The following is a 288358-nucleotide window of genomic DNA, read 5'->3' on the forward strand; positions in this document are numbered from 1 at the left end:
AATAAATAAAGAGATGAAAGCTATTGGCCACTGCCCCGTTTATAGTCCCGACGTACGTGTTTTACGTCACCACGTTTAGAACGATCGGATTTTCCGACAACTTTGTGTGACCGTGTGTATGCAAGACAAGTTTGAACCAACATCCGTCGGAAAAAATCCATGGATTTTGTTGTCAGAATGTCCGAACAAAGTCCGACCGTGTGTACGGGGCATAACACATGAATTTTCTTTGATCTAAACTGTTCCACTTTAGCTCTGGCTGTATGTTTAGTGTCATTGTCCTGCTGGAAGGTGAGCCTCCGCCCCAGTCTCAAGTCTTTTTGCAGACTCTGACAGGTTTTCTTCTAAGTTTGCCCTGTATTTGGCTCCATCCATCTTCCCATCAACTCTGAGCAGCTTCCCTGTCCCTGTTAAAGAAAAGCATCCTCACAACATGATGCTGTCACCACCATGTTTCACGGTGGGGATTGTGTGTTCAGGGTGATATGCAGTGTTAGCATTCCGCTACACATAGCGTTTTGCTTTTAGGCCAAAAAGTTTAATTTTGGTCTCTTCTGACCAGAGCACCTTCCTCTACATTTTTGCTGTATCCCCCACATGGCTTCTCGCAAATTGCAAACGGAACTTCTTATTGGCTTTCTTTCAACAATGGCTTTATTCTTGCCACTCTTCCATAAAGGCCAGATTTGTGGAGTGCACGACTAATAGTTGTCCTGTGGACAGATTCTCCCACCTGAGCTGTGGATCTCTGCAGCTCCTCCAGAGTTACCATGGGCCTCTTGGCTGCTTCTCTGATTAATGCTCTCCTTGCCTGGCCTGTAAGTTTATGTGGACGGCCATGTCTTGGTATTTTTGCATTTGTGCCATACTCTTTCCATTTTCGTATTATAAATTGAAAAGTGCTCAGTGATCAAAGCTTGGGATATTTTTTTTAACCTAACCCTGCTTTAAACTTCTCCACAACTTTATCCCTGACCTGTCTGGTGTGTTCATTGGCCTTCATGATGCTGTTTGTTCACTGAGGTTCTCTAACAAACCTCTGAGGGCTTCACAGAACAGCCACGTTTATGTTGAGCTTAAATTACACAAAGGTGGACTCTATTTACTAGTTAGGTGACTTCTGGAGGCAATTGGTTCCATTAGATTTTAGTTAGGGATATCAGAGTAAAGGGGGCTGAATACAAATGCACGCAACACTTTTCAGATATTTATTTGTAAAAAAAATTGAAAACAAAATTTATAATTTTCCTTCTAAATCACAATTATCTGCCACTTTGTGTTGGTCTATCACATAAAATCCCAACAAAATACATTTACGTTTTTGGTTGTAACATGACAAAATGTGGAAAATGTCAAGGAGTATGGATACTTTTTCAAGGCACTGTAGTGTGGGCAGTTAAAGCTTAAAGTAATACTAAAAGGCTCATTTGTATTTGTTTTAAAATAACAAACATATCATACTTACCTGGTTTTGCACAGAGCAGCTCCGATCCACCTCTTCTCGGGTTCCTCTGGCATTCCGGGCTTCACCCCCCTGCCGAGTTCCCTTATTGCAAATCGCTTGCTATGGGGGCACTTGTGTGTGCGCTTGCTTCCGAGCTGTTCTCTGTGTGTCCTTAAAGTGGTTGACTAATTCATTCTATGCATTAGGCTAAAAAACCTTTTATGTGTAGCAGCCCCCTCAGCCCCACTAGTACTTACCTGAGCCCATCTCGATACAGCGATGTTGCACAAGAGACTCAGCTGTCAGGGACTCCTCATTGGCTGAGACAGCAGTGGGACACCATTGGCTCACGCTGCAGTCAATCAAAATGAGTGAGCAAATGAAAAGAGGGAGGGGGTGGGGCCAGGCCGCAGCTCCGTGTCTGAATGGACGCACAGAGCAGCAGCTTGGCATGGGTGCCTCCACAGCAAGCTGTTTGCTGTAGGGGCACTCAGCAGGAGGGAGGGGCCAGGAGCGCCGGTGAGGGACCGGAGAAGAGGAGGATCAGGGTTGCTCTGTGCAAAACCACTGCACAGAGCAGGCAAGAATAACATCTTTTTTTATTTTAAACAACAAAAATTTAGACTTTGGTATCACTTTAAGACACACAGAGAGGAACTCGGCCCCACCCCCTCCTTGCTCTTTCCTTACTGGCTCTGATTGGCAGCAGTAGGAGCCAATGGCTCCTGCTGCTGCATCTGCACCAATGAGGAGCGAGAGACCTGGGAGAGCCTTGGCTCGGGCTCAGGTATATATTTAGGGGGGCTGCAGGGTAAGCTCCATGCAGAAGGTTTTTTACCTTACTGCATAGAATGCAGGAACGTAAAAAAAAAAAACTTCTGCCTTTAGAACCACTTTAGCCCCACTTTTTTCTGTGAAGTTCATTGATAGGACACATCAGTAACGTAAGAACCAGCAGGTGGGACCACAAAGTACAAAATGCATCCACTACACCCGGAAGTGTGTCTAGTGTTGAGGATTCCTCTTATTATAAAATAAATATGACATAGGTCAGGAGATTAGTATATTGTGTGATCCTGGTTACTTTTGGAGCAGTGGAAACAGTCAACACAGATCAAACCAGGCCAGAGGCATATTTACCCCAACTAACACAATAGACATGGTTGTGCGCACGGGGTGTGCCGGGTGTGCCTGAGAACACCCTAATGCCCAGGAAAACCCCAGGGTCAGAATGTGTTTGTGATAACTCCATTTTGGCACTCCTGCTAACTTGTAGTGCTGCGAGTAGGACTATCTTTCAGTTGGATGCCAAATTCCTGTGAGAATTGCAGCCACTGGCAGCCGCATTTTCCGATACTGCCTCTGTAGTTCCGGCTACAGCATCCCTGACAGCTGAATATCATTCCGCCCACCTGCTGTCAGAGATGCTATAGCCAGGACTTTAGAGGCAGCATGGGATAACTCCTGACTGCTTACTCCACAGCTGGTAGCTTCAGTACTGACAGGAGTAAGTGGTTACCAGAGCCCACCATCCTATGCTTTTTGTTGCCACAAAAAGCTTGAAAAGGGAAGGCTAGCACTCCCCTCAGGTCCTCGTTTCTCTGGATAAGTCGGGCCTTTCACAGCTCCAGTACAGGTGGGCGGAGCAGGAAGAGATCATCCTAGTGCAGCCCTGATCACTGCTTCCTGCCCAGCACAGCTCTCCCTGGGCAGAGTGAAGATCTCAGAGGATGGATGGCAGTCTGCATCTTCTCCACATGATGTGAGTCCAACCTTCTCTGTCTTCTATACAAGGTTGTGCTGTAAACCTGCCCTGCACCTTGCAGGGACGATTTACTGAAAGAGAAAGTAACTTTCTTGAATAGGATAAGAATTACTTCTGTTACATAGATGTGTTCAACATACACATTATATCTTATTAAAATCATTCTTCTTTAATAAGATATAGTATATATGTGAAATACATCTATGTAACACCTCAGAAGTCCCAGTAATTCTTAAAATGGAGTTCCACCCGTGTTTTAGTTTATTAAAAGTCAGCAGCTACAAAAAATGTAGCTGCTGACTTTTAATAAGCAGACACTTACCTGTCCCAGGGTCCAGCTAAGCAGCTTCCCGAAGCTTCGCTCCTCTCCCCCTCCTCTCATAGCAACTGTGGGCACCCTGCCGTGACAACTTGCGGCTTCATGGGCGCACACACACTGCACATGCGCGAGTCGCTCTGCACTCTGCTATTGGCCACGCAATTTTCTGGGACCTGTGACATGTTCCAGAAGATTGCAGGGAGGGAGGGGCCGCCTAGGGGGAGAGGAGGAGTTGCCTAGGCGGCCGAGAAACGGATGCAGGAAGTGGGACAGGAAGTCTCTCTCAGAAGAAGGTACCCACTGTGCTTAAAGCGGAAGTTCCACTTTTGGAAGAAACTTCACTTTAACCTATCAAAAAATGTTAGCATAAACAGCAAGGAATGTGATTTTATAATACAGCCCAACTTCAGGAAAGCGAAAGTTCATCCATGCAGTGTGGGGGGAGGGGGGATATCCTCTACCTGATTCCAAGCTGTCTTCCTTCACCCAAAGCCTTGACATCATCACATACCATAGAGAGGCAATAACCCTGTATGGTATGATGTTGAGGCTGCATAGGTGTGAACCCACCCTGAAACCTTGTTCAAACAGCAGCTTGCAGCAAACTGGCTGCAGCACTAACCATTTTGGTAGTATCAAAGTGGACTCTATAGTAATTAGAGGTGTTCACTCTGGCCTTAAAGTAGAAATGTCAGTGACTTTATAAGTTTGCAAGAAAATAAAAATTCCTAACCTATGACAATATACAACAATAGTATAATATTAAAAAATAAAAAAAAAACTTTTGCTAACTATGGCCAATAAAAAGTAGTCTCTGAGCTCCAGGAAAGTGACTATACCTGAAGTCCAGGGAGAGTGATGTCTTCAGGGTCTAAATTTTTTATCACAGCAGCTGAATCAGCTGGTTGAGACAGATCTGGAACAGGATCAGCAGTCATGGTATTTTTTAAATTAAGGGGGGAAAGTCTAGCTCTAGCTCCTTAGCAAGCTGTATATTTACTTATATACAAGTTTAATCTAGTAAGAAAGGAAAACGTGTCCCTTCTATTGCTCATTCAGCTGTGCGTATGTTATATAAATAGATATATAAATATATAAATAGCAGGAGATCAAATTACACAGTCTATTTAGGCTATTCACAACATAGTAGTAAATCACTGCAGAAAAAAACCTAGAAATCGCTTTTGACTGCAGACAGTAATGCCCTCTACACACGGTCGGATTTTCTGACGCAAAATGTGTGATAGGACCTTGTTGTCGGAAATTCCGACTGTGTGTAGGCTCCATCACACATTTTCCATCGGAATTTCCGACACATAAAGTTTGAGAGCTTGCTATAAAATTTTCTGACAACAAAATCCGTTGTCGGAAATTCCGATCATGTGTACACAAATCCGACGCACAAAGTGCCACGCATGCTCAGAATAAATTAAGAGACGAAAGCTATTGGCTACTGCTCCGTTTATAGTCCCGACGTACGTGTTTTACGTCACCGCGTTCAGAACGATCTGATTTTCTGTCAACTTTGTGTGACCGTGTGTATGCAAGACAAGTTTGAGCCAACATCCGTCTGAAAAAATCCATCGATTTTGTTGTCGGAATGTCCGATCAATGTCCGATCGTGTGTACAGGGCATAAGAATGAAATCTTGACATGCAATATTTCATATTTACCAGGTAACATTTTTACAAAAAATAATTTAAAAAAAAAACAAAACATAGTAAAAAAGTTCCATCTGGTGTTTTTTCAGCTAGTGCTGTGATGTATGCTCATCCTGGTGATAGAATAAAGTTTTGGATAGATCAATATCCTACCTTTTGTCTTGGGCAAAGATTTGGTAGCCATTATTTGGATAAGCATAGCAAAGAGACTAACTCACTAACTAGGATAACAGGAAAAAGCTAATTGACAGTTATAGCTGTGGACCTGTATCAAGGAAGTTCGTATACCATGCTATGCCTTTTGGTTAGGTGCAGGAATGTCAAATGTCCAATGTGGCATATCATATGGTGAAATATTTGGTCTTGCAGTTTGTACTTCATCTTGAAATGTGTCATAACCGTAATAATTGTCTTCATCGGTAATATCTGACTCATGAATAAGGTCATCTTCGGGAAGACTTAAATTCATAAAGCTCTTATTCGGCGATTCATCCTTTTCAGATATTACAGAGCCTTGTAGAGTTATAATGTCTTTATCTATGATTAGAATGTTTATAGGCACTGAATAAGCCTCCAAGAAAAGTAAATTAGCATTGTTTCTTCTCATGGTGTTCTGATTAAAAAAAAAAAGCATATGTTAAAAACATTTTTGAATATCTAAATTGGTGCTGTTTCAGTGACTTTGAACTGAACCTTTCATTTGTAAGTTAGATCTGGAAGCCTGTCTAGTTTTTTAGGAATCACCTACAGTAAAGCAACAGTAAAGCTGCCATTTCTTGAACACTTAAACCATGTCCACCCAACACTTATGACTAAAACTTGAGGACTTTAGGGGTATTAGATATGCTCTCAAAATGTCAACAATGCTGTCGATTCCCAGTCATAAATATCAGCAATTCCCACCTGTCAAAATGACAGCCAGGACTTGCTATATATCATAGCAAGAACAGCTGTCAGAAATGTAGCCGTTTTTTGTAAAATAAAGTAGCAGAAAGTCCAATAAGGTAACAACTATTGCTATTTCATTCATATGTAGATCAAAGAGGTGACATTTGATCTGCATAAGGCAACAGTTAAATCAACCTTACAAGTTAAAAAAAGATTTTGTTTTTTAAATAAAATATATTCTTGTATAACCTCAGATTAACAATTAGTTAAAGTGGAGTTCCAAGAGTTTACAACTCTTCAGCATCCCTCACTAAACTGCGCACTGTAAACAAATTGGATATTTTTTTATTTTTTTTCTCAGCACCTACTGTATATCTGCTGTATTCATTTTTCACTTCCTCTTCCCTGGCTACGGCCCATCGCATAATTTCCTGTTTGCAATGCCTTCTGGGAAGGGGCGGCAACTTCCTCTGAAACTGCCGTTGCTATGGAAACCTGACCTGAAACCTATTACACTGCTTGTGCTGCACTGAGCATGTGCGAGATCTGCAAGGATGAGATCCAGGAAGAAATACAGTCTGCCCACACTTAAGATGGCCACGGCCTGCTGTAAGTTTATAAAATAACAAACTACTGCTATAAACTAACAAAACAGACCTTAGTTTACAGACTAACTTTGCTAGAATACATTAAGCTTGTGTATTATAGGGGTATTTTTATTTAAAAAGTTTAATTTCGGCCAGAACACCACTTTAACTATAATCGGCCCTAGTTAACCAATTCCTCCTCCTTTCTCCTTAGCTATTTTTTTGTCTGCTAATCCTTTTTTATCAGTAGCAGCCATTTTTTTAAATTTGGTTAGAGTTGGCAAGGGTTAGAACTTCTGTCAGATTTTTATTGCTGTCAGTGTTCTGATTGAAATATTTCCCTTTTCCCCCCTCCCCTGGATACACAACACGATGCAAGTGAGAATTCACAGAATTCAGTTAGGCAACATTCCACTTCTGCGAGCTGTCCCCACTGTAAGTAATGTTTGCTCTTGCATTATGCAAAACTATTACATTTTGGATTTATTCTCTCTTCCTCTTACTAGGAGGAGAACAAATAGGGGAATCAATGGTGGAAAAGGATCTGGGGGTTTTGGTAGATCATAAGCTTAATAATAGCATGCCATGCCAAGCTGCGGTTTCCAACGCGAGCAAAGTCCTTTCTTGTTTTAAGAGAGGTATGGACTCCAGAGAGAGAGATATCATTTTGCCCCTGTGCAAATCATTAGTAAGACCTCAGTTTTGGGCACTAGTTCTCAAAAAGGATATCGGGGAACTGGAGAAAATGCAAAGAAGGGCAACCAAACTAATAAGAGGCATGGAGGGGCTCATATTTGAGGAAAGATTACAGGAACTGAATTTATTCTCTCTTGAGAAGAAGAGATTAAGTGGGGATATGATCAACATGTATAAATTCATAAGTGTTCCATATAGTGAACTTGGTGTTGAGTTTTTCACTTGAAGGTCATCACAGAGGACAAGGGGGGAAACGAGATTTAATCTCCAATTATGGAAAAGTTTCTTCACAGTAATGTGAATAGACTCCCTCAATAGTTGGTTCTGTCCAGCTCAGTAGATTGCTTTAAAAAGGACCATATTATTTCCTAAATGTACATAATATAACTGGATACTAACATTTATGGGTATAGTTGATCCAGGAAATATCCGATTGCCTCCTGAGGGTTCAGGGAAGATTTTTTTCCCCTGCTGGGGCAAATTGGATCATGTTTTGCTGGGATTTTATGCCTTCCTCTGGATCAACTGTGGGTATAGGATTGTATGTTTTTTCCCTTTTATTGGCTGAACTGGATGGACTTGTGTCTTTTTTCAAACAGACTAACTATGTAACTATTTAATTACACTCACTGGCCACTTTATTAGGTACATCTTGCTAGTACCTGGTTGGACTCCTTTTGCCTTCAGGACTGCCCTAATTCTTCATGGCAAAGATTCAACAATGTGTTGGAAACACTCTTCAGAGATTTTGGTCCATATTGACATGATAGCATCACGCAGTTGCTGCAGATTTGTCAGCTGCACATCCGTGATGCAAATCTCCTGTTCCGCCACATCCCAAAGATGCTCTACTGGATTGAGATATGACTGTGAGGCCATTGGAGTACAGTGAACTCATTGTCATGTCAAGAAACCAGTATGAGATTATTTGAGCTTTATGACATGGTGCATTTTCCTGCTGGAAGTAGCCATCAGAAGATGAGTACACTGTTGTCATAAAGGGATGGACATGGTTGGTCAGCAAAAATACTCAGGTTGGCCCTGGCATTTAAATGATGCTCAATTAGTACTAAGGGGCCAAAAGTGTGTCAATAAAATATCCCCTACACCATCACCACCGGCCTGAACCGTTGATAAAAGGCAGGATGGTTGCTTGCATTCATGTTTATGCCAAATTCTGACCCTACCATCTGAATGTCGCAGCTGAAATCCAGACTTATCAGACCTGACAATGTTTTTCCAATATTCTATTATACAAATTTGGTGGGCCTGTGCGAATTGTAGCCTCAGTTTCCTGTTCTTAGCTGACAGGGGTGGCATCTGGTGTGGTCTTTTGCTGCTGTAGCCTATCTGTTTCAAGGTTTAATGTGTTGTGCGTTCAGAGATGGAATTCTGGAATACCTGGGTGGTTATTTGAGTTACTGTTGCCTATCTATCATCCCGAACCACTCTGCCCATTCTCCTATGACCTCAACAAGGCACAACTTCCGCTCATTGGATATTTTCTCTTTTCTCTTTCTCTGTAAACCCTAGAGATGGTTGTGCATGAAAATCCCAGTAGATCAGCAGTTTTGGAAATACTCAGACCACCCCTTTTGGCACCAAAAACCATACCACGTTCAAAGTTAATTAAACACCCTTTCTTCTCCATTCTGATGCTCGGTTTGAACTTCAGCAAGTCATCTCCACCATGCCTATATGTCTAAATGCATTGAGTTGCTGCCATGTGATTGGCTAATTAGCAATTTGTGTTACCAAGGACTTGAACAGGTGCACCTATTAAAGTGGCCAGCGAGTGTATGCTTCTGCTCTCATGACAATAGTTACTAGGTCAAAAAGTAAACGTGACTCTTAATAAAAACTGGGCAGAGATTCTAAATCTTCCTTACTCTATTCTAAATTTAAAAAATGTTCAACTTTAAAGAATTCTCTTGAAGATTTAACACACCACCTACCAGAAATATATTAACCTTCTTCTTTTACATGGTGTGGCTTCAGTTTCATAATTTTGAACTAGTGACAGGGTCACTTTAACCCCACCAACAGTAAACACTTAAAGTGTAACTCCACTCCACGTGTAACACAGTATAACAGTACCAATCAATTTCCATATGATTCCAATATAGAAAGGTTTTAATAATTTAAAAAAACATGGCTGGAAGCAGATTAAACTAGCATGGTCATTTTAGTACTAAATTAAAAAAAATATATATTTATATTGCTTTTTTATGCTTAAACACATTTGTATATATTGTTTTATCTACAAATATGAAGCTATCCCTTCCCCTAAAATAGTACTCTAAGTGTAATATTATAGCACATTCTCAACTTTAATATTGTTGACTTTCCTTAACAGTGAAAAACCTGTCTAACTGCAGAGAGCACCCACGCTACTGCACTGAAATACTGCATTTTTAAAATGCTTGTACAATTATGTTACTTACCAGACTATGTGGTTGGCTGGACTTGTTGACGTGAATATACTTATTCACAGCATAAGCTACTAAAATGAATGTTAATGTGGCCAATATCACTGGCAAACTATATTGTAACACTTCAATTGTTTGTTCACTGTAATCTGCAAAGAAGAAGAAAAAATCTATGTACCTATTCATTGCTCATTAATATTTTTTATTAATTAATATTAGCCAACATTTAATTACATGTAAAATGATGTTCACAGAACATGGTTTCTAAAATATTTCCCACCAAACCAGCAGCCAGGAGGGGTGACAACAAACTATTAGATCTTTTGTTCCATTATGCTGGTGCTGGTTCTTCATCCTTTATACCAGGGGTAGGCAACCTTAATGAGATTGAGATCTACCTGAACAAAATGGGAGAGGTCAAAGATCACGGAGCACAGTGTCTGCCAATTTCGCCTCCTCACACCTGATTTAAAACTCTAATTTCAGTACTACTGTGTCGCAATTGTGTGCATTGCATGGCAATCATGGGTTTAAATCAGTTGGTGATGGGGCAACATATCGCCTTCTCACCACCTGTCAAACAGACTGGGATTGCTTTTTTTGAGAGGAGCAGCAGTGTCTGCTGCACTTGTGAATGAGCCGCTTTCAGAAAGTGCACCAAACTCGCAGGATATGATTGACGTCTATGGCTAAATGCAGCAAACCAGCAGGAAAGCTGTAGGTAGACTGGACCAGTGGTGTGAGGAAACCACAGCACATCAGTGTGAAAGCAGCATTATACTATTATGACCTGTGAATTGCTTCACACTGCCCTGAAGATCTCTTCTTTCCTGCTGCTGGCACCACTCCGGAGAACGCTAGTAGGGATAAGAGATGGAGTGCAGTTGGTATCACTCCGCATAGGACAGGAGCCAGCACTACAGAGGAATCATCAACTAATGCGGCTCTTGCTTTCTACTACAGATACTACAGATTTACAAGTAGTCCCTCTGCATTGCACTCTGTTTGATGCCTTGGGATGGAGGGTCAGCAAGCCCAGACCGAGATCTACCAGTCACCTGATCTACAGGTTGCTGACCCCCCGCTTTATACTAACCTATGCTCTGCTACGTTTATGCATTGTGGCAAGACAGAAGTGTCACTTCCTCACTGCCAACATCAACCCACCGTCTAATAGCATTTGGTAATGCAGTTACTTAAATATAGGGAGGTCCCTGCCATTTTGCTCTCAGTTAGACTTCGGGTTACTCATTTGGAGCAACCAATGAGCAAATCCATTCTGTTGCTCTGCACTCTGAAAAATAAAGAACATTAGGGGACTTCAGGCCCATTTTTAGGTAAAAGCAGGGAATGAAGGCTCCCCCAAGCGCTGTAACAGAAACTGCAATGTACCAAGAGACTGTAGTCTGCACATTGGATTATGGAAAGGGTAGAGAAGGGAAATAAGCCTGCATGAAAGATCCATGTTAAACTCAACTACATAAAAACCAATGACTATGTTTTATTAGCAGACTGAGCCCATTGCCCTTATTTACTGTACTCATTACAATATATTGACTTCTCAAAATAATGTACAGTCTTAGTTTCGACAAAAAAAAAGAACTTTAAGCAAGCCTTTTATTTTATTTGGTTTTTACTAGAAAATACCTTTTGTGCCTTTATAGAAGGGAAAAATTGCAGAATAAAATGTACCTTTTTGTTAGAGAAAAAACAAGGAGTTAAAAGTGTATTTATCATGTTAATGAAACCCTCCCTCTATTACCAGGTTCATATTGAATAAACACTTTATTTATCCAAACATATTAAGCCATGACCACGGTGGATAAACTATAGCGCGCTAGGGTGCTGCAACTGCCCCATCCCATTTGCTATCCCATGGACCTGAAAGTAGCAACATTTTCATTTCTGCCTGGGATTTGGGAGCTTGTGGGTTAAGACATTTAAGAGCCATCAGATGTGCAGACAGTGGCACATATGATGGTCTGAAACATCTGATGGCCCTCGCATCTAGGGTATCAGATCTAGGGTACAAACTCCCTCACATACCATATTTCGTGATGAGAAAAAGTTTTCCAACCTATCCAATCACTATTTCTTACCATAAGGCCTCATGCACACTGGTTTCTTGTAAACGCTGTTTATCCTGACAGGAGAAAATCAGTGTTAGAAATTCACTTAAGCTGCATTTTTTCAAAAGAGTTTAGCAGAATTTACCACTTTTCAAAAACGTGACTTGAGTGCTCTCAATATCCTTGGTGACTTAGTGCTCCCCCTCAAGGATCCCCACTCACCAGATCCGGTCACCCCAAAGGGGCAATGCGCATATAGATATGGCCTCTGTGGTCTCCTTATCGGCGTGGTCGATGGGGCTCCAAGGGTGATCCTCAGCATTCATAAGAAAGTAGAGCTTGGTCATTCATATGAAAAAGAAGGAATAGTGGACTCCCATAGTGTAGTAAATAAAAATAAAAATTTATTGCGACATATAAAATCTTCCAATAAAAAACTACAGTCCAGGACAACTGGCTATAGTATTCCAGCAGCAAGGTAACCAAAAAGATAATTTACTCCAAGCTTTGGTGTAGCTTACACAATGCTACCCCAATAAAGTATAAAAACAACCGGCAGCCTGTGACGCTAGATGGAGGTAAAGAACGAGTGTTTTGCACTCCCCTTGAGTTTAACAGCAGCAGTGTGCATGAGGCCTAAGCGTCAGCTCAGAAGAGGGGTGCATTTTGCCAAATCCACATTTGCAAAAACAGAACGTTAAAAACAAGATCTATCCCTTGAGCTGAATCACAATAGGCAACCACAAAGGCTTGATGTGTTTCTTACCTCTTTCTGTTGTAATACATGTTGTTCCGGACATACTGCTCTCTCTTCCAAATACTGACAATTTGGCAGTTATACAATACTTTGTATGTGAATCTAAATGTTCTTTTTTGTAATAAGGAGTCTAAAACAGAGGAAAATGTGGGTGTAAGTAGCTTTTGGATCATGTGTTTCATTTGGTTTTGCATAATAATTTCAAACATATTATATATATAACAGCTTATAACATTTCTAACACATTTTGAGCTTTACATAGAGATTTAAAATCTAACACAATTAGTAAAGTGCTTTACCATTTATCAGCCCTGCTCTTTTAAAGGGTAACCCTGTGTAAAAGGAAAGAATGACAGTTTGAGTATAATGATTAATGGTCCATGGTTATTAGCAGGGACCCCCATGAGATAGCATTCTGGCTGTTCTGTTTCTCTGTGCCCTCTTTTTGGTTATACCAATTGGTCTAAAGAATTCCAGCACCCTCGTGGCAGAAAGGTGATTGGCCACTTTGTAGTAGGTTTTTTTTTTCCTGAGCTGAGGCATCAGACAATCTCAGCAGCAGTTACGAAAGATCTGATGCAGCAGCTAATCTGGCAAGTCAAGACCTCCACTGGTCCTAGAAAATGCTATCCCCTCAAAAAATTGTTCAGTTATATTAGGCTATTTATTCACCTCCCTTTTTTTCTTTATCACGCTTATATTTTAAAGCATTCTCTTTTTTTCTCAAAGGGATTTTATCTGGGATATGTCTATTCACAAGTTTTATTTATTAACTGGACTTTTTTTTTCATTAGCTCTTCTGATTCACTAGTTATTCTTTAACTTTATCTTATGTTTTCTACTTATGCAAAATATTTGCTATTCTACTGGCTGACAAAACATCTACTGTACGGTATTGAGCTTCTTGGCATAATGAATGGCTTGTCAACCACGGAGTTTAGACTAGCTGTAAGATGGTTAGAATGTAGTTTTTTCATTGTTTTTATCTGAATGTAATTTTTTTTTCCATCCCACTCTCCTCGGGAGTTCTCAATGACGTCCATGATCTGAGGAGGGACGTAGGGATAGTCCAGACCTCACTCCAGAGCAACTTTCCTCTGAACCTCCCGCTGGAATCGGGAAAACCTGGGCATCTCTTTAGGTCTCCCCTTTTCCGGTGGTACACAGGCATCCTGGGATCTCACAATCCATTGCCGATAGGTGGGTGCTCTGGTCTGGGTGGTGGAAGATCTGTTCACAAACAGTTTACTGCTGTGGACAAGGGTCCCTGTGGCTTCCTCTGTTCCCAGCATCAGCTCCGATCCATCTCCTCCCTCAGACTCCTCCCTCAGACTGAGCATGGCAATCTCCCATCTCCTATTCTCCCTCATCTGAGCTCTCCTCAGGGGATGACCACTCCACCAGTCTTTCCAGGGACCCAAATTCTGCCAAAAGTCTGGGGGAACCCCAATCGATGACCCTGCCCTCACACTTCCCTTCCGGCACACCTGAGGGCACACCTCCCTCCTGCACTGGCTCGGCTGAAATTAGGATGGTGAGGGCCAGGGTTACCAGGCCCCCGACCAGGCCGTGGGTCATGGCAGTCTCCTTCTTTCCCGACGTCCTCTTCCTTTGCATGGGAGTCACCAGGTCACAACTCTACTCCGCCTTTAAGGGATGATTCAAGGCCTTCTTCAGCCTTCTGGAACTTCCACGGCTGTAATTGCACAGTCCTAAAAGCAAGTCCACATTATATTATCGAGGCTCTTGCTGGGCAGATGTTAGCCGTATCAGCAGTTTGCCGCAATGGCCACCTCGGTCGGTAACCAGCACATGGGGCATAGTAGGCAGAGTTGCTCTGTCCCGTCGACCATCCCTAAGGCAAATCCCCCGCTGTGCTCCAATCGGATACCAGTATTTACCAGTGTCCACTCCGGCAATTCCGGCAACCAGGTTAAGGCTGGCAGTAAACGACCACCCTCCGCCATCTTCCTTTGCCTCATGGTGTCTGATGCTAGCAGGGAATGCTTCAGGGCATGGCACCGCCCCCTCACTTCCAGACAGGCTGGCGCCTGCGAAACTGATAGGCAGGCTCCTCCCTGGGCACGCTGCTGTAACCCCTTGTTAGACAAACTGAAGTTTGCAGGTATGCTGATGCTAGCAGGATTTGTCCAGACATCCATACACTGACTGTGCCCAAGCAAATGGAGATAGATGTCCGCTGACTTTCCCGAGTTTGTAACCAATGTGTCACTGAAGGGCAACACAGTCCTGCCCACAGGCTTATCCTGATCACCCCGGGCAACAGTAGACACTTCCAAGCACACTTTACTGTCTATAGCAGGAGTTTGGAGCAAAAGTTCAAGATGACCAGCATTTGCAGAGCGCTGGGCATATTTGAAATCCAGTGAGAAATGTCCAGGACTAACAGAACACTAGGCATATTTGTAATCCATAGGCACTATCGCCCGCCGTGGTTACCACGGGTGACAGCACGTGGTAGAAAGTCACTGAGTTGCATAATTAGTATTAGTGTCCGCCCCAGCTCCCCGGCTCGCTTCCACGGTTGCTAGGGGCAGTGGCTGGCATTCACTTCCCAATCACCTTGGAGACAATGAACAGTCCAGATGTTTGTTTTTGTATTTTTATTTTGGGATTTGAACTTAGATAGGAGTATGGGATGCTCTGTAGAACGAACAAATGGTTGATTGTATTTCAATCAGTTGGGACGATTATATACACTTTACAACTCCAGTCTCCTCCATCACAACACTTGCTTGCAGACTGTTTCTCTCACTCTCTCCTTCCTGTACAACACTTCACTTCCAGGAACAGCTAGCACATGGTTAGGCCCAACCCTGACTCAGTCAGGCCCTAGAAACTGCCATTTGTAGGCAGGGAACGCGGGTCCCTTTTAGTGTAGCAAAAATATAGAATAGGAAGTCCTTTAATGCTAGCTGACCTATGGTGGACTACTGCTCCCAGCAATCCCTCTTCAGGCCCTGCCAGCCCTCCTGGCTGCAGCTGCCCGACTTCCTTATTGCTGGCTCTGTGCCCATCCCAAACTGCACACTCCCAGTCTTCTCCGGAGTGCCTCCCTAGTCCTCCCAACTGTGTCTGTCCCTCCTGGTCACACAAACACCGGTGGTTCCCTCCTGAAGACTTGCCCGGCAGTACTAGTTTCTGCTGTCTTCTCTGACTCCTCTCTCTGCCTCCTGTCCAGGTCCTTCATTCTGTCTTGAAGGGATCCTTCCTGCACCCGAGTTCCAGGCCCAAGGTCACCCCCCAGACTTGGGAGTGGCCTCAAAGGCCCCAACAGCCTAGCACTCCATCCTCAGTTCTTACACCAGACAACAACTTCCAGCATAGCTGACCCTAGGTATTTAAGGAGGCCTGCCAATCCAGGCTGGGGATTGGTCAGAGCTCCTTAGAACACCCCAGGCAGCTCCACTTCTCTTCCCCTCCTCTCTTCTAGAATCCTCATGAAGCCAGAAGGAGTTACCAGTCTACTCTGAGCCACTCCCAGCCCAAACAGATCAAAACAAACAGGCCTAGCTTCCAGCTTTTAGCTTTCTCCCCCATTCTTTCAGCTAGGCCTGCCTAAATTTACCTGCACGTACCAAAAAATCTCACCTCTAGCACTTACCTAAGTAGAGGGTGCTACAGTGGCAAGAAGAAAGCCAGCTTAGGAGAGATCCTGTTAGTGCCTGCAAAACACTTGAGACTGGGGCGGAGGTTCACCTTCCAGCAGGACAACGACCCTAAACATACAGCCTGAGCTACAATGGAATGGTTTAGATCAAAGCATATTCATGTGTTAGAATGGCCCAGTCAAAGTCCAGACCTAAATCCAATTGAGAATCTGTGGCAAGACTTGAAAATTACTGTTCACAGACATTCTCCATCCAATCTGACAGAGCTTGAGCTATTTTGCAAAGCAGAATGGGCAAAAATGTCACTCTAGATGTGCAAAGCTGGTAGAGACATCCCCAAAAAGACTTGCAGCTGTAATTGCAGTGAAAGGTGGTTCTACAAAGTATTGACTCAGGGGGGCTGAATACAAATGCACGCCACACTTGTCACATATTTATTTGTAAAAAATGTTGAAAACCATTTATTATTTTCCCTCCACTTTAAAATTATGTGCCACTTTGTGTTGTTCTAACAAATAAAATACAATTACGCTTTTGGTTGTAACATGACAAAATGTGGAAAATTTCAAGGAGTATGAATACTTTTTCAAGGCACTGTATATATATATATATATATATATATATATATATATATATATATAGTATATATCTACATAAACATGGCAGGGGGACATGTTTACTGTTTTGGGGGATCTGATCGAGGAAGAAGGAAGTCAATTGCTCCTCAGTTCTTCGGGGATTCTCTCTTCTCTCCCTGATTCTTCACCTCTGGGCTGGAGAATCTGGGAGGGTGAATTCTGACAGAGATCGCTAGTGGGTTACCAAGATCGCACCTTCATAAACTTTGTTTCTGTCAATGACAGATTCTCTGTCTGCTGAAATGATCAGCGGAGAACATGTTTTTCATTGATCATCTCCGTTTCATAAACCGCTAATGATGAGAGATTCAAGGAGAAGTATGGGAATGCAAAAATAGGTAGTACATGCTACTCTCATACCTGCATTGCATTTCTTTCTTTCCCCAGTCCTTTAGTTTTTGTAGAATGGTCTTTTGGAGATCCCAGAATCAGCCTCTAATGGTTCTTTCTCAGTTCAAAAGTTTCCAGGGGGTGGAAACATCTCCACAATCCAGCCGCTCCTTCACTCCCCCCCTCTGGAGGACATGTGGGTGTGTTTGGTGAAGAGGTGCACACCCAGGCTGCTATCTAAAACAAGCACGTTCTTCACGTCTCTGTTTTCATGGCAGCATGTCCCCAGCTAAAACCCGGAAGCAGAGACAGTGTGATACAAACAGTGAAATCCTCACCTTTCCCTGACTGTTATCTGCAAGCTCTCCTCTGAGAGACTCTAACACCTCTCACCTGGGCTTTGATGTCCCTGTGTCCTCCGAATTCCCTCCCCCTCCTCTCCCTTCACTCATTCAAAGTCTGTATAAGCGTCTCCTCCGGCCGATGGGGGGAGGGGGGAGAGTCACTTCTCATGTCCAGCAATGAACACAGGTAATCTCTCTACACATAGCACTGTGTTATATCAGAAGAGGAGACATGGTAAGGAGCATAGTGACCTGATTCCTGTGTCTGTTTTCTAAAATGTACACAGTGCTATGTGTATAGAACATACCTGTGTACAGTTCATAGGAGAGGGGGACTGACAACTCCCTCACATCTAAAGTGACACCTGATATGTCTCCAAAGTCTCCTTTATTGTACATACAAATCATCTCTCTGTCACTGTACTCCTATACAGTCCCATCATCCCCATTCCCGTATGGCAATGAATGGCACTGTATGGCATGTGATGTCTCTGTACGGCATGTGATGTCTCTGTACGGCATGTGATGGCTCTGTATGGCATGTGGTGGCACTGTACGGCATGTGACGACTCTGTACGGCAGTACGGCATGTGATGGCTCTGTACGGCATGTGATGGAACTGTACGGCATGTGATGGCACTGTATGGCATATGATGACTCTGCACGGCATGTGATGGCACTGTACGGCATGTGATGGCACTGTACGGCATGTGATGACTCTGCACGGCATGTGATGGCTCTGTACGGCATGTGATGGCACTGTACGGCATGTGATGACTCTGCACGGCATGCGATGGCACTGTACAACATGTAATGGCTCTGTACAGCATGTGATGACTCTGCACGGCATGTGATGACACTGCACGGCATGTGACGACTCTGGACGGCATGTGATGGCACTGTACGGCATGTGATGACTCTGCACGGCATGTGATGGCTCTGTACGGCATGTGATGGCACTGTACGGCATGTGATGACTCTGCACGGCATGTGATGGCACTGTACAACATGTAATGACTCTGTACAGCATGTGATGACTCTGCACGGCATGTGATGACTCTGCACGGCATGTGATGACACTGCACGGCATGTGATGACTCTGGACGGCATGTGATGGCACTGTACAGCAAGTGATGACTCTGCACGGCATGTGATGGCTCTGTACGGCATGTGATGACTCTGTACGGCATGTGATAGCTCTGTACGGCATGTGATGGGCATGTGATGGCACTGTACGGCACGTGGTGACTCTGTACGGCATGTGATGACTCTGTATGGCATGTGATGGCACTGTACGGCATGTCCTCATTTAAACCACTTAAGGACCGGAAAGATTTACCCCCTTAATGACCAGGCAATTTTTTGCGATACGGCACTACACCGCTTTAACTGACAATTGCGCAGTCATGTGACATTGTACCCAAACAAAATGTATGTCCTTTTTTCCCCACAAATAGAGCTTTTTTTGGTAGTATTTGATCACCTCTGCAGTTTTTATTTTTTGCGGCATAAACAAAACAAAGAGCAACAATTTTGAAAAAGAAAGCAATATTTTTTACTTTTTGCTATAATAAATATCCCCCCAAAAAATATAAAAAAACAAATTTCTTCCTCAATTTAGGTCAATATGTATTCTTCTTTTCTTCATATTTTTGGTGAAAAAAAAATCACAATAAGCGTATATTGATTGGTTTGCACAAAAGGTATAGCGTCTACAAAATAGGGGATAGATTTATGGCATTTTTATTATTATTATTTTTTTTACTAGTAATGGCGGTGATCAGCGATTTTTAGCAGGACTGCGACATTGCGGCGGACAGATCGGACACTTTTGACACTTTTTTGGGACCAGTGACATTTATACAACGATCAGTACTATAAAAATGCACTGATTACTGTATAAATGACACTGGCAGGGAAAGGGTTTACACTAGTGGTGATCAAGGGGTTAAATGTGTTCCCTGGGAGGTGTTTCTATCTGTGGGGAAAGTGTACTGACTGGAGGAGGAGAGAGATCGCTGTTCCTGATCACTAGGAACAGACGATCTCTCTCTACTCCCCTGTCAGAATGGGGATCTCTTTGTTTACACTGACAGATCCCCTTTCTGGCTCTCTGTGGAGCGATCGCGGGTAGACGGTCATGCACATTAGTTCTGGCGCCGTGGGTGTGCATGCGCTCTCCCACTGTATCTATTGCATGAACCGATGTACAGCTACAGCGATACGCGCAATAGAGCCAACCTGCTGGAGTATAATGATGGCGGCTGGTCGGCAAGTGGTTAAATACAGTTTCTTTTTCTTCGTTTAAAAACATTCTTTTCCAAACTGCAATTGTTCTCGCTTTTTCGTGCTTTCAGAATTGGAGCGTTTACTGTACAAATAATTTTTTGGTCTGATATTTCTAGTCTTAGTGACACCATTCAACTCCACAGGTCAAAAAAAAAACAAAAAAAAAAACAACCAGTTAGGTAAGGGTTGTTGGGTTACTATCTATACATCAGCTCATCATACAATTTTTCTTGTTTAGCAAGTTTTCTGAATACCTTATTATTATACTTTTTTGACTGGTCTAATTTTTTGTTCATTTTGATTAATCCAGTTTACAACCGTGTTTCCCGAAAATAAGTCAGAGTCTTATATTAATTTTGGCAACAAAAGACCCAGTATCAGTATTAGTATCAGTATCAGGAGTATCAGTATGCACACAGTATGACATGTTGATTGATTGCAGAGGCTCTGCACTGAGACTACCTTACCTTCTGTGACCCTCTGAAGCTCTGCAGAGGGAGGGGGCCAAGATCCCCCGCTGACAGCCGGGAGAAGAGAAGGAGACCAGCGGGAAGATCAGCTGAGCGCCACTCTGTACCAAAGGCACCTGACACCGCTAGATCACAAAGACACATACACAGTCACAGCACACTGCACATCGCCGTAACAGAGAGGATTATAGGAGAACACAAGCACCTCAAACTAGGGCAGATTTTCGGGGTAGGGCTTATATTGCAGCTCTCCTGGAAAATGGCGCTAGGTCTTTTTTCAGGGTAGATCTTATTTTCGGGGAAACATGGTAGGTACCTATTTTCTGCTGTTTAGTCATGTTGTTTAAAGAAGAGGTATGGCCAAAACTCTTTAGGCCATACTTCTCATGTGGTTTACAGCAGTTCACTTAGTTCTGCACTCCTGTGACCCAGATTCAGCAGACAGCTAAAAGTCCCCTGTTGTGGCTCTGAGGAAGAGGTGCTACCTCGAAATGCGTCAGCCAGTCCTTTTGTGGGACGTTCATCTGTTATGTGACACAATGGACGTTAAGCTGCTCTACATCTGATATACTGTTTACAAGTGCAACACAGTGTTTAAACCGAGTGTTTACAGTGTTTGTGAGTATTATTCTTTCTTTTTTAATAACGCAAACTTTGAGGATAATGCATTAGGCCGGTGCGCCCTCTGTTTATTTTTCATCTTAGTGTATCCAGACATTACCAGTCTTATGAGGGCAGCAAGGCGGCATTTATCCGAATCTACCAGGACAAGAACTTAGTGTAACACCACTGTGGGCTCATCTTTGAGCGCAGGAGATAAGTGTTGTGTATGTAAAAGTCCCCTGTTTGCTGATGTCACAGAGCCAGTCCAGATTCCTGACCAGCAACTGGCTCAGCCTCTCAGCTCACTGCTGAGAGCCTGAACCAGCGCTTCCCACTCTCTTCACAGTCCAACTCTCCTGTGAGAGCTGAATGGGCAGTGCTCAGAGCGGTGAATGACAGTGCTCAGAGCGGTGAATGACAGTGCTCAGAGCGATGAATGACAGTGCTCAGAGCGGTGAATGACGGTGCTCAGAGAGCGATGAATGACAAACCTCAGAGCGGTGAATGACAGTGCTCAGAACGGACCAGAGAACTGAGTGATCAGCGATCTTTGATTGATCAGTTCTTGGTGTAGTGCCAGCGGGGAACATCTGCAGCTCTGATCCATGCTCCAACCATCTAGGTGAGTATGTAGGTATGTATTTTTTTTATATCCCACACTTCTCGTTCAAAGAATCTAATATTTTGCTTCTTATTCTTTCCATATTATGGCATCAATGGAGGCAAGTTACTCAGCTGTTCCCCTGGTAAAGTTGGGAGGGTTAACTATATCCATAATACGGTTCTATTCAGCCTTCTATGCAGGTTTTGCTAATTTGAATAGAGTGAAAGACAGGAGGATTTCCCATGTCACTGTGTGATGGGATCATATCTATGACCATCTATGACAATTTTCACAAGAAAAGAACTAATATAATAAAATGACAGTGCTAGCTGCAATTTACATATGCATGAGCTATTCTGACCACAATAACAGCTTTTTGTTCTGCTGACTCAAGTTAGATATCACCATGTTTGCTATTTATTGTATCAGTCATTTCACAACTTACTTCTGTTTCTTTGATGTGTATGCCATTTAGGTAGATGTGATATTTAAACTTAATATGGAAATAGTCAACAATCGGATGAGTTAGATTGATTACAATTGAGGTTGCAGTGGAGAACAAGTTGATTTTTGGAGGTGTAAGGATAGCTGAGAAAAAAAGAGAAAATATATTCAATTTAAATACAGTATTTATTCACGACCAAAGCCAGTGGACCCTTGCTGAATCTTGTCATACATGAGCTTCTTTGTTTTGGTGAATCATGCAGAACAGGAGGGTGAAATGACTATATTGATCCTATTTAATACTTGTGTTTTCTGTCAGGTACAGGCTTGGCATTGAGTGCATAGATGTGTTATTTAGCCAGTCACACACATGCCAATGTAGTGTCAACTAAACACCCTACTATCTTGAAAATCTTTTTCTGATCATTACTGTGCTTGTGCAATACATTTGTAAAAATAAATACATTAGAAAGATTTTGTCATTCATTTCTCAGTTTGTGTATAAAACAAAAAAGTGTGGTCACAAAGCAAAGTATAATTAGTTGTTTCCATCTAAACTGAAGTGATTCTTGCATTTGTGTGTGGTAAATGGTCTAAAGTGATCTGGCACAGTATACAATGCAGCAATTGAGCAGAAAATAGCAGATTCACTGCAATAATACAAATGTGGGCTCATTCTTCTTCTTCAAAAAAGTTGAAGCTATGATGTAAAATTGATGCATAAAGAAGCAGACCGCTGAATAATCTTCTCCCTAAACACATATATATCAGTTGCTCTGTGTCTTCTGTTTTAATTTAAAGTATCTGCATCTGTATTTTTGAAGACCATGGGCCAATTCCCAAACCTAACATACCAGGATAAGTGACAGTTTTTTCAGGTAAGATCAATGAAATTTGAAATTGACAGTCAAATGGCTAAAATAAAGATCATTATCCTTGCGCTTATGCTTTGTGAATTGACCCCAAAGTATTATACAACTTTCTGTACACTGCTGGGAATCAAATGTTTATGCATAGTGTGCAGATTAATATAAGACTTGTACATGTCCATTCGTTTTAGTGCCAGCTAGTGGCTTTCACAATGATAATGCAAGCAGGAATTTGAAAGTGTTAACTTAATATTAGGTGTCAAGTGTTGTTGTAATGGTGAGTCCAAACTACTAAGAGTCGTTTTTATAATTTTAGCCATCATTATGTATAGTTTTCAGTTAAATTTTAGGGTTAAAGAATAACTTTAGAGAAAGCTTTTTTATTTTTATTTTGTATAGTGTAAACAAGGGTTAGAAACTTTGGCAATTTTTCCTGCTGTTTCTAGCCCCGTTGGTAAGACATGTGAGAGACCGTCAAAAATCAATAAAACAGCATTATTTAGTAGAGTGAGGAAAGGCCAGATCCTTCTTTGGTTTTTATTGTTAAATGCTTTTATTGTTAAAGTCAGGCATGCTCTTCAACCCATGGCCCACGTGCCAAATGTGACCCATGGAGCCATCTGATGTAGCCCATAACCACAAACCTATGGCAACACATACAGCCTCCTTTGGATGCACGCTCTACTATTCATACTGAGCAATAAGGCATTATCATGGTTACTATATATAACTAAAACAGCAAATGCAAACTTACTTTGATGGTAAGGTTCAAACCCTTCTGAAATTTCAGATATAGAGCAGTTCAGATAGCTTGCAGTGACGTTACCATATGTTGTTGAATTTTTGTTTGTTTCATGAGCTAGGTTGCACCATGTCCAAGTTATATTTGTGCATTCTAATTTGCTGTGCCAGATATCACTCCCATATCTGCATATATAGATAACATGAAATTATGTATTGCTATAATGACCAAAACTATAGAAGACAATATAATATTTCTTATAGATTTATAGGGAAACTACAATAAAAGCTGATAGTTTTAACTGAACAAGGTAAATAACTTACTAAAGCATATCTAAACTAAAAAACAAAAATGCTATATATTGCAGCTTACAAGTCTGAAGATGAGGTGGCTGCATTAGTTTTATTTTTTTAGCAATTTTCTCCTATATTTTTACATAGTAATCCTATGAATAACACCTGTATCTGTACCCACACTCACTCCTCCACTGTATCTATGGAGAGAGCCATGATTGTCACTAGACTGCACTAGATTGTTAAACACATGACATAAGGAACATATGCACTGTCATAAGGAATATATACCTAAGCAAAAAAATTAAATGAATGTTTGTCTAGGAGCTTAAAGTGAAACAATAAAAATGCATAAAATCCATTGACCTCCATTAACCCCGACCCTGTCTGTGAAGTAGCGCATTTGCTCGATGTATACAACCTACTACAGCAACACTGACATTTGCAAAGAAAAACGTGTGTTTAAATTGCTGGCAAAATGACTGCTCTGAGCTGCTTCATTTTGGTTGTAAACAAATTGGTCAGGGATTCCTTTTTTATACATTCCAGACCCTTATCCTAGATAACGGTCGGATATAGATGTTAATTGGGACTCACACATGAAAAATGGCATAGGCCCCCCCTAATTCATGCCAGGCTGTTCAGGTCTGGTTTGAATTTTAAGTGGGCCTCTACACCCCACGCTAGGTCAGCGGGTAGCAGGCATCGTGATTGATGGGGATCTACATTGATGGATGACATGTTGATGATGCATGTACGTAGTGGGAATTTTCTTTTTTATAAAAGACTTGTCAAAAACTGCCTCTGTGTTATTTTGTACTGTTTACGTTTTTGGAAATGAGTTAGGGGTACAATGTACCCCTAACCCATTCACATGAGGGGGGTGGAATCTCTGGCTTTCCAGATTCTGATAAGCCCTTTGTCCACAGGCCCCTAAAACTACTGGGCAAGGGTTGTTGGGAAGAGGTCCTTGTCCAACATGGGGACAATCCCCTGGCAAGGTACTCCTACCATGTTGAGGGCATGTGCCTGGTATGGTTCAGGAGGAGGTGCATGCTCCTCTTCCCTTTCTTGGTCTGCCAGGCTGCATGCTTAGTTAAGGAATAGATTTTTGGAGGATATCTCATGCTTTTTTTTCCGTGGAGAGTTCCCCCTTACTATCATACCAAATCTGAAGGATCTAGTATAGAATTTGGCTTCACATTGTTTTTTCGTTTTTTTGCGTGTGCTCCTCCTTAAACTTCATACCTGAAGGGCGTGGGTTTGAATTATGAAAGAACTCAAATGCCAATTTTTAATAATTCCTGCCCCTTTGCTTACATGGACTAGTATTTCCAGCTATGTAAGTGAATAAGGCCAGGTGACATTACTGGTTGTTAAGAACTTGGCGGTACCTGCAGCTGCCAGTGTCCTTAACAACCATTGATAGTGGGAAGCTGTCAAGTATGATAGCAGAATGAAAACCACTATTAAACATAATGTTGGCTCCCGCTGAACGGATAAATGTTCGGGTGTTTGTCTGAATGCCTGCTGTTCTGACTCAACTACAAGGCAATAATTTTATCTTCAGCTTCACATAGAGCTTACATGACCTGGTGATCTATTTATCTCTTGCATCAATTCAGACAGCTTAACTCAATGAATAAATTCACTGTATGGAAAGACAGCCGATGGATCCTCTCGAATGTTCCGTTTAATGATGGATATTCATAGGTAGAAAAACGTTGGTGTTGTAAGCCACATGTAAAGATGTTACAGCAATGAGGTATACTGAGCACAATGAATCAGAGAGAGGAAGGGGAGGGAAAAATACAGAACTACGGTGGGAGAGAGAGTTCAGATAGACAGAAGGAACAAATCTTAAAGGCACAGAGTGACAATAAATCACATAGTGTAACACAACACTCCCCGTCTGAAATCTTTAGATTTCATAACCATAAACAATTATATATATTCAATAAGTCCAATACTGTGAAATGTCCTGGAACCTGTAATAAAAAACATGCAACAAGTAAGCATAAAAATAAGTCCAACAGGATTGAAGAACATGTAGTCCGATGTAAGATGTCTTCAAAGAATTCCAAAGATCTGGGTAGAACCTGTAGAAAGCAGCAATGTACTCCCCACCGTGCCAACAACATGGCTAGTCCTTGTATAAGTCACTCACCTGGCAAGAGGAGTACTAACTCAGTAATTGGTTGAGTAAAGGTTTGTGTCGATCCTCCCTTGGTTACCTCGACTTCTACCTTACGGACTTTGTTATTGTCACTGGGCATAACTTTAGTAATAAGACCCATAGGCCACTAATTCCGACAAACTTCCTTGTCTTTTAGGAGGAATAAGATCTCCAACCTTAAGATTGGGCTTAGATGTTCGCCATTTGTTACAACCTTGAAGGTGATGGACATACTGCTTCCTCCAGTGATGCCAAAACACATTGGCTAGATGCTGCACCTACTTCCATTGACGCCTGTAGATATCCTTGGGTTCGATCTCACTTGAAGATATTACAGAAGTCCCAATCTTTTGAGTAAGAAACAAATCTGGAGTAAGGATCACTGGAGCATCAGGATCTGAAGATACCGGCACTTAAGGTCTTGCGTTCACTATGGCAGACACTTCAGTGAGAAAGGTAGTCAAAGTATCATGGGTGGTAAAGACTTGTGAGTCTGCAACATGGAGTCAACAGGGGGTGAGTAAGAGTCCTCACACACAAACCTTGGAGGTGACAGCCATAAGCTGTGCTGAAGAACATCAGATGACACTGCTCTGGTCCCACAGTCAGCTGGATTGAGTTCAGTGGGAATGTAATGCCATTGACTTGGTAGAGAGAATCTCTTATTATGTTCAACCCTGTTGCTGACATACACATAAAACTGTTTTGTTTGGTTGTATATGTAACCAAGTACTACCTTACTGTCTGTATAGAAGGTGAAAGAATTCTAGTGTCCGTTTCACTTCGTATAACTTTGGCAATTTCTACTGCTAGCACGGATGCACAAAGTTCAAGTCTTGGTATGGTATGTGCAGGTTTGGGAGTGAGTTTTGACTTGCCTAGGACAAAACTACAGTGTGATTCTCCATTCATTTCAGAGGTCTTCAAATAGGCTACTGTAGCAATAGCTTCAACTGATGCATCAGAGAACATATGAATTTCTCTCCGGTTAACAGTTGAAATGGAACCTGGAACATAGCAAAGGGGGATCTGAAGTTTTTCTAGTGACTTCAAAGAATATCTCCACCTTTCCCACTTGTGTTGATTCTCACTAGGCAAGGGAGTATCCCAGTCTATGTTCTCATTAGATAACTGTCTTAGCAGAATCTTACCTTGAATGGTAAACTGGAGCAAGGAAACCCAGTGGGACATAGATGCTATTCACCACCGACAGGACTCCTCTCTTAGTGAAGGGTTTGTCACAAGTTGACACTTGGAAGGTGAATGTGTCTTGTTTGATGTTCCACAACAAACCCAGACTTCACTGTACAGGAGGCACATCTGTACCCAAATCAAGGTTTTTTAGACTAGTGGCATAGTCCTCAGAGTGAAAGGCATTCATAAGTTCCTGGCTGTTGGATATAATCTTGTGCAGTCTAAGGTTTGCTATAGACAGCATCTCCTTTGTTCTGGTGAGATCAATCGCTTCTTTAGCAGTTGGAAAAGACTTGAGTGCGACGTCAACGTAGAAGTTTATTTCAACAAACTGGTTGCATTAAACACTGTAGAGCCTAAGTCGTCATCGTGGCAGGAGAAAGGGCTTGTGTTACCTGAGATACCATGTTGCCATCCGTGGCTGGCTATCTTCTCTTTCACCCAGTAATGATGTGGTCATGGCTCAAAGTAAGTGTTTCGGCCATTTGGCAGAACATTTGTCTTGAATGACGAAATGTTGGTAGGTCTCTTCATTTTGCCTATACAGACATTGCCTATGATGACCCACCCTATATCCATGCGCTGGGCAAATGGGGCATCTGGGGGTCCATTGACTTGTCTGTGTACCTTGTGAACTCTTAGAATGTCTCTTCCTAACAGAAGAAGGATCTGAGCATCTTTGTCAAGTGGCGGTATCTCATTTGCTATTACCTTCAGGTGAGGGTGGTGGAAAGCAGCAGCTGGAGTAGGGATTTCTTCCCTGTTAGCGGATATCTGATTGCACTCAACAAGTGTAGGTAGTGGCAATTACAAGTTACCTTTGAGAGAAGATACCATGAGTCCATGAGCCCTTCTCCCAGAAACCTCTGTAGTTCCACTACAGGTACCCAAGATGTAAGGATGAGCTTCGCCTTTTATTTCAAATAGATTAAACAGTACTAATTTTGCAAGCGATCTATTGCTCTGATGGTCTAGGATAGCATAGGCCTTTAGAGTCTTTTCTGGTTGGTCCTTGTGGTATATGTTCACCAAGGATATTTTAGCACAGGACTTATCACAGCGGTCTTCTCCACAAACTTCAGTGCAGGATGAAGAAATTATGGTAGAATTAGGCACTTGGTTGGTATTCTCCCTGCCATGCGTTAACCTGGGAGGAGAGTTAGCAGGTTGTGCAGAGCTGGGCTCATGCGGATGGAGGGCTTGCACATGCTCTTCATGCTCTTCAGAGCCACACTCTATGCACTTGATGGACACATTACAGTCCCTTGCAAAATGTTCTGCACAGCACCTGAAACATACCCTAAATGTCTTTAAAAGCTCCTTAGGCTCTTCAAGAGGCTTTTTCCTAAAGCCAATACATTTTTTGAGGGGGTGTGGCTTCTTGTGAATGGGACACTCTCTGTTAGGGTTTTCAATCTTCCTACTCTGTCTGTCCGTGGCCACAACTGTGGTAGGAGTGGGAAGGATGTCATTCTTTTTCATGGATACTGGGCCTCTACGGCTTCTATAGTTGCCCTGAAGACTGGTACTCTTAGGAAAGGGTGAGAAGAGACTGTACTCACCATAGGAAAAACTTGGAACGTTCTTGGTCTCTGAAGTTTTCCTGATGAATTTGCAGAAGAAAGAGAATGGAGGGAAACCTTGTTCTCTTTTTTTGTATGATGACTCTAGTACAGACCATTTCTCTTGTAAACCATACGGGAGCTTGGAGACGATTGGGTTTACCCCTATTGCAGTGTCAAGGTAACTGAGTCCGGGTAGTTTTGGGTCTGCCTTGGCTAGCTGAAGCTCAAGGAGAAGGTCACTCAGTCTCTGGAACTCCTCGTTGTCTTTACCAGATATCTTAGGGAAAGTTTCAAGAAGCATGAACAAGGCATTTTCTATAGCTTCTGGACTGCCATAACTTTGCTCTAGTTGCTCCCATGCAGCTGTGAGGCCTGCTGTAGGATTGTCCATGAAAACTGATCTTAATGGCTTAACACGTGCAGCAGATAGAGGACCAAGCCATCTAATCAGCGGATCCAATTATTGAGCAGCTGTAATGCCAAGATCACTGATTTCTGTTCTGAAAGCACATTTCCAACTTCTGTAGTTCTCAGATTGGTCATCAAAACTTGTGAGACCAGTCTTTGTGAGCTCTCTGCGAAGTATGTACCTCACAAACTCTGCTGTCTCAGTTGTCTCTGCCTTTATGCGAGATGATGGTGGCTGAATGGTGCTGATTGCGCTATGTTAGTGTTGTAAGCCACATGTAAAGATGTTACAGCATTGAGGTATACTGAGCACAATGAATCAGAGAGAGTAGGGGAATATACAGAACTACAGTGGGAGAGAGAGTTCAGATAGACAGAAGGAACAAATCCTTAAGGCACAGAGCGATAATAAATCACATAGTGTAACATAACACCTGCACAGCCAAGATTCTATCCAAACTTATATTCAGACCGAACCTTCACCTCATCTAAGCTACCACAGCTAAGAGCTGGCAAGTTGCAATATGTAAATTTTTTTGTAGCCATCCATTAAACTGGTACTTTACACATCATTGGTATCATTATTGTAATGCACAAATACAAGACTAAAACAAGTTGAAAAAAAATCACTTTGATCTGCACTCTAGATTAATATACATTTCTAAATTATTTTTTTCTGCTACCAGGATCTTGGCTCTGTGAGATTTTGGTGAGGAACCTGCAGGATTTTGTTGTAGAAGCAGTGCAAGGCAAGGTGAGCATGCAACAGAATAGATGTTAGGTTTTATAGGTGATGTTCAGTGTTAAAGAGGACCCAAAATCAAAAAGTGAATATTTGCTTTGTTATAGGAACTCGTGTCCAAAGCAGTCCCTAAAAGATTCACTTTTGCCTTGAATTTCTCATAAAAATACCAAAGAACTTCCTGGGATGTGAGTGTGCCCAGACACTATTGATTTGCAGACTTACGTATATGGCACTGCTCCCTATGACTGTTAGTGTGAATTGGTAATGCCACTACTGTGCTGCTCACTGGTTTCCATGTGGGAGACTCTAACATGAGAAAGCAAAACCCTTCCTATACCAAGATGGCCACCTCCACACAAATACACAGTACAGAATACAGTATGGCGGTAATGGGAAGAGATCAGTTGCAGGGAGATCATTTTCTTTTTATTTATACACACTTGTTTTGCTTTGTTTTCTCTTCTATGAAGGAGAAAAAGATACAATATATATATTCCTCTATTCAGGAAGGGAAAAAAAAACACACAGGAGGGTGGGGGGTGGGACAGTGACTGATCACTGTGATAGCCAAGCTATCCCAGTGATCAGGTGATCGGGATCTGGGCCTCTCAGTTCCCGAATGTTAGTACAAAACCTTGTCTCTGGGTGGGAGTATGGTCTCTGTTCTGAGAGTGAGCTTTGCATATATATTAAAGAGAATTAAAGAGATTCTAAAGGCAGAAGGTTTTTCAGAACTTTTTTTTTTTTTTTTTTTTTTTTTTTTTTTTTTTTTAGAAAACCTTCTGCATGCAGCTTCCCCCACAGCCTGCCTCTAAATACTTACCTGAACCCAATCCTACCATTACACAGAGCAGGTAAGTATGACATGTTTATTATTTTAAAACAAAAAAGTAAGCCTTTAGTAATACTTTAAACCCAAAAGCAAACATTAATTATAGTGCAGCTTACTATTTCTTAGATGTGATAGCTGCCCCCTGTGCTCATTCATCCAGAGTGGGGGCAATACAGGAGGGAAAAAGCCTGAAAAAACAAAACAAATGCAGCCACCACATCTAAGGATTGGTAAGATATTTGGTTCTGGGTTTAATACCGCTTTATGGGATTAAAGGGATACTTACTCATGGTAACAATTCATATTTTGAACAGTGGCGGCTGATGGTATATTTTTTTTGGGGGGGGGCAGCAAACAGTCCACCCACCCCCTGGTCGGTCACACAGCTGTCAACACGGCACATTGTACTGCATGTCTGCCTACTGCAGCACCATATTTGGAGAGGTCATGCAGTACCTGCGGATGCACTATGCGGCCTATGGGACTTATAGTCCCCCAGGGATAATACAGGTCAGGCTCAGTATACACAGACTGTCACTTCTCTCTACCCATACTCTGCACGACTCTGATCAGCAACTCTTCCTCTGTACAGCTCCGCTCTGTCCCGTTGGACACAATACTCTCCAACAGCTCCAGCACCCGAAATATTTGCGGGACCACCGTGTACATGGACTCCGGTCTGTACTGATCGGTGAGGCTCTGCAGCTCGGAGCCCAGGCTCTTGGCTATCCTGTAAACATCCTCCAAAGGCAGAGCAGCAGGAGCCCACTGCCATACCGTCCCCACCCTCCTACTCCATCCTCATCCTAGGCCAATGGGCTCGCTTCTCCTTTTGGACAATCAGGAAACGTGTCTCAGGACCTGCTTCCTGATTGGCCAGGAGGTGAAGCAGTGTGACAATAGCAAATATTCATTTGCTATTGTCACACAACTGGGTGGGCTCGGGGCGCAGTGCTCTGCACCCCAAACCCTCCCTTTTTTGAAGCTTATTAGAGCCTCTGGCTCTAATCACGTGCTTTAAAAAAAAAAAAAAAAACATTGGAATCCATGTGTCCGGCGCCCTGCATGTAGATTAGGGCGTCGGATGCATGGATAGGGAGTGCAGTGCCCGTGTGCCCCTAACAAATGTGCCGCCACTTGATTCAGTATATTCAAAGAGAAGGCCATAAAAATACAATGAGAATGTTACTTACACTAAGTAGGAAACAGTATAAAACACTCCTTCTGCATTCTCTGGTGGCATCCAGGTCAGAGTTGTGTTCATGTCCAGAGAATAGAAGCTCACGGTTCTTGGCTTTAGAAACTCACACAGATTTGCTGCAAGTGAAATAAAAACAAAACAAATGCACAGTAAACAAATCATTTTCCATAAGCCATATCATTTTCCATATCAAGCTCTGAGTTTGATTTACTAGAAAACATAGAAATATCAACTAAAAAAAATTAAATAAACATTTACTTCAACTATGCAGTCAAAGAAAATTCCTGTTTACTTTGAATACCCAATTATGTTCAAATGCTTTTCACATGATTGAATAATTGAAGTAAATATTCACACGTTTATTTCAGTGAGAATGCTCAACTTCTTTAGCAAATCAGTCCCATTATCTCATTATCAGATAAATACTAATAGGTAAGGACACTTGTATGTAAATACATTGGTAATGATTGTTGGGGATGCAGTGTATCGCTTGCTGGATCCGGTTTATAATGTATATACAATGCTGGATTCCGTTATTTCCTGCCTGGAGGCTGGAAGTGGAGCACTCCTTTTTCTAAAAGAGAATGTAAAGCTTTCTCAATCTTTTTTAGCTGCATATGTAAAAGTAAAAAAGATCAGCTTGCTATCCTTTCAGTGCATGTTAATGTTTTAAAAACTTTGGTACATAGGGGTAGATATGTTTGCTCATTAAAGCCTAAGTTTACTAAAACATAAAAATGAAAAATTTGCACAAGGGTTGGCATAGTCGGACACTTTTGATGAGAGCTTGTTACTGCTCCCCTAGTTCTATAAATCCATGATGCACCAGAAGATTGAGGTGATAAAGGGTGGACGTGGGCCTCAGGGGAGGAACACATCACCTAAACCAGGAGACAGCAGAACAAATGACACATAACACTGGTGGCAAGAAATGCCCCTTCTGCTGATCTGTTTTCTTTTTTTTTAAATGAAAGTGTTTGTTAACCCCCCAAAAAATGGATCATGCTCCTTTAAAGCATGTTATATGATACAGTGCTTGTCCTGTGTTATTTGGCCCCCTATAACACCTAAAAAACCTGGCTGATCCTGCCAGTTTCTCCCCACGCCTCTGTAAACTGACCACGGGGTATCATGGCTGCTGAGACAAGACACCGTGGTCAGTTTCATCAGCAGCCTGCTATCTGCTCTCCTCTCTGCTCCTGTGTCCCCCTCCCCCCCTCCCCTCTCTGTCTGTGTGTGAGCCTCCCCTCCCCCTCCTGCTGCTCTCATAACACTAACCTGTATACACCATTAGCACTGCCTCCTATTGCAGTGTCCCCCTCTGTGAATGATTTATAAATATAAATGCTGTAAATAATTAATTTAAGAGCCGAGATTGTGATCACATGAGCAGCCAGCTCTCTCCTCCTCTTCTCCTCCCCCCCAGACTGACATCAGCAGGGGAATCTCAGCCCCACCCACTGCATTTCCCAGAGGAGGAAAGGAGAGAGCTGGCTGGTCATGTGATCGCAATCTCGGCAGTGAAATTAGGTATTTCCAGCATTTATTTTTATAAATAACACACAGAGGGGGATACTACAATAGGAGGCAGTGCTGATGGTGTATACAGGTTAGAGTGGCTTAACAACCACTTTAACTTAGGCTTTAACCACTTGACCTACAGAAGATTTACCTGCCTTCATGAGCAGGCCATTTTTTTGTATACGGCACTGCGTTACTTTAACTGACAATTGCGCACTTGTGGTGACACTGTACCCAAATAAAATGTCCCTTTTTTCCCCACAAATAGAGCTTTCTTTTGATGGTATTTGATCACCTCTGCGTTTTTTATCTTTTGCTCTGTAAACAAAAAAAGAGCGACAATTTTTTTACCTTTTGCTATAAAACATATCAGATAAAAAAAATCTGGTGAGTGCATAGTATTCATAGCCCCATAAGAGGTGGATACACAGACACCATTGGAGCACGGAGCACTACAACACTTTAAAATACTTTTTAGGAGAGTGTCTATGGGAATTTTTGACCATTCTTCCAAAAGCGCATTTGTGAGGTCAGGCATTAATGTTGGAAAGAAGGCCTGGCTCGCAGTCTCCACTCTAATTCATTCATTTCTAATAATTATTGTCACTTATGAGGGCTGGAGAATGGTCGGGAATACATTATGAAACATCATTATCACAAAGAGAAGAAACACTTATAAACCTACAGTTACGAAACAGTTACAAAACATACTGGTAGTGTGGAAATTTCAGAGAAACGGTTTATATGTCTGGGCCTCAATAATCCCAGGGGCATGGATGGCATTAAGGCATTAAGGCGCTCGATTCAGATAGTCTCCCTGTGGAGCATATGTTTGTCCCATTCGCTGCCTTTGGGGTCTCTGGGGACCACAGCCAGTGCAATGAACGAAACCAGAGATACATCAAATTTGTGATATAGATCTAAATGTCCGCTCGCGGCAGTCACCATTTTGCCATTTGCAGAATAGTATACATGATCTTTGATTCTGGAACGGAAATGCCTTGCTGTTTTCCCCACGTAAAAGGAGCCACATTGACATGACATGAGATATACAATCCCCTGTGCGTCACAGTCTGCATGGAAATTTGGGAAAAACAGTTCACCGTTCGGGAGCATAAATCTGGTGCCTATAGCAATTCAAGGGCAAAAAACACATGGTTTGCCAGTATGTTGTGTAGTTCTTTGTGTTGTTGAGAGTACCTGGTAATATATATGACTGTTTGGTTGGTTTTTACAGTCTTGGCTTTATATAATAACGAGTTACGTGATTGACGTAGTGCTTTATTAAAAGCACTGCAGAGTAGGGATTTACTGTACCCTCTTGCCTGCAGTCAGAAGTAAATTGGCCTGTATTTTTAATTCTTCAAGATGGGTACAGTTGCGGCATAACCTAAGGTACTGGGCATAAGGGATGCTACGAATAAGTGCCATAGGATGGGCACTATCAGCGTGTTACAATGTATTACTACACTAAAGAGTGTAGAGGCTAGGCAATGATCTTGGTCTTTAAAGATAGTGAGATCTAAAAAAGTAATTTGCTGAAGATCATTGGCAACTTTAAATTTTAGATTAAACTGGTTCTGGTTTAGAGCATCAACGAAAGTAGCCAATAGAGCAGGGGTACCCGTCCAGATAATTAAAACGTCATTGATATAATGCAGCCAGCATAACGCTTGGTTGGTAAAGGATGACAAGGAATCGTCAGAAAAAAGAGCTAGTTCCCACCCCCCAGGTACAGACTGGCATAGGCAGGTGCACAGCAAGTACCCATAGCCACCCCCTGTACCTGGAGGAAGTGAGACTCCTTAAATCTAAAACAGTTGCGAGTCAGAATGAACCGAAGGAGGTCCAGAATAAACTCACAATAATCCCAACGATAATGATTTTGTTTGGTTTGCTTTGTTCTGCCGGTTTTTAGTCACTATGGACTGGTCACTTCGGGGGTAGTTGAAACAGTACGCCATGTTCATGATATTATGTATTGTATTGTATTTATATTCCTTTTTTTTTCATTTTTGTTAGTCATTTTGATGCTCCTGAAGAAGTGCAAAGCTCGTAACATGTAGAGCGAGCCTAGAACACTCTTTTATTGCTTCCCTGTTATATAACCACACTCCTGGATCCATAACTATAATGGAATGATCTCACTCTTCTCCAAGTTTCCATGCAATTGTTAATTGGTTGTGTGCAGTAGCTGCACTTTATTTTATATTTGATTTATGAATGTGGATTTTAAAAATATAGATTTTCTATGTTTACAATAAAAAATAATTTTTGTATAATTTGTTTGGTTGTGCCTATAAAGTCTAAGCATCCCATTCAACTTTTCTACCCCTTTCATTATGCTGTTATGTAGACATGACCTTCTGTGTCCTCTATCCCCATTATTGATGTCTTTACAGATCGTCAATGGGATGTATGACACAAACCAGTTTATTTATAACACACACACACACACACATATATATTAGGCTATATGCACATGGCTGTACAGGTGCCATACAATGTGCAGAGCCTACTTAATCACTCTTCCATGACCTATAGCTGCCATATACAGCCGCCCATTAAGAAAAATTAGACCATGTGGCTGTGCGGTTATCCGCACTCGGTCATAAAGCACTGAGTGCCGATAACCGCACATGCAGACATATGCTTTAAGGGCAGACAGTGTGCTAAAACTATTGTTGTGGGAAAATAGGAAATATATTTCATTATGCATCTGATGTATAGCCTTGTTCAGTAAAGAATTCTTTACACTGCATGTCAATAAAAAAATAACAAATGCAGCACATCTCTGTAATACATAATACAACGAAGAATTCACCCCAGGACTTTAAATGAAGTGGGTACCATTTCCACCAGTAAACATAACAGTAGTAAATACAGTATATGGTTTATTCACATAAAATTGTTTACATGCATAGATATCACCAACAGTTGCCAATTTAAAAAAGACATACATAAACAAGGAATATTGGTACATAAATGTAATAGCATTCATAGTACACGGGCATCATTCTACCCGACGCGTTTCGCGAGATCCAGCTCGCTCTTCAGGGGTGGATGTGTATAACAATGTACCTAAGATGAAAAAATATATATTTGGCAATATGGCACAGTATTAATTATAAAAGTCCAGGGGTGAATCCTTCATTTTATTATATGTTACAGGGATGGAAGTGTGTTACTGGGGACACCAGACCTTTTTCCCTTTCTCTATCTCCGTAATACATGCACATTTCCTCATGTTTCATTTCTTAACCATTTCTACCCTCTTACACCTGTTCATCCACTATGGACCAGAGCAACTCCTAAACCCTGTGGACAGCCTTCCCAGAAGAGTTGAAGCTGTCATAACTGCCAAGTGTGGGCCAACGGAATATTGGATCCTATGGACTAAGACTGGGACGCCATTAAAGCTCATGTGTGTGTGAAGGCAGACGTCCCAATACGTTTGACATTATGGTGTATGTATAGAGATTATTAATGATAGGCGGTCACAGGGTTGATTTACTTAAGGCAAATAGGCTTTTCACTTTGCAAGGGAATATTTCCTTAAGTTTAGTAAATGAGACGAAGATCTGCTGACTGCCATCAGGAAAAATATTGTTTTTTTTTTCCCTTGCACATGATTGGAAATTCTTTGTTAGGCCCCTTCCACACAGGGTGGATCCGTTGATCTCCGCTGAGCCGGCGGATGACAGGTCCGTCTCTGCTCACAGACGAAAACAGACAGCATGTCCATTTTCATCAGATCTCATCCGATTCGCCAGACAGGTGTATCGCCATATGTCTGATTTTAGCGGATCAGATGGCAGACAGATGTCTGCGGACACATCTCCGCTGACATCCGCCTTCCCATAGGAGTCAATGGATGATCCGTTCTAAGGGGCTAAGGTGAGTTTTCACCACATTCACTAAGTTAAAGAGGATCATCGATCAAAAAAAAAAAAAAAAAAAAATACTAATCAGCAGCTACAAATACTGTAGCTGCTGGCTTTTCATAAACACACACTTACCAGTCCAGGGATCCAGTGTTGTCCTCACCTGGGCTGGTTCTTTGTTGGTCTTTGGGTCCTTGGCACCACCATCTTGGATGTGGGAAGCTGGCTGTGATTTCATGAGGCTTCACAAACGGCTCGCCACTGCACATGAACGAGTCGTGCTGCACTTTGTGAATGAACCTGCAGCCTCCTGGGACCTATGACGTGTTCTAGGAGGTTGTGGGCAGACAAACTTCTGTCCAAATTGCCTTGGCAATTTGAGTGGAAGTGGAAGTAGGTACCTGCCAGAAATAGGTACCCGTTCCCTACAAAAAAAAACTTCCAAAAAATGTTAGAGGAGGGGGAAGGATTAGAGAAAGCAGAACTTCCCTTTTGAGGTGCAGTTACCCTTTAGGCGAAAATTACCTAACAAAATGAAAATTCCTTTGCAAAGTAAACAGTCTATGAGTCTTTATTAATGCAAACCCATGTCTCCATAACAGCATAAATAAAGGATTACAGAAATAATTGGAAGTTTTGGTTCTGAATTGGCCTATAGTTAGACTCTTACCATGTCCTGTAAAGGTTACAGATTTCTGAACAGTCCTAAACTTTTCTGAAGCTTTAAACCAGTTTCTTACAAAAGCAAGGAAGTTATCTTCAGATTAATTAACCTAGCATTAATGTTGCACTCTGTATTTACAGAATTACTCTGAAAAATAAAATAATACATTTCCTCAGAAACCTTTAAAACAATTTTAATTTCATTAAAGAAATTTTTTCATATTACATAGTTGCCAACATTGTAATGTATAGGGACAATTTTGTGGCTGTAGGCGGTGTCATATTATAATTAGGGGGTAGGGCATGTGCTTGTGTGGCATAGTAAAGAAAGAAAATGTGGCGCTGAAAAATAGGCGTGGTTTATGTTAAATAGTGGGAGTGGCTTATATGGGCATGGTTCACATGGAGGTGTGGTTAGAGTCTGAGATGAATGAGAGATGGAGAAAGAAAGTGAGTGGAAAAGAGGGAGGGAGGGAAGGAGGGAGGGAGAGAGGGAGAGTGGGAGAGAGGGAGGGAGAGAGAAAGAAGGAAAGAAGGAGGGAAGGAGAGAGAAGGAAGGAAAGAGGGATGGAGGGACAGCAGCCCCAGATTGTACACCACAACAGAAATGTGTATTCCAAATTTTAACAAAGCAGCAGATAAAGATACTCCAAACACCTGGTGTTAGGGCTTCAATCATCCCGGCACTATGGTTGTTGTGGTGTCAGGATGATTGAAGCGCATTATTACTATTATTAAATTGTAATATAGAATGAAATCATTCAACTCACCATAATCCAGAATCAGTGGGACCCCTGAGCGTGTCACGGCCACGTCGCCTGCAACCAAATGCCATCAGGTGCCCCCCAGCAGAGTCCGTCCTTACATCAGGTGTCCCCAGCGGAGCCCCCCTTACATCAGATGTCCCCAGCGGTTCCCCCCTTACATCAGGTGTCCCCAGCGGAGCCCCTCCTTACATCAGGTGTCCCAGCGGAGCCCCTCCTTACATCAGGTGTCCCAGCGGAGCCCCCCGTACATCAGGTGTCCCCAGTGGTGCCCCCCCTTACTTCAGATGTCCAAGCGGAGCCCCTCCTTACATCAGATGTCCCCAGTGGAGCCCCCCTTACATCAGATGTCCCATCGGAGCCCTCTTACATCAGATGTCCCAGCGGAGCCCCCCCCCTTACATCAAATGTCCCCAGCAGAGCCCCCCCTTACATCAGATGTCGCAGCGGAGCCCCTCCTTACATCAGATGTCCCAGCGGAGCCCCTCCTTACATCAGGTGTCCCCCAGCAGAGTCCGTCCTTACATCTGGTGTCCCCAGCGGAGCCCCCCTTACATCAGATGTCCCCAGCGGTCCCCCCTTACATCAGGTGTCCCCAGCGGAGCCCCTCCTTACATCAGATGTCCCAGCGGAGCCCCTCCATACATCAGGTGTCCCCAGCGGAGCCCCCGTTACATCAGGTGTCCCAGCGGAGCCCCCCCGTACATCAGGTGTCCCCAGCGGAGCCCCTCCTTACATCAAATGTCCCAGCGGAGCCCCTCCTTACATCAGGTGTCCCCAGCGGAGCCCCCCCTTACATCAGGTGTCCCAGCGGAGCCCCCGTACATCAGGTGTCCCCAGCGGTGCCCCCCCTTACTTCAGATGTCCCCAGCGGAGCCCCCCCTTACATCAGATGTCCAAGCGGAGCCCCTCCTTACATCAGATGTCCCCAGTGGAGCCCCCCTTACATCAGATGTCCCATCGGAGCCCCCTTACATCAGATGTCCCCAGCGGTGCCCCCCCTTACTTCAGATGTCCCCAGCGGAGCCCCCCCTTACATCAGATGTCCAAGCGGAGCCCCTCCTTACATCAGATGTCCCCAGTGGAGCCCCCCTTACATCAGATGTCCCATCGGAGCCCCCTTACATCAGATGTCCCAGCGGAGCCCCCCCTTACATCAAATGTCCCCAGCGGAGCCCCCCTTACATCAGATGTCGCAGCGGAGCCCCTTCTTACATCAGATGTCCCCAGCGGTGCCCCCCTTACATCAGATGTCCCCAGCGGTGCCCCCCCTTACATCAGATGTCCCAGCGGAGCCCCCCCTTACATCAGATGTTCCAGCGGAGCCCCCCTTACATCAGATGTCCCCAGCGGTGCCCCCCCTTACATCAGATGTCCCAGCAGAGCCCCTCCTTACATCAGGTGTCCCCAGCGGAGCCCCCCCTTACATCAGGTGTCCCAGCGGAGCCCCCCGTACATCAGGTGTCCCCAGCGGTGCCCCCCCTTACTTCAGATGTCCCCAGCGGAGCCCCCCCTTACATCAGATGTCCAAGCGGAGCCCCTCCTTACATCAGATGTCCCCAGTGGAGCCCCCCTTACATCAGATGTCCCATCGGAGCCCTCTTACATCAGATGTCCCAGCGGAGCACCCCCTTACATCAAATGTCCCCAGCGGAGCCCCCCTTACATCAGATGTCACAGCGGAGCCCCTCCTTACATCAGAAGTCCCAGTGGAGCCCCTCCTTACATCAGGTGTCCCCCAGCAGAGTCCGTCCTTACATCAGGTGTCCCCAGCGGAGCCCCCCTTACATCAGATGTCCCCAGCGGTCCCCCCCCTTACATCAGGTGTCCCCAGCGGAGCCCCTCCTTACATCAGATGTCCCAGCGGAGCCCCTCCTTACATCAGGTGTCCCCAGCGGAGCCTCCCTTACATCAGGTGTCCCAGCGGAGCCCCCCATACATCAGGTGTCCCCAGCGGTGCCCCCCCTTACTTCAGATGTCCCCAGCGGAGCCCCCCCCTTACATCAGATATCCAAGCGGAGCCCCTCCTTATATCAGATGTCCCCAGTGGAGCCCCCCTTACATCAGATGTCCCATCAGAGCCCCCTTACATCAGATGTCCCAGCGGAGCCCCCCCTTACATCAAATGTCCCCAGCGGAGCCCCCCCTTACATCAGATGTCGCAGCGGAGCCCCTTCTTACATCAGATGTCCCCAGCGGTGCCCCCCTTACATCAGATGTCCCCAGCGGTGCCCCCCCTTACATCAGATGTGCCCAGCGGAGCACCCCCTTACATCAGATGTCCCAGCGGAGCCCCCCCTTACATCAGATGTTCCAGCGGAGCCCCCCTTACATCAGATGTCCCCAGCGGTGCCCCCCCTTACATCAGCTGTTCCAGCGGAGCCCCCCTTACATCAGATGTCCCCAGCGGTGCCCCCCCTTACATCAGATGTCCCAGCGGAGCCCCTCCTTACATCAGGTGTCCCCAGCGGAGCCCCCCCTTACATCAGGTGTCCCAGCGGAGCCCCCCGTACATCAGGTGTCCCCAGCGGTGCCCCTTCTTATATCAGATGTCCCAGCGGTGCCCCCCCTTACATCAGATGTCCCAGCGGAGCCCCTCCTTACATCAGGTGTCCCCAGCGGAGCCCCCCCTTACATCAGGTGTCCCAGCGGAGCCCCCCGTACATCAGGTGTCCCCAGCGGTGCCCCTTCTTATATCAGATGTCCCAGTGAAGCCCCTTCTTACATCAGATGTCCCCAGCGGTGCCCCCCTTGAATCAGGTGTCCCCAGAGGAGCCCCTCCTAACATCAGATGTCCCCAGCGGTGCCCCCCTTACATCAGATGTCCCAGCGGAGCCCCTCCTTACATCAGATGTCCCCAGCGGTGCCCCCCCTTACATCAGATGTCCCCAGCAGAGCCCCCCTTACATCAGATGTCCCAGCGGAGCCCCCCTTACATCAGATGTCCCCAGCGGTGCCCCCCTTACATCAGGTGTCCCCAGCGGAGCCCCTCCTTACATCAGATGTCCCCAGCGGTGCCCCCTTACATTAGGTGTCCCCAGCGGAGCCCCCCCTTACATCAGGTGTCCCCAGGGAAGCCCCCCCTTACATCAGATGTCCCAGCGGAGCCCCCCCGTACATCAGATGTCCCCAGCGGAGGCCCCCCTTACATCAGATGTCCCCAGCGGAGCCCCCCTTACATCAAGTGCCCCCAGCGGAGCCCCTCCTTACATCAGATGTCCCCAGCGGTGCCCCCCCTTACATCAGATGTCCCAGCGGAGCCCCTCCTTACATCAGGTGTCCCTAGCGGAGCTCCCCCTTACATCAGATGTCCCAGCGGAGCCCCCCTTACATCAGATGTCCCAGCAGAGCCCCCCTTACATCAGATGTCCCAGCAGAGCCCGCCTTACATCAAATGTCCCAGCGGAGCCCCTTCTTACATCAGATGTCCCCAGCGGAGCCCCCCTTACATCAGGTGTCCCCAGCGGAGCCCCCCTTACATCAGATGTCCCAGCGGAGCCCCCCTTACATCAGATGTCCCAGCGGAGCCCCTTCTTACATCAGGTTTCCCAGCGGCATCTCCGTTGCCATTACAGAAGGCCAAGGGGGAACTAAATAGTGTCTGGCCTGGCTGCATGGTTACAATAGAACCACCGCCCACCCCCCCGCCCCTTTCCATAACAGACCGGTGTCTTATCGAATTCAGTCCCCTATCATATAGTGTCCTCCCTGTACTGCGCAGGCGCAGTACGGAGGACAAAAGAGACGCCGAAAGTCTCCGAAGTTCAACAGCTGATCGTCAGCTGTACACGGCGCCTGCGCATTTATTCTTACCCTATGTCCAGGATCATTCCCTACTATCCAAGTGGACATAGAGTTAGAATAAATATTTGCCGAGCGCAGCGAGGCCGTGCCCGAAGCGTGGCGAGCGAAGCGAGCCCGCGAGGGGCCCTCTTACACTGCCATCGCTAACAGGTGCCCGAGCGCCGTGTACAGCTGATGGTCAGCTGATCAACTTCGGGTATTTTCGGCATCTCCTGCTCCTCCGTACTGCGCAGGCGCTGCGCAGTACGAGGCGGACACTATCTGATACGAGGACACTATATGGCAGAACACCGGCAGACCGGCAGCGGGGCAGAGTGAGGTGGAGCAGAGGGGGGTGGACGGAGCTGGGGGTGGGCGGAGCGGGGCTGAGCGGGGGGTGGGCGGCACCGCAGCAGCTCCGTTTCTATTGTAGCCACCCAGCTCCACTGCACTTCTTCTGGTCTTCTTAAAAATGGCGGCCGGCGGAGACATTGTCTTCATCAGCCGTGGACCTCTAGTGGCGGCTGCAGGCAGCGGCGAAAAATCGTGAAAAAACGGATTTCTCTGGACATTTCCCGGGAAATAATAAAATCGGCAAAAGAGTCTAAATCCCGGGAATGTCCCGGGAAATTCAGAACAGTTGGTAAGTATGATATTATATTGTGTCAACCAGAATGTATATAAATTATCATATCGAAACAGCCCTTGAACAACATAGCGTTTAGAATCTGGGTGTATAAATCTGGCAATCCTTGTAAGCAATAATTATTCCAATTGCCTTGTCCGTTTTGGAGTTATGGGCAAAGTGAATTTTAATGTAAATAGATCACCAACTTTGGGGTTGATTTAATAAATGCAAATTGGCTGTTCACTTTGCAAGGAAGATTGCATTTTGCAAGGGAATTTGCCCCAGGGCTTAGTAGATGTAGTGAAATGTCACTTTGCAAAGAATACCCAATCATGTGCAAGGAAAATAAAAAACAAAATTTTTGCTTGCATGTGATTGGATGATGGAAGTCAGCATAGCTACACCTCATTCACTAAGCTCTGGGGCCAATTTCCTTGCAAAGTGCAACTTACATTGAAAATTAACCACTTCAGCCCTGGAAGAATTTACCCCCTTCCTGACCAGAGCACTTTTTGCGATATGGCACTGCGTCGCTTTAACTGACAATTGCACGGTCGTGCGACTTTGCACCCAAACAAAATTGACGTCCTTATTTCCCCACAAATAGAGCTTTCTTTTGGTGGTATTTGATCACCTCTGCGGTTTTTATTTTTTGTGCTATAAACAAAAAAAGAGCAACAATTTTGAAAAAAAAAGCAATATTTTTTACTTTTTGCTATAATAAATATCCCCAAAAATATATAAAAAAACAATTTTTTTCCTCAGTTTAGGCCCGATATGTATTCTTCTACATATTTCTGGTAAAAAAAAAACACAATAAACGTATATTTATGGCATTTTTATTATTATTTTTTTATTAGTAATGGCGGCGATCTGCGATTTTTATCGTGACTGCGACATTATGGCGGACACTTTTGACACTATTTTGGGACCACTATCATTTATACCACGATCAGTGCTATAAAAATGCACTAATTATTATTATTCACGATTTATATAGCGCCAACAGTTTACGCAGTGATTTACAATGTGGGGGGGGGGGGGGGCAGCACAATTGTTGATTACTTTTATTTACTATTATTATTATTATTTACTATTATTATTGATTAATGATTACTGTATAAATGACACTGGCAGGGAAGGGGTTAACCACTAGGGGACGATCAAGGGGTTAGGTGTGTCCTAGGGAGTGATTCTAACTGTGGGGGGGATGGGCTACCTAGGACATGACAGCAATCACTGCTCCCGATGGCAGGGAGCAGTAGATCTCTGTCTTGTCACTAGGCAGAATGGGGAAATGCCTTGTTTACATAGGCATCTCCCTGTTCTGCCGCTCCGTGACACGATCAAGGAACACCGGCGGACATCAAGTCCGCGGGTCCGGCGGGCACGAGTCACGAAGCATGCGGCGGTGCGTGCATGCCCACAATGCCGCTTCTTAAAGGGGACGTACCTGTACGCCCTTTTGCGCAGCCATGCCATTGTGCCAACGTATATCGTCGTGCACTGGTTGGCAAACGGTTAAATAGCCAACTTTCCTTTTGTAGATTAACTCCATTATCTCACAGACACTATAGAGAACACAAAATGTAGTACAAGAGCTAGCAGACAATAGAATTGATTGATAAAATTAAAAAAAAACACCCAAGATTCACACTACTTTCACCCAAGATTTACAAGGTTTCTAATCAGAAATGTGTGAAGCCTTGGTAAAAATTGTGTGAATCTTGTGTGAAAACATTTATTAAAAGTACTTTTAGAGAATATCCATTTAGCTTACTAAAGCTAAGTTCTGAGAACCCAATCACGTGCATGTACCCAATCCTGTTCGTTTTTTTTTTTTAATTGCTGAATGGCAATTTTACATTGTGGGACTGCGAGCCAAACATGGCTTGTGGTTGTAGTGCGGCCCCATTGTTCTCAATGGGCAAATTTGACAAGAGGTGCTGGTTAACCGTTTCAGCCCCAGACCATTTGGCTGGCCAAAGACAAGAGCACTTTTTGCGATTCGGCACTGCGTCGCTTTAACTGACAATTGCGCAGTCGTGCAACATGGCTCCCAAACAAAATGGATGTCCTTTTTTCCCCACAAATAGAGCTTACTTTTGATGGTATTTGATCACCTCTAAAACATTTTTTTCCTCAGTTTAGGCCAATACGTATTCTTTTACATACTTGGGTAAAAAAAATCGCAATAAGTGTATATTGATTTGTTTGCGCAAAAGTTATAGCGTCTACAAAATAGGAGATAGTTTTATGGCATTTTTATTAATATTTTTTTTTTTACTAGTAATGACAGCGATCAGCAATTTTTATCATGACTGCGGACACATAGGACAATTTTGACACATTTTTGGGACCATTGGCATTAATACAGTGATCAGTGCAATTAAAAATGCATTGATTACTGTAAAAATGTCACTGGCAGTGAAGGGGTTAACACTAGGGGGCACTGAAGGGGTTAATGTGTGTCCTAGGAAGTGTTCTAACTGAAGGGGGATGTGGACTGTGCAGGGAAACTAACAGATCGTCTGTTCATACTCTGTATGAACAGAGGGTCTGTCAGTTCTCCCCTCAGAGAACCGGAAACTGTGTGTTTATACACACAGCTCCCGGTTCTTCATGTGCCCCGAGCGATCGCGGGAGCCCAGCGGTGATCGGCTTAGTGGCTGTCTATGGTACCGATATACCATGACACGATTCACCTGCCTGTGCCATTCTGCTGCAGTATAACTACAAGCTCTAAAGCCTGAGTTAAAATTACAGCAAAGCATCCTGGACGCAGCATGTGTACTGCCCTGTCAGTCTGAAATATTAGAATACTAGTGGGCATGGGGGGGGCAATAGAACTGCAGCTCAGCCACCCATTTTTAGGGTCAGTTTACACCACATGCAGTCCAGTACGTTTTTTTTCTGCATCAAAAACGCATAGAAAGTAGGTTATATGGTTTTCAATGGCATAGTTCACACCAATGCTTGCAGTTCCAGTGCGTTCCAGTTCCAGAAAAAAAAAAGTAGAACATGCTGCATTTTTCCTGCACTAGACTGTACTGGAACGCTGTAAAAAGCATCAAAAATTCACAGGAACGCACCTAAACGCACAAAAAATGCACTGGAACACCCATGTTCTTATTTAAGGTTAAGGAAAAAAAAGGGGGGGGGGAATGCACCGGACTGCATCAAAAACGCATCAAAAACGCACAGGAACGCATCAAAAACACGCATGCAAAAAAGCATCTGGAGCGCATCCGGACTGCGTTTCTATGGTGTGAACTGGCCCTTACTGTCTCCTAGACCACCAGTGTAAAAGAAACAGGATTTGGTCTTGCACGTGACTGAATGAAGTGAACACAGCTTCACGTAATTCACTAAGTGAACCTTAATTTTGAAAGGTGAACATGCTTTATACACTGACTGGTTTACTTAAGAAGTTGAGAATGTTCACAATATAAATTGTTTGAATGTTCACTTCAATTACCTCGTTCTGCGAGGATGAAATACATAAATAGAGATCTGCTTTGATGATTGGATAATTGAAGTGAATCTTGACAGAATTCATTGTGTGAGCGATCTCAGTTCCTATTGTAAATCAGCCTCACTCGGTGTATAATCACCTTCAGTAAGATTCTTGACAGACTTCCTGTTCAGGCTTGCAGCTGACAGGCATTGAAACCCCACAACTCACACAGTCAGAGTTTACCTGAAGCAGACAAAAGCAGAACAAGCAAAAGAAGCAGGATCCGCAACATCATACAGGACACTGGCACTGCTGGTGCCTTCCAAGTGGCTCCTCAGCATTTGCAGGGTCTTCTCATTGCTGTCGGTATCATAAACCTGTTAAGAGATCTATTCCAGGCAGGAAAGATGGCAGACCCGTCTGTGATTTGAGCATGTGTGACTATAGTACCTTCCTCTCGTTTTTCCTGTTGGTTAAAACATTTCCGCCACAGTCTATGCTGCCCTAGCTAATGAATTTCTGTGTCATACCGCTCATCCAGCATTCCTTCTCCTCTAATGTTTTCCTTTGCTATGGCCTCAGGCAAGAGATGAAAAAAGAATATTAAAAAAACGGTGTTGAGCCATGAGGAAAACTACAGAAGACCAAAAAAGACATTACCCTAAAGTGTTACTAAACGCATAACAGTAAAATCAGTCTGTATATGCAGTAAAGTATGCTTGTTATACTCACTGTGGAACCTAACGGGCTAATCCTCTACATTGTGTAAAAAGGCTGTTTGATGCTGTCTTCTCTGATTCTCCCCTTCTTCTACTGTTCCCAATCCATATGCTGATAGAACAGAGCCCTAGGAGGCACTCCGCACATGCTCAATTTGGTGTGTATTGCTACAGAGGTTTTTTTTTTTTTTTTTTTTTTTGGGAGAGTGCATGTGATCAGCACAGGGCCAATCAGCACTGTCCAGACAGAAAGTCAGGGGTCATGCAGCTTCATAGGACAATCAGAGGTGAATGAAAACTCCTCCTACAAGCTTTAATCAGAAGTCACAAGACTGCTGATGAGAAAAGGTATTTAGCAGTTTATATTTACTAAAATAATTGCATTTCCATGTTCTGTGTACTGTGGGAGACCAGATATAGTGAATGCAGGGTCCTGGGTTTATTAAAACATTTAAAGTGGATCTTCCACTGAAATAGAAAGTACCACTCATCGTCTTCCTTCCGCAAGCCCCTAACATATTTGCAGCCCCCCCCCCCCCCCCTTTTTTTTTACAAGTACCAGGCACCTTTTTTGACAGGTACCCACTTCTTTTTCTTCAATTCTCTCCTGCACTTGGCCTGCCCCCCACAGCCTGAGCCCCCTGGGACATGTCACATGTTAGAGCAGTCTGCAGGACCAATTTCGCTGCACTGCCATGCCTCACTTATGTACAGATTGAAGCCACCTGTGAGACCTAAAAAAGGCACCACCAGCTCCCAAATTCAAGATGGGGCACCAAAGAGCTGAAGCTGATGAACAATCAGCTGCAGGGAAGAAAACATTGTACTCCAACAGGGTGGCAGGGTAAATATCATAAAAATGAACATTATACCTCCAGATGATACCCTCTCTGTCAGCACGCCAGGGGAATCCCCCAGCCAGGCAGTCACTTGCACTGATGGGGCAGGCACGGAGGAGCCATGTAATGGTCAGGTAGGTGAGTGCATGTGTCAGGTAGGTGAGTGTAATGGTCAGGTAGGTGAGTTCATGGTCAGGTAGGTAAGTGCATGTGTCAGGTAGGTGAGTGCATGTGTCAGGTAGGTAAGTGTAATGGTCAGGTAGGTGAGTGTAATGGTCAGGTAGGTGAGTGCATGTGTCAGGTAGGTGAGTGTAATGGTCAGGTAGGTCAGTGCATGTGTCAGGTAGGAGAATGTAATGGTCAGGTAGGTCAGTGCATGTGTCAGGTAGGTCAGTGTATGTTGCACAGTGTATTCTGAGCACAACGCATTACTGAACCCTGCATTCTGAGCAAATTTGTCAGAATCATGCATTTTTGGTCCCTTAGGGCTCATTCAGAGGGATGATCAGTTCCATCCTCAGTACAGAGCCGCTGATAGTTTTAATTCTGTGTTGGCACTTTGAAAGAAATAAGTTGGTTTTGCGTCGCGGTTTGGACACTCGGGCTCAAAAAGGTTCGCCATCACTGCCATAAGAAGTCCTGTTTGCAGTTTGCGAGGAGCCATGTGGGGGACACAGCAAACATGTGGAAGAAGGTGCTCTGGTCAGATGAGAACAAAATGTAACTTTTTGGCCTAAAAGCAAAACGATATGTGTGGCGGAAAACTAACACTGCACATCACCCTGAACACACCATCCCCACTGTGAAACATGGTGGTGGCAGCATCATGTTGTGGGGATGCTTTTCTTCAGCAGGGATAGGGAAGCTGGTCAGAGTTGATGGAAAGATGGATGGAGCCAAATACAAGGCAATCTTAGAAGAAAACCTGTTAGGTTCACGTTCCAGCAGGACAATAACCCTAAACATACAGCCAGAGCTACAATGGAATGGTTTAGATCAAAGCATACTAAGCATGCTAAGCATACTACGGATCTCAGCCATAGCTGATTACAATTGGGTGAGAAGCAAAGAGACTGAAAACCTTCTCCCTGGGAGGGTGTGATTTGGATGCCTGGTGAGATCAGACTGTATTAGAGAGCATTCCCATCACTTGTAGGGAAGGAAAATAAGTCTCAGCAGCACTGAAGATTTTTGCTGAATCAGTGCGCTTTGTCAACCAACGTTTTTTTTCATCAATCACTGGCCAGTGTGACAAAACGGGAACTGTTATAGCAAGTTAGGACTGTCTTTATATATTGTTGCTCGGTAAAAGCAATTCGGTTCTGTTAATTACTGTTATTCAGAATACTGCAGGTATTTATCATTTTCTCTTTAGAATAAAGTTATTTTATTATTGATTGTATATGTACACTTGCTAAACCTTTCTTCTGCTAGGCTATGCTTGGCCTAATTAATTCTTTAAAATATCTCAAGGTGTGTCAGTAAGTGCTGGGTGTGTGCAGATAAATCACAAAACAATTCAACTCCTTTGAGGGTAGCACTACATCTGTAAGGATAAAAAAAAATCTTTATACCTTTTAATACCTTCTTTCTTCCCTATAGCAACAATCTTGATTTGTAGACATATTAAATCTAAAGTAACGTTAACCTTCTTGTTTCATTTCACTTTTACAATATATGTTGTTCAGTGTGGAACAATTTCGTTTTCCTGAATGAGTATTCTGTATAATGTTTCATAATGTTAATCAAGATTGGTGCATATTTGTACCATAATAGTATTATTTTTCTTCCATGCATCACGCATATTTTAAAATCTGCCAAAAGATTATTTTAAGGCCTCTAGCTTTGTTGTTAAAAGCCCTATCTACCACTAGATGTCCTCTTTGTACTTTTTTGGGGGATTGTAACCTTTTTGAGAACTTGGAGATGGTTGATATTAGGAGTGTATAATTTAATTGGTGTGCATTTAGTATTTGTCTAGATTATTACATCAAAATGATATATCTCCTATTATGATTATCAACAGAAATATGTATATATGTTACCAAGGTATTCCTAAGGACTGTCATAACTCATTTAGGTGGTTTATTCCAGAGGAATAACAATTTTGAGCCAACTCCTCTTTTCATAGTAGTACTGCCATGAAGTGGGGGGGACATTGAACAACAGAAGATATTTTTCCATACAAAAGAAAATAATCAAAGTGAACAACTGAACTGCAAATTAAATTATTTAAGTTCTTCTCAGTTTTACTAAAAAACAAAAAGGTACATTACTCTATTAAATACACTGAGCAAAATTATAAACGCAACACTTTTGTGTTTGCCCCTATTTATCATGAGCTGAACTCAAAGATCTATGACTTATTCTATATACACAAAAGGCCTATTTCTCTCAAATATTGTTCACAAATCTGTCTAAATCTGTTTAGATTGGCCACAATAAAAGGCCACTCTAAAATGTGGTGTTTTATCACACAGCACAATGCCACAGATGTCACAAGTTTTGAGGGAGCGTGCAGTTGGCATGCTGACTGCAGGAATGTCCACCAGAGCTGTTGCTCTTGAATTGAATGTTCATTTGTCTACCATAACCCGTCTCCAAATGCGTTTCTGAGAATTTGGCAGTACATCCAACTGGCCTCACAACCGCAGACCACGTGTAACAAGCCCAGCACCTCCACATCCAGCATCTTCACCTCCAAGATCGTCTGAGACCAGCCACCCGGACATCTGCTGCAACAATTGGTTTGCATAACCAAAGAATTTCTGCACAAACTGTCAGAAACCATCTCAGGGAAGTTCATCTGCATGCTCGTCATCCTCATTGGGGTGTCGATCTGACTGCAGTTCGTTGTCGTAACCGACTTGAGTGGGCAAATGCTCACATTTAATGGCATCTGGCACTTTAGAGAAGTGTTCTCTTCACAGATGAATCCTGGTTTTCACTGTACAGGGCAGATGGCAGACAGTGTGTATGGCATCGTGTGCGTGAGCGGTTTGCTGATGTCAACGTTGTGGATCGAGTGGCCCATGGTGGCGGTGGGGTTATGGTATGGGCAGGCGTATGCTATGGACAATGAACTTAGGTGCATTTTATTGATGGCATTCTGAATGCACAGAGATACCGTGACAAGATCCTGAGGCCCATTGTTGTGCCATTCATCCACAACCATCACCTCATGTTGCAGCATGCTAATGCACGGCCTCATGTTGCAAGGATCTGTACACAATTTCTGGAAGCTGAAAACATCCCAGTTCTTGCATGGCCAGCATACTCACCAGACATGTGACCCATTGAGCATGTTTGGGATGCTCTGGATTGGCGTATACGACAGCGTGTTCCAGTTCCTGCCAATATCCAGCAACTTCGCACAGCCATTGAAGAGGAATGGACCAACATTCCACCAGCCACAATCAACAACCTGATCAACTCTATGTGAAGTAGATGTGCTGCACTGTGTGAGGCAAATGGTGGTCACACCAGATACTGACTGGTTTTCAGACCCCTCCCAACCCCCCCAATACTGTAAAACTGAACATTTTAGATTGGCCTTTTATTGTGGCTAGCCTAAGCCCCGCTTCACACAGGGGCGACTTGTCAGGCGACTTAGCCGTCTGACAAGTCACGTCCCATTCTGTGCTACGGAACCGTTCTGACGCAAGTCGCTCCGACTTAGAAAAAGGTTCCTGTAGTATTTTTAGGGCGACTTCAGGCGACTTGCATTGACTTCTATACAGAAGTCGTTTTGCAAGTCGCCGCTGAAGTCGTGTGCAGGTCGCCTCGGTGAGTCGACCTGCAAGTCGTGCCGCCCCTGTGTGAACTGGCAGTAAGGCACATCTGTGCAAAATTCATGCTGCTTTAATCAGCATCTTGATATGCCACACCTGTGAGGTGGATGGATTATTTCCGCAGAGGAGAAGTGCTCACTAACACAGATTTAGACAGATTTGGAACAATATTTGAGAGAAATAGGCCTTTTGTGTACATAGAAAAAGTTGTAGATCTTTAAGTTCAGCTCATGATAAATAGGGGCGTTTATAATTTTGCTCAGTGTAGTTTGCTGCATACTGTACATTAAATAATTTCTGTATATTTTTTATTGGCTAATGCCAACAAAATCAATGTAATTTTATACTGTTTGGTAAACTGGATCGCATTCATCTTAATTGCACATTGTGTTGCCCCACTTTCTCTTTGCTGTTTTCGCTTACAAGTTTAACCTATATAACTTAAATGTTTGCCAGCAAAACCTAAAAGATATGTACTTTATTATCTTCTACTGAAACATTTTCAGAATAGCTTGACGAAGGAAGAGACCTAATAGGTTTCAAAAGCTTGCATCTTTAATAACTTAAGTTGGTAGATAGATATATATATATATATATATATATATATATATAACACTGTGCAAAAGTCTTAAGCAGGTGTGAAAAGATGCTGTAAATTAAAAAAAAAAAAAATCAGAAATAGTAGTGTTAATAGGTTATTTTAATCAATTAACAAAATGGAAAATAAATGAGCAGAAGAGAAATCCAAAATCAAATCAGTATTCGGTGTGACCACCCTTTGCCTTCAAACCAGCATAAATTAAGTTTTTGAAGGAAATCAACAAGTAGGTTGTTCCAAACATCTTGGAGAACTAACCACAGATCTTCTGTGGATGTAGGCTGCCTCAAATCCCTCTGTCTCTTCATGTTCTCCCAGACAGACTTGATGATGTTGAGATCAGGAGTCTGTGGGGGCCAAACCATCACTTGCAGGACTCGTTGTTCTTCTTTACACTGAGGATAGTTGTTAATGACATTGGCTGGATGTTTGGATTATTGTCCTGCTGCAGAGTAAATTTGGTGCCAATCACACGCCTCCCTGATGGTATAGCATGATGGATAAGTATCTGCCTTTATTTCTCAGCATTGAGGACACCATCGATCCTGACCAAATCAACTTTATTTGCAGAAATGCAGTCCCAAACTTGTAAGTGCTACACTATTGCCTGCAGACACTCATTACTGTACCTCTCTCCAGCCCTTTGGCAAACAAACTGCCTTCTGCAACAGCCCAATATTTCACATTTTGACTCATCAGTCCAGAGCACCTGCTGCCATTTTTCTGCATCCCAGTTCCTATGTTTTCCTGCGTAGGATATGGAAACAAGGCTAAGTAACTCAACTATCATTTACCTGGCTTTATCACACTTTCTGTCTCTTTATTTACAGTGCCTTGCAAAAGTATTCACCCCCTTGGCTTTTTACCTATTTTGTTACATTACAGCCTTTAGTTCAATGTTTTTTTTAATCTGAATTATAGGTGATGAATCAGAACACAATAGTCTAAGTTGGTGAAGTAAAAAATTTTACATAAAACTAGTTTTACGAAATAAAAAACTGATAAATGGCATGTGCGTATGTATTCACCCCCTTTATTGGGAAGCCCATAAAAAGCTCTGGTGCAACCAATTACCTTCAGAAGTCACATAATTAGTGAAATGATGTCCACCTGTGTCCAATCAAAGTGTCACATGATCTGTCATTACATATACACACCTTTTTGAAAGGCTCCAGAGGCTGCAACACCTAAGCAAGAGGCACCACTAACCAAACACTGCCATGAAGACCAAGGAACTCTCCAAACAAGTAAGGGACAATGTTGTTGAGAAGTACAAGTCAGTGTTGGGTTATAAAAAAATCAAATTCTTTAATGATCCCCAGGAGCACCATCAAATCTATCATAACCAAATGGAAAGAACATGGCACAACAGAAAACCTACCAAGAGACGGCCGCACACCAAAACTCATGGACCACGCTTCACAATTAAAAAAAAAAATCTTCAAAGTTATGTGCATGTTCTGTAAATTAAATGATGCAAATCCACAAACAATCCATGTTAATTCCAGGTTGTGAGGCAGCAAAACACAAAAAATGTCAAGGGGGGTGAATACTTTTGCAAGGCACTGTATGTGGCAGGTCCCCACTGCCTAAGCTCTACCCACTATACTAGTCATGCGTGTTGGAGCTTGGAGCTCTCTGTTTTGCCTATCCATGGCTTCATTGGGCTCCTACAAAACAGTGTTTACTCTTTTTAAATCATAATGGCAGAAACAGAAACTACCCAAATGACCCTGATCAAAAGTTTACTTACCCCAGTTCTCAATACCGTGTATTGCCCCCTTTAAAGGGGTTGTAAACCCTTGTGTTTTTTCACCTTAATGCATCCTATGCATTATGGTGAAAAAACTTCTGGCAGTGACCAGCCCCCCAGCCCACCCCATTTTACTTACCTGAGCCCCTTCATTCACTCGGTGGAGACGCGCCCTCCATCTCTGCACGGGGTCCTGGCTCTTGATTGGATAGATTGATAGCAGCGGGAGCCAATGGCTACGCCTCAAATCCAATGATGCGGGCACTGGGGGGCGGGGCGGAGTCTGGCATTCGTGTCTATGGACCCAAATGCTGGACTCTGGAGCGTGCCCGCAAGGTAACCCCCCTGGGAGAACGCTTCTCCTAGGGGGTTATCTAATAAGAGGAGGAGCCGTGAGAGCCGTCGAGGAACCCCAGAAGTCGAGGTTTGGGGTGGCCACTCTGTGCAAAACGAGCTGCACAGTGGAGGTAAGTATGACATGTTTGTTATTTAAAAAAAAAAAGATGAAGTTTTACAATCACTTTAACATCAATGACAGCTTGAACTCTTTTGTGGTATTTGTGGATGAGGCTCTTTATCGTCTCAGATGGTAAAGCTGCCCATTCCTCCTGGCAAAAAGCCTCCAGTTCCTGTTAATTCTTGGGCTGTCTTGCATGAACTGCACGTTTGAGATCTCCCCAGAGTGGCTCAATGATATTGAGGTCAGGAGACTGAGATGGCCACTCCAGAACCTTCACCTTATTCTGCTGTAGCCAATGATAGGTCGACTTGGCCTTGTGTTTTGGATCATTGTCATGTTGGAATGTCCAAGTATGTCCCATGCGCAGCTTCCTGGCTGATGAATGCAAATGTTCCTCCAGTATTTTTTGATAACATACTGCATTCATCTTGCCATCAATTTTAAACAAATTTCCTGTGCCTTTGTAGCTCACACATCCCCAAAACATCAGCGATCCACCTCTGTGTTTCACAGTAGGAATGGTGTACCTTTCATCATAGGCCTTGCTGACTCCTCTCCAAATGAAGCATTTATGGTTGTGGCCAAAAAGCTACATTTTGGTCTCATCACTCCAAATTACTTTGTTCCAGAAGGTTTGAGGCTTGTCTCAAAATCACCAGGGTATGTAAACTTTTGATCAGGGTCATTTGGGTAGTTTCTGTTGTGATTATGATTTAAAAAGAGTAAACACAGTTGATTGATAATAAATAATAAATGGCTTCACCCAAACACTAACCATGAGTGAAAGAAATGTTTTTGTGTTATTCATATTCTCTGAAAAATGGCCAAGAAATCATACATTCTATGTAAACTTATGAGCACAACTGTATATATGTGTGTATATATATATATATATATATATATATATATATATATATATATATATATATATTATACATGTAAATATGTTTTTATTAAGCTGTTTGTAAAATGTTATTTATTTTGTTTAGTAAACAAAAATTTACAGTACAGGGAGACAGACTTTGACAAGGCTACACTGTAGAAGCCTTGCAAGGGACGGGGACACAGAGCTCTGAGAAGCTGAACTGCAGTGTGTTATACAAAATGAGTGAAATATCACTATTGTATTGCTTACCTTCCAAGTGTCCCAGTTTCCATAGGACTGTCCCAGTATTTGCACTAAATCTCGGGGTTCCACAGACCCACCACATGTCCCTGGTCAGGCTGTTGGAACACCCATTATGCATACATCCATTGCGTGTAAAATGCCAGACCTCTGACCAGCATGGTGCCCATGCAGGAGAGTGGAGAAGTCTATTATCCCTTACTTTTTCTAGTCGTGTCATACACAGGGGTGTATCACTGTTGCCCCAGAAGCCAGCGTGTAATGAGTGACTGACTGCAGACTGTGCTGGTTGTAGTGATTAGAGAGAATCTACTGACCAGGATAAAGGTCAGTTTACTGGACACACTAGACGTTCTGGGATAAAAGGAGACTTCCTAACTGTACAGGATGTTCTGTGACCCCTCTGCCATACACAGGGCCATCACATTGCTGTGTTACATGAATAGAGACACTGATATGGCTGCCTGTCTGTCACAGGCTTCTGCCCACCTGTCTCTGGCCCTTTCTTGCCTGTCTCTAGCTTTTGCACATGAACAGCTTTTTGTTGTTGCATTTTATTACTCAAACACACATGTTGCAATGCAATCTGGAATATCACCATTGTCTCTATCATGTACAAAATCCTGGAATACAGATTTTCTTGCATCCTGCCCCATTCCCCACACTGACCATGGGCCTTTTTTTCCCCACAACCATCATTTAGGCATTTTCTTTCCAATGACCAGCAATGTAAGGGGCCCTATTACTTACTTCTTACTACTTTACTCTTATTACTATATTGTACATTACATTGTCTTAACTGCTACACAACATGTGCTGTGTAGTACATGACATAGACCTGACCCCTGCATTGTATGTTGAATATTACCTGGTCCTGACTAAAGTGTTTATTTTCACCCTTACCGATGGCAGGTGTTTTCATGCCAATATGTAATAACCACAAGACCAGTGCAGTGTCATTTTAAAAATAGATTGTACTGACTATATCTGCAAATCATTGTTTTTTTTTTGTTGTCCTTATTTGTGTCCATCCTTTGACTTTAAAAAAAAAAAAAAATGGAAGGTTGGACTCTCTTTGCACACATAATAATTAATTTTATATTGAACCTCAATAGGTAATGAAGTTATGTTAGGTGGTGGACTCAAACAAACAAAAACTGCTGTGTTATTGTTATTGACAGAATGCATCTTACAGTACAATGTAATTTTATAGTTAAAAAGCACACATGCTTGGGAAAAGGCAATGAAAGTGACACATTTTCCTTTTGCTACTCTATCTAATAGTACTGGTGTAAATATGTTATTATAGGTTTTTACTATTCCTTCTTTCATGTCACAGCTCTCTAGCAATCCCTAGATAGTTGCTTTAAGATGGGAACTATTAGATGGAGATAACAATGTCTGTATTTACAGTAAATAAATATGTGGCTTGTATTTCAAATTCAGAAAATATGTGTTCACTTTATGTTCATACAAAGGTCTCCAGTTTTGATTGAAAGAAAAAAAAGTTGCATCTTTGCCCGAGTGCCTGTAAAAACAGTTCTTTATTATAGGACATATGACAATATGAAATACCGTATATACTCGAGTATAGGTCGATCCGAATATAAGCCGAGGCCCGTAATTTACCACAAAAAACTGGGAAAAACTTATTGACCCGAGTATAAGCCGAGGGTGAGAAATGCAGCAGCTACTGTAAGTGGAAAAGAGGGTCAACAATGCCCATCTGCAGCTGCATGCCTCCCTGTTTCTATTGCATACCTCCCTGTGTCCTGTGCATGCCTACCTGTGCAGATCTCCCTACCTCACTGTGTCCTGTGTATACCTTCTTGTGTCCATTGCAGCCTACTTGTGCGGATCTGCATCCTCTCTGTGTCCTGTGCATGCCTCCTGTGCCAATCTGCATCCCTCCTGTGCCACTCTACATCCACCGAACAGCGTGTCATAAAAACATATGGCGGCCATTCCAGTGTTCAAAAGCCACGCCTCCTCCTCGTCTGTGATAGGCAGAACACTCAATTGCCCAGCAGTCAGTGTTCAGCCTATCACGGACATCCGCTCATTCTCATACCACGGACGAGGATGAGAGGATGTCTGTGATAGGCTGAACACTGACTGCTGGGAAATTGAGTGTTCTGCCTATCACAGACAAGGAGGAGGCGCGGCTTTTGAACACTGGAATGGCCACCGTATGTTTTTATGACACGCTGGCGGCCGCCTGTCTGCATGACACGCTGATCAAGTAGGCAGACGGTGGTGACTCGAGTATAAGCCGAGGGGGGCACTTTCAGCCTAAAAAAGGGGCTGAAAATCTTGGCTTATACTCAAGTATATACGGTAGCCTTCCCTAGCAATTAGTTCTAATTCAAGCTCAAAATGCTGAATATTTTCTCAAAAGAAAAATATATAAAGGATTACTCATAAATCATGTAGGATTTGTTCCTGTTGAAGGCCCACAATATATAATTGTTTTTTTTATTTATTGTTTTGCATCAGCTGAGGGCTTTGAAGATGTGTGTAACCTCAGGATGTATGTAATTGTGTTTGTAACTGATTGATAATATAACAAATGTAAATCTGTCATTTAGGGATTATAATACATAATTTACATAATACATACAATGTACAGTAAATCAGCCTTGACACTTTGAAAATATGTTTGCCACTGACTGGAACACCAACTTATATATGACATCATAATGATACAAGACTATCTGGGCAGTCTTATCAGTAACCTGTAAACAGTTTTTATTCTTTAGTCTTTTTTTTTTTTTTTTTTATTCTTTAGTCTTATTTTTCTGTGTCCTTTATAAGTAGCCCCCATCGTTCTTCCAGATGCCCAAGTTCATCATCCTTAGCGGTTTCTTGTGCTTCAGGTTGTAAGAAAATCTGAGACAAAAGCCCTTCTTGCTTTTCCTGGCATTGCTTTATGCAGTTTTCAAGCTCTCTTTTCTTAGATAGGTTTGGTATGTAGATGGGAGGATCCTCTGGACTCCAATCTACAAACAGGGTACTAGAATCATCTGTATCTTCTATTACATTTAGTATGTCAAATTTCTGGTCCATAAACAAGTCCTCAGGTTCACAAAGGTCCTCTTTTATTGTGTCTACATTGGAAAAATCCGAAACACCACGTGGGAAATAGGGATAGCTAACCGTAGTCTTTTCAGATGTATATAAATTTGGCACAACATCAAATTCATCATTTTCTTGTACAGGAGAATCACTTCCATTGCTTTTAATGTATCCATAAGGATCTCTTTTTTCACATACATTTGTTGATGTAGAGAGTGGTCTAATTGTTTCTTGAAGGTGATGGGGCATATCATATGGAGAAATAGTGGGTCTTGGAGTTATTACTTGTTCCTGAAGACTGACATATCCATAGTCATTAATAGCCTCTTCATCAGCTTCTTCTGTAACACCCGAATCACAGCTTACGTGATCTTTATCCTTTGTGATATGCTGATTAGTCTGATTCTGAAACTCTTTATCTTCTTCACCAGACATCATGGTGTCTTGTAGGTTAGGTATGCCAGGTTCAATGGTGATGAGATTAATGTTTACAGTATGTGCATCAACTAAAATTGCATTTAGGTTCTTACTGGTGGTAATGTTCTAAAACAAAGAGGAGAAATACATTTTCAAAATATATTAAGAAAATCATTTTTGAGTTACTTTTTGTCATAAGCTATTTTTCATTGTAGACTTTAAACCATGTGATTACCACAGACTATGACAGTACGCATTAGGGATACGCTTCAAGTTCAGGTAGACCATTAGTTCAACCCGAACTCCAGTTTGCAGTTTAAGAAAATGTTGAACTAGCTATAACATTCATTCACCTCTGTATAAACCTCTACCAATAATGCCCCTTCTGATTGTTGTCAGGTGGCTTTTAAGTGGCATCAGTTTTAGCCAGGGTTAAGGAAAGTATCCCTGTGACTGCACATTTGTATCATCCCAGAGTACAGTGATAAGTGACAACATCAGCCTGGACTCCTGCCAGACCATGCCCCCAACATATTTTACCCCACCCCTCAGAGCTTAGTCATCGGGATCCCCCAGAGCGGAGCGAAACACGTTGGGGGCATGGCCTGGCCAGAGTCCAGGCTGAGGTTGCCACTTATCATTGTGCTCTGGGATGATACGGATGTGCAGGTACAGGGATACTTTCCTTCACACTGAGCGACCTTAAGGGCCGCGATGAGCTCCTTCCCGACCAGCACTCTCAGCGGTGGACATTAAGTACTAGAACCCACTTCAGAGAGCCTGAGCGGCATTTGATACAGGTCTTTTGGGTTATCTGTTTGGCCAGTTTTGGACAGCATTGGCCAGTGTGCCAATCTCCGTACTATAAAAGTCAGTGTTCCCAAGAGCCTTTGTTTATTGTGTGTTGCAACAGATATGTGCAACAAATGAGTAGTAAGCCTCCATTCACATTAGCACATCTCTAAAGTCGCATGATTTCCAGTGAGACTTTGGAGCGTGACTTTTGGTGTGACTTTGATCTGACTTTACTCTCAATGGATCTAAGTTGAATCAAAAGTTACTCCAAAGTAGTGCAGGCACCTTTTCAAATTTGCTGCGACTTTAGGTTGCACCGATTTGAACTGGTGCCATTGAAAAGAATGGGGTGCGACTTGTCACAGGACTTTAATGTCCAATGTAACATGACAAATCGCACAGGTGTATATGGAGCCTTAGGGAACGCTCATAGAAAGCAGCAGAAGTTAGGTGTTCATGCTGTGGAGTAGTATTTATCGCTCACAAAATGCCTCTAATATGTTTTCAAGCAACATATAGAGGCACAAACTCAAAAAAAGTGTTTTCTACAGGTGTCTAGCAGACCAAGCAAGAGATTTTTTTTAAAGAGACAGTTAGAAACTGGTGCTGATAGCTGACAAAATGTATCTCCATTTTTACATGCAATCACAGACACCCTCATGCCCCGTACACACGGTCGGATTTTCCGATGGAAAATGTCCGATCGGAGCGTGTTGTCGGAAATTCCGACCGTGTGTGGGCTCCATCGGACATTTTCCATCGGATTTTCCGACACACAAAGTTGGAGAGCAGGAGATAAAATTTTCCGACAACAAAATCCGTTGTCGGAAATTCCGATCGTGTGTACACAAATCCGACGGACAAAGTGCCACGCATGCTCAGAATAAATAAAGAGATGAAAGCTATTGGCCACTGCCCCGTTTATAGTCCCGACGTACGTGTTTTACGTCACCGCGTTCAGAACGATCGGATTTTCCGACAACTTTGTGTGACCGTGTGTATGCAAGACAAGTTTGAGCCAACATCTGTCGGAAAAAATCCTAGGATTTTGTTGTCGGAATGTCCGAACAAAGTCCGACCGTGTGTACGGGGCATTAGAGTTTTTAGGAAGTGTTACAGCAGAATAGGGAGAGATTTTCAGTGTTATCAGGAAACGTTCATACTTATATTGTGACAGAGTAGAGTTGATTTACTATAACTGGAGACTGCTGAATCTGGTGCAGCTCTGCATAGAAACCGATCAGCTTCCAGGTTTTTTCCGTCAAGGTCTAACTGAACAAGCTGATCGACTACTGTGCACAGCTGCACCAGATTTCGCACTCTCTAATTTTAGCAACCCTAGTGTGTTTACATTGATTTTGCATAACTCCTAGATTCTTTTTAGTAGCAGTATTCTTTATGTACCTCTATATACATTTATGTAAATACAACAACAGCTTCAGTTGCTGATTGGCTGCCATACAACCCCTACCATTTTTTTATTTTTATTTGTTTTTTTGGGGGGGGTCTTTTGTTTTTTTTTATGTTTTAATCTTTTTCTTTTATATTGTAAAGTTAAATAAATACACTATTTTTTGTTTTTTCTGGAAATAAATGATACTGTAATGTTGATTTTCAGAGTTACAAATGGCTGTTGAAGTTTCTATTAAAATTGGGGCTGGAGAACAAATATATCACATCAAGCAATGTGCACAATACAATATTTTGGGTGTTTTTTTCTGGAAGTAAATAAAACTAACATTGATTTCTAGATTCAAAAATGACTATTGGTGGTCCTGTTTAAAGTGGGGCTTGAGCGGAAATAAATTACTCAGACAATGTAGGCAATACAATGTTTTGTGGCCCTTTTTTGCAATATATTACAATGTAATTTTCATTTCAAATTTTTATTGGTAGTCAGGTTAAAATAGGGAGCTAGTGCTAAGAAGTTTTATACGTCAAACAGCCAGAAAAGTGAGTAGCAGTCCCCTATTGTTTGTATACTGTAATTTTTATTTCAATAGAACACATGCCTTTTGATTTTTTTTTATTATTTCAAAAATGGCAGGTGGAGCTCCTATTTAAGATGAGGGCTTTTCTTCTGGAAATAAAGTATATAACACTGTAATGTTGACTTTTTTTTTTTGAGGACATGGTTGGTGGAGGTCTTTTTAATAATGGGGCCTGATACAAGTGATCCAATACTGTGCATGTAGGCAATACATCAAATTTTTTTCTGTGAAATTTTGCACTCCAATTTTTATTTCTTAATTATAAACCTTCAGTTTTCAGTTCAATTTAATTTCAATCCCTCCTCAATTACGGCCTTTTAAAGAGCTTACATATTGTGAAGTTTACACAATATTTCTGCCTTTTGTTTCTGGAATATTCAACTGTATTTTTTGTATCATTTGCATTTGATCTTATTTGATTTATATACTATCTCTACAATATACTATATATACCATAAATCTATTCAACTGTATTTATTATTTGTGTTCTTTAACCATTTACCCCCCTTCATGACCAAGCCACTTTTTTGCTATTTGGCACTGCATTACTTTAACTGGTAATTGCACAGTCATGCAATGCTGTACATAAATTAAATTTATGACATTTTTTGCAATAAATAGAGCTTTCTTTTGATGGTATTTGATCACCACTGGGTTTTTTATTTTTTGTGCTATAAACAAAAAATACCAACAATTTTGAACAAAAAACAACATTTTTTACTTTCTGCTATAAAATATATCCAATAAAAAAATTGAAAAAATATATAATGCTACATATTTTTGGTAAAGAAATCCCAATAAGCGTATATTGATTGGTTTGCGCAAACATTATAGCATCTACAAACTATGGTATATATACTGAAATTTTTATTTTTTATATACTAGTAATGGCGGCAATCAGTGACTTCAATCAGCGGAACTGCGATATTGCGGTGAACAATCTGACACTAACTGACACTTTGTGGGAATCAGTGACACTAATAAAAGTGATCAGTGCTAACAATATACACTGTCACTGTACTAATGACACTGGTTGGGAAGAGGTTAAACATCTAGAGCGATCAAAAGGTCAACTGTGTGCCTAAGCAGTGTACAGTTTTCTGCTTTTACTAAGGGATGTGTTGGATTTTTTCCCTGCTTTGCAGGAAAACAAAATCCAGCACATCCCCACTGACAGCATGGAGCTTTGCATTGTTTACATATCCAGAGCTCCATCTAGTGTGTTTCCACACCGATCAGCGGGTGCTGGTAGTCATCTATTGGCCTACACTCACTGATCGGCTTGTGCTGTGTCTAATCACATGTGCGCCCCCTTCCTGGAAGTGCTGGATCATTTATTTAGTACGTGATCCAGCGCAGGAGACTCGCTTTGCCGCCGTACATCTAAGTGATGCGGTCGACAAGTGGTTAGACTATAACTTTTATCTTGGTGTTAAGTAGACTACATCAGACAGTTGTTGCTAGCAGTCTAGTCAAAAGCTGCTTTTTATTTGTCCCAACATCTCACTGCATCCTTTGAACCCCCGTTCCCCCTCAAAAAAAACAATAGAAAGGATCCGCACCCAAAAACTGCACACCATCACCCCAGGTATTAAAATGCAACTTCTTAGTCACATAATAACCCCTTGCATTAAAGACCCTCTCTGAAATGACAGGTGCAGCAGGGCAAGCTATTACCTAAAATACATGTAGGACCACCTCCACCCAGTGCCCCAGCCAGAACACCCAAAGTTAGTAAATGTGATTACTTAGTATTTTATTTACAGCCTTGCGATCCCTGCTCCTTGCTTAAGCTTCACCAGTGCAATGACGACCTTAAAATTAAAAAATAACTCTAAAAAAATATTAATGACAAAAAAGTTGAATGATAATCAAAGGCTAATCACTAAAAACATTGTTCAAAATAACATAAAAAGATAATGTTGGCAGGAGGGATAATGAGTGGGTCTGGACCAGTTTTTGGCTCTTAGCACATCAAAGTTCTTGTTTCTGCCCTGCCTATCTTTGTTTCAGAGAACAGAGGTCAGAGACCTCCCAATACTTGAAAAAAAATGAAAGAAAAAATTGGAACATTAAAAAAGGCTACACATAAAGGGTAGTTTTGCCTGTGTCAGCACAACCAAATGCCACAACAAAAGCTAACTTGTGTGAGGATGACAAACCTGTACCTTTTGTTTTTTCCCTTGTAACTATAGCTCCAGTGTGGTGGAATAAAATCCACCAGATTAAGGTGTCCGTTTATGAAGCAGTGATCAGTGGTGATCCCGAGGATCACCGCTGATCACAGTCCATAAACAGTTTATGAAACAGTGATAATCGGGGGAGAACATGTTTGAACTTGTTCTCCCGCCGATTATCTCTACACACGGAGAATCCTCATTGAATGACACAGTAACGGCCAGTTTATGAAGCGGTGATCTCACCGCTTCACTGGCGATCTGTGTCAGAATTCACACTCCCAGGTTCACCAGCTCAGAGATGGTGAATCGGGGAGTGAAGAGGAAATCTGGGGGGATCTGAGAGGGAAGGAGGAAGATTTTTAACTTCCTTATGCCTCGTTCAGACCCCCCAACACTGTAAGCATGTCCCCCTGTCATATTTATGTGTATACATATTTATACATATATACATATAATGTGTATATGTATATATATATCATGTGTGTGTATATACATGTATATATAGTGTGTGTGTGTGTATACATATGTGTATAATGTAGGGGGACACATTATTTTATTAACATTAATCCACGCCGTTGAGCAGTGATAATTTATCACTGCTTGATAAACTGACATCTGGTGCTGTAATCTCGTAAAGTCTCACGAGATTCCAGTATCAGGGGACGTTCTCCACTATTTGAAGCATTTGTAGATCACTTCACTCCTCCAAAGGTGAAGCGATCTACACCGCTTCATAAACTGGCACACAGAGGAGAAGATTCTTCACTGTGAATGCCGGAGAACGAAGCAGTGAATAGATTTCACTGCTTCATAAACGGACACCTAAGTAAATGTAATGATCACCAGCAGTACTTCTCACCAGCAGCACCCCAACCCTCCTCTAAATATTATCCTCTTCTGACTTCTTGACATTATGAAGTTTTCCTCTTTCCCCTGTTGCTGTGTCTCCAGTGGCCATGATATTACACATAGGTGTGTGCAGCCTCTTGCATTAGGGTATGCACCTCAAAGCTCAAATACATATGCATGTGTATATGTACTGATGGTGTCAGTAGGGCAATGAACAGTGTAATTTTGTTAATTTTATTTTCCAAAAATTTTTGGGCTTGTGTAACATTTTTTGGGGGGGAATGAAATATCAGTGGTCTAAACAGGGAGGAATATGCAGCACACAAGGCAATTAGGGTGTGCTCAGGCACACCTGGCACACCCTGTGCGCACGCCTATGATATTACACCACAAGTGTGTGCTGCAGCAGAGGGATTGTGAGTCACAACAGACCAATATTCTGGATTCTCAACAAGGTTGGTGGCAGGAGATGCTAACACCAGCTACAGCATTGTGCTCCATCCTGCATGTTTCCCAGACGCTGCCTTTTTTTGCCCAGCATGTCATAAAGGTGATATACCATTCCTTTCCATGCTTGCTGGACTACTTATCTATGGCCATAAGAATCCTGACAGTGTATTCCAGCTGCTGGGGGGCAGGCATGATCCTCCATGCCAAAAATGGCACCACGGGACCTTCCACAAAACAAGTCATGAACTGATGATGGTGGTTGTAGGGAAGGAGTTAAAAAAGGGCATGACATGAAACCCTTGCTGCTGAACTCATTCACAGCTCATTGGCTGGGAAGGGGGGGTTGCTTTTACATCTTGACTGAGGGACCTTGTCCTGACAATGAGTGCTGGGCTTTTGTTGCCTACTTTTCTCATTAAGGTGCTGTTCCCACCCATCTGTTTGGTGTTTTTTCATAAATGTAGTACCAACTGGTTGTTACTTTCGCTTATGTGGTCATTGTTTGCAGTGGATACCCAGTGGGGACCTTTACTACATCAAGGGACAGGAAGTCCCCACCTCCTTGTATGTAAGCAGCTGCCTTTAGGATTGGGACACGTGGAAGGAAAGTGGCACCCACACGACCGGAGTGACGGGACCAACATCACACGCGCGTACCCCTGCAGGGGTAGAGTGCTCCGGTGAGTGCAACCACATTGGGGGGTGACTACCAGTTATCACAGCACGGCTTTTTACCATCAAAGAAGAATTTCTTGCACGGCACATTATATTACTGTTATGAACATTTTTGCACCAAACAGCATATGGGATTTTTTTCTTTGATACATAGTTGCGATTTGACACATTATTAATGATTTATTATTGCAAATGGTTATTGCACATTAATGCACTATGGTTTGATAACCACTGTTTCTGGCACTTGTCACTTTATATTTATTAATGTGAAGATTTATATATGTTATATAATGGTGTTGTTTTAATATTTGCGGTATTTTTTGCACATATAGTAGCATATTTTCTTTATCACTTAATAAGGTGTTTTCACTAAAATAAGGATAGATTTTTTTGTGGAAGTTTTGGATCATACCAAAATATTTTTTCACTTCTAAATAGTAATTATTTTATACACTTGAGCATTTGTTTAATTTACAGCCACACTCTTAGTTCTAACACAGCGCCATTCCCTATTCTTTGATTTTCACTAAATATAACTTACAAAGCCATCCACAACCTGGCCCCAAGCTACATCACTAACCTAGTCTCAAAATACCAACCTAATCGTTCTCTTTGCTTCTCCCAAGACCTCCTGCTCTCAAACTCCCTTGTCACCTCATCCCATGCTCGCTTTCAGGACTTCTCCAGAGCCTCTCCCATCTTCTGGAATGCTCTACCCCAATCTGTCCGACGTTCTCCTACTTTATCCACTTGCAGTTGATCCCTAAAAACTCATCTCTTCAGAGAAGCCTATCTGCCCCCCACCTAACAACTGTACATTTATTTTCTCCATCAGCATATCCCCACAGTTATTACCTCTTGTATCTCTTGACCTTCCCTCTTAGATTTAAGGCTCGATTCACACCTATGCATGTTGCTTTTGGGCGTTTTTGGAGGTTTTTTTTTCATGCTTGACACTTTTGTGAGCAGCATTTTTGCGGCGTTTTTGCCGCGATTTGCGTTTTTTTTTTTTTTTTTTTACAGTTTTTTTTTTTTACAGTCTAAAAAAAAAATAAAAAAAACCAAAAAAAACCGGCAAAAACGCATCAAAAACGCATCAAAAACGCTGCAAAAATGCTGCAAAAACGGTGCACTTGCGTTTTTGATGCTTGTCCATTGAATTCTATTACATGCAAAACGCTGCATTTTGCATGAAAAAAAGTCCCTGACCCTTTCCAAAAATGCAGAGAAACAAAAAGGCATTGATGTGAACATGTTCCATAGGAACCCATGTTAAAAAATTCCCGTGCATTTCTGCAAAATGCAAAATGCATCAAAAAACGCGCTAGTGTGAATGGAGCCTCTGATTCCTATTGTATTAAAGTGTATTGTATTTGTACTGTCTACCCTCAAGTTGTAAAGCGCTGTGTAAACTGTTGGCACTATATAAATCCTGTATAATAATAAATAATAATAATAATAATAATAAAAAAGGATCTCAAGAATTAGAAATTGTGTAAATAAAACAAAGTCCATGCGTTACATGGAGTGACCTTTCTTCAGGGCTAAAATCTGGTGACAGTAAAATAGAGATAAACAAAATAGAAAAAAAACAAAAACATTCAAATATTGGAAATTATTTCAGAAAATATTTTTAGAAATAATTTTCCATGTTTTAATAGTTCAATCTGCTATTTATTATAACCATCTTTTAGCCCTGAAGAATGGGTCAAATCTCAAACTCATTGGCTCTGTTTTGTTTACACATAAATAAATTAATGGTCCACCTCTAGCAGGTACAAGCAACAGGTGGTGACCAATAATCAGCAAAGCAAAACACAAGTAATTAAAAGGAACAAAAAAAAAAAAAGTTGAAATGTTAAAACACAAATAATTTACCAGAATGGTTGGATGCGTGAGGTTGCTTCCATGAATATATTTGTGTGTGGCATATCCTAATAGAATGAATGTACAGAAGATAGCTGTCACAGCCAAAATATATATCATCCCTGTAATAATTTGTTCAGATGTGTGATCTGCAAAGAAATCAATGCATTTTAGTTGTATCAATACATTTCTGTGTCTTGCAGTTGCAATGTACAGTGCATAGCCATCATATTTTTAAACACTACAGGCTCTGTACACAATTAAAGGTAAACGCCTGTTTTGTTAAAATATGTAAAAAAAAAATATGTGTTTATGCAGAATTGTATTTCTTTGTAACTCTGGGACAGTGCTTTACAGACAAGAGTTCTTCATCCCTCTACTCTGGTAGTTGGTGCATCTCCCAATTTTCTGCACAGACTAGGCCAGGTTATAGACATTTTCCTGCTATGGGAATGGGGTTCCTTTACTCATTAGGAACAAGTGCATAGTGTATGGCAAGCTTAACGTGTTACTAAACCCACAACAGTAGGATCAGTCTGTAAATGCAGTAAAGCATGCTTGTTATACTCACTGTGGAACCTAAGGAGTAATCCTCTGCATTGTGTAAAAAGGCTGTACGATCCTGTCTTTTCAGATCCTCCCCTTCTTGCACAGACCCCAATCCATCTCCTGATAGTACAGAGCCTTGGGGGCACTCTGTACATGCTCAGTTTGGTGTGTATTGCTACAGAGTCTTTTTTTTGGGAAGGTGCATGTGATCAGCACAGGGCCAATCAGCACTGTCCAGACAGAGAGTCAGGGGTCATGCAGCCTCATAGGACAGTCAGAGGAGAATGAAAACACCTACTACAGGCTTTAACCAGTGCTTAGCCAGATACTGATAGAAATCACAAGATTGCTATATACTGCTGATGAAAAAAAGTATTTGGCAGTTTATATTTCTTGATCATACATCACGGGACCAGTGCTGGGACAAGGCCATCTGGTGCCCAGGGCGAAGATGGCAAACTGCACCCCCCCCCCCCCCCCCCCGGGTATAAAGAAAGAGTCAGTGTCCTTTCAAAACCAGAAAACACTTAAAACAATACAACAATACAATACTGTAGCTGCAGCCCCGTCGCAGTATATGTACTGCGACGGGTCAGCAAATGGTTAAATTGTAAGTTCACTTTACAGAAAATCTGTAAAGTGAACTTACATTGGACCCCCTCCCCACCCCCCCCAGTCCTGCTAACCTGGAGTCCAGTGATCCCCCTCACTGACCCCTTTACATTACACAGCCCTCTGCACCACTTTACATTACACAGCACCCTGCATCTCTGGGCCCCTTTACATTACAAAGCCCCCTGCACCTCTGGGCCCCTTTACATTACACAGCCACCTGCAGCTCTTTACATTACACAGCACCCTGCACCTCTGGACCCCTTTACATTACACAACACCCTGCACCTCTGGACCCCTTTACATTACACAGCACCTCTGGGCCCCTTTGCATTACACAGCCCCCTGCGCCTCTGGGCCCCTTTACATTACACAGCACCCTGCACCTCTGGACCCCTTTACATTACACAGCCCCCTACACCTCTGGGCCCCTTTACATTACAAAACACCCTGCACCTCTGGACCCCTTTACATTACAAAACACCCTGCATCTCTGGACCCCTTTACATTACAAAACACCCTGCACCTCTGGACCCCTTTACATTACACAGCCCCCTGAACCCCTTTACATTACACAGCACCTCTGGGCCCCTTTACATTACACAGCCCCCTGCGCCTCTGGGCCCCTTTACATTACACATCCCCCTGCGCCTCTGGGCCCCTTTACATTACACAGCACCCTGTACCTCTGGACCCCTTTACATTACAAAACACCCTGCACCTCTGGACCCCTTTACATAGCCCCCTGCACCCCTTTACATTACACAATACCCTGCACCTCTGGACTCCTTCAGTGTAGACCCCCCGTTCAGTGTAGCCCCCCCGTTCAGTGTAGCCCCCCGTTCAGTGCAGACACCCCCTTTCGGTGTAGCCCCCCATTCAGTGCAGACACCCCCCTTCAGTGTAGCCTCCCCATTCAGTACAGACACCCCCCTTCAGTGTAACCCCCCGTTCAGTGCAGACACCCCCATTCAGTGCAGACACTCCCCTTCAGTGTAGTCTGCCATTCAGTGCAGACACCCCCCTTCAGTGTAGCCCCCTGTTCAGTGCAGACACCCCCCCTTCAGTGTAGCACCCCGTTCAGTGCAGACACCCCCCTTCAGTCTAGCCCCCTGTTCATTGCAGACACCCCCCTTCAGTATAGCCCCCCGTTCAGTGCAGACACCCCCCTTCAGTGTAGTCCCCCGTTCAGTGCAGACACCCCCCTTCAGTGTAGCCCCCCGTTCAGTGCAGGCACCCCTCTTCAGTGTAGCCCCCGTTCAGTGCAGACACCCCCCTTCAGTGTAGTCCCCCATTCAGTGCAGACACCCCCCTTCAGTGTAGTCCCCCATTCAGTGCAGACAACCCCCTTCAGTGTAGTCCCCCGTTCAGTGCAGACACCCCCCTTTAGTGTAGTCCCCCGTTCAGTGCAGTGTGCAGCCCCTCCCCCCATTCAGTACCTCAGATCAGCGCAGCGGCACATGTTCAAAAGATCCCCTCCCCCTGTTTACACATAAACAGAGAAGAGGGGGAGGCGGCTTCACTCTGCTCGGCTGTGCCTGTGTGACATCCGGGATCACACAGACAGCCCACGGCCGCGAGAGGAGGGGATGGTAGGTGCAGCGGTGTCACCCTGCACCCCCCCCACACACCCCCTCCCCCTTGCATCACAATGTAGATCACCTCTCCCTGCCTGTGCTTGTCACTGCCTAAATCTGCAGCACTGCCACCGCTTCAGTCCCGGAGGGGGGGCTGGCCTGACACCCCTCCCCCAGTGTGTGGTACCTGGGGCGGCCCGCCCCCCACTTAGTATGCCTCTGCACAGCTTTGCAAGCAGGCGCAGCTCTGCAGTGTGGTAGTCACTTTTTGCCCACAAAGTTTAAGAACACACTGCCTGCCAGCACTGCGCCCCCTTCCTACAATAAATTAATCCGCCCAGGGCATCTCCCCCTTCCGCCCACCCCTTGTACCGGCCCTGCACGGGACACAGAGCATTAATTACATAGTGGGTTAGATAGGCACCTTCGGTGATTGGACACTGGTTGACCCCAATTAAGGAAAATTCCTCCCCTATATAACCTCTCCCACATGGGGAGCACCTCAGTTTTTTCGCCAGTGTCTAAGGTGGTTGGTCACGTAAAACATGTGCTGTGAAGAAAGCTCTAGTTATGTCCCTGCAGGGGCTTAAAGGGCTATGCTGACCGGATTCATATCTCGGGCCGATATTTTGACTCCCAAGATGGTATGGTACCCGGGCTTCGTCATCCGAATAAACAAGGTTTTGCTTGTAAGTCTCTCTTTGGAGGACTGGGCTCTGAGAAACCAGGCTTGAGTACTATTAAAACAGTGGCACGAAAGTTCTGGCAGAGTCTTTTACAGGTCCAGATAAGAGGTTTTCTCTGAGTAGGAACCCAAAAAACCCTGAAGGTTGGCACAACACTACCCGCCGTGATGAGTGAAGGCTGGAAACTGTCTGTTCTCAGCAGTTCCTGCAGCGGGGACAAGTAAGAGAAGTTAATCCTATATATATTACAAATGGATTTCTTCAGAGAGTAGTTGCATGTCTTACCTGGTTTCTGCCACTAGAGGGAGTGAAGAGCAACTTACGTGCCTTTCCAGGATACACACTCAGTGAAGCTGGTCTCCAGACCGCTCACTTCCTCCGCTGCAGGCTCTGCCACAGGTGATAAATTACAAGGGGGTCCCACGTAGTCTGAGGGTCCAGCGGGCACTCTACGACAGTCCTCTTCCCCCCCATCCTCATCACCGGCATGACGGTCCTACACACGCGCACGCAGGGGGCACGCTTTTACAGCTTTAGGCAGAGAACAGAGGAGGGGGCATGGTTGCGGCGCCGTGCGTGTGCGGCGTGCACGGCACTCCAGTGTGCAGGCGCCAGGTGGCTAATTTAAAAACCCAGAGTGTTCAGAGCTCTGTAAACAGGTGGACACAGAGTGTGGGCAGTAAGCATCCTAAGTGGTTGGATCCAGGCTAACCTAAGACACCTACTCGGCATCAGGTTGTGCAGTATAAGCATATATGTGTATTGTGAGACTTTTAGCACAACAGTCATTGCATATGTACTAGTACCTCTGCTTTGTAGCTTTAGACTATGTCTCCTCATAAGAGGGTCTCACGGGGAGGTAACAAGGGCACAAGGAAGTCACCGCCTACGTCTAGGGGTCCTAAAGATGCCTGTAGATTACCATCCCCCCCTGCAAGACTGGAGCCAGCCTCACAGGATGAGTCAGTGCCCCTGTTAGGTTTTGCGGCCTCTCCCAATGTTCCAGTCCCAGCGTATGTCACGAAAGATTCGCTTAGGGCTACATTGGAGGGCTGGATTTCAACTTCCTTAAAAGATAGCAGGAAAAGGGGTAGATCCCCTCACTCTGCTGCACTTTCTCTTTCAGTTGGTTCTTCTGACAATGAGGAGAGATCCCTATCCAGAGATAGGGATCAACAGCAGTCGGAGGATTCATAGGAAGAGGAGAGAGTTTCCTCCTCTCATGCACTCAAGAGGCAGGTCCAGTATTATACTGAATTAGTGCGTTCCACATTCAAATTGCCCTCTGCTGAAGCTGCCACATCCTCTGTTTCTTCCCTGGGGGTCAGAAGGATCCCACAGACTGCCTTTTCCTTTCCAATTCATCCTTTAATGGATAAATTGTTGTATGAGGACTGGGGACATCCTGATAAACCTAAAAGGTTTTCTATGCTTTATCCTTTGGAGGAAAGCTTCACCAAGAAGTGGGAGGTCCCATCCATGGATGCGGCTGTTTCTTGTGTGAACAAAAACCTGATCTGTCCTCTGGACAATGCTCAGGTGTTTAAGGATCCAACTGATAAGAAGCTGGAAACTTTATTAAAAGCCTCCTTTTCCATGGCTGCCGCTGTAGTCCAACCTACAGTCGCTACTGTGGGTTTGTGTCAATTCCTCAAGGAACAGGTTAAGCAGATGCTTAGTCTCCTTCCCAGTGAGGAAGTGGAGAACTATGCAGACCTTCCACAGGTGCTGTGTTTTATGATTGATGCCATTCTGGATTCTGTCCAGCAGGCATCTCGTTTGTCTCTCCTGTTGGTACACGTGCGCAGGTCCCTTTGGCTTAAAAATTGGGCAGCAGAGCTTTCATGCAAAAGATACTTAACTGGCTTCCCATTCAAAGGCGAACGCCTATTTGGGGATGACCTAGATAAATTTATCCAAAGAATTACAGGTGGTAAATCTACACTCCTACCAATCAAAAAGAGTAAACGTCCATCATTCAAGCGTTCTCTTTCTCCTTCCCCTGGAGCATCAGGCTCTAAGCAGTGGCGACGGCCTTCCCAATCTACTTTCAGAGGAAAGGCCCAAGGTCACGCCCAAGGGCAGAAAAAGACTTGGGGACGAAAGTCTGCCAAACAGAGCCCCAAAGCATCCCTTTGAAGGGGCGCCCCCACTCAGCCGAGTGGGGTGGAAGGCTCCTACAGTTTTCAGGGCGGGAAGAGGTTCAAGACAAGTGGGTAGTCTCTTCAGTATCTCTAGGCTACAAGATAGAGTTCCAAGAGCTTCCACCAGCTCGTTTCCTAAGGTCAAGAGTTTCCAAAGATCCAGTAAAGCAAAAACCGCTACTTCTGGCCTTAAATCGCTTACTATCCCAGGTGGTGATAGTAGAAGTGGACCCAAAAGATCAGGGTTCGGGGTTCTATTCGAATCTCTTCACCGTTCCAAAGCCAAATGGGGATGTCAGACTCATCCTAGATCTAAAAGATCTGAATCAGTTTCTGCACATTCGATCCTTCCGAATGCAGTCAATCCGTTCGGTGGTCTCCACCCTTCAAGGGGGAGAATTTATGGCATCAATAGATATCAAGGATGCATATCTTCATGTGCCGATTTTTCCTGCTCACCAAAAATATCTAAGGTTCACGGTAGACCAGCGCCATTTTCAATTTGTGGCCCTTCCTTTCGGTCTCGCTACAGCTCCTCGAATTTTTACAAAAATTCTAGACCCTCTCTTAGCAAATATAAGAGCTCAGGGCATAACCGTGGTAGCTTATCTAGGTGATTTGCTACTCATATAGCAATCAATGGCATACCTGAACCTCGCTGTCCTCAAGACAGTAAAACATTTGGAAAACCTAGGTTGGATAATCAACCTAGAAAAGTCTTCCTTGTAACCTTCAACAAGGTTGGAATATCTAGGCATGATCATAGACACCACTCAAGGCAGAGTGTTTCTACCAGAGCCAAAGGTCAAGGCCGTAAGAGCTCTAGTCCGCCTAGTATTAAGCAAAAAGAGCCCATCCATTGGGCTATGTATGAGACTGTTAGGAAAGATGGTCGCCTCTTTTGAGGCTGTTCCATTTGCCCAGTTTCACTCAAGGCCTCTGCAGAGAAGCATTCTCGCGGCTTGGAACAAGAAGCCTCATGCCTTGGATCTTCCTATGTACCTATCCCCAAGCATACGCAAAAGCCTCAATTGGTGGTTACGAACCAGAAATCTTTTTAAAGGCAAAGCCATTCTTCCACTACAATGGAAGATCGTAACCACGGATGCCAGTCTGACAGGCGGGGAGCAGTTCTGGAAGAAACATGCACGCAGGGAAGATGGTCCGCAACCTAAAGGTGTTTGCCCATCAATATTCTAGAAATTCGGGCAATTTACTTGGCCCTCATGGACTGGTCTTACAGGTTACAGGGTCATCCTATTCAGATACAATCCGACAATGCCACGGCAGTGGCTTACATCAATCACCAAGGTGGCACCAGAAGTCTGGATGCCCAAAAGGAGGTGAATCGCATTCTTGCATGGGCAGAAAGCCATGTTCCCTGCCTGTCTGCGCTATTCATCCCAGGAGTGGAAAATTGGCAAGCGGATTTCTTAAGCCGCCAGCAACTATGCCCAGGAGAATGGCCCCTACACCCCGACATATTCCAGATCATATGTCAAAAGTGGGGTACCCTGGATGTAGGTCTATTCGCGTCCAGATTCAACAAGAAACTGGACAAATTTGTGTCAAGAACAAAGGATGTACTTGCTCAGGGGTCAGGGGCTCTGACAATTCCATGGAATCAGTACAATCTAATCTATGCATTCCCTCCAAATCCACTTCTTCCGCGGTTCCTGGGGAGAGTCAAAAGGGAAGCAAAGTCGGTCCTTTTAGTAGCCCCGGCTTGGCCCAGACTACCTTGGTATGCAGAGATCGTAAAGATGGCAGTGGGCAGGCCTTGGGTCCTCGCTTTCCGGCCAGATCTGCTCTCACAGGGTCCGATTTGCCACCCTGCTTTACGAAGTCTAAATTTGACGGTTTGGCTGCTGAAACCCAAATTTTAAAAGACCGTGGGCTCTCGGAGTCAGTCCTTTTCACTCTGGTCAATGCCAGAAAGCCAGCCTCCAGGCTTATTTACTACAAAATCTGGAAGGAATATGTTTCCTGGTGTGAACCCAGGGGATGGCATCCTAGAAAGTATATCATTAGCAGGATCTTGACCTTTCTTCAGTCAGGCCTAGAGATGAAATTGGCCTTGAGCACTATCAAAGTCCAAATTTCGGCTTTGTCAGTACTTTTTCAGAAGCCAATTGCTTCACATTCCCTTGTCTGGGCCTTTGTTCAGGGGGCACTGCGATTGAATCCGCCAGTCAAACCTCCAGTATGCCCATGGGATCTGAATTTGGTGTTGTCGGCATTACAGGGACAACCCTTTGAACCATTGCACCTTGCTCCTTTAGCACTTTTTGACTAAAAAATTAGTCTTCTTGATAGCCATATCCTCTGCTAGGAGAGTATCAGAGTTGGCAGCTCTTTCTTGCAAAGAGCCGTATTTGATTATTCACAAGGACAGAGTAGTTATCGATCCTTTTTACACAAGGTGGTTTCAGGATTCCATTTGAATCAAGATGTGATCCTACCATCCTTTTTTCCAGATCTGCAGTCCGCGGAAGAAGAATCTTTGCACACTTTTGATGTGGTTAGAGCACTCAGTGTCTATCTGCAGGCAACCGCTCAGATACGGAGGACTGATTGTTTGTTCATCCTGCCAGATGGCCATAAGAAAGGCCAAGCAGCGTCGAAATCCACTCTTTCTAGATGGATTAGACTGGTTAGTTTTCAGGCTTATGGTATAAAAAGGAAGACTCCTCCTTTTCATGTGAAAGCGCACTCAACTAGGGCTGTTAGTGCTTCTTGGGCAGTGCATCACCAGGCCTCCATGGCTCAGATCTGTAAGGCTGCGACTTGGTCTTCAGTCCATACATTCACCAGATTCTATCAGGTGGATGTAAGAGGATGCCGCCTTCGGGCGCAGTGTACTGCAGGCTGCAGTTTAGTTCCTCTGGTCCGTTTGTGGTCTATGTTTATGATCTGTGTCTCTCTCCCCTCAAATGAGCATTGCTTTGGGACATCCCACTATGTAATGAATGCTCTGTGTCCCGTGATGTATGATCAAGAAAACAGGATTTTTAAATACAGCTTACCTGTAAAATCCTTTTCTTGAGAGTACATCATGGGACACAGAGCTCCCAACCTTCTATGGGTTTTAGGTGGTTACCTATTGCTTTGCTACAAAACTGAGGTCCTCCCCATGTGGGAGGGGTTATATAGGGGAGGAATTCTCCTTAATTGGGGTTAACCAGTGTCCAATCACCGAAGGTGCCTATCTAACCCACTATGTAATGAATGCTCTGTGTCCCGTGATGTACTCTCAAGAAAAGGATTTTACAGGTAAGCTGTATTTAAAAATCCTGTTTTACTAAAATAATTGCATTTTCATGTTCTGTGTACCATGGAAGACCAGATTTAGTGAATGCAGGCTCCTGGGTTTAGTATCACTTTAAAGTGGAGTTCCACCCTAATTTACATCAATGGCTGCAATTGTTGATGATCGCATCCCCATTCATTTTTGGATAGTTCTTTTCTACTACCTTTTGATTCGGGTAAATGCTGTATTTACATCCATCCTCGCCTCGGGGAGATGCGTCATTTCCCTTTTCCCATTGGCTCCTGGGATAGCAATGTCATCAATCTCAGGAGTCAATGGGCATCCTCCATACACACCATGCTTTGTTCCCACTGCACATGTGTGAGATCAGGAGGTGCATGCTGGGTAGCCATCTGCACCTAATCCCCAGAGGAGAGTCCCAGTGGGTTTCAGATGCCTACAATCAGGATGGCTGTCTGCTTTATCAGGAGTTCCAAGTAAGTCCTAAGGCGTGTACAAAGACCAGAAACTTTATAATATACAGCACATGCCAATTTTTAATGTATAAGCAGCGACTGTCACAGGGTTATTAAAAAAAAAAAATTTAAAAACATGGTTGTTTTTAATTTGGAACTGGAACTCTGCTTTAAAACTGCCCAAATCTATACAATCTGATTGTACAATCAGACTGAATTTTGCCTTTTACTATATATATGACAACTTCTTGTTAACAGTTGTTAACAACCAGTGATGTTACCCAGCCCCGTTCATTTACTGGCTGGCAAACCCAGGCCCTGTAAGCAAAGGGACGGGTATAGTGCTGACATTATGGATCAAATATAGCATTTTGGTCAATGACATTACCAGGGAGAACCTATCTTAGTTTACATTTACATTTGTTTATATTTAGCAGTGGGGGACTTTGCAGTGAATGTACTGACTGAAATAGTTGTGTCTATCAGTTGGTTGATGTCAGTCGTTCATTGTGAAGGATGAGGATTTGCATGGCTGGACTGCATTGCCGGCCCGGTTACTGGCGGGTAACAGGAAGCTTTGCGATCATGTAACCTACATGACAGCCAATCACAGCGGTCACATGATTATAAATCCCGCACCACCTCCCAGCATCCTAAACTCCTTAAAAGGCCGAGAGGTGCTGGCTCCCAGGGGTTAAATAAACAACTGTGTAAGTACGTTTATTTACCATTCACTTTTTTGTGTGAATGAGTAGGGGTACCATGAACCCCCCTCCTTATTTACATGGGGGGAACCAGTATCTGCAGGTCCTCTTGTTTATAAAGGGGGCTTCCAGATAAGCCCTCCACCCTCAGAGGTTGTGGGAAAGACACCCTTGTCTTTATGAATATAGGGACAAGGTGCTTTCCCAAGGTTGTCCCCTTGACAAGAAACCCCCCTCGCATTTTGAGGTCATGTGACCTGCTATGATTTAGGGAGAGGAAAACAGGCACTTGTCCCCCTCAAGTACCTCATCAAGAATAATGCCGGCCATACACTATACAAAAAATCGGCCGAACCTATTTTCGAAAAATGAACATTCGGCCGTGACCACAAACGATAGTGCCATCATGTAATGACTGATAAATCGTTCAGTGGACATAAATAAATGCATTTTTTGGTTTTTTTTCTTTACATATAACTAGTGCAGACAGTTGGGACGGGAAACACATTAACCTTTCAATTTATTATTCGTTCGGCAGAAAATTTCCAAACTATTCCTTCTTTTTTTTGGCTCAAAAACATCCCAACGATTATCGATTTTGTGCCCATTAACTGGCCGAAAAACGAACAAACTGTCTAAATGACCGAATTCCGGACAATTTTTCGAGTAGTGTATGACCAGCATTAGAGTCTTGTATGTCTTTTTGTACTTTTAGGGGGAACCACACACCATGTTTTTGGGGTGTGGAGTCCCCAATTAACATCTATATCAGTCTATCATTTCGGATAAGGGTCTGGTATGGATGCAGAGAATCCCTGGCTGCTTTGTTTATAAACAGAGCCATCAATTATACAATTTTATTATTCAATTTCCTTTAAATTTACCTTCAACTATGTAGTACAAGTGCGTGCCTGATTGCATACAAATTGAAAGTGTATAGGCTTGACCTCTTTTTTTTATGGTTTTGTTAAATCTAAAGGAAAATTGTACAAGAAAGTTGTATAGTGTATGGCCAGCCAAAGCTTTTGGGAGCTGTCATTTACCTCCGATTTTAACCACATTCGGACCAGCCACTGCAGTTTTTTGCGACAGGTTGGCTCGGCTGGGCAAATCGACATTACCTTACGTTGGACGCACGGCCCCCTAGGCGGCCGCGCTGATTGGATTTGCTTCAGAAACGATTAGTCTCCAGGCCAGGCCAATGATTTCTTGCCTGGACCTGCTGATCTGTCCTGACAAATGAAATCCTCCCCTGCCTGTGTAAGTGTAAACACAGACAGGGGAAGTGATGTCATCTCTCTCTCTGGAATTCTTTTCCGTTCCAGAGAGAGGAGAGAGGGCATCCAAATGTGAGTTGCACCAACACTACACTGACATGGTACACATAGGCAAATATTTCACCCCCGATCGCCATGCCCCCCGCCCCCCGCCCCCCAGGTAACCCCTTCACTCCCTGTCACTGTGTCACCCAGTGCACTGTTCATATTTTTCTTTGATCACTGTACTGGTGTCATTTTGACACTAATCAGCATTAGGGTACTTAGTAGTAGCCCCAGATTAGGGATGAGCCGAACACCCCCCGGTTCGGTTCGCACCAGAACCCGCGAACGGACCGAAAGTTCGCACGAACGTTAGAACCCCATTGACGTCTATGGGACTCGAACGTTCGAAATCAAAAGTGCTCATTTTAAAGGCTAATTTGCATGGTATTGTCCTAAAAAGGGTTTGGGGACCCGGGTCCTACCCCAGGGGACATGTATCAATGCAAAAAAAACTTTTAAAAACGGCCGTTTTTTCGGGAGCAGTGATTTTAATGATGCTTAAAGTAAAAAAAAAAAAGTGAAATATTCCTTTAAATATCGTACCTGGGGGGTGTCTATAGTATGCCTGTAAAGTGACGCGTGTTTCCCATGTTTAGAACAGTCCCTGCACCAAATGTCATTTTTAAAGGAAAAAATCTCATTTAAAACTGCTTGCGGGTTTAATGTCATGTCGGGTCATGGCAATATGGATGAAAATCAGTGAGACAAACGGCATGGGTACCCCCCAGTCCATTACCAGGCCCTTTGGGTCTTGTATGGATATTAAGGGGAACCCCGCACCCAAATTAAAATAAGGAAAGGTGTGGGGCCACCAGGCCCTATATACTCTGAACAGCAGTATACAGGCGGTGCAAACAAGACAGGGACTGTAGGTTTGTTGTTAAGTAGAATCTGTTTGTAATTTTGAACATTTTTAACGTGTTTAGCTCCAGCCAAAAAATCTTTTCTAAGCTTTTTGGAAAACATAGGGAAGGGTTATCACCCCTGTGACATTTGTTTTGCTGTCTTTCCTCCTCTTCAGAAGATTTCACCTCACTTTTTTGTCCCAATGAAAAATGTTTTTTGAAAATTTGGGTTTTTTTGTGGAACAAGGATTGGAAAGCATCAGTGGAAAGGAGAAATTGTTTTCCCATATTAACACTTACAGGAGAGAATTTCCCTTCCTAGGGGTAGATTTCATCTCACTTCCTGTTGTCTCCTTCCGTTTGCAAGTAGGAGTCGTTTGTAAGTTAGATGTTTGAAAGTAGGGTCCTGCCCTATATACTCAGCAGAAATTTGGGCCTTAGGTGTTGCTGTGGCCACAACACTGTAAGCCCTCACAGGGCCCTGCTGTGAAATATTAGATCAAGAATTGTAATTACATGCCCCTGTTGAACAGGAGCTGAAAAATTAGGCCTTAGGCACTGGTGCTGGTGCCACAACACTGCAACCCCTCACAGACACTCTAGTTGGAACGCAGGAACGAGCCCTGCTGCAAATTATTGCTTCAAAAATTGTAATTACACGCCCCTGTTAGACAGGGGCAGAAAAATTGGGCCTTAGGCACTGGTGCTGGTGCCACAACACTGCAACCCCTCACAGACACTCTAGTTGGAACGCAGGAACGAGCCCTGCTGCAAAGTATTGCATCAAAAATTGTAATTACACGCCCCTGTTAGACAGGGGCAGAAAAATTGGGCCTTAGGCACTGGTGCTGGTGCCACAACACTGCAACCCCTCACAGACACTCTAGTTGGAACGCAGGAACGAGCCCTGCTGCAAAGTATTGCATCAAAAATTGTAATTACACGCCCCTGTTAGACAGGGGCAGAAAAATTGGGCCCTAGGCACTGGTGCTGGTGCCACAACACTGCAACCCCTCACAGACACTCTAGTTGGAATGCAGGAACGAGCCCTGCTGCAAAGTATTACATCAAAAATTGTAATTACACGCCCCTGTTAAACAGGGGCTGAAAAATTGTGCCTTAGGCACTGGTGGTGGCGCCCAGAACCAAAAATGTTCTTACAAGCTATCAGCGTGATGATTGAGGAGGAAGAGGATAATTACTCAGGGATAGTCACTCAGCATCAGCATAGGCAGTCTTTGAAGGGATCTGAGATTTCAAAAAAAATTATTCGGTTACATCAGCATCAGGTGCTTGGTAGCTGGTGGTGATCCAAGACTCATTCATTTTTATGAAGGTCAGCCGATCGACCGAGTCGGTGGACAGACGCACCCTGTGATCGGTTACCACGCCTCCAGCAGCACTGAATGTGCGTTCCGAAAGAACGCTGGATGCAGGACAGGCCAGTAGCTCAATTGCATACTGTGCAAGCTCTGGCCAGTGATCCATCCTCAAGACCCAGTAACCCAGAGGATTTTCGGTGGGAAAGGTGTCCAAGTCTGATCTTGCCCCTAGGTATTCCTGCACCATGTAAAACAGACGCTGGCGATGGTTGCTGGAACCGATCATACCTTGGGGCTGCGGACCAAAAAATTGTCTGAACGCATCGGTCAGACGGCCACCTTCTCCACCGCTCCTTCTTTGACTGACCGAAGCCTCAGCAACACGTTGTCCAGAAACAGGAGTTTGTAACCTCCCAGTCTCTGGGAATGCGTTGCACAGACCTTTCTGCAAGGCCTCCCGAAGATGTTTCATCCTCTGCTCCCTCTGCGATGGCAAGATAAGGTCCGCAACCTTACCCTTGTAACGTGGATCAAGGAGGGTTGCCAGCCAGTATTGGTCCTTCTCCTTGATACCACAAATACGAGGATCCTTACGCAGGCTTTGCAGGATCAGGGAGGCCATGCAGCGTAGGTTTGCTGAGGCATTCGGTCCGGAGTGCTCTGGGTCACTAAGAACGACATGGTCCGCAGCCACCTCCTCCCAGCCACGTACAAGTCCATGTGTTTCTTGGGACTTAACCCCTAAAGACTGCTGCTGATGCTGAGTGCCAGGCTCCACCTCCATACTGACACAATCTTCCTCCTCCTCCTCTTCCTCCTCGTCCTCTTCCTGTGTGATCGGCGGGCACGCAGGAACACTGTCTGGATAAAGGGGGCCTTGAGAGCTAAGGAAGTCCTCCTCTTCCTGCCTCTGTTCTGCCTCAAGTGCCCTGTCCATTATTCCACGCAGCGTGTGCTCCAACAGGTGGACAAGGGGGACAGTGTCACTGATGCATGCACTGTCACTGCTCACCATCCTCGTGGCCTCCTCGAATGGTGACAGGACAGTGCATGCATCCCTGATCATGGCCCACTGGCGTGGGGAAAAAAAACCAAGCTCCCCTGACCCTGTCCTGGTGCCATAGTCGCACAGGTACTCATTGATGGCCCTCTGCTGCGTGTGCAGCCGCTGCAGCATGGCCAACGTTGAGTTCCACCTGGTGGGCATGTCACAGATTAGGCGGTTCTTGGGCAGGTTAAACTCCTTTTGGAGGTCCGTCAGCCGAGCACTGGCATTATATGACCGGCGGAAATGCGCACAGACTTTCCTGGCCTGCCTCAGGACATCCTGTAAGCCCGGGTACCTGCCCAAGAACCGCTGCACCACCAAGTTAAGGACGTGAGCCAAACAGGGCACATGGGTCATTTGTCCCTGTCGGAGGGCAGAGAGGAGGTTGGTGCCATTGTCGCAAACCACCATTCCTGCCTTAAGTTGGCGTGGCGTCAACCACCTCTGAACCTGCCCCTGCAGAGCTGACAGAACCTCTGCCCCAGTGTGGCTCCTGTCCCCCAAGCACACCAGCTCAAGCACCGCATGGCATCTTTTGGCCTGCGTACTTGCGTAGCCCCTTGAACGCCTACGGAGCACCGCTGGTTCCGAGGAAGAGGCCATGGAGGAAGAAGAAGAGGAGGGGGTGGAGGAGAGAGGTGTGTCACAATCAGCATTTTGGAGGCGTGGTGGCGGAACAACCTCCAACACTACTGCACCTTGTCCTGCATCCTTCCCAGCTGCCAGCAGAGTCACCCAATGCGCCGTGAAACTTAGGTAACGTCCCTGTCCATGCCTGCTGGACCATGAGTCAGCGGTAATATGCACCTTACCGCTGACCGCCCTGTCCAGCGAGGCATGGACATTGCCTTCCACATGCCGGTAGAGAGCCGGAATCGCCTTCCGTGAGAAAAAGTGGCGTTTGGGTACCTGCCACTGAGGAACCGCACATTCCACAAACTCACGGAAGGGGGCAGAGTCTACCAACTGAAAAGGCAGCAGTTGAAGTGCTAGCAATTTTGCCAAGCTAGCATTCAACCGCTGGGCATGTGGATGGCTGGGAGCAAACTTCTTTCGGCGGTGCAGCAGCTGGGGCAGGGAAATTTGCCTGGTACAATCTGACGTCGGTGTACCAAAAGCAGATTGCCCACAAGTACTTGGCTGTGACACACCTAATTCTACACCTTCATTCCTCTCACTGCAGGTCTCAGAGAGGACTGAAGGTCTAGTGGGGTTGGAAATCTCAGCTGATGAGGAGCAAGGAGAGATCCTCTTTGTTCTTTGGTGTGGGTCTTTTAGATACGCTTGCCAACGAACTGCATGGCAGGTCAACATATGTCTGATCAAGCATGTGGTACCCAAGCGGGAGATATTTTGGCCACGCGAGATACGCTTGAGACATATGTTGCAAATAGCAGCGGTGCAATCTGATGCACTCGTCTCAAAAAAGGCCCACACCAAAGAACTTTTTGAATAACGCGCAGAGACTGCAGCGCCCTGCACATGTGGAGCTTTGGGGTGTGATGCAGTCAATGTGCTGCCCTTAGGCTGGCCCCTGGAGGGCATCCTGCCTCGTTGGTGATGTGCTGCCGCCTCCTCCTCCTCCTCCTCCTCCTCCTCTCTCCTATCAGGCACCCACGTTGAGTCAGTGACCTCATCATCCCCTCCCTCCTCATCACTGGAGCAAACCTGGCAGTATGCTGCAGCAGGGGGAGCATGACTGCCAGATTGCTGTCCTTCTTGGGCACCCCCTCTGTCCGCGCTCATGTTACTGCCTTCATCGAGCTCAGTATCGTCATCAGAGCCTTCCAAACGCTGGGCATCCTCCTGGAGCATGTACCCAACACTGTGGTCAAACAGTTCGAGGGAATCCTCATGAGGACATGGTGGAGCTAGGGAAGGAGTCACTGATGACATTGAGCTGAGGGAAGAGGCCGCTGCTTTGCCAGACAAAGCACCCTGGGCATGGGTGAGAGAGGATGAGGAGGATGAGGACGGCTTGGTCATCCACTCGACCAAGTCTTCCGCATGTTGCGGCTCAACATGGCCAGCTGCCGAAAAAAAGGCCAAGCGTGTCCCATGGCCACGTGCTGATGAGGATGCACCGTCTCCACGACCAGCACTAGACACAGAGCCTGCTTGCCCTCTCTTATTGGCTTGTGACTGTCTGCCTCTCCTTCTTGGCCTTCCAGACATACTAATGGCCTGTAGCTGCACTAAGCTGGGATAGAACACCTGTAATTTTCTTCAAGTAGCTTTATATACTGTAACCAGACAAGCCTGCCTGTCAGTAGGAAGATAACAGGAACGGATCTAGCTGAACACTGTGAGCAGGACGCACTGTACTAAATGTAAATAGTCTAGCTGCCTGACCGTGGTACTAATAGGATCAAATAGAACACCTGTAATTTTCTTCAGGTAGCTTTATATACTGTAACCAGACAAGCCTGCCTGTCAGTAGGAAGATAACAGGAACGGATCTAGCTGTACACTGTGAGCAGGACGCACTGTACTAAATGTAAATAGTCTAGCTGCCTGACCGTGGTACTAATAGGATCAAATAGAACACCTGTAATTTTCTTCAGGTAGCTTTATATACTGTAACCAGACAAGCCTGCCTGTCAGTAGGAAGATAACAGGAACGGATCTAGCTGAACACTGTGAGCAGGACACACTGTACTAAATGTAAATAGTCTAGCTGCCTGACCGTGGTACTAATAGGATCAAATAGAACACCTGTAATTTTCTTCAGGTAGCTTTATATACTGTAACCAGACAAGCCTGCCGGTCAGTAGGAATTTAACAGGAACGGATCTAGCTGAACACTGTGAGCAGGACGCACTGCACTAAATGTAAATAGCAGGAACGGATCTAGCTGAACACTGTGAGCAGGACGCACTGCACTAAATGTAAATAGTCTAGAAGATAACAGGAACGGATCTAGCTGAACACTGTGAGCAGGACGCACTGCACTAAATGTAAATAGTCTAGAAGATAACAGGAACGGATCTAGCTGAACACTGTGAGCAGGACGCACTGCACTAAATGTAAATAGCAGGAACGGATCTAGCTGAACACTGTGAGCAGGACGCACTGCACTAAATGTAAATAGTCTAGAAGATAACAGGAACGGATCTAGCTGAACACTGTGAGCAGGACGCACTGCACTAAATGTAAATAGCAGGAACGGCTCTAGCTGAACACTGTGCGCAGGACGCACTGCACTAAATGTAAATAGCAGGAACGGATCTAGCTGAACACTGTGAGCAGGACGCACTGCACTAAATGTAAATAGCAGGAACGGATCTAGCTGAACACTGTGAGCAGGACGCACTGCACTAAATGTAAATAGCAGGAACGGATCTAGCTGAACACTGTGAGCAGGACGCACTGCACTAAATGTAAATAGCAGGAACGGATCTAGCTGAACACTGTGAGCAGGACGCACTGCACTAAATGTAAATTGCAGGAACGGATCTAGCTGAACACTGTGAGCAGGACGCACTGCACTAAATGTAAATAGTCTAGAAGATAACAGGAACGGATCTAGCTGAACACTGTGAGCAGGACGCACTGCACTAAATGTAAATAGCAGGAACGGATCTAGCTGAACACTGTGAGCAGGACGCACTGCACTAAATGTAAATAGCAGGAACGGATCTAGCTGAACACTGTGAGCAGGACGCACTGCACTAAATGTAAATAGCAGGAACGGATCTAGCTGAACACTGTGAGCAGGACGCACTGCACTAAATGTAAATTGCAGGAACGGATCTAGCTGAACACTGTGAGCAGGACGCACTGCACTAAATGTAAATAGTCTAGAAGATAACAGGAACGGATCTAGCTGAACACTGTGAGCAGGACGCACTGCACTAAATGTAAATAGCAGGAACGGATCTAGCTGAACACTGTGAGCAGGACGCACTGCATTAAATGTAAATAGTCTAGATAGAAGATAACAGGAACGGATCTAGCTAAACTGAATACAGTGTATATATATATATGCAACACCTGGGATGCATATATATACACAATACACTGTAAGTGCAGCTAACTGACTGACTGTTCTGCCTAATCTATCTAACTCAAATCAAATGACACTGTCTCTCTCTCTCTCTATCTCTCAGCACACCGGAACACACACTACACAGGGCCGCCGTGCAGGCGGCCTTATATAGTGTGGGGTGTGTACTAAATCCCCTGAGCCATAATTGGCCAAAGCCACCCTGGCTTTGGCCAATTACAGCTCTCTCTACTGACGGCGCTGTGATTGGCCAAGCATGCGGGTCATAGTGCATGCTTGGCCAATCATCAGCCAGCAATGCACTGCGATGCCGCAGTGAATTATGGGCCGTGACGCGCCACACGAATTTAGCGCGAACGGCCCATAACGTTCGCAATTCGGCGAACGATCGAACAGCCGATGTTCGAGTCGAACATGGGTTCGACTCGAACACGAAGCTCATCCCTACCCCAGATAGGTCTAGGGACCCCCCCCCCCAATAAAGGTTTAACCCCTTGATCACCCCCTGTCACCAGTGATCACCATATAATTGTCACGGGAGACGCTGGTCAGTTCGTTATTTTTTATAGCAACAGGGCACCCGCCGTATATTACCTAATAAAAGGTTTTAGCGTCAATTTGGTTCTGCGTCGCCCCAGGCAGTGTCAGATTAGTGCCAGTAGTGCTAACACCCACGCACGCACCATACACCTCCCTTAGTAGTATAGTGTCTGAACGGATCAATATCTGATCTGATCAGATCTATACTAGCGTCCCCAGTAGTTTAGGGTTCCCAAAAATGCAGTGTTAGCGGGATCAACCCAAATACCTGCTAGCCCCTCCGCCCAGCCCAGTCCAGCCCACCCCAGTCCAGCCCACCCAAGTGCAGTATCAATCAATCACTGTCACTTACAAAACTCTAAACACATAACTGCAGCATTCGCAGAGTCAAGCCTGATCCCTGCGAACGCAAACAGTTTTTTTGGTAGCGTTTGTAGCAGTCGCTGGCAGTCAGGTGCTCTTTTTACCTGTGAGCCTCACTAGTGTACCAGTAAATTTAGAGGCCAAAATGTCCAATCGAAGGTACACTAGTGAAGAGGCCTACAAGTTTCTGAGCCTGACAGATGAGAGTGAAGAGCAAGTCACCCATCTGTCCAGTTCAGGCTCAGAATACGAACCAGTAGACAGCAGTGGCACCCTGACAGATAGCTCTGATGACGGAGTAGTGGTCCCTGCCAAGGTCAGGCGTACCCGACCCCGTTCTTCTGCTGTTGTTGAGGTGCAAGAACCACAGGGCTCTCGTATGGAGCAGAGAGCCAGTACTAGTGCCGCTCATCCTTCTGGTGAACTGGCAAGCACCAGTGGCCTAGTATATCCTGGTCGTACATCCAGCACTGCAGTAACAATTGGTGACGTGGCAAGCCCATAAGTGCAGTTCAAGCTGGTGGTTTGGCTAGCACAACTAGAGTCCCGTAGCTACCAAGAAGACAAAGACAGGCTCGTCAGGCTCATAGTGCCCTTCCTGCTGCATTTACCAATACCAATTGAGAGCCCACCACTTCTGCAGTAGCCGTACTTCCCCCATTCACCGGCCAACCCGAAATTCAGGTGGAAACAGTTGATTTTACGTCACTTGATTTTTATTCGCTGTTTTTCACAGAAGATCTCTATAGATCTGTTGTGGACGAAAGCAATTTGTATGCTGGTCAATTCATCGCCGCTAATCCCCAGTTGCCCCTTGCCAGAGATTGGAGGCCTATTACAGTCTCCGAATTTAAGACCTTCCTGGGCCTATCCCTCCTCATGGGCGTAGTTAAAAAAAAAGTGAGTTGTGGTCATATTGGTCCACTGACCCAATTCACCATATGCCCGTGTTCTCTGCCTCCGTGACCAGGACACTGTATGAGCAGATCTTGCGGTTCATGCATTTCAATGACAATGAACTCTGTCGTCCTCGGGGTGACCCTGGATACGATCGGGTCCATGGTGTCACCCTTATTCGGAAAGGGGTACCACTTATACGTGGACAATTATTACACAAGCGTGCCACTTTTTAGTCACCTTTTTGATTGTGGAATTGGCACATGTGGCACTGTGCGATCTAATCGCCAGGGCTTCCCCCAACGGCTTGTAGAATCCCGACTTAGATGGGGGATAGAGCCTGCTTGAAATGTAATAATTTGTTAGAAGTGAAGTGGAGGGATACACGGAATGTTTTCGCTCTGTCCCCCCTTCACGCAGATACGACTGTCCAAATTTCTCGACTGGTGTTGTCGAGAAACCCCTCTCTGTCCACAAATGCAACCTTAACATGGGAGGGTTGGACCTCAACGAGTAGTTGTTGGCGCCGTACCTAACTGCCTGTAAGGCCAGGCGCTGGTATAAAAAAGTGTCTGTATAGTTATTCCAATTGGCTCTGCTGAATGCTTTTGTGCTATACAAAGCTTCAGGATGAACTGGATCCTTCTTAAAGTTAAAGGAAGAGATCATCACAGCCCTTCTGTTTCCAGATGGTGCTGTGGCCCGTCTTCCCAACGCAAATGCAGTAAGCTGGCTGCATCAGAGGCATTTTCCGTATGCCCTCCCTGGTACCCCTACCCAAAGAAACCCCCAAAGAAGATGTGGTGTCTGCAGAAAACACGGATATAGGTGTGACACCCGCTTTTATTGTCCCCCCTGTCCTGACCAACCTGGTCTATGCATTGGTGACTGTTTCAAACGCTACCACACACTAGTGGAGTATTAGTGTAGGGTACAGCATTGTACAGTCCTAGGGCACACTTACACAGGGTCTCGAAAGAAGAGATGGACATCACATAGAGACCCTAATATGGAATATTTACAGTTACAGATTACAGTTTCTAAAAATGCAAAAAAATCAAAATAAAAAAACACAAAAAATAAAAAAGGCAAAAAGAGTTGTCGTTTTATTTTTCTTCTCTCTCTATTGTTCTCTCTCTGACGTTCGCTCTCTATTGTCCGCTCTGTTGTTAACTCTCTATTGTTCTATATCTATTGTTCTCTCTCTATTGTTACTGTATTTTAGAACTGTAATGTTTTATTTTTTCTGTGTTTTATTGTATTTGCTTTGCAGGTATGGTATGTCTTACTGTTGTACTGTAATGTTATTTTGTTTATTGTTAGCCATCATTTGCTTAGCAGGTACACCATTCAGCTGCAACATGGGTTTATTTATTCTGACAGCAACAGCATTTGCTCCCACGATACGTAAAGCCGTGACTCCAGTGCTGTAGGAGGTGATTTCACCACCACAGTTAAAAAAAAGAGCATATATGCCAAAGCATGTGGGCAGGGGTGGAGGGGCAATTTGATCCTAACATTAGGGGCAGATTGCTTTGGTATATATTTTTTAGGCACAGATTGCGATAAAAAAATAAGTTGTTTTATGGAGTTAATGTTTTATTGTTACCATTGTTTGCTTTTCAGTTATGCCATTCAGCTGCAGCACTGATTTAATTATTTTGACAGCAACAGTGTTTGCTCTCACGATACGTAAATCAGCGACTCCAGCACTGTAGGAGGTGATTTCACCACCACAGTTAAAAAAAAAAATGGTGCATGTATGCCCATCATTAGAAGTAGGTGGATGAAAGGTGGAATTATAATGGTGGGCATACCCATCGATCAATCTCTTTTTTCCGTTCAGCCCACAGGCTGCATGAAAAAAAGACATTACAATATATGCCCAACAAAGCTCAGCAACGTACTGGTATGTTGCTGGACTTTAAATGGTTATACCAGAATGATGCCTGCAGGTTTAGGTATCATCTTGGTATCATTCTTTTTAGCCAGTGGTCGGCTTTCATGTAAAAGCAATCCTAGCGGCTAATTAGCCTCTAGACTGCTTTTACAAGCAGTGGGAGGGAACGGCCCCCGCCATCTTCAAAGGTTTTCTCTGGCTTTCCTATCCCACCAGGGAACCCGAGAATGCAGCCGGTGGTTCCACCAGCTGACCATAGAGCTGATCGGAGACCAGAATGGCTCCAATCATCTCTATGGCCTAAGAAACCAGGAATTACGAGAATTTCATGACTTAGGTTTCACTGGATATAAACAGCGCCATTGGGAAATTGGAAAAGCATTTTATCACACTGATCTTGGTGTGGTCAGATGCTTTGAGGGCAGAGGAGAGATCTAGGGTCTAACAGACCCCAATTTTTTCAAAAAAAGAGTACCTGTTACTACCTATTGCTATCATAGGGGATATTTACATTCCCTGAGATAACAATAAAAACGATAAAAAATCTTAATTTTACATAAATATGCAACGATCTCTATCCAAATTTATATGGGAGGGGAAAAGGGCCAGATGCCCCCATAACATTCTTATAAAACACAGGAAAATAGGGGGCATGGGAGTCCCAGATATCAGAGACTACTATATGGCAGCAATTTTAGATCAAGTCAAGTCATGGTTTGTCACTTCCGACCAAATTCATTGGTGTAAAGCAGAACAGGCCCAGATAGAACAAGGTGATATTAAAGACTTATTGTTCTCCACAAGACTAATTAAGTAGTTAATTTATAAGAGTCACCCAACCATAACTGCTGCATTGAATGCTTGGGAATACTGTACTTCATGGTGAATAAAAATTCACATGTTGACCATAAAAATGTTTCTATCCCTGTGACAGCGTTTTCGTTTCTATCCCCAGACCTGTATGTACTTCATGGGGGAACTACGGCATCCAATACATATCAGACCTGTTTAATCAGAACCGTATCAAACCGTTCTCAGAATTACAGCATACAAATTCTCTCCCTGCAAAGGAATTCATGACTTATGCAAGGGTTACTAGCATTTTAACTGATGCCAAGGTTCAATATGTAAGAATTCCAGAGTCTGTTGTGGAATTCAACCCTTACTCCTAAAAAAGGAATTACAGAATTCTATAATCTACTACACAGTAAACTCCACTTTGAAACCCCAAAGCAACTTTTAAAATGGGAATCAGACCTACTGTAAATATAACAATTTCTCAGAAGAAATGGAGTTGTGCAATTAAAACCAACTATACTCATACCAAGTGTTTTAACTTCAGGGAAATACCCCAGAAGATACATTTGAGATGGTACAGGACCCCATATACAATCGCAAAGTTTATGAAAAATTAATCTAATCTCTGTTGGAGGGAATGTGGACAAGTGGGCAATTTAGCTCACATGTTTTGGTTCTGTGTATCCTTACGTAGTTTCTGGGCTGCAATAGCACGACTGATTGCAAAACTAACAGGAATATTTAACAAATTGAAAGCTGAACAAGCTCTTCTAAGCATTGACATGGACATCTACCCAGCCCCTAGTCGCACATTGGTGATGCACATTCTATATGCAGCTCGAATGGTGATTGCCCGTAGATGGAAATCTACAGTATCTCCTACTATGGAAGTAATACACTTGGTAAATGACTCCTATGCTTACGAGCAAACCATAGCTTACAGGGAGAGACGACAAAAAGAATTTACAAAATGCTGGTCCTTGTGGGAAAGATACAGTGAGAAACACAAACAAGAGAGGCCTGTCAAATATACTGAGTAGACCACCTATTAAGTGCCTTAGATAAACCCAGACATCTGGATGACCAAATATAATCTGTGGAACTTGCAACCTTCTAGTTTATAGCAAAGCTGTATACTTAGTCAACAGTTCGGACTATGATTTTAAAGTAAAAATGTTTTATATTACCTTTCAATGAGAGATGGCTTATAGGAACTTGCAGAATTATTCGCTATCTGTATTTTCTTATGTTCTGTGTTATTTAATGCAAGTGTTCATAAGGACAATTTAACAGAAAACTGACTAATGTTTTGTACGCATTTTTATGGGAGCATGTAAACTCCAGTATATGTATATGTTACTTTTTCGAAAATCAATAAAAAATATTTTCAAAATAAAAAAAGACAAAAAAATGAAAGGAACAGTTTAAAAAAATAAAATAAAAAAGCAAACTAAACACAAAGGCGAGCGCAAACATTGGTCTCGTATCGTATGTAAACAGCAATTTCACCATGCATGTGAAGTATCACCGCGAAGGTCAAATCGAGGGCAGTAATTTTAGCAGTAGATCTCCTCTGTAAATCTAAAGCGGTAACCTGTAAAGGCTTTTAAAGCATGTTGTGTTTGGTATCCATGTACTCGGCATAAGATCATCTTTTTTATTTCATCAAACATTTGGGCAATATAGTGTGTTTTAGTGCATTCAAATTTTTTAAAAAAGTTTTTTTTTCCCAAAAAAATTGCGTTTTTAAAATTGCTGCGCAAATACTGTGTGAAAAAAAAAATTGCAACACCCACCACTTTAACCTATAGGGCCTCTGCTTTAAAAAAATATATAATGTTTGGGGGTTCAAAGTAATTTTCTAGCAAAAAATAAATGTTGTTTCAAGTAAAAAAAAGTGTCAGAAAGGGCTTTGTCTTCAAGTGGTTAGAAGAGTGGGTGATGTGTGACATAAGCTTCTAAATGTTGTGCATAAAATGCCAGGACAGTCCCCCCCCCCCCCAAATGACCCCTTTTTGGAAAGTGGACACCCCAAGCTATTTGCTGACAGTCATGTTGGGTCCATGGAATATTTTATATTTTGCCACAAGTTTTGGGAAAATTACAAACTTTTTTTTTTTTTTTTGGTTGAATAAAGTTGTCACTAAATGATATATTGCTCAAACATGCCATGGGAATATGTGGAATTACACCTCAAAATTCTGCTGCTTCTCCTAAGTACAGGGATACCACATATGTGAGACTTTTTGGGAGCCTAGCTGTGTACAGGACTCCGAAAACCAAGCACTGCCTTCAGGCTTTCTAAGGGTGTAAAATGGTGATTTCCCTTTCTCACTACCTATCACGGTCTCGGAAGCCATGAAATGTCAAGAAAGCACAACCTCCCCTCAAATGACCCCATTTTAGAAAGAAGACACTTCAAGCTATTTGCTGAGAGGCATGTTGAGTCCAAGGAATATTTTATGTTTTGCCACAAGTGTCAGGAAAATTTCTTTTTTTTTACACAAAGTTGTCACTAAATGATATATTGCTCAAACATGGCATGGTTATATGTGGAATTACACTGCCAAAAAAATTCTGCTGCTTCTCCCGAGTATGGGGATACCAAATGTGTGGGACTTTTTGGCAGTCTAACCGCGTACAGGACCCCGAAAACCTGAAATCCTGAAGGCGGTGATTGGTTTTCGGGGTCCTGTACGCGGCTAGGCTCCCAAAAAGTCTCACACATGTGGTATCCCCGTGCTCAGGAGAAGCAGCAGAATGTATGTTGGGGTGTAATTCCACATACACTCTACGCTCTACTTTCCAAAATGGGGTAATTTGGGGGGGGGGGGGGTTGTACTGCCCTGCCATTTTAGCATCTCAAGAAATGAGAGGCAGTCATAAACTAAAAGCTGCGTAAATTCCAGAAAATGTACCCTAGTTTGTAGCTGCTACAACTTTTGCGCAAACCAATAAATATACGCTTATTTACCTTTTTCTTACCAAAGACATGTGGCTGAATACATTTTGGCCTAAAAGTATGACTAAAATTTAGTTTATTGGATTTTTTTAATAACAAAAATATCATTTTTTTTCAAACATTTCGGTCTTTTTCCGTTTATATAGCAAAAAATAAAAATTGCAGAGGCAATCAAATACCATCAAAAGAAAGCTCTATTTGTGGGGAATAAAAGGACACACATTTAATTTGGGTACAGCATTGCATGACCGCGCAATTACCAGTTAAAGCAGCACAGTGCCAAATTGTAAAAAGTGCTCTGGTCTTTGAGCAGCCAAATCTTCAGAGGCTGAAGTGGTTAACAGCATTTGTTTTTCTTTGTAATTGTCAGTTTTGCTGCAGTAGGTGGTATACATCATACAGATTCACCACTTCAGAGGCAGGTTGATAGCACTACAGAGGTACTTAGTTAAAAGGAATTTTACATTTTTATATTTCACTGTAACCATTATTAAAATCGCTACTCCCTGCTCAATGCAATTTACATTTTTTTGCTTTGGTGTAGGTAGGATAGTGCCAAACAACTCAATTTCTTTGACAATCTATTGCCTATTAGCCTAGAAAGTGACCGTTACTGTTTTTTAATTTTTTACAATTTTTATTGCTCAAAAAGAAAGAAAAAACTAATATTCAATAACATCAGCACTATGTTCATAACAAGTAGAGAGCATTCATAATGCAGGAAATACATTTTGAGACAGCCACAACAGTGGCAGCTACAATATCCAAACTGAAAAATTCTCAAAAACAATTTAAGTAGCAGGTTCTCAGTTAAAACTATAAATCTGCTAGAACAATATAGTGCAGGATATCTTCATTAACCACTTGCCGACCAGCCACCGCCATTCTACTGCGGCAGGTCAGCTCGTTCCCACGAATCCCAGTCATCAGCTTGGGCACTCTTTCTTGGCCAGCAGGGGAGCCCACCAGTGGGTGGGGCAGACTCGATGTCCACAGGCCACCCGCGATTGTTCCCTGCAGTGACAGAACGGGGATCTGCCTGTGTAAACAGGCAGGGTCTCCGTTCTGACAGGGGAGATCACATCGATCCTGTCTTTCTGCTATGCAGGAAGACGGATCTGTATATTTCCCCAGGCAGCCCATCCCCCATACAGTTAGAAAACGCCTGCAGGGAACATATTTAACCCCTTGATCACCCCTGGTGTTTACCCCTTCCCTGCCAGTGTTAGTACAATAACAGTGCATATTTTTACCAGTGACTACTGTAATAATGTCACTGGTTCCCAAAAAAAGTGTAAAAAATTTCAGTTAGGTGTCCAATCTGTCCACTACAATGTCGCAGTCCCGCTAAAAATCGCAGATCACCTCCATCACTAGTAAAAAATAAATAAATAAAAATGCCATAAATCTTTTCCTTATTTTGAAGACATTATAGCTTTTGTGCAAACCAATCCTACGCTTATTGTGATTTTTTACCAAAAATATGCAGAAGACTATATATCAGCCTAAACTGAGGAAAAAATTCATTTTTTTGCTATATTTTTTTTCTGATATTTATTATGTCAAAAAGTAAAAAATATTGCTTTTTTTTCAAAATTGTCGCTCTTTTTTTGTTTATAGCGCAAAAAATAAAGACTGTAGAGGTGATCAAATACCACCAAAAGAAAGCTCTATTTGTGGGAAAAAAAGGGCATAAATTTTGTTTGGGTACAGCGTAGCACGCCCGCGTAATTGTCAGTTAAACCAACGCAGTGGCGTATCGCAAAAAATGGCCTGGTCATTAAGGGAGTAAATCCTTCTGGTCCTTAAGTGGTTTAAAGTAGAAATGACAATATTCAGGCAAAAGCATAAAAAGAAAAGGTAAAAGTAAAAGAAAGGAAAACAAAGAAGAGTCAAAGGGGAGGGGAGGGGAAAAAGGGGGAGGGGGTCTCAGGGTAGGTCCTCCTGGGTATAGTATAATTCACAAGCACGATTGTGAACCTCCAGCCTGTCCTGCATTCTAGCAGTCTCCATCAATTCCACATCTTTAATCCTAGCATACAAGGCATCTGAGGAAGGAGGGGAGCATTTTTTCCAATTAAAAGCTATAAGACAGGTTGTAGCCATAAGGATATGGCGCAGCAGCTTCTTGCAGGGTTTAAACATTTTCAGAGGGGATTGGCCCAACAGGAAAAATGTAGGTGTCATTGGAATAAATACCTCAAAGAGGCGACCCAGTAATTGTTGTACTGAGTGCCAAAAAAGGGGTAATCAGCGGACAACTCCAATAGATATGGTAGAAGGTACCCCTGTCTCTGTGGCAACACTAACAATGATCAGAACTAGTAGGATAGATGGCGTGGAGTACAGCCGGGGTCAGGTAGAGAATTTTATATGCGTTTTCCTTGTAAAGAGTACACATGGAGCTCTTAGCAGCCTGAGACCAGATCACCTTCCACACCTCCAGTGGAATTTCCTCACCCAGTACCCTCTCCCATCGGAGCATATAGGAGTGTTTACCTTGATCTTGAACAAAGTAGGCAATCAATATCCGGTAAATGTCAGAGATCAGACCCTTCCGTGCTGTGCCTTCTAAGATCAGAGGTCTAAAGGCGGTCAGAGAAGAGAATTGCAAAGTTGGAGTTATGGTTTGGGCATAATGGCGAATCTGCAGATAGCCATAAAACACCTGGCAAGGCAGATCATATTTATCCTGAAGTTCAGTAAATGGCAATAGTTTACAAGACCTAGGATTCAGCCAGATTTGCGTGTCAATCAGTACTTTTTTTGTCACCAACTAGCCATATACCTGTATATGCCCTGAAAATTATGGTTTTGTTTAGCTTAGATAAAATTATTGAGCAGATGTATAAATGTGCAGGTGGGTGAGGGTGCTTAACCACTTCAGCCCTGGAAGGATTTACCCCCTTCCTGACCAGAGCATTTTTTGCTATTCGGCACTGCGTTGCCATAAAGCACTTGGCGAGGCAGAATCATATTTATCCTGAAGTTCAGTAAATGGCAATAGTTTACAAGACCTAGGATCCACCAAATGGCCGAAATGGAATAAGTTCCTTGACACCCAAGGAGAGGACATCAGAAACGTGAGGCTGTCGGGCACTTTGGGCATACAAAGAAAGGAGGTCAGTAGTGATGCTTCAGATTTAAGAGCATATTGGCGGGATAATACGTGCCAGGCCTTCCTAAGCTGGGCCATGGTCCCCAGCAATCGGCAAGGATCTACCTTCGCATTCCACAAAAGATTGTTGGGGTGAATGGGTGCTAACCGAAATTTCTCAATTTTAGTCCATTTGTTATAGGAATGCTGTGTAAACCTAGAGGCAATTGCACATAGCTGGGCTGCTTGATAATGTCTTATCAGGTTAGGGAACGCTAGTCCGCCGTCCGTTCGTGAGGCCAGAAGTACAGAACGGGGAATTCTGTGCCGCTTGTACTAGTTCCTAACAAATTGCAGGAGATCTGCTTGCAGTTTTTTTGATGTGTGCTGGGGGGGACAGGAATAGGTAGTGTTTGGAACAGGTACAGAAGCTTAGGAAGGAGGGACATCTTTAGAGAAGCAATACGTCTCAGTAGGGAAATATGATGCTTCTTCCATTGTTGTACGGTTGATCTAATCTGCTGATAGAGAGGGGGAAAGTTTTCCTTACACAGTGTGGTGAAAGTCGGAGTAATATGAACCCCCAAATATATTAGAGTAGTGGATTTCCACGAGTAAGGGAAACAAGTCCTTAAATGTCTGACTTCGTCCGTGGGTATGTTAATGGGGAGGGCCTCTGACTTACACGCGTTAATTTGGTATCCTGACAGGGCACCGTAACAGTCAAGTTCAGCATGCAGGTTTGGTAGGGAAACCCTAGGATGGGTCAGGGTAAGAATAATATCGTCTGCGAATAGTGAGATTTTGAATTCCCTCCCTCTAACCGATATCCCCCGATTGTCTGAGCTGCTACAAATAGATGCAGCTAGAGGCGCAACACGTGCAAATAATAAAGGTGAGAGCGGACAGCCCTGACTTGGAGCCCAGCCCTTAGTCACTTGGAAAGAGGAGGAGAGGGCATAAGGAGTTTTCACCTAAGACATTGGACTGAGATATACTATAGGTGTTGAAGTGCTTGTAAAAAAAGCCCCTCTGAATCCCATATAACGTAATGTAGCGAACAGGAAAGGTCAACCGAGGCGATCAAAGGCCTTTTTCGCATCCATTCTAAGTACCAGGGACGCCGACCCCTCCCTGTTCGCCACATCGATCAGGTCTAAATAAAACATGTACTGTTGATCCCCAGGATGGAGAGCCCGCCAGGTGTCAAACGTTACTGGTTTTTAACATTCACCTTCTATTGACTTTACTGAGGTTGGGATTTGGCATCCAAACATCAGTAAAGTTTTCTGAAACTGCCTCACACTGAACTTGGGTACATTTGGTTCATCCCTAGCATCCAATTAGGCAGGCACTTGCACCACATAGCTGATGGTAGATGTAAAAAAAATGTACAATCCGATTGTATAGTCCAAGGTCAATTTAGGTAAGATTCAGCCTGATTTGCGTGTCAATCAGTACTTTTTTTTGTCACCAATTAGCCATATACCTGTATATGCCCTGAAAATTATGGTTTTGTTTAGCTTAGATAAAATTATTGAGCAGATGTATAAATGTGCAGGTGGGTGAGGGTGCTTAACCACTTCAGCCCTGGAAGGATTTACCCCCTTCCTGACCAGAGCATTTTTTGCAATTCAGCACTGCGTTGCTTTAGCTGATTATTGCGCAGTCGTGCAACGTTGTACCCAAACAAAATTGACTTTTCTCCCAAATAGAGCTTTCTTTTGGTGGTATTTGATCACCTCTGCGATTTATATTTTTTGTGCTCCACAGTTTATGCCGATATGTATTCTTCTACATATTTTTGGTAAAAAAAAAAATCGCAATAAGTGTATATTGATTGGTTTGTACAAAAGTTATGCCCCGTACACACGGTCGGATTTTCCGACGGAAAATGTGTGATAGGACCTTGTTGTCGGAAATTCCGACCGTGTGTGGGCTCCATAACACATTTTCCATTGGATTTTCCGACACAAAAAGTTTGAGAGCAGGCTATAAAATTTTTCAACAACAAAATCCGTTGTCGGAATTTCCAATCGTGTGTACACAAATCCGACGCACAAAGTGCCACGCATGCTCAGAGTAAATTAAGAGATGAAAGCTATTGGCTACTGCCCCATTTATAGTCCCTACGTACGTATTTTACGTCACCGCGTTCAGAATGATCGGATTTTCCAACAACTTTGTGTGACCATGTGTATGCAAGACAAGTTTGAGCCAACATCCGTCGGAAAAAATCCTAGGATTTTGTTGTCGGAATGTCCGATCAATGTCCGACCGTATGTACGGGGTATTATAGTGACTACAAAACAGCGGATAGATTTATGGCATTTTTACTAGTATTGGCGGAGATCTGCAATTTTTATCGGGACTGCAAGATTATGGCGGACAGATCAGACACTTTTGCCACTATTTTGGAACTATTGACATTTATACAGTGATCAGAGCTACAAATAGCCATTGATTACTGTATAAATGACACTGGCAGGGAAGGGGTTAAACACTAGGGGGCAATCAAAGGGTTAAGTATGTTCTCTCAGTGTGTTCTAACTGTAGGGGGGATGGGCTCACTACAACATGACAGAGATCACTGCTCCCGATGAGAGGGAGCAGTAGATCCCTGTCATGTCACTAGGCAGAACAGGGAAAAGCCTTGTTTACATAGGCATCTCCTCGTTCTGCCTCTCCTCGCTGCAATCGTGGGCCGCCGCGCCCGCTAGGCAGCAAATTCAAAGAGACATGGAGGTACGCCCTTTTGCCTGCCCGTGCCATTCTGCCAACGTAAATTGGCGTGTGGCGGTCAGCAAGTGGTTAAGTCAGTCACTGTAATTCTAAAAACATTTGAGAATGTGTGGTGTTTTTTGAAACCGCAGTATGTTCAACTTCCCTGACTGAAATCACAAGTTTACACCCTAGTGTCTCCAATTCTGCCTATACATTGGATATTGTAGTGTATGGTAGTGTACCTAACTAGTCTACTACTGTATATATATAACAGTACTCTTACAAATACAAGACATCAAATGTAGATGCACAGGTACTTTCTTCTTTAAATAATTAAACATTTCAGCATATTTTGAAAGTGAAATTTTAGGTGAGCCTTTACTGCATTTTAAACTTTTAAAAGTAAAAACCCAGCCTAAAAAGGAGAGACAATAACATGCCTGCTTTTACCAAAAAGCTTAAAGCTAAATGCACCTCTCTGATTAAGTTCTACTTTCTTACTGTGGCAAAGCCGTCCTTGATTTTATGGTTAAGCGCAACAAACTGCCATTATCCTGTCATCTAGTTCAACCAATAAAAATAAAATAGAAAATAAATCATACAATCCCATATACACAATCCTAGACCCACAGTTGATCCAGAGGAAGGCGAACCTGTGAAGAAACCTTTCCGTATTTAGAGATGAAATCTCTTTTCCTCAAGGCGTATAGAGTGCCCCCTTGTCCTCTGTGTTGACCTTAAAGTGAATAACTCAACACCAAGATCACTATATGGTCCACTTATGTATTTTTACATATTGATCATATCCCCCCTTAATCTCCTCTTCTCAAGAGAGAATAAATTCAGTTCCTCTCATCTATCCTCATAGCTGAGCTCCTCCGTGACTCTTATCAGTTTGGTTGCCCTTATCTGTATTTTCTCCAGTTCCCCAATATCCTTTTTATGAACTGGTGCCCAAAACTGAACTGCATATTCCAGATGAGGTCTTACTAATGACTGGTACAGGGGCACAATGATATCTCTCTCTCAGGAGTCCATACCTCTCTTAATAAAAGAGAGGATTTTGCTTGCTTGGAAACCACAGCTTGGCATTGCATGCTATTATTAAACTTATGATCTATCAGAAACCCCCAGATCCTTCTCCACTATGGATTCCTCCAGTTGTACTCCCACTAGTATGTATGATGCATGTATTTTCTTACCCCCCAAGTGCATAACTTTACATTTATCTACATTAAAACTCATCTGCCACATAGTTGCCCAATGAAACAGTGCACTGAGGTCGGCTTGTAAGTTGGAGACATCCTGTAAGGCCGTTATTCCACTGCATAGCTTGGTGTCATCTGCAAACATGGTACTTTTAATACCAGACCCTATATCATTTATAAAGTTATTAAAAAGTAAGGGTCCCAACACTGAACCTTGGGGTACACCTCTGACAACCTTAGACTATTCAGAGCATGAATCATTAACCACTACGCTCTGAATACCTTACACATTAGCCATGTATGGGGAACTGAGACAAACGCTTTTGCAAAATCCAAGTATACTACGTCCACAGCCACCCCTCTGTCCAAGGTTTTACTTACCTCATAAATAAAAATCTGATTTATCTGACTTCTGTCTGTTGTGAATCCATGCTGTCTGTTGCTTAAAATATTTTTTTCCAGCAAGAACTTATCTATGTGGTCTTTTATTAAACTCTCCAGTATCTTCCCAACTATAGAAGTTAAACTAACAGGTCTATAGTTACTTAGTAAAGACTTTGATGTATGGGCCAATCATCTGTGGGTGGTACATTCCCTGCCCTTTAGCCACACTAATATCAGGGGTGGCTGCATGGCCAGGAATGCCCCATGCCGCAGATGATTAGCCCATAGAGATGACAGCTTCTTGGGAGGCTTACACACATGGATTCGTATCCTACTCTGAACACACCTGAGCGCATCACTACACATTACCTGGACAGTGGAATAGCAGTGAGTAATTAAAAAGAGATGAAGTCTACTTTCCATACTGTCTTGTCTTCTGTACACAAGATAACACATATTCAGCAAACTCCTTCTTGGTTTTCAAATGTTTCACCAGATAATCAAATAAAACAAAGATATATAAACAAAGAAAATTTGCATGTCATAAATCCAACATACATAATTTTTTCATCTCTCTTACCTGCATTTGTTGTAATGCATGTTTTGTTTGACCAACTACTCTTTCTGTTGAACCAGGATATTTCTGCAGTTACACAATATTTTGTATTTGGCTCTATATTTTCAATCATATAATAAGGCTCCTAGAAGAGAATTTAGAATAGTCATGAATGTTAAATATATATTTTTATTTAGCTTCGTTACAAACAAATGTGTAAATATTTTTTTCTCTACAGTCCCTACCAAAACTATTGATCCAATAATGTTTAACAAGCCATGGTAAAGGGGAACCAGCAAAGGGCACAAAAGCCACAGGCCCTGCCAGTTGGCCATCGCATTTTCTCCAACAGGATTAAATTACACTATTCTTTGATGTGGATGTGTTCTAAGATGTTTCGAGTAAATTGTTACCTGATCAGCAAAAGAAAACTGCAGAAATAGTGGTTTCCATGGTGTCTTAGTCCAGGGTTAATCTGTTTACATAGTAAACTCAGTTGCAAAGTCTGGGTTCTACAAAGTCAGTACAGGATTTATGTCAATTCACTTGTCTTCTATGATTTTTACAGAAATTGGACATAGTGTTCTTGACTGCCAGATACAAACTTTCTGCATGCCAGCCATTTTTGTGGGATCACAGTGCCTTTGAAGATATTTGGAATACCTCAGAGGAGTAAGTGACATATCACCTGACTTGAAAAATCTTATTCTATAAAGTACTAACAATTCTTATTTTAGCTATGGCACTCTTTCTTCAAAGAGAAGCTGCCTTTAGCTCAGCAGGTTCTGATTCATAGGTGTGTAAGCTCTAACGAGCAGGGCCCTCTGATTCCTCTTGTACCAAATTGTAATGTAACTGTAATGTCTGCCCTCATGTTGTAAAGCGCAACGCAAACTGTTGGCGCTATATAAAACCTGTATAATAATAATAATAATAATACAGCAAGCCATTACACATTGAGACATGCAGGCTACTCAGTCACAACTATGACTCCTGCTCTGCCATTCCATTGCTAATCTTGCACAGTTTGTTGTATATTATCACAAGTCTGTGACATTATTGCTGTTTCTGGCTTGCCAAGTAGTTGGACTTAGTATTTTTGAAAAAAACAATGGAGGTATTTGAGGGAAAAGAGAGAAAAATCTCAGATAATTCTAACAACCTACTTTGGGAATGCTAGCAGAAAAGGTAAAGGTGATAATAAATGCACTCATGTTTGTATATACACCATATCAACCTATGCAGACACCCTGTCTGAGGCATTTTCATTAGAAAAAAGGCTGATCCCAGGGCTGTCCATTTAATTCACTATTATACACATTTGGCTGAAATGACTGTTCTTTATGCCATGATTATTCTAAAAGAACTATGGTGCACCTTTTGAATCTTCCTGAAATGGGGGTAGGTCCCTTTTACGGGAGGTCCTGCCCAGGTGCTGCTAGGGAGCACTGTTTACCCAGTAAATGAAATATGCGTGTAATACTCCTGCACTACAATCTGTGTTTTATTAGTATAATAATGCAGCTTGCTCACACTATCATGTGTTCGCACATCAAAACAATATCCAATTTAATCAAGTGCAGTGCTAAATCAAAATTAATAACAATCCCCCCCCCCCCCCCCCCCCAGGGCTTAAATGTTAATTTTCCAGTTTGATGGAAAATTAATACAACTCTTCAAAAAAATAAAAATAAACCAAGTGTTTACAAATAAGTCCCAAACAGTGCTTGCCAAATATTTATCCTCCAAGAAACACTGCAAACTTTTCCTTGTGCACTCCCACTTGACCACCCCTCAGTGCTCTTTAATTCCTCACCTCAGGTTTTTGACCCATATAACATGAGTTAAATATAGCCTTACATCTTTAAGGGATGTATTCACCTGTGTACACTTCCACTTCCCTGAGGAAGCCAGCATGGCGTAAAGCGTAGGGCAGAAGCCAGGTGACATCACCACACTACCAGGAAGTGACTGGACATGGAGGGAACCAGAGGCGAACGCTATTCTTCTTTAAAGGGAATATAACACTGTGCACTGGAGTTAGTGCACTGAAAAATGTGTATGTTTTTATTGGTTTTCAAAAAGTTGATATGTTTTTATAGAAAGGACTATGAAGGTATTGTGCTTGTTTTTAGCTGTAAGAGAGTGGCGCAACATACGTGATTCATCCCTTTAAAAGGGAAGGCTGGGATTAACATTTATGTCATATGGAATATTATCCAGAGAGCCTGAGACTAACTTGAAGTGAAGTGGAATTGTACCCTGGTGAATACATCCCTTAAAGCAAAAAGGCTGTATTTGACCTGTATGTTTTATGGGTAAAAAACCTGAGGTGAGGAGCTAAGGAGCACTGTCCCAATCTGCATTCTGAGCGAAGTACCTCCCATTCACCACCTTGTGTCCCATTTGAACCCAGACTCTGTCACATAACCCTTCCCCCCCACACACACATATTTGAACCCATCGCCCATCTTTATGATGGCTCAATGGAAACAATTTTAATGTTTTAACACTAGAAACCATCATGTAACTCAGGCATTTTTCTCTTTTGCTGGCATATCCACTTGAGTGGTGACTGGTGAGTAATCTGGTATCAGGTGGAATTTCCTTCCCAAGAGGTAGTACCTAAGGGATTCCAAGGCTCCCTTGATTGCCAGACACACCTGCTCTTCTGTACTATAATTCTTTACAGCTGTATTAAGTTTTTGGCACTTTCTGCTTCAGGGTTCCAGTTAATCATTGTTGGTCCATCCTTAGATCTATCAAAGGGCTGCAATGGTTACAAAAACCTCTTATAGTAGCTGACCATTTTCAGGAAGGTTTTCACCTCTCTGTCTTTTGGTCACTGGCTGCATCCACTCTTTGAGAGCTTCAACCTTGCTTGTTTGGGGTTTAATAAGGTCTGTTTCTTTCAATGATTTAGCCCAAATACCAGGCTTCCATGCCTATAGCACATTTTTTATGAATGGCTATCAACCCTGCCTCCCGGAGATGACTTTCCTAGTCTGTACTAAAAATGACTACATTGTCTAGGTAGGCGACTGCATACTTCTGGTTTGGCCAAAGGATCTTATCCATAGCTCTTTAAAAGGTTGAGGGGGGGGGGGGGGCTTGCAAGCCAAACAGCATGCAGACATACTGCCATAAGCTCTTTGGAGTGACAAAAATAGTATTTTCTTTGGTGCTGTCAATGCTAGGATTTGCCAGTACTCTCTAGTTGGTTCCGTGCTGGATATGAACTAGGCCAGTGCTAATCTCTCTATTAATTAATCTACCCAGGACATACGATAGGCATTAAACCTTGATACCTAATTTAGCTTCCTAAAGTCATTGCAGAAGCAGAATAAGGTTAGGTCTGGTAACAAGTACTTTTAGGCTAGACCATTCACCCTTGGACTTTTCCATTATCTTAAGATCTAACATTTTCTTCACCTCATCTCTTATAGCCTGTCTTTGGGCTTCTGGAATTCAATAAGTCTTGAGGTAAACACAAGCCTGGGGTTCAGGGATTATGTTGTGTCTAACAAGGATGAACAACCTCGGAGCTCTGAGAAGAGCTCCTGGTTTTGTTGCGGGAACTATTTTTCTTTCTGCTTTTGAACTTTGAATAAGCCACATTAACTTGTCAAAGAAGAACCAGTTGGGGGCAGTGGGGTAGCTAAACTAATGCAAACACTCTATCCTTCCATGGTTTGATGAGGATCACATGGAAAACATGTTTTGGCCTCTGCTTTCTGAGCTGAAATACTTTGTAGTACACATCCCTGACTTGTTTGAGGATTTCAAATGGACCTTTCCATTGAGCCAGAGATGTATATTCCATGGTTGGGACCAAAACCAAAATCCATTTCCATGTTAAAAGGTTATAACACTTGCTGATTTATTGTAGATGTACTGTACATTTTTACATTAAAATGTTATATGTAAAAAAAATGACTCTTTCAAAAACTTACATTAGTTTCTTTCCTTATATCATTCACGTCTATGTGATACTCTAGTCCTTCCAAAATATTTTGAAGTGATTTAACAGGATGAGTCAGCTGAATTTGAATGGATGCATTGATAGGAATCAAGTTGACTGTGGGAGGACCAAGTTCCGCTAACAAAAAAAATAGCAAATGAAACAGAAAACACATCTATTTAATTTTATGTTGATGCATGCGCCACACAAAATGAAAAGGATAAATTACTAGCTAGACAAGTGGTGGTCAACTTAAATTTAATAGACGGCTTCAAGCACAGCCCCAAAACATCCAGAGGGCTGCACAGTAGCCGTAAGTTTCCATGCGTCGAGGTACATTATGTCAAGTCAGGCTATAGTTTTTTAATTGCTTTATTTAAACATCCCTTTTGGGTCAAAATCTGTGGTTACTTATATTCAAACAACCTGAAATTTGTGTATCAAACTCAACAAAGCTATTCAGCCAGTTTGCTGAATGGTCAAGTTTAATTTCTTTTCATTAGGGATTAGTTTCAAATTCACCACTGCCATAAGTTTGTGCCAAATCCATTAGATGCATAGAGTTTCTTTTTGCAGGAAAATAAGGAACAACCTATAAGGTAATGCATAGTTTTCTCCCCTAGTCATACAAGGCAATTATTTCAGGGAATGGATAACTCAGCTCCCTTTCTATAAAAGGGTGCGCTCTAAGAAATCATATTGCTAGTGTGTGCGTTGTTAGGGAGAGCTAATAATGCTGTGTAGAGATAGATACTTTTCATTCTACTCATTTGTGTTTATTTACTTTTTACAATAGTTTGCTTATTAGTCTAATAAAGGGCCAAAATTGAATAACAACATTTTTCCAATGGGGTGCACTGCAAAGTTTGCACATTTGTTTATCAACAGAAGCTGGGCAATCTTACGCATCTCTACACTTCATGTGTAGGGATGAGCCGAACACCCCCCGGTTCGGTTCGCACCAGAACCTGCGAACGGACCGAAAATTCGCACGAACGTTAGAACCCCATTGACGTCTATGGGACTCGAACGTTCGAAATCAAAAGTGCTAATTTTAAAGGCTAATTTGCATGGTATTGTCCTAAATAGGGTTTGGGGACCCGGGTCCTGCCCCAGGGGACATGTATCAATGCAAAAAAACCTTTTTAAAATGGCTGTTTTTTCGGGAGCAGTGATTTTAATGATGCTTAAAGTAAAAAAAAAAGTGAAATATTCCTTTAAATATCGTACCTGGGGTGTGTCTATAGTATGCCTGTAAAGTGGCGCGTGTTTCTCGTGTTTAGAACAGTCCCTGCACAAAATGTCATTTTTAAAGGAAAAAATCTCATTTAAAACTGCTTGCGGGTTTAATGTAATGTCGGGTCCTGGCAATATGGATGAAAATCAGTGAGACAAATGGCATAGGTACCCCCCAGTCCATTACCAGGCCCTTTGGGTCTTGTATGGATATTAAGGGGAACCCCGCACCCAAATTAAAATAAGGAAAGGTGTGGGGCCACCAGGCCCTATATACTCTGAACAGCAGTATACAGGCGGTGCAAACAAGACAGGGACTGTAGGTTTGTTGTTAAGTAGAATCTGTTTGTAATTTTGAACGGGTACATTTTTAACGTGTTTAGCTCCAGCCAAAAAATCTTTTTTAAGCTTTTTGGAAAACATAGGGAAGGGTTATCACCCCTGTGACATTTGTTTTGCTGTCTGTCCTCCTCTTCAGAAGATTTCACCTCACTTTTTGTCCCAATGACAAATGTTTTTTGAAAATTTGGGGTTTTTTGTGGAACAAGGATTGGAAAGCATCAGTGGAAAGGAGAAATGTTTTTCCCATATTAACTCTTACAGGAGAGAATTTCCCTTCCTACGGGTAGATTTCATCTCACTTCCTGTTGTCTCCTTCCGTTTGCAAGTAGGAGTCGTTTGTAAGTTAGATGTTTGAAAGTAGGGGCCTGCCCTATATACTCAGCAGAAATTTGGGCCTTAGGTGTTGTTGTGGCCACAACACTGTAAGCCCTCACAGGGCCCTGCTGTGAAATATTAGATCAAGAATTGTAATTACATGCCCCTGTTAAACAGGGGCAGAAAAATTGGGCCTTTGGTGGTGGTGGTGGTGCTGGTGCCACAACACTGTAAGTCCTCACTCGCTCTTGGTGGGCGCAGAAATGGGCCCTGCTGTGAAATATTAGATCAAGAATTGTAATTACATGCCCCTGTTGAACAAGGGCAGAAAAATTGGGCCTTTGGTGGTGGTGGTGCTGGTGCCACAACACTGTAAGTCCTCACTCGCTCTTGGTGGCTGCAGAAATGGGCCCTGCTGTGAAATATTAAATCAAGAATTGTAATTACATGCCCCTGTTGAACAAGGGCAGAAAAATTGGGCCTTTTGGTGGTGGTGGTGGTGACTGGTGCCACAACACTGTAAGTCCTCACTCGCTCTTGGTGGGTGCAGAAATGGGCCCTGCTGTGAAATATTAGATCAAGAATTGTAATTACATGCCCCTGTTGAACAGGGGCTGAAAAATTGGGCCTTAGGCACTGGTGCCACAACACTGCAACCCCTCACAGATACTCTAGTTGTAACGCAGAAACAAGCCCTGCTGCAAAGTATTGCATCAAAAATTGTAATTACACGCCCCTGTTAAACAGGGGCTGAAAAATTGGGCCTTAGGCACTGGTGCTGGTGCCACAACACTGCAATCCCTCACAGATACTCTAGTTGGAAGGCAGAAATGAGCCCTGCTGCAAAGTATTGCATCAAAAATTGTAATTACACGCCCCTGTTAAACAAGGCCTGAAAAATTGGGCCTTAGGCACTGGTGCTGGTGCCACAACACTGCAACCTCTCACAGATACTCTAGTTGGAATGCAGAAATGAGCCCTGCTGCAAAGTATTGCATCAAAAATTGTAATTACACCCCCCTGTTAAACAAGGGCTGAAAAATTGGGCCTTAGGCACTGGTGGTGGCGCCCAGAACCAAAAATGTTCTTACAAGCTATCAGTGTGATCATTGAGGAGGAAGAGGATAATTACTCAGGGATAGTCACTCAGCATCAGCACAGGCAGTCTTGAAGGGATCTGAGATTTTAAAAAAAATTATTCGGTTACATCAGCACTAGGTGCTTGGTAGCTGGTGGTGATCCAAGACTGATTCATTTTTATGAAGGTCAGTCGATCGACCGAGTCAGTGGACAGACGCACCCTGTGATCGGTTACAAAGCCTCCAGCAGCACTGAATGTGCGTTCCGAAAGAAAGCTGGATGCAGGACAGGCCAGTAGCTCAATTGCATACTGTGCAAGCTCTGGCCAGTGATCCATCCTCAAGACCCAGTAACCCAGAGGATTTTCGGTGGGAAAGGTGTCCAAGTCAGATCTTGCCCCTAGGTATTCCTGCAGCATGTAAAACAGACGCTGGCGATGGTTGCTGGAACCGATCATACCTTGGGGCTGCGGACCAAAAAATTGTCTGAACGCATCGGTCAGACGGCCACCTTCTCCACCGCTCCTTCTTTGACTGACCAAAGCCTCAGCAACACGTTGTCCAGAAACAGGAGTTTGTAACCTCCCAGTCTCTGGGAACGCGTTGCACAGACCTTTCTGCAAGGCCTCCCGAAGAGGTTTCATCCTCTGCTCCCTCTGCGATGGAAAGATAAGGTCTGCAACCTTACCCTTGTAACGTGGATCAAGGAGGGTTGCCAGCCAGTATTGGTCCTTCTCCTTGATACCACGAATACAAGGATCCTTACGCAGGCTTTGCAGGATCAGGGAGGCCATGCAGCGTAGGTTTGCTGAGGCATTCGGTCTGGAGTCCTCTGGGTCACTAAGGACGACATGGTCCGCAGCCACCTCCTCCCAGCCACGTACAAGTCCATGTGTTTCTTGGGACTGATCCCTTAAAGACTGCTGCTGATGCTGAGTGCCAGGCTCCACCTCCATACTGACACAATCTTCCTCCTCCTCCTCCTCTTCCTGTGTGATCGGCGGGCACGCAGGAACACTGTCTGGATAAAGGGAGCCTTGAGAGCTAAGGAAGTCCTCCTCTTCCTGCCTCTGTTCTGCCTCAAGTGCCCTGTTCATTATTCCACGCAGGATGTGCTCCAACAGGTGGACAAGGGGGACAGTGTCACTGATGCATGCACTGTCACTGCTCACCATCCTCGTGGTCTCCTCAAATGGTGACAGGACAGTGCATGCATCCCTGATCATGGCCCACTGGCGTGGGGAAAAAAAACAAGCTCCCCTGACCCTGTCCTGGTGCCATAGTCGCACAGGTACTCATTGATGGCCCTCTGCTGTGTGTGCAGCCACTGCAGCATGGCCAACGTTGAGTTCCACCTGGTGGGCATGTCACAGATTAGGCGGTTCTTGGGCAGGTTAAACTCCTTTTGGAGGTCCGCCAGCCAAGCACTGGCATTATATGACCGGCGGAAATGCACACAGACTTTCCTGGCCTGCCTCAGGACATCCTGTAAGCCCAGGTACCTGCCCAAGAACGGCTGCACCACCAAGTTAAGGACGTGAGCCAAACAGGGCACATGGGTCATTTGTCCCTGTCTGAGGGCAGAGAGGAGGTTGGTGCCATTGTCGCAAACCACCATTCCTGCCTTAAGTTGGCGTGGCGTCAACCACCTTTGAACCTGCCCCTGCAGAGCTGACAGAACCTCTGCCCCAGTGTGGCTCCTGTCCCCCAAGCACACCAGCTCAAGCACCGCATGGCATCTTTTGGCCTGCGTACTTGCGTAGCCCCTTGAACCGCTGGTTCCGAGGACAAAGCACAGGAAGAGGCCATGGAGGAAGAAGAAGAGGGGGTGGAGGAGAGAGGTGTGTCACAATCATTAGCATTTTGGAAGCGTGGTGGCGGAACAACCTCCAACACTACTGCACCTTGTCCTGCATCCTTCCCAGCTGCCAGCAGAGTCACCCAATGCACCGTGACACTTAGGTAACATCCCTGTCCATGCCTGCTGGACCATGAGTCAGCGGTAATATGCACCTTACCGCTGACCGCCCTGTCCAGCGAGGCATGGATATTGCCTTCCACATGCCGGTAGAGAGCCAGAATCGCCTTCCGTGAGAAAAAGTGGCGTTTGGTTACCTGCCACTGAGGAACTGCACATTCCACAAACTCACGGAAGGGGACAGAGTCTACCAACTGAAAAGGCAGCAGTTGAAGTGCTAGCACTTTTGCCAAGCTAGCATTCAACCGCTGGGCATGTGGATGGCTGGGAGCAAACTTCTTTTGAAGGTGCAGCAGCTGGGGCAGGGAAATTTGCCTGGTACAATCTGACGTCGGTGTACCAAAAGCAGATTGCCCACAAGTACTTGGCTGTGACACACCTAATTCTACACCTTCATTCCTCTCAGTGCAGGTCTCAGAGAGGACTGAAGGTATAGTGGGGTTGGAGATCTCAGCTGATGAGGAGCAAGGAGAGGTCCTCTTTGTTCTTTGGTGTGGGTCTTTTAGATACGCTTGCCAATGAACTGCATGGCAGGTCAACATATGTCTGGTCAAGCATGTGGTACCCAAGCGGGAGATGTTTTGGCCACGCGAGATACGCTTGAGACATATGTTGCAAATAGCAGCGGTGCGATCTGATGCACTCGTCTCAAAAAAGGCCCACACCAAAGAACTTTTTGAATAACGCGCAGAGACTGCAGCGCCCTGCACATGTGGAGCATTGGGGTGTGATGCAGTCAATGTGCTGCCCTTAGGCTGGCCCCTGGAGGGCATCCTGCCTCGTTGGTGATGTGCCACCTCCTCCTCCTCTCTCCTATCAGGCACCCACGTTGAGTCAATGACCTCATCATCCCCTCCCTCCTCATCACTGGAGCAAACCTAGCAGTATGCTGCAGCAGGGGGAGCATGACTGCCAGATTGCTGTCCTTCTTGGGCACCCCCTCTGTCCGTGCTCATGTTACTGCCTTCATGAAGCTCAGTATCATCATCAGAGCCTTCCAAATGCTGGGCATCCTCCTGGAGCATGTACCCAACACTGTGGTCAAACAGTTCGAGGGACTCCTCAGGAGGACATGGTGGGGCTAGGGAAGGAGTCACTGATGACATTGAGCCGAGGGAAGAGGCCGCTGCTTTGCCAGAGAAAGTACCCTGGGCATGGGTGAGAGAGGATGAGGAGGATGAGGACGGCTTGGTCATCCACTTGACCAAGTCTTCCGCATGTTGCGGTTTAACACGGCCAGCTGACGAAAAAAAGGCCAAGCATGTCCCACGGCCACGTGCTGATGAGGATGCACTGTCTCCATGACCAGCACTAGACACAGAGCCTGCTTGCCCTCTATTATTGGCTTGTGACTGTCTGCCTCTCCTTCTTGACCTTCCAGACATACTAATGGCCTGTAGCTGCACTAAGCTGGGATATATATATATATATATATATATATATATATATATATATATGTACTGATACTGCAGCTAGCAAAATCAACTGCCTGCCTGTAGTATGAGAACACCACCAACCTTCTACAGGTAGCTTTAGCTGAACACTGTGCAGAGCTCGCAAAAAAATAACTTGTAGCTTTTTTAGCTGCCTGCGGTAGTGATAGGATCAGGAAAACACCACCAACCTTCTACAGGTAGCTTTAGCTGAACACTGTGCAGAGCTCGCAAAAAAATAACTTGTAGGTTTAGCTGAACACTGTGAGGAGGACACACCACACTAACTTGTAGTTTTAGCTGAACACTGTGAGCAGGACGCACTGCACTAACTTGTAGCTTTAGATGAACAGTGTGCAGAGGTCTCACTACACTAACTTGTAGGTTTAGCTGAACACTGTGAGGTGGATGCACCACACTAACTTGTAGTTTTAGCTGAACACTGTGAGCAGGACGCACAGCACTAACTTGTAGTTTTAGCTGAACACTGTGAGCAGGACGCACTGCACTAACTTGTAGCTTTAGATGAACACTGTGCAGAGGTCTCACTACACTAACTTGTAGGTTTAGCTGAACACTGTGAGGTGGACGCACCACACTAACTTGTAGTTTTAGCTGAACACTGTGAGCAGGACGCACCGCACTAACTTGTAGTTTTAGCTGAACACTGTGAGCAGGACGCACCGCACTAACTTGTAGTTTTAGCTGAACACTGTGAGCAGGACGCACCCCACTAACTTGTAGTTTTAGCTGAACACTGTGAGCAGGACGCACCCCACTAACTTGTAGTTTTAGCTGAACACTGTGAGCAGGACGCACCCCACTAACTTGTAGTTTTAGCTGAACACTGTGAGCAGGACGCACCGCACTAACTTGTAGTTTTAGCTGAACACTGTGAGCTGGACGCACCGCACTAACTTGTAGTTTTAGCTGAACACTGTGCAGAGGTCTCACTACACTAACTTGTAGGCTTAGCTGAACACTGTGAGGTGCACGCACCACACTAACTTGTAGTTTTAGCTGAACACTGTGAGCAGGACGCACCCCACTAACTTGTAGTTTTAGCTGAACACTGTGAGCAGGACGCACTGCACTAACTGTAAATAGTCTAGCTGCCTGACTGTGGTACTAATAGGATCAAAAGAACACCAGCAATTTTCTTCAGGTAGCTGTAAATACTGTAACAAGACAAGCCTGCCTGTCAGTAAGAAGATAACAGAAACGGATCTAGCTAAACTGAATACAGTGTATATATATATATATATATATATATATATATATATATATGCAACACCTGGGATGCATATATATATACACAATACACTGTAAGTGCAGCTAACTGACAGACTGTTCTGCCTAATCTATCTAACTTAAATCAAATGACACTGTCTGTCTCTCTCTCTCTCTCTATCTATGAACGCCGGAGCACACACTACACAGGGCCGCCGTGCAGGCGGCCTTATATAGTGTGGGGCGTGTACTAAATCCCCTGAGCCATAATTGGCCAAAGCCTCCTTGGCTTTGGCCAATTACGGCTCTCTGTTCAGACGGCGCTGTGATTGGCCAAGCATGCGGGTCATAGTGCATGCTTGGCCAATCATCAGCCAGCAATGCACTGCGATGCCGCAGTGAATTATGGGCCGTGACGCTCCACACGAATTTGGCGCGAACGGCCCATATCGTTCGCAATTCGGCGAACGGGCGAACAGACGATGTTCGTGTCGAACATGGGTTCGACTTGAACACGAAGCTCATCCCTATTCATGTGTTACAAAACTGAAATTTTAAGGTAATTGTTAGAATAAGTGGTTAAGAATTAACATTCTGTCTACTGAAAACTAACATTTCAGCTATGAGTCCACTAAATCACCCACTGAATGCCTATACCTCTTGGTGACATTAGTTGAAAGATGTCACCACTGGCTCCATTAGATGATTCCACTTTCTTTCTGATGCAATATGCATAAAATAAAATAAATGAAAAGAAAAGACAGAAAGACCATCTAGTGTCAGCGAAATACCTGGGATTTCAAATGTAGAGATCCTCCTGCTGAATCATCCTGCTGAATCAGACAGGCACAGGAAGACAGAGGAAATAATACAAATCTTGAGCAGGGAACTGAATGCAAATATTGGTAATTATGTAACTATAATTAGATCTATTGTACATCCAGTAATTATGCTATCTGTGACTAAGACCCCTTTCACACTGGGGCGGTTTGCAGGCGGTATTGCGCTAAAAATACCGCCTGCAAACCGCCCCTAAACAGCCTCCGCTGTTTGTTCAGTGTGAAAGCCCGAGGGCTTTCACACTGAATCGGTGCGCTGGCAGGACGGTGAAAAAAGTCCTGCAAACCGCTTCTTTGGAGCGGTGAAGGAGCGGTGTATTCACCGCTCCTAAACCGCTCCTGCCCATTGAAATCAATGGGACAGCGCGGCTATACCGCGGCAATACCGCGGCTATAGCCGCGCTGTACGAGTGATTTTAACCCTTTTTCGGCCGCCAGCGGGGGTTAAAACCGCACCGCTAGCGGCCGAATACAGCTGCAAGAACAACGGTACAGCAGCACTAAAAATAGCGCTGTTGTACCGCCGACGCCCCCACCGCCCCAGTGTGAAAGGGGCCTAATGGATGTGACAAGACATTCATATTAAATTAAAGAATACTATACTGCAGTGTGCGTCTAAAAGCAGCATTCCTAATAGGTGTAATCCCCTATTGTTAACAGAGTGGAGATCCTGACCCACAGTTTCTCTTAAAAGCTGTGATAAACCATGTTCGCTTTTATGCAAAAAATATCAAGCCTTTCTTCATTTTCTCTATATTTAAAGACAAAATTTGGAAGATAGCAAAAACAGTGGCATGGTGATCTCCAACACATGGTTCCAAGGCAACCTGAAAGGGTAACTGTTCCTGCCGTAGTCCACGCAAAATTGAATATACTGTACTTTTGATTGAACTGACTTGTTATTATTCCAGTACAGAAGGAATATAAAAAAAATGTAAACAACTTTTTTAAGCCAAATAAATGAGACCTTGCATCTGTTTGGCTTCTGCTGACAACAATTTCATGTCAAATACTCTTATATATGAATTCCATTGTGGAAAAAAATATGGCTTCACATGATGAAGAATACACAACTCTATCATTCAACTACATAAAACAAAAAAATGAAAAATAAATAAATAAATGCATACTTACTATCGGATTGAGGACTAAATCTGCTTGTTTCGACTGAACACTTTTTGTTATTTATGATGACCTTGCCATAGTAAAATTGTCTTGCTTCCCTTGTTTCATTAGTTAAGTCGCACCAGGTTAATGTGATCCCTGTGCATTCCAGTTTTTTCTGCCAGGGTTCCTCGCCATATCTGTGCATCAAGAACAGTTATATCAATATACAGAATGAATATGTAGAAAGTAGTGTTATTACTTACCTTCATGTTTTGTCTGACAGTGTAAAAAAAAAAAAAAAAAAAGAGAGAATACATAAGCCTAGGATAGGTAAAGCCTAGCTAAAGTTTTACACATTTTATTATTATTTGTATTACTATTATTATACAGGTTTTACATAGTGCCAACAGTTTGTGCAGTGATCTACAAAATAAAGTTGGACAGTACAGTTATAGTAAAATTCAAGATGAGAAAGTAAAGCCTTGTACACACCAGCTGAAAATCAGCCGGTTCAGCAGGAACCGGATGACTTTCGGACCATGTGTACAGCATTCAGACCATGGGGAAAACAAGCACTTTATCAATGCTTGCAGCCAATGACTGAAAACGCTGAAAAAAAAAATAATAATAATTTTTAACATACTGTCACCAGTCAGTATGCTTGATCACCACCACACCAGTCATGATTCTGTACTGCACTGGTAGCGGTATGTAAAAAAAAAAAAAAATTGTGAAAAAAAAGTAATTTTATTTAATTACATTTTCCAAAACATTTTTACAAAAAAATACAACTTCAAAAAACTTGCTATGCCTCTTATTGAATGCCTCAGACTTTCTACTTTCCAAAAAGGGGTCATTTGGGTATATGTACTATCCTGCCATTTTAGGGCTTCAAGAAATAGGAGATAGGCCTTCAGTAGGTCAGGCTTGATAAATTTTCAAATATATATGTCATGGCTTGTAGACACTATAACTTTCACACAAACCAATAAATATACACTTATTAGGATTTTTTTTTTTACCAAAGACATGTATCAGAATACATTTTGGCTTAAATTTATGAAGAAATTTGATTTTATTGGATATGTTGTATAACAGAAAGTAGAAAATATTGTTTTTATTCTTTTTTTAATTTTCAGCCTGTTTGCGTATATATATATATATATATATATATATATATATATATATATATATATATTAAAAAAAACCCCAGTGGTGATCAAATACCACCAAAAGAAAGCGCTCTATTTTGTGTGAAAAAATTATATCAATTTCATTTGTGTACAGCGTTTCATGACTGTGCAATTTCCAGTAGTGCAGTGCTGAATGGCAAAAAATTCCCTGGTTATGAAGGGGGAGCTCAAAAAGGTAAAGATAAAATCATGTTTTTATCCAATATCAATAGATATAAGCCTATTTCTTGTACAAAACCATATAGGTTGTTAAAACTCTACAAAAAGCTGATTTACTCATGTCTACAACCCCTGGAAAAAATTATGGAATCACCAGTCCCTGAGGATGTTCCTTCAGTTGTTTATTGTTGTAGAAAAAAAGCAGATCACAGACATGGCCAAAAACTAAAGGCATTTCAAATGGCAACTTTCTGGCTTTAAGAAACACTAAATAAAATCAAGAAAAATGATTGGTGGCCAGTAACAGTTAGATTTATAGAACAAGCACAGGGAATAAATTATGGAATCACTCAACTCTGAGGAAAAAAATTATGGAATCATGAAAAACAAACAAACAAAATAACACTCCAACACATCACTAGTACTTTGTTGCACCACCTCTGACTTTTATAACTGCTTGCAGTCTCTCAGGCATTGACTTAATGAGTGATAAACAGTACTCTTCATCAATCTGGCTCCAGCCTTCTCTGATTGCTGTTGCCAAATCATCTTTGCAGGTTGGAGCCTTGTCATGGACCATTTTCTTTAACTTCCACCACAGATTTTCTATTGGATTGAGATCCGGACTGTTTGCAGGCCATGACATTGACCTTATGTGTCTTTCTTCAAGGAATTTTTTCACAGTTTTTGCTCTATGGCAAGATGCATTATCATCTTGATAAATGATTTAATCATCCCCAAACATCCTTTCAGTAGATGGGATAAGAAAAGTGTCCAAAATGTCAATGTAAACCTGTGCATTTATTGAAGATTTAATGACAGCCATCTCTCCAGTGCCTTTACCTGACATGCAGCCCCATATCATAATTGACTGTGGAAATTTGCATGTTTTCTTCAGACAGTCTGCATAAATCTCATTGGAACGGCACCAAACAAAAGTTCCAGCATCATCACCTTGCCCAATGCAGATTCGAGATTCATCACTGAATATGACTTTCATCCAATCATCCACAGTCCACGATTGATATTCCTTAGCCCATTGTAACCTTGTTTTTTTGTGTTTAGGTGTTAGAGATGGCTTTCTTTTAGCTTTTCTGTATGTAAATCCCATTTCCTTTAGGCGGTTTCTTACAGTTCGGTCACAGATGTTGACTCCAGTTTCCTCCCATTTGTTCCTCATTCGTTTTGTTGTACATTTTCTGTTTTCAAGGCATATTGCTTTAAGTTTTCTGTCTTGAGGCTTTGATGTCTTCCTTGGTCTACCAGTATGCTTGCCTTTAACCACCTTCCCATGTTGTTTGTATTTGGTCCATGTTTTAGACACAGCCGACTGTGAACAACCAACATCTTGTGCAACACTGCATGATGATTTACCCTCTTTACATACATACTAACAAGCAGATTTAATCTGATGCAGGTGTTAGTGTTTGTAATGAAAATTTACAGGGTGAATCCATAATTATTTCCTCAGAATTGAGTGATTCCATAATTTAATCCCTGTGCTTCTTCTATAAATCTAACTGTTACTGGCCACCACAATTATTTTTCTTGATTTCTTTTAGTGTTTCTTAAAGCCAGAAAGTTGCCATTTGAAATGCCTTTAGTTTTTGGCCATGTCTGTGATCTGCTTTTTTTCTACAACAATAAACAACTGAAGGAACATCCTCAGGGACTGGTGATTCCATAATTTTTGCCAGGGGTTGTATTACACATAAAGGTCAGTAGCATCCTCTCCTGATTAAATGAATTGTTCACGAAACGCGTTGAGGCTTGTGATGCAATGTATCCATCTGTTACCGTGTTTCCCCGAAAGTAAGACATCCCCCGAAAATAAGGCCTACTTCCAGTTTTGCCTCTCGTTGTAATATAAGGCATCCCCCCATAATAAGGCCTCCCCGATAATAAGGCATCCCCCCGATAATAAGGCCTCCCCCGAACATAAGGCATCCGAAGCTAGGTACCTGTACCGTAAAGCGTCTGACTCTGGACCGTAGCTAACTGATTGGCCGCGGCGCAGCCGGGGGGCTGTTCAGGCAGTGCGAGGTCTCTTTAAATCAGTGAGCTGCGGCGGGCTCTCTGGATGACGAGTGATGTCCCTGATGTTGCGCAGGGGAACGTGGCCCATCAGAGAGCCCGTGCCGATGCTGCCAGACACAGGAGTTGGGCACATTGTGTGGAATCTCACCACCACAGGGGTTACTGATGTGTGGGGGGGGGAATGTCTTATAAAAGGGGGGGGGTGTCTGGTGAAGGTGGGAAGAGACTAAATAATAAACTGTCCACTGGCACAGGGGTGGGGGGAGGGGGACTTAAAATGACACATGGTTGATTTGAGGGGGGGATCAAATCGGCACAGGAGGATCAGAAGGGGGGGAATAAAAATGGCACAGGAGGTACTAAAATGGTAATCCCCCCTCTGATCCTCCTATGCCATTTTTTATTGATTCCCCCCTGTGTCATTTTAAGTGATCCCCCCATTTCAATCCCCCCCTCTGATCCAGTGTGTCACTTTAGGGGGTGATTGCTTTTCTGCTGAAGGGTCTAAAGTACAAGAAATACTGGTAAACAGTGCTGGTATATTTTTACCCCTAGACATGAGCGCAAAAAGAAAGAGCTACTCCTTGGAGTACAAGAAAGGAATCGTGGAAGACTCTTGGGGCCAAAATCTTACTGCTTTCTGCAAAGAGAAGATGTTGAGTATCCAATTGGTCCAAAATGGGGAGCAGAGTACGGTAACCTCATTGAACAAGTGGACAAGGGAAATGCTAAAAAGCGCAAGTGTGGATCAGGTCGGCAACCATTATTTTCCGAGCTGGAAGACCTGATCTGTGAATGGGTTGTTGACAGGAGAGCAAAGGCTTTGGTTGTGAATAGGGCTCAGATTCAAGAATTTGCCCTTGCAATGGCACCACAGTTTGACATAGCCCCCGAAGACTTCAAAGAATCACAACACTGGCTGGATAATTTCCTTCAGCGAAGTGAACTGTCTTTAAGAAGATCCACAACACTGTTTAGGCTGGAAGATGCTCAAGTTATTAAGCGAGCACTTGCATTCAAGTCCTTTATTGATGATGCTGACTTCTCTAAATACAGTCTTTCCAACATGATTGCTATGGATGAAACTGCAGTGTTTATGGGCCAATCATCTCAAACAACAATTGAACAGCGGGGGTGTCTCCTCAGTGTACATTCCCTCCATTGCTTACGAAAGTGCACGTGTTACCTGTATTTTGGCAATTCGTCTGGATGGCACTAAAATCCCACCTTTAATCATTTCTAAGGGCAAGAAGGAAAAGATTGAACGTGTTTCGGGCATTTTTATTCTTGAAACTGAAAAAGCCTGGGCCACACAAGCAGTTATAAGGAAGTGGGTCGATTTAATGCTGCCGCTTGTTATGCGAGGGAGCCAAAGAGGTCTGCTAGTCTGGGATGCAGCCAGCACTCACCGCGCTAAAGACATGAAAAAATTTCTTCACAAAAGAAAAATAGATCAAATAATGTTTCCCGCAGGAATGACGGCCTATCTCCAGACTCTTGATATTGCAATAAACAAGCCATTCAAGGACAATTTACGCATGGAAATTAATAACTACATTAAAAATAGAATGGAGAGAAATCAGCGTGGAAACTTTGTGAAACCTAAACTGCAAGAGGTTGTGACCTGGGTGAAGAATTCATGGGAGAAAATCACTGACAGTTGCATTGCAAATGCACTATGAGCAGGCTACCTTGACAAGAAGTACTCATTTAAGGACAGTGCTATTGCTAAACATGAGAGATTTGATCCACTGATTCTGAAAGAAATGGAGTCACAAGAAATTCACCAGGAAATTCAGGGTTTGGATTGTTATGATGATGTTCCAGAAGATGATGACATGACTGTCATTGAATACTGTATATACTCGAGTATAGGTCGACCCGAATATAAGTCGAGGCACCTAATTTTACCACAAAAAACTGGGAAAACGTATTGACTCGAGTATAAGACTAGGGTGGGAAATGCAGCAGCTACCGGTAAATTTCAAAAATAAAAATAGATACCAATAATGTTTTTGAATATTTATTTCAAAGAAAAACAGTAAACTAGCTCTGTAAGTGGAAAAGAGGGTAAATAAAAACTATATTGTATCAACAATAACTTTAAAAGTACAAAACCGTTAGCTCAATCAGCAACGAAGCTAAAACACAAGAGTTAAAATCCTTCAAAACTGGATTCCTCATCATCTGTATGTCCAAACAGAGCTTCAGCATTAGCTGGTGTGAGGTTATCAGCATAGACATTGTCATCATCACTGAGTTCGCAGTCATCACTGTCACTGCTGTCGTTCTCAAACAAAGCGCTGTCTTCACTGCCATCCATAGCATTACTAATGCCACATTTCTTGAAGGCGCGTTGCACCATGTCCTCCGGAATCTCTTCCCATGCATCATGAACCCACGTTGCTATCAATTCTATGTCGGGCTTCATCAGATTTCCACCTTTTGTCAGTCGGGCTTGACCAGATGACATCCATTAATGCCACATCTTTCGCACATGGTCTTTGAAAGGTTTATTTAAACACACATCTAGCGTCTGCAATACAGTTGTAAGCCCACCTGGAATAACGGCCAAAGTAACTTGAGAAGATTTTCCCAATGTTTTTATGTAATCAGATGTGTGGGCTCTGAACATATCCCAAACTAGCATGATGGTTTTTTCTTTAAGGATGCTCCTGGTTGTCCGCTCCAAATTTCTTCCAGCCATTTTTTTGTTCCGTCTTCATCCATCCAGCCTTTAATATGTGCGTGCACTGTAATTCGTGGTGGGAATTTGACCTTTTTAGGCAAGGTCTTTCTTTTAAAAATAATGACAGGCCTCAGCTTGGTTCCATTAGCCAAACATGACAGAACGACTGTGAAATGTTTTTTTTCATTTCCTGTGGTTCTGAGAAAAATAGTTTTGGCTCCCAAACTTGTAACAGTTCTGTTGCTTGGAAGATCAAAGGTCATAGGTGTTTCATCCATATTTCCAATATCTCCCAGGTCATAGTTATGGAACCTTCTTTGTTTTATGATGAATTAATGGAATGACATCACTTTTTCATCAAGGTCTTTTGGCAACTTCTGTGAAATCTTTGTTCTTTGCCGCAAACATAGGCCAAACCTATTCATGAAGCGGGTAAACCATCCTGCTGACGCAACAAAATTTTCAATGCCTGGTGCTTTTAAATTGTCATCTTTAGCCACTTGAAGGGCATGTAAGCGAATTCCCATGCGTGTTACGCAGTAACCATTTTGACGACACTCCATAACCCATTTATGCAATTCAGTCTCTGGAGCCCCATATGAAGTTGTTAAACCACGTCAAGCTTTTTTATCCTTTGGAATCTTTTCCAAGTCAGCTTTCATTTTCCGCCAGTCCCTCACTTGTTTTTCACTAACACAAAATTCCCTACTTGCAATACTGTTATTGCTTTCTTCTGCTCTTGACATAACCTTAAGTTTGAAACCAGCATCATATGACCTGCATTTTTGTTTTGGTCCAGGATTACCGGTAGAAGTATTGGGATCCATTTCTAACAGGATAAAAAAAAAAAGACTTGTATAGTTTGAGGCCTAATGCAGGCTGATGATATTACAGAATGTGATGACATGACTGTTTGCATAGAGCAGCCTGTGTTAGGGCTCATAACATACATTCTACCAGTGCCCATTGTATACAGCCTGCCAGTGTCCATTATATACCGCCTTCCAATGTCCATTATATATGGCCTTCCAGTGTCCATTATACCAGTATATAGCCTGCCAGTGTCCATTATATACAGCCTGCCAGTGTCCATTATATACGGCCTTCCAGTGTCCATTATATACAGCCTTCCAGTGTCCATTATACCGGTATATAGCTTGCCAGTGTCCATTATATACAGCCTGCCAGTGTCCATTACACCGGTATATAGCCTGCCAGTGTCCATTATATACGACCTTCCAGTGTGCATTATATACAGCCTGCCAGTGTCCATTATACCGGTATATAGCCTGCCAATGACCATTATATACAGCCTGCCAGTGTCCATTATATACAGCCTGCCAGTGTCCATTATATACAGCCTGCCAGTGCCCATTATATACAGCCTGCCAGTGCCCATTATATACAGCCTACCAGTGCCCATTATATATACAGTAGCCATTGTAAATGTCACACAACCTGGTCCCAATACACACAACCTGGTCCCAATACACTATCAATAATCTGGTCCCAATACACACAACCTGGTCCCAATACACTATCAATAATCTGGTCCCAATACACACAACCTGGTCCCAATACACTGGTCCCAATATACATCAGATCTGGTATAACATATGGTATTTGGTTATGGTATTTATTTCACTCACCGCATGTGAGATTGCGATGTGTCAGATAACCGTGCAGCCGCCACTGTAGCGGTGTCCCGCCTCCTATGACATACGGAACAGTGATTCCTAGCACTGGAACACTGTGCCGTCTGTCACAAAAGGAGGCGGGACATTGCTACAGCAGCTGGCGATCTAAAACGGCATGGGAGGGAGGGGTAACACAAGGTCGGACATCGTTATGTGATCTGACACAGCATTAGGGGAGGGGAAACTCGCAGGGGCGCCGGGCCATTCACAAGCGTCACCCAGCGGTGCGGCCCCGCCCCCTTTTCTCCTCCATTTCGGGCATTTTAATTCACTGACTCGAGTATAAGTCGAGGTGGCTTTTTTCAGCCCAAAAAATGGGCTGAAAAATTTGACTTATACTCGAGTATATACGGTAAATCTTACTTTGTGTTCATACCGGTAAATATCAGTATCAGTAAATGTATCATAGATTGTTGTACATGGAAAAAATGGTAGTAACAAGAAATTCTTGATACCGTAGGATTCACAGTTTGTCTGGTTATGCTGGTTTGCTATGACCACTACTACCGTACCGTATACAGGTAAAAAATTTCCTTTTTTTTGTTCAACAAAAAATGTGTACCGTATTCTTCTTCATTGAAAAATAAGACATCCCCTGAAAATAAGACCTAGCGCATCTTTGGGAGCAAAAATGAATATAAGACACTGTCTTATTTTCGGGGAAACAGGGTATATTATCAATATTTGAAAAAAGATTTTTGAGATATTGTTGAAATATGATTCGACTGATCATTTATGTGATAGACACTAGTAAATCAGCTTTTTGTAAAGTTTTAATAACCTATATGGTTTTGTAGAAGAATTGGGCTTTTATCTGTTGATATTGAATACAACTATGATTTTATTTATATATAAGATGAATGTGATGTGCCTTTTTCTAAAGTCCCATGGCACAAGGGCACAAGATTCGTATGTTTCTATGTAACAGAAGGGATAGAGGTGAATCAAGTTCATGTATCAGACCAATAATGAGATTGTATTGTCGAGGAATAGAGGGCGATATCAGACTAGTTCTGGTACAGAGCCCTGATTAGTGAGTGAACTGGATCTAACAGGTGCCTACAAAACTGCATAGTAATGTTTAGACACCATGCACAACTGCTGCAACAAGAATGTACAGGAAAGTCTATAGGAATGGCAAGTGTAAAAAAAGTCTACCTGACTGGACATCTAATTTAATCAGAGGATGACATGCTTTCTTGTGATCGTTACATTGACATCATCAAGCTTTATACCTACACATGGACATTTGGGATCAATTTGAGGTCAGTTTAATATCATCTGACAGCTTTGCCAATTAGAAAATAATATAATGTATCCTCTCTATTCCTCCTGGCTAACATTGTCAGAAAAAAAAAAAGTATTGGGACATTCAAAATTTTACAACTGTCACAGGATCATGAGGTGAGGTGAATCTTTTCAAGGGGCACATGTCCCAGTCACAGCTGTCCTATTACTTAAACTGATTTTGGACCGCCCCACGTACATTTACTGCAGCAGTGCGGCCCTTTAGCGCAAAATCACGTAGCTGTACGTGAATCTGATTTCCAGGTCTGGGACACGCACGCACACCACTGGTGACCCGCTCCCACCGTGATTGGACACAGCGGGAGCCAATTAGTGGGTCTGGTGGACCCGATGTTTGCTGGCACCTGGTGATTGTTACCCAGAGTGGCAGAACGGCGATCTGCCTATGTAAACAAGGCAGATTGCTGTTCTGTCAGAAGGGAAGGTGGAGATCTTGTGTTTCTGCTAAGCAAGAACACGTATTTCTGTCTTTCCCCAGTCAAAGCACATCCCCCACAATCCAGGGAACACATTTAACCCTTTGATCACCCCTGATGTTAGCCCCTTCCCTGCCAATGTCATTAGTACAGTGACAGTGCTTTTTTTAGCATTAATCATTGTATTGGTGTCACTGGTCCCCAAAAAGTATCACTTAGCATCAGATTTGTCTGCTGCAATGTCACAGTCCCGCTAAAAATCGCTGATTGCCGCCATTAGTAGTTAAAAAAAAAATCCATAATTATATGCCCTAGTTTGTAGATGCTATAACTTTTGTGCAAACCAATCAATATAAGCTTATTGGGATTTTTTACCAAAAATATGTAGCAGAATACATATATATATGGCCTAAATTTCTGAAGAAATTAGATATTTAAAACAATTTTATTGGATGTGTTTTATAGAAGAACGTTAAAAATCTTTTTTTGTTTTTTTTGTTTTCAAATACCACCAAAAGAAAGCTCTATTTGAAGGGAAAAATGGACATCAATATTATATGGGTACAGCGTCTCACGACAACGCAATTGTCAGTTAAAATATCGCAGTGCTGTATCGCAAAAAATGGCCTGGTCATAATGGGGGCTAAACCTTCCGGAGCTGAAGAGGTTAAATAATTTCCAATTACTTCCTGCTGTATCTCTGGAATGAAGGGAAATCTTCCGAATGGGACATAGACAGCTAAAAACTGGAGGGGTTTTACCATTCCATTAATTTTGGGTTTAGATACACTTTAAAGTGGTTGTAAGGCTCAAGGTCTTTTACCTCAAGGTCCTTCCTTCTATGCATGAAGGTAAAAAACATTCTGTGTGCTGCTTCACTCCACAGCCCCCTATAATACTCACCTGAACCCCCTCTCAATCCAGTGATGCACAGGAGAGCCTCGGCTGTCCCAGGTCTCTCTCTCCTCATTGGCTGAGACACAGCCATTGGCTCCCACTGCTGTGAGCCAATGAGGAGAGAGCATGGAAGAAGTGCCAAGCTCTATGTGTCTTATGCACACATAGAGCGTGGCTCGGGAGCAAGCATGTTTGCTATTGGGGGCACTGGTCAAGGAAAGAGCCAAGAGGGCTGGCGGGGGGATCAGAGAAGAAAAGGATCGGGGCTGCTCTGTGAAAAGCCACTGCACAGAGCAGGTATGTATGATTTATTTGTTGTTAAAACACAAAAACAAAGCTTTATTATCACTTTAAAAAAAGTAGGACATCCTTCTTACCACTAAACCACTGAGGTCACAGTTCTACTGAATTAAATAATGGTACATTAATATCTACTTTTAAAAGTAAATCGAAAAGGAAGTGTTGCTAGCAGAAACCAGAAAATAGTTTTCTTTTATTCTCTGACCCGCACAAGGAAAATTCAGGACCCAATGGTTGGTTATCTAGGCATCACTTCAATTATTCATAAATAAACCTACTGTACTCATGCTTCTTTCACCAGCAACTTTATAGGAAATATGCCTTGAAATAAATACAGAGGCTGCTACTGCTGACCTCAAAAGCTAGTTGCATTCCTAACATCCCAACCCTCTAGTTCCCAGTCACAAAAGCCTAGCACACATGGCGAATGTCGAGCGAAATCAGCAGGTTTAAAAAAACTGGCCGACATTTGGCCTGTGTGTATGGCAGCCAGTCCAACAGAAGCCAGCCATCCAGAAAACCAGCAGCTGACTGACTCCTGATCAGAGCTCTTAGCCAATGGCGGAGACAGCTGACCGGAATGTTCTGGCATTCCCCCCCCCCCCCCGTCAGAACACAATATTTTAGCTGGGGAGATTGCTGTACTAACATTGGATTGTTAGTACAGGGGCTCTGATCTGAGCTGTCAGTTTTTTTCTTGTTCAACCCAGTGAGGGAAAAAAAAAAAAAAACTAGTAGTGTTTACTAGGCTTTAGTAGGCTTTACTGGGAATAAAGCATCAAGTTAAGTCAGAACTCCTTCTCTGTACACATGTTTCATTCAGATCAGCGACTAGAAAAGTATTAAAGCCACTGAATTGGGAGGACACAGGAAAAAACATTTTTTTAGAAAGAGATGCTAGCAATAAAAAAAAAAAATAAAAAAATAAAAAAAAAATATATATATATATATATATATATATATATATATATATATATTTCAGCTTTTTTCCCATCTCCAAACAATCTCCAAACATCTGACACATTAATACATTGAACTTGCTTTGACTTACTTTTTGAATTTCACTGTATACCGTAGCCCTGTTGAATTTTCTGGAGGTTTCCAGGTAAGAATATTGTTAAAGTTATAAGATGAGAATCTGGCATTTATTTGCCCTTGGAAATCACAAGCTGACTTTGCTGCAATTGAGAGGAAAACAAATCAATAGAAAGCAGATATATATTGTCACATAAATACAGTAAATACACCATCTCAGTTTTGCAGACTTGTGATGTAAAATTATACTGTTCAGTCCAAATAAAATATTCAATATAATGCAAATACATAATATGCTTCATGGCCCTTTTATAGGTTATATAAATAAGAGCCATATTTATAATGTGCCCAATGGTCGGTTTGTCAGTCATTCACCATGTACTAAACATTTTTCCACTGGGTCATGTACTTATAATGCTCAATTGTGTTTGCTGGATATGGTTGCATTTGCTACTATTTGTTGCATATCTAGATTTCCTATCATTTAATTCTTGGAATATGGTCAATTCTATAGCTGCACAATCCTCAAACCATACATTTGCTGCTTAAAAATGAAGAATTGATTTAAGAAATGGTTTAATAATTTCTTCCTATGAAGGACATGCTATGTTTGCTCATGCTTACTGACAGACACTCACAATCAGACACGTTAAGGTTGATAAACTGGAGAGCACAAAGTCTGGTACAGCTGTGCATGGTAGCCAATCAGCTTCTAACTTCAGCTTGTTCAATTAAAGTGGTTCTAAAGGCAGAAAGGTTTTTTTTCTATCTTAATGCATTGTATGCATTAAGATAAAAAAACCTTCTGTGTACAGCAGCCCCCCTCAGCCCCTCTAATAGTTACCTGAGCTCCATCTCCATCTTGTTGCACAAGAGTCTCGGTTGTCCGGGGGCACTCCCTCATTGGCTGAGACAGCAGCAGGCGCCATGTGCTCCCGCTGCTGTAAAAAGTCAGTGGGCCAATGAGGGGAGAGAGGGGGCGGGGCCAAGCCACTGCTCAATGTCTGAATGGACACACAGAGCAGCGGCTCGGCTCAGGTGCCTCCATAGCAAGCTGCTTGCTGTGGGAGCACTTGGCAGGAGGGAGGGACCAGAAGTGCTGGCCTGGGACCCGAGAAGAGGAAGATCTGGGCTGCTCTGTGCAAAACCACTGAGCAGGTAAGTATAACATGTTTGTTATTTTTAAACAAAAAAACTTTAATTTCACTTTCAGCTTTGACAATAAAACCTGGAAGCTGATTCTTTGCAGAGCTGCACTAGATATTACATTCTCCAATTTTAGTAATTCAACACCATTATCTAAGTGTGGGAGCAGATGGTGAGCAAATGCCAAATTGCCAAACCTGCTCTTTAAAAATACACAATTATGTTATGCATGATCTGTTAAGTATATAATCATCAAGTGGATTTTCCCATTCATCTGTACTTTGTTTATCTGTGATCACAGACGATTATCTATTTATATTAACTCAAGACACAGCCATTAATGTCTAAACCACTGGCAACAAAAGTGAGTACACCCCTAAGTGTAAAGCGCTGCGTAAATTGACGGCGCTATATAAGTACCTGAAATAAATAAATAAATAAATAAATAAAAGCGAAAATGTCCAAATTGGGCCAATTAGCCATTTCCCCTCCACTGTGTCATGTCACTCATTAGTGTTACAAGGTCTCAGGTGTGAATGGGGAGCAGGTGTGTTAAATTTGCTGTTATCGCTCTCACTCTCTCATACTGGTCACTGGAAGTTCAACATGGCACCTCATGGCAAAGAACTCTCTGAGGATCTGAAAAAAAGAATTGTTGCTCTATATAAAGATGGCCTAGGCTATAAGATTTCCAAGACCCTGCACTGAGCCGCAGCACAGTGGCCAAGATAATACAGCAGTTTAACAGAACAGGTTTCACTCAGAACAGGCCTAGCCATGGTCAACCAAAGAAGTTGAGTGCACATGCTCAGAGTCATATCCAGAGGTTGTCGCCCACTGCATCAAATGATCTGCATTGGCTGTTGTCCCAGAAGGAAGCCTCTTATAAGATGATGCACAAGAAAGTCTGCAAACAGTTTGCTGAAGACAAGCAGACTAAGGACATGGATTACTGGAACCATGTCCTGTGGTCTGATGAGTCCAAGATAAACTTATTTGGTTTAGATGGTGCCAAGCGTGTGTGGCGGCAAACAGGTGAAGAGTACAAAGACAAGTGCGTGTTGCCTACAGTCGAGCATGGTGGTGGGAGTGTTATGGTCTGGGGCTGCATGAGTGCTGCCGACACTTGGGAGCTACAGTTCATTGAGAGAACCATGAATGCCAACATGTACTGTGACATAGTGAAGCAGAGCATGATCCCCTCCCTGGGCCGCAGGGCAGTATTCCAACATGATAACGACCCCAAACACACCTTCAAGATGACCACTGCCTTGCTAAAGAAGCTGAGGGTAAAGGTGATGGACCAGTCAAGCATGTATCCAGACCTAAACCCTATTGAGAGGCATCTGTGGGGCATCCTTAAACAGAAGGTGGAGGAGCGCAAGGTCTCTAACATCCACCAGCTCCGTGATGTCGTCATGGAGGAGTGAAAGAGGACTCCAGTGGCAATCTGTGAAGCTCTGGTGAACTCCATGCCCAAGAGGGTTAAGGCAGTGCTGGAAAATAATGGTCGCCACACAAAATATTGACACTTTAGGCCCAGTTTGGACATTTTCACTTAGGGGTGTACTCACTTTTGTTGTCAGCGCTTTAGACATTAATGGCTGTGTGTTGAGTTATTTTGAGGGGACAGCAAATTTACACTGTTATACAAGCTGTACACTCACTACTTTACATTGTAGCAATGTGTCATTTCTTCAGTGTTGTCACCTTAAAATATATAATAAAATATTTACAAAAATGTGAGGGGTGTACTCACTTTTATGAGATACTGTAGATAGATATGTAGCACCCTGATGTTTAGGCAGGGCTGCTATTAAATTTAGTTGCCAGGCGATAGTTTCCTTGGCCAATTGTTAGGAGATTTCCCCCTACTTCTGGACTTGCTGCACTTCTCTCTTCTGTCACTAGGTGGCCCGGTATCTGGTGACATTGGATAAGACAAGGGCATAGCAAGGACAGATTATGAATGAATGGGGTGTCTCAGCCAATGGGCAGGGATTTTCTTGGGTCCCTTGGCCTGCTGGGAGAGCCTATTTATTTGGGTGGAGTCAGGTGATCGGGGTTCTGTGCCACCTGGAAGGCTGTCTGGGTGGATGTGTGTTATTTTGCCCCAGGCTGCTAGGCCGTAAGCCATAGGCCTATCCTGGGGACATCTGGCTGCTAGGCTGTCTGAGGGCCTATCCACAAGCAGGAGAGCAGCATAGGGTTGGGACTGTGCAGGCTTGTAGACCAACCAGAAGTAAAGGTTCCGCCGAAAGGGGAACCAATTGCGGTCGGAGGTAGAGGGGAAGCTGTGGCCACTAAGGGACCACCCACCTTGCTACCGGAGACCACTGTGAGTAAGCTGAGGCCAGTACCAGAGCAGACTTCTCGCCAGCCGAGTGAAGAAGTGGGAAAACTTCAGCAAGTGCCAAGTCAGGGACCCAGCGGGACAGCAGAGGTGACGCTTGTGGAGCATCAGTGAGTGCCAAGCCAGGGGCCTAACGTATCAGCGGGGGTGAAGCTTGAGGAGTATCTGTGAGTGCCAAGCCAGGGACCCAGCAAGAAAGCGGGGGTGATGCTTGAGGAAGATACTGAGTGCTAAAGTGGAAGAGTTCAGGGGATCCAGTGGCTATTGGATCTGAAGTCTAGTGTGAGAGACTGGGAGCTCGTTGAGTGAAGACCCACAGTGAGTGATTGTAGGGTAAACTGAGGACTGTTCGTGTTGCATATAGTTGGATACAAGTACAGGTCACCATTAGGCCTATAAAGAGGACTTTGCTACAGATAGATAGATAGATAGATAGATAATTGGACAGATTATTGGACAGATTATTATGTAGTTGTGTGTTATATGACAAAGTATAAACACACAATTAAAAAGGTTTGCAAAGGCTGGAAAGACATTAACTGATCTGTGAATTGTGCTTTTCTCTGTTATTTATTTGCATACCTACCAACAGACCAATATTGAGAGAGACTGCCTTGCATTTTTAGCCTACTCCAATGGTCACATCTAAAGGAGCTATGTCCTGCATCATTTTGCTGCCTAATCACAGCAGCAGGCCCCTGCCGTCTAAGCTAATTCCGCGTACACACGAGCGGACTTTTCGACTGGATTGGTCCGACGGACCGAGTCTGGCGGACAATTTGACCGTGTGTGGGCTTCATCGGACCTGCAGCGGACTTTTTCGGACGGAGATCTGAAAATCTGATGGACTGTAGATTTGGAACATGCTTCAAATCTTTCCGACGGACTCGAGTCCGGTCGAAAAGTACGCTCGTCTGTATGCTAGTGCGACGGACGAAAACCGATGCTAGGGCAGCTATTGGCTACTGGCTATCAACTTCCTTATTTTAGTCCGGTCGTACGTCATCACGTACGAATCCGTCGGACTTTGGTGTGATCGTGTGTAGGCAAGTCCGTTTGTTCGAAAGTCTGTCAAAAGTTCGTCGAAAGTCCGTCAGAAAGACTGTCGGACCTTTGTTGTCGAAAAGTCCTCCCGTGTGTACAGGGCATTAGAATTTTGTGTGAAAGCTCCAAGCTACTGACTTTGGCTTCAAGAAATTACATGAGGAAGAGGGAGAGAGCAGCAGCAGCATGGGACACAAACTTCAGTGCAAGGTAAGTGTTTTCCGCTGATACCAATGTTTACCACACATACACCCACTGGGCACTATTGTTCTTCCCCTTCTCCTACTGGACATTATTGATCTCCTCCACCCCCTGTTGTTGAGCATTATTATTATTCCCACCTCCCACTGGACACTTTTGTTCCTCCCTACCCCCACTGGGCACTAGTGCTCCCCCCTACACCTCAATGGGCATTATTATTCTCCCCTTTACCAACTAGGCATTATTGGTAGGCCCTGCCTCTTACTGGGCACTTTTGTTATCCCAAATCCCCTTCTAGGTGTTATTGTTCTCCTCCACCCCCTGCTACTTTTGTTTCCCCCATCCTCTGCTGAGCACTATTGTTCCTCCCATTGGACACTGTTATTGCCCTTGCTAAGCCTTATTGTTCCCCCCACCTCCTGCTGGGCATTACTGTTTCCCCATGCCCCACTGACATAAATGCATCTTTTTTTTTTTTTTTCCCACTGACTACTGATGTCAGCTCATTCATCATTCTATGGACTACTGGCATTTTTATCTTCCCACTGACAATCAACCCTAGGCATTTTTCCTTCCACGGACAACTGACATTGTGCATTTTTCCTTCTTACTATACCAATATTTTGCTAGGGTGGCGATTGTGCTGATATAGACCCTGGAGCTACACTATAAAGGATAGCCCAGGAAAGGTAGTAGGCATATTGGGAAGTGTTGGTTGACAGCTGGCTTTCTTCTACCCCCTGCTTTTTTACCCTAACCATGGAACCAATAGCATGCTAGAAACCTCATTTATAATTAAAGTCAACCATACGTAGATTGAAATTCTGCCAGTTCAGCAGGGACTGTATGGACACTGTGGTTGAACAGAAGTCGCTTTACCAACTGAGGACCTGTTGGATTTTCCCTGCTTGATCAGGACTGCAGGCTACAGCCTGCAACACTGATCAGTGTATTCTGATGGCGGAGAAGTCTCTCTGGTGTCAGAATACAATAGCTCACGGGAAGGATTCTCCCATCTACATCGAGTGTGTGGATGGAGGAATCAGGTCAGTTTTTTTGTTCAACTTGCTGGTTGAACCGAAAATAAACTGACTTATCTATGGGCTGCCTAAGGGTCTAAAATTGAATTTGTTATAGGAAACCTAAAAAAACCTTAATTTGTTTCTTTTGCATTTAGTGAATCTCCTACAGGAGTTTGGGTATTTCTCTGCCTTTAGTGTAAACTGTGGAAAGTTTTTACTCTTCCCACTGGAGACTGTCCATAACATCTACCCCAGTTTCCAGCTTAAAGTTGTACACAGATTCAACTACACACTTCATAGTAGTGCAAATCTTGATCACACATTACTTACCCAATTTTCATGCACCTTTACTAGACAACTTACATTGCAAATCCAAACAATGGATGAATCTACCATTAGACCTTATGTGAAGGGTACATTTACTAAAAATGCATTTTCTACTTAAACTATTGTATATCCTTGCAAACTCCCCCTGAGCTATTGCTCTAAAATATTTCTAACAAGTAACTTCATTTGTAACATTTGAAACTAGTATCTCTAGAATCTACTTTGCCACCTTCAACTGCCCCCAGAGGAAGATGGCTTAGTGTTTCACAACTTTCAAGTCTATTACTTAGCTGCACAACCGATACCCAGTTCCGGGACAAGGCCATCCAGCACCCAGGGCAAAGATGCCAAACTGCACCCCCCCTTCCCTTAGTTTTAGGGTCAGGGCGTCCACAACCCTGCAATAAACCATTGCGCCCAAGGCAGCCCCCCTCATGTCCATCCCTTGTCCCGGCCCTGTTGATACCCATTAATGATTGGCTGACACTGACAAAATGACAATGCCTGTACTGCTTTGGAAGCTGCTATTATAACTTCTTTCAAATCCCTACATAACAGTGTGTACTGACAAACAATGGGTAACTTACCAGGCATGAACTCAATTATAGCATCACCAAAACACCTTTGCTATGTCAATCCTATATGAGGCAAACCATATCTACCTAGTTCCTATTGGTCCTTAGTTCAGGATACTGGCCCTCCTTAGTTTTTAAATTTGTTCATCAACTTTTTACTGCTAGTACATTAAAGAGCTTCCAAACTATGCAATCAGTGCATGTAATTCCTGCTGACAAATTCTTATTCTGCTATCAATGCAAACATACTGTACTGTTTAAAACCAACCCAGTAACACTCCCTTAAAGAAACTGTTGCTGGACAACACTAAACCGAGGAACCCTATATGTCTTCACTTATTTCCTCTAAGGACAAACTTATTCAGCTTAAACGTTACTACCAAATATATTACACCCTCCCAAAGATTGTACAAACTGAAGCTTAGGCACTCTCCATTTTGCATTGAGCTTGTGGTCAGGAGGCCAATTTCTTCCATGCAATGCAGTCCTGTCCTCATATACAGTCATTTTGCATGCAGGGTAACTCCTGTATTGAAACAGAAATAGGCCTACCCAATCTCCAGTGACTCTAATGCCATGTACACACGGGCGGACTTTTCGACCGGACTGGTCCGACGGAACGAATCTGTCGGACAATCCGACTGTGTGTGGGCTTCATCGGACCTTCAGTGGACTTTTTCTGTCGAAAATCAGACGGACTTTAGATTTGGAACATGTTTCAAATCTTTCTGCCGGAACTCCGCCGGACCCAGTTCCTATCGAGAAATCCGCTCGTCTGTATGCTAGTCCGACGGACAAAAACCAAAGCTAAGGCAGCTATTGGCTACTGGCTATGAACTTCCTTATTTAAGTCCGGTCGTACGAATCCGTTACATACGAATCCGTCGGACTTTGGTGTGATCGTGTGTAGGCAAGTCCCTTCGTTACAGAGTCCGTCAAAAGTCCGTCGTAACTCCGTCGAAAGTCCGTCTGAAAGACCATCGGACCTTTGATGCCAAAAAGTCCGCCCGTGTGTACACGGCATAAGAGTGCCTGCTGGGGCTAATGTAGTAACTTCAAATTGCCTCACACAAAATCTTTTTATCTGGAAACGACACTGTCCTCCTACTTTAACTTAAGGGAAAAATTTGATAAATTTGGCCCTTCCCCAATATCAGCTCACATGCACTAACAGGGGCTCCCCTCTGAAGCAGGGTTGCCAACCACCAGTAAATTTACTGATAGTTTGTAAAAATCTGTGATTTTTTTTACAACTGCCAGTAAATATCAGGGGCTGATAATTTCATGCTGTGTTGACCTTTTAAGTGTAAATCAAGCAAATTACTTTGTTATAGGTATTGTCAGTGTTTCCAAATCATGTTTATACTGTTCAAATATTCACTGTGTTAGTTTTCAATAGGAGTTCTGTAATTTCTCAGGTTGCCAGTAAAAAATTTACTCAGCCAGTAAATTAAAAAATGCTGCAGAAGGTTGGCAACCCTGCTCTGAAGTTTGACAAAATGTGGAGTCAATAGTCTAGATACCCATCTACACCTTCTCAATTCACAGAATGTGAATTGGACTTCAGTGTTTACTGTCTCAGAGACATTGAGAGAATATTACAGGAAGTGATTTGTTTGTTTACTTTTGACAAGAATTGACCTACCCAAGATGCCGAGTTACCCAGAAACACTCATGCACTGAACTGCATGCGGGGTAGGCTAAAAAAGGCCCCTGCGTGGCCATCTTAGGTCTCTTGGGAACGCGTGGCCTGCCTGTGAGGATCTGTGTGGAGGTCTCCAGAGGAGCGCAGCCTACACCCATTGCGGAGCGACCCGATCAGCTATCCTGCTGCACTTCAGTGAGCTGGACAGACGGTGAGGCAGAACTGGGAAGGATCCAGAGAAGCCCGTCGGAGCCAGCAGAGGGCGGCTGATCATCTCGCTGAGCGGCGTAGCAGCATTTGCTGAGAAGAAACAGGACCACGTGCACTGGAGCAGAACTGTTCTACATTGCAGATCTGGTTGGGTGAGAGGGCTGCTGCCCAAAGTTTCATTGACGCACTTTCACACACTTGCATCTATAACACAGTGCTGCTGGGATCTGTAGTCCCACAGAGGAGATTTAAAGGGATAAAGACTGATTTTAATATAGGCCTCAAGCCTGCACTTCACTACAGTTTGACACTGTGTTATACCAAATTACTTGCACCGGAGACAGTTGCAGTGCTGCCGCACCACAACAATAGTTCAACATTCAGTTTGCTCTGACCCGGGTTTTGTTAACAACTGGATTACAATTTAACATACACATAGCTAGCAGAAGACAGAAGACGACGACAGAAAAGGACTACCTCTATTATTGCAAGGCCTTGCATTCTATTGTCTTTCAGAGAGACAGCTTTGCAAAGCAGGGGGAGCTCCCTAGGAATTGCGTTGTTCATTACAACATAACATTTGTCCTGTTATAGTTATTAGCACGGGCTCGGAGAGGGAAGGTGCTCAGAGTGAAGGTGATTTCACTCTGACCTTAGTCCCACTCAGAGGATCAGTTACTACATTTTTCTGTGTACAATCTGTTATAAAGAACCCCTTTGTTTCCTCACTGTTACATTACGTTTGTGTGACAGTGTAAATGTTATTATTACCATTTTCTACCAATTATAAGTAAAAATACATTCCTGGTTAAGTACAATTGGCATGGAGTGTTGTTCCTTTTTCAGCAGGTGGAGTATCAGATGGCCAGGTAACAACAAAGGTATATTATTGTTATTGTACACATTGTGAGATTATTTGTTGTTGTCAGCTGCATACCATACCACAGCTGTGTTAAGGGGATTGAGTCTGTGCTGTTACACAGAATGGAACCCGAAGTGTCAGAGGTAAGGGTAGCTCCAAGGGTCTGGGATGGCCAGTGGGAAAATTAACTAACTAGCAGCTCCTACGGGGGTAGTGCGCTACATGGAGGTCCCACCGAGATTTCCCAATTGGAATGTCCGAATAGGTCAGGAGAGGAAGTCATGGACTCGGCTGCAGCCACTAAGTGGAGTCAAGAATTTGGGCGTGTAGCCCAGAAGACCACTATACTGAGACTCCCAGGAGACCAATGGTTTGATAAAGAGGTGCGACTACTAATGCGGGAAGCAGTGTCCGAACGAGGTTGCTATTTGCTAGACTTAAATGAGAATGTACAGGAAAACTTTACTTACGCCCTCTTGGAGTGGAAAGAAGCCACCCCAACAGAGTTCCATGGAGGGATGGTGAGCCTAACTGAGTGCCTGGATGGAATGGTAATTCCGATCCAAGAATCAGAAGAACAGCCACCCGTAACACCGCCAGGGAGTCCGTTGGTGAGGAGCTCAAAGAGAGACAGCCCTAGGAGAGAACCTAGAGCCCAGGATACCGCCAGCGTCCTTTTACTTAGACATTAGTCGTCTGGTGGACAGCTTGATACAAAGCCACCAGACGTCCACGAACGAGAGGTATCGGAAACTGCCCATATTCTCCGAAAGAATACTGAGACCAGAGGGAGAGGAAGATTTCGAGAGTTGGATGGATCAGGTAACTCAGGCTTTGGAGGATTGGAATGTCCCGGGACATTTAGCGGGAAGGCGGATAAGTGAAAGTCTGCTAAGTCTAGCAGCCGATGTCATTAGGAGTCTCTAGAGAGGAAAGCCAGACTGTGATGCTAAAGATTACATTACAGCCCTTTGTGCTGTGTATGGGAGGATTGAAAAACTACCTGATCTGATGTATCTGAACACACTCATCAGAAGATGGGAGAGAAGTTGTCGGCATACATTGTCCGTATAGACCAGATTTTACATCAGATCATTCTGAAGAAGGGTGTTGACCCTCGGGAAGCAGATAAAGTCAGATTAGACTGGACTTTAAAAGGGGCCAGCCTGAACCACTCCATTGCCCTTCGGTTGCGCTTAAAAGGCGCTGGTGAGATTCCTTCTTATCCCAAATTGATGGGGTTAATGAGGGAGGAAGAAGCCATCTTGGAAGAAAAGGATAGGGAAACCCGGATGAGAAAAAAACAAAACAGGTGTAGCGCTAGAGGATGAAATGTCCAATGTGTAAAAACGTGTTGGGTTAATACTCCCAAAAAGGAACCAAAAAGTACATTTATGTATATTGTATGAGAAGTCCTTCAAGAAAATGGATACTTCAAGAAGACATCTATGGTGAAAATAAACACAGCACCACCTGAAGATGGAGAGGCTTACCAGATGGGATGGACCCAAAGGGCGTACGCCAAATTGGGTCAGGTAGGCTTGGGTGGTGAGTGGTTCAGAGCGACCTGGAAAGATGATGCTGATGGATGGACCGGCTTGATGCTATATCCCTTTGATTGGTGGATGCCCAAACCAGGGGGGACAACGTAGTTGAGGCAAGCCAGATGGTATCATATCCCTCAGAATCAGATTAGTGGAGCCAAACGATGATGTGGACACGTGGGAAAAAGAAGGAATGGCCACATAGTGTGAATCCGTAAAATTGAGTGATTTATTAAAAAATAAGCAGATATACACTCACATGTAAATCCAGATAAAACAATAGAAACAGCGCTGAAACAAAATGTGGCGACAGTGGGGTCCTACCCGACGCGTTTCGTCTTCATAGACGTCGTCTGGGGGGTTCCCCCCACTGTAGCCACCAGAGTTTATATAGAGGGTCCTAGTGAAGTGATGAAAAAAGCTCCACGACTGTGTAAACGGCACTTCCGGTATTCAGCCAAAATGGCCGCCCGGCGTGCGTTCCACACCTCCCCTTGGGGACCGGAAGTGAATGAAACCACGTGAGGGATTACATTTTAAGATAAGAACAAGTGTGCAATGTGTAGGAGTGATCAGGGGAGGATGCAGCAGTGATCAACAAGAAAGAAAAAGCCGTTCGTTCAGAACGGGAAAGGGAAGGCGCACAGCGCGATAATGTACCGCGCATGTGCGTGATGCGCGTATAGTGCATGCGCAGTGAATCGATGTGCTGTACGTGACGCACGTGCGTAGTGACGAGTAAGGATGGACGCCAATGCGGAAATGAGCCGCAATAACAACACGGACCAAAATAAGCTTGTAGTGCGCATGCGTGCCGCGAAACATCCGTGTGTCAATGAGGGAGGGTACGGAGACACAGGAAGTGCGGACATGTCTGCCCAGCAACAACATCCTGCACCCACCCGGAACCAAAAATTGTACACAGGAAGTGCAAGTGAATAGATAAATGGCAAGAAAACAAACAGCATGTGCACAAGCAGCCACAAAAATGTGACATATTGTTTTCGTGTAGCCATTGACCTACATATATATGAATTGTTACAAAAGTCAATACATGCCAGTGGGTGCGATGTATAAAAAACGATGCGATATAAAGAAGGGGTAAAAATAAAAAATAACAAATGTAATATACACGGTGGTGGAGTATGCACAGTGGTGGAGTGGACCTACAATGCAGAGTGCAAAATGACAAAATGCACCCATAAATAAATAATAAAATATACAAAGAATACAAAAATAATTATTCCGATACTAAGAATCCAAGAAAATAAAAATGTGAAAATAGGAGAGAGAACAAGAATCAAACGAGTACTAAGCTTTATTGATGAAAGCATTAACGTCTAATTCAACGTTAATACCTAATGGGTGGAGAGTGCGGAGTTCATGGATCCAGAAGGTCTCCAGACGGGAGACACCTCTGGTCATGGCGCCGCCCCTCCATGGGGGTACGTAACGATCTATCACCACAAACTGTGTCCCCTCCATAACCCGATTGTGTTGTAGTTTGTAGTGTCGGGGGACAGTGTGTTTAATGTCTCCACTTTTTATGAGGGCAATGTGCTCCGCAACTCTTATAGCGAAAGAGCGAATGGTGCGGCCCACATATTGTTTTCCACAGTGACATGTAATTAGGTATACAATATAACTAGTGGAACAGGTGCAAAACTGTTTGATGGAATATCTTTTGTGGGTAACTGATGATGTAAATGACACAGTTTTCCTACCAATGCTCGGGTTGTGTTGACACACAATACATTTTCTACATGAGTAGAATCCTTCCATCTCATAAAAAAGTGGCTGGCGTATAGGGGGATTAATGATATTAGGAGCAATTTTACTCTGTAGCGTAGGGGCTCCCCTAAAGATAACCTTCGCCCTGTCGGGCAAAACTGTGCCCAAAATTTTGTCATTCCTAAGAATATCCCAATGCTTGGAAAGAATGGCTTTGACCTGCCTATGTTGGTTAGAAAAAGAGGTTAACAGAGACCACCTGAAGGTCTCACTCTGTTCCTTTTTGGGCCTTTCCTCCAGGAGTGATTCTCTGTTGGTTTCGAGAGCATGTTGAAGCTCACGATCAACGAGATAGGGGTCATAATCTTTGTCGACAAATTTGGCCCTCAAAAGTGCAGATTGCGCCCTAAAGATATCGGTATTTGAACAATTTCTGCGTAATCTGAGGAATTGGCTCCGTGGAACAGAATCAAGCCACGACCGGTGATGACAGCTATCAGGTGGTATGAAGCTGTTCCTGTCAGTGGCTTTGAAGTGGGTCTGAAATTGAAAACTACCACTGCAAATCTCTATCTCTAAATCCAAAAAATTAATTTTATGTTTACTGGCTGTGTGAGCAAGGGAGATGCCACGGTCATTATCATTCAGGTATTCAAAAAATGAATCGAGTGATTCGACACTCCCCTTCCATAGGAGGAGGATGTCGTCAATGTACCGTGCCCACATAATGAGGGAAGGATCTCTATTGGTATAGACGACATCCTCCTCCCACTTCGCCATAAATAAATTGGCGAGGCTAGGGGCGAATTTAGCGCCCATAGCCACGCCACGTAGTTGATGGTAGTTTTGCTGGTCAAACCAGAAATAACTTCGCTTAGTAGCGAACTCTAATAGTTCCATAATGAAGGAACACTGAAAAGGAGCGATTCTGGATTCCTTTTCTAAAAAATAGCGAACCGCTTCCAAGCCTTTATCTTGGGGTATACACGTATACAGAGAAGCCACATCCGCAGTGGCGATGATGTAATCATCCTGTAATTCTAAACTCTCCAGTAAGCGTATAGTAGCCCCCGTGTCCTTCAGATAAGAAGGCATACGCCTCACCAGAGGCTGTAAATAAAAATCAATATACCGGCCTATACGCAAGGTGACAGAGTCTATCCCACTCACGATAGGCCGGCCAGGAGGTTGTACTGGATTTTTGTGCACCTTAGGTAGATAATAAATGGTCGGAACCCTAGGTGCCAAAGGTACCAAAAAATCTCTCTCCTTTTTTTTTAAAATCTTGTGATCATAACCCTTCTTTATGATAGCAGACAACTCTCTCTTGAATATAGTGGTGGGATTATTTGGCAATATCTTGTATGTATCGGGTTCGTTAAGAATCCTATACATTTCAGTTATGTAGTCCTTTTTATCCAAAATGACAATTCCGCCACCCTTGTCGGCCAGACGGATGACAAGATCTTTTCGTGAGCACAAAGACCTCAAGCCCGAATTAGACAAAGGGTGGCGGCGTATGAACTTATCAGGAAGTTCAGATAGATCTTTGAGGACCAAATCTCTGAAAATACCAATGGCAGGGGCCATGGGAACAGGTGGGGTAAACAATGAAGGGTTGGAGAGGCCGGAATGAACGGTCCCAAAAGTGGAGCTACTCTCACCTCTCACAGGGTTAGAAATGAGGTAACGTTGAATATGTAACTTGCGTGTAAATTTGTGGATATCAATGTAGGTGCCAAACCTATCCAATTTCTTAGGTGGAGCGAATTTCAGTCCCTTGTCAAGAACAGAGAGTTCTTCTGTGGTTAATGGTTTGGCACTTAAATTGAAGACACCTTGGCCCCTTAGGTTCTCCTTCTTTTTCCTCCTTTGAATTCTCCACCCTCCCCTTGTGCCTCTCTTGAGTCGGAACCCCTTTTTCTTGGTCTTAGGTCCTCGTGAAAAACCTGTCCACTCCGTGGATGGTTATTGGGTGGGTAGTACGCATGGGATGACTGTTCATATCTAGACTCAGAGTCATGTCTGTGGTAGTCTCTATAATCGTCATGCCACGTGTCTCTAAGGGGTAAAAACCGGTTTTGTGTAGCAAGGGGAGGTTGTTCATAGTGGTAGGGGTTGGTATACTGGGTATCGGCATAGGCTCCCTGTCGAGATAAGGAGGCATCCCGTGGTCCTGAGTATGATTCAGAGGGCCGCATACCTCGACCCCGTGGACCCTTCCCACCCCTTTTTCCTCTACCATAACCCCTGCCTCCCTGATCAACATGAGAGGCATTGGGGCCATAGTGGTGACCGGTGGCACGTAGAGGAGACTCATATCTCGGACCTTCTCTCCTACTGGTGTGTGAAGGGGATCCATATCTAGGGTCATCTCTTCTTAACGTCTCAACCGGAGTGCCCATAGATTGTCCCTCCATGCCGGTAGTTCTTGGTACGGAGGCACTGATGACACTGAACTAGGTGGTTTATTCTTGAGGCTTAAGAATATCATGTCCACTGAACTCCATTTACAGTGGGACGTGGCATTCTTAGAACAACATGTTTCCGAACGTATGGTGCCCAGAAGCCTTAGGTGGGATGTACACCCACCACAAGGAGAGCCAGATATCGATTCTTGGTATAAATACTTTAATGAGGCAGGGATTAACCTCCTTGGCATACTCATTACCAAGAAGCGTACCAAACTCTCCATGTTAGATAGTGAGATTAAAGAAATCAAGGACAAACTTTCAACCCATAGGAACTCTCCGGAATACAATGTTCTTTCTTCCAATCTCCAGAAATACCTGGAGAAGGAGGATAAGGAACAGCGTAATAAAAAACAAAAAAAGTATTCCAGAGACATGGGGGACTACAGAACATGTAATGTATTTGGATGGCAAAAACTTCTTGCCACCAATCCAACTGTTGCTACTACTGCACCTTCCATGGTCGGTCCCCCTAGTGCCTCCGTACCAAGAACTACCGGCATGGAGGGACAATCTATGGGCACTCCGGTTGAGACGTTAAGAAGAGATGACCCTAGATATGGATCCCCTTCACACACCGGTAGGAGAGAAGGTCCGAGATATGAGTCTCCTCTACGTACCACCGGTCACCACTATGGCCCCAATGCCTCTCATGTTGATCAGGGAGGCAGGGGTTATGGTAGAGGAAAAAGGGGTGGGAAGGGTCCACGGGGTCGAGGTATGCGGCCCTCTGAATCATACTCAGGACCACGGGATGCCTCCTTATCTCGACAGGGAGCCTATGCCGATACCCAGTATACCAACCCCTACCACTATGAACAACCTCCCCTTGCTACACAAAACCAGTTTTTACCCCTTAGAGACACGTGGGATGACGATTATAGAGACTACCACAGACATGACTCTGGGTCTAGATATGAACAGTCATCCCATGCGTACTACCCACCCAATAACCATCCACGGAGTGGACAGGTTTTTCACGAGGACCTAAGACCAAGAAAAAGGGGTTCCGACTCAAGAGAGGCACAAGGGGAGGGTGGAGAATTCAAAGGAGGAAAAAGAAGGAGAACCTAAGGGGCCAAGGTGTCTTCAATTTAAGTGCCAAACCATTAACCACAGAAGAACTCTCTGTTCTTGACAAGGGACTGAAATTCGCTCCACCTAAGAAATTGGATAGGTTTGGCACCTACATTGATATCCACAAATTTACACGCAAGTTACATATTCAACGTTACCTCATTTCTAACCCTGTGAGAGGTGAGAGTAGCTCCACTTTTGGGACCGTTCATTCCGGCCTCTCCAACCCTTCATTGTTTACCCCACCTGTTCCCATGGCCCCTGCCATTGGTATTTTCAGAGATTTGGTCCTCAAAGATCTATCTGAACTTCCTGATAAGTTCATACGCCGCCACCCTTTGTCTAATTCGGGCCTGAGGTCTTTGTGCTCACGAAAAGATCTTGTCATCCGTCCGGCCGACAAGGGTGGCGGAATTGTCATTTTGGATAAAAAGGACTACATAACTGAAATGTATAGGATTCTTAACGAACCCGATACATACAAGATATTGCCAAATAATCCCACCACTATATTCAAGAGAGAGTTGTCTGCTATCATAAAGAAGGGTTATGATCACAAGATTTTAAATAAAAAGGAGAGAGATTTTTTGGTACCTTTGGCACCTAGGGTTCCGACCATTTATTATCTACCTAAGGTGCACAAAAATCCAGTACAACCTCCTGGCCGGCCTATCGTGAGTGGGATAGACTCTGTCACCTCGCGTATAGGCCGGTATATTGATTTTTATTTACAGCCTCTGGTGAGGCGTATGCCTTCTTATCTGAAGGACACGGGGGCTACTATACGCTTACTGGAGAGTTTAGAATTACAGGATGATTACATCATCGCCACTGCGGATGTGGCTTCTCTGTATACGTGTATACCCCAAGATAAAGGCTTGGAAGCTGTTCGCTATTTTTTAGAAAAGGAATCCAGAATCGCTCCTTTTCAGTGTTCCTTCATTATGGAACTATTAGAGTTCGCTACTAAGCGAAGTTATTTCTGGTTTGACCAGCAAAACTACCATCAACTACGTGGCGTGGCTATGGGCGCCAAATTCGCCCCTAGCCTCGCCAATTTATTTATGGCGAAGTGGGAGGAGGATGTCGTCTATACCAATAGAGATCCTTCCCTCATTATGTGGGCACGGTACATTGACGACATCCTCCTCCTATGGAAGGGGAGTGTCGAATCACTCGATTCATTTTTTGAATACCTGAATGATAATGACCGTGGCATCTCCCTTGCTCACACAGCCAGTAAACATAAAATTAATTTTTTGGATTTAGAGATAGAGATTTGCAGTGGTAGTTTTCAATTTCAGACCCACTTCAAAGCCACTGACAGGAACAGCTTCATACCACCTGATAGCTGTCATCACCGGTCGTGGCTTGATTCTGTTCCACGGAGCCAATTCCTCAGATTACGCAGAAATTGTTCAAATACCGATATCTTTAGGGCGCAATCTGCACTTTTGAGGGCCAAATTTGTCGACAAAGATTATGACCCCTATCTCGTTGATCGTGAGCTTCAACATGCTCTCGAAACCAACAGAGAATCACTCCTGGAGGAAAGGCCCAAAAAGGAACAGAGTGAGACCTTCAGGTGGTCTCTGTTAACCTCTTTTTCTAACCAACATAGGCAGGTCAAAGCCATTCTTTCCAAGCATTGGGATATTCTTAGGAATGACAAAATTTTGGGCACAGTTTTGCCCGACAGGGCGAAGGTTATCTTTAGGGGAGCCCCTACGCTACAGAGTAAAATTGCTCCTAATATCATTAATCCCCCTATACGCCAGCCACTTTTTTATGAGATGGAAGGATTCTACTCATGTAGAAAATGTATTGTGTGTCAACACAACCCGAGCATTGGTAGGAAAACTGTGTCATTTACATCATCAGTTACCCACAAAAGATATTCCATCAAACAGTTTTGCACCTGTTCCACTAGTTATATTGTATACCTAATTACATGTCACTGTGGAAAACAATATGTGGGCCGCACCATTCGCTCTTTCGCTATAAGAGTTGCGGAGCACATTGCCCTCATAAAAAGTGGAGACATTAAACACACTGTCCCCCGATACTACAAACTACAACACAATCGGGTTATGGAGGGGACACAGTTTGTGGTGATAGATCGTTACTTACCCCCATGGAGGGGCGGCGCCATGACCAGAGGTGTCTCCCGTCTGGAGACCTTCTGGATCCATGAACTCCGCACTCTCCACCCATTAGGTATTAACGTTGAATTAGACGTTAATGCTTTCATCAATAAAGCTTAGTACTCGTTTGATTCTTGTTCTCTCTCCTATTTTCACATTTTTATTTTCTTGGATTCTTAGTATCGGAATAATTATTTTTGTATTCTTTGTATATTTTATTATTTATTTATGGGTGCATTTTGTCATTTTGCACTCTGCATTGTAGGTCCACTCCACCACTGTGCATACTCCACCACCGTGTATATTACATTTGTTATTTTTTATTTTTACCCCTTCTTTATATCGCATCGTTTTTTATACATCGCACCCACTGGCATGTATTGACTTTTGTAACAATTCATATATATGTAGGTCAATGGCTACACGAAAACAATATGTCACATTTTTGTGGCTGCTTGTGCACATGCTGTTTGTTTTCTTGCCATTTATCTATTCACTTGCACTTCCTGTGTACAATTTTTGGTTCCGGGTGGGTGCAGGATGTTGTTGCTGGGCAGACATGTCCGCACTTCCTGTGTCTCCGTACCCTCCCTCATTGACACACGGATGTTTCGCGGCACGCATGCGCACTACAAGCTTATTTTGGTCCGTGTTGTTATTGCGGCTCATTTCCGCATTGGCGTCCATCCTTACTCGTCACTACGCACGTGCGTCACGTACAGCACATCGATTCACTGCGCATGCGCTATACGCACATCACGCACATGCGCGGTACATTATCGCGCTGTGCGCCTTCCCTTTCCCGTTCTGAACGAACGGCTTTTTCTTTCTTGTTGATCACTGCTGCATCCTCCCCTGATCACTCCTACACATTGCACACTTGTTCTTATCTTAAAATTTAATCCCTCACGTGGTTTCATTTACTTCCGGTCCCCAAGGGGAGGCGTGGAACGCACGCCGGGCGGCCATTTTGGCCGAATACCGGAAGTGCCGTTTACACAGTCGTGGAGCTTTTTTCATCACTTCACTAGGACCCTCTATATAAACTCTGGTGGCTACAGTGGGGGGAACCCCCCAGACGACGTCTATGAAGACGAAACGCGTCGGTAGGACCCCACTGTCGCCACGTTTTGTTTCAGCGCTGTTTCTATTGTTTTATCTGGATTTACATGTGAGTGTATATCTGCTTATTTTTTAATAAATCACTCAATTTTACGGATTCACACTATGTGGCCATTCCTTCTTTTTCCCACGTGTCCACATCATCGTTTGGCTCCACTAATCTGATTCTGAGGGATATGATACCATCTGGCTTGCCTCAACTACGTTGTCCCCCCTGGTTTGGGCATCCACCAATCAAAGGGATATAGCATCAAGCCGGTCCATCCATCAGCATCATCTTTCCAGGTCGCTCTGAACCACTCACCACCCAAGCCTACCTGACCCAATTTGGCGTACGCCCTTTGGGTCCATCCCATCTGGTAAGCCTCTCCATCTTCAGGTGGTGCTGTGTTTATTTTCACCATAGATGTCTTCTTGAAGTATCCATTTTCTTGAAGGACTTCTCATACAATATACATAAATGTACTTTTTGGTTCCTTTTTGGGAGTATTAACCCAACACGTTTTTACACATTGGACATTTCATCCTCTAGCGCTACACCTGTTTTGTTTTTTTCTTGTCTATGCCTTGTTGGTTGTGTTAGCTGCTATTTTTTCTGTGTAGGGCAGCGCAGAATCGTTTTGTATATATTTCCAGGGAAACCCCGATGGTCAGGGATCCCTCGCAGGGAAGTGGAAGGGCCGCCGCTCAGTCAATATCCATGGAAGGTATGGAAGATGTGGGCACCGAAGAGTGGAGGTGGGAGGAGTATCATCCACTTTCTATAGGGGCGTCCTTGTCAGCATCAACTCGAACCAAGTCAGCTGAGGAGGAGCCCCCGGCTAAAGCCCTGCTGCAGCAAGCGTGTGATGGGGGCACAAGCCAAGAGCTCAAGTGAACGAGTGGATGGTCGGAGATGCTATCAGTGTGGAGATTTTGGGCATCTTCAGGCCCATTGCACACAGAAAGACTCAGATGCTGCATTACTGAGGGAATTGATCAGGATATTGAAGACGCTATTGAAGGAGCAGCCGGCGGGAAACTCCAGAGGGTCTCAGTGAAGGAGCCAGCTGAGAACTCTGTTGGAAAGCAGAGCTCCAAGAAAAATGAGAGGAAGATGTTGGAAGGAAAAGAAAGGAAGGAGAGAGAGTCCCAGAGGCTGCAGATGGGTGGATGGACAAGTAACCTGACACCGGGGTCAGGGAGCTGGGAGCAGAAAGTCAATGCTTCACCAGTTACTAAAGCTCCAGTTGGGTCTTGTCAGAATGCTAGTGGGAGGACCCGCTCCGGGAACACCTCTAAAAGAAACTCTAACGCCGCGCCTAGGATTGGCGACCAGAATTCTCAAACTAAAATAAAGAGACTAAAGAAGAAGAACCGCCTTGCCAATGAGAAGGGGCAGTCAGAGTTTTCCCGATAAGCTAGTGGGGCCATCCCCCATTGTGTCTGTACAGATAGAAGGAGTTTACACGCAGGCTCTACTAGATACAGGATCACAAGTTACACTGTTGTATCGAGATTTCTATGACAGACACTTAAGTCATGTTCCCATCCAGAAGTTGGAGGAGCTTGATATCTGGGGGATTGGGACCACCCGATGTCCTTACGATGGGTATATCCCCATACAAATATCTTTTGGGCCGGCAGCTGTAGGAAAAGAGGAGACCTTTGACACACTGGCATTTGTGTGTCCTAGGCCCCCTGGAGCCGGGGGGAATTCCATACTGGTGGGGACAAATATGGATCTAGTGCAGAAGCTGCTGTTTGCTGTTCTGGACACTGAAGGGAGTGACACCCGTAAGATCCACCCGCAATTACAACAAGCCTACCACCGAGTGGTCAGAGAGAAGGAAGCCCCGAGTGGAGAAGTGGGGTGGTTGTGGAACTTTGAGGGTAAAGCAAGGACACTATGGTCGGGAGAGGTTGCTCAAGTGAAGGCCACTGTCAAACTAAAGTGGGATCAGCCGGGACCATTTGTAGTTCTGGAAACGGATGAGAAAGCCTGAACAAGGGGGCTGGAGATGGTTCCTGAATTGGTTCCCACTCGGGACCTGTACCGGAAAGGGAAAAAGAGTGCCCATCCGACTGAAGAATGTGACGGACCAGCCCATCAAGCTGAGGCCTTGGATGCTAATAGGACAAGTCAGCACGGCCAACCCTTTGCTCCCAGAAGAAGTGAACGGTGACAGAAGTAGTCAGGGTCTGGAAAGGGAGCTACGGCACTGTGCAGAGAACTTGCCCCCCCGTGGCAGGAAATCCCAGTTGAAGAGGTGGGAGAAGTTATTCGCTCAGCGTGATTTCGATGTGGGGTGCGCCAAGAGCTCTAAGCACACAATTCACCTCCAGGAAGACAAGCCATTCCGTGAAAGAGCCCAGCGAGTACCGCTTAGCGATCTGGAAGACCTACGAGAACAACTGGCTGAGTTGAAAAGGTCAGGAGTAATCCAAGAATCCAGGAGCCCCTATGCTTCCCCCATCATAGTGGTGAGGAAGAAGAATGGGTCCCTTCGCATGTGCATTGATTACCGCACTTTGAATCGGCGCACGATACCCAATCAATATACCACCCCTTGCATTGAAGATGCGTTGCAGTGCTTTACAGGGGCCAAGTGGTTCAGCGTGTTGGATCTGAAGAGTGGGTATTACCAAGTTCCCATGCATCCGGCGGATCAAGAAAAGACCGCATTCATATGCCCATTGGGGTTCTATGAGTTCAGCTGAATGCCTTAGGGTCTGTCAGGGGCCCCCACCACCTTCCAATGCCTTATGGAGAGAACGGTCGGAGACATGAACCTGGTGGAGGTTTTGGTGTATTTGGATGACATCATCGTGTTCGGGAAGACCCTCGAAGAACATGGGGCCCGACTGGAGAAGGTGTTCTCCCGACTATGTGAGGAGGGGTTGAAGCTGTCGCTAGAGAAATGTCAGTTCTACCGAACCTCGGTTACATACCTGGGTCATGTAGTTTCAGCAGGAGGAGTTGCTACTGACCCAAAAAAGTTGGAAGCTGTCACTAGCTGGCCCTGGCAAAGGACGGTAATGGAGTTGAGATCCCTCTTGGGTTTCTGTTCTTACTATCGAAGGTCCGTGGAGAATTTCGCAACTATTGCCCAACCCCTCAATGAACTGTTACACAAGGTAACGGGAGAAGACGAAGAACAAGGACTAAAGATGAAGAGGGGTGGCAGTCGTAGAAACGGAGAATCTGTACAGGATCAGTGGACTTACTCGTGTGAAGAGTCGTTTAAGAAATTGACGAAATTGAAGAAGAACCTGACAGAAGCCCCAGTGCTGGCTTATGCTGACCCCAGTTTACCTTATGAGCTACATGTAGACGCCAGCAGGGAGGGCTTGGGAGGCCCAAGGCAAAAATACTACATAAGGAGTGGAATCGACTGATGCTCAGGGATGGTGTGCTGTACCGCAGTTGCCCCACTGAGAAAAATGAAGAAAGGTGGCAACTGTTTCTCCCAGAGAAACACCAGATGACTGTTTTAGTCTCTCTGCATGATGAGTACGGTCATTTAGGAGCAGAAAGAACTCTTCGGCTGGTTAGGGATAGATTCTACTGGCCCAATATGCGAAAGGAGGTGGAGAGCTACTGTCATTCTTGCCTTACTTGTATCCAAAGTAAGACTTGGGCCATTTACAGAGCCAAGAGCCTGGAGTTGGTGTGCATTGACTTTCTGTGCTTGGAACCCAATATAGGTGGAAGAAGCAACATTCTTGTAGTGACGGATCATTTCACCAGTTATGCTCAAGCTTATCCCACCAAAGATCAAAAAGCCAGCACGGTAGCCAAGGTTCTTGTGGAGAAGTTCTTCATACACTATGGGTTGCCTGTGATGATCCACTCGGACCAAGGCAGGGACTTCGAGAGCCGGTTAATACGTTAGCTGTGTACTCTTCTGGGCATCAAGAAGACTCGCACCACGCCTTATCACCCTCAAGGTGACCCTCAACCAGAGCGGTTCAATAGGACCCTACTGAACATGCTGGGGACCCTACCATCAGATAAGAAATAAAATTTGGGAAACCACATCGCAGCATTAGTCCACGCATACAACTGCACGGAGAGTGATGTTACCGGATATTCCCCATATCGCTTAATGATCGGACGAGAAGCCAAACTCCCTGCTGACTTGGCTTTTGGTACGTCCTTGGATGATGTCCCTCTGACCTCACATAGAGGGTATGTAGATCGACTGAGGAAGAACCTGAGACAAGCTTATGAACAAGCAGTAGAGCATGCTACTGTTAGGGAGTCCAGGAACAAACGGAACTTCGATGCCAGAGTAAAAATCCAAGATCTACAGCCAGGGGATCGAGTTTTACTAAAGAATCTGGGTATCCCAGGAAAGCACAAGTTGGCGGACAGATGGAAGTCACAACCCTTCATTGTGTGTAAGCGAGTCCCTGGATTGCCAGTGTATCAGATCCGACCAGAGGGATGGTCGGGGCCAAGGAAGATGTGGCATAGAAATCACCTGTTGCCACTGTCGGATGCTGTGAGAGTCCCAGAAGCTTCTCAGACATCCCCTGAAAGATTTACACCGGCTTCTATCCGTTCAAAGAGGAACAAGTTATGAGAAACTGATGGAAGTCATGAATCTGGGGATGATTATGAGTATTCAGAGAACTTGAGTTCAAGATCATTACCAGGAAACTGAGATTCAGGATCAGTTGATGATGTGGTGTCTTTACCTGCGGAGTTCTGGCTAGAGGAGGAAGGAGAAGTGGCGGAAGTAAGGCCTGAGACCATTGACTCTACAGAACAAATTGGAGACTTGAAAGATTTTCTTGAAGAAGCACTGTTCTCTTTGGAGACTATAGAGTTGCAACAGACTTCTGAAAGTGGAATGCAAGACTCATTTGTCGATCTCAACATTCCGATCAGTGAGGAAGGCAAAGTGGAAGACTCAATAAAGCAGGAGGAGAATCTGGGGACAATGAAGTTAAGGCGGAAAGTGCACCTGCCACAAAGACTCACATATGACATGTTAGGGGAAAGTTCTGGAGCCAGTCTCTATGGCTCGCCGCTCCAACCCCGAGGTTCCACTCCCTACTGTCAATTGAGTAGGGAGTGAATCTACCTTAATCTCAGACACTACCGGGTGGGACACGGCAATTGCCCTGACCTTGTCAGAAATTGGTTATGAGATTACACCTGAATTGTACAGGCTAATTAGTGAAAGCTAAGAGGCGTGTAATTATTTGTCTACCGTAAGTCAGGATTAGAACATAACTTGCTTTATGATGCAGATATGCTTCCATGATATCTTTGGGGAACAAAGAGTCAAAGCAGGGGGAGTGTGTTTGCTAATTAATGCTAAGTTATTCTGTGTACAATGTTATAAGTTAGTATTTGGCGCCATCTAGCGGCCAGAATGTGAATTGGACTTCAGTGTTAACTGTCTCAGAGACATTGAGAGAATATTACAGGAAGTGATTTGTTTGTTTACTTTTGACAAGAATTGACCTACCCAAGATGCCGAGTGTTCTTACCCAGAAACACTCATGCACTGAACTGCATGCTGGGTAGGCTATAAATTCCCCTGTGTGGCCATCTTAGGTCTCTTGGGAACGCGTGGCCTGTCTGTGAGGATCTGTGTGGAGGTCTTCAGAGGAGCGCGGCCTACACCCATTGAGGAGCGACCTGATCAGCGATCCTGCTGCACTTCAGTGAGCTGGACAGATGGTGAGGCAGAACTGGGAAGGATCCAGAGAAGCCCGTTGGAGCCACCTGAGGGCTGCTGAGTGGAGCGGAGCGGCGTAGCAGCGTTTGCTGAGAAGAAACAGGACCGCGTGCACCAGAGCAGAACTGTTCTACATTACAGACCTAGTTGGGTGAGAGGGCTGCTTCCCAAAGTTTCATTGACGCACTTTCACACACTTGCATCTATAACACAGTGCTGCTGGGACCTGTAGTCCCACAGAGGAGATTTAAAGGGATAAAGACTGAGTTTAATATAGGCCTCAAGCCTGCACTTCACTACAGTTTGACACTGTGTTATACCAAGTTACTTGCACCGGAGACAGTTGCAGTGCTGCCGCACCACAACAATAGTTCAACATTTAGTTTGCTCTGACCCGGGTTTTGTTAACCACTGGATTACAATTTAACATACACATAGCTAGCAGAAGACAGAAGACGACGAAAGAAAAGGACTACCTCTATTATTGCAAGGCCTTGCATTCTATTGTCTTTCAGAGAGACAGCTTTGCAAAGCAGGGGGAGCTCCCTAGGAATTGCATTGTTCATTATAACATAACATTTGTCCTCTTATAGTTATTAGCGTGGGCTCGGAGAGGGAAGGTGCTCAGAGTGAAGGTGATTTCACTCTGACCTTAGTCCAACTCAGAGGCGCACGTCCAGGGATCAGTTACTACATTTTTCTGTGTACAATCTGTTATAAGGAACCCCTTTGTTTCCTCACTGTTACATTACGTTTGTGTGACAGTGTAAATGTTATTATTACCATTTTCTACCAATTATAAGTAAAAATACATTCCTGGTTAAGAACAATTGGCGTGGAGTGTTGTTCCTTTTTCAGCAGGTGGAGTATCGGATGGCCAGGTAACAACAAAGGTATATTATTGTTATTGAACACATTGTGGGATTATTCTTTGTTGTCAGCTGCATACCACACCACAGCTGTGTTAAGAAGATTGAGTCTGTGCTGTTACACAGAATGGAACCTGAAGTGTCAGAGGTAAGGGTAGCTCCAAGGGTCTGGGATGGCCAGTGGGAAAATGAACTAACTAGCAGCTCCTACGGGGGTAGTGCGCTACATATATAAATATATATAGCTTTATCTTGCCTATTATAATATTGTCACCATGGCAATTACAACTACTTACTTCATAATGAAGGACACGAGTCTGTGTAGTTTTCTTGTTTTACATGGGACATGTATGCGTAAACTTTTTCTTGCCTTCCCCCCCTGCTCTGAGACATACAATAAATAGCAGCTAGACTCAAAATCAATTTACTGCAGCAGATCAGGCAGCAATTGTGATTCGTTGTCAGAGATTACACCATATCATTACCGCTCACTGATTAGTTGCCAGAGGTTAGTGCATATCATTACCGCTCACTGGTTTCTAGAGGTTAATGCACATCATTACTGCTCACTGATTGGTTGCTAGAGGTTACTGCACATCATTACTGCTCACTGATTGGTTGCTAGAGGTTACTGCATATCATTACCACTCACTGATTGGTTGCTAGCGGTTACTGCACATCATTACTCCTAACTGATTGATTGGTTTCTAGAGGTTGCTACAAATCAATATTGCTCACTGATTGGTTGCTAGAGATTACAGCAGATCATTAATGTTTACTGACTGTTTAACACCTCTGTATCAAATTGTGGGTGTGGCCAAACTGCCCTCACTTTGAAGCATTGTTACTTACCAGTAGGTCGGGTGTGAACTACATACAGAACAGTGCACTACGTATGGAGTGCAGGGTTGAGCGGTGCGCTATGTAAAGAGTGCAGGGTTGAGGAGTGCGCAGTGTGCATGATTGAGGGGTGCACTATATGCAGAGTGCAGGGTTGAAGGATGCGCTATGTACAGAGTGCAGGGTTGAGGGATGCACTATGTACAGAGTGCAGGGTTGAGGGATGCGCTATGTATAGAGTGCAGGGTTGAGGGATGCGCTGTGTACAGAGTGCAGGGTTCAGGGGTGCGCTATGTACAGAGTGCAGGGTTGAGGGATGCGCAATGTGCAGAGTGCAGGGTTGAGGGGTGCGCTGTGTACAGAGTGCAGGGTTGAGGGGTGCCCTATGTGCAGAGTGCAGGGTTGAGGGGTGCGCTATGCGGAGAGTGCAGGGTTGAGGGGTGCGCTATGTGTAGAGTGCAGGATTGAGGGGGGCGCTATGTGCAGAGTGCAGGATTGAGGGGTGCGCTATGTGCAGAGTGCAGGGTTGAGGGGTGCGCTATGTGCAGAGTGCAGGGTTGAGGGGTGTGCTATGTGCAGAGTTGAGGGATCTGCTATGTACAGCATGCAGGGTTCAGGGGTGCGCTATGTGCAGGGTTAAGGGGTGTGCTATGTGCAGGGTTGAGGGGTGCACTATGTGCAGAGTATAGGGTTGAAGGTCTGCTATGTGCAGAGTTGAGGGCTCCGCTATGTACAGAGTGCAGGGTTCAGGGGTGCGCTACGTGCAGGGTTCAGGGGTGTGCTATGTGCAGAGTTTAGAGGTGCGCTATGTACAGAGTGCAGAGTCAAGGGGTACGCTATGTGCAGAGTCGAGGGGTGCGCTATGTGCAGAGTCTAGGGGTGTGCTATGTGCAGAATGCATGGTTGAGGGGTGCACTATGTGCGGAATGCATGGATGAGGGGGTGCGCTATGTGCAGAATGCATGGATGAGGGGGTGCGCTATGTGCAGAATGCATGGATGAGGGGGTGCGCTATGTGCAGAATGCATGGATGAGGGGGTGCGCTATGTGCAGAATGCATGGATGAGGGGTGCGTTATGTGCAGAATGCATGCATGTGGGGTTGCGCTATGTGCAGAATGCAGTGATGAAGGGTGCGCTTTGTGCAGAATGCATAGATGAGGGGGTGCGCTATGTGCAGAATGCATGGATGAGGGGTTGCGCTATGTGCAGAATGCATTGATGAAGGGTGCGCAATGTGCAGAATGCATGGATGAGAAGGTGCTCTATGTGCAGAATGCATTTATGAGGGGATGCGCTATTTGCAGAATGCATGGATGAGGGGTGCGCTATGTGCAGAATGCATGGATGTGGGGGTGCGCTATGTGCAGAATGCATGGATGAGGGGGTGTACTATGTGCAGAGTGATGAGGGGGTGCCCTATGTGCAGAATGCATGGATGAGGGGGTGCGCTATGTGCAGAATGCATGGATGAGGGGTGCGCTATGTGCAGAATGCATGAATGTGGGGGTGCGCTATGTGCAGAATGCATGGATGAGGAGGTGCACTATGTGCAGAATGACGAGGGGGTGCACTATGTGCAGAATGCATGAATGAGGGGTGAGCTATGTGCAGAATGCATGGATGAGGGGTGCGCTAGGTGCAGAATGCATGAATGTGGTGTGTACTGTACATCCAAGTCCCCCCCTCTCCCCAGGTACAAAGCCCTCCTCCCTCCAGTTCCAGCCGGTCTCTGGAGGCCGCCTGTGTGGATGCCCCGCCCCCTCCCTCCTCTGCTCTCACAGAGATCGATGTGTGGGGCAGGAAGGGGTCTGAGCAGCCACACGGAGAGGAGCATCACTTGTAAATACAGAAGCAGCGCTTCTCACCCGGAGGACAGTAGCGAACAGCCAGCATGACTAGCGCTGGAGGTGATGGAACCCCGGTCCCCAGCGGCCGGCAGGCAGCAGCGCAGGCTCAAAGGGCAGCTTCTATGGGCCCCCCAACAATGATGGAGCTCAGGGCAGCTGCCCCTTTTGCCCTGCGTTAAAGACAGCCCTAGTTGCGACCCTCGAGTTCACCCTGCAGGCTGCAGACATGAATAACCAGAAACAAGCTAAAGGTCAGTGCAGGCTGCAAACGTGGATAGTCAGGAAACAAAGCCAGGGGCCATTACACAGGAAGAATGCAAGCCAAATAGCAGGGAGGCTTACCAGGGCCATGGCAGCTAGCTAGTTACATGAGCTGGGCAGAGGGAGAAGGGCATTGTGATTGATGTGGCTGTGACAAAAAGGAGGTGGTTCCAGCCCTCACACACCTCCGCTCACTCCCCTTCTTCCTCCCTCCCTGTCCCTCCACACTCCCCCTAATTGTTTTGTGGATGACTACAGGCCCTGGATGTGTGGAGTCCCTAATGCCCCGTACACACGAGTGGAATGTCCGACAGAAAAAGTCTGACGGGAGCTTTTCATCATATATTCCGATCGTGTGTATGCCTCATAGGTCTTTTTACGTCAAAAATTCTGACGGACTTAGAAAGAGAACATGTTCTAAATATTACAGACGGAACCAATTACTATCGGGAAAACCGCTTGTCTGTACTTTCAGAGTTTATTCCAACGGGAAAACTGGTCATGTGCACAGGGCATCAGGGCATTAGGCTTCCATGGGGTCTACAGCCCCGTGTCAACCCCTTTTCTTCATTTTCTTCTTTACCGACTACTGGCAACATCGCTCAGTTTGTATATGTTTATTGCTCTTGCAATGTTTGCTATCTTCCATTTCAAGGTCAGCAAATGTCTTCTGCCCAGCATAATAAATCTACAGGATTATCCATGTTTAAATCATGGTACTGGACTGTTTTGTTGGACATCCCTTCTGGGATTACTGTTTTAGCAATCTATGTTTGCCTTTTTATGCTGGCGATTGTATTGACGCTATAATCATATGTATCTTGTTGATATTTGTACTTTACATGACTTTATAAATAAAAATAAAAAATAAAATAAAGGAATTACAAAAAAAAAAGGGAGGTGGTTCCTTTAGGTTGCAGCTGTGATGGGGAGAAGAACCATGTCACAAGGACTCACACAATTGTGAATTCAGGTGCTTTTTGAAAGACATCTGTGTGGGTTCATGCACAGATGTCTATTGAAATCGCCCCCCCGAAGTATGCAAAAGCAGTGCAGGAACTGCTTTTGGAAATCGGTAAGGTGCAACAAAGTCAGCGTCGCACCGATTGGGACAGTGCCATGCCGCCAGCAATAGGCTGTAATTTGGCATGCGATTTGCTATGTCAAATCACATTGATGTGAACGGGGGCTTAAACACATGCAGCAGAAAGCTACACCTGCAGTAAATGTTTGGTGAACGTCACATTTACTGCTTTATAAATGTACCCCTAGAAATCTATGTTTTACCATCTATTTGTTGGTTATTATTTATTATTTGTTTATTATCCTATGCTTTTACTAATAGTTCTTAGGACAGAAAGGACAGGTATTAATGGATTATTCTTATATATAACTATCTCAGTTAAATTTATTGTGCTTTGTTTTTTATATACAATGATGCAGAAAAGGAAGGCCCATTCGCACTTAAGCATTCGGTTGTGGTGCGTTAATGCACACACACTAATGCACATTACGACAGAAGTAATGTGCAATGCATTTTGTCAGCCTGTTCATTATGAATGAGCTGCTAACACACCACAATGGATAATAAAAACGTACATGACCCTTTTATAACAACTCAGTGCACCACAATGCATGATATATGTGTTGTAATGCTCTGTAATGTGTTTAGCTCTTCTGTACAATGTATTGGGGTGGCATTCACATTAAAAGTTACAGTAGTGCACAACACATTTTGCAGGTGTGTTTCTATGCCAAGGGTGAATGGACACAGGGGTTGATTTAGTATGACTGGAGAAAGCAAAATCTGCTGCAGATGTGCATGGTAGTGAATCCGCTTCTAACTTCAGTTTGTTCAATTAAAAAAATAAAAACTTGGAAGCTGATTGATTTTGATGCAGAGCTGCACCAGATTTTGCACTCTCCAGTTTTAGTAAATTAACTCCTAAGGCTTGGTTCACACCAAAGCTGCATTGAAGTCACGCTAATTCAGCACGACTTCAAAGCCAACTATCAGTGCGATTTCATGTGTGGCTTGCTGATATCTGTGCAACTTCATTTAACAGATGTCAATGCAGGTTCCTGCACTGAAATCGCACAGAAATAGTGCAGGAACCTTCAAAGTCGCTGCAACGGTTCCATTTCCGCAAATGGGGTGCAACTTGACATTGCAACTTTGAACTGTCAAGTCGCATGACAAGTTGTACTGGTGTGAACCAGGGCTAAGAGTTAGGAACAAATCTGATTTGAAGTCATGAGCAAGCACAGAACTTTTTTTTGATGGGCTAGGTAAGCTGTAGATGTGCAATAAGGTACAAAACGTGAAATGCAGTTTCTTGGCAAACACATTACTATAAAAAAGATTAAAATTTTGTGTTGGTCAAAATAATTGTATGGGCTTGTCCATCTATACAATCTATCAGACAATTCAAATTTATATAGGTATTTAAAAATGGTCTAAAAATGTACTGTATATACTTTGATAATGTGAACTTTTGGAAACCCAACTTTCACATGATTTTGCAAGACTTACTATTGTTCCTGGACTCACTTTTTCCTAGAATAAAAAACAAAGAGAAAATGTAAATAATGTGGAAATGCAAGATCCCTGCATAGCATAATATTAACCATAGTCTCTGATAAAAAAAAGAACAATTAAAAATGTTTTTAACTTGATTTTGAAACTAACTGCATTGATTTTTATCGGATCTGCGCTTTGCCTATGCAGGCTAAAGCAACAGGTTCATTTAACTGCCACATTCCCCAGATACACATGCTTAGCTTTCATATATTCTCTGCCAGCTACTCTGAATGCTAGAGGAAGCCCTGTGTAGGCAACCAACCACTAACAGTTTTAATTGATTCACAAGTTTCATAGAAACCATTGACAGCAGGTTGTTTTGGTCTATTTAGTCATTGTTACAATTCAAATCTAGCTGAAAATGAGTGAAACTACCTGAATAGTGCCACATGTAGGTTTTAGCTAAGTAGAGGGCAAGTCAAGTGGTGGTTGGGGGAAGTTGGCTCTACACAGGCACTGGAAAGGTTACAACATTTCTATAAAAGGAATTTAAAGTGTTTACATAATTTCTTATTATAGTAAAAATTTCTTTTTTTCAGTAAGATAAATCGGGTCCAAGGCAGATAACATCTGCTAAGATGTCCTCTTTAGCTTACTCCTAGTGCTCTGGGACGACTTTGTAATTTATTAAATGTTTCTTTGTAAATTGAAAATTGTATTTATAGTAAAAATAGATATTAAATGTGATTTTAAAATGTATAAACTTAAAAACATTAACCTCAAATCATGTTTTTCATTGCAATCTCTATATTGCTTAGGGTAGGAAAATAATTTGTCCTATACAACCATTTTCTCCTAGGTGAAATCCTCAAATAATAACAAATATCAGTTGTGTAGTCTGTACAGGGATTCTATAGAAATTTCTGATATTTCGTGTAAGACTGTATCTTTTTCATTTGAACACCAAGCCTGTTACTTATTTTCAAATGGGAATGCTATAGCAAACTTTAAACTGCCACTAGCAACGTCATTGCTATATGTTTGATATTGTGGGATCCTCTTTACCTACATAAATACTATCTTCAAAAAAATAGGTTTCCTGTAATACTTGTTAAACCACTGAAACAGGAAGCGTGCAAACACATACTATAACCATCTGGTGAAGACTGCGGTTACAGAAAATATATCCACATTTTATTTACCTTTTTTTTTTTTTTACACTAGTTTTTCTAAGTCACTGACACCCATATTCATATTGTGTAGCAACATTTTGATATATTTTGTCTGTAAAGAATTATACTAGAATCTAGAACAGGGGTCTCCAAACTTTCTAAAAAAAGGACCAGGTTACTTTCCTTCAGACTTTAGTGGGGCAGGACTGTGGTCATTGGGAGTAGAAATTGTCCTGTGTCAGTGGAAGTAAACAGTGCATCTTTGGCATTAGAAGGAGGTATAGTGCCCCATCATTGGTGTCAGTGGGGGGAGTAGCTCTCCATCGGTTTTAGTGGAAGGAATAATGGCCCATTGTTGGTGTCAGTGGGAGAAATAATGCCCCAACATTGGTGTCAGTAGGAGGAATAGTGTTCTATCATTTATATCAGTCGGAGAAATTATGCGCCATTGTTAAGGTGAAAAAGGAGAAATAGTGCCCTAACGTTGGTGTCAGTAACAAGAATTATGCCCCACTGGTTGGTAGTGTCTTGCATCACTGCAGTTTGAAGACCACTGATCTAGAACAAAGGTATACTGTCAGTCTGTAAAGAATGAGTATAAAGAAAAATTGTAACAGATTAATGTGTAAATATCTGAATCACTGGTAACATTCAAGCATTCCAAAAAGAAGCAGAAACAAAAAAAAAAAAAAATGTGAAGAAATGTAACTTCAGACAAACAGCTAACACCACAACTAATATACTTTTATTAAAGCGGTTGTATACCATTTTATACCTTTGTTTAACGTTTTTGTTTTTTTTTCCTGCATGGTAAAGCCATAATGTGCTAGTATGCATTGCATACTAGCACGTTATGTGAAACTTACCTTAAAACAAAGCTGTTCCAGCGCTGCAATGTCAGCACTGCAGGGGCTCCCATCTTGATCTCCCATCCCCCGAGGGAGCCGCTGTTCACAGCACAGGGCTTTGAAGAAACGGCACGGGTGGCCGTTCCTTCAGAGCGCATGTGTCAGTGATGTCATTGGCTGCATGTAATGTAAATATCTCCTAAACGCTGCACGTTAAGGAGATATTTACATTACCTTAGGTAAAAGTCAATAAAGGAAGTTTACTTCCCGTTTAACAAATAAAAAAAACGCGCTACAAACCAAAAAAAGAAAAAATATATAAAAATATAAAAATCCTATAAATCCATATGTACCAATTAAGCAAGCTTTACTTCCCATAAATGTATATCCATAGCTCCCAACTGTCCTTGATTTTGAGGGCTTGTGCCTAATTTAAAACACAGTCCCTCTGTCCCTCTTTCCTCCTCACTTGTCCCTTTTTTTTTGTCCCCATTTTTGTCTGATCTATAAAGTTGTAGATAAAATTTATTTATTTATCTTTCAAAAAGTGTTTCCCAGTGCTAAACCTTTTATCCAATTTCTAAATTGCTGCATCTGTAATTTTCAAAAGCCAGTATAAAGGAATAGTAGTGGTAAAAAAAACAGCACTTGTGGGTTTAACTAATCTTTTTTTGTTGAAATCTCCTTTATGGTGTGTGTCCTATGCCTACAGGTATGTATACCTCACCCCCCGGGCCAGCATAAAGTGATGTTATCCCGCAGTCATGAACCCTAAGGTGAGGTATACATGTATGGGAAGTAAAGTGTTGCTTTACATGACATAGTGCTGTAATCTGGGTGCAAGGCAATGCACAATGTAAGTGTGAATTGTTGTGTTTTAAAGGAAGTTTTTAATTAAAGGATTTTACACTATGTGAAATTCTTTTTCACTTTTTGATGGATCCTGCACTGGGAGAGAGAGAGATTTGCTTTGGAGGAGTGAGAGATTCTGGTTGGGGGGTCCCCTCCTTTGAAGGGGACAAGAGCTACATGACCCACTGCACACTAAGGGCTCATGGTGATCTGTAAGAAGCTTGTGTTATTGGTGGTTGCACAAGGGTGGTTTGATTCCACAGAAGATTATGTGATTTATTGAAGAATTCAGCGACGCACTAAGCACTGCATGATACCACATGTATTTATGACCACTTATGGACACTATAAATTGTGTTTACAGGCTTAATGCAATAACTATGCAATAACTATTGCATTATGTTACATGAACGCATAGACACTCATTATGGTCACGTCATGAATTGTGTATATATGCTTTCTTTATATGTTTATTTATATCTCTATTTATACCTTTGTTGATGCATATTGGTACACTGTACCTAGTGCAGCTATATTGTGGCATGTCAGATACTTTTAGGGTTGCTGTTTTACCTGCCAAAGGACTTCTACTGTGTTTATGTAACACTTATCAGTCCCCCCCCCCCTTCCAACCTTCTTGCAAACTTAAAATAAATGAAATCGTATTAGCGTCTAGATTTATTATGATCTCTTTTGTTGATTTAATTAATACATTTGTCTTAGTTTTAGAATAATGGGATAGTTGAAATCTCATTTCTGTTGCTACAAATTGTCAATAATAGAAAAGTAGGATTGGAGTATTAGAATATTCTAAACAATTATCCACCATAAACAAATGTGTATATAGTGGAACCAACCACTCAGAAGACAATAGTTACACCAAGATTGTTTGGGGTTCTTTCACTTGTAGCACCTTTCATGAACTTTAGTGCAGGCAGTGAAGTATGTTGCAGGGCTTTCTGCCCACTTTTATTCAAAAGTAATGCCGCGTACACAATCATTCCATCGGACACTCCGATCGTGTGTGGGCCTCATCGGACTTTTTCTTTCTAAAATTCTGACGGACCTAGAAATAGAACATGTTTCAAATCTTTCCGACTGACTCAATTCCTATCGGGAAAACTGTTTGTCTGTATGCTAGTCCGACGGACCAAAAACGACGCAAGGGCAGCTATTGGCTACTGAACTTCCTTTTTCTAGTCCCGTCATACGTCATGGTGTGATCGTATGTAGGCAAGTCCGTTTCAGTGGAACTCCGTCGGAACTCCGTAGAAAAAAACGTCAGAGTTCATTCCGACGGAAAGACCGGTCGTGCGTACGTGGCATTGCATTAAAAAACACACAAAAGGTTATCCTCACAAGGGTCCTCCTAGCTATCCAGTCTCGGTAGTCCATGAGCCTGTCTCTCCGCAGACTCATCACATTATCTCATTCTGCCTTGTGATAAAGAATTTTAGGCACTTCTGTCTAATTATATACCATCTTGTATTACCTATCTCAGGTAATGGCCTGGTCAAATAACCTCTCTTTGAGGCTTGAGTAGACACTCTCCCAATGCCTGTTGACACATGCTGCTAGTGCAGCAGCTTGTCTCCAGGGGAATGAGCCCTGACTCACAGACAGCCACTTGACTGAAAGGTCTGTGCACACCTGCAAATGTGGACCTAATCCAGGAGTTACCAGTCCTGGAGAAAACTCTTCTTTCTCCACACAGAACACACATCCCAGAGCCCCTAAACATGCAGAACCCTGGGTGAGATCTAACTCTTCCAACACAGTGACAAGGGGCAGCACCGTCACAACATATAGAGCAGCTTGATCAAAAGACAGGGACATTTATCTAAAGCAAAAACTATTTTCTCTTTTTTGTTCAGTTTTGGATAGAGTGGTGGGGAGACTCACTCTCTCCATTTGTCCTGGTGACCACTGACCACTGTGAAGGTGATTATCCCCAAACTGACACAGACAGCCAGTACTAAGAGGGGGGGGGGGGGGGGGGGCGGGGGAGATGATAGGGCAGGGTACAGGGGTCAGCAGGACAGAAGATAGGAGTCAATAGAGCAGGGTACAGGGGGTCAGCAGGACAGAGGACAGGAGTCAATAGGGCAGGATACAGGGGTTAGCAGGACAGAGGACAGGAGTCAATAGGGCAGGGTACAGGGGGTCAGCAGGACAGAGGACAGGAGTCAAAAGGGCAGGGTACTGGGGGTCAGCAGGACCAAGGATAGGAGTCAGTAGGGTAGGGTACAGGGGGTCAGCAGGACGTAGGACAGGAGTCAATAGAGCAGGGTAAAGGGGAAAGCAGGACGGAGGACGGGAGTTAATAGGGCAGAGTACAGGGGGTAACCCCCCTCATTCTTCCTCTTAACCAAAATCCCCTGTTTATGCCTTGGTGCCTCGCTGCCTGCCCATTGCTGAACCTGGCTTTTCTGATGACCTTGCTCCTGTCTCCTGCTTGGCTCCACGCTGTTTACGAGTACCTGTGCTGGCCGTCCATCCTCCCAGCTTTCCTGGTTCCAGTTCTTCACCGGAAACCCTGCCTGCACTCCCAAGTCTGCAACACCTCCTGCAAGTTCTGCATGCAGCATTTACAGGCACTCGTGTTCCTCCTGATCCTTGCCACCATCTGTTCCACCTCCAGTGGGGCTTGGATTGGAGGTACAAGAGAGGCCGACCTCGTCATTTCAGACTCCTACCAGGTACGTGACACATACACTGTACAGTGCAATCTATGGATCCGGTGTCACCTGCTTTACGGAGGATTGCTGGAAAGGCAGGAGAGAGCACAGCCACTGTCCCTTCTCTCAGCAGCCAAGTATGCTTTCCATAGGGGGAGCAGCCCAGGTGAAATCTGGAGCCAGTGCACGGGGGGGGCAGCCTACAGCCCACCCCACCACCACCATAGATCCGAGCATGACATGACTCCTCCCTGCCTCTCCCCTCCTATCTGCATTACAGACAAGGAGGAGCTGCAAGCTGCTCTGCAGTGCACTGTGTGTGTGTGTATGTGTGCGGCAGCTGGCATGTCTCACCGCCGGCTGTCTTTCACATATACACAGCAGTGCGGGACCCGAGACACCCTGCACAAGCTACAGGTCAGGTGTTGATGCACGCGCTAGTGCATACTTGCAGGCTCCACTCTGGGACAAAGCCTTGATTCGCTAGGATGCCGGGACTTAGATTAAATCCTGGGATGGTCCCGGAGAATCAGGGAAGGTTGGGAGGTATGACGGGTAAATTAACCCCGGATCACACAATATGCCCATAAAGCTTAATTAAAGGCAAATAGGGAGATGTTTTACCCGCCAAAAGACTTTAATTTCTGTTCATTCAGTTTTGAGTTTTGCACATCCTTATCACAAAGCACAGCTAGGCTGGTGACCTTGGCTTTTCTTTAGTGCAATTAAAGTTTATCTATGATCAAAATTTAAAGCGGGATAAAAAAAATAAATAAAAGTCAGCAGCTACAAACACTGTAGCTGCTGACTTTAAATAAGTACTTACCGGTCCTGGGTGCCTGCGATGTCGGACGCCCGCGAGGCCGACCCGTCCCTCGGCTCTCGGGTCCCGGCACCGCCATCCTAACTAAGGGAAACGGGCAGTGGAGCCTTACGGCTTCACTGCCCGTTTTCTACTGCGCATGCGCGAGTCGCGCAGCGCTTTGTGAATGGGACGCGATGTGTTGTGGGGCACACACAGTTTCCATAACACACCGCGCCCCATTCCCTAGAAGACAACGTGGGGAGGAGAAGAGACAACATCACCGCGGCCAAGGAAGAGGCAGATTAGGAAGACTGCCTAGCAACAGCCATTTCACGTAAGTAAAAAAATGTTCTTTTTCTTTTCCTCCATTTTTTTAGGTATTTTTTTTTTGTGCAATTTTTTTTTCAGGGTGGACCTCCACTTTAAAATCATACATTAATTTCCACATTGTATTTCAATTATTTCTATACTTCACCTATTAATCTTAATGATCTTGAAGCTTGTAAACCTAATTTGTGAAGATCCCCACACATTTACTTCCTTGAATACTGTGACATATATTCAATATGTCCTGTGAGTAGACATTGCTGTGTCACACATTTCACAGAGCCTACCTTCTGAACTACAGAGGTGCTGAGAGGAGGAGAATCAGTAAGCAGATTTACTACAGGAATCACTGCTTGCAGGCAGCGAGGAACCATGGGATATGTAGTCCTTATGAATGAGCAGAGGAGAAGCTGCAAAGCATGCAGGGAATCCAGGAAGTTGTGGAAAGAGTCAACCAACAGACAGGCAGAACTAACAACATACAAGGAGAATTTTCAAGTAGGATTATATTGCATAGCACCCAAATGTCCCTGATTTCGAAGGAACAGTCCCTGATTTGGAACAAAGTCTCTCTTACCCTCTTTCCTCCTCATTTGTCCCTCATTTTGGTTTAATCAATATAGTTGTATATAAAATGCACTTTTTATCTTTGAAAATGTGTTTCCCAGTGCTAAACCTTTCATCCAAATTCAAAATGACTGCATTTGTAAAATTTAAAACCCAGTAAAAAGGATTAGTAGTGGTAAAAAAAAAAAAAAAAACACTTGTGGGTTTAACTAATGTTTTTTTTTTTTGTATGATTCTCCTTTAAGAGGGCATGACAGGGGGTGTGTCCTATGCCTACATATGTTTGCTAATAGGTATCCCTCATTCCCATGGGAGGCATGTTATTGAATTGTCAAAAATGACTTTCGCTTATATTGCTATTACAATGTTGATGTTATTAAATGAAAGTGTATGCTGGTACTATATAATCTCTTTTAAGAAATACAGCCTGGTCACCTCCCTGCCTCCAGCTTGTGTTTTGACAAACCTCCTCCACCCTGCAGCTGCCCGTATACAACCCCTTGTATACATGCAGCTGCAGGGCAGTGAATGCATCTGTCACTTATTATTGACGGTCTGCAGTGACAGTTTCCTGGTAGGATAGCTAAGGGCAGGTTCAGACTAATACCTAAACATGCCTGAGCTCATTCCTACTGATGAACTGTCCAGTGTCTCATTGTTAACATATTCCATGTTAGTATATATGCATACAACACACCTGATCCTCTCCTAGTAATGCCCTTCATTCTCCCAGACTGAGTTCTGCTGTAAAGAAAACTACAAGAGACTGATAGCAAAACAGACTCTAGTGAATAGAGAAATTGCATTTTGAAATACATTTAATGATTTTTAGTGAATACACAACAGTGTTAATTATTATTATTTGTATATTTGACTAAAGTTCAGCTTTAAACAAAGATGGTGCTGATACAGATAGGATTGGATCTTGGCATGTTCTCCCATTGTCATTGCTGGCAACTCATTCACAGAAAAAGACAGCAGACAATGTAGAGTGACTTTTTTATACATTTCCTTCATGGTGGTGTTGTATGCCTAGAAACATGTACACTAGAATATATGGTTTATTGGTCATAAGTGTGCTATCCTGCTTTATGCCTTGTATGAGTTTCTAGTTCCAGCAAGGCTTGTGACCTTTATGCTGACGTTTTATATAACTTTAAAGCAGTCTTTCTCAATCTTAATAATGCGAAAAACTCTAGAAATGTTACGGTCTTAGGGAAGTCCTGCTAAAAATAACTTCATCTACATTTCACATGAGTGTGATGGTCAAGGAGAAGAATGCAACTTACATTTGTGATCAGTGGGGATAATTCCCCTCTTACACATAGCTAAAAAGATCATTGATTTCAGTGGCAACTTATCTGGGTGCCAGAAATTGCTCCTTGCCCAGGGAACCCGTAGCAACCCCTGTTGAGAAAGGTTGCTTTAGACTGAGGAATCATGTTAAAAAACTAAAAATAACAATAGCATTTTCCATCTCAGGGAAACAAGAAGTTCCATCGTGTCCTTTCCCATTTATAGTACTAAAAGAGAAGTAATGCCGCATACACATGGGCGGACTGGTCCGACGGAACAAATCCGTCGGACTATCCGACCGTGTGTGGGCTTCATCGGATCTTCAGCTGACTTTTTCTGTCGAAAATCAGAAGGACTTTAGATTTGGAACATGTTTCAAATCTTTCCCGATAGGGACCCAGTTCCTATCGAGAAATCCGCTCGTCTGTATGCTAGTCCGACGGACGAAAACTGATGCTAGGGCAGCTATTGGCTACTGGCTAACTTCCTTATTTTAGTCTGGTCGTACGTCATTACATACAAATCCGTCGGACTTTGGTGTGATCATGTGTGGGCAAGTCCGTTCGTTAGAGAGTCCATCGAAAGTCCGTCGTAACTCTGTCGAAAGTCCGTCGGAAGGACCGTCGGACCTTTGATGCCGAAAAGTCCGCCCCTGTGTACACGGCATAAGGGATTTATTTTCTTTTCAGTATCATAATTACCTAGGTGGATGCAGCATCGGTCCAATGCTGCATCTGTCCCCCGCCGCCTCTACACTGAGAGCCGAGCGACCGAACACTGCCGATGGCTCGGTTCTCACAGCTCCCCAAGTAGAGAGCTGTAGACTGTCAATCAGCAGTTCTCCACTCTGCTCCTCCTTGCTTACTGGAGTGCTGGGCTGTGGAGGGGCGGAGAGTGGCCGTCACAGGCTCTTAGCCGCTCACTTTAACAGAGAGGATGGCATGCTTATACTATAGTGGCTTAACAACCACTTTAAAGGGTTCTTTTTAATACTAATAATGTTTCCCGGTTATGTATAAAACTAAAACTCCCACCACTTGTCACGTGCCATCTGACCACTGGAAGCAAAGATTAGAACCCCTTTATATGTTCAGAGTATATCTATTATTAATTTAGTTTTTTATTGACCATGTTATTTAGTATATTACTTTCTTCTGTTTTGTACACTTTGGGAGATAATCTGTTTCAAATAGCAGCTGTTCTAATGTTTGCGATTCAATAAGTTTTATTGTTTTTAGGAAAATAATACAATGTGGACATTGTAGTACGTTGTACAAGGAATTGTGTACATGACAATACATAAAGATATATTGTATAACTTATGTTAACATATAATAGAGAACGAATAAAGATAAGAAGCAGAAACGTATACATCTGGTATATTGAAATGATTAGTTAGATGGTTACTCTGTAATGATGTTTGATGTTTACCCCCCCCCCCCCCCGGGTGACCCCCGCTGGGGAGGGAAAGGGTTACCAAAAGTATATGTTTATACAGTAATCATATAAGATGAGTAAATATTCGAGTAATCCGTATTGACTCGGTACGATATCATGACTAAACTGGTTATTAGTGTTCTTACATCACAGAAATTTTTCATTATATTAATTTTTCAGCACCTTTCCATTGTTCCCATGGTAACCACAGCTTTTTTTTTTGGTAATCGGTTCCCACTGGAAGCCATGATTAGTTCATTGCTATAATGTGTGTTTACCAGTTCAAGTGTGTGTTCCACTGAAGGAATCTTATTAGTTTTCCAAAGTCTTGTTATGCTTAGTCTTGCTGCTAGTAGGATGTGTGTTGTTACATGTCTGAAGGTTTGTGGTATATAATCTATATTCAGGTTTAAGATCGCCAAGTCGGGTGTCAGAGGAATGTGTTGTGTCGTGATGTCCGTTAGGACTCTGAAGATATTTTCCCAGTAACTTTTGAGACGGCTGCACTGCCAGAAAATGTGCAGTATGTCGCCTTTATTGAATTGGTGATGGATTTGTTAGAAATTGCCATGCCTTTGGATGTATTGTGTATAGTGGGAGATATAATTTATCAAGGCAGTGCTTTACTCTAATATAGGTAAAAAGGCCAGTTTTGGGTATATTGTATTTGCATTGTAAAAGAGAGAAGGGTTTTGGTTTTGAGTTTTGGAATAGGTCTTGAATGGATTTTATTCCCTGACAGGACCATTTGGATAATGATAAGTCTGGTGATATGTGGTGGAGGGATTCAATAGGAATAGGTATTGGAGGGGTATTAGGGTAGGTTTGACTAGTTTGGGCCAAGATTTTCCATGCTATGGCTGATGTTTTCATAGTGGGTGGTAGTGCCGATGGTATTTGTGTTCCTAAGGGAGTGCTCATCAATCACCATCGAAGATTTGGGTGAATAAGTGATGAGTTTTCTATTTTTCCCCATATTGTACTAGGACCTGGGTGGAACCAATCTTTAAGTTGGTCTAGTGCTGATGCTAGATAGTAATCTTCAAAATCAATGGTGCCTGATCCTCCCGCTAATTTGTGTTTCAAGAGTGTCGAGTGTGCGCTTCTAGGTTTGGTATTTTTCCATATACAGTTATTGAGTAAGGTTTGGAGAGATTTGAAAAAGTATTTCGGTATGGGGATGGGGAGAGTTCTGAACAAGTAAAGGATTTGTGGCAGGTGATCATTTTGATGCTGCAAGTCTCCCGGACCATGATAATCCAGCTTTGTTATAGTTTGACTTTCTGTTCTTAGTTTGTCAAGTAGTGGTTTAAAATTGGCTGAGAAGATATGTTTAACTGATCGTGTGAGAAGTACCCCGAGATATGATAGGTTTTTATCTGACCATGTAAAGGGGTATTGGTTTTGTAGTAAGTTTATAGTTGTGGCGTCAAGATTAAGATCTAAGATGTGTGATTTAGTCGTATTCACTTTGTAGTAAGAGACTTGTCCAAACCATTCTAATAGTTTTTGAACTTCTGCCAGAAAAGATGTTGGATTGGTGAGAATCAAGAGACTGATCTTATGAGAGATTTTGCCTACCGTTAAGCCTGTAATTGAGGAGTTAGAGCGGTTGTGTTCTGCCAAGGGTTCCATCATCAGGTTAAATATAATTGGTGATAGAGGACACCCTTGGCATGTACCATTTGATATGTCAAATGGTTGTGATATCATATCTGCTGAGTACACTTGTGCTAAAGGATTGGAATATAATGCCATGATGGCTCTCAATATGTGTTCTTTAAAACCAAATTTAAGAAGTACATTTTAGAGATATGACCAATGAACCCTATTGAACGCCTTCTCTGCGTCTAATGAGAGCAGCAGAGAAGGCGTTCCGCTGGATTCGGCATGATGTATCAAATTTATCATGCGTCTTGTGGCATCTGGTGCTTGTCTGCCCTTAATGAATCCTGACTGGTCTTTGTTGATAAGGTCTGGCATGAACACCATCAAACGTTTGGCAATGGTTTTGGCATATATTTTTAAGTCAAGGTTAAGTAATGATATGGGACGAAAATTTTGAGGGGAGGACGGTTCTTTTCCTGGTTTTGGTAGTGTTATAATAATAGCATTTAATGCTTCCTTATCGAACCTTGAAGAGGAGGCAGCGTTGTTAAAAAGTTGTGTTACGTGTGGAGTTAATTGACTGGAGAATTTCTTATAATATTCTCTAGACAGACCATTGGGTCCAGGAGCTTTCCCTGAAGGTAACGGTTTCTGGTTCAGTGAAAGGTTCATTCAAAGAAGCTAGTTGTGTTTCAGTGAGTGTAGGGAGTGTAATTTGTCTTAGGAATGAATTTATGTCTTCTTCTGAGGGTTGAAATGAGGAGGTGTCTTGTCTTATGTTATATAGATCACTGTAGTAGGTACTGAAAGCATCAGCAATATCTTGGGGGTTAGTCAGTTGTTCCTTAGTGTGGGGATGGATCAGGTGAGTGATTTTAGTTTTGGATCTTTTCCCTTTGAGGCGTTGTGCTATTTTTTTTCCCGCTTTGTTGGATGTAGAGTAAGAGGTGGCTTTAATTTTACGTTGTATGTGTTCAAAAGAATGGAGGAGGAGCATCCTCAATTCCTGTTTCGGTGTCATTAGTTGGGCCAAATATGTAGGGCGTGGGTCAGCTTTGTGTAAGGACTCAATATTGGTAATTTGTGAGGTGATTGTGTCAAAACGCTGCGTCCTCTTCTTTTTATTAATAGAGCTTAATTTAATTAAGGTGCCCCGAATAACAGCTTTGTGCGCACTCCACACCACAGCAGGGTCGGACACTGAATTGTCATTAAGATTGAAGTATTCAGCTGTTCTAATGTTTAATCACGCTTGATAATAAAGTGTATTTCATTCTAAATATCATGTTGGCATTTCTCATTTTAAAACTCGTTACTCAGCATACCTGAACAGGTATCTCAGAAACATGTGTTATGTTGGGCATTGATCAGGTTTGTTTTGTACAAGACAAGTGAAAATAAAAAGGAGTGGCGGTATTTATAGTATGCACTGAAACCCATGCACCTTATCTGGAGTTGTAGACATTTTTTGTAGCCAAGAAAAAAGAAAGAAAGAGAACTGTAGCAAATCAATCTTTTTTTAAAGTCTGCCAGTGTTTGCCCATGCAGGGCAAAGCAATAGGTTAATTTAACTGCCACCCCCTACAACCACCTATACTTTTTTTTAGCCTCTGGGAACAAAGTGAGTGAGCCAAGGCAAAATGTTGCAGGCTTTCTCCCCACGTCCATTAGACAATGTTGGGTGCCTCAGCAGGTAATTCCCAAACACAAGTGCAGTCACATGAAATGAAAAGATAGTGAGTCAGAAGATTCCGAAGATTGCTTCTAGTGCTAGACTGGAGGTAAGGGTGAGTGAAAAAAGATGTTGCAGTTACTTGAGCATATTGCTTTGCCAGCAAAGATTCACTTTAAGGTTATAATAAAAAATAGTGAAGAATATTAAACTGATAGTTAGTTATTTTTTTGCATCCACTAATTATTAGTTAATTAATTAACAAACATCCTCTAGAAATGTAATAACAACAAATCCAAGCCTACGTTTTTATATTTTTACCACTAATTTAGAGATAGTACACTGTGGTCAGTTAACCTGCCTCCATCATCCGCAGCTCTCCTCTCTGCTCTCCAGTGTCCTCTTCCCCCCTCCCCTCTCTGCCTGTCAGCTCCATCCACTCCACGATTCTCCCCTCCTGCTGCCATGATATCTATACTATAAGCATGTCATCCCCTCTGTTGAATAACATTGTGTCCCTGTGCCTGTGCTGTAAAAAAAAGAAATGCCGATTTGTACTTTTATCAGAGAGTCTGCTGGCGCTCACGTGACTCCTCGGCTCTCTCTCCTCTTTCCTCCCCTCTTTCCTGGCTGACGTCAGGGAGTTCTCGGCCCCACCCACTATAGCTGTCAGCCGGGGAGCGGAGAGAGCCAAGGAGTCACGTGAGCGCCGGCAGACACTCTGATAAAGGGAAAAATCTGCATCTTTTTTATACAGCCCAGGCATAGGGACACATAATGTTGTTTAAAGAGGAACTGCAGTCTGCTCACATAATTTGTAATGAAAACATCTTTGCCATTCTGAAGCTTCCCTCCAACCACTTTGCATATTATTTTATATATACTGTGATTCTGCACTTGCCAAATATGCTGCAGAAATCTCCCTCCACTGAGTTTGGCTGCAATCATTTTAACTGTGGGCACCTGAAGCTGCTGCCTGTTCACTTCCTGGATTTACACAGAGGCACAGCTCCAGCTCTGTAGCTCTCATTGGCCCTCTTATGACTCATCCCCCCCTCCCTTCCTGGCAAACTCCCATGAGAGTGAGAGAGAGCTGTGCATGATGTCATAAGCCTAGGTTTTTTTCCAGACAAGAAACAGGAAGTGGGCTGTATAAGGTATTTACTGGTAGAAAAAAATGTTTTACTATCCAAAGTTAAAACAACAAGGGCAGAAGATTTAATAGATGGAAAGATGAAAAAATGACTGAAGTTCTGCTTTAACAGAGAGGATGGCATGCTTATACTATAGTGGCTTTTATTGACCATGTTATTTAGTATATTACTTTGTTCTGTTTTGTATACTTTGGGAGAAGTCTGTTTCAAATAGCAGCTGTTCTAATGTTTAACCACGCTTGATAATTGCGTATTTCATTCTAAATATCATGTTGGCAGTTCTCATTTTAAAACTCGTCACTCAGCATACATGTACAGGTATCTCAAACATGTCATGTTGGACATTGACCAGGTTTGTTTTGACAAGTGAAAATAAAAAGGAGTGGTGGTATTTATAGTATGCACTGAAACCCACGCACCTTATCTGGAGTTGTTTTTCGTAGCCATTAAAAAAGAGAGAAAGAGAACTGTAGCAAATCAATCTTTTTTTTAAAGTCTGCCAGTGTTTGCCCATGCAGGGCAAAGCAATAGGTTAATTTAACTGCCACCTGCTACAACTACTCATACTTTTTCTAGCCTCTGGGAACAAAGTGAGTGAGCCAAGGCAAAATGTTGGGGGCTTTCTCCCCACGTCCATTAAACAATGATGGGTGCCTCAGCAGGTAATTCCCAAACACAAGTGCAGTCACATAAGATGAAAAGATAGCGAGTCAGAAGATTCAGAAGATTGCTTCCAGTGCTAGACTGGAGGTAAGGGTGAGTGAAAAAAGATGTTGCAGTTACTTGAGCTTATTGCTTTGCCAGCAAAGATTCACTTTAAGGTTATAATAAAAAATCGTGAAGAATATTAAACTGATAGTTATTTTTTGCATCCACTAATTATTAGTTAATTAATAAACATCCTCTAGAAATGTAATAACAAGAAATCCAAGCCTACGTTTTTATATTTTTACCACTAATTTAGAGATAGTACAATTTTTTTTACACCAAAAAGTAAACTGGGTTGAAAATCATGCCCAACAAAATAACAGAAGAAGAATACTAGCAATAAAAAAAAATATTTATTATCTATTAAAAAGTAAGGCAATTTTGACATTAAAATACAAAACTGGCTTCTATCAACAGAAAAACATTTATTTGTATGCAAAACATTTGAGAATCTAAAAAAAATATTTCTAGTAGGGATTTTTCTATATTCAGGACAATTCCTAAGAAAAAGTTTAGTTCAATAATTAATATGTAGTTATCTTCTTGAATCTGTTTTTTTTTAATATGCATTTTGTTTTTTATGTAGCGGTAAGTGCTAAGTGATGTGGCCCATCTGTCACCCTGCCCATTCACTTCCCAGTCACTTTTGAGTTTCACACTAGAGAGTAGGGATGAGCTTCGAGTTCGAGTCGAACTCATGTTCGACTCGAACATTGGCTATTCTCAAGTTCGCCGAACAGCGAACAATTTGGGGTGTTCGCGGCATTCGAATTTAAAAGTCTATGGGAGAAATCAAAAGTGCTAATTTTAAAGGCTTATATTCAAGTTATTGTCATAAAAGGTGTTTGGGGACCTGGGTCCTGCCCCAGGGGACATGGATCAATGCAAAAAAAAGTTTTAAAAACGGCCGTTTTTTCAGGAGCAGTAATTTTAATAATGCTTAAAGTCAAACAATAAAAGTGTAATATCCCTTTAAATTTGGTAGTTGGGGGTGTTTATAGTGTGCCTGTAAAGGGGCGCATGTTTCCCGTGTTTAGAACAGTCTGACAGCAAAATGACATTTCGAAGGAAAAAACCCATTTAAAACTACTCGCGGCTATTGCATTGCCGACAATACACATAGAAGTTCATTGATAAAAACGGCATGGGAATTCCCCACAGGGCAACCCCGAACCAAAATTAAAAAAAAAAAATGACGTGGGAGTCCCCCTAAATTCCATACAAGGCCCTTCAGGTCTGGTATGGATATTAAGGGGAACCCCGGCCAAAATTTAAAAAAAAAAACGGCGTGGGGTTCCCCCTAAATTCCATACCAGACCCTTCAGGTCTGGTATGGATTTTAAGGGGAACCCCGTGCCAAAAAAAAAAAAAAAAAGGCGTGGGGTCCCCCCAAAAATCCATACCAGACCCTTATCTGAGCACGCAACCTGGCAGGCTGCAGGAAAAAAGGGGGGGGACGAGAGTGCGGCCCCCCCCTCCTGAACTGTACCAGGCCACATGCCCTCAACATTGGGAGGGTGCTTTGGGGTAGCCCCCCAAAACACCTTGTCCCCATGTTGATGAGGACAAGGGCCTCAACCCCACAACCCTGGCCGGTGGTTGTGGGAGTCTGTGAGCGGGGGGCTTATTGAAATCTGGAAGCCCCCTTTAACAAGGGGACCCCCAGATCCCGCCCCCCCCTGTGTGAAATGGTAAGGGGGTACTTACCCCTACAATTTCACTAAAAAACTGTCAAAAATGTTAAAAATGACAAGAGACAGTTTTTGACAATTCCTTTATTTAAATGCTTCTTCTTTCTTCTATCTTCCTTCATCTTCTGGTTCTTCTGGTTCTTCCTCCGGCGTTCTCGTCCAGCATCTCCTCCGCGGCGTCTTCTATCTTCTTCTACTCGGGCCGCTCCGCACCCATGGCATGGGGGGAGGCTCCCGCTCTTTTCTTCATCTTCTTCTCTTCTTTCTTCTTCTCTTCTTCATTTTCTTCTCCAGGCCGCTCCGCACCCATGCTGGCATGGAGGGAGGCTCCCGCTGTGTGACGGCGTCTCCTCATCTGACGGTTCTTAAATAACGGGGGGCGGGGCCACCCGGTGACCCCGCCCCCCTCTGATGCACGGGACATGACGGGACTTCCCTGTGGCATTCCCCGTGACGTCACAGGGAAGTCCCGTCAAGTCACCGTGCGTCAGAGGGGGGCGGGGTCACCGGGTGGCCCCGCCCCCCGTTATTTAAGAACCGTCAAACGAAGAGATGCCGTCACACAGCGGGAGCCTCCCTCCATGCCAGCATGGGTGCGGAGCAGCCCGGAGAAGAAAATGAAGAAGAGAAGAAGGAAGAAGAGAAGAAGATGAAGAAGAAGAAGAGAAGAGCGGGAGCCTCCCCCCATGCCATGGGTGCGGAGCGGCCCGAGGAGAAGAAGATAGAAGACGCCGTGGAGGAGATGCTGGACGAGAATGCCGGAGGAAGAACCAGAAGAGCCACAAGAACCAGAAGAAGAAGATGAAGGAAGATAGAAGAAAGAAGAAGCATTTAAATAAAGGAATTGTCAAAAACTGTCTCTTGTCATTTTTAACATTTTTGACAGTTTTTTAGTGAAATGGTAGGGGTAAGTACCCCCTTACCATTTCACACAGGGGGGGCCGGAATCTGGGGGTCCCCTTGTTAAAGGGGGCTTTCAGATTCCGATAAGCCCCCCGCCCGCAGACCCCCACAACCACCGGCCAGGGTTGTGGGTATGAGGCCCTTGTCCTCATCAACATGGGGACAAGGTGTTTTGGGGGGCTACCCCAAAGCACCCTCCCAATGTTGAGGGCATGTGGCCTGGTACGGTTCAGGAGGGGGGCCGCACTCTCGTCCCCCCCTCTTTTACTGCGGCCTGCCAGGTTGCGTGCTCGGATAAGGGTCTGGTATGGAATTTAGGGGGAACCCCACGTCATTTTTTTTTTAAATTTTGGCCGGGGTTCCCCTTAATATCCATAACAGACCTAAAGGGCCTGGTATGGAATTTAGGGGGACTCCCACGTCATTTTTTTTTAAATTTTGGTTCGGGGTTTCCCTGTGGGGAATTCCCATGCCGTTTTTATCAATGAACTTCTATGTGTATTGTCGGTAATGCAATAGCCGCGAGTAGTTTTAAATGGGTTTTTTCCTTCGAAATGTCATTTTGCTATCAGACTGTTCTAAATACAGGAAACATGCGCCCGTTTACAGGCATACTATAGACACCCCCCAGCTACGAAATTTAAAGGGATATTACACTTTTATTGTTTGACTTTAAGCATTATTAAAATCACTGCTCCTGAAAAAACGGCCGTTTTTAAAACTTTTTTTTGCATTGATCCATGTCCCCTGGGGCAGGACCCAGGTCCCCAAACACTTTTTATGACAATAACTTGCATATAAGCCTTTAAAATTAGCACTTTTGATTATTCATGTTCGTGTCCCATAGACTTTAAAGGTGTTAGCGTGTTTTCCTGTTCGCATGTTCTGGCGTGAACTGAACAGGGGGGTGTTCGGCTCATCCCTACTGGAGAGACAGCAGCAGCTGTTTCAGGTCAGTTTGCAGGCGCTATTATTAGTGCAATAGCGCCTGCAAACCGCCCCAGTGTGAAAGGGCCCTTAGTGAAAATGGTTACCAGGGCAAATGGATATTAGGAATCTCCCCACTAGTACAAAGATGGCAATAAAAACCTATAAATGTGGCGGTAAATGGGAAAATCCAATCCAAACTATAAATAAAAAAACAAAAAACCTCACAAGTAATAATGCGGGGAAGGGGCACCCTGACTCCAAGGCAATTAATAAATACAACAATATATAGAGAACTTCAGTTGTCCTCCAAGATCACTAAATAAATATATAAAAAAAACCCAAAATAATAATAATAAAAAAAAAAATACCTTTATGCAATTGACTGTACCCCACAACCCTAACCCAAAGATTATTATCATTATTATTATTATAATACAGGACTTATATGGGGCCGACAGCTTACGCAGCGCTTTACAACATGGGGGTAAACAGTACAATTACAATACAATGTAATACAGTAGGAATCAGAGAACCCTGCTTGTTAGAACTTACAATCTAAGAATACAAACCAATTAAAAATAAAATACAATTCTCTGGAAAGAACTAAAATGTGGTTGTATAAACTCAGGAATAAATAAATATCTGAAATATCCTTAATATAAAAATCTAAATGAATGCATTACATCTAGTCTGTAAAGTAAGCAATCAGTACTGTATAATATATGCTGAGCAACATTATGTTCAAAGAAGTTATTAAAATGAATGCCATAAAGCATCCACTCATTGGTTCTTGTCCAGGTATAATGCAGATAGGGAGGTATCCAGCAAATATGCCTCAGGAGATATGGCCAGGGCAGACAGTGCCAGTAATCCGTGACGTTTAACTGACAGACCTGCAATTTTTTGATGCCCCCTATATAAAGAAGGTCAATCATCACTACTTCATAGACTTGGTGCCACTTTGCCCACAAGTATTTTTTGGTGTTTTTAGCCCTCAGCCAAAAAATGTCACCACTCTGGTGCTGTCTACCCTAGCCACATTTCCTGAGGCATATTTGGTGAATACAACCTTTTGCTAACTGGCAGACATGTGAAAATATCAGTGGGATTCCCAGGTACAGACCTTTATTGGTGATGTGAAGTATACTCAGCTGATCTTTTGTGGTATATGTTAACTATACTTGTCATTTTATGAGCTTTATGGACAATAATTCTGTACAATTTGATGTTTTGTACAGTGTCATGATCGCACCATGTGGTTTTTCTAGTGCAGGCTATTTGGACCAAACTATTTCCTGCTGCAGTTTCAGTGAGGTATTATCTGTTTTATTCTAGACTTGTAGCAAACACCTGACTGTTGCTTGCTGCCGTGTGTAGTTTTAATCTATTGAGAAGGCTTCAACCATGCTGACCAATATGGCTTCTACAGACCAATATGGATATTCAGCATAAGGAGGGAGCAATACTCCATCCAGAGGCCTGCTATTGTGTGCCCCTACTGGGTGTTTTTTGCAGTACAACCACTGGGCATTTTTGACGTGTGCATGACGCACTATATGGATGCAAATTGTGCAATGTGACAATGGGAAAGTTACCTTTGGAACTGGCCTTGATTAAACATGCCAGTGTGTGCCAACTAAATTTGCAGTTTGCTGGCCTGTTATTGATTTATAGTCTGCTTTCACCCTGGGTGATCCCGCTACATAGTATAATTGAGCATAGATATGTGCCCTGTATCTACTAGAGCAGGGATATGCAATTAGCGGACCTCCAGCTGTTGCAGAACTACAAGACCCATGAGGCATAGCAAGACCCTGACAGCCACAAGCATGACACCCAGAGGCAGAGGCATGATGGGACTTGTAGTTTTGCAACAGCTGGAGGTCCGCTAATTGCATATCCCTGTACTAGAGTATTGAAGTTTTAATCTGTTTGCTTATGCTCTCATTGTATCCATACCTCTCTATCTGCATTAAAGTAGTGTTGTTTTCTATTCTACCTGGACAGAAACCAACAATTGGTCGCTTTATGTTATTCACTTTGATAATTTCATTAAGTAACCTCACTCAGCATAGGTTTATTTATTAATTACAGGTATTTATATAACACCAACAATTTACACAGCACTTTACATATATATATTGTACATTCACATCAGTCCCTGCGGTCAAGGAGCTTACAATCTAAGGTCCCTAACTCACATTCATACATAAACATACTAGGGCCAATTTAGACAGGAGCCAATTCAACTACCAGCATGTCTTTGGAGTGTGGGAGAAAATCAGAGTATGATGCAGGCACAGGCATGTAGACTCCAAGCAGGTCGTGCCATGGGTGGGATTCAAACCAACAACGTGAATGGTGCAAGACAGAAGTGCTAACCACTTAGCCATTGGTTGATATGCTGAGTGCTTACTTTACAGACTATATGTGATGCATTTGTTTAGACTATTTATTTTGAAGATATTTCGGCCATTCATTCATTACTGAGTTTATACGACCATGCACTGATTGATTGGTTGTAATCTTTGGGTTACTCGTATGGGGTAAAGTCATTAGAATAAAGGTATTTTTGATATATTTATATTATTTTCTGTTTTTCTTTACTTATTTTGTGGATCTTGGAGGACACGTGAAGCTCTCTATATATTGTTGCATTAATTATCATTAAAAACCTGACAGGAATTGTAACACCTCACCACTCCAACCAATACTAAAACATGATATACACTTTACATGGGGTGTTAAAAAGGGTCAATAGAGAAAGACATATATAGCATGAGAAAAGTTGAGTTACTAAAGGCAAATAGACCGTGCACTTTGCAAAGTGCAGTCGCACTCTGCAAGTGCAGTTGCTCCAGAGCTTAGTAAACGAGCAGAAGCTCTGCTCACTTCCATCACCCAATCAAGTGCAAGCAAAGCAAAAATACAGTTTTTTAAAATTTTCCTTGCATGTTATTGGGTATGCTTTGCAAAGTGAAGCTTTACCTATTTTACTAAAGCTCTGGGCAACTGCACTTTGCAAAATCTGTTTGGCTTTAGTAAATCAACCCCACAGTGTCAAGAATAGTAGTACATCTATATCCAGAATTCTGCAAGAATGAAGTAAAGTAAACTGAAAAAGATAAACTTTTTTCTTATAAAACACAAGCATCCATTTGACCAAAAAATAGCTATTCTATTATATATTATAGGTGAAGATTAGAACTATATAATACTAGGAATAGTAAGTAAGGTCCTTTGCGCTAGCAACGTAAATGTATAATATAGTACTCTGATAAATTGCAGCTAGATCTAAAGTGTATGAGTGAACTAAACTGGTATAAAATAAATAAGTGATCAGCGCAACTTAATATTATAAATATAGATGATTTAGCACTGTGCAATAATCTGCAAAAATTGCTAAAAAATGCGACTGTGCAAAAAAACGCTAAAGATGCTGTGCAAAATTGCTAGGTGCAAATATGAGCATGTGCTCAAATAAAACAATGCCAATGAAAGCTCATACTATAAATATATGTAAATGATTTAGCACTGTGCGATAATCTGTGCAAAAATTGCTAAAAAATGCGACTGTATAAAAAAAAAACGCTAAAGATGCGCAGGGCAGCAGAGTGGTGTGGTGGGTAGCACTCTTGCCTAGCAGTAAAAAGGGTCGCTGGTTGGAATCCTAACCACGACACTACCTGCCTGGAGTTTGCATGTTCTCCCTGTGCCTGTGTGGGTTTCCTCCGGGTACTCCGGTTTCCTCCCACACTCCAAAGACATGCTGGCAGGTTAATTGGCTTCTGTCCAAAATTGGCCCTAGTATATGAATGTGAGTTGGTGACCTTGGATTGTGGGCTCCTTGAGGGTAGGGACCAATGTGAGTGTGCGATGTATGTGTGGAGCGCTTCGTAAATTGACGGCACTATATGGGTACCTTAAATAAATAGGGATAATTGTAGACACGTACCCACACTCACTCAGGTTGAACTGGATGGACTGGTGTCTTTATTCAACCTTACTAACTATGTAACTATGCTGTGCAACTATGAGCTTGTGTTCAAATAAATCAATACCAATGAACGCTCATGGCACTCTGCAAAATACAAATATGAATCTGTGCACATAAGATGATTTCAGTGCAAAAAAATGATATAAAGATCAACAAATATCAATAATAAATTCCTATGCATATGCAATATATCAATGAGACACATGTAATTATTATAGATGAATGTAGCAATAATCTGTATAATCTCTCTTTATCACACTGCTGACACAACAAATAGTGGTGGCCTAATGATAGATGATTTAGCACTGTGCGATAATCTGTGCAAAAATTGCTAAAAATGCGACTGTGCAGAAAAACGCTAAAGATGTTGTGCAAAATTGCTAGGTGCAAATATGAGCATGTACTAGGAATGTATTATCTCCATGTGCTGTGTTGCATATAGATTAAGTTAAAGTACAGAAGCTCCACAAGTAAAATAGATGTGAGTGACTGCAATGTGGACAAATGCATACGCTACTATAGTCTCCAGTTTATGGGGCAACGTGTCAAAATGTGGAGAACAATTGATTTACTACTACAATTTTACTACTAGCACTAGAAATCCAATGCTGAAATTGCTTATAGATAAGGTCGATCCAGAGAATTAACATTCCACAAACAACACCCCAACCCTTTTTCTTCAAAAAATAAGCTAAATATCCCAAATACTTATTGAAATCCACTGTCTTTTGAAGTGCCAAATCCAAATCGTCTTTTGGACTGCAGAGTGATAGTTTTATTGTTTGGACGCCCCCATGGCTGCCCGGTGATGTGGACATAACATAGGGGGGGGGGGGGGTTGGGCTGTAGTCAGTTTGCTTTAGCTTTTGCCTGGTAAAAGGCTTTAATTAAATATTGTGTAACTAAACCCAAGAACAAAAATTGAATATATTGCAGCTTTCTAGTCCTTAGAAATGGTGGCCACATTTGTTATTTTATTTTTGTAGTGTTTTTTTTTTTTTTATTTTGTGTGCAATCTGGTGAAATCTACGGTAGAGTAGCGCTGTTACCTTAGACTGCTCACACCTGATTTGGACTACAGAATACCAACCCCTTGTAACAAAAGTCGTGGTGTTCTCCAGTTCACAGAGGTAGGCTGGGTTGGGTTGGGCTGACAACACTGCTTGACATTTCAGTGTAGAGGTAGCAGAATGCACAGGGCGTTGCAAGCTCACAGTATTTATGGCAGGACAACCTTAACAACCTAAGGAACTGTATCAGATGTAACTCTGCCTGCCCAGAATTCAGAAAAATTAGACAATTAAGTGATATTGCAGCTTGATAATCAAGCCCATCTTCTGTCTTCTGTTTCTGATTTCTCAATAGCCAGATGTAGTTTCAACCATTTTTCTTTGGCTCAAAACAGTTTACTTTAGAACCATGACATAGGCATTGTGAGAGCAGAGGCTCCCAAGGCACAGTAATATGAGTAGAAGAAGGTGTTAATTAGGACTATTTTTGAGTGAGAATCAATGTTAGAAAATTACTTACTGATGGCTTACTGTTTGATATTGAGTTAGAAAGGTTTAGGATTTAGGCATGTTGATTAGGTGTTAAGCACTCGCTTAAAGTGATTGTCCCCTGCCAGCGCTTCTGGCTCCCCCCCCTTCAGAGTGCCCCCATAGCAAGTCAAAAGCTAAGGGGGAACTCATGCAGGCTCAATATTGAGCCAGGATCTGTGTGTCAATTGACACACATCACGCCTCTGCCCTACCGCAAAACCCCCTCCTTACAGGCTGTGATTGGTGGCAGTAGGAGTTAATGGCTACTGTTGCTGCCTCCTTGTCCAGTGTTGAGGGAGAGAGCAGGGAGAGCCACTGCTCTCTGGAAAAGTGCTGGAATGAGATCGGGCTCAAGTAAGTATAAGGGGGAGGGCTGTGGGGGAAGCTGAACACAGAGTCCTTAGGGTTAAGGAAAGTATTTTTTTTTAGTTTACTTTGTTTATAGCAAAAAGTGCCCCCTGCCCAAAAATACATCACCCATTCCTGGTGCTGAAAAACAACATTTCACTAACTAATGTTACTAGGTAGTATAAATCTATACCTCCCAACTTTGGAACTTAAAGTGTTACGAAACCCATAACAGTAAAATCAGTCTGTATATGCAGCATAGCATGCTTGCTATACTCACTGTGGCACTTAAGGGGTTAATCCTCTGCATTGTGTAAAAAGACTGTTTTATCCTGTATGCATAGATCCTACTCTTACTGCACTGTCTATCTGGGGAAGGCCAGCTAACACAGGCAGAGTAGCTGATCTGCACATGCTCAGTTGTGTCTTTTATGCTGGAGAGCACATTTACTTGTTGATCAGAGCTATCTAGGTCACATGATATTGACATCACACATGTGGGCGTGTATACAGGCTGCAGTGGAAATCTCTACCTTCCTGATCTCTAACTCTCAGCACTGAAGAAACTCTGCAATTTGTCATGTAACCGTGGTATACAGATCGTCCAAAAAAGGTATATAGTGGCAGTATTTTAATGTAAAAAGATGATTTATAAGCTGTGGGCACTGTGGGGGGAGGATGAACTATTTTCATATTACTGGGTTTAGTAATACTTTAGGAAAGATGGGCAACTTGGAGAAGAAAAATGTGGCGTGCATAACACCTGGCTGAATTCTGCCGAATATAGGGAGTGACTGGTATAGATTGGGGGGGGGGGGGGCAGCTTACTTTTTTTTGTTTGTTTGATTGCTTTTTTGCCTGGGGTCCCCCTCCAAATCTATACCAGACCCCAGGAGTCTGGTATGGAGTTTAGGTTAAAAAAACAGACCAGTTAAGCACACTACAAGGTCCAGCCCAACAGACAGCAGTCTATGATATCAGCATGGTGAGAACAAGGGTTTATTAAAACACACAGGGATCCTACAGCTTGCCAGGTGAATATCTGGGAAGATCCAGGGATTTCTTTGTTGTTTGGTATGGATTTTATGAGGAACTCCATGTGTTTTTTGTGCCCCCCCCCCCCCTCTTGAAAAATACCAGGCTACATGTTTCACAGAACAAACCATAGAGTGCCCTTCAAAATCCTTAGCAGACCCTTATCCTAGAAAGGATAGGACAATCCCTTTGAATTCAGAACATCAATTTAATAGGACATTTACACTAACTAACAATGTAATAGCCCTTGATACTCACCACCAATACAATGGAAACATTGACACTAACCACTTCCTTTAAATCAACGATACTTATTAGGCCTCATGCACATGGATGTTTTTACAGCCGCTTTTTTGAGCGTTTTTTGCAGCCTAAAAACGCCTGGCTATGTTAGTCTATTGCCACGTACACACGGTCGGCAGACTTTGCCCAGCTGACTTTTCGACGCACTTTATGACGGACCTTCTTAATGAACGGACTTGCCTACACACAATCCACCAAAGTCTGTCCAATTCGTACGTGATGACGTACGACCGGACTAAAACAAGGAAGTTCATAGCCAGTAGCCAATAGCTGCCCATAGCGTGGCTTTTTGCCGTTCGAACTACCATACAGACGAGCAGACTTTTCGACCAGACTCGATTTCGCCGGATTGATTTAAAACATGTTTCAAATCTAAGTCCGTCCAACTTTTGAGAAAACAAAGTCCGCTGGAGCCCACACACGATCGAATTGTCCGCCGAAATCCCGTCCGCCGGGCAAAGTCTGCCGTAAAGTCTGCTCGTGTGTACGCGGCATTTGGCTTCATGCCCACCTAGGCATTTTTGAGCTGCAAATCGCATAGGCGTTTTTAAGCTGTAAAAAAAAAACAGGACCAGTGGGTTTTGAGAGACATTTTTCAGCTGTAAAAACGCTCTAACGCTGATAATCGCTCAAAAAACGCTCAAAAACGTCGCTCACCATTGTTTTTTTTAACTTTTTTGATCCACTGAAAAAAAAATTTTGAAAAAAAACCCCGCTAACGCAGAAAACCGCTAAAAAACGCTAATAAATGCTAAAAACGATATTGCAAAAACGTTGAAAAAAGCTGAAAAAAGTTAAAAAAAACTCACTGCAAAGCTACTGGCATTTTCATAACGTTATTTTAACGTCCCGTGTGCATGAGGCCTAACAATCAAGTTATGCAATTTCCTTTAGATCTCCCAATTGATATTTTTTTTTTTTAGATCAGAGGTTTTTTTTTATTGAACATAATAAACAACTCCCAATGTACAAACATTAAAGTTTCAGATGTAGACAGTTACATACTGCAGTTATCTTTGCAACATCAAAGAATATAGGCACATTGCATGCTCAGACCCTTACTCGGTCACCATTACTGAACGATATTAAAGTTAAAATGAATAGAATCACAACAGGACAGCTATCCTGGGGGGGAAGAATTAATATTTTTAAAATGGTAATTTTACCTAAAATTACATATAAGTCGCAAATGCTTCCAATCCCACTTCCACAGGCATAAGACACTACAAACGATGTTTCTTAGGTTTATTTGTAGAGGGAAAAAAGCACATATTAGTTTGGCACAGTTGATAAAAGAGAAGGCGCAAGGAGGATGGGGTGCACCGGATTTAAGAAATTATTACAACGCTATAAATTTAGCACGAATAATAGAATGGGCAAAAACAATAAGGAAAAGAGATGGGTAAAAATGGATAGCACAATCAGTAAAGTCACATTGGGGAAGTTAATTTGGATTCCTGCACAATATAGGGAACTTAGTAAAGACACGCACAATATCACAAAAAAATGCACTAAAAATATGGGATAACTTATATAAAAGGGAGAAATGGGAATACAATTCACCCCTGATGCCACTGAAAGGCACAAAATATTTCACACCCAGGATGGAGGAAATGTTTGGTAATTGGATTATACAGGAGGATACACAACTAAAAGATGTAATGGTACAAGATAAAATGTGCACTTTCCAGGAATTAATAAACAAAAGAGAACTGATAGATGTTTGGCGGTATACCCAACTGAAACATTGTCTCGAGACTCTACCCCAACCTATAAGATCAGTAGAGAACCTACTCCCACTGGAGAAGATGTGTATAGATAAAAACAAGAAGAGGGTGATCTCTAGGATCTATAAAATACTGAATGATTCGAAAGGACCGGAGATACTGACATACATCGAGAAACAGGAAAAGAACTGGGAATACAGGTGAAAGGGGTAGAGATTCGAGAACTGTTGAAGCGGGTTCACTCTACGTCAGTAAACAGCAACATGACAGAGTTAAACTACAAGTGCCTGGCCAGATGGTATATCACCCCCGACAAGGCACATAATTGCCAAAGGGAAACATCACAGCTTTGTTGGTGTGGGTGTAAAAAAATTGGGACTATGGCCCACATATGGTGGCTATGCCCTAAAATTAAAATATATTGGGATGAGATCAGGCAATTAATAACTGAGATTACTGACATAGAGGACCGTGGGGGTGCTTATTCCACGGGATTAGAATGACATCTAAGCAATATAAGAGAACATTGCTCCCACAGCTCTTAAATGCCGCTGAATGCCTAATACCTAGACATTGGCAAGATTTGGAAAGGCCAGCACTGAAGGAATGGCGTAATAAAATAAATGATATGCAAAACTTAGAGTATCTTAGGTTCAGTGATGATGAGGGCTTAGCGGAATTTGAAGAGAAATGGAAGAAATGGTCAGAATACAAGTACTCAATGAGATTTGCTGAAGTAATGGGAGTATAATGTATAAGGTAATAAGTATAAAATTAAAAATAGAACAGGAATTAGGTAGTTAGACAGGTGGAAAGAGTAGATTGGGGAAGTGTAAGAGGGATCAGGAATGAGATTTGAGACGTATAGGGTGTCGGGGTAGGAGGAGGGGGGGGGGGAGGGGAGGGAGGGGAAGGGGGGGGGGGGTTATTGGAGAATGCACTATGAAGGGTTTTTATTGTTGGTATCATGTAATGTGGTGACGAGAAGAAACCTCGATATTTGTACTATGATTTTGATCCAGAAAAAATGAATAACGAAATAATAATTTAAAAAAAAGACCCCTACTCGGTCGTACAATTCACTTGACACTAAGTATATCAAACATAGCAAAATCACCCTGTAGGGCATTGTAGAATTCTAGACATTACCAAGTCCTTAGGGCATAGTCCTGGCATATCAAGCCATGGGGACCATATCCTTTCAAACATACCTTGGCTCCCCCTATTTTGATAAATGTATCGCTCCATAATAAGAGTATGTCCCATGTGTGTTATCCAAGAAGTGGCTGTGGGCAGTGAGGACAATTTCCATCCCATCAAGATGAGCTTTCTAGCCTGGAATAGCGCCTGGGAGAATGCAATTCTAACCAGGGATTAACTCCTCCAGAACTCCCAATACACAGCAAATTGGATCTAAAGGTACACTTGTCTGAAACACGCAATTGAGCGTTCCAATTACCGTTCTCCAGTAGCGATGTAGCTTCGGGCATCGCCAGAGGAGATGGATAAGGTCCTCAGTGGTTCGCCTGCATTTACCACACAGGGTGTCTGCCAGTCTGCCCATCCTATGAAGCTTTTTCGGGGTGTAGTGTACTCTAAGTACAATATATAACTGAGATACTTTTTTGGCTACCGTATATACTCGAGTATAAGTCGACCTGAATCTAAGCCGAGGCACCTAATTTTACCACAAAAAACTGGGAAAACTTATTGACTCGAGTATAAGCCTAGGGTGAGAAATGCGCAGCTACTGTAAGTGGAAAAGAGGGTCAACAATGCCTATTTGCAGCATCACTCTGCCCATTTGCAGCCATAGGTCCCCCGAAATTCAAACTCGGTAGGGTTCCTAGATGTCCCCTAGCTGCAGCCAAAATTTGGGTCTCTGGACCCAAAGGTTTCCGAAATGACATTGCTGCAGATGGACACAGTTGACCGACTTTGCGGCCCCGTATCTCGGGGCCACCTAGTGCTAGGAACCCCAAATTTGGTGTACAAAGCCACTACAATATATCCAAAGCTGGGGTTCCTAGCACCAAGTGGCCCCGAGATACAGGGCCCCTAAAATCGGTTCAGAAAATGTGTGGCCCCGAGATACAGGGCCCCTAAAATCGGTTCAGAAAATGTCAGGCACTTTTCTGCAGCAGAGAATGGACATTTTCTGAACCGAATTTGGGGCCCTATATCTTGGGGCCACTTGGTTGCTAGGAACCCCAAAGTGGTGTGCAAACCCAGTGGAACTAGCACTACAACATATCCAAAACTGGGGTTCCTAGCACCAAGCGGCCCCGAGATATGGGGCCCCCAAATTCAGTTCAGAAAATGGCAAGCACTTCTGCAGCAAAGAATGACATTTTCGAACCGACTTTGGGGGCCCGTATCTCAGGGCCACTTGGTGCTAGGAACCCGAGCTTTGTGGTACTAGTTCCACTGGGTTTGCACACCAATTTGGGGTTCCTAGCACCAAGTGGCCCCGAGATATGGGGTCCCAAACTCGGTTTCGGAAAATGACTGCTGCAGAAAAGTGCTTGACCTCGAGTATAAGCCGAGGGGGGCACTTTCAGCACAAAAAAATGTGCTGAAAAACTTGGCTTATACTTAAGTATATACGGTATATTTAATGAACAAGTAGAGATAGATTGAAGGGCTTCCTCCCACTCATCATCCTTCCTTTAGTGGACCCAGATCTCTCTCCCATAGGGGTTATCGCCTTAATGGGGTGCGCCCTTAAGTGTTCCATTAGTAACATTTAGGGTTGTCCCGATACCGATACTAGTATCGGTAGCGGCACCGATACCCGAGCATTTGCCCAAGAGTACTTGTACTCGGGCAAATGCTCCCGATGCTTCCCCCGATACCTGGAAGACAGCTGTGATCGGCGCGTGGGGGAGTTAAAAGCTTCTCCCCCAGCGGCTTTCACCAGCTTTAGTGACATACAGCGGTGATCGCTCACAGCTGACTGTCACTGCATCCTCCTCCGTGCCCCCTCCTTTCCTCTGTGCCTCTCCGCTGTCCCCCTCCGTTCTGCTCTCCTTATCTGTCCCCTCCATTCCTCTCTCCTTATCTGTCTCCCTCCGTTCTCCCCCTCCGTTCCTCAGTCCCCCTCCTCCTTCCTTTGTGTATGGATAGAGTCAGCTGACTCTGTCCATTCACAATAACTGAAACATTGTAATCTCCTGTGATTACGATGTGTCAGTTTATGAATGGAGAGAAGCTGCTGTCTTCTCTCCATTCATTCTCAGTGCAGCTGAGGCTGCAGAGAAAGGGACTGGGGAATCTCTATCCTCTGTCTCTTTCTCTGTCTCAAGGGGGAGATATCAGAGGTCTGTTAAGACCCCTGATATCTCACCAAAGCCCCCCAAAAGGGCTGATTAAAAAAAAAACAAAAAAAAAAAACAATAAAGAATAAAAAAAATATTATTGTAAAAAATAAAAGTTGTAAATAAAAAAAAAAAAAAAACACACACATACACCGTTCACCCCCCCCCCCCCCCCCCCCAAAAAAAAAGCAAGCACTGTTAAAAAAAAAAAAACAAAAAAAAAAAAACAAAAAACACTGTCACGTGACATTTTAAAAAAAAGTATCGGTAATCGGTATCGGCGAGTACTTGAAAGAAAGTATCGGTACTTGTACTCGATCCTAAAAAAGTGGTATCGGGACAACCCTAGTAACATTTGATAAGATTGGGATATGATCCCCTTAGTTTTAGTGCTAGACTGTAACATGTGGAAGATAGGAGTAAAAGACATAAACCATTCTCCTGCATCACCCTGCGCGCAAACACCGTGGCATAGCTGAAGATAGAAATAAAGCATAGTGGCGGGTAGCTTAAACCTGTTTTGTAGTTTGGTGAATGACATTAGCTTGCCATTTCAAAATATATGGGACATAAGAGTCACACCAAAGGCCGCTGCTGTAGCGTAGCCAGTTCTACATAGGAGTGGTTGCCCCAAATCGGACTATATTCAATTAATCCCATCACGCCCTGCAACTGTTTGCCCTTGTTCCATATTTTTTGGATTAGCGCAAGAATAGGCATCTGTTTATTAGAATTGTGAAACATCTGCACTTTCAGTCCTATCGGAACAGTTTCCGCTCTGTGCCAACTAGCCTACTGGATTATGGGACGTGGAGCCAACCAGGTGCTGCATTTGGGCTGCAAGATAGTACAGCCAAGGATTGGGTACTGCCAATCCTCTGCCGTCTTTAGGGTATTACAGTTGTTCCAGTTTAATCCTTGGGGGGCCAGTTTTCCACAGTAAGAGTCTAAAAAGGGTATTGACCACTCTGAATATTTTCAGATGAATCACTACAGGTGAGATGTGGAGGAAATATAATAGCTGTGGCATTAGAATGATTTTGATTAGATTGTTTTTTCCAGCCAGTGACAATTTAAGATTATTCCAGGTATTAATCTTATCCCTAAATCAGGACAATAAGGGATAAACATTTAGCTGGCAAAAATCTGCAAGCCTGGGCAATATCTGGACACCTAAATATCTAAAGAAGATAATACTGGAATGGTATAAGAATCAGGCATCTCCACTCCTTGATCCTCATCTAGCACCATCAAAGCCAACTTAGACCAGTTTATGGTCAGGCCAGAAAAGTATCCAAAGTCAGAAATTATGGACATGACTCCAGTCAAAGAGGTAGGTGGTGTCTCCCAAGAAAAGCATCATGTTATCAGCATATAACATGATCTTCTCATGCAAGTCACCAAACTTGAATCCATTGATCAGTGGGCAGGCACGCACCAGAGCCGCGAATGGCAAAAGCAAAGAGCAGGGGAGACAGTGGTCATCCCTGCCTAGTTCCCCTGCCAGAGCAAAAGCATGCAACATTCTATCATACATTCTAATGGTTGCTTGTGGGGATTCATACAGTTATTTGACCCAAGCTATGAATCAGGCCCTAAAGCCAAATTTGGATAGTTCCGCTCACAGAGAGTGCTAACCAACACTATCGAACGCTTTAGTAGTGTCTAGGGACAAAAGAGCCCTGTGACCCCCGTTATCAGCCAGTATCTGCATATCAAGAAAAAGCTGCCTAAGATTGGTGGCTGTAGATTTTTGTGGCATAAAGCCAGCCTGGTCTGGATGTATGATGGAAGAGATGATCCCGTTGACCCGAAGCGCCAAGACCTTGGCCAGGATCTTTCCATCACTCTGAAGGAGAGAAATAGGTCTATAGGAACCTCGGTCAACCGGATCCTTCCCAGGTTTGAGTAACAATATCAAAATTGCTCTGGCCATTGAAGCAGGAAGACGACCCTCTTCAAATGAGGCACTAAATACCTCCATCCACCTAGGCAATATCTGCTCAATATGTTGGGTATAAACTCCCATAGAGAGGCCATGCTCCCCAGGGGCTTTGCAAGTGGGAAAAGAACAGGCCGCCGTTTGCAATTCATCCAGTTTTAACAGGGCATCTAGCTGTTGTTTAGCCGTACAAGATAAAGAAGGCAGGGAAATATCCAAAAGACATTTGTCTATGTCATCATCTGAATAGACATCTCCTGACCCATAAAGGTCCGTATAGAAGGATGCCAACATAGAGATCATTTGTTCTGGATTGTTGACTATCTGTCCTCCAGATGAGTGCATGGCCCTGATAGCTGGAGATTGTTGCTGGGATCGAGCAATTTTGGCTAGTAGGCAACCCATCTTTTCCCCCTCATAAAATGCTAGTTTTGTAAAAAACCTTTTACGCTCTGCAGCGGAGGGTCTCAGGCAGTCCAGTGAATCCTGAGCCGACATCCATGCCTCCTTTGCAGAGTCTGACAGGTCAATAACACAGGACAACTCCAGTTGTCATACCTGGTCACCCACCTGTTCAAGTAGAGCAGAAGAGTTCCACTTAACTATCTGTATTTCTGTTATGCACACACCTCTAAGGTATGCCTTAAATGTCTCCCATTTCTGTATATTATTGTCATAGTGACAGTGAGACTGGAAAAAGTTATCAATCTGGGTAGCTATCCATTCCTGTGAGGTAAATAGTATGAGCCAAAAAGCATTAAGTTTCCAGGGGGCCCTGGATAAGGAAGTGGAGGGCTGGGCAAGCAGCCATAAGGCTAGGGGGAAGTGATCAGATGCTCCTCGTGGGAAATAATCCACTTTAGAGGTGTAAGTGACCATGTGAGGGATGCCCACACATAGATCTATACGCGACAGGGAGCCAGGGGTCTTAGAAAGGCATAAGAACTGTTTTTTGTCGGATTGAAAAAGCACCATATATCGGTCCAGCCCACCTCAACTAGCAGGCGACTAAGAGCGGTGCCCCTGCACCTCTTTGGGGGGGACACAGGGGGGTGTCTATCCAATCTGGGGTCTAAATAGCAATTAAAGTCGCCCATAAGTAACACCGGAATGTCAGGCTTATTCGCTAGGTACGACAACAATAACTGCATCCCGTGAGAACAGGGGGTGGGAGGGGGGGGGGAATGTATACACAGGCTAGGAGCAAGGTTAACCACCTCAATACAGTGCATTTTCGCCCCCTTCCTGCCCAAGCCATTTTTCAGCTTTCAGCGCTGTCGCACTTTGAATGACAATTGCGCGGTCATACAACACTGTACCCAAATGAAATTGTTATCATTTTTTCCCCACAAATATAGCTTTCTTTTAGTGGTATTTGATCACCTTTGCGGTTTTTATTTTTTGCGCTATAAACAAAAGAAGAGTGACAAGTTTTAAAAAAAACACAATAATTTTTACCTTTTGTGATAATAAATATCCAATTTTTTTTTTCTTTAAAACAAATTTTTTCTCAGTTTAGGCCGATATGTATTCTTGTACATATTTTTGGTAAAAAAAATCGCAATAAGCGTATATAGATTGGTTTGCGCAAAAGTTATAGCGTCTACAAAATAGGGGATAGATTTATAACATTTTTATTTTTTTAAATTTTTTACTAGTAATGGCGGCGATCTGCGATTTTTATCGTGACTGCGATATTGCGGCGGACACATCGGACACTTTTGACACATATTTGGGATCATTCACATTTATACAGCGATCCGTGCTATAAAAATGCATTGATTACTGTATAAATGTGACAGGCAGGGAAGGGGTTAACACTAGGTGGTGATCGAGGGGTTAACTGTGTTGCTAGGGAGTGATTCTAACTGTAGGGGGCGGGGACTCACTAGGGGAGGAGACCAATCGGTGTTCCTCTGTACTGGCAACACACCATCGGTCTCCTCTCCTCTGACAGGACTGTGGATCTGTGTGTTTACACACACAGATCCACGGTCCTGCTGTGTTACCGGTAATCGCGCGTGCCCGGCGGACATCGCGGCCGCCGGGCAGGCTCACTTCTGCATAGAAACCAATGAGCTTCCATGTTTTATTACCAAAGCTTAATTGAACAAGCTGGGGTTAGAAGCTCATTGGTTTCTATGCAACAGTGAGCCTGATTTTGTACTTTCCAGCTTTAGTACATAAACCCCATTGTGTACTTAAAAGTGGGGTATGCCTGTATGTTGTGGTCGTTCAGGTGCTTATCTAATAGTTTTTTGAAACTATCGATGCTCCCCACTGATACCACCGCCTGTGCAGTCTGGAAGCATTAAATAGCTTTCAGACTGGGATGAACAGAGGTTGCATAATCAGATTGTAATGGTAATGGCCAGCTTTAGGCACACTAGTATCACATATATCTGATACTAAACACCTAAACCATTTTATAAACTGCACAGATATTTTTCTCATGAATACATCATCCATCCTACTTTAGGGAGCATTATAGTTCCCTGATTCATGGTGTCCTGCATACCATTCCTTTATTTTTGAGGAAGTGACTGGCAGAAAATCTCAGCTTCACAGTGCCAGGATTAGCATTTGATCTTGAAATAAAATCTTCTTTTTGAGACTTTTCACAGAGATATGTAAAAAAACAGAAAAAAACACCCTTTGTGACTTCTACAGTTCCCAATTGCTTAAATTGGTTTTAAAGGATTTAAAAAAAAATAACAAACATGTCTATACTTACCTGCTGTGTGCAATAAGATTGCACAGAGACTCCGATCCCCCTTTAGTCTGGTCCCCTGCCCCTCTTAGCTCCTCCTCTCTTGCTGGTGACACCAACAGGAAACCAATTCCCACGGGCCCTCAACTGCGTACATTGGCACAGACAGCGGGACTTGGCCCTGCTCTCCCGCTCCCTCGTCACTAGAGTTGATCGACAGGAGTAAGAGCCAATGGCTCCCGCTGCTATCGATCTGCCCAGGGAGGAGGGACAAACCCAGGAGAGCTGCAGCTCTCATGCACAGCACTGGATCGTGACAGGGTTTAGGTAAGTATAAGGGGGGTGAGGGGGTGAGTCTGTGACACAGAAGGTTTTTTGTCCTAAAGCAGAGAATGAATTAAGGTAAAAAACCTTGAGGCTTTAGAACCACTTTAACCTCCTGACATCCGGCCGTAGCCGAATGACGGCTTCAGCGCGGATGTAAATTCCCGGGAGGCCGTCATATGACGGCCTCCCCTTTCCTCGCTCCCCGTGCGAGATCGCTGTAAACGGCCAATCACAGCGGCCGTTTACAGCGCGATCCCTGCCTCCAATGAGAGATGATCTGAAATGTAAACAATTGAGATCATCTCTCATTGCCGGTTCTCTCTCCTCACACAGAGACAGTGTGTGAGGAGAGAGAGATCTGTCAGCGATCTGTGAGTGTACCTGTGCGTTTTACTGTGCCCACAGTGCCCATCATTACAGTGCCCATCATTACAGTGCCCCATCAGTACAGTGCACCATCAGTACAGTGCCAATCGGTGCCCACCTGTGCCAATCGGTGCCCACCTGTCTGCCCAGCGGTGATCAGTGTCCAGCTGCACATCTGCACAATCAGTGCCCACCTGTGCCACCTCATCAGTGCCCACCTGTGCCACCTCATCAGTGCCCACCTGTGCCAATCAGTGCCCATCTGTGCTGCCTCAGTGCACATCTGTGCAATCAGTGCACATCTGTGCCGCCTCATCAGTGCCCATCTGTGATGCTCCATCTGTGCCGCCCCATCTGTGCCGCTCCATCTGTGCCACCCCATCTGTGCCGCCCCAACTGTGCCGTCCCATCAGTGCCCAGCTGTGCCACCTCATCAGTGCACATCTGTGCAATCTCAGTGCACATCTGTTCCGCCTCATCAGTGCCCATCTGTGCCGCCTCATCAGTGCCCACCTGTGCCACCTCATCAGTGCACATCTGTTCCACCTCATTAGTGCACATCTGTTCCACCTCATCAGTGCACATCTGTTCCACCTCATCAGTGCACATCTGTTCCACCTCATCAGTGCCCACCTGTGCCGCCTCATCAGTGCCCACCTGTGCCACCTCATCAGTGCACATCTGTTCCACCTCATCAGTGCCCCTCTGTGCCACCTCAGTGCCCATCTGTGCTCATCAGTGCCACCTCATCAGTGCCCATCAGTGCAGGCTTAGCAACCATGGCCAAAAGAAGCTTTTCCGCGGAGGAGGCGTACCAAATACTGTCCCAGGCCGACGAGAGCAACAGGGAGCTCTCTTTTTCGGATTCCCTTTCCGACTCCGATTCTGAGTCGGACATAAATTATGAGTCAGTCCTCAGTAGTGGAACACTGAGTGACTCAGAGGAGGAAGAGATTCGGCCCGCCAAACGAAGGCGTTCTTGTGGGGAGGCAGTGGCATCTACCAGCACCGCAGTCCCATCCACCAGCACGGCAGTCCCATCCACCATTACTGCAGTCCCATCCACCAGCACGGCAGTGCCATCCACCAGCACCACAGTACCTCGGCAAGAAAGGCCAAGGACCCATGCCAGCCTTCCCTATGCCCTGCAGAACCCCTTGTGGCTTCCTCCTAATTCAGGAGAAGCCAACATTCCCCCTTTCGCTGCCCAGCCAGGAGTCCAGGTGAACACGGAGAATTTTTCCCCAATAGATTTTTTTAAATTTATTTTTTACAGAGGACATGCTGTCAAGTATTGTGACCCAGTGCAACCTTTATGCACAGCAATTCATTTTGAGTAATCCAACATCCTACTATGCCCGTCCCTACGAATGGAGAGACCTAACGGTGGAGGAGTTGAAGGTTTTTTTTAGGGCTCACATTTAACATGGGACTCACAAAAAAAAAAACACTTTGCTGTCCTATTGGTCAACCCACCCCCTCCAACACATGCCAGTATACTCCAAGGTAATGCCCAGAAACAGATACCTCATGATATTGAGGTTTCTTCATTTCAACGACAATACCCAGTGCCCTCCCCGAAATGACCCAAACTATGATAGACTTTTCAAAATTCGTCCACTTTTAAATTATTTTTCTGCACTATTCCCCCTGCTGTTTACCCCGGACAAAAACATATGTGTGGATGAGTCCCTTGTTAAGTTTAGTGGCAGGCTTAAAATAAAGCAATATATTCCCAGTAAAAGGGCCCGCTATGGGGTGAAGGTATACAAATTATGTGACCGAGTCACAGGTTACTTGTATGCCTTCAAAGTGTATGAAGGGAAGGACACCCAGCTGCAACCCCCTAATTGCCCAGACTACTTGGGATCAAGCAGGAAAATTGTTTGGGACCTCACATACCCCCGTACTGGAGAAAGGCTACCACCTGTACGTAAATAACTTCTACACATCTCTGCCCCTGTTCCACAACCTTCATCGGAAGAAGACGCCTGCATGTGGTACCATCAAAAAGAACCGGAAGCTCTTTCCTCAAAGTCTAGTCAATAAAAAATTGAGAAAAGGAGAAACGGCGAGTCTACGAAACAACGAGATTTTGGCAGTGAAGTGGAGAGACAAAAGAGATGTGTACATGTTGTCTTCAATCCACGATGATACCTTCATGGAAATCCCCAGAAGAAATGGCCCCATACAGAAACCCAAATGCATCTTTGATTATAATTTGTTTATGGGGGGAGTCGACTTGAATGACCAGATGCTGGAACCGTACCTTGCTACAAGACGGACATACCATTGGTATAAGAAAGTCGCAATTTATTTTTTTCATTTGGCCATCTACAATTCATATGTCATTTATCGTAACTCCACCCAAAACCCCAAACGCTTCCTTGGCTACCAGGGGGAAGTTTTCACTGCCCTTACATTCCCGAACGGCCCCCCAGAAAATATCCGATCAGATGTTCTAAGTCGACTCTCCGAACGCCACTTTCCCGATAAGATCCCTCCCAAACCAACAGGCCAACGATGGCAAAAAAAGGTGTGTACCAGAGCAGGATTCAGAAGAGACACATCTTATTATTGTGCACAATGTCTTTCTGAACCAAGCCTCTACGTAGGTGAATGTTTTCGTCGTTACCATACTTCACTAAATTATTAGTGAAGTATGGTAAACGTAAGCCTCCTTTCCTGCAATTTACCCTCACACCCCTTATGCCACTGCCTCCCCTGTAACTGACCCTGGCTTGTTATTTGACCACGCTTCTGCCTAATGATTCTGTACATACCTCTGCCTGATCTGGAACTGACCCTGGACTGTTATTCGACCATGCTTCTGCCTAACGATTCTGCACATACCTCTGCCTGATCTGGAACTGACCCTGGACTGTTATTCGACCATGCTTCTGCCTAACGATTCTGTACATACATCTGCCTGATTTGGAACTGACCTTGGACTGTTTGACCATGATATTTGCCTGCCTCTTGGACTGATCTTGTACCCTGATACTGGACTAGTGTGATTCAACACAGGGGTCTCACATATGTGAGGGGCTCCAGAATTGTTTTTCTGGATGAAGAAAACTATTTTTTTTGTTTTCTCAATCCTAGATTAGGGTCTGGAGACTCAGAGGCTTCAAAGAGATTTGGGTGGGAGAAGCCTCTACCCCTGTCCCCATTCTGTCCTGAACGAGGCCCTACTTCTGCCTGTAGGACTTACTGCCGTCATGCCTCTGCCTGTCACACTGACCACACCACATGGACCTGCCTACTACCAGAACCAATATTTTTGGCACTGCGGACAATATCTCTGCCTGCACTGACCCTGGACTTTATATGGACAGTAACCCTGCCTGCTGCCTGGACAATTGTGTTCGCCGCTGCTGACCAAGTCCCTGCCTGCTGCCTGGACTAGTGCTATCCTCCTGTGTACAACTGCGCTACTACAACCACAGGTAATCTTTTTTGTTTACGCTTTGCTCAGCATAATGTATTTTGGGGTGTAATTCTTGGTATGTGCATGCTATGTGTCCCTGGAACACCTGACGGTGTTCCTTGCATGTTGGATCTCTGTATGTGGCCAGGCTGTGTAGAAGTCTCACACATGTGGTATCGCCATACTCAGGAGGAGTAGCATAATGTATTTTGGGGTGTCATTTTTGCTATCTAAATGCTATGTGTTGGAAATATCTTATAAATGGACATTTTCCAAAAACTTCTGGAAAAAAATAAACCATTCAAAAGACTCATTATGCCTCATAGATTATACGTTGGGGTGTTAGCTTTCCAAAATGGGGTCATTTTGTGGGTGTTTCCATTGTCCTGGTGCTCCAGGGCCTTCAAAAGTGTAATAGGTGGATGAGAAATGTGATGTGTAATTTATGCTCCTAGAACACCTGATGGTGCTCCATGCATGTTGGGCTTCTGTATGTGGCCAGGCAGTGAAAAAGTCCCACACATGTGGTATCGTAATACTCAGGAGGAGTAGCAGAATGTATTTTGGGGTGTAATTTTTGCTATCTAAATGCTATGTGTTGGAAATATCTTATAAACGGACAACTTTGTGTAAAAAAAAAATGCGTTTTCATTTTTTTCCACATTTTCCAAAAACTTCTGGAAAAAAAAAAAACATTCAAAAGACTCATTATGCCTCATAGATTATATGTTGGGGTGTTAGCTTTCCAAAATTGGGTCATTTTGTGGGTGTTTCCATGGTCCTGGTGCTCCAGGGCCTTCAAAAGTGTAATAGGTGGTTGAGAAATGTGATGTGTAATTTATGCTCCTAGAACACCTGATGGTGCTCCATGCATGTTGGGCCTCTGTATGTGGCCAGGCAGTGAAAAAGTCACACACATGTGGTATCGTAATACTCAGGAGGAGTAGCAGAATATATTTTGGGGTGTCATTTGTGGTATAAACATACCATGTGAGAGAAATAAGCTATTACAATGACAATTTTGTGGGGGGAAAAAAAAATCTTAATTTTGCAAAGAATTGTGGGAAAAAAATACAACTTCAAATAACTCACCAGGCCTCTAACTAAATACATTGAAATGTCTACTTTCCAAAAAGGGGTTATTTGGGGGGCATTTGTACTTTCCTGGCTTGTTAGGGTCTCAGGAAATGAGATAGGCCTCAGTACATCAGATGTGATAATTTTTTTATGATTTGCACCATAGTTTGTAGACTCTAAAACTTTCACACAGACCAAATAATTTCCACAAATTTTTGGTTATTTTTACCAAAGATATGTAGAAGTATAAATTGTGGCCAAAATTTATGAAGAAAAATTACGAATTTGCAAAATTTTATCACAGAAATTAGGAAAAATGCGTTTTTTTTCAAAATTTTCGGTCTTTTTTCATTTATAGCGCAAAAAATAAAAAACCCAGAGGTGATCAAATACCACCAAAATAAAGCTCTATTTGTATGAAAAAAAGGACAAAAAAATCATTTGAGTACAGTGTTGCATGACTGAGTAATTGTCGTTCAAAGTGTGAGAGCACTGAAAGCTGAAAATTGGTCTGGATAGGAGGGGAGTTTAAGTGCCTAGTAAGCAAGTGGTTAATCACCCGAGGTAAGCCGTGCCCCTAAAGGAGTGGTCATTTCCTAAGGTGCATAGCACCCTAAGAAAGAGCAAGCTATATATCTATATATAAAATGCCAAATTTATTAAACGCATCTAAAAAAACACACAGCTAAAACCTAAGTTATAAAAAACAGCACAAGCAACAGTACTTGCATTAAATTGTTTTTCTTATGTTGGCAGCTGCTCTCTTTGTTGAAATCTTCTCTTCTCTTAGATTAGGTCTTGGGATCCAAATGCAGATATATAAAACAAATACAAGAGGGCATCTCCATCTAGGTGTAGAGATGTATTAAAAAGAATAAAGAACAATAAAAATGCATTCATTACGTAAAATTAGACCAAGGCTTGTCATAATCCCATATAGAATTCTATAGGATCACCTTGGGATCACAATGAGGCTGCAGAGCTCCCAGACCCACAGCCATCTTGCTACACTCGCAAGCTGCTGCTGCCTATGTCCCAGCCTGAAGCCTGACAGCTGTACTTCCACTATCAGCTTCCCAGATGAACTCTGCTTCAGGCAGCCGCTTGCCTTGCCGAGCTCTGCAGCCTCATGGAGGTCTATATGGGTTTACGATAAGCATTGACCTACTTTTACCTAGCGAGTGCAATTTAATTGTCTTTTATTCCTTAATAAATCTCTGCACCTAGATGGTGTTTCCCTCTTGTGTTTGTTTTATCAATGTGTAGCACCCTCTATCTAGTGTAGGTGCTAGAGTAGGTTTTTTGTAGTGCAGGTAAATTTAAGCAGGCCTAGCCAAAAGCTAGGCCTGTTTGTTTTTATCTGTGGGCTAGGAGTGGCTTAGAGTAGGTTGGTGACTCACAGCTAATTTCATCTTTCGGTTACCTCCCTTCTGCTTCTAGAAGGAAGGTGGGGAAGAAAGGTGCAGCTGTCTGGGGTGTTCTAAGGAGCCCTGACCAATCCCCAACCTGGATTGGCAGGGAGCAGGCCTCCTTAAATACCTGGAGCCAACCCAGCTGGGGAGGAGTTGTTCAGGTGGAAGAACTGGAGATGGAGTAGGCTGCCAGGGCCTTGGGGGAAGCCCCCTACTCTGGGGAGGTTGACCTTGGGCCAGGGGCTTGGAGCTGAACAGGAACCCCACACAACCCAAGGGGTGTCCTGAACAGGAGCATCAGAGGACAGTGGGGAATACTGCTGGGCAAGTCTCCAGGAGGGATCCATCAGGTGTCGGTGAGTGACAGACACAGTCGGAAGAGCTGGGAGAGGCATGCCGGAGCGGACTGGGAGTGTGCAGTCGGAGATGGATGTAGAGCCAGCAGGAGAGACTGTGATGTTACTGGCAGTGAAGTCGGGCCACTGCAGTCGAGAGGGCTGTCAGGATCTGCAAAGGATTGATGGTGATCAGTAGTCCACCAAAGAGGGCAGCTGGCGCCAGAACTGTCTCTTGCTAAGCTATAGGGGCCCACGGTCCCTACCTGTATTAAGGAACTTTGCTAAGGCCTGGCTGAAACCAGGGTTAGACCTAACCATGTGCTAGCTGCGCTTCAGGCAGCCGCTTGCCTGCCGAGCTCTGCAGCCTCATGGTGGTCCTATGGAGGTCTATATGGGTTTACGACATGCATTGATCTACTTTTACCTAGCAAGCGGAATTTAATTGTCTTTTATTCCTTAATAAATCTCTGCACCTAGATGGTGGTGCCCTCTTGTGTTTGTTGTATCAATGTGTAGCACCCTCTACCTAGTGTAGGTGCTAGAGTAAGTTTTTTGTAGTGCAGGTAAATTTAAGCAGGCCTAGCCAAAAGCTAGGCCTGTTTGTTTTTATCTGTGGGCTGGGAGTGGCTTAGAATAGGTTGGTGACTCACAGCTAGTTTAATCTTTTGGTTACCTCCCTTCTGCTTCTAGAAGGAAGGTGGGGAAGAAAGGTGGAGCTATCTGGGGTGTTCTAAGGAGCCCTGACCAATCCCCAACCTGGATTGGCAGGGGTCAGGCCTCCTTAAATACCTAGAGCCAGCCCAGCTGGGGAGGAGTTGTTCAGGTGGAAGAACTGGAGATGGAGTATTAGGTTGCCAGGGCCATGGAGGAAGCCCCCTACTCTGGGGGGGGGGGGGTTGACCTTGGGCCAGGGGCTCAGAGCTGAACAGGAACCCCACACAACCCAAGGGGTGTCCTGAACAGGAGCATCAGAGGACAGCGGGGAATACTGCTGGGCAAGTCTCCAGGAGGGATCCATCAGGTGGTGTCGGTGAGTGTCAGACACAGTCGGAAGAGCTGGGAGAGGCATGCTGGAGCGGACTGGGAGTGTGCAGTCGGAGATGTGGGGCTGGGCAAGGTGACAGGTGGGCCACATCACTCAGCAGCCCCTACGGGGGTAAGCTACAAGTAAAAATGCTGGAGCAGGCAGAGCTTTCATTAATCTGCCCATCCTCCATTCACAGAGCACTTGATGGAAGGGATAGTACAGATTCTATGAATGGAGGTGGGGGCAGAAAGGTTGGGCATAGTTGGCACTCTTGACAAATCCCTTTGACAGGTCTGGTGGCTGTATTAGCTGCCACAGCACTAGAAGATTTCTGGGGTATGGAGGTTAGGGAGAACACAAGGGACACTTGTCATTAAATGTAAGTACTGTCCATTGTGATTTTTTTTTTTTATTGCAACTGCATCCACAGGTTGACACAGGTTGGAACTATATAATAAATGTATTGGTTTGATCAGATGCAACATTGCAGCCAGCATACTGAAGCATATATAGATGAATGAGACGATGTACAATATGCTATGTCTGTGTGGGATAATCTCACTTATGACATCTATGATACAAATTTATTTACTATAATGTCAGCATAAACCTTATACCTCAGCATATTATATAGATCAAAGCCCAGACCTAATTTTCAATGAATAATGAGTTGAATGTTCATGAGCTATAATGGCATCTGGTTTATCTATTGCACATGGATATGTAAATCACACATTGACCCTGATTTACGAAGGGAGTAGAGAATTTTTTGTTTCCAGTAGATTTTCATTTCATCTCAGTGAATGAGGTGCAACAAAATTAAAACTCACTTTGCAAATAATACCCAATTATGTTTACTGAAATTAAAAAAAAAACTTGTCTGCACAGGAATGGATGATTGAAGTTAGTAAAATTTCAGTCCATTCACTATGCTAAGTCAAAACGTACTTTGCTAAGAAAAAATTCTCTTACCTTAGTGAATACGGTGACGTTGTTCTGACTTCAATCATCAAAATATGTGCAAATCTATTTTTTATTATTTAATTTCAATGCACATTATTGGGTCTTTTTCGCATAGTGAATTTTAACTTTGTTTTATTTCATTCATTAAGATAAGTGAATATTGACTCTACAAAGCAATATTTCACTTTGAAAGTGAAATATTTAGTAAATCAACTTCATTGTTTAATATCTGCCAATCAACCGTGCAACTATACAGAACTTCTTGTATATAAGATTAGACAAGGATGTGCAGAAAATCTTGTATGTCCAAATCCCTGTTGCCAGTCTAGAACACATTTTATGTTATGACTTTACATTGCTATAATCGTGTTTTATGCCCTGTGCGGCTTTGCAACAAGTTATTAATTGAGGATATACTATTTTTTTGAGGCTAACATTTTTAGAATGTTTTTCTGTAACAATTTTGAAAACTGTTAAACTAATGGGGATGCATGTTGCTGTGTTTTTTTTAGATGCATTTAATGAATTTGGGCTTTTATGTATACCTTGCTATAACTCAAACAATTACTACTCAGTGGTTAAGGAAATACATTCAAGAATACCACTCACCTCAAGAGCTTAAGCAATTGGCAACTGTAGAAGTCACAGTAGGTATTGTTTTGGGGGGGGGGGGTATATGCTGCAAAGCTATATAAATAAACCCAGTGACTCCAGCCATGTACATGTTTCTATTGTTTTCGATATTGTGGTCTTTGTGGCATTGTCAGGTGTTTTTCTCTCAGAAGTATTTTACTCTTTAATAAGCTTGTGACTAAGGCCTAGTACACACTAGTAGTTTTTGTTCAACCCAGCAGATCTGAATGTAAAAACTGACATGAGCTGCTGTACTGACCATGTGATGTTAGTACAGCGATCTTCCCTGCCGTGCTATTGTGCTCTGACAGGGGGACGCCCTCCCCTGAAAAACACTCCATTCGGGAGCCAATCGGCAGACCCTTTTCGGTCATGCCCCACCGACAGAAGCCAGTTTCTGTCTGATAGGCTGCAGTACACACAGGCCGAATGTTGGCCAGGTTCTATTGAACTGGCCAATGCCGCCCGACATTCGGCCTGTGTCTACTAGGCTTTAGGAACATGGGAAACTAAAGAGGATGTCATCCAAAAAAGTTTCTCTAACTTTGGCCAGAGTAGTAAAGGATTGAAACTCCTGTCAGGAAATGAGGGAAAAGCATAATAGGGTTCACAGACGGAAATAAAAATCTGACAGGGTTTCTATAGCTCTCCTAACCTAGTAAAGAAAATCATTGTTATATTTGTCTGTGTTGCTGTTGGAGAGTTCCCCACACTTCCTGTCTGGTAAAACATCGTTAGCAGAACAGGAAGTGAAGTTACATCTCTCTACCGGAGCCCTGTATAGCAGTATAAACGTCTCCATCCAAAAGAAAAAAAAAAATGGCTGGACATACAACTGGATTGCACTTGGATGGTTATAACCCAGAAGTGTTTCATTTTTCACTAATATTTTTATCCCAGGAAAGTTTATGTCATCCCATTTAATGTGAACAGATGTAAAAATGACATGCCGTAAGAAGCTGTGTGGATTATTAATGGCACTATAGATAAAACACAATATATGCAGTTAAAAACAGATGAAAATACTACCCAATACTGACATCTAGTACACATCATGCTATCATGTGACTTTTTCCAGATGTGTCTTGTTGATACATGTCACATGCCTTATACTCTCCATCATATTGTCTTTTTGCCTTTGCATGTGGTATTCAAGCGGTTAAAACGAGCTCATGGCTGTTGTCTCTTTACAGCCGGTGATCAACTTTCAGGTAAACTTTCAGGGCAACTGTAAGTCACTTTTACGGGGCTCTGGAAGTGCAACCTGCACCTGGTTTCAGATTCTCCTGTTCCTTCAGGGAGTCCAAGACCACCTTACACTGCTTAAAATTTCAAAGTAGGAGAAGATAGGGGAAGATCTGTTTCTCAAGCCCCTCTGCGACCAATAAATCCAAAAGCAGGTTTTTTTTTGTCATTTACAGGTTCAGAGCTGTCATTTCCTGGTTACTGTAGCTGAGGTAGCAGCTAATCAAGCATGGCAGGTGAGAGATTTGGGGTCTAATAGATCACTGATGTCCCCCATAAAGAGGACCTTTCACCTGCCCAAGTGATCGCATAGGAGGCTTTTTAGCCCCCTTTTGATAGCAATTAAGTAAAATAAAGAAAAAACTTTTTTTTAATCAAATTCAAAAAGTAATTAAAAAATTAAAAGCACCCTAACCCCCATACACACCCCAGTGCAAACAAGCAGTGCATGGAGTGCACGTGTATCTAATCATAAATTGCACTACACATGTGGGGTTTTGTCCTGAACATAGGAGTGAAAGCAATAGTTCTAGGGTCATAATTCAGGGTCAACTCAAAAATGTGTTTTTTAAAAAAAAAAAAAGCGTTGCCTATAGAAACCATTGCAACATAGTTTTTGCGATTTCCAGGGTATGCACAATTTTAAGGCTCGACATGTTTGAAATCTATTTACCCAATTCAACCCCATCTTTTAAAATGTATCAAAAAAATGGTTTCATATGTGTTTTTTTGTACTAAAATTAATTTACTGTAACTTTAGGCTATGTAAAATTTGTGCAATATAAGAAATTGATTCCAGGGTTTCTTTTATTCACAGAATATATAATTCTTTGGGAGTTTAAAGTAATTTCCAGTGAAAAATGCAGAATTTACCACTTGCACAAAAAATTAAACAATTGCCCCAGTAGAAAATTGCTTAAAGTTTACAGATCAATGAAGAATGCATTAGCACTTAATACCATGTCACAAACATTTAATGGTCCTTAGCTAAATAATATTGTTATCATTATAACATATAGGGTCCCTGTTTCAATTCACATACAACATATGTAGCCAATGTGATGTTGGAGTTTTTGTGATGTTGGAGTTTTAGAAAGGCATTAAAATATTGATAGGCTTGCTAGCTTCTTTCAAAGATTCCAATGGCAAGATTTGTGACCTAATTAGTGAATCCGTAATTCCGCACAAGAATGTTCATAAGGTGTCACATGCTTCTAGCTAAGCTCCCCATCTATTTATTTATCTATTCCACAGAATGAAGAATCAGGAGAATATAAGATCGTCATTTGGGTTTTTTAATGCCTGCAGCATGTGTGCAGACCAGGAAGAACTGGTAAAGATCTTGACACTGAATTACCTAAGAGATATTTATGTCAGCAAGTGACTCACTTGCCAGTAACTATGGCATGACTGTAGGATCACAAGGGTGTGAACTAAAGATTGCAAACATTTAGAAAAGATTTTTACATGCATGTTATTATTACATTATTAGCAGACTTTATGTAAAATTCAAGTCCCTCAAACCTTTAAATTATTCATTTAGAGCTTACCTGTAAGAGACGTTGGTAGAGTCAAAAGTAATAACAGAGGTAGCAACATTATATAAAAGGCTGCTATTGCTATTAGCTGACATCACAGCTTGTATGTGACTCTTGTATAGAAAGCATTAGGTGAGTTTTGCGTGGAGCTTGTACAGAATGAAGAGGACAGTCATTCCCTGACGATATCATTATCTGGACTGGTAACACGTTAGTTGTCGTAGCAGCATTTCCTTGGGTCATATGCCTCACCCTTGTTACTTTTACTCTTTGGTAACACCTGTAATACAAATGCAGTACGAGAGTGGAGGAGGAGGAGGCATACAGTAAAAGGAGGAGGAGGAGGTCTGATTGTGAAAATCAGGAATGAGGACTCTGGTTACCTATGAGAAAGCACACATATACAGTACTATGAAGAATTTCATAGTTTTTAATACCTCCATTATTCTAAAGTTTGTTCTTTGAATGAACTGTGCACCGTTTAGTCAAACTGATAAATGTGTGCTCAGAGGTAATGTGAAGCTGAACTCCATTCAAACACCTAAATACTCAGCTGACATACAGTATCTCACAAAAGTGAGTACACCCCTCACATTTTTGCAAATATTTTATTATACCTTTTCATGTGACAACACTGAAGAAATGACACTTTGCTACAATGTAAAGTAGTGAGTGTACAGCTTGTATAACAGTGTAAATTTGCTGTCCCCTCAAAATAACTCAACACACAGCCATTAATGTCTAAACTGCTGGCAACAAAAGTGATTACGCCCCTAAGTGAAAATGTCCAAATTGGGCCCAAAGTGTCAAGATTATTTTCCAGCACTGCCTCAACCCTCTTAGGCATGGAGTTCACCAGAACACAGGTTGCCACTGGAGTCCTTTTCCACTCCTCCATGTTGACATTACAGACCTGGTGGATGTTAGAGACCTTGCGCTCCTCCACCTTACGTTTGGGTATACCCCACAGATGCTTAATAGGGTTTAGGTCTGGAGACATGCTTAGCCAGTCCATCACCTTTACCCTCAGCTTCTTTAGCAAGGCAGTGGTCGTCTTGAAGGTGTGTTTGGGGCCGTTATCATGTTGGAATACTGCCCTGTGGCCCAGTCTCCGAAGGGAGGGGATCATACTCTGCTTCAGTATGTCACAGTACATGTTGGCATTCATGGTTCCCTCAATGAACTGTAGCTCCCCAGTGCCGGCAGCACTCATGCAGCCCCAGACCATGACACTCCCACCACCATGCTTTACTGTAGGCAAGACATACTTCTCTTTGTACTCCTCACCTGGTTGCCGCCAAACACGCTTGACACCATCTTACAAGTTTATCTAGGTGTCATCAGACTACGGGACATGGTTCCAGTAATCCATGTCCTAAGTCTGCTTGTCTTCAGCAAACTGTTTGCCGTCTTTTTGAATCCTCAGTTTTAGAAGAGGCTTCCTTCTGGGACCGCACTCATACGTCCATTTCCCAAAGACAACCTCTGGATATGACGCTGAGCATGTGCACTCGACTGCTTTGGTCGACCATGGCGAGGCCTGCTCTGAGTGGAACCTGTCCTGTTAAAGTGCTGTATGGTCTTGGCCACCATGCTGCAGCTCAGTTTCAGGGTCTTCGCAATCTTCTTATAGCCTAGGGCATCTTTATGTAGAGCAACAATGCTTTTTTTCAGTCCCTCAGAGTTCTTTGCCATGAGGTGCCATGTTGAATTTCCAGTGACCAGTATAAGAGAGTGAGAGCGATAACAACTGCTCCCCATTCACACCTGAGACCTTGTAACACTAATGAGTCACATGACATTGGGGAGGGAAAATGGCTAATTGGGCCCAAATTGGACATTTTCACTTAGGGGTGTACTCACTTTTGTTGCCAGCAGTTTAGACATTCAGTCCTGGTGACCAGACCTTTATTTAATGAAATAAATTAGTACAGCTTGGTCACCACACTGCATTCCTTAATGGACATTGAGGAAAAATCAGCAGACTGATGAGATCATCCATCTGCTTTTTCCTCCCATCAGAATGATCCTTGTCAGCACATGTGTACTGCAGCATACTTGAATGGAAATGAATGGATAGGCACCCAAGTCCGCTGTTAGAAATCACAGGGCCCCGTACAGCCTACCTGTCAGGGCCCCCTTTGACCACACCCCTGGCCCCGCCCCTGACCCAGTCCCGCTAGTTACCAGTGTTTTCTTGGGAGCAAGAGCTGGTCGGCAGTTCAGTCTTTGTGCTGAGCGGAGCGGAACAGAGCACAAAATGCAGCTGGAACTACAATATGCGGAGCAGAATTATGTACCTGCGCCCTGAAAAAAAAAGTCCCTCCTCTGCTCTCACCTGTAGAATGTAATTATACACCCCCCTAAGTAAGTAGGAAGGGAGGTGAAGTTTAGGAAGACCTATTTTTTGATTTGGGAGTAATGAACAATAAAGCTGCCAGGACCCTCCCCTGCTGAGGAGTGGTTGTACTGCCTTATCAGTGGCCCTGTGTGCACCCCAGGACCATGATTGCTGCAACATATGTTGATGTGCATTAAAATGATCAAAGCTATGCACTGAAATGAGCCTTGGAACAGTGTCAATGGGACATAAGGTATTTCATTTATCTACCCTTATTTTTGATGCTTCCTTTGTACAGTATTATGGAAAAGATGCAGCTATGGAATGTACAACTGTGAGAAAAAATTTTGAATTGGATTTCAACATGAAAGGCTCCTGATCTGATTTTAATCATGTCATATTAACAATTACTTGAAAAAAGTCCAATTTAACAACTACACATACAATTTAGAATGCAGCATCTCTGTTGACTGGTTTTGCTCTTTTAATATATAAGCCTTTGATGATATTCCACACTGCAGATGTTCAGAATTGAAGTTCATAACAGGAAACATGTACTTCTTTGAGCCATGCTTGTGGCAGCTAAACAGGGACATACGTGACCTAGAAAACCAATAGGGGGATTTCTTTTGCTTATTATAAAAAAAATCTGTAAATTTTTTAAAACGCAATTTAAAGTTGATGTTTAAAAGAGAAATATAAGGTTCCCAAAAAAAGAAAACATTTTTACTCACAGAGGTGGACGCAGCATTATTTCGATGCTGCATCTATCCCCCACCACCTCTGCACTGGGAACTGAGCGGTCAAACACCGCTGATCACTCAATTCTCCCCTCTGCTCTGAGCAGAGAGCCGTGACTGTCACTCACTGCCAGCTCTTACTGGAGCGCTGGGCTGTGGAGGGGGCGGAGGCGGCTGGTTGAGTCTTCCAGCGGCTCACTGAGAGGCTAAGTCAGCTGCAGGTCCAGGCACCTGGGTGGATTCTGACTGTAACGTCAGGATCTTTCCCCAGCCTAGACTGTCAGAGTGATGACAGTCGACGGCAGATTTTAGCCAGCTGTCAGCTGAAAACGGGCACAGGAGTGGAGAAGGAATTGCCCATAAAAGTATTTTTGCGCTGAGCGAACCCCTGGATGCTGCACACTGACAATTGGTATAAAGAACCATAATGCTTCCTTCAAATGTCATATAAATGACCACAAGACACGGATCTCGAATAAACATGAAATAAATATATACAAAAATGTAAATATACATGTGCAAACAAATGTGTGTCACACAACGCACGAAAAAGATACACAATACTGAATAAAATGAATGAATATTAAATAAATATGTATAAAAATGTGAAACAATAAAAACACTCAAACTCATAATATCATATGTATGTGCAAACAAATGCATGTCACACAACACATGAAAAAGACATGAAAAAGATGAAATACAAAAAGGGAAGTCCATGAGGTAGATCCAGACGTTAAGACCCAGTGAGCAGGGAGTGCAAATCCAAGCTTCAGGACACAGTGAGCAAAAAGTGTTCCTCACAATAGTTCTCCACCACGCAAACACTTTGGGATTTATTTACTAAAGGCAAATCCACTGTGCACTACTGGAAGTGCAGTCGCTGTAGATCTGCAGGGGACATGCAAGGAAAATAAAAAACAGCATTTTTGCTTGCGCATGATTGGATGATAGAAATCAGCAGAGCTTCCCCTCATTTCAGATCTCCCCCTCAGATCTACAGCGACTGCACTTCCAAGTGCACTTGCAGTACACTTGTAGTGCACAGTGGATTTGCCTTTAGTAAATAAACCCCATAGCCACTTACCAAAAGATGCTGATCTCTAGTTATGGAGATCAAAAAACTCTTGATATGTGTATGCCTTTAAGAGCCTCTTCTGCAAGTCAATGCGGTTCTCTGCTGTTCCAACCAACCAAACACTCAGGGGTTAATGGATCACAGAACCATGCATACATCCTCAAAGGAGCCAAACATAGTGTAAAACCGCCGATTAAATAGTGCTAGAAATACGTGCTAAAAATATATATACAGTATCTCATAAAAGTGAGTACACCCCTCACATTTCTGTAAATATTTTATTATATCTTTTCATGTGACAACACTGAAGAAATGACACGTTGCTACAATGTAAAGTAATGAAGTGTACAGATTGTATAACAGTGTAAATTTGCTGTCCCCTCAAATAACTTAACACACAGTCATTAATGTCTAAACCGCTGGCAACAAACATGAGTACATCCCTTAGTGAAAATGTCCAAATTGGGCCCAATTAGCCATTTTCCCTCCCTGATGTCATGTGACTCGTGAGTGTATCAAGGTCTCAGGTGTGAATGGGGAGCAGGGGTGTTCAATTTGGTGTTATCGCTCTCACTCTCTCATACTGGTTACTGGAAGTTAAACATGGCACCTCATGGCAAAGAACGCTCTGAGTATCTGAAAAAAAGAATTGTTGCCCTACATAAAGATGGCCCAGGCTATAAGAAGATTACTAAGACCCTGAAACTGAGCTGGAGCACGGTGGCCAAGATCATACAGCGGTTTAACAGGACAGGTTTCACTCAGGACAGGCCTCGCCATGGTCAACCAAAGAAGTTGAGTGCAGGTGCTCAGCATCATATCCAGAGGTTGTCTTTGGGAAACAGACGTATGATTGCTGCCAGCATTGCTGCAGGGGATGAAGAGGTGGGGGATCAGCCTGTCAGTGCTCAGTGTCGCACACTGCATCAAATTGGTCTGCATGGCTGTCATCCCAGAAGGAAGTCTCTTCTAAAGATGATGCACAAGAAAGGCCTCAAACAGTTTTCTTAAGACAAGCAGACTAAGGACATGGATTACTGGAACCATGTCCTGTGGTCTGATGACACCAAGATAAACTTATTTGGTTCAGATGGTGTCAAGCATGTGTGGTGGCAACCAGGTGAGGAGTACAAAGACAAGTGTGTCTTGGCTACAGTCAAGCATGGTAGTGGAAGTGTCATGGTCTGGGGTTGCATGAGTGCTGCTGACACTGGGGAGCTAGAGTTCATTGAGGGAACAATGAATGCCAACATGTACTGTGACATACTAAAGAAGAGCATGATCCCCTCCCTTCGGAGACTGGGCCTCAGGGCAGTATTCCAACATGTTAAAGATCCCAAACACACCTCCAGGACGACCACTTCCTAGAGGGTAAAGGTGATGGACTGGCCAAGCATGTCTCCAGACCTAAACCCTATTGAGCATCTGTGGGGCATCCTCAAATGGAAGGTGGAGGAGCGCAAGGTCTCTAACATCCGCCAGCTCCGTGATGTCATCATTGAGGAGTGGAAGAGGACTCCAGTGGCAACCTGTGAAGCTCTGGTGAACTTCATGCCCAAGAGGGTTAAGGCAGTGCTGGAAAATAATGGTGGCCACACAAAATCTTGACAATTTGGGCCCAATTTGGACATTTTCACTTAGGGGTGTAATCACCTTTGTTGCCAGCAGTTTAGTCATTAATGGCTGTGTGTTGAGTTATTTTGAGGGGACAGCAAATTTACACTGTTATACAAGCTGTACACTCAGTACTTTACATTTTAGTAAAGTGTAATTTCTTCAGTGCTGTCACATGAAAAGATATAATAAAATATTTACAAAAATGTGAGGGGTGTTCTCACTTTTGTGAGATACTGTATATACCAATGCTCAGCTGTTGTGCTAAAACACCCACATTAAAACAAAATGTTAATGAAGTATGAAAAACTCTTAATCAAGTGTAGCACTAAAAACTACCACTAATGTTGACTCCACCAAATTATACTCTTTCCACTAAAAAGCAAAAAGCAATATAAAGCAGAAAATACAAATTAATCCATTTATTAATTTATGTTTTCTACTTTTTAGTGGAAAGAGTATAAATTGGAGTCCCCATTAGTGGTTATTTTTAGCTGTGGACTTAATGAAGAGTTTTTTTTCTACTCTGACAATATGGCAGCTGTGAATCCACCCTTTTGTATAAAGGAGGAAGGGTGATGCAATCCTTAAAATTATTGGCGTTTGGGACTTATTTGACCAGAGGTAAAGGCTATACACTGCACTATAAGTGATCCTTATTACTGGCAGTGAACCTGTGACGTGTTTGGCAAAAGTCTGTGATTGAACCCATGGTGGCTACAAACCCAAACCCTTGTTTCTGGGATCTTACATTAACTAGATATCATCTTCACTCTTTGCCTACATTGTCCTGAATGTTGGCCCTCTGCTGAGTTTATTATTAAACTCGAATCAACTGCTCTTTCATTTTTACTTTAAAAGAGAGGTATAGCCAAATTTTTTTGGCTATACTTCTCTTGAGGGTCACAGCAGTGCTCTTACTTGTGCTTTTCTGTGATCCAGTACCAGCCATTCTAAAGCTAAAGCCCACTGTTGGCTGAAGTCACAGAAAATCCCCAGGCATTGGAAGGATCCTATCCACCAAGATTCCTGACTGGCAGCTGGCTCAACCTCTGTTCGCTGCTGAGAGCCTGAGCCAGCCACTGCCGCCCCACCCCCAACCCGGTGCTCCAGTGACAGAGCAGAGAGCAGGTGACTGACTGACTCTCAGCTCTAAGCAGACCAAGAACTGAGCAATAAGCAGTCATGTGATCACTCAGAACTTGGGCTTAGAACCGGTGGAGGACAGTTTGCATAGCAATGCTGCAGCATGGAGGTGCATATGTACAGTATGTTGTTTTTTTTCCTATTCTCACACTACTCCTTTAAGGTGCTTCAAAGTTCTTGTGCTTTAAGTATAAGCTTTTATTTATTTATTTTTTGTCAAGGTTGTGGTTAGATGCGTGGTGAGAGCATTACATTTTTCCTTTTGTTGTTGTTGCTCTGCAGCATGAACAGCTGCTCTCCTCTTTCCACCACCTGGTTCCCCCCTTCTAGCACCTGCTATAAAAGGCAAAAAAATAGTGTGTTGATGTTATGGTTTCACCCAGCCAGGCCACAAGAATGGCAGAGGTGCATATGACTAATTATTTCTGATAGCTTTGAATATAGATGACCTTATCATCTGATGTTTTTTCAAGGTTACCCTCAAACCACAGTTCTACTTCTAATATTAACCAGAATTTGAATCTCAAGACTTTTGCCAAACCTGAAATACTCTGTGTTACAATACATGTTGTGATCTGTAACTTACTACAAAAGATTGCCTCTGTCATTGTACCAGCTCATGTCACATCAGCTTACATTTCTAGGGGAAATGTATGATTGATAATTGATCAGAAAAAATCTCCCTTTTTGCCTCTGCTGCCTGTAGGTACAGGCCTACTGTGCCTAATGGTGAATGCAGCCCTGACTTTACTGAAGATATGCATAGAAAGTAGACCATTGTTCTGTAAGATGCAAACAGAGGTTCATTACTGGGGTATTTGGAATGGTAGCTTTGCATAAAGAAAGAAGAACAGTGGCTTAGTAGTGGATAGTACAGTGGCTTAGTGGTTAGCATTTCTACCATGCAGCACTGGGGTCCTTTTGCTCTTGGTTCAATTGCCAGTCAGGCCAATGTCTGCATTAGGTTTGCATGTTCTATTTGTGCTTGCATGGGTTTCTTCCAGGTACCCTGTTTTCCTCTCACTCTCACTTTCCAAACTCATGCTGGCAGGATAAGCTTCTGTCTAAAAAATTTACCCAATTATGATATTTTACTGAGTGTGCCCAAGATGGCAGCCCCAGATAAAGCACTTTCAGTTCATATCAATAAAAGTTGTTGTTGTTTTATAAATTAAATAACTAAATGTTCAACCACTTTGCACCCACGCTATAGCCAGAAAACGGCTACAGCGCAGGCTACCTTTGCCGGGAGGGCATCTATGTACGTCCTCCTGTTCTTGCGCCACCTGTGCGCCCCTTAGGTGCACTCTGTGATCACTGAGTCCTTAGGAGAGGGTAGTGCAGGTAGGCCTAGAGAGTTGGTGGTTGTCACGTATCTTGTGGCAGAGCTTGACATGCAGAAGGAGATCTCTCATACAGCCCTGGCTCAGGGACCAGTGGAGTTGCAACAGTGGTTGCGAGAGCGCAGTGAGGAAGGAGTGCCTGCAAGATCCTCTGTTGGTTGCAGAGGTGTGTGGCTGATGAGTTACCAGACTGGACTGGATTGCTGAGTAGCAGGTGACAGTGGGAACAGCAGGTGCAGACACACAGCGGATGCAGGACAGCGTCACCAGGCACTGAGCAGAGCACGATAGCTAGGAGACTGGAGCAGGGTCAGACAAGCCGGGTCAGTCACCGATAATCAGATATGGCATACACAGCAGGCAGAGAATAGTTTGTGTGCAGGCAGAGGTTGGCAACAGGATATCAGGCAAAACAGCAAGTATAACAAGGTCTAGGTAAGCCGAGGTCAGGACTGGAAGTAAGCAAGCGTGGTCAAGAAAGTCGGGTCAATACAGGAATCAATACAGGTACAGGAACAGAACTCAGATAAAGCTGCAGATCAGACAGCAATGCACTAGTGCAGCTGCTGCCCTTCTATAGGCCATTTAGCGCCAGCATTAATGTGTAACAGGCGCGTGTATTTGCGTATTCGCCAGTGCATGCTAATATTTGTGCGCATGCACATATTGTTAGCCTATGCCTGATAAGACGGGCACCTGCAGGAGCACATCTGCGCATGTGTATCCGCCTCTGCCTAGGAGCTTTGACTGCACTATGGCCAGCACGTCCCTGACAGTGGTAATAGAGGATTCTATAATCAGAAGGACTGATAGCATAATTTGTCACCAGGATCGCCTCAAGCGAATGGTTTGCTGTCTACCTGGTGCCAGGGTTTGGCGTGTGGTAGACCGGGTTGATAAATTACTGGGAGGGTCTGGGCATGATCCAGCTGTCTTGGTCCACATTGGAAGCAGTGACAACATATATGGAAGGTAGAGGCTTCTTAAGAACCAATTTACAGAACTAGGCTGCAAGCTGAAGTGAAGGACCTCCAAGGTGATATTTTCTGAAATATTGCCTGTGCCATGCACAGCACAGGAAAGGCATGGGAAGATTAGAGAACTGAATGCATGGCTAATGACCTGGTGAAAGAAGGAGGGATTTGGGTTTCTAGAGCACTAGGCTGACTTTTCATTGGGGTACAACCTATATGCTAAAGATGGTTTGCATCTAAATGGAAGGGGGTCTGCTGTGCTGGGTAGGGATTTATAAGAAGGCTGAAGAAGCATTTAAATGAGTATTGAGGGGGGAAGGTGAAGTAGATTGTAATGGGGCAGACAAGTCAGACAGGAGTCAGTCCCTATTGGTGGGTGAAATGGGGAAAGATGGGGAGAGGGCTATGGCTGGAGATATGACGATTCCCATGTTACAAACAACCACTGAAAATGGTACTATTTGTACTAAAATAAAAAATATGCAAAATAAGCGTGCAAAATGTGACAATGAATTACAGTATTTGTTCACCAATGCCAGAAGTCTGCCAAGCAAAATAGATAAGTTGGAAGCTTTGGTGCTCAAAGAGAACTATGATTTAATTGGTATTGCTGAATCTTGGCTTCATTCTTCACATGACTGGGCTATTAATATTCCTGGCTATGCTCCCTTTCGGAAAGACAGGGTAAAACAGAGGGGTGGTGGTGTCTGTTTCTATGTGAGAGGTGATCTCAAAGCAAGTGTGAAAGAGGACCTAGTTGATAGAGAGTGTGATGAGTCTGAAGCATTATTGGTGGAACTGTACATGGGTGTGCGTACTACAAAAGTAATCATTGGAGTTTGTTGTAGACCTCCCAGTATTAATGAGGAGGTGGAGACTCATATAAAAGAACATCTGGGTAGCAGTGACCACAACATGATTTAATTTAATGTAAGCTGTAAGCAACAAACACATACTGGAAATATAAAAACACTTAACTTTAAGAGAGCAAAATTTCCAAGGATGAAGGCTGCTCTCCAAGACTTAAACTGGGAGGGAATATTGGCATCGATGAACACAGAACAGAAATGTGAATTCTTTAAAAAGACTGTACGTGAACTCACTGCAAAGTATATTCCCATGGGCAATACGTTTAAAAGGCTAAAAATAAAACCTATCTGGCTCATGGACAAAGTTAAAAAACTATAAATAATAAGAAAAGATATTTAAAAAAATATAAAAATGAAGGAACTTATCAATTAAATGTAAAAGAATATAACAGAATATGTAAAAAGGAAATCAAGGACGCAAAAATTAAAAACGAACGACAGATTACAAAAGATAGTATGGCAAACCCCAAAAACTTCTTCAAATATATTAATAGTAAAAAGGTCAGGTCTGAGCATATAGGGCCTTTACAAAATAATCTAGAGTGGGTGACTCGGGAAAAAGAGAAGGCACATTTTTGAAATACCTTCTTCAGCTCTGTGTATACAAAAGAGAATGGGGGAGCTCATGTCCATAATAGGGATGGTGTTGACACAGCCCCAAATGATGCACAATAGCTCAAAAGTGATATGGTCCAGAAATATTTAGACAGAATAAGGGTGGATAACATCTGAACCAGATGGCATACACCCACAGAAACGAAAAAAATTGAACTCTGTCATTTCAAAGCCATTGTTTCTAATTTTTAGGGACTTTTTAATGACTGGCATAGTACCACTAGATTGGCGTGGGGTCAATGTGATGCCTATATTTAAAAAGGGATCAAAGTATTTACCAAGTAACTATAGACCTGTTAGATTAACTTCCTTTGTAGAAAAGATACCGGAGAGTTTAATAAAAGACCGCATGAGTTCTTGCTGGAAAAAATATTTTAAGCAACAGATAGCATGGATTTATGAAAGACAGTTGTCAAACAAATCTGATTTCGTTTTATGAGAAGTGAAACCTTGGATAGAAAGATGGCTGTGAAAAAAATCCTGGGTGACTAAACTCCAACGTAAAAATGCAACTAAAAACAAAAGAAAAGGCCTTCAAAAAATAGGATAGAACATGAAAGGCACATAGTGGAGGAGAGTAAAAAAAAATATTTAAGGGTTTAAAGAGTAAGAAAGTGAGGCCAAAACAAACTGGCCCCATAAAGGATGATGAAGGGAATTTGGCTACAAAAGATAGAGAGAAGGCAAAGGTTTTGAATACATTCTTCCCCTCGGTCTTCACAAAGGAAACTGGGGGATACAGTAACCACGACGGTAATGTTAATTTTAATAACATGTCACAGAAAGCACCCTCATGGCCTACACCCGAGGGTCCTTAAGGAGGTGTTAGCCAGACCATTGTTCCTAATTTTTATGGACAGTTTGCTGACTGGAATGGTACCAGCTGATTGGAGAAAAGCCAACGTGGCACCAATGTTTAAAAAAGGGCAGAGATATATCGCTGGGAACTACAGGCCAGTTATCCTAACATCAAAAGTCTGCAAGCTATGGGAGGGAATGATAGGGGACTATATACAAGATTTCAGTAATGAAAACAGTATCATTAGCAGTAATCAGCATGGATTCATGAAGAATTGTTCTTGCCAGACCAATCTATTAACCTTCTATGAAGAAGTGAGCTGCCATCTGGATAAAGGAAGGCCTGTATTGTGGAGTATCTGGATTTTGCAAAGGCATTAGATACATTTCCCCACAAATGTTTACTGTAAAAACTAAGGTGTGTGGGCATGGACCATAGGGTGAGTACCTGGATTGAAAACTGGCTACATGGGCGAGTCCAAAGGGTGGTGATAAATGGTGAGTACTCAGAATGGTCTGGTGTGGAAAGTGGGGTCCCCCAGGGATCAGTCCTCGGACCAATCCTGTTTAATATATTCAAAAGCAATCTAGAGGATGGGGTAAACAGCTCAATCTCAGTATTTGTGAATGATACAACGTTAAGCAGGGCAATAACTTCTACGCAGGATATGGAAACCTTGCAAGAAGACCTAAACAAAATAATGGAAAGGGCAACTCATGGCAAATGAGGTTTAATGTTGAAAAATATAAGGTAATGCATTTGGGTGCCAAAAAAAATGAATGCAAGTTACTCGCTAGGGGGAGAACCTCTGGGGGAATCTAGGATAAAAAAGGACCTGGGGCTCCTTGTAGATGACAGGCTCAGCAATGGCATGCAATACCAAGCTGCTGCAAGCAAAGCCAACAGAATATTAACATGCATTAAAAAGGAGATTAACTCCAGAGAAAAAACAATAATTCTCCCACTGTACAAGACTCTGATCCGGCCTCACCTGGAGTATGCTGTCCAGCTCTGGGCACCAGCCCTCAGGAAGGATGTGCTGGAACTGGAGAGAGTCCAGAGAAGGGCAACAAAGCTAATAAAGGGATTGGAGGATCTCAGCTATGGGGAAAGAATACAAGCATTGAATTTATTCTCTCTGGAGAGAAGATGCTTGAGAGGGGATATGATACCAATGTACAAATACGGTACTGGTGACCCTAGCATAGGGGAAAAAAATGTAATGAAAGGGAATTTAAAAAGACACGCAGAATTTAAAAAGAAACGGTTACTGCATAGAGGGTGCTTTACTGTCAGAGCGGTAAGGATGTGGAATTCTCTTCCACAAGCAGTGGTATCAGCAGGGAACATCAATAGTTAAAAAAAACTATTAGATGGGCACCTTAACGACCACAACATACAGGAGTATACGATATACTATTGACATAAACACATGCACACACACACCATAGGTTGAACTGGATGGACTGGTGTCTTTTATTAACCTCAGCAACTATGCTGTGGATGTAGTATACTTGGATTTTGCAAAAGCGTTTGACACCTTTCCCCACACTCAGCTAATGTGTAAGGTAAAGTCTACAGGCTTAGAAAGATCAGTTTGTAAATGGATATAAAACTGGCTTAAGACCAAATTCAGAAAGTAGTGGTTAATGATTCATACTCCTAATGGTCTAAGGTTACAGTGTACTCTTAAAGGACAGTGGTATACCCCAAGGTTCATGGTTGGGACCCTTACTTTTTATTATCTTTATAAATGATATAGGATCTGGGATTAAAAGTACCATTTCAGTGTTTGCAGATGACACCAAGCTATGCAGTGGAATAACGTCCTTACATGATGTCTCTAATTTACAAGCCAACCTCAATGCACTGTTTAATTGGGCGACTATGTGACAAATGAGGTTTAACCACTTCAGCCCCAGGAGAATTGGCCCCTCAATGACCAGAGCACTTTTTACAATTTGGCACTGCGCTGCTTTAACTGGTAATTTTGCGGTCATGCACATTTTGAAAAAAAAATATATTTTCTACTTTTTGTTATAAACAAAAAACAATAAACTCAATTTTAGTCATACATTTAGGCCAAAATGTATTCAACCACATGTCTTTGGTAAAAAAGTCAATAAGCGTATATTTACTGGTTTGCGCAAAAGTTGTAGCGTCCACAAACTAGGGTACATTTTCTGGAATTTACGCAGCTTTTAGTTTATGACTGCCTATCTCAATTCTTGAGGTGCTAAAATGGCAGGGCAGTACAACCCCCTCCCCAAATGACCCCATTTTGGAAAGTAGACACAGCAAGGAAATTGCTGAGAGGCATGTTGAACCCAATGAATATTTAATTTTTTGTCACAAGTGATTGAAAAATGCCAAAAAACCCCCCAAATTACACAAAGTTGTCACTAAATGATATATTGTTCAAACATGACATGGTTATATGTGGAATTACAACCCAAAATACATTCTGCTGCTTCTCCTGAGTATGGGGATACCACATGTGTGAGACCTTTTGGGAGCCTAGCCGTGTACAGGACCCCAAAAACCAAGCACCGTCTTCAGGCTTTCTAAAGGCGTAAAATTGTGATTTTACTCCTCACTACCTATCACAGTTACAGAGGCCCTGAAATGTCCAGAAAGCACAAATTTTAGCACACATTTTGTTTACATGAAAAAATATATTTTTTTTGCTAGAAAAATCACTTTTAACCCACAAACATTATATATTTTTTTAAGCAAAGGCCCTAGAGATTAAAATGGTGGGTGTTGCAATATTTTTTTCACACAGTATTTGCGCAGCAATTTTTCAAACGCATTTTTTTTTATAAAAAAAAAACATTTTTTTTTAATTTTAATGCACTAAAACACACTATATTGCCCAAATGTTTGATAAAATAAAAAAGATGATCTTATGCCGAGTACATGGATACCAAACACGACATGATTTAAAATTGCACACAAACGTGCAGTGGCAACAAACTAAATACATTTTTAAACACCTCTAAAATCCTTTACAGATTACCACTTTAGATTTACAGAGGAGGTCTACTGCTAAAATTACTGCCCTCGATCTGACCTTCGTGATGATACCTCACATGCATGGTGCAATTGCTGTTTACATATGACAACAGACCGACGCTTGCGTTCGCCTTTGCGCGTGAGCACGGAGGAACAGGGGTGCTTTTTTATTTTTTTATTATTTATTTTGCTTTTTTGTTTTATTTTTAAACTGTTCCTTTCATTTTATTTTTTTTAATCATTTTTATTGTTATCTCAGGGAATGTAAATATCCCCTATGAAAGGCAATAGGTAGTGACAGGTACTCTTTTTAAAAAAAATTGGGGTCTATTAGACCCTAGATCTCTCCTCTGCCCTCAAAGCATCTGACCACATCAAGATCAGTGTGATAAAATGCTTTCCCATTTTCCCAATGGGGCTGTTTATTTCCGGCGAAACGTAAGTCATGAAATGCTCGTAGCTTCCGGTTTCTTAGGCCATAGAGATGATTGGAGCCATTCTGGTCTCCGATCAGCTCTATGGTCTGCTGGTGGAACCACCGGCTGCATTCTCGGGTTCCCTGTTTGGACAGGAGAGCCCGAGAAAACCAGGGAAGACAGTGGGGGGGGGGGGAACGTTCCCTCCCACTGCTTGTAAAAGCAGTGTAGAGACTAATTAGCCGCTAGGATTGCTTTTACATGAAAGCCGACCACTGGCTGAAAAGAATGATACTAAGATGATACCTAAATCTGCAGGCATCATTCTGGTATAACCACTCAAAGTCCAGCAACATACCAGTACGTTGCTGGTCCTTGTTGGGCATATATTGTAATGATCTTTTTTTCATGCAGCCTGTGGGCTGAACGAAAAAAAGAAATTGATCGGTGGGTATGCCCACCATTAGAATACCGTCCTTCATCCACCCATTTCTAATGATGGGCATACATGCACCATTTTTTTTTTTTAACTGTGGTGGTGAAATCACCTACTACAGAACTGGAGTCGCTGATTTACGTATCGTGAGAGCAAACGCTGTTGCTGTCAAGATAAATAAATCAGTGCTGCAGCTGAATGGCGTACCTGAAAAGCAAACAATGGTAACGATAAAACATTAACTCAATAAAACATCTTCATTTTTTAACGCAATCTTTGCCTAAAAAATATATGTCGAAGAATGGGGGCATTCCGCCCCTAATGTTAGGAGCAAATCGCTCCTCCATCCCTGCCCCCATGCTTCAGCATATATGCTCTTTTTTTCAACTGTGGTGGTGAAATCACCTCCTACATCGCTGGAGTCACGGCTTTACGTATCGTGGGAGCAAACGCTTTTGCTGTCAGAGTAAATAAACCCGTGCTGAAGCTGAATGGCGTACCTGCTAAACAAATGATGGTTAACAATAAAACAAAGTAACATTACAGTATAACAGTAAGACATACCATACCTGCAAAGCAAATACAATAAAACATAGTAAAAATAAAACATTACAGTTCTAAAATACAGTAACAATAGAGAGAGAACAATAGATATAGAACAATAGAGAGCGAACAATAGAGCAGACAATAGAGAGCGAACATAAGAGAGAGAACAATAGAGAGAAAAGAAAATAAAACCACAACTATTTTTGGCTTTTTTATTTTTTATGTGTTTTTTGTGTGTTTTGGGTTTTTTTTGCACTTCTATATAAACTGTAAACGTTCCAGATTAGGGTCTCTCAAAATGTGATGGCCATCTCATCTTTCGAGACCCTGTGTAATTGTGCCCTAGGACTGTGCAATGCTGTAACCTATGCTAATACTCCACTAGTGTGTGGTAGCGTTTGAAACAGTCACCGATGCAGAGACCAGGTTGGTCAGGACAGGAGGGCCAATGAATGGGGGAAGTACAGGTGCTGCAGAAGTGGTGGGCTCCCAATTTGAATTGGCAAATGCAGCAGGAAGGGCACTATAGGGCTTGACGGGCCTGTGCTTGTCTTCTTGGCCGCTGGTGCTTGCCAGTTCACCAGAAGGATGAGCGGCACTAGAACTGGCTCTCTGCTCCATATGAGAGCCCTATGGTTTTTGCACCTCAACAACAACAGAAGAACGGGGTCAGGTATGCCTGACCTTGGCAGGGACCTCTACTCCGTCGTCAGAGCTATCTGTCAGGGTGCCGCTGCTGTCTACAGGTTCGTATTCTGAGCCTGAATCTGACAGATGGGTGACTTCCTCTTCACTCTCATCTGTCAGGCTCAGAAACGTGTAAGCCTCTTCACTAGTGTACCTTTGATTGGACATTTTGGCCTCTAAATTTACTGGTCCTGTGTAGAGGTGCGCATCTTCACTGGCCTCACGATTCGATTCGATTACGATTATCATGTCAACGATTCGATTCCGCGATGCATCACGATTACAGCGCAAGTGCACATGGTTTTCATCAAAAAAATTCAAGCTGTCAAGAGAACTCCATTTTTTTTTTATTCAATCTGTTTTTTAAAAAAAAGACAACACTCCCTGCATGTAGCAAAGTCTAAACACAGCAGACAACAACTTAAAGGAGCTCCAGGCTCTCCCCAAAATACTAGGGGAGATGGTCAGAGACTGCAGACATAGTACAGGAGATGATCAGAGACTGCAGACATAGTACAGGAGATGATCAGAGACTGCAGACATAATACAGGAGATGGTCAGAGACTGCGGACATAATACAGGAGATGGTCAGAGACTGCAGACATGATACAGGAGATGGTCAGAGACTGCAGACACATTACAGGAGATGGTCAGAGACTGCAAACACATTACAGGAGATGGTCAGAGACTGCAGACACATTACAGGAGATGGTCAGAGACTGCAGCCATAGTACAGGAGATGATCAGAGACTGCAGACATAGTACAGGAGATGGTCAGAGACTGCGGACATAATACAGGAGATGGTCAGAGACTGCAGACATGATACAGGAGATGGTCAGAGACTGCAGACACATTACAGGAGATGGTCAGAGACTGCAGACACATTACAGGAGATGGTCAGAGACTGCAGACACATTACAGGAGATGGTCAGAGACTGCAGCCATAGTACAGGAGATGATCAGAGACTGCAGACATAGTACAGGAGATCATCAGAGACTGCAGACATAGTACAGGAGATGGTCAGAGACTGCGGACATAGTACAGGGGATGGTCAGAGACATAGTACAGGAGATCAGCAGGTAAGTATGATATCTTTTATTTTAAAGAAAAAATAATACCCTTTTAGTATCACTTTAACAAATCCATTGAGTCTTTTGGCAGCAACTTGGATAGTAAACAGGTCAACATCACTGCAAAAATAAAAAAGGAAGACATTCCAATCAGCAAGAAATATACTGCTTGCAGATCAGTAGATGGTTCCAGAGGGGAGAGATGATAGGGAAATCACAGTAAGAAATTGGACAATAAAAGTTTGTGCAGCCCCCAATGTGTTAGGCATACAGTACACACACACTGGATAGTTGCAGAAGATGAGGGGGATGTGCCACTTCTATGCACTCAACCCGCACATATATCAAGCATGACAGGCTCTCACCTCCGGAGCACTCCTACCATCCCCCCTCCTCTCTTCACTGCTCGTTTCCTGAAGCCTACCCTATGCCTGCCTCATCCGACGACTGTTAACACAGCTGCAATGATCTCTGTGTGTCTCAGCTCCGTGCAGTGATCTGTGTCTCAGCTCCGTGCAGTGATCTGTGTCTCAGCTCCGTGCAGTGATCTGTGTCTCAGCTCCGTGCAGTCTCAGCGCCCGCCCATCAGGGAGATGATTGGTGTCACTGTCCAGAGATACAGATCCCAGAGGAGGGGGTGAGCATGGGTGGGGGCAGCACTCTGAGATTACATTGTCCGTTCAGGAGGGAGCAGCACCAGGTGCAGCCAGCCGATCGGCGGCTTGTCATTCCAGCAAAGACACTGCTGTGTGAGGGGGGAGGCGGGAGGGGGAGGAGCCGGAAAGACGTCATGCATAATCAATTAGGCCGGGTTACCGCATCGATGCCGAATCGGGAAGGGTATAATCCCCATGCATCGATGCGCCGATCATTTTCAACACCCCTAGTCCTGTGAAACTCACAAGAAAAAAAGAGTACCTGACTGCCAGCGACTGCCTCAAATGCTACCAAAAAAACCTGTTTGCGTTCGCAGGGATCAGACCTGACTCTGTGAATGCTGCAGTTATGTGTTTAGTGTTTTGTTAGTGACAGTGATCGATTGATACTGCACTTGGATGGACTGGGCTGGGCGGAGGGGCTAAACGCAGGTGCTAGCAGGTATCTGGGCTGATTTCGCTAACGCTGTGTTGTTGAGAACCCTAAACCATTGGGGACGCTAATATAGTTCTGATCAGATCAAAGGTATCGATCCATTCAGACACTATACTATTAAGGGAGGTGTATGGTGCGTGCAAGGGTGTTAGCGCTACTGCCACTAATCTGACGCTGCCTGGGGCGACGCAGACCCTAACTGACGCTAAAACCTAACTGATATCACCCACCGGGTGATCAGGGGGTTAAACCTTATATTAGGTAATATACGGCGGGTGCCCTGATGCTATAAAAAATAAACTAACTAACCAGCATCACCCGTGACACAAATACGGTGATCACTGGTGATAGAGTGTGATCAAGGGGTTAAAGCTTTATTAGGGGGGTCCCTAGACCTATCTGGGCTTACTACTAAGTACCCTAACACTGATTATTGCCACAAATGACACCAGTACAGTGATCAAAGAAAAATATGAACACTGCACTGGGTGACATTGTGACAGGGAGTGAGGGGGTTAACTGGGGGGGGGCATCAGGAGGGGTGATCGGGGGTGACAAATGTACCTATGTGTACTGGTGTTAGTGTAGTGTTGGTGCAACTTAGCGTAAGATGTCTTCTCTCCTTTCTCTGGAACGGAAGAAAGTTCCACTAGGGGAGATTACCTCACTTCCCCTGCCTGTGTTTACACTTACAGGCAGGGGAAGGATTTCATTCGCCAGAACCGATCACCAGGTCCAGGCCAGAAATCATTGGCCTGGAGACTGATTGGTTCTGAAGCGAATCTGATCATCAGGGCCGCCATACAGCTACATCGCTTCGCCCAGCCGAGCCAACCTGCCGCAGTATAACTGGTTAACTGGAACTTGTTAATGTTGATTTAATGTTGATAAATGTAAAGTTATTCACTTGGGGCCTAAGAATATGCATGCATCATACTTACTAGGGGGAGTACAACTGGGGAAATCAATGGTGAAGTAGGATCTGGGTGTTTTGGTGGATAATAAGCTTAATAATAGCATGCAATGCCAAATTGCGGTTTCCAAAGCGAGCAAAAGTCTTTTCTTGTATTAAGAGAGGCATGGACTCCAGAGAGCGTGAAATATAATTTTGCCCCTGTACAAATCATTAGTAGAACCTCATCTGGAATATGCAGTTCAGTTTTGGGCACCAGTTCATAAAAAGGATATCGGGGAACTGGAGAACGTGCAGAGAAAGACAACCAAAAAGATAAGAGGCATGGAGGAGATCAGCTATGAGGATAGATTAGAGTAACTGAATTTATTCTCTTTTGAGAAGAGGAGATTAAGGGGTATATGATCAACATGTATAAATACATAAGTGGTCTATATAGTGAACTTGGTGTTAAGTTATGCACTTTAAGGCCATCACAGAGGACAAGGGAGCACTCTTTACCCCTGGAGGAAAAGAGATTTAATCTCCAAATACGGAAAGGTTTCTTTATAGTAAGAGCTGTGAAAATGTGGAATAGACTCCCTCAAGAGCTGGTTCTGGCTACTCAGTAGCATGCTGTAAAAAAGGCCTGGATTCTTTCCCAAATGTAAATATTATAACTGGATACTAACATTTATAGGTAAAGTTGATCCAGGGAATATCCAATTGCTTTTTGGGGGACCAGGAAGGATTTTTCCCCCTGCTGGAGCAAATTGGGGCATGCTTTGCTGGGGTTTTCTGCCTTCCTCTGGATCAACTGTGGGTATAGGATTGTGTGTATGAGGTTGTATGATTTTTTTCCCATTTATTGGTTAAACTAGATGGACTTGTTTCTTTTTTCAACCTAACTATGAAACTATGATAAGTCCAGTCAATAAAAAGATTTTTTCCTACTTTGGCTGATTTCTCACTACTATTTTACAGAGGTCATTTACATTACATTAATTGAACAAATATATATATATAGTGTAGCGCTATGTGTATGGGTAGATCAAGGTGAGATGTTAAAATCGAGCCATCTAGCAATGGCCAGAAAACAAACAAAAAATTAATTTTAATTTAAAAGGTGAATTTAAAAAAGGGGATTTAGTTACACAAATACAAAATCATATATAGAGCATAATGGAATACACCTGTGAAAAAGTGAAAACACAAACACAATATAAATCAACCTTAAATAAAGTCCATGTAAATAAGATGTGTCCTTGATGAAAATCAAAAAAAGCCACCACCAACAATCTCTGAGGGTAAGTTGATGAGGGCAGCAACAGGGTGTTACTGGTGGATGAAACAGAGGAACACCAAATCCAATGTGACGTCTATGTATGTGTCAGAACCACCACCATAACATCTGAGGAGGCTTACCGGACGTAGAGGACTTGGAAAGACATACGTCTTGCAAGTCACAAAAAGCTTGTTTAGCCACCGGGGCTAGCAGGGTGTAAACATCAGGTATCCAACACTTCAATAAGTGAGGAGGGAAGATCTGTAGGCAGCTTCAACCGTCCAGAGGTATCAGCAGACCGTCCGGATGTATAATTGGAACCATGAGAGAAAGAAGACTCACATGGCGTGATATCGTTTTAAAAAGCATGCATTTATTAAAACATTAAAAGAAAAGCACTCACATGGTATACGATCATAAACAGCTTAAATGATATCGGACGCGGTGATCATAGGAGGTCCACCCAACATGTTTCGGCTAATCAGCCTTCATCTGGGAAGGTTGATTAGCCGAAACATGTTGGATGTTGGATTACCTTTAATACTCTAATCTTTAATACCACAGGTACTTGAAGCAGATTATGTTTTGAGTAGGCTTTGGTATATAAGATCTGACCAATATGAAAATGCTCAATGATTCCTTGGTGTTCCACAATTGATAAAAATAGAAGCTTGAGTGGAATTCAAATTTTTGTTATCCATATATTATAGGAGTACACTTAATCCTCGTACACACAATAAGATTTTCCAACAGGAATTGTGTGATGACAGGCTGTTGGCGGAAAATCTGACCATGTGTATGCTCCATTGGACAATTGTTTTCAGATTTTCTTTGGACAAATGTTGGATGGCAGGCTTTAAAATTTTCCACGGACAAATGTCTGTTGTCGGATTTTTTGAGCGTGTGTACAAAAGTCCAAAGTACAAACACACATGCTCGGAAACAAGGACGAGCCGAAAGCGGTCAGTCTTGTAAAACTAGCATTCATAATGGAGAAATCACATTCGTGACACGGCAAATTATGAAATCTAGAAATGCAGCACACATTCTTTTCTTCTTTATAATGGGATAATAATGAAGCTGCTTTGCTGGTGATACTGACGGAGTTTTGCCAAACGTATTTAAAAAGTCTTTTTTTTTCTAGCAATATCAAGAAGAATTTTGTTTTTCATTTTTTTGGGGGGTAAAGTTACCACAACACCATTATCCCATAGTTTTTCAGATCAAAGATACAAGTATGTTGGTGTCCCTTGTTAATTTCACATTGTATTTTTAAATGTACCTGCCTACTCCCAAGCTGTCATTTTAAGTAAAACACATAGCCAAGTATTTTTCAAATTATTATTTTTTTATTTAATAGGGATCACAAGAGGTCAAAAAATAAAGAGGAAGGCAGTGATGGAGAAACTGTTGGAATTGGTGAAGCCTTTGTACCCCAGGGCAGACCTCAATTCTGTGAAGAGAAAAACTGGGAACCTGAGGAGTACATTTAAAGGGAGCACAAGAATGTCCTGGACTCCGAGAGATCGGGAGCAGCAGTAGATGACTGGTATGTCCCCAGGCTGTGGTATTACCACAGCCTGCGTTTTTTGGCAGACCAGACCGAACCCAGGCCATCGCTGTCAACGCTCCCTTCCACATTGGCTGAGGCCATTTTTTTTATTGTGCATTATTCCAAAGATAAACTCAAATACATTAGACATGTTATCTGCCATCAAAATCAAAATTCACTAACTTAAACAAAAAGTGCATGCTCTGCATACAAAAATAAATAAAGTATAACACCTAAAATCATAATTTAAAAAACAAAAATAAGGAAATTAATAATTGTATGGCTGAAAATTCCCAGCCGGCTTGTTGGGGGTCTTGGGGCTGGAACTGCCAATGTCCGGCATGCTGCTGTGGTGGGTGGGGTTGCTGTGGTGGGTGGGGTTGCTGTGGAGGTGGTAAAAGTGGGGCATCCAGATCTGAGATATGTGTTTTTGAAGAAATTTGTCCCCTCCCCCCTTGTTAAGGAGCTCCAGAATTCCAAATGCCCCGGCTGCATCTGGGGCCATATTAATGGCAGTTGTTGCGTGGCTGAGGATGGCAGCTGTGGCCTCGTCTAGGTTCCTGCTCTCTTCTGGCCCTTTTAACAGGAGGGCGTAGGGGAGGGATCTGGGACTCTGTGTGGCTGCTGGCTACTGGCTCCTCCAAACTGCCACTTTCCTGTCTATGAAAATGGGACATAATTAGTATTTTTATATTTTAGTATTTTTTTTTTTTTTTTTTGGTCATTGATCACACACAATTTTGAGCTCATGACTGTTGCAAATTGAATGTTGAGAAATAGAAAAGACTATCATTCTGACCCCAGCATTTTTCCTTCTTGTCCCAATCATTTTTGGCCACTACTGTCTATTGATATGGAAACCACTTTGTTAAGGCAGACATTTTTGAACAATAACGTCTAGTAATCATCATTCTATTTTTGGATACAAATATGTTCAACAATGCTATACCTGGGTCAAGCTGGGCTCCTCGACATCTTCATCCTGTGTCGAAGGACAAGGGTGGACCTCAGGAGCTGTGGCCTCATCCGATGTGGAAGGGAGTGTTGAGAGTGATGGCCTGGGTTGGGTTTGGTTGGACAAAAAAACGCAGGCTGTTGTAGTACCATGGCCTGGGGACATATATGTCATCTGCTGATGCTCCTGATCGCTGTGATTCCTGGACCTTCTTGTGCTCCCTATTAAACATACTCCTCATTTTCCCAATTTTGCCCCTCACAAAATTGATGTCTGCCCTGGGGTACAGGGGCTTCACCAATTCCAGAAGTTTCTCTATCGCTGCATTCCTCTTGATTTTATTAGAGTAATCCCTACTTTTCACCTTCCACAGACAGGGCAGCTCCCGGCATTGGTCGATAAATTGATGCAAAAAGTTGGGCGCAGTGAATTTATCCATACCATCAATTATTTATCTGATGCCTGCAAGACAGAACACAAGACAAACCATAATGTCAGGCTTAACTCATAATCTGGTCCCAATATAGGCCTCAATCTAAGCAGCATAAGCCACTAACAACCGATTCCCCAATTTTCAATTGTACCTTTGTTTCATGGCTCCTTTTGCGTGTTCGCAATCGTTCGTCCTCCACTCTCAGATCGTTCCTATGGCCGTTACATTGATTGCGCGTTATGGCTTTATATACACTGCGCATGCGTGAAACTCTGTCCCTGTCCTGCTTTCTAGTGTATTCCTCGCCTCTTCTCTTTTGGGGCAGTGGGAGAGCAAATGGCGGCAAGACAGCAGGTGTGTGGTGAGAGCAGCAATGATGAAAACCCAGAGAAAGCGACTTCCAGATCCGGGAGGAGCTATAAGGCCACAAATATGTCACTTGAAGAAATGGTGGAGATGGTGGACATCTTAGTGAAGACAGAATATGATGGGAAGCATGGACCAAATGCCAGAAAGGCCAAGATCATGGCTAAAGTTGTGAGAAGTCTGCACAGGAATTTTGGGGTACGACGAAACAAGGATCAGTTGAGAAAACGCTGGTCAAACCTTAAATTGAGAGAGGATGATCAGTATAGAAAGATCAGGAAAGTGCTGCGAAAAAGTAAGTATTTGTCCTGTGTTCCTATTATTACTTTCGTGCTGGTCCATGTTCTTTTCTTTACTGTTCTACAGTTTAAAATGCCAAGTTTTGGTTTCGTGGACACAGGAATCTTTTGTGGGACATGAAACATTGTTTTGATCGACCACTAATACTTTGTTATTGGAAGATGCACGTTAAATGCATTTGTTATGGCCTATTTTTATGTAACATAAGTTCATTAGATTGTTGTCTAGGTGTGTTCATAACTAATGAAATGTCAACTTTATTCAGTGTCAGTAGAGGACACTCAGCAGCTGTTACGCAGCTGGACACAGGAGCACCAGTGTGGGACACCATAACACCCTTGTTATGGTGTCCCACGCAGGTGCTCTAGTGGATACTAGGGGTATCTCGATGTGTGAAACTTGCACAAAACAGATAAGTATTCCTGCTTTGGAAAGGGAAAAAATCATGTATTCAGTTTGTTTCTCTGCCAAAACAGACACTTCCAAACAATGTTTCATATTACTATTTCTAGCCTAACATATCTGTATACCTTTTTTGGATTCACATAGGGGAGAAAAGAATAGGAACATCTGAGCTGTGTGTGGACACCAGTAACCCAGCACCTCCTGAAGATCCAGAAAGTCAACTCACCACACACCCTGAAGAAGATGTTGATGCTGATGTGCAGGAAGTACTGTGTGAAGTTCTTTAAACTGTGTCGACCATAGGTCAGTGTCTGTGACCACAGCTTCAAGTAATAGATGGATGTCTGCATATTTCTAATACATGGTGTGTTTTATATTTTTTAGGTGACGTGGATGTTGTGGAAGACAAAACTCACTTCAGCAGTGCAAGTGCACAAATACTTATCCGTGAGCTCTTGGTTTGCAATAGGGATTTGGAGAAAATGAAAGAAAGCATGCATGATCCCCAAAACAGAGTTATCAACGTCATTGATATTTTAGCTTCAATTTTAAAAGAAAACATGTTTTTTTTTCCGTTCTGTTGTACATGTGTTTGTACAGTTTGGAATTGACTAACCTTTGCACATTTTTGTAATAGTTGCAACTGTGATATTTGAATGTACGATTTCACTTTAGCAAAAGATTGACATATGAACCTGCAACTCCATGACTTGTCATTATCTTTTTTGTTACCTACATCATGTTAAACAGGATCAAACCGATGCGTTTCAGCACTTGCAGCCTTCCTCAGATGAGTAATTATGCTTTAGATGAAACACATCAGCTTTTCTATTTACATTTTTGGTGAGAAAAAAAGGAATCATCGAGTTGCCAGCTCCTATTTTAACTTTGCTAATTTCTCAGGGTGGTTTGCTCCCCCAGCTACAGCACCAAATTGGACACAACACATTATTGAATATGGTGGGGTAGCTTGTCCAAAAGTATTGTCATGTACAAAAAGCTTAAAGGTGTGCTTTCACACATTGTACAAATATTTGTGTTTTGTATATTACTATTTCACCCAAAAACTTGAATACCTCCACCAGTTTTAGTTACACGTTTACCTGTAATTTTTGTAGTTTTCTAAGAAACTTTAATAAGAAATGTGGCTGTTAGCCAAGTTACATTTAAAAAAGTAGGAACCAACTTTATGTCTGTCCTTGCTTCTTTAGGAATACCGTATTTTGTTTACAGGAAAGTACAAACACGTACTTTGTTCATTTAGGATGCAAATCGGTTTGGACAACAAAGCCTTATGTGGCGAGTGCAAAAATCAATGTAAGCCCTGGTTCACATTGATGCTACTTTGAAATCACGCTACTTCACTTAAAGCTGTGCGATTTCTAAGTAGCAACGTCAGCGCGATTTCAGGTGCTACTTGATAGACATTTGTGTGGCTTCATGCCCATACGTCTATTGAAGTTGCACCTGAAATTGGCAAAAGTAGTGCAGAAGCTACTTTTGCAAATTGGTGCGGCGCCGCTAATTCTGTGTCACACCAATTGGAACAGTGCTATTGCCTCCAATAGGCTGCGACTTGTCATGCAATTTTATCTCTCAAATTGCATGACAAATCTCTCCAATGTGAACCTAGGCTTTAGTGTCCAGGGTCAGTGTTTCTCCACTCCACTTCTCTAGTTGCACCACCAGTTCCTGTTTTCTGTATTTTCCTCAGTATAAAAATGACTGTGTGAATTACTAACCTTGAAAATGACATCATCGCCTATGACAAAAGCAAAAAATATAGAAAACATGACCTGGGAATGCATCTGGAGAAGGAGAGTTGGGAAACACTGCCCTAAGTAATGTTAATTGTAATCTTTATGTGTTTTTAAGAATTGCAAAGCCAAAATTTGAAGATGCCCACAAATGGTGCAAAAAGATTGTTATTAGATCTGAAATGAGGGGAAGCTCTGCTAAATTTATTATCCAATCATGTGCAAGCTAAAATGCTGTTTTTTATTCTCCTTGCATGTCTCCCTCGGATCTACAGTGACTGCACTTCCAATTGCACTTTCAGTGCACTTTAAAGTGCACTTGCAGTGCACTTGTAGTGCAAAGTGGATTTGCCTTTAGTAAATAACCCCCACTGTGTGTTTTGGGGCTTTAGAGACTAACCTGTTTGTACCTACAAACATTTTAGGCAGGGGATCATAAGGGTCATTTAACAGTTATGCCTCTACATGGACGTGGCTTCAAATTTTGGCTTTTAGAGGGGTGAGATCACCCCGTCTGAGGAAGGCAACATCAACACAGTCTTGGGATACTAATGTCTCATATGGCCTTCACTTTAACAAACTCAAACTTTGTAAGTTCCTGAGTTAGGGATGTGTATCTTATGTTTTCCAACATGTTTAGCCCCAAAAAAGGCAAAATAATGGCAAACATACATGTTTATACACCAAGCTGTTGGTTTGTTATAAAACCTTAAAACGCACATGTGAAGGTGCTTTGAGTAAAATGTTTTTTCCTAAACAATGTGTGGCTTATTATTTCAATGCTCAATACCAGTGTATTTGTTAAACTGGTGTAGTTACAGTGACAATGTGCTCTAAAATGTGCCCAACTCAGGCAATTTTATGGCCTCAAAGAAATTAAAGGAGTTGAAAAAGCATAATGTTTTCGAACTTAATGCATTAGACACATTAAGAACAAAAACATTCTTCAGTTAGCTGAAGAAGAGATTGTAGCAAATAAGGTACGTTTGCACTATTGTATAAAATGGACGAAAAAAGGCCATTTGACAACCTATTATACAGCTAAGAAACACAGACAACAGAAGTTCAAATGAAATAGTATGTAATGAGTGTGTCACCGGCGCACGATACGTATGTACTTCAATGTGAAATTCAATAACCAAAAAATTAACATAAATTGTGCAATATTTCAAAAAGACCCCTGGTTGTTGCAGTCAAAGAATATTCCTTCAACTTGTGAAAAAATGTGTAAATATGTGCATATCTGGTGTTGACTGCGCTACCATCTAAATAAATCTACATATACATCAATAATTAGTGTTAACTATTAATATCACCACTCATATTTATCATTCTATGAATCATATATAAATAAAGTAAAATTCCTGATGACGCAATCATTATTTGCGAAACGTAGGGGCTGCTGGGAAATCACACGTGACGCCACAACATCATCTCCCGTCAGGCGAAAGCGAGGCTTGGTCCGCAAGCCAGAACACGAGCGGGAACAAGGAGTGTTGCGCACGCCGGCGAACGAGATAGACGGTGACCTTTGCCATCCATACAAACTGCTGGATCAGCTTGGTGCCGGCATATGGGCACCGGCAACATGTGAGTTGTATAGCCTTTGTTTTTATATATATCTTCAATAAATGGTTTTAGCATATTGCACTATGTATGCCATTTGTTTCTTATGAGGACGGATTGAACAGCATCGGTGACAGCTCAAAGTGGATTGGTTATCCCTTAATGAACCGAGGGCTTGTATGTATTTGTATCTGGTGAGTGGCCATTTTTTATGCGGTGGTGGTGTTGGCACTGAAAAGCACTTTAAATAATAAGGAGAAAACAGAGCACCATATCAACACAACGGCAGTGGATTACCCCCCCCCATAGGGACCCACGTTTTTATCAGCACAAGTGTATTTAAGCTGGACTGTACACAATTTTACTTTATTTATATATGATTCATAGAATGATAAATCTGAGTGGTGATATTAATAGTTAACACTGGGGGCGTGGCCTGGACATGGCTGAATAGAGACGTGTTTTAGCTGGGCACCCAGCCGTCTCTCCCCTATCCCAGCTATTTCAGTTCATTATTCAAAATATGTACTCCTCTATAAAGAAAGCAGCAAAGAAAGCCAACAAACCAACTAAATCTACTCCTCAGCCTCCGACATCGGGCGAAATCAAAAGACTTTTTCAGCTCTCATTGCTCAGTTCTCCGGAGCTTAAGATGGCGTCGGCGCGTGGTGAGCATACAGGGAGACAGACTTCACAAAACTCCCCATTGACTGACATGGAGGCGCTGTTGGCCGACACCTATACTGGCTTCCCTATGGATCTCCGCTCCGACTATGGTGAGCCGTCACAACCCCTTTTACAATCTCCCGGGATGGCAGCGGAGTTGCGCTTGCTCCTGCAGGCACTCCCCACTAAGGCAGACATAGCGGCCCTCATAGATACGGTGGAAACCGCTCACCGTAAAGAAATGAGTGTGATGAAAGCGGATGTTCAGGCACTTACCACCAGGGTTGAGACGGGGGAATCCTCCCTAGCAGCCCTGGAGCGTCGAGTATCAGCTGTGGAGGGGATCCAGGAGACTCAGGTGGAAGCCTTGCAAGACCAACAGCTCCACATGGAAGAGATGGAGGACCGAAGTCGCAGGAATAACCTGCGACTTCGGGGATTGCCGGAGGCCACCGGGCCCGAAGACCTGGCGGATACGGCGGTCGCCATTTTCCACAGCATACCTGGTGTAGATCTACCAGATCGAGTAGAAATCGATAGGATTCACCGAACATTGGGCCCTAAACCGACAGATCCTTTGAGACCGTGAGATGTAATCTACAGATTACACCACTATACACACAAAGAACAAATCCTACGCAAAGCTTGCGAAGCAGAAGACCCGGAACTAGACGGTGTGGCTATTAAGATATTCCCGGACCTCTCCCGCGCTACCCTGCAGAGACGAGCGATCCTGAAACCTCTACTGGATCTAGCCCGGCACAGAGGAGCCACATACCGCTGGGGATATCCCTTTCTGTCACATTCAGGAAGGAGCAGAGATTCTTCAAACTGCGTAAACCGGGTGATTTGCCAGCCCTTTTCTCCTTCCTTAAAACGGATCCTATTCATGTACCCAACTGGCTCGCCCCCCTGCAGCGGCCACAAGGACACATGAATATGCCGAGACTGGGAGGAATCCTGCCGCCCAGACAGCAGAGAAACCGTCGTCGACCCAGAGCACCATCGCAAGAAGATGCACGTGAGTCATGAGGCATGCATCTCTTGAGACGACACTCGTTTCAGGCTGAATAATGCCCAAAGTTGTGATAGTTGACACTGTTTTGGTTAGATCGCTAATGCCGTTCACCCGACATCTTTTGCCCCTATCTACTGCCGGAGGGATTAGGGATTATCTGAAATTTACTGCATAGAGAGCGGTGTCACCCTTTACACCAATCAACAAGACTCCCGTCCTTATCATTGCAATGGCCCCTCATGTTCAACCCGCATAATACCCTTGAAGCGTTCACTATAGTTTGAGATATGAGTTGGAGAAGGAGACTGTATACATCCAGGGGGGTCTGTTTCGACCATAGGCACTCTCTGGAATGTAAACCTCAGATGTATGCATTCATCTCAACGGACACTAAGCCATTACCCCGCGGCTGCTCCAGACACTACCCTGAAAACACTTATCAGAAGACATGCTACATCAGCAGGAGATGGGGTAGTGGAACCGCCAATTGTGGAGACTTGTAACTCCTCCTCTCATGGAGATCAGTTGAAGCAGCATACCATGGAGCCTTGCTCAGATAACTTATCTGACGGATCTGTTAACTCCTGTTTGATGGAGACCTGACGAGACCGCTCTGAAGCCATACTAATAAGGTCTAAGGGACATGCCATCTTCTAGATGTGGGGTGCACGGTAATGCTATGTTTTGTTTAAATGTGTTTTTAAGCTGTTTTGTATTTAGTTTTACCATACCACACTTGCTGGGATGCCGAGTTTTAGGGCTGTGTCAATTCTCTAGACATGCTTTAGCACCACAGTAAAGTGTCCACTCCATAGAATGCTCACCTGACTAGCCGACTGAAGACTTGGAGTCAGAGAAGTGGGGGTTGGTGATTAGGAAGCTGGCACATGGGGAATGCAAATACCTCCCCACTTAAGTTATATTATTGTTGGTTTATTATTTTGTTTACAAAGATGTACAAGATATTCTATTTACACATTCCAGATGTGCTGGGACGGGAGGGAGGACGGGGGACTCACCCTTTGAGCCGTGTCCTACCCCTCTCCCAATTCGGTCAGCATAATCTCTTGGAGGGCGCTATTCTGCCTTCTGGGAGCCATATGCAAAGAACACTACCCGGAACATAAAAGGGAATCAAGCTAGGCGAGACATTAGGCCTTGTCTCTACCTCGTATTTCTCTACTAAATATCTTCTTCCTTTTTTTACATCTTTCCTTACTTTTCTATCTCTACTTCTTCCCCCCTCTTTCTTCCCTCAAACCCGAACCTACCCCCCCCCCCCTTCCTGTCCCGCCGTAACATGGCGTTCAACAACATCAAAGTGATGTCTCTTAATGCAAAGGGGCTTAATACACCTGAGAAGAGACGCATGCTGATAGATGACTTGAAGCGGACTTGCACAGATATAGCCTTTATTCAAGAGACGCACTGTAAAGCTAACAAATTACCGTATTTACAATGTAAGCTTTTCCCGATGACTTATCACTCCACAAACCCGACTGCCAAATCCAAAGGTGTTTCCATATTAATATCTGGTAAAACTCCATGGCAACCTCAGAGCTCTATGATAGACCCATCAGGAAGATATGTTTTCCTTAAAGGCCTAATAGGTACTGTAATGGTAACGCTAGCAGCAATATATGCCCCTAATGAGCAGCAGGCCAAATTTATCCAAGACACTTTGGAGAAACTGGACGACTTTAGGGAAGGACAGCTGATCATGGGGGGGAGACTTTAACACCCCATTAATCCCATCTGTAGACACCTCGACTGGTAAATCTTCGATCCCACCGAATCAACTTAAACGAATAGCCAAAGCACTACACAAATCACAATTAATCGATATCTGGCACTTACAACACTCGGGAGAATGCGACTATACATTTTACTCACACATGCACCAGGTATATACCAGAATAGATTATTTCCTGATCCCCCACAGTCAGCTACACGTGGTGGAACAGACCTCCATAGGCAATAGAACGTGGTCTGACCATGCACCTATCTTCCTGACCTACACTCTGTCAGACATTTCCTCACCCAGACACCGTTTTTGGCGTCTTAATGAAAGTCTCTTGCAAGACCCAGAAGTGTTGACAGACGTGACCAGAGCGCTAAATTTGTATTTTCAGGAAAACGACCAGCCAGACTGTGACCCTGGGATCTTGTGGGAAGCCCACAAAGTAGTTATCAGAGGAATCCTCATCACACATGGTGCCCGAATCAAGTGAGAAAGAAATAAACAACTCTCCCAACTTCTAAAGGAATTTGCTATCTCTGAAGCCTGACACAAACATGCCCCCACGCAGTCCTCGGAGACTGCACTGACAATTCTTAGACAACAAATCACTGACTTCTTACACTATAGAGCCAAGGCAGCCTTACAGTTCTGTCGCAACCAGACATATGAATCAGGAGATAAATGTGGGAAACTATTAGCAAGGATGGTTAGAGATCACAAATCATCTACATACATCCCACACATTGTCACGGCAGGAGGTAAAAAAGAAGTCCTACCAGCACAAATCACTAAAGAGTTTAACCATTTTTACTCTAATCTATACAACTTGCCACAAGTGGTTTCCCCTACTACTGATATAGAGAATTACATCACATCCTCTCAAATGCAATCCCTTACCCAAGCAATTAGGGAAGACTTAGACTCCCCTATAACTTTGATAGAAATCCAAAAAGCCATAGGGACAATGAAACCAGGTAAAGCCCCAGGCCCAGACGGCTATACACTACAATATTATAAAACCCTCCTCCCGATACTAGGACCTCTTATGGTCACGTTATTCAACATGGTCGGTATTGAAGGAGCATTTGCTAGAGAAACACTAGGTGCTCATATTTCAGTGATCCATAAGGAAGGAAAAGACCCGGCAGCATGTGGTAGTTACAGACCCATATCATTATTAAATCTTGATTTAAAGATATTCACTAAAATTCTGGCTACTCGGCTGGTGCAGCACCGCCAGCAACTCATACACCTAGACCAGGTTGGCTTCATCCCATCTCAGGAGGCCAGAGATAGTACTACAAAGGTGCTAAATCTACTTTATGTCACTAGGTCTAGGAAAATCCCATGTATCTTTCTCAATACCGACGCTGAAAAAGCGTTCTACCGGGTAAGCTGGTCATTTATGTTTGCGGTGCTCAGACACATCGGCCTGGGGGATTTGATGCTTAACCGAATAGCCAGAATATATTCGAACCCAACAGCCCGAGTAAAGGCAAATGGAGTCCTATCAGACCCCTTCCCAATAACAAATGGGACGAGACAGGGATGCCCATTATCCCCTCTCCTATTTGCGCTCTCCCTGGAACCCTTTCTATCCAAAATCAGATTGAATCCCAACATTCAAGGTATATCAATTGGTCCTCTGCAACACAAGATCTCGGCCTATGCGGAGGACCTGATCTTCTCGCTAACCAACCCAGGAGTGTCCCTACCAAACCTACTCAAAGAATTCGAGACATATTGGAAAATATCAAACCTAAAAATAAATTTCTCCAAATCGGAAGCAATGGGGATATCAATACCGGCCCATATTCTTCTAAATTTACAATTGAATTTTAGATTTAAATGGACGTCCTCCGCCCTGACTTACTTAGGCACGAAAATACCACCAGATCCGTCTCATGTCTATGAGAGCAACTTCCCCCCCTCTACTAGCTAAGACTAGGGTATTACTAGACAATTGGAATAAAGAATTACACTCCTGGTTTGGGCGGTGCAACTTACTCAAAATGAGTATACCTCTTCCAGGCCCTACCGATTAAGGTACCTCCCACATATTTTAAACAAGTACAAGCCCTTTTCAGCCGTTTTGTTTGGGCTCATAAAAAGCCTCGCATCCCACGATCTCAACTATCCACACCAAAGCACTATGGCGGCCTAGCGCTACCAGACATCAGGAAGTACTATCAAGCTATCCATTTAGGTAGGGTTATTGATTGGCGCCGCCATAAGGACTCTAAGTTGTGGGCACAAATGGAACAACATCAAACCATTATACTTCTACAAACTGCGATATGGTGTAGTGACTCCCTTCCTGCAGAATTGAAATCTCATCCTACCATTGGAAACACTATAAGACAATGCATTCAAGCTACCTTACATACCTCTCTAACTACCAAAACATCTCCCTTAACTCCGATTCTAGGTAACCCCAACTTCCCTCCTGGAATCTCATCTACGCAATTTCAGATCTTGGGAAGATCCAATTGTGTCTTAGCGTCACAATTTGTGCAACAAAATAAATGGCCCTCCATCTGAGAACTAATGGACCCCAAAGGCCCGTTTAAACTTTTGTTCTGGGACGCAGCACATGTTCACCCTTTTCTCCAGACTTTCCCATACCCTCAAAGCTACACCAGACCCCTGACCACGTTTGAAGAACGTTGTATGGACACAGAGCCACTGCCACAGGCTTTATCCAAGATGTACAGCCTATTGAATACTCCCCCCAACCACCCTGTTTACCATGCATTATAAAGTGGGAAACAGACCTCCAACGCACTTTTACAACAGTTCAGAAACAAAACATGATTAGTCTCTCCCTTAAGTCCTCAATATGCACTAAAGTCCAAGAGACGAACTATAAGATCCTGACAAGGTGGTACCTAACACCAAGTCGTTTACATATCATTTTTCCTGACACATCAAAGTATTGTTGGCGTTGTCACCAGGAAGAGGGAACGCTCTTATACATGTTTTGGCCATGTCCTATTTTGACAATTTTTTGGACTGCAGTTTGTACCATTTCCCAAAAATTCACTGACTTCCAAATCCCGAATGACCCGGCATTTTTTCTACTCCACATTTCTCCCATACCACTCAAAACCTATAAGAAATCTCTACTGCGACATTTAACAAATGCAGCCAAATCCTGTATTCCCCTGTTATGGAAACAGCAATCCCCACCAACCACGGCAATGTGGTTGAGGAAGGTAGAAGACATAAATAAAATGGAAGACTTGATAATGACAGCTCAAGATAGACAGGAAACCTATAGGAAAACATGGACTCATTGGAATATATTTATATATTCAGAAGAGGGTAAATCCCTCCTTGGGAACTAAAACCCTACCATTTTATATTGATCAACAACCTACAGCCATCCCAGTACACGGAGATTTATATAACTGAACGCCCCCTACTTCCCCCCCTTTACCCCCCTCTTGTTTCTTCTTTTTATTTCTTTCCCCCCTATCTATTACTTACTCCTCTATTTCTCTTCTCTCTTCTTTGGTGGCTGCCTCCTGACTAGTGTATTTACACTCTCATATGATATTGGGACTCTAATACAGAGCAACAAAGGTACCCATGTATATCTTTAAAGATACGATAATGCAGAGATATGTCCTACGTGCTTTGATGTATTACATCCAACGCTGTATCCTGGCCTAGGCCGACAAGGCCCAGGCCTAGGGCAGCACTTTGCAGGGGGGCAGCACGGAAAGAGTCCCCACCAGCTTGCACTACACTGTTAGTGTAGCACCAGTCTTATGGGGCGGACTGGGCTAAGAGGCAAATTAGTCTAGCGCCCCCATAAAGTGGCCGCACTGCTTCCGGTATGCGGGCGGGGGGGCGCCGCTTCTAATTTTGACTGTCCTATCATCCTGGACCACAGACCTTCCTCACTGTGCTATATGTTTTCTGCTGCACCATAAAATTATCAGAAATTTGTGCTTAAAGTAGAACTATAGGCAACACTTTTTTTTTTCATTTTGGATACAATAAGGAAGGGTTATAGCCCCTGTCAGTTTATCTTTTACCGTCCCTGTCCCATTGCAGAGATTTCCCTTCACTTCCTGCCCCATAGCCAAACAGGAAGTGAGAGGAAATCTATGCAAATTAAGGGAATCCATTGCCCCCCCAGGCACTCAGAATTAGTGTCCCCACTTAAAAATTTCAGGGTGGGTCTTAAACAGCAAGGGGTGTGGCCTTGACAGAAAGAGGTCGGTCATATTTAAATTAGGGGGTGCACGAGTCAGGCCTAGGGCAGCACAAATCCTAAATACACTACTGATTACATGTATTACTATAATGCAATGTTGGGAGGCTGCGACCCCCTCTGTTATATACCACTGTGGTATGTTGTGGGCTCTGCCCTTTTTTTTTGAAAATTAATAAAATATATATTTGGAAAAAAAAAATAGTTAACACTAATTATGGATGTATATGTAGATTGATTTAGATGGTAGCACAGTCAACACCAGATATGTACATATTTACACATTTTTTCACAAGTTGGAACAAATGCACAAATGAAATAGTAGTTTATGATAAACTAAAATTATGATTCTGGATCAGCTACATTTTGCTGCCAAGCCACTGCCCATCTACCCACAAAATATCCCATGTATTTTTGCCGGATATCGTGGGCATTTTGGGAGGGCAACCATCACGGGAAGGTTCAAGAGTCGTTGTGTTGCCCACTGACAGATGAGCTGTGGGGTCCACATCAGTTGGCACTGAGGAAAGGTAGCTGCTAGCATTCCTGTTTAAAAAATTGTGGAGGATGCAACAGCACAATACAACATGGTTGATTTTATATTGTGCCAGGTTGATAGGTGTTAAAAACAGCCTGAAGTGACTGGAGAGGATGCCAAAGGTGTTCTCAATCACCCTTCTGGCACGAGAGAGCCTGTAGTTAAAGATTCTCTGCTCTGGTGTGAGGTTCCTCATAGAAAAGTGCTTCATAAGATGTTCCCCCAGAGCAAAGGCTTCATCTGCTTCAAAAACAAAATTGAGGCCCTAAACATTGTCCTGAGCAGGTGGCAAATTTAAGGGGCTATTCTGGAGCCGATGGTAGAACTCAGTCTGCATTATGACACCTCCATCCGAGTTGCGGCCGTTCTTCCCAACATCCAAAAAAAGGAACTCATACGTTGCAGAAACAACAGCTAGCAGGACTATGCTGCAAAAGCCCTTGTAATTAAAGAAATATGAGCCTGAGTTGGGTGGTGGGACAATCCTGAGTGTTTCCCATTAATAGCACCACCACAGTTGGGAAAATCCCACTGATGCTGGAACTGGCCTGCAACATCCTGCTATTGCTGTGGGTTGGAAGGAAACTGTGGAGTCAAAAGAAAGAAGAAATTACCTCTTCAATTGTTACTAGAGTACTCGTTCCAGTGGGGGTTTATCCCTCCAGCTGTTCACCTGTGCTACGGAAGCTACCCTGGCCTTCACTAAGAGGGTTGCTGTTTATATGGATAATCACAAGTAGCTGTTTTTGTGAACTATTTTACTGAGGTAGTGATTGTCAGCTAGACTCTTTATTGCTGTAGTGTCTTATAGAGACCACTGGGGCCCCTTCCAGCCTTCCCCAATTTTCGCACCTACTCCCAAGAATTCAAGTATAAATAGTTAATAGAATTAAACATATATTTATTAGTACTTTCAATAACATTGATTGTAAACAATAGGGGGGTCAGGAGGGCACAGTGCAGGGGTCAGGAGGGCATAGTATGGGGGGAGATAGGAGGGCACAGTACAGGAGACAGGAGGGCACAGTACAGTGGGGTGAGGTGAAACAATACAGGAGGGCAGGAGTTCACAGTACAGGGGTTAGGAGGGCACAGTAAAAGGGGGTAAGGGGACATAGTACAGGGGAGTAGAAGCGGGCACAGTATGGGGGTAATGAGAAGGCACAGTATGGGAGCATGAGGGAAAAATACAAGGGGGTAAAAGGACACAGTATAGGGGAGCAGGAGGGGCATTGTATGGGGGGGCCAGGAGGACACAGTACGAGTGGGTAAGAGGACATGGTACAGGGTGGCAGGAGGGGGCAGGAGTGCACAGTTCAGGTGGGGGTGGGAGAGCACAGTATAGGGGGCATGAGGGAAAAATACAAGGGGGTAAAAGGACACAGTATAGGGGAGCAGGAGGGGGCATTGTATGGGGGGGGTCATTAGGACACAGTACGAGTGGGTAAGAGGACATGGTACAGGGTGGCAGGAGGGGGCACAGTACAGGGGGTCAGGAGGGAACAGTATGAAGGGGTAAGAGGACACAGCACAGGGGAGCAGGAGGGGGCACACTATGGGGGGGTCAGGAGGGCACACTATGGGGAGGCAGGAGGACACGGTACAAGGGGGGTAGGAGGACACAGTACAAGGGACATGGGGGCACAGTACAGGGGGGCAGGAGTACACAGTTCAGGTGGAGGTGGGAGAGCACAATACAGGGGTGTCAGGAAGGCACACTTCAGGGGAGCAGGAGGGCACAATATGAGGTGCAGTAATGTATAATATACTGTAGATAGCCTCTCCTTAAGCAGAGCAGGACAGAGGCGATTCTGTCTCAGATCTTATAATTGGAAAAGATGCTCTGCGCTCGAGTGTTTCAAACAAATAGATAATAAATCAAATAAATGTCAATTATGTGCGTGTAAATCTAGAAATAACGCAATACATAATATTATTACTCTTACACATAAAAGTGCAAAGTTTGGGTTAATATAAAAGCATCAATAATATAAATCCAACCAGTAAAGTGCATAAATGTATGAAAAAAAAATGCTTAGTGCTCCATATAAAACATCAAAAGTGCCCTAATAATAAATTGCACAGTAACAAATGAATAAAGTTCTATATAACACTCCAAATCAGTGCATGCAGGTAATGTCCAAATGTGATATCAATCATCATGCTGAAATATCCTAGGTGTTGTAAACCATGCTCCAGTGCACTTCAGTGATCCCCTTAGGCTAGTATGCTCACCTCAGAGCGTGTGACCCAGCTGAGTCAAAACACGCTTTGGAGCCACCCCCGGGCTCAGTGCTGATATCAGATGTATTCCTCCAGCTGGATTCAATGTAGCTCCATGTGTGTAAATGAAAAAGAAACTATATAGTGTAATATAGCCAGGTAAAATTGAATAAATAAAAAACAATCCCCCCAATGGGGTACTGTCAGGAAAAGCCCTCTTGTAGTCATTCCAGCAAACAGAAGATTAAAAGAATGCCTGTAAGCGCCAGCCGGCGCTTGCGCGCAATAGCGCCAATAGTGCTGATAGGCGAACGCGCGTACGCAATAGCGCCAATAGCGCTAATGGGCGAACGCGCGTGCGCAATAGCGCCAATAACGGCGCACGGGCGCGCGCACGCGCCCCCTGTAACACTCTTGGCGCCAAGATGGGCTATTTAAAGGAGACTGTTCCAATGCTGCCTTGCTGTCCGGTCTACAGCGTTTCCTGAGACCTCTGCTCCCTTGTTACCAGTTTCTCTGCATCCAGTACCTACTTGGCTTGATCCTGACTTACCTGTTTGCTGCCTGCCCCGATCTCGGCTTGGACTCTGACTATTCTCTTGGTTTGCCCTCCTGTACCTGATCTGCCCGCCAGTACCTTGACCCGGCTTGTCTGCACCTTCCTGCTGTCTGCTACCTGCTACTGGACTACAGTGCACCTCCCTGCTGTCTGCAACCTGCTGCGGGACTACAGTGCACCTCCCTGCTGTCTGCAACCTGCTTCGGGACTACAGAGCTCCTCCCTGCTGACTACAGGATCCAGCTCTCTTCTCCAGTGTTCCAGCCAGGCACTTGTGCCCCTCTGTACTTCTGAGCCCCTGTTCTCACCTTCAGGGGTTCCTAAGTCAGAGGTATACGAGAGGCCGTTCTCTGCACTCCGGGCTCCACCTACCAGGTACGTGACAGTACCGGACAGCCATGTCTGAGCCCACGCAGGGAACGTCGCCTATGGAGGACTTATGCCATCATCTGGCTGGACTTACACAGGCTGTTAAAGACCTGCAAGACGGTTATAAACGTCTGGAAGAACGTGTTCAAGGGCTCTCCACCTCTGCTCCAGGTCCTTCCCCGGGTCCTTCTGTAGTAATGTTGCCTCCAGAACCTAAAGTTCCCACACCAGAAAGGTTCTCCGCTGACCGCAGCAAGTTTAGAGCATTCCGTAACGCCTGTGAACTTTTCTTTGCACTACAGCCCAGGACTTTTTCTTTAGAAACCACCAAGGTGGGGTTCGTTATCTCCCTCCTGCTGGGGGAACCCCAGGCATGGGCTCATCGACTCCTGGAGCAAAAGAACAGCTGCCTTAACCAACTGGACACTTTCTTCCAAGCCATGGCCCTGCTCTATGAGGACCCGCAACTAGCAGCTACCGCAGAAGCAGCTCTGTTCTCTCTCCAGCAAGGCCGTAGGGCGGCGGAGGACTATGAATCTGAGTTCAGGCGTTGGAGTTCCGACACAAGCTGGAACGACGCCGCCCTACGCCACCAGTTCCGCATGGGACTCTCCGAGCCACTAAAAGATGAGTTGGCCCGGGTTGGCATCCCTGCGACACTTGAAGCCCTTATCAATCTTGCCATCCAGATCGACAGGCGCCTAAGAGAGCGAAGAGCTGAACGGACTGCTGGGTCCACTCGCCCAGTCTGGATGCTTCCACGAGTGCCACAGCCTTCTGTCCACACTCCTGCTGATTCCACTGAACCAATGCAGCTAGGCCCGATCCGTCCCTCTCTGACTCCGGAGGAACGCCAATGCCGGCGAGCGAATAACCTTTGCCTGTATTGCGGAGAATCTGGCCATTATGTGAGGACTTGTCCCGCAAAGACTCGTAAGCACTTTACTCTTTCCTCTACCTCTTCACCTGCTGTGTTAGATAATACTACTCATTTGGCTATCCCCATCTCTCTGCAGCTTCCAGAAGGGAATACGCTGGCAACCGCCATCATTGACTCCGGGGCCTGCAGCGGGTTCATGGACTTGTCTTTCGCCCATAGACTCCGTATACCTCTACGACCCAGAGCACAGGGACTGTCCGTACATCTGGCCGACGGATCGGCTATTAAATCTGGGCCTGTAACACAAGAAACAGTTCCTCTTAAAACCACCATTTCCGGCAATCACCAAGAACTACTCTGTCTTGATATCATCGAATCTCCCTTGTTTCCCATCATACTAGGAATGCCCTGGCTCAAGGCACATAATCCACAAATAGACTGGTCCACTGGAAAAATCAGTTTTCATTTCTCTTACTGCCAGCAACATTGTTTACAGGAGACTCCCAACATTCCATCTTCTTTGCTATGTCTGGAGACCGATGCTGAAGCCTGCCAAGCAGTTCCTAAGGCTTATCATGATCTTCTGGATGTATTCAGTAAGAAAGGGGCAGAGACTCTGCCACCCCATAGACCCTACGACTGCCCGATTGAGTTGCTTCCCGGAGCAGAAATTCCCTTTGGGAGAATTTTTCCCTTGACCGAACTTGAACTTGGAACCCTTAAAGAATATATTGATGACAACCTGAGGAAAGGGTTCATACGCCCTTCTACCTCTCCAGCAGGAGCAGGGATTTTCTTTGTAGAGAAGAAAGACCACTCTCTACGCCCTTGCGTAGATTATCGAGACCTTAATAAAATCACAATCAAGAATCGGTATCCTCTACCCTTGGTACCTGAACTTTTCCAGCGACTCGGAACCGCATCCATCTTTACCAAATTAGACCTTCGTGGAGCCTACAATTTAGTCCGAATCCGAAGCGGAGATGAATGGAAAACGGCCTTCCGTACCCGCTTCGGACATTTTGAGTATCTTGTCATGCCTTTCGGGTTATGCAATGCTCCCGCCACCTTCCAGCATTTTGTTAATGATATTTTCAGAGACTACCTTGACTTGTTTATCATTGTATACCTGGATGACATCTTAATCTTTTCCTCCTCACTGGCTACTCATCGGGAACATGTCAGAAAAGTTCTAACCCGCCTTCGCCAGCATGGCTTGTATGCAAAACCTGAGAAGTGCGAGTTTGAACGCCAAAGCATCCAGTTTCTGGGCCTGATCATTTCGACAGATGGTGTCAAGATGGATCCACAGAAGGTCTCTGCCATCTTGGATTGGCCAGCTCCGACTGATAAAAGGGGAGTCCAGCAATTTGTGGGGTTTGCGAATTTTTATCGTAAATTCATCAAGGGATTTTCTTCTATCATCTCCCCCATCACAAGTCTTACCCGGCAAGGCACCCGTTTCCAATGGTCTCCTGAAGCTCAAGCAGCCTTTACTTCCTTGAAAGAACAGTTTGTTTCAGCCTTCGTCTTAAAACATCCTGACCCAGCCTTACCTTATATACTGGAAGTAGATGCTTCTGAGATAGCAGTAGGGGCAGTTCTTTCACAGAGACAAGGATCCAAGACTCTGTTACACCCAGTGGCATTCTTCTCTCGCAAGGCTAACCGAAGCTGAAAGAAATTATGATGTCGGGGACAGAGAACTACTTGCAATCAAGGCTGCGCTAGAAGAATGGCGTTACCTCTTGGAAGGAGCAGCCCATCCTATTCTGGTGTACACTGATCACAAGAACTTATGCCGCGTACACACGAGCGGACTTTCTATCCTACTTGGTCCGGCACACTTTCCGACGGACTTTGTCCGCCAGGTGCGCCGGACTTTAAAACGGACGGACTTGCCCACACACGCCGGGACTTTCCGGCGGGCTAAGTCCGCCCGTCTTTCCGACGGACTTTCGCCGGAGTTCCGGCGGACTTTCAGAATGAACGGACTTGCCCACACACGGACAAGTCCGTTCATTTTGAACGTGACTCAGGTGCGACGGGACTAGAAAAGGATGTCAATCTTGCCGCTTTTATCGGCGAGATTGACACCTTGCTAGCCCCGTCGCGGGGCATACCAGGCCCTTAGGTCTGGTATGGATTATAAAGGGGAACCCCGCTACGCCGAAAAAACGGCATGGGGTCCCCCTAAAATCCATACCAGACCCCGATCCGAGCACGCAGCCTGGCCGGTCAGGAAAGGGGGTGGGGACGAGCGAGCGCCCCCCCCCTCCTGAACCGTACCAGGCCGCATGCCCTCAACATGGGGGGTGGGTGCTTTGGGGGAGGGGGGCGCCCTGCGCCCCCCCCAAAGCACCTTGTCCCCATGTTGATGAGGACAAGGGCCTCTTCCCGACAACCCTGGCCGTTGGTTGTCGGGGTCTGCGGGCGGGGGCTTATCGGAATCTGGGAGCCCCCTTTAATAAGGGGGCCCCCAGATCCCGGCCCCCCACCCTATGTAAATGAGTATGGGGTACATGGTACCCCTACCCATTTACCTAGGAAAAAAGTGTAAGTAATAAAACACACTACACAGGTTTTTAAAATATTTTATTAAACAGCTCCGGGGGGGGGATCTTCCTCCGGCTTCGGGGGTCTTCTTCCGGCTTCGGGGGTCCCTCCGCTTCATCTTCTCCCGGCGTCCGGTTGGTTCTTCTCCGCTCTCCGGCCTCTTCTCCCGGTGTCGCAGGTCTTCGGCCGGCCCCTCCGCTCTCTTCATGTAGCTCTATTGCGAGCGAAGGTCCGGACTTCTGGGCTTCTTGGCTTCTTGGCTTCTCTTCTCTTCTCTTCCCCCAGATGTTGACACGACGCTCTCTCCGGCTGGACTGGTCTCTGAGGGCTGCGTTGTGACTTATATAGGCGGAGACCCCGCCCCCATATGATGTCACAGTCCCTGGGCATGCTGGGACTGTGACGTTTTAGGGGGCGTGGTCGACCACGCCCCCTAAAACGTCACAGTCCCAGCATGCCCAGGGACTGTGACATCATATGGGGGCGGGGTCTCCGCCTATATAAGTCACAACGCAGCCCTCAGAGACCAGTCCAGCCGGAGAGAGCGTCGTGTCAACATCTGGGGGAAGAGAAGAGAAGAGAAGCCAAGAAGCCAAGAAGCCAAGAAGCCCAGAAGTCCGGACCTCCGCTCGCAATAGAGCTACATGAAGAGAGCGGAGGGGCCGGCCGAAGACCTGCGACACCGGGAGAAGAGGCCGGAGAGCGGAGAAGAACCAACCGGACGCCGGGAGAAGATGAAGCGGAGGGACCCCCGAAGCCGGAAGAAGACCCCCGAAGCCGGAGGAAGATCCCCCCCCCGGAGCTGTTTAATAAAATATTTTAAAAACCTGTGTAGTGTGTTTTATTACTTACACTTTTTTCCTAGGTAAATGGGTAGGGGTACCATGTACCCCATACTCATTTACATAGGGTGGGGGGCCGGGATCTGGGGGCCCCCTTATTAAAGGGGGCTCCCAGATTCCGATAAGCCCCCGCCCGCAGACCCCGACAACCAACGGCCAGGGTTGTCGGGAAGAGGCCCTTGTCCTCATCAACATGGGGACAAGGTGCTTTGGGGGGGGGGCGCAGGGCGCCCCCCTCCCCCAAAGCACCCACCCCCCATGTTGAGGGCATGCGGCCTGGTACGGTTCAGGAGGGGGGGGGGCGCTCGCTCGTCCCCACCCCCTTTCCTGACCGGCCAGGCTGCGTGCTCGGATCGGGGTCTGGTATGGATTTTAGGGGGGGCCCCACGCCGTTTTTTCGGCGTAGCGGGGTTCCCCTTTATAATCCATACCAGACCTAAGGGCCTGGTATGCCCCGCGCTCGCCGCAATAGGAAGATTTGTTTTTCCTATTGCAGCGAGCGCGAGATGCAATACCATCCCCTCGTGTCGTATTTGGTCTGTCGGACCAGCCTACACACGAGCGGGCTTTCCGTCGGACCAGCACACACACGAGCGGACTTTCCGCCCGAAACTGAGTCCGACGGAAAGATTTAAAACATGTTTAAAATCTAGGTCCGGCGGGCTTTTGGGAAGAAGTCCGCCGGAAAAGTCCGCCGCCGCCCACACACGGGCGGATTGTCCGGCACACTCTGGTCCGCCGGACCAAGTATGCCGGAAAGTCCGACCGTGTGTACGCGGCATTAGAGTACTTGAAAGTTGCCAAGAGATTGAAACCACGACAAGCCAGATGGGCACTTTTTTTCACTAGATTTGCCTTTCACATCACTTACAGGCCGGGATCTAAGAATACTAAACCAGACGCGCTTTCCCGGATGTTCAGCGAACCTGAAGTTTCTTCTCCTCCTGATACCATCCTTGCTCCTGGGAATTTTCTCATGCTTCAGGGAGATCTGCTTTCCCAAATTAAACAAGCTTCTTCACTGGCTCCCCATCCAACAGATGTCGCTTTACAGTGGAAAGATGATCTACTTTGGTACAAGGACAGAATTTTTGTGCCACCACAGACACGGGTTGCCATCCTCAAGTCTTGTCATGACCATGAACTAGCTGGCCACTTCGGGGTACGCAAAACTTCTGAACTCCTGCAGCGCATGTTTTGGTGGCCTCAGTTACAAAAGGACTGCAGACAATATATTGAGGCATGTACTACTTGCATCCAGAACAAGGGCAGCAAGACCAGGGCTTGGGGACTGTTGAGGCCTCTACCCGTACCAGAAAGACCATGGAGGATGATCTCCATGGATTTCATTGTGGAATTACCACCTTCAGAAGATTTCACCACCATCTTCGTAGTGGTTGACAGACTTTCTAAAATGGCTCACTTCCTGCCTATGAAGGGTACCCCATCTGCTTCAGAGACTGCAAAGATTTTTATTAAAGACATTGTAAGACTCCATGGTGTACCCGCTAATATTGTATCTGATCGGGGGGTACAATTTACATCCAAATTCTGGAAAGCCCTGTGTGGGGCCTTGAAGATTGACCTCTCCTTCTCTTCTGCCTACCATCCTCAGACGAATGGTCAAACTGAACGAACCAACCAGACCCTTGAACAATATTTGCGATGCTATTCTTGCTTTTCTCAAGATGACTGGGTGCCTCTGCTACCCCTTGCTGAGTTCGCCTACAATAATTCTGTGCATTCTGCAACCAACCAATCCCCGTTTTTTGCGAACTACGGGTTCCATCCCTTGTTTCTGTCCAATAACATGCCAGAGTGTGCAGTACCGGCGGCTCAAGAAACCTTGAACTTCTTCAGCACCAACAACAAGCTACTTCAAGAAACAATGGCAAGGACCCAGGACTATAACAAGGAAACGTTTGACAAAAAGAGAAGGGGGGAGCTTGACCTAAAACCTGGAGATCAAGTCTGGTTGTCCACACAGAACCTGAAACTGGCATGCCCATCCAAGAACTTGGGCCCTAAGTTTGTGGGTCCCTTCCCAGTGTTGAGAAAAATTAACAGTGTGGCGTATGAGTTGAAGCTACCGGAATCTTTCCGTATTCATCCAGTCTTTCACGTGGCTTTACTCAAACCGTCAGTCCCGGATCCCTTTCTTAACCGGAACACCGGTCCTCCTGAGCCTGTACTTATTAACGGCGAAGAAGAATTCGAGATAGAATCCATCATAGATTGCCGGAGGAGACGTAATCAGGTTCAGTACCTGGTGAAATGGAAGGGTTACGGCCCCGAAGAGAACTCCTGGGAACCAGAGACTAACATCCATGCCAAAAGACTAATTCTAGCCTTTAAAAGAACTCATCCCAGTAAAATGGCCCAGTTGGGCATCCGTAGGCTGCCCTTTGGAGGGGGGCAATGTCAGGAAAAGCCCTCTTGTAGTCATTCCAGCAAACAGAAGATTAAAAGAATGCCTGTAAGCGCCATCCGGTGCTCGCGCGCGCAATAGCGCCAATAGTGCTGATAGGCGAACGCGCGTACGCAATAGCGCCAATAGCCCTAATGGGCGAACGCGCGTGCGCAATAGCGCCAATAACGGCGCACGGGCGCGCGCACGCGCCCCCTGTAACACTCTTGGCGCCAAGATGGGCTATTTAAAGGAGACTGTTCCAATGCTGCCTTGCTGTCCGGTCTACAGCGTTTCCTGAGACCTCTGCTCCCTTGTTACCAGTTTCTCTGCATCCAGTACCTACTTGGCTTGATCCTGACTTACCTGTTTGCTGCCTGCCCCGATCTCGGCTTGGACTCTGACTATTCTCTTGGTTTGCCCTCCTGTACCTGATCTGCCCGCCAGTACCTTGACCCGGCTTGTCTGCACCTTCCTGCTGTCTGCTACCTGCTACTGGACTACAGTGCACCTCCCTGCTGTCTGCAACCTGCTGCGGGACTACAGTGCACCTCCCTGCTGTCTGCAACCTGCTGCGGGACTACAGTGCACCTCCCTGCTGTCTGCTACCGGACTACAGTGCACCTCCCTGCTGTCTGCAACCTGCTGCGGGACTACAGTGCACCTCCCTGCTGTCTGCAACCTGCTTCGGGACTACAGAGCTCCTCCCTGCTGACTACAGGATCCAGCTCTCTTCTCCAGTGTTCCAGCCAGGCACTTGTGCCCCTCTGTACTTCTGAGCCCCTGTTCTCACCTTCAGGGGTTCCTAAGTCAGAGGTATACGAGAGGCCGTTCTCTGCACTCCGGGCTCCACCTACCAGGTACGTGACAGGTACTCACATGTTACTATAATAACAGCTTCCAATGAAAAAGTTAAAAACCGCTGGACGTATAGTGTAGTATGCTGTGGCAAACTTCTGCTGTGTGTGCTCCGTGTTGCTCTCTCCGTCCTGGTCCCTCCCCTACGCGTGTTCGACACAGGGATCACGTGTCTTCATCAGGGGGATATATATATATATATATATATATATATATATATTGCACTTTTATGTGTAAGAGTATTAGTATTTTGTATTGCGTTATTTCTAGATTTACACACACATAATTGAAGTTTATTTGATTTATTATCTATCTAGTTTGAAACACTCGAGCGCAGCGCATCTCTTCCAATTATACGTTTGCACGATATATGAAACGTGATCTGCGCATGCATCTAGCGGTAGCACACTTTGGGCACAGGATCAGTGTGGCTCACAAGACTTATTTTTATTTCTGTCTCAGATCTTACCTGTTCATGCAGGCTGTCAGTGGGCTAAATCTACTATCCGAATTACATCTCTCGCCCCTCTACCTTTACTCCCCCCCCCCCCCCCAGGTTCCAGTTCCAGGTTCCAAGTCTGCACTTTGTACGGGTTAAGGACCCCTGAGGTGAAGCTTCTAACTACTGCTGTTGCTTGTGTGGGTGGGATGTGTACTGCTCCGATCTCCGCTGGCCAGCCTCTCCTATTCATCCCATGTGATTGGAGCCGAACAAATCCCGCCCACACAAGCAGCAGTAGTAGTAAGATGCTCTATCTCAGGGGTTCTTCCTTAACCCCTGCAAAGCAGCTGAAGAGCACTGGTAACTATGGAAGGAGAGAAGCAGGGGGAGATGTGATTCTGATTGTAGATTTAGCCTGGTGACTGGCTGCTGCTGTCCCCGCAGCCCAAATTCTGGAATGCTGGCCAAGACATGGCCATCCTGGGACAGCTTAGTAAAATGCATGACTAAGATGTAATGCAAGATTATCATGGGGCCCCCACGCACCTGGGGCCCATACATTAAGATGGCCCTGATAGAGACTGTGCTATATGGTCACATATACGCTGATTTAGCCACAGTGTTTGCATGTTCTTTGCCATTCTGACCCTGTTTTGCATTTCTGATTCTAACTTTGCACCTGTTTAGTAAACTGCAAGTTACAGTTACTCTCTGATCATTCTACTGATTATGCATCCTATTACAAAGCCACCTGGTCTACCATTGGGTGTTTACTAAAGTTTTGATGACAATTGATATACGTTGTTGTGAATTCATGAAGAAATACGTTTTATATTTACCGGCAGAAATATGAGAATTTCTTAGGCCTCAAAAGAAAGCAGATGAACCATGATTATTGCAGTTATTGAACTGTTGCCCTTTTGGGGACCTTTAGAACAAAATAGACGTTCTCATGTTTTTCCAAGTTCTTCTACTACATCAAATATTGAAGACTTTTACAAGCATGTATTGTGAGGAAAACTCGATGGGACAATGGCTGCTCTCGTCACAAAACAAGGAGATATTCACATGGTATTAGTGAATAAACAAAAACTACCCTTACAGCCATAAGAAACAAGGTTATACAGACTGTTATCACACAGAAATTACCTCATCTGGCCTAAAACCTATTGTGGTCGAGTGAACTGTTTAACTAGCTAACACCTTGGCCAACAAAACCTATTGTGTGAATTTGAGGAACGATTTGTACAAACTAAACTAAACTATCTAAACATCCCTTGAACTAAGTTCAATTCAACACACAGTGGGAAAGATTTAAAGTTGGTGCAAGTCAAAAATATTTTAAAAGTATCTATAAGGTTATTATAAGTCATTTCAAACTATCTATGACATTGTAGGTCACAGAGACATATTATAATTTTGGCATCTGCGGACCCAACAACTTTGGTATGAAGAAAATATATATTAAAGTGTGATTTTATAAGTAGAAATGTTTTAAGAAACTAATTAGTATTAGAAAAAACATATAATTATGATTATAAATATATAAGAATGCAGCCTATGTTTAGATAAACAAACATCCATTGGAGATACCAGAATTATACAGGATTAGTATATATAACATGTGTCTTTCATAGATAGACCAGTTTTTATAGACATACATTTATAGAGACACAGATATGTAACCAGTTTTATGTAATAGTGATTAATCAAGATTATACTGAGTGTATTTTATATTAGACTGATTACCAGAACATTTAAAGTTATATACTATTAAAACTACACATTATTAACCACTATACACATTATGAAAATAGAACGTATTAACTTAAAAGGATAGACTCAAAACACATGTGAGACACCTGGTGGTTGAAGGCGGTATTATGCGGACTCCCTACATTTCTGGAGAAGGTTAATAATTAAGTCTCTTAAACCAATGAAAAGTGAGCCAAACCTTCTGGGCTGAACTGGTGATGTTTTTATGAGCTTATTATCCCAAATGGGGATAAAAAGGGAGAGGGCCAAAAGGAGGGGGACAGACCCTACACCGGATGCGCCCCTGACATCAAGAAGTCTGTTGATATTTAACCATTCCTGATCCTACTGGACTTTATGACGAAAACCATTTAACGTGCTTAAAACTTTGACGGAATTTCATTCTTCTGCTGATTGGTAAGATACAGACCACACCAAGTTTATTCAACTTCTGTCCTTAAAATTACAGGGATTATATTGTAGAGGTTATGTATTGATGCTATGGACTGTCTGATAGTGATCATATTTTAGAGGTTAAATATTGATGTTTACTGATTGTTTAGGGGTGTAGTACTACTACCGTGTTTTAGGTAATTTAAGCCAATATTGACATCACTTTAAATATCTGTGACCCCAGGGAAGCTTTATTACCCCATTTAAATTTTAGCTCTGTTGGTTTAATAAGTAATTCAAATGGGCAGTATGGTTCTTTTGACTCGGTGAGATAAAACTTTGGATTTCTCCCGGCCGGAGAGATTTGAAGGAACGCTCCCCTGAGCAACAAGGGATACTGCGTTCTTGAAGACAAAAGGGTAAAATTATACCCATATTTTTCCAACAGAAAATGTTGACTCCCCTGGGTGATTATAATAATTTTCCTCACTACCAATACTGATGTTTGATAATGTATGTGTGAAGTCTCAATCACCAGAAAATTATGTTCTGTATACAATTGTATAAATATACCCGCTAATAAATAAAGGTCAAATTATTTACCTTTTAAGTTTATTGGGAGATATTTGATACTTTGGTATGAAAACCCTATAAATCAACAAACTCAGGAAAGAATTGTGGTGTGCACTGAAAGTAGGAACCAAATTTAGAAAAATACCGTAAGGTTGGAGGCACTGAAATAATACTGAATCTGCACTAAGATTCCATACCACACTCACAACATAAATTGGCAGGTACTGCTGAGATATTTTGTAAGAGGGAAGCTTACCACATTACAGAACATACTGGTGATTGTGTTTGCATATACATTTTGAAAACTATCGGTTGTATATTAACATGGCTGGTAGTGATAATGAATCTTGTTTATCCAGAAACAGTCAGGATGATGATACCGCCCCAACGGTAGCTACCCCAGGCCAGGAAGAGACCACTGGGTCTTGGAAGACCTTAAGTAGGATCCTTGACTATGGTGTGACCGATCACATTCGCAATAGATTAAAAGAAAAAGAAACGGTAGAGGAATTTGTTAAGGAGGCGAGAGAACAGGCCCAGAGGATGAATGACAATCTTTTTATTGAAGATGGTCAGGTGTTACAAACGATTGTGGCTTTTTCTGACGCAAAAGACGAAAAAAGCCAGGACCGAGCCATTTTAGAGTCTTTGCCGGCCTTATGGTTTACATGTAAAACATCTGCCGAATTAAACACAGCTTTAAAAAAGGAATTGTTAACCACCTTAAATGACAAAGTAGAAGAAATAGAATTCCTGACGACCAAAATACAACAGAATGAGAGTAGACTCAGACAATATAAAGAAAGTCAGGAAGAGTTGATGGCCCAGTTCCAAAATGTTCAGACCCTATATGAAGACGCCTATCACCAAATCAAAGAACTGCAAGGGAAATATCACGAACGAGAAAGAAAAAGCCCTAGTGAAGCAGACTTTGCTGACAGAGATAAAAAGAAGGAGGCAGAAATTAAGAAACTTAGATCTGAGAAGAAAGCAATGGAGGGACAGATAGAAAGATTAATGGAACAGTTAGACCATAAATCCATGAACCGAAGTCATCTAGAAGAGCAGGAAATGGAGCTTCAAATAGACAGAAAAGAAAAACTAGGACCCCAATAAAAAAATATGATACCCCCAAGGTGATAAAATTCATAAAAGAAACTGTCCCCGTTTTCTCCACGAAGGGTTCCCAAACCATCACTGACCATATCGGAACCTACGAACGTACCCTGGAAATCTTAAACATCCAGGACGATCGTACCAAAATTGAATTATTGCCATGGATATTTGAAGAAAAATACAAACAATTCTTTGATTCATTGCAGGATCTATATGGTCAGTCATGGAGGGAAATCAAACATAGGTGTCAAATGGAGTTTGGGCCCTATAAAACTGTTACCGCTGCCAAAGCCACGGCCTACAATTTGAAATGTGGCCATAATCAGAGTCCCACAGAATTCCTAGCTGTATTAAGAAGCGCGTATTTTCTGGCTGAAAAGGACCCCGATCTGGATCAGCCAGAATTCCTGACTCTATTTTTTGAAGCGCTATCTGCTTATATTAAATTAGGACTAGCAAGGGATTTTAAGAGAGGACGTTCCCTGGATCGGTTAGTCAGGGAGAGTGATCACCTGTACTCAATCCAGCAGTCCAGCGAAGGTGGGGTGAAAAGAGAAATCAGGCCCAACCATAAAACCATAGTAGCCACTACCATAAACCCCCAACCTCATGAGCTACAGACAGAGAGGAAGTCATACGCTGAGGTAGTCCGAAATGGGAAACCCACGGGGTCTCCCGGAGGTCCACCCCAACCACAACAGATGATGGAGGACAGACAGAGGTTGCCAGGTTACGGCAGTGAGGGTGAAAGGGACCCCAGGTACAGAAATAGCCAGAGGGGATATCTGCAGGGATCCCAGAACAACCAACAATCAAATTGGAATCGAGGTCCCGCTGCCAATAGGTACCCCTACTATAATAGGGACCCCAACTCTGTCAGAAACCAAAATTTTAACAGAAACCCCAATTTTCAAGGGTACCAGCGCTTTATTAGAAATCCAAACTCTCACGGCCACCCTGGTTACTACAGAGACCCAAATTTTATAAGAGATCCAAATTCTAATGAGAATCCTGATAATCGCAGGACACCTCCCAATCGGGAACAGGTAAATCACCCCAGGGCTGGGGTAGCCCCTCAAATTCCCCAAAATCAAAGAGAACCACAGGGACCCCCAAGAGAAAGGCTACAGCACCAAGACCCGAGGAGTGGCAATGAATCTGATGCGTCACTACAGTCCCGCCCCGAATGCAACCGGGTCAGACAAAATCAGGTAAATTGCCAAGATACCCTGGGCCGGCGACTCGAACAGGTAGAGGCACAAATTAATCAGATGTGCGAACAAATGACACACCTGATCAATTACCGATCTACCAACCCGTTTTTTTTTAGGGACCGCTCCTGTGGCCAACCCAGGGTCACAGAATGCTTAGAACCCCAGACAATCCTCCTGCAGGAAACAACTTTGGGTGCGATGACAGGAGACCCACAACACACCCCTGACATGCCCTTAAAGGAGGGCAATCAAGGTGGGGATATTAATTCTGCTCCTGTTTTTCAGTATCCTTCCAACCCTTCTAAGGAAACTGAGCCCCTGAGAGCCAGTGTAAGTGACCAATCGAGCGGGATGCTTCCCACTCCATGTGCTTCCATCTCAAGTAGGCCCCGCAGGCCATCCCGCAGGACTCATAAGCACAAAGAAGCTGTGACATGAGGTAAGATAAATGCCAAATGCTAATTATTAGAAAGCCCACAGATCTTTAACCACGCCAATTTCATGTGCGAGTTGATTGAATCTGATGGAAGATATTTCACAACTGTAAAGATACATGAGGCCTGTGATCACCCCATTTCAGGTTTGATTGATACGGGATCTCAAGCCACCATCCTGTTGTAGGAACAATTTAATGAAGCAATAAAATCAATGCCCAACAGATCAAGACTTAGGAGCTTTGATTCCTCACTAATCGGGGTGGGGGGAGAGCCACTGCAAGTCATGGGTACTGCCTGGCTCAAACTTAAATTGGGTAATAAGGAAATCAGACACCCCGTTATCATTGCAGATCTCCCAAACCATCACATGATCATTGGAATGGATCTCCTTAAGAGGCTTAATTGTTGATTGCGTGAATCAAGTGATGTGGTCACAGGTCAACTCCCTGATTAAATATGAAAGACCTCAAATTCCCCAGTCCCGGCAACACTGCCACCTGGTGGAAGAAAGGCCTGGGTCCCTAGAAATCCACTTCAGGAATAGTCAGTTCCCCGAGGTCACGGCCATCCAACCCGACAATCATGGCCTGGAAGTAGGAAACGAAGAACATATTTTTAACATTCTCCGGGATAAAATAAAAGAGATCTCCCTCCAAGATAACGTACTGACCATATCCTTCCACCAAAAAGAGAAAACTAGGAAAAGGAGAAATCACGCCCAGTTCCTGACAGAAATAGAAAGAGTTAACAATGACCTCTTTATACCTGTCCGGATAAAGGGTCGTACTAAGTCAAAATATGCCAAAATTGATCTAAAACAAGAGCATAGTTTTGTGAGCCAGGAACTTGTTAGCCATCTTTATAACAATGAAATTATATGTTTTTCCACTCCTCAGAGACATTGGATGACAGATACCATCAATGACTCTGAGGACCATGACTCAATCGCTAGATGCCTCTTAGATATCACCATAGGTAATAAAACGACTACTCACGTGTTCATAGTACTGGATAACCCACAATCCCAAATTTACCTCGGCAATGACCTATTGCATCGTTTTGCCACACAAATTGACCTGATAAACGACTGCTTATGGAGTCGACTAAGGGGGGAACCCGAGGTATACCTAGATATGACCTCAGCCCTGAAGTCCCAGCAACAGATGCCCTATGCTGTTGAGATTCAAGTAGCTCGAGAAATTACCATCCCTAAGGACACTAAAAATTTCATACTCCCCATCAACGTAAAAAAAAGGACAAAAACTGAAGGGACCAGATGCATTAGTATGTCTGTCCCAGAGAATACAAGAAAAGGGAATAAAAATTTCCCACACACCTATGATCAATACGCATCAGTCAATGATGTCCATCTACATACACAACCTCTCAAATCAAGACCTTAACCTACCCAAAGGCACCCTTATAGGCCTGGCAGTAGAGAGGGTATCACACATTTGGAGTCACCAACCAAGTGACTGGACTCATACCAGATGAATATTTACCTGAGGAGAGGTTAATTGAACAATCATTCAGTTCTGTACCCGAGGGAATATTCACTATAGAGTCCATTTACCCCTTCGATTCTGAGGATGGTACTTGTAGAATTGAAGAAACATCTCTTGTCTTTGAACAACCAATGAAGGAACAAGAGTACCCCAAGGGGCCTGACTGGGAGGAAAATATACCTCACGCACCAAATGACCTGACCACCAGACTCGAAGAGGCCTATGAGATAGGGAAACCGGAAAGTTTTCCGGAATTTAAAGAAATAGTCGAAGAAATCATAACCCTAGCCGATGCCTGCACCAATGATCTTGAGCGACAATTGCTCCGCGAACTTCTTTTTGAATTCCAGGAATTTTTTGCTCGGGATTCCTACGATTGTGGAAATACTGATCTCCACATTGCTAAAATCCAGACCGACCCTCAGGCCCCACCGGTATTTGTAAAACAGTATAGACTTCCGCTAGCCTCCTACGAGTCTCTCTCTGAGATCGTTAGGAAATTACTTGAACGGGGTATAATTAGACCCATCCACAGTTCATACAATCACCCCATCCTGGAAATTTTAAAACCCAACGGACAGTGGCGCTTGTGCGCTGATCTCCGACAACTCAATAAGCGTGTCTACATGTCAGGATGGCCCGTACCCTACATAGACCAGTGCCTGCCCCAACTCCAGGGATCACAGGTGTTCTCGGCCCTCGACTGTGCCCAGGGATACTGGACCATAAGAGTCAATGAAGAAGATCAGTACAAACTGGCATTCAGCTTTGGAAACCAACAATACTGCTGGGTGCGTATGCCTTTTGGCTACATCAATTCAGGCCATGAATTTGCAGTCTTCATGCACAAGGCCATGCCAGATGCTTTGGAGCGAGGAACTTTGGCATACGTCGATGACATCCTCATTAAAAGTACCGACGTGACCAGACACCTCACAGAACTCTGACACGTTTTGGGCCAGCTAAAGGCAGCCGGAGTGAAACTATCACTTCAGAAAGCGCAATGGTACCGCACCCAAGTAAACTTTCTAGGCCACGAAGTTACCTCAGAAGGGTTAAACCCCGAAAAGAAGAAGGTTGAGGCAGTATCGAATTGTAAAGTCCCTACTAATCTTAAAGAATTGAGATCGTTTCTAGGATTGGTGAACTATTCGCGTAAGTTCATTGACAATTACGCCGAGATTAGCAAACCATTACTCCATCTGCTGAAGAAAGACACCGAGTAGTCATGGGGCCAGGAACAAACAGACGCTATGAAGGAACTGAAGATCCGACTTACCCAAGCCCCCTGCCTAGCTTATCCAGAAGGAGGTAAACCCTTTTTCCTTGAGACGGGGTACACGCAGGTAAGTATGAGTTCCGTTCTTTATCAAAAACAAGAAAATGTCAATAAAATTATCGCTTATGCCAGCAAAACCCTGTCCGCAGTCGAGATTAAGTTTTCTGACTGCGAAAAAGCATTATTATCCACTGTCTGGGCGTTACAGAATTTCCGCAGTTACATTCAAGGTGAGAGAATTATTGTTGAGACCGCACACCAACTTTTACAGTATTTACAGAGTGAACGTATTAGGGACGGAAATGTGTCAAATAGCCGCATCACCGCCTGGACTCTATCCCTACAAGGTTGGCCCCTGGAAATTCGATATAAACAGAACAAAAAAAGTCCAGTGGCCCAGGGCCTCGCTGAGCTGTATGATTGTGCTGCTCCTGGTCCCTGCGCAGCGGCCCCAGACACTGACTTTATAGAGGAACAAATGTTGTCTCCATACAAGGTTTATGATGATAAATACTGTAAACAGTTGTCGCATGTTTTCGTAGATGGCTGTGCCTATCATCACAAGGACAAGTACCAGCTCCAACTAGTGGCTGGCATCGGGATCGTATGGACCCAAGGTATAGCCCCAATCTCTGTGGGATACAAAATTGGACCGAGAAGCAGCCAAATTGCGGAACTCACTGCCATTCTGAAAGTCGTTGAGATGGCTATAAAATACCACATTAAGGAATTTGCCATCATCACCGACTCAAATTATGTCAGAAATTGTTTTGTTGAATACCTCACCCGATGGAAAATGGAACAACATGGTAAAAAGTAACCATAAACCTGTAAAACATGGTAAGTTGTTTTGTCAGATTGACCAATTAGTAAGGGAACATGAAATCACTCTATATTTTAAGAAAACCAAAGGCCACTCCAAAGTCCTAGGTGAAGAGAAGGAAGGAAATGACCAGGCCGATACCCTAGGCAAAGAAGGGGCCCTAACAGGTGAGTTGCTAGATATAGATCATCTCCTCGGGTCAATACAGTCAGAAGCCGTTACTAGGCAACAAGCTAGGATGACTGATAATTCAAATGCATTGCAATGGTGTCATGAAAACCCCAGTGAAGATTTAATCACCGCCCAAAAAGAGGACCCGATAATTGGCTTGTTTTATGAACATTTGATACGTCCGAGCCAGGATCCCCTTAGTCAAGAAAATGATCGTGGCAAGGAAGACTTACGGATATTAATGAAATCCAAAACCCAATTCACGCTGCATCAGGGATTGTTGATCCATACCTCCAAGGGGGGTATCCAACAATGGGTAGTTCCCCTCAAATTCAGAGGTTTAATGCTCCAGCATGCCCATGACGCCCCCACATCTGGGCACCACGGAGAACGAATCACCTAGGAGATCCTCCGGGATTACGCCTACTGGCCTCATATGCTGCATGATGTGAAAGAATACTGTCAGGGATGTCTAATATGTCCTCAATTTCAACCGGCTTCGCCCACCCATAGGGCACCCCTTCAGAGAAGGGGGATATGTATGCCATGGTCAGACCTTCAAATGGATTTTATTGGGCCTGTAACAAAATCTTCACGGGGAAATGGATATATGTTAACCGTAACATGTTTATTTACCAAATATGTTGAATGCATTCCTGCACCAAATAACAGTTCTGACACATGTGCCGCCCTTTTGATAAATCACATCTTTTCCCGCTTTGGCCTTCCACAGTAAATGGAATCCGATAGAGGCACTCATTTCACTAGCGAGGTAATGACCAAATTGTGGAAGATCTTGGGGGTAAAAAGAAAGTTACACCACGCCTATCGGCCTGCTTCTAGTGGTGGTGTGGAGCGGTACAATCAGACCATTGTCAACATACTTAAAAAATTTGTAAAGGAAACAGGCAGGGCCTGGAATGTGAAACTTCCTTTAGTACTGATGGCATTAAGGGCAACCCCAAATACAGTCACAAAAGTGTCACCCTTTGAACTTATGACCGGAAGGAGGATGGTCCTACCCCAACTTCTCCTATACCGCACCACTGATCATAACTTAATCAATGCCACCACAACGCACCAATACATTGAAGATTTACTAAAGCATTTACAATATGCTTTCTCATTTGCCCAAAAGAACCTTGAAAGAGCCGCAACTAGCGCCAAAACATATTATGACCTCAAAACCACTAAAAAGGAATATGAGATCGGGGACCGGGTATATCTCTACAATTTCATGAGAAGCCAGGTAAAAGAACGGAAATTCCTACCATCCTGGAGAGGTCCATTCAATATAGTGGACAAAATCTCCCCCGTGGCATATAAACTGCATATTCCATGGAATGGTGAAATTAATGAGAGATGGGTACACATCAATCAGTTACGGGCTTGCCATCCCAGGTCTTAATTACAATTACTGAAGGACTGATCCTCGGCAACATATACCTTCAAGGTCAATCAAAAGGGTTAAATTTTTCTTATCACATCTCCACATGATACTCAAACTGTCTATTTGTTTGTTTTTTATCTGATTGTGTATACATCAGAGGAATGGTATCCCTGCCACCATCCAAACCTGCGATCAAAGATAATAGCGCCCGGAAATACCAAAGACGGAACCCGGCCATGAGACTACCCCAGGAAACTACCACATGGAAAGTACCTGGTATTCTGCTATGGATGTCCATACCAGGCCGGACGAGCCCCATCGCCCGACCAGGACCTTCCTCGGGGATATTAGTCCAAGAAGCCCCCGGATTTATCTTAACAGACAAAAGAATCACCACCCAAAAAGTATGTATCAGCGTGGATCCAAAGACCTCTATAGAAAGACTTTTTAGCCCACAGAGAATCCAATCCCCTGAGGTCAAGGAATGGTACCCCATGCACCTGAAAGCAGCAAGAACTCGGGTGGACGTGATACTAACACAAGCTCGTAAGCCATTTATTTCAGCAACTATAACCTGTGAGAAGAGACCCAAGAGGTTTGTGGGAATCCTGGTAGCTGGACTCATCTTCACGTCCTCGGAGCTGTAGTATCCACCACCATATCTGCTGCTAATTCCGTTTCCGTAAAGACTCTTACAACGGAAATTGAGAATTTACAAATGAATATTCAAGCCATACACCAGGAACTTGAAACACAAAAAACTGAGTTCACCGATTTCCACACCATCATCAATGACACGATGGTCACTGTTAATTTGCATTCAGAACTGATCACCCGGTCGATCAACCTCCATCAGAGTCACGAACTATTCAAAAGGGAACTATTATTCATCCAGGAACCAATTCTTTTCCACACATTAGGATACCTAAATGAAATACAGAATGGAATGAATGATCTCTCCCACGGACATATTCCCCTATACTTTGTGTCCACTGAGATGATAAAAATCCTACTCACCAGGGTCAATGGGGGCGAGGTAGAAGATTTCCAAGTCAACCTGGCCTTCGAAACAGGAAGTGCTATGCCGCTATATATCAATCCCGAGCACGTCCAGATCAAAACCCCAGACCTGATTGCCTATCAACCATGGATGCTGGATTTATACGCTATACCCCTTTTGAAGGAATGCACACGATTCAAGGACATCAATTTCCAATGTAACGGAAACCCATTCGTATATGACACAACCCACGCCCTATGTGGCATGGAATATGAAAAACATGGGTCCGAAAAATGTCTGCAACTGAGGTTGACATGGGTGATGGGGAAACATACATTTGGGTAGGCTGGTGTTTGGTGGCAGAGGCGGTTTGTTTGGCTGAAGCTGCTTGCACCATGTCAGGCCATGCTGAAAGTATAGGTTGTACAAACTGTGCTTTTAAATCTCCCTGTCTAACAAAAGACTGGGCAGACACAATGCAGTCAGCAATCACCTGTGGGGAACAGGCTGAGTAGTGCTCACAAAAATTGGCTGGATCATCTTCAAAAAGCCATACTAGGGATACAACCTGATTCATATCAAAAGGAGGAGTGAAATCATCATGGCCCTCTGGAATACAGGGCAGGGCCAGCTCAGTACATCTTGATCAAAGGCTGCACCTCCCCAAACAATATATAACCCTGATCGACCAGGGAGTGAGCCAAACGGATAGTTGCAAACAACTGGTCACTAGACCATCCTTTCAAAGCCTGGCGGCAATAATCACCACTTTCAGATGCCAGCAGAGAAAAATAAATAACCTCATCGGCATTCATGTTTGCAACCAACTGAATCAAAATGGTTCCCCTGTGCAGCCACTTCTCGTCAGGGATGGCCCTGGAATTCTGTCATATACCAGATGTGACCAGAACTGTGTGACTGCAACAGAGTGAACCAGACATAAATAGGTGAAAGTAAGTGAATTAAGGTAAATGCATATACATGTGAACACACCACCAATACAGAGTGAACAAACCAAACAGTGATAATACACAACCAGCATATGTAGCAAAAGGGAGTACCTGAATCGTAGTCAAGCCAGGCCAGGGTCATAAACAGGAGATCAGTAGCTGGGAAGGGAACCAAACAGGACAAGAGAGGATGGATGGATCACAGGAGGGATGGGTCAGGTACAAGGCTCAGGGTCCAGGGTTCAGGTAACAGACAGGAAACAGGATCAACGGGTTCCAGGAATCAGGCTTCAGGTTCAGGGTTCAGGGTAACAGGATGCAGGTCAGGGCTCAAGGACAATACCAGGGAAACATGAGTGTGCACTTGCCGGGTATTTATACTGCAGTTGCTAATTACAAAAAAACAAAATAAATATATGGAGATGAAATAATTTTGAAAATAATCATAAAAAAAGATCTTGATGAAATAAAAAATAAAAGATGACTCAAAAAAACAATTGTGTAAACATTAGTATGGAGATATGGCTTTTAAAACAAATACAATATCATTCATGAGATCAAGAGAAATAATCCAGAAATCAGTTTGGGAGAATTCTGTGTGAATAGGAACAGCAAAACAACTTCGTTCTTATAGCATTATTAAAAGAAGACAATTAATGCGCTGCATTCAATGAATTATAATCTCCATCAATCTACACACACATTGCGCTGAGCCTAGGCTACCACTGACGCTCGCATGTTAGTACATAGCACCAACCACCAAGAGCATCCGATGATCATCCGCTTCCTAAAAAAGACAGAGCCGTTCTATGATAAGACTGTCATATTAAGTTGGTGACTTCTTAGCCATCTGGTGGGTCAACAAGGTCCCTGGTTGTGGGCTGACTGTAATGCCGCGTACACACAGACTTTTTGACCGGACTGGTCCGACGGACAATCCGATCGTGTGTGGGCTCCACCAGATCTTCAGCGGACTTTTCCAGTCGCAAATCTGACGGACTTTAGATTTGGAACTTGCTTTAAATCTTTACGTCGTAACTCCGCCGGACCCAGAAATCCGCTCGTCTGTATGCTAGTTTGGCAGACAAAAAAACGACGCATGCTCAGAAGCAAATACTAAACGGAAGCGCTCGGTCTGGTAAAACTAGTGTTCGTATTGTAGGTAGCACATTCCTCATGCTGCAAATTCTGTGATCATTGAATGCAGCGCATTAATTGTCTTCTTTTAATAATGCTATAAGAACGAAGTTGTTTTGCTGTTCCTATTCACACAGAATTCTCCCAAACTGATTTCTGGATTATTTCTCTTGATCTCATGAATGATATTGTATTTGTTTTAAAAGCCATATCTCCATACTAATGTTTACACAATTGTTTTTTTGAGTCATCTTTTATTTTTTATTTCATCAAGATCTTTTTTTATGATTATTTTCAAAATTATTTCATCTCCATATATTTATTTTGTTTTTTTGTAAATTTACCACACATAAACATTTTTTTTTTTTGTAAAGTTACCACAAAGAACCATTACTTTTGTAAATTTTTATTTTTTGTGTGGTTATAAAGTTCCCACAAAGAACCTTTTTTGGTTATAGTATTATTTTATTTTTTTTTTTTTTTTAATTTCTTAAATTTACCACAAATAAACATTTTATTTATTTTTTGTAAAGTTACCACAAAGAACCAATACTTTTGTAAATTTTTAATTTTTGTTTGGTTATAAAGTTCCCACAAAGAACCTTTTTTGGTTATACTATTAATTTTTTTTTTTGGTAAAGTTACCACAAGAACATTATATATTTTTTTCTTGGTTTTGCAACCTCAAGGAGGTTGTTGTCCCTTGTTAATTTGACATTGTCTCTAAAAAAATGATGTTAATTAAAACACATAAACTAAAATATCCATTTATTTATGGTAAACAAAATAAAGATGAAGTCAACGCTGGCTAAATACTGGAATTGGTGAATACTTTTGGCCCCAGGGCACACATCAAAAGTCTGCGGAAAAGAAAATTGGGATCTTGAGGAGTCCATATAAGAGGAAGCACAATCTGGTCCAGGAATCCCAGAGATCAAGAGCAGCAGCAGATAACATATATGTCCCCAGGCTGTGGTACTACACCAGCCTGCGTCTTCGGTCAGACCAGGCTGAACCCAGGTCATCACTTTCTTCTCTTCCCTGCAGCCTTCCCTCCATGCTGCCCTGCACCCTTCCCTGCAGCCTTCCTTGTAGGCTGTGGCTCTGGTGGTTGACTTGTGGCAGGAGGAGGAGGAGGAGGAGGGGCTGCCTCATTTATTTGGGTGTTGCCAGTTAACTCACCCTTCAGACCCTTGTGAATAGCATCAGCAAAAAGTTTTTCACACAGGAGGCATTGGCCCCACTGCATTTGAAGCAACCTGCTGGCTAAATAACAGCCACAGGCCTCTTCAGCTTCGGGGGGGCTCTGCAGGAAATTTGTTGCTTCTCTCATGAGGCGCAGTGATGCCTCCTCTGTCACTGTCCCCTTCCTGGCCCTTTTTGTAGGAAGGCGGAGGGGAGCCACTTGTGATTGTGTCAGGCTCCTACTGGGCCCAACTACCTCCTGGCTGACACTGGGCCTGGCCACCTCCTGGCTGACACTGGGCCCGGCCTCCTCCTGGATGACACTGTGGCCGGCCTCCTCCTGGATGATACAGGGTCCGGCCTCCTCCTGCCTGCCACTTTCCACACCTTCCTCCTGGCTGACCTCATCCTGTGTATAAAAAAGGGACATAGTTTTAGTTTTTGGTTCATCAATGACAAACAATTTTCTTCTCATGACTTGCAAATTCAATGTTAATACATATATTAAAAGGAGTATAGAAATCTGACACCAGCATTTGTTAAAGCATGTGACAAACATTTTTGGCCACTACTGTCAATTGATGTGTATACATCATTTTTAGGATAAAATTCTTAATCAATTATAACATCTAGTTAACATCATTAATATTAGGACACTAAATATGTCTAAAATTAATTTACCTGACTCCAGATGGTCACATCCGGTTCTTCCAGGATGGAAGACACAGCTTGGTCCTCATCAGCATCTGCTGGGGTGGAGGGAAGGGTGGAGGGAAGGGTGCATGGAAGGGTGGAGGGAAGGGTTGAAAGTGATGCCCTGGCTTCAGTCTGGTCATCAAGAAAACGTAGTTTATCATAGTACCACAGCCTGGGTACATATACATCATCTGCTGATGCTCCCGATCTCAGGGAAATCTGGATCTTGTTATGCTCCCTCTTATACATATTTCGCAAGATCCCAATTTTCTTTTCCAAAATCTCCATGGTTGCTTCTGGGATGAAAGTCTGCACAAATGTCAGAAGTCTCTCTAGTGTTGACTTCCTTTCGGGTTTTAGGTAATATTGAGGGTGTTTGACCTCCCACAGATTCCTCATCTCCCTGTACTTATCAATAAATGCTGTCATAAATTCTGGGTCCTTAAATTTGGCATTCATGTCTTCTGCAAAAGATAAGACACAAGACAAAAACACTTATGTTTCAGCTAAACCCTCATCATCTTATCCCAACATAGGCCTCATCAATCTTTAAGCCGTATAGGCTGCTTGCTACAAAGTTTACAAAAAATAAAAATTACCTTAGTTTATGGCGTTCCAGTCCTCTATCCTCTACGCACAGAACGTAGGTACGACACAATACGTAAGAACGTTTTATACACTGCGCATTCGTGAAAATCCGCCTACTTTGCCCGCCCCTGACATTCTATTTTAACGCATATTCTCCGCCCCCTTGTCTCTACACACAGAACGTACGTACGACACATGCGTAAGAACTCTTTTTTTACACTGCGCATGTGTGAAACTCCGCCTGCGTCGCCCGCCCCTGGCGTTCTATTTTAACACATATTCTCCACTCCCTTGTCTCTACGCACAGAACGTACGTACGACAAATGCGTAAGAACTCTTTTTATACACTGCGCATGCGTGAAACTCCGCCTGCGTCGCCCGCCCCTGACGTTCTTTTTTTCCGAATATTCTCCGCCCCTTCTCTGTACGGTGTGTAGTGGGAGGAACAATGGCGGAGACACATCAGGTGTGTACTACCTCAGGTAGCGATGAAAACCCAGAGCCCGGAACGTCCCGATCCGGGAAGCAGAGATTTAAGGCCTCCAATATGGCCTTTAAAGAGATGGTGGAGATGGTGGGAATTTTGAGAGAAAATGACTATGATGGGAGGTATGGACCATACGCCCAGCCTAATTTCAGAAAAGCCAAAATAATGACGAATGTGGTGAAGACATTGCATCTTACTTTTGGGGTACGGCGCTCGAAAGATCAGCTTAGGAAAAGATGGTCCAACCTCAAACTCCGGGAGCCGGATCAGTACAGACGGATCCGGAAAGTGCTTAAAAAAAGTAAGTACTTGTCGTGTGTTCATCTTCTGTTTATTACCTTGCATACTGCTCCATGTGCTTTTCTTTAACATACGAGTTTAGATCGTTTTAAACGATCGTAGTAAACATCGTTCCATATATATATATAGTCTTCAACTATGAACTCTACCCAAACAGACAATTTGTATACCACTTTACTACAATGTTTCAGATTACTATTCCTGGACTCAAATATCTGTGTGCTAAGTATAGCTTTTGTTTCATTCACATAGGGGAGAAAAGACTCAGACAAGCTGAACCCAGTGACCCCCGACCGCAACACCCAAATTGGGAAATCAGCCCAAGCCCCACAGAGGATGTTGAGGAAGGAGAGGTGGGCGACATGGGCACCCCACCAGGTGAGTGTCTGACACACCATCTTACGGTAATCTATGTATGGCTGCATATTTTAAGATACATTTTTTAATATCTATTTTAAATGATCTGGTTGTGGAAGGTCAAGAAACAAGCACCAGTGCCACCCCCAAGGATGTGTATGGAGTAGAGGTGGAGGAAGTAGGCGACATGGGTACCCCACCACATGAGTGTATGACACACCAGCTTATGGTAAGGTAATCTATGTATGTTAAATTCTATGCCTGTTTCTAAAAATTTTTAGAAAAAAATTGAGGCCTGTTTGTTTAAAAAAAAAAAAAAAATATATATATATATATATATATATATATATATATATATATATATATTGAGGCCTGTTTGTAAAAAAAAAAAAATATATTGAGTAGAGGTGCGCATCTTCACTGGCCTCACGATTCGATTCGATTACGATTATCATGTCAACGATTCGATTCGATGCATCACGATTACAGCGCAAGTGCGCATGGTTTTCATCCAAAAAATTCAAGCTGTCAAGAGAACTCCATTTTTTTAATTCGATCTGTTCTTTAAAAAAAAGACAACACTCCCTGCATGTAGCAAAGTCTAAACACAGCAGACAACAACTTAAAGGAGCTCCAGGCTCTCCCCAAAATACTAGGGGAGATGGTCAGAGACTGCAGACATGGCACAAGAGATGGTCAGAGACTGCAGACCTACTGCAAGAGATGGTCAGAGACTGCAGACATTGTCTGCAGTCTCTGATCATCTCCTGTACCATGTCTGCAGTCTCTGACCATCTCCTATATCATATCTGCAGTCTCTGACCATCTCCTGTATCATGTCTGCAGTCTCTGACCAGCTGGAGATAGTCAGAGACTGCGGACATGCTACAGGAGATGGTCAGAGAGACTACGGACATACTACAGGAGATGGTCAGACTGCGGAGTGCGTACATACTACAGGAGATGGTCAGAGACTACAGACATACTACAGGAGATGGTCAGAGACTACGACATACTACAGGAGATGGTCAGAGACTGCAGACATAATACAGGGGATGGTCAGAGAGACTGCAGACATACTACAGGAGATGGTCAGAGACTGTGGACATACTACAGGAGATGGTCAGAGACTGCGGACATACTATAGGGGATGGTCAGAGAGACTGCGCACATACTACAGGGGATGGTCAGAGACTGCGGACATACTATAGGAGATGGTCAGAGACTGCAGACATACTACAGGAGATGATCAGAGACTGCAGACATACTACAGGAGATGATCAGAGACTGCAGACCTAGTACAGGAGATGATCAGAGACTGCAGACCTAGTACAGGAGATGATCAGAGACTGCAAACATAGTACAGGAGATGATCAGAGACTGCAGACATAATACAGGAGATGATCAGAGACTGCAGACATAATACAGGAGATGTTCAGAGACTGCAGACATAGTACAGGGGATGGTCAGACTGCAGACATGATACAAGAGATGGTCAGAGACTGCAGACATAGTACAGGAGATGATCAGAGACTGCAGACATGATACAAGAGATGGTCAGAGACTGCAGACATAGTACAGGAGATGATCAGAGACTGCAGACATAGTACAGGAGATGATCAGAGACTGCGGACATGCTACAGGAGATGGTCAGAGAGACTACGGACATACTACAGGAGATGGTCAGACTGCGGAGTGCGTACATACTACAGGAGATGGTCAGAGACTACAGACATACTACAGGAGATGGTCAGAGACTACGACATACTACAGGAGATGGTCAGAGACTGCAGACATAATACAGGGGATGGTCAGAGAGACTGCAGACATACTACAGGAGATGGTCAGAGACTGTGGACATACTACAGGAGATAGTCAGAGACTGCGGACATACTATAGGGGATGGTCAGAGAGACTGCGCACATACTACAGGGGATGGTCAGAGACTGCGGACATACTATAAGAGATGGTCAGAGACTGCAGACATACTACAGGAGATGATCAGAGACTGCAGACATACTACAGGAGATGATCAGAGACTGCAGACCTAGTACAGGAGATGATCAGAGACTGCAGACCTAGTACAGGAGATGATCAGAGACTGCAAACATAGTACAGGAGATGATCAGAGACTGCAGACATAATACAGGAGATGATCAGAGACTGCAGACATAATACAGGAGATGTTCAGAGACTGCAGACATAGTACAGGGGATGGTCAGACTGCAGACATGATACAAGAGATGGTCAGAGACTGCAGACATAGTACAGGAGATGATCAGAGACTGCAGACATGATACAAGAGATGGTCAGAGACTGCAGACATAGTACAGGAGATGATCAGAGACTGCAGACATAGTACAGGAGATGATCAGAGACTGCAGACATAGTACAGGAGATGGTCAGAAACTGCGGACATAATAAAGGAGATGGTCAGAGACTGCAGACATGATACAGGAGATGGTCAGAGACTGCAGACATAGTACAGGAGATGATCAGAGACTGCAGACACATTACAGGAGATGGTCAGAGACTGCAGCCATAGTACAGGAGATGATCAGAGACTGCAGACATAGTACAGGAGATCATCAGAGACTGCAGACATAGTACAGGAGATCATCAGAGACTGCAGACATAGTACAAGAGATGGTCAGAGACTGCAGACATAGTACAGGAGATGGTCAGAGACTGCAGACATAGTACAGGGGATGGTCAGAGACATAGTACAGGAGATCAGCAGGTAAGTATGATATCTTTTATTACCCTTTTAGTATCACTTTAACAAATCCATTGAGTCTTTTGGCAGCAACTTGGATAGTAAACAGGTCAACATCACTGCAAAAATAAAAAAGGAAGACATTCCAATCAGCAAGAAATATACTGCTTGCAGATCAGTAGATGGTTCCAGAGGGGAGAGATGATAGGGAAATCACAGTAAGAAATTAGACAATAAAAGTTTGTGCAGCCCCCAATGTGTTAGGCATACAGTACACACACACTGGATAGTTGCAGCAGATGATGGGGATGTGCCACTTCTATGCACTCAACCCGCACATATATCAAGCATGACAGGCTCTCACCTCCGGAGCACTCCTACCATCCCCCCTCCTCTCTTCACTGCTCGTTTCCTGAAGCCTACCCTATGCCTGCCTCATCCGACGACTGTTAACACAGCTGCAGTGATCTCTGTGTGTCTCAGCTCCGTGCAGTGATCTGTGTCTCAGCTCCGTGCAGTGATCTGTGTCTCAGCTCCGTGCAGTGATCTGTGTCTCAGCTCCGTGCAGTGATCTGTGTCTCAGCTCCGTGCAGTGATCTGTGTCTCAGCTCCGTGCAGTGATCTGTGTCTCAGCTCCGTGCAGTCTCAGCGCCCGCCCATCAGGGAGATTATGGGTGTCACTGTCCAGAGATACAGATCCCAGAGGAGGGGGAGAGCATGGGTGGGAGCAGCACTCTGAGCTTACATTGTCCGTTCAGGAGGGAGCAGCACCAGACGCAGCCAGCCGATCGGCGGCTTGTCATTCCAGCAAAGACACTGCTGTGCGAGGGGGGAGGCGGGAGGGGGAGGAGCCGGAAAGACGTCATGCATAATCGATTATGTCGGGTTACCGCATCGATACCGAATCGGGAAGGGTATAATCCCGATGCATCGATGCGCCGATCATTTTCAACACCCCTAATATTGAGGCCTGTTTGTAAAAAAAAAAAATAAATAAATAAAAAAAAAAAATTGAGGCCTGTTTGTAAAAAAACAAAAAAACAAAAAATTAATAATATATAGAGGCCTGTTTGTTAAAAAATAAATAATCTAAAATAATGTAAAAATAAAAAACATAATTATATTGTTTACAAATTTTATATATATATATATATATATATATATATATATATATATATATATATATATATATATATATATATATATATATATATATATATATTTTACAATCACCATTTTTTACAAACGCACAAGTGAATGTGCACAGATTAATAAAAAATCTGTTAGTAATCAACAAGCTGTGTGGCTTCTTCTTTCAATGCTCAATATCAGTTTTGGAAGTTATTTGTTGTTTACAGTGGCAATGGTGCTTATTTACTAAAGGAAAATACACTTGGCACTACAAGTGCTCTAGGATAACCTAGGAGAAAGCCAAAAAGAAAGGCAAGCAATAAATATAATTCAAGATTTGATCTGATCCAGATTTTTTATAAAAAAAAAAATAAAGATTCTGTGGCATTTTTAATGGCCCCCCTACCCGTAAAATAATCAACATATTGATCCCGAACTTGACGGGCACTTTGGGGGGCCAAGCCAGTACGGACAGTATCCAGGCCCATCAGAGGATTTTTACTAATAAGTCCGGCCTCAGGCCCAAGTGATAAAATATAATTGTTTGAATGTTTTTTTAAAAAGCTGTGCAGGATGCAACACGCTAGAATAATGTAATGTTTGTATTCCGCCATGTGTATAGCTGTCTGAAACAGGCGGAACCGGCTGACCAGAATCCCAAAAGCATTCTCCACAACTCTTCTCACTCTGGCCAGCCAGAAATTAAAAACCCTCCTCTCCGGAGTGAGGGTCCTTTGGGGGACTGGCCTCATGAGGTGCTCGCTCAGACCGAAGGCTTCATCTGCTATGAAGACAAAGGGGAGTCCTTCCACGTTATCAGCATCAGGTGGCAATCCCAGGCCACCACTCTGAAGACGCTGGTAGAACTCTGTCTGGGCAAATACTTCGACATCCGACCATTCTTCCCCACATCCACATACAGAAATTCATATTGTGCCAACACCACCGCCATTAAGACAATACTATGGAACCCCTTATAATTAAAATAGCATGACCCCGAATGGGGTGGTGACACGATGTGGACGTGTTTCCCATCTATAGCCCCTCACAGTTGGGATAGTCCCAACGGGTGGCAAAATGGGATGCCACAGTCTGCCATTCCTGTGGCGTTGAAGGAAACTGGGGAATCAGAAAGAAAGAAAAAATCAGTAATTTTTAAAATAACATTGCAAGAACATTACACTTAAAACATTATTGCCCAGCATCAGTATAACATTAATTGAAATATTTTTTAATAAATAATATATAAAGGCCCACTTATCAGATTGCTCACCCCCTCTGATGGCACATGTTAATTGTTAATTTTTAGGGGGGGGGGGGGTAAAATTCTAAATCAAGTTTAAGGACATGCAGGGTTTAATTTACTAAAGACTACAAGACTGTGCACTTTGAAAAGTGCAGTTGTTGCACTCTGCAAGTGCAGTTGCTCCAGAGCTTAGTAAATGAGGTAAGGCTTCATGTTGCAAGGAGTACCCAATCACATGCAAGGGCAATTAATAAAAAAACTTTGTGGCTTGCACATGATTGGATGATGGAAATCAGCAGAGCTTCTGCTCATTTACTAAAGCCCTGGAGCAAATGCACTTGCAGAGTGCAAATTCATTTTGCAAAGTGCAACATATATTTGCTTTTTGTAAATCAACCCCACAGAACATTATAAAAAATTTAAGGGGGGTTATTGTAAATCAAGTTAATGACACACACACTATTTGGATGCATTGTGGGGGGGGATTGGAAATCAAGTTAATGACACACACTATTTGGATGAATTGTAGGGGGGGTTGTAAATCAAGTTAATGACACACGGACTATTTGGATGAATTGTAGGGGGGGGGGGGATGGAAATCAAGTTAATGACACACACACTATTTGGATGAATTGTAGGGGGGGTTGCAAATCAAGGTAATGACACACACACTATTTGGATGAATTGTAGGGGGGGAGGATTGGAAATCAAGTTAATGACACACACACTATTTGGATGAATTGTAGGGGGGGAGGGGATTGGAAATCAAGTTAATGACACACACACTATTTGGATGAATTGTAGGGGGGGGATTGGAAATCAAGTTAATGACACACAGACTATTTGGATGAATTGTAGGGGGGGGGGTTGTAAATCAAGTTAATGACACACACACTATTCGGATGAATTGTAGGGGGGAGGGGATTGGAAATCAAGTTAATGACACACACACTATTTGGATGAATTGTGGGGGGGGATTGGAAATCAAGTTAATGACACACACACTATTTGGATGCATTTTATGGGAAAATAACTACAATGCAGCTGACAAAATACATTAAAAGTGAGTAGACTAGGTGGATATGGGCCCAGTTGGGGAGGTTAGTGAAGGCAAATATGCATGTAGGACAAAAAAGAGCATTAAAAGATTACAGCATGCATGAGGACAAAGGGGACATTCACACTATATTGCAATGATGATAAGTAGTGTTTGAGTAAAGAAATACATTACATTATCAAACATTAAATAAAATAACATGTGATGCTAATAAAGGATAACAATTCTTACCTTAATATAGTCCTTCTGCAGGATCTGAATTATGGCCAAACAGGTCTCAGGGATAATGATCCCCAGAGCCTGGGGGGAGATGCCTGTCGAGAACTTAAGGTCCTGTAGGCTTCTCCCTGTCGCCAAGCAATGCAACATGGCGACTAGCCTCTGCTCCGGAGTGATGGCTTGCCTCATGCAGGTATCCTGCCTGCTGATATAAGGGGTCAGCAAAGCCAACAAACGGTCAAAAACTGGATCCGTCATCCAGAGAAAGTTCCTGAAATCCTCAGGATTATTCTCACGGATCTCACGGAGCAATGGCACGTGACAGAATTGGTCACGCTGGAGCAACCAATTCTTCGTCCATGAACTCCTCCTCGCCCTGTTCATGGACTGGGCTTGGGCTGACGAATGAACTACAGCACCAAGCACATACAATGCACGAGCTCTACGATGAGTACGTACACGTAACATGGCTTCAAAACGGTCGGCTGGTCAGAACGCACTTAACAGAACGCACTGAAGAACAGCAAGGCCTGTGAAGAGCGACGTGAAAATCAGCAACGAGCGGACAATAAAACACTGATTACTCAATGCGAACTGACCACTGAAAAGCAGATACAAACCTCACAAGCACAGACTGAACAACAGTTAAAACAAACTGAAAAATACAAGTCTCACAAGCGCGAATCGTCTCTCACCAAACTTCTACTAACACGAGATAAACACAAGATTAGCAGAAGGAGCCCAAAGGGTGTCGTACTGGCTATTGAACTTCCGTTTCATAGTCTCGTCGGACTTGGTGTACGTCACCGCGTACTAGGCTGTCGGACTTTTGTGTGATCGTATGTAGTTAAGTCCGTTTGTTAGAAAGTCCGCCGCAAGTCCGCCAAAAGTCTGTTGAAAGTCTGTCGGATGGACCGTCTGACTTTTGTAGCCGAAAAGTCCGACCGTGTGCACGCGGCATAAGAATTTGGTATTGAAGTACGTAAACTGCATGGTTTGTATTGTTTGCTCCCCTGTTTGTTGTAGAGCCTGAACATGCTTGTGCTGGGAAAATAGCAATGTAAATAGGATAGTATACAGTATATGGAGTGCTAATTTCTGTGTTCAACTATGTGATAATTAATAGTATTGGATGAAATACAGTATAACGTGACCATTAAGCATACAACAATGATATTGAGATCAAATAAACCACAAGATAAAAAAAATAAATTATTAAAGTGAATATATATGAGCAACAATGTATGAATAGTGCTCAAATCTTATCTAAATCTTACATATAAATGAATAGTCCATAAAATGAAAAAATGAAGAAATAAAACATGAAAAACTCTTCTAGTGATCAGTGTATACACACAATTCCACCACAGTGATTGTTCGTTCTCAAAAGGAGTGCACACCACCACCAGTAAAAATACGCGCTCACCTCCCAGATGAGTCAAACCTCATATGCGGATCTCCCCACAAGCTCTTTGCTCTCACTTCCTCTTCCCAATCAATGGTGGGTAATCCAGATGGCTCTTTTCTTAATGGTAACTCAGCTCATTAATATCCAAAAAAGCGGATCATCGCATTTAAGTATATTAGTTTAGGTCATTTTGATCCTTGGGTGCATTCAGCCTTAGTGTCATTTAAATTTTACTACTATTTTTTCTGCATTACTAAGGTGGTGTGAGCAGCTATCATCTTATCAGGACTATTATTCCTGCTCTGCAGTCATTAGTAAGCGATTGTGGGAAGCTTCGATTTCTAGTGGAGTACAATCTGTGACATATTATAAACATATTATACTTACCTACTTTGAGCAGGAATTTTCCACAGAATAATCCTGATCCTCCTCTTCTTGGGTCCCTCACCGATGCAATGGGGGCACCCAAGCTCTGCATGTCCTTTCACACACAGAGCCATGGCTGGGCCCTGCTGCCTCTCTCTCCTGATTGGCTCAGTAGCTGTGATTGACAGCAGTGGGAGCCTGCTGTCTTAGCCAATGAAGAGGTAGAGTCCCAGAGAGCCAAGGCACTCGTGCACATTGCATAATAAATACAGTATTATGGGGGGCTGATGGGATGCTGCACAGAGAATGTTTTTTACCTTCATGCATGGAATGCATGAAGGTAAAAAACATTGAGCCTTTAAACCACTTTATGCAGCAGAGCCTCTGTGTATGGGATGCTATGATTAAGTGCCTTCTAGTGTGAAAGTCTCAATGTTTGATCTCCTTGTATACTGTGTGCTTTTTGAACTTTAAACTTTTGCAAATACTGTTTGTGAATTTTACTGAACATCAGTGTGAAGTAATCCACTTTTTGCTATTGAAGTTTTGCAGTAGGAGCCAGATCAGAACCTGAAAGATTTGAGGTTTGAGTCAGCAGTGGACCAACCTGGAGCGGTGTATAGTGTTTTTTCACTTTTGAATCTTTTTAAGCTGTTTTAATTATGGCTCAGTCAAGATTCTCAGTAGCAGCCCGAATCTCTTCCATGGTAGTAAACAGGATTTTTTAAAAATTTTCTTAAGTAATAAAACATAGACCAATTCTTCAGAGCTTCATGATATGTACTTAGAACTTGACAACCTGGTGTACTTGTGGTAGAGCACTAGCATAACTATAATATATCTAAAAGTCTAGCTACTGGAAAAAGTTATTTTTATGAAACAAAAAACAACAAAAAACAAATGAAATGAAAAAATTACAGTTCTTTGAATACCCTCACTGAGTTTTTGTTTACTTCCTTTATAGGCAAGAGTGTGCACATATTATGCACACTTTCACTAAACCACAAAATGAAAAAAAAAAAGAAAAAAAAAAAGATTCACACAACTAAAACATTGTTAGTAGAACCACTGGTAGATGTGTCTGACACATAAATGACTTTTTGTTAAATTTCTATTTTTTTTTATTTTTTTTTAGAAGATTTAACTTAATAAAATGCATTTTAATGTAACTTACAAATCTGAATCAGAAGGTCTATAAGAATTATTATTCGACTTATGTTGGTCATTAACAAAAGTGAATAAAATGCATAGAACATACTCCAAGTATAAGTAGGGATATTTCTTAAGTGGTGAGAGATTAAAGTGGTTTTAAAGCCTCAAGGTTTTGTACCTTAATACATTCTCTGCATTAAGGTAAAAAAAAACATCTGCATCTAAGATTCCCCTGCCCCCCTTTATATTTATCTGAGCCCGATTTTGATCCAGAGCTATGCGCAAGAGCAGCCACACTCTCCACTCTCTCACTCCTCACAGGACAGATTAATAGCAAAGGGAGCCATTAGCTCATCCTGCTGTCAATCAGATCCTATAACAAGGGGGCGAGGCAAAGCTCCGCTGTCTGTGTCTATGGGCGCAGCCAGCGGGGCTCAGGAGTGAGCCCCCACTGGAACAATCCCCCAGCAAGAGGTTTTCTGTGAGGGGACTCAAAGGGGGCAGGAGACAGGAGTGCTAGTGCGAAACCTGAGAAAAGGAGGATTGGGCTGCTCTATACAAAAAAATTGCACAGAGCAGGTAAGTATGACATGTTTGTTATTTAAAAAAACAATTAGACCTTTAACATTATTTTAACGTTTCATCTATTCAGACAACCTTAAAATATTGTAGTCTTTTTATTAAGGGCCCTTTAATAGTTATGCATTGTGGTAATGCACGGTAACACATGTTGCATACATTGCTGCATAGCGGTGCCATTCATTTTGAATAGAGAAATACAGTAGTGTACAGTGCTATCCTGTAGTTTGCAGTGTGATGAGTTACATACACTTGTGTATCATCCTGTGTTCACAGTTCCATAGACCAATTGTTCTTCTTGGGACTTTTTCTTCCTTATCAGCAGCAAACATGCTTGCTTGCTAGCCTCTGTGATGCCCCTTTGAAGTTTTTTGTGCTTTATTACTGTCTTTTTTTCGATTCAACATTTTCTAGTTTATTTTCCAGTAGAGTAAAACAAAGCCGGCCTTTTTTTTATTTTGTCTTGCAAGTTTTTGGGGTTTTTTTTGGGTGTGTAGTAGCGTTCATTTGTTTCTGGACACTTGTTGGAGCTGCCCTTTGTAACGCCGTGGCATTGCTGTGCCGTAACTAGTGTGTTCAACAGCACCAAAAATTCACCCTACTACAGTCATAAGTAGAGATAAAAAAGGTTTCACTATGGCCGCACATCCATACCATCCCTGGGATTAATGTATGAGTGGCAAACGCTGACCAGGCCACGCCCCCAACGTGTTTCGCTCCACCCATCGGGGCTTAGTCATGGGGTTCTGTTATATCTACTGTCACAGGTTGAGCAAAAGCTAAACATTCAATTCACCTCCCAAAAAAATACCACAGAGGTAGGTTTAAAATGAAAGGCAGAGGTGCCGCATGTGGTGGTAGAAGGGGACCAGCAGGTCCTGTAGGATATAGTGATGATAGGGAGGTTGGAAGTATTTGGAGGTATTTTTCCCAAAGGGGCCAATCAATATAGTCACAGTACATTGTGCAGATAGTTGTCAGACTTGCTGACAAACCCTTCCACATCTCTTGCACTCTTGACCCTTCTCCTCTTTGAGGCTGTCTGTGAACATTGCACTATTGCATAACACTACGTAAACATTTAACACATCCACGAAGCCTGTCAGTTAAAGGATTCATTTATCTTCAGGGAAGCCTTCGAAGCCAATTAAAGGTCTCTCCCACTGTTGTATGCAATTTTTTTTGTCATTTGTATGCCTCCCAAATGTCAAGCTTCCTAATACTCTTTTTATAAGTTTGTTTATTAGCCCAACAAAATCAACATCAGGTATCAAAATTCTCCTCCCATAGACTTCAAAGTTGTTCAGGGAAAATTGATGATGTTCGGTTGATGCCTGGCCACAAATCGAACTTGGACATATTCACTCATCCCAACTCAGCACAAAATGCTAGATGATTACATATACAGTATCTCACAAAAGTGAGTATACCCCTCACATTTTTGGAAATATTTTATTATATCTTTTCATGTGACAACACTGAAAAAATTACACTTTGCTACAATGTAAAGTAGTGAGTGTACAGCTTGTATAACAGTGTAAATTTGCTGTCCCCTCAAAAAAACTCAACACACAGCCATTAATGTCTAAACCGCTGGCAACAAAAGTGAGTACACCCCTAAGTGAAAATGTCCAAATTGGGCCCAATTAGTTTTATCTCCCTGGAGTCATGTGACTCTGTTAGGGTTACAAGGTCTCAGATGTGAATGGGGAACAGGTGTGTTAAATTTGATGTTATCGCTCTCACTCTCTCATATTGGTAACTGGAAGTTCAACATGGCTCTTCATGGCAAAGAACTCTCTGAGGATCTGAAAAAAAGAATTGTTGTCGCCAAGACCCTGAAACTGAGCTGCAGCATGGTGGCCAAGACCATACAGTGGTTTAACAGGACAGGTTCCACTCAGAACAGGCCTTGCAATTGTCGACCAAAGAAGTTGAGTGCACGTGCTCAGCGTCATATCCAGAGGTTGTCTTTGAGAAATAGATGTATGAGTGCTGCCAGCATTGCTGCAGAGATTGAAGGGGTGGGGGGGTAAGCCTGTCAGTGCTCAGACCATATGCCACACACTGCATCAAATTGGTCTGCAGAAAGAAGCCCCTTCTAAAGAGAAAGAAGCCTCTTCTAAAGATGATGCACAAGAAAGCCTGCAGTTGAAGACAAACAGACTAAGCACATAGATTACTGGAACCATGTGCTGTGGTCTGATGAGACCAAGATAAACTTATTTGGTTCAGATGGTGCCAAGTGCGTGTGGCGGCAACCAGGTGAGCAGTACAAAGACAAGTGTGTCTTACCCACAGTCAAGCATGGAGATGGGAGTGTCATGGTCTGGGGCTGCATGAGTGCTCCTGGCACTGGGGAGCTACAGTTCATTGAGGGAACTATAAATGCCAACATGTACTGTGACATACTGAAGCAGAGCATGATTCCCTCCCTTCGGAGACTCGGCTGCAGGGCAGTATTCCAACATAATGACCCCAAACACAACTCCAAGACGACCACTGCCTCGCTAAAGAAGCTGAGGGTAAAGGTGATGGACTGGCCAAGTATGTCTCCAGACCTAAAACCTATTGAGCATCTGTGGGGCATACTCAAATGGAAGGTGGAGGAGCGCAAGGTCTCTAACATCCATCAGCTCTATGATGTCATCATGGAGGAGTGAAAGAGGCTCCAGTGGCAACTTGTGAAGCTCTGGTGAACTCCATGCCCAAGAGGGTTAAGGCAGTGCTGGAAAATAATGATGGCCACACAAAATATTGATACTTAGGGGTGTACTCACTTTTGTTGCCAGCAGTTTAGACATTAATGGCTGTGTTTAAAAAAGTATATATATAACCAAAGCGCCAAAGATATAACAAAAATAAAATAAAGAATATATATTCAATTAGCAGCTGCAGTGAAAAATTTGCTGTGCAAATAAACCAATGAAAATGAATGAATACACCGCGCTAATTTTATTATATCTTTTCACATGACAACACTGAAGAAATGACACTTTGCTACAATGTAAAGTAGTGAGTGTACAGCTTGTATAACAGTGTAAATTTGCTGCCCCCTCAAAATAACATCACACAGCCATTAATGAAAATTAATAAATACACCACGCTAAGTGCTAAATATTATTAAACAGATAACATATAATTCTTTGACAAAACTGTAGTCACATTAATAACAGTCCCAATCCAGTGATAATTGGTGTTCGTGCTCAAAATAATGAAATCCGTGTTTCTTGGTGCTCAGACAAGGTGCCCCCACATGAATGTAAACTCACCCCCAATATGGACCTCTAGTTTGGTCAGTTAAGCGTGTGGGGAGACCCCTGAAGATTTTCTTAAGCTGATGATTCTTGGAGTGGATTTACCTCATACAAGTAGATATGAAAGAAGGAACTTCCTTGTACAATACCGTTTAGAAAGGTTTATTTAAAATGTTTAAATCAACGTAGTTGAACTCACATGTAAGGGTGCCTGTGGCCTGGCACCCGGTGTGAATAGCAGGTGATTTTTCTGGGAAATCGGCCCATAAACAATGGTAGACTGCTGCCGCAGTGGTTGTTCGAAATCCCTGATTGGGTTAGGAATATTTTTTACTAGTTTAGTTCTTAACCCTGGAGCTCCACGGTAAATAAATGTGGGCTTACTAGGTAGGATTTGAATGAGTGTAGGGTCTTTCTGCAAAATTGGGCAGTATTTTTTGATACTTTTTTCCAGATGTTTATACTGTTTATTAAAACCTGTAATGAAAGTAATATCTCGGGTTACCACCTCTTTGTGTTTGGATTTCAGGAGGGTTTCCCTATTCATTCTCCCCACTGAATCTCTGACTTCCAATAGCCTAGCATGGGGATACCCTTTATCCAAAAATCTTTGTATCAAAACATTTGTTTGGTCTACATAATCTTTAAAAGCTTAACAATTCCTGCGTATACGCATAAACTGACCTTTAGGAATTGCAATCTTCCATTCTGGATGGTGACAGCTTCTGACAGGAATGTAACCACTCCTGTCAGTGGTTTTAAAGTGGGTTCTGGTTCTGAGCTTGTCACCATCCCTGAAAATATGCAAGTCCAAAAAATCAGCTTGTTGGTCATGTATGTTGACTGTAAATTTCATTCCATACACAGTGTATCATCTATATATCCCGCTGATCTGGCCAATATCTCCGTATATTACCTCATCCTCCCACTTATTGAGGAAGATGTTAGCAACACTGGGGGCATATTTAGCTCCCATCGAGACACCCTCAATCTGATTGTAGTGCTGACCACCATAGCAGATAAAATTGTTCATCATAGCGCGTTTCAAACCCGGAAGTATAAATTGTTTTTGTTTATCCTAAAGATAGCAAGGATGTTATCAGCTACTTACAACAAGTTCTAGTGGATGACAACAGTATACTGGTTACAATAGATTTAGAGTCATTGTATACCAATATTTGACAATCAGATGCCATGAAAGCAGTTAAATGGGCAATTAATAAATATACCAATTTAAAATATAAACAAAAACAATTTATACTTTGGGGTTTGAAACTGGATAGATCTAGTCATCACGGAAGAAGAAATAACAAAAGCCATAAGAGATACCCCGATAGGAAAAAGCCCGGGGCCGGACGGTCTGACAATTCTCTATTACAGAGAATTTGAAGACATCCTGATCCCAAAAATGTGTTACCTCATGAACAGAATAGGGGATTCAGAGGAAATACGTCAAGAAGCCTTAGAAGCTACCATTACTGTTATCCCTAAGGAAGGGAAGGACGGAACGCTCTGCTCAAGTTACAGGCCGATCTCCCTCCTTAACTTGGATACCAAAATTTATGCTAAAATCCTCGCGGATAGGCTGAAAAAAGTTATGCAAAAAATAATACATTCGGACCAAGTAGGCTTTATCACAGGGAGGGAAGGGAAAGATAATGGTATAAGGACGCTGTTAACAATACAAGAGATGAAAAATCAGGGGGCCCCAAGTCTACTCCTGTCGATAGATGCCGAGAAAGCATTCGACAGGGTAGACTGGGGCCTCATGCAAGCTACATGGGAAGAAATCGGACTAGGCGAGAAAATGACAAAACGCATAAAAGCCTTATACACTAGACCTACAGCGAGGGTCAGGGTAAATGGGATACTGTCGGACCCATTCGAAATGTTCAACGGAACAAGACAGGGGTGCCCACTATCCCCCTTGCTTTTCGTGCTGGCACTGGAACCACTACTGGCTAGGATAAGACAGAACCCTGACATAGGGGGGGTAAAAGTGGGGGAGGAAACTCATAAGCTAGCCGCGTACGCGGATGATATTCTGTTCTATGTATCCACCCCAAAGGTTTCTCTCCCAAATATCATGAAAACACTAAAAGAGTATGGGGAGATCTCGAACTTTAAGTTAAACCCAGCGAAATCCGAAACGCTCACGTTTAATATCCCAGGGAAGGAGGAATTCTTACTCCAAAAGAGTTTCCCATTCGTGTGGGGTAAAAAAGAAATAAACTATTTAGGGGTTAAGCTGTCTAAAACCAACGAAAATTTATACCAAACAAACTTCATCTCACTATTAGACGAGATTAGAATCGAATTAAATAGAATAACAACAGGAAATATCTCGTGGGGGGGCAGAATAAATATCATCAAAATGATTCATCTCCCTAAAATCATATATAAAATGCAGATGCTACCGATCCCACTCCCGGACGCCTTTTTTAAAACAATTCAAAAGCTTTTCACAAACTTTATTTGGAAAAGGAAAAAAATAAGAATAAGCATGGCACAGTTAACTAAAGATAGAGTAAGAGGGGGTTGGGGAGCACCAGACATTAGAAATTACTATAACGCGGTGATACTGTCACGAGTGGTAGAATGGGCTAGGGAAAACAGAGAAAAGAGATGGGTGAAGATGGAGGGCACAATAAGCACCGTCAACTTAGGTAAAATAATCTGGATTCCCCCACAATTTAGAAAACTAGACAAAGGCACAAATAATATCACTAGACATGCACTAAAAATTTGGGACCACATTCACAGACAGGAAAAATGGGAATTCAACTCACCATTAATACCTTTAACAAACACAGAATACTTCACACCGGGAATAGAAGTCCTATTTGGAAAATGGATAACAAAAGAAAATGCACAGTTAAAAGATATCATGGACCAAGGCAACTTTTGCACGTATCTCGAATTAAAGAGCAAAAGGGAGTGGAGAACGATCGACGAATGGCATTATAACCAATTAAAACATTTCGTAGAGCATTTGCCCCAGCCAATAAGAGCGGAAGCAAACTTGCTCCCCTTAGAAAAAATATGTGAGGACAAGGGAAAAAAGAGGGTGATCTCAAAAATCTACAGTATACTCATAGATAGGTCTGGCCCAGACACCCCACCGCATATTACTAAGTGGGAAAAAGAACTAGGAACTAGTCTGAAGAAGGAAGAGATTAGTCGAATATTGCGCAGAGTACACACTACCACAGTAAACAGCAACATGAGGGAGATGAATTATAAATGCTTGATGAGATGGCACATTACACCCGACAAAGCGTACAAAATCCAAAAAGAAAAATCACAATACTGCTGGCGAGGGTGTAAAAAGATTGGGACAACAG

General features: G+C 43.5%; 2 protein-coding genes across 3 annotated transcripts; both read right to left on the reverse strand.

Annotated features, from left to right (window-relative positions):
- Positions 1 to 1194: 1194 nt before the first annotated feature.
- Positions 1195 to 47156, reverse strand: LOC141140312 (interleukin-20 receptor subunit alpha-like). Its single transcript, XM_073627351.1, has 7 exons — positions 46938 to 47156; positions 31987 to 32110; positions 23593 to 23765; positions 21971 to 22113; positions 12625 to 12745; positions 9805 to 9938; positions 1195 to 5802 (listed from the first exon to the last, which is right to left on the reverse strand). The coding sequence occupies exons 1-7, from the start codon at positions 46987 to 46989 to the stop codon at positions 5482 to 5484; spliced, it is 1068 nt and encodes a 355-aa protein (XP_073483452.1). The 5' UTR covers positions 46990 to 47156; the 3' UTR covers positions 1195 to 5481.
- Positions 47157 to 57054: 9898 nt separating this feature from the next.
- Positions 57055 to 207233, reverse strand: LOC141140313 (interleukin-20 receptor subunit alpha-like). Of its 2 annotated transcripts, none has more exons than XM_073627353.1 (9): positions 206925 to 207233; positions 159001 to 159024; positions 127516 to 127642; positions 115796 to 115965; positions 106202 to 106347; positions 102273 to 102393; positions 68291 to 68427; positions 58216 to 59598; positions 57055 to 57966 (listed from the first exon to the last, which is right to left on the reverse strand). In XM_073627353.1, exons 1-8 carry the CDS (start codon positions 206971 to 206973, stop codon positions 58771 to 58773), a joined length of 1602 nt encoding a protein of 533 aa, XP_073483454.1. In that variant the 5' UTR covers positions 206974 to 207233; the 3' UTR covers positions 57055 to 57966; positions 58216 to 58770. The 2 variants fall into 2 exon arrangements, with proteins under 2 accessions (XP_073483454.1, XP_073483453.1); XM_073627352.1 differs by having other exon boundaries at positions 58189 to 59598.
- Positions 207234 to 288358: the final 81125 nt, after the last annotated feature.

The sequence above is a fragment of the Aquarana catesbeiana genome, linkage group LG04 (genome assembly GCF_042186555.1).
Source record: "Aquarana catesbeiana isolate 2022-GZ linkage group LG04, ASM4218655v1, whole genome shotgun sequence".
NCBI lineage: Eukaryota > Metazoa > Chordata > Amphibia > Anura > Ranidae > Aquarana > Aquarana catesbeiana.

Coding starts and splice junctions, on each gene's coding strand:
- LOC141140312 (XM_073627351.1), bottom strand. CDS start 46,989: ATGATGTTGCGGATCCTGCTTCTTTTGCTTGTTCTGCTTTTGTCTGCT. Junction 32,111..46,937: donor TCTGCTTTTGTCTGCTTCAG/GTAAACTCTGAC, acceptor TTTCACTTGCAG/CAAATCTGTGTGAGTTTCTA. Junction 22,114..23,592: donor GTTTGAACCTTACCATCAAA/GTAAGTTTGCAT, acceptor TTTTTTTCTCAG/CTATCCTTACACCTCCAAAA.
- LOC141140313 (XM_073627353.1), bottom strand. CDS start 206,973: ATGTTGCTACCTCTGTTATTACTTTTGACTCTACCAACGTCTCTTACA. Junction 102,394..106,201: donor ATATAAGGAAAGAAACTAAT/GTAAGTTTTTGA, acceptor ATTCTCTTCTAG/GAGCCTTATTATATGATTGA. Junction 68,428..102,272: donor ATGCATTACAACAAATGCAG/GTAAGAGAGATG, acceptor ATTTCTTTGCAG/ATCACACATCTGAACAAATT.